Source organism: Budorcas taxicolor, chromosome 10 (assembly GCF_023091745.1).
Source record: "Budorcas taxicolor isolate Tak-1 chromosome 10, Takin1.1, whole genome shotgun sequence".
Taxonomy (NCBI): domain Eukaryota; kingdom Metazoa; phylum Chordata; class Mammalia; order Artiodactyla; family Bovidae; genus Budorcas; species Budorcas taxicolor.
The window spans coordinates 68844591-69132948 of record NC_068919.1 but is presented as its reverse complement, the minus strand read 5'-3'; the positions used below and the strand labels follow the sequence as shown (position 1 = coordinate 69132948).

Genomic DNA, 288358 nt, shown 5'->3' with positions numbered 1-288358 from the left:
TCACACTGTGAGCTGAGCAGCTTTCAATTACTTGAGTCACGTGTACCTGAATGAGGTAACGGTTGAGTTTAAAGCAGTTAAGTGGAAAAAATTATAATTATTTTTCTTTTACAGTTGAAGGACATATATTAATTATTTTTATTTGAAAAACCAAATCAAGTGATTGAAAACAAAATAATCAGCTCAGACTCATATCTGTGAAATAGCCACTGGATGCTTTGAAGGCAAAAAGCAGCTTAGACATCATATTATTTAAATATTTTCTAAAAACAGCAATAAATATGTCCCCAAACTGCAAATCTAACATAAATGCACTGTGTCAGCTAGACAAAGCTGCAAATCTAACATAAATTCATTTTTCTAAATAACCAACAAAAAATATATCTCAAATTTGCAAATCTAATGTAAATACACTTTATCAACTTGAGACTAATGAACACAAAATAGAAGATGATTTAACGATACAATTCAGTCGCTTAGTCGTTTCCGACTCTTTGCAACCCCATGAACTACAGCACACCAGGCCTCCCTGTCCATAACCAACTCCCAGAGTCCACCCAAACCCATGTCCATCGAGTCAATGATGCCATCCAACCATCTCATCGTCTGTCGTCCCCTTCTCCTCCTGCCCTCAATCTTTCCCAGCATCAGGGTCTTTTCAAATGAATCAGCTCTTCGCGTCAGGTGGCCAAAGTACTGGAGTTTCAGCTTTAGCATCAGTCCTTCCAATGAAAACCCAGGACTGATCTCCTTTAGGATGGACTGGTTTAATCTCCTTGCAGTTCAAGGGACTCTCAAGAGTCTTCTCCAACACCACAGTTCAAAAGCATAAATTCTTCAGCGCTCAGCTTTATTTATAGTCCAACTCTCACATCCATACATGACTACTGGAAAAACCATAGCCTTGACTAGACGGACCTTTGTTGGCAGAGCAACGTCTCTGCTTTTAAATATGCTGTCTAGGTTGGTCTTAACTTTCCTTCCAAGGAGTAAGCGTCTTTTAATTTCATGGCTCCAGTGACTGCAGTGACTTTGGAGCCCCCAAAAATAAAGTCAGCCACTGTTTCCACATCTATTTGCCATGAAGTGATGGGACCAGATGCCATGACCTTAGTTTTCTGAATGCTGAGATTTAAACCAAGTTTTTCACTCTCCTCTTTTGCTTTCATCAAGAGGCTCTTTAGTTCCTCTTCACTTTCTGTCATAAGAGTGGTGTCATCTGCATATCTGAGGTTATTGATATTTCTCCTGGCAATCTTGATTCCAGCTTGTGCTTCTTCCAGCCCAGTGTTTCTCATGATGTACTCTGCATATAAGTTAAATAAGCAGGGTGACAATATATAGCCTTGACGTACTCCTTTTCCTATTTGGAACCAGTCTGTTGTTCCATGTTCAGTTTTAACTTGTAAGCCTGAGCCAATACCAATGTGTATAAGAAGTCCCTCAGACACTGATTTGGCAGGAAAAAAAAAAAAATCAGAACTTCTCTGACCCAACCAAATATCTGTCCCCACAAATGAAGAAGGGCTAGAGGCCCTTCCAGGTCATCTCATTGCCTGAAGACAGAGCAAATATTCCAGAGAGATAAGAATCACCTATTTGTCAGAACTGCTAGCGGTGAGGTCTCAGTCTTCCCTTGAAAGTCATCAAGATGCCTCTAGTCTCCATTGCCTTTACCCCTCATTTTTCATCCAGCCTGAATCCCCTTTGCTGTGATTGGAGTCTATACCCTCTTGGTTTATCCTTAGTAAAGGCAAGGAATATCAGTCACAACCTTCTTCCACTAATAATTCATCATATCCTTATAACTGCATTATGCCTAATAGCAGACTTTTTCTTGATGAATTATCCCTGGTTCTTTAGCACCTCCTCTCAGGGCTAAATTTCTTTTAGCTCTTTAATCATTCCTATGGCCCTTCTTTGAACAGTCTTCATGTCCCCCCTCAGGATGTAAAGTCCAGGACTGGACACCATATTCCAGCTGTGCACTGACAGTGCTGATGAGAATAAGGTTATGCCTAACAGACCAAGCAGAGACACAGAGAGGAACAAAGACCAGAGATGGAAAGTCCCAACAGCCTTCCAATCTTTGCTTTGAGTCTGTTTCCAAGGTGCCAAGCACCCCTGCAAATAATCACTTCTGTTTTATTGTTTAGGTTGGCTCCCTTGTTTTCTGATACTTACAAACTTTTCTCACAAATACAGTATCTGTATTTAACAGCTGCTCCCATATATAGCTGCTTTAGGACTGACACGGCTCAGGTACAGAGCACAGCAAGAAAGACGGTCTTAACAACAAAATGCCAGAGTTGGCCATTTGACCCTGTCTGGAGACTGTGTCCTAGAAACTTGCTCTTCTATCTTTGATCCACCACCACTTAAGGCTCATGGCTCCTATAGATTTGGTACTCCTAGTTTGCTTTGCCTCTGAGAAGGCAATGGCAACCCACTCCAGTACTCTCGCCTGGAGAATCCCATGGACAGAGGAGCCTGATAGGCTGCAGTCCATGGGGTCGCTAAGAGTCAGACACGACTGAGCGACTTCACTTTCACTTTTCACTTTTACGCATTGGAGAAGGAAATGGCAACCCACTCCAATGTTCTTGCCTGGAGAATCCCAGGGACGGAGGAGCCTGTTGGGCTGCCGTCTATGGAGTCGCACAGAGTCAGACATGACTAAAGCAACGCAGCAGCAGCAGCAGTTAGCTTTGCCTAGAAGACTGATTCACTACTACCATAGATAAAACACTCAACTTTCCCAACTGCGCAGCCCTAGCCCTCTTTCCAGCCCTCACTAGGGCCACAATCATCTATTTCAATGCCATCATTTTACAGATGTGGAAACAGAGGCTGAGACAGACATAAAGTGACAACATCTAAATATATTGAAACATCCTTTCAGTTGATTCCTGCCAATCTATGACTTGCCCCTGAGTCATTGAACTCCTTAGTAATGCTTAAATGATGAGAGAATTAGCTATGCCAACTTTCAGCAATGTGACATCCAGCAAAGTGCTTTATGTTTCTCTGGCTGTTTCCCCGTCTGTTTCTCAGGGTATTTTGTTTCTCTGAATGCCAGCTCCCATGGACACATAGCCCGATGCCAATGGCCTTGACTACCAAATCACAAGGTTCCTTTTGTCTTTGACCTCAGTTTCCCTAAAAACAAAACAAAAAAAAAAAGGCTACTTATTTTAACTCTGTAACTAGTAAGAGTAAGAGCAGCTTCCAGGCAAAAAGATCAGCCCTTAGCAATATGAGGCATCTTTCTATCTTTCCATTTCTCCTATCAAAAAGAATAAAAATGATCCTTTTTAACATGCAGAATCCTATTTAATATGTAATTCATTTCAAACCCCTGCTCTCCTAGATGAAAAACACTTCTTTAGCATTATGAAATATTTATATTTCCACATAGAAATTATATTTGCGATTATTTCTCTTCCTTCCTTTCTTCTTTCTTTCCTTCCCTCCTGCATTTCTCTTTCTTTTTCATCCTCAGGGTCACATCTCTGCATTCATCTCATCTGAATCTTCTGTTTTTATCTCAACCCACTTCCCCAGTTTCCTATTTGATATCTAGCCTGAGTCTCTGCTATTCTGGCTACCTTTACCTTTTCCAAATTCCAGTTTTAGGGTCCTCTAAGAACTTAGTCAGGTTTTATTTTCACTTAATTTCCCATCAATCATTAACATTGTTCCTCAGCATTTACCTTGTATTTTGTATTTTAACAACTGGTCATATCAGAGGAGAGCTAACCTGACTTTCTTAGGTGACTTTGTTGTGCATATTTTGTGTCCTATTTCTAGTCTTCTCTCTGTAGCCTACTCACATTTGCTGGGCCATTATATCTAATCCATTATCCAGAAAATGGAAATATAATACTAAGTGGCTTACTATAGCCCCCTTTCCTTTCATAATGTCATAAAAATTTATAACACTTAAAAGCCAACGATCCCTGAGGTCATCTATTCTCAAGAAAGAACAAATTTATTCTTGTGGAACAGAATCTATGTCAGATGTAGCTCTCACATTATAAGAAATATAACCTTAATGAACAACATCAGAGCAGCCTGCAAGCGCCCAGCATCCATTCAGCGTCCTGATGGTGCAAAGCCCATTAGACGGAGGCAGGTGGGCTCTTACCATTCAGAGGTAAGGGCCTGTATTTCAGCAATTCACTTCAGCCTCCATATCAGATGTGGCTTCACAGAGAGATAATGACCCCCTTCAAACAATAAGAAATAACTGAGAAAAGTCATTATGTCACCATTAAAAAATGTACTCGATTATCCAGTCCTAGCAGTTAGCTAATCTGAGTTTTATTTCAAAAGGCTCCTGAGTGGGAAAGCTTAAGCGCCACGCATACCTAGCTCATGAAGTCATTGCTCTCTGTGGCCATCAGATAGTGGTAGCGGAATGCAAGCAACTGTGGAATGAGGGGTGAGGTAACGGGAATGAGGTAGCAGCTAAAGAAGTTCTAAAACTACAGCAGTTACACAGAGCTTTTTCTCCAACACCAACTGGAGAAAGGACAAGGTCCTCATCCGGCAGATGAGGGTTTTCTGCAAACACCAGCTGGCTTAAGAGCCATCTGCCTTCAAAGAGGCTCTCACCTGGGCTCCAGGCTGCTTCCTGGGGGAGCCCCAGGCTCTGAGCGATACCGATCCCCACTGACAGCCACCTCTCCAGACAGCCTCCTCTGGGAGGCACCAGTTGTCCAGGTATCAGATTCAGTCTTTCAGCCTCGGGCAAGGGTATGACTAACCTTTGCTGATGACCTTCTTTCAAGCCTTCTGCTCCCACTCAATTCTAACTTCCTGATGAAACGCACAGCACACAGGCTTTTCGAATCACTGGAAACTGGTCTTTCCACATTTTCCCAATAAAATAGTAGGCAGCTATAAAATAATGATCAGTTATATCTACTGACCAAAGTTCACACTAGACGATTAAGTTGAAAATGCAAATTATAAAACATTAATTTGCTAGTGTTTTTTAAAATAAATGGTCATGTAAACATATTTTTAAAGAGTTAAAATGTCTCTTAGGGCTTAATAACAAAATATGAACTATTCAAAGAAAGACAAATATTAAAAGATATCATTTATGGGATCTAAAACATAATTCAAATGAATTTACCTACAAAACATGTATAGATCCACAGACATAGGAAACAAACTTGACTACCAAAGGGAAAAGGGGTAGGGAGGGACAAATTCGGAATTTGGGATTAGCAGACACAAACTACTGTATATAAAATAGATAAACAACAAGCACCAACTGTATAGCCCAGAGAACTATATTCAATATCTTATAATAATCTATAATGGAAAGGAATCTGAATATATATATAAAACTGAATATATATGTATATATGTATAACTGAATCACTTTGTTGTATACCAAAAACAAACAATATTGTAAATCAACTATATTTCAATTTTAAAAAAAATGAACTGTGGCCAACACTGGAGAGTGGAATTACAGATTACTTTTTTCTTTTTGCTCACCCCTGTTTTCTCATTGTTTGGTGAATGTGTATTATCTGTGTGCTTTAAAAAAATAATAATAAGAGAAAGAAACTCTCGGTAAATATGTGGAAGGGTTTTTTGTTCCCCTTTTTTTGTACTGGAGACTTAGGAGACAACAGTTGTTGAACTGGTGTGGGAAGTGGGGCAGTGGAGGGAGGAGGGAGAACTATGGTGCCCTAACTCTGGAAGAAATTTCCATTGGCCACAAGGATTCCTTGAGTGCTCTGTGCCCCGTAAAAGAACAGAAGAGCCTTATAAAGAAAATTGAGGCCTTGGAGAACCACTGATTAAATACAGAAGAACCACAGGAGGCTTGAAGGGGGAAGTCCAAGTAACAGGACTTTAAAGATTTGTTTAAAGGAAGTAAAAATACCCATTAAATAAAATATATTTATTTTGAAACTGTATTACTATGACCTTTTTTTCATGATCAAAAGTAGATAGATTTTATTCATCACCAACATGATTTTATTTGTGTATTTTTACCACCTCTACCTAATATAAAACATCTGCTGCCCTTGGACTAGCTTCCAATTCTCCCTACCACCCTCTGTGTATCCAGTCCCACCCCTCAGCTATGACGCCGTTCTCAACTATATCCTTTCAGTTGGTCTCTCTGTGCTTCATATCATCCGTACAATTTGTTTGGTTTCAATAATATAAAAACTTCATGTGATTATTTAAAATTTAATGTGTGCATTGTTTCACCTCCTAAGAAGATTTAAGTTCACTATGAGAGATCCTGCTAGTGGTCCTCCAAATACATTCTTTCCCTCTTCCAGAGTAACAGAGCTCCTGATTTTACCTAAGGCACATAGCCCCCGAAAACAAAGCCCACATTTCGTAGCCTCCTCACCCTAGAAGTGGCAGTGTGACTAAGTTCTGGCCAATATGACATAAGTTAAAGGGCTGTACGCAATTTAAAGAGAGGGAGCATGCTCTTCTTTTCTCTTTTTTCTTAGAAATGTTGATGCAATGGCCGGAGCTAAAACAGTGAGTTGGGACCCTAAAGTAAAGTTAACATGCCAAGGAATACAGAGTTATAAGACACAAGTAACTGGGCCCTGATAGTATGAACCTTCCTTAAACAGCCTGGACTGCTTTTCTCTAGATTTATTTTACGTAAGAAAGAAACTTTTCCAGTTTGCATGCGTGCTAAGTCCCTTCAGTCATGTCCGACTCTTTGCAACCCTATGGCCTATAGCCCACCAGGGTCCTCTGTCCACGGGATTCTCCAGGCAAGAGTACTGGAGCAGGTTGCCATGCCCTCCTCCAGGGGATCTTCCTGACCTAGGGATTGAACCCAAGTCTCTTATGTCTCCTGCACTGGCAGATGGGTTCTTTACCACTAGCTTCTCCTGGGAACCCCTTATCCAGTTTAAGCCACTGTTATTTTGGGGTTTCTGTCATTCACTGATGACCCAAATTCTAACTGGTAAAATTTTCATTCATTCTACAAACATTTTCTGAGCACCTACCAAGTGTCCAGCACTGAACATCCTGGCTCTGGAAATGCCAAAGCAGACAGGGTCCTTCTCTGTCCTCCATTTGTGAAGCTTACATTACAGCTCAGTATTTACACAGTTAGGCATCTAGTAGGTGCTGAAATATCTGATCAACCAAGAGCCCTCTCCTGTTTTTCTTGTGGTTTAAAATAGATTTTGTCTTCATGTCTGAGGATCTTTTGTACAAATAATGCTCAAAACAAAACACAGTTCTTTTTTAAATGAAATAAAATTACTTGATGAACCTATTCTGCTACTGTACCTACTCCCCACGTCCCAAAATAAGCAAACACATTAGCAAAGCCTATTGTTGCCTTTTAAATTAGAATAAACAAAGATGATGCCCCGATGACAGCCCAAAACAATGCACTGTAGTGTTACCCATACCCATATATGTCTCCATGATGGGGAGGTGCATAAGACTGCTGTAAAAATTAGATGACATATTGTCTCGGAAATGGTTATTAAATATTAGCTATATTCAGCTGATAACAAATATTAGCAGCTTTAAAAACAGTCATAATTTTAAATTCAGTAATTCCATTTCTGGGATTCTATCCTAAGAAAATAATCCTAAGTATGAGGGGAAATTTTACGAAAAAATGCTCATCCCAGAGTCATTTATAATAGGCACAAACTAAAGATCCAGTGACATTCCCCTTCCACCTTCATTCCCATCCAATGGTGAGCTGAGGCCGAGCACTCTGGCCCAGGCGAGAGTTATAAACCCGGGACTAGATGGGAAGATGCAGACGGGGTTGGGAAGTGGCAGAGAAGAACGCAGAACTTGAGTCCAACTTCCTGGCAAGGCAGACTTAATGAGAAAGAAGAGTTCAAAATGTCAAGTCCATCAGGGTAGAGCAGAGTGAAAGAGCGGAAATGAGGCTTGACCCAAGATCAGGCTCCTTGAGGGAACATTCTAGAATGTGGATATTGGAGCCATGCCCTGAGATCCGGAGGGAAAGGGGAGGAAGAACCCTCCACAGAGCATCTCGGGCACAGTTGGTGGGTGGGCCAGGAGACACTGGGTTCTGAATAGGAACAAAATATATTTCCATCATGAGTGGAAGGGCTAAATAAATTACTAAACACGGGAAGAAAATACTATGTAACCATTACCAAATGTTGATTAGAAAGGCTGTAGTAATCAGAGAAAAGTGCTCGACTATTGCTAAGTACATATGTTTATGTACTTAGTACATAAAATGTATTTGTTTTTGTTTAGTCACTAAGTCATGTCTGACTTTTGCAACCCCACAGACTGCATGCCCCTTCTGTCTGTCCATGGGATTTCCCAGACAAGAATACTAGAGTGAGTTGCCATTTTCTTCTCCAGGAGTTCTTCCCCTCCCAGGGATTGAACCAGTGGCTTCTGTGTTGGCAGATGGGTTCTTTACCACTGAGCCACCAGGGAAGCCCACATGTAGTGTATACTTATATATCTGCTGCTGCTGGTGCTGCTAAGTCGCTGCAGTCGTGTCCGACTCTGTGCGACCCCAGAGACGACAGCCCACCAGGCTCCCCTGTCCCTGGGATTCTCAAGGCAAGAACACTGGAGTGGGTTGCCATTTCCTTCTCCAATGCATGAAAGTGAAAAGTGAAAGTGAAGTCGCTCAGTCATATCTGACTTTTCGCGACCCCATGGACTGCAGCCTACCAGGCTCCTCCGTCCATGGGATTTTCCAGGCAAGAGTACTGGAGTGGGGTGCCATTGCCTTCTCCACTTATATATCTATTTGTATATAAAAATAAATTTATATTTAAGTACACACTGCTGCTGCTAAGTCGCTTCAGTCGTGTCCGACTCTGTGAGACCCCACAGATGGCAACCCACCAGGCTCCTCCGTTCATGGGATTTTCCAGGCAAGAGTACTGGAGTGGGGTGCCATTGCCTTCATGAACATGCAAGTACTTACATAAACATATGCGTGGTATGCACTTTCATATAAGTATAAATATGTGTATATACATACCTATGTATACATGTATATGGTAGCAGCTATGGTATATGCACAGGAAAAATATTTGGAGGAAACATCAAAACACTAATAATTGAGTAGGAAGATAAAGTAATGATAATTTTCCTTTTTTCTCTATTTTCTCAATTTCATTTAATTTGTAGATTTTCAACTTTTATATTTAAAAACTTGGATGTAAGGACAAAAAGAAAATTAGGCACATTTATCTAAATGTTACAGTGCTGCTCTTCCAGAAATTTGTTTCTGAAGAGTAAAATATGTGTGTCTTAGGCAACAAGCCATATTTTCAGCCTCCTAAATCCTTTCCTCTAAATATCAACTGATGAGATTCCAGAGAAAGAATGTTCCTCTCTTGGACTACTTTTGGCTCTTTGGGAATAACTGTAACTCTTTCCTGACATGTGATATCATTTAGGGGACAAAACTCAAAACAAAACAAAAAAAAAAAAAAAAAAACTTATTTATGGGATACATTCTAATGAACAGCAATTACCTGGGTCCTTTCCAAAGGTTCTAACTTGCTCCCATGGTAAACCCTAATCAGGCATCATATAAAGTAATACAAAAGAAAGTGAAATGCTACAAATATTAAGTACTGTTATATTTCTCACATCATATATTTTCTCAATTTTATTAAGAACTTCTTGACAGAATGGGAGTCATTTTAGTCTCTCAATTCACCAGAGCACAGGTTGATCTTTGGTTTTGGTAACTCTAGAGCTGTGATCAGAATCAATTAATCTATAGCCAAACTGACCACATGATTATCAATACCAACTATCAGGCCTGCCACAGACCTCTCATGAATTCTCTGAATCCAACCAATTGAGGCAAATATTTAGAATAACATCCCTAGAAATCAAAGATTGATTTTTGAATTAAAATTTTTTTTAAGTTCCCTTAAACAATTGGGGAAATATGAATGTGAACTGGATATTAGACAAAATAAAAGTGCACTTATTGCACATGGGAAGGTAGAGATCCTTGTTTTTAAAAATCAAGTGGCAAAATAGTATGAAAGGTATAATCTCATTCTGAAGAATCAGACACAACTTAGTAACTGAACAACAGAGGGACAAAAATACATAGAAGCATAATTAGAAGGGGATTTGAACAGATATGCGATGAAGAGTAGGCAGGAATCATCTCTGGATAATAAAAATTGTGTTTTTATAGCCTTATATTTTTGCTTATTTGTATTTTTTAGACTTTCTATAATACACATACACTGTGTTTGTAATAATAAAAGAATATTTTCAATGGGAAAAAAGCCCTCTTCAGTTTTAAAAACAGACCTCTGCATTTCCTGGTCCTGGCTACTCAGAACAAAATGTCAGAACCTATAGAAAGCCAGAAATGTGGGAAGCATTCTCTTAAGAACATATATTCAAAAAGAAAATCTCATGGGAAAAAGTTGCTTTTGCAAGATTCCCTGCCCAAGTAGCCAGTGTAAAGCCTTAACACATTTTGCACAGTTTTTTGATAAATAAATAGATTTTAGGGTTGTTTACTAAAACCAAGTTCACACTCTGACCATTTTGATGTTACCCATCAAATCACACCCTCCCAACAAAATTCTCCTGGCTGCACCTCTACATCCTAGTATCTGTGTATAACATTCCCTTAAAATATAACAGCTAGATGAACTAGTGATATTTAAGACTTTTTTTAATGTTTTGGTAACCTTGAAATATTCATCCATTATAGTTAACAAGGAAAGGTTAACAAGGGAAGGTTCATTGACCACTTCAGCTGTAATGATTCCAAAGCAGCTGTTATTTACCTGGGCAACGGTCCTCAACTTAAAATAATTATCTGAATCAGCTCTGGGCTTCATGCTGCTATTCCTTATGTTTAACAGATAGGTTGTAACAGCTCCAAAAAACCACTGCGGGCCAACAAGTAAATAACCATTTTCAAAAGTGTAATTATATACTGTATTTATATTACAGTCAGAGATATGATGATCAGGTAAATAAATAAAAGTGACAGGTCTGAAACTAAACAAAATGACTCAAGGAAACAAAAGGCACTTTTATGCTACCTTTGAAGCAATATACACATGTGTAGAGAAAGTTTTTTTTCACTCAGCCCCAAAGGAAAGAATCAAAGAAATAAACAATTATATAGCTCCCCTCTATCCTACAAATTAAAGGTCTGCACCTAGAAAAAAGTAAAATAAAACTGACCATACCAATCGTAAATACACCTTCTTCCAGGTAAAGTATTTCCTTGCTTTTAATGACTTTTACTATGTCATGAGATTAAAAAACCAGAACACAGAAAGCCTTGTGTGTTTTTCAGAGTCGGGTGGGGAATTTGGGGGAAGCATATGATTGGCTTTCCTTCAGGATTCTGCTGCATCTTTGAAATCTATCCATATTAAAAATAAATAGGTCAGTGGATTCTGGTTCTACCGTGTTAGCTAGTCCTCCAACTAATTACAACTAAAAACTCTGACAAAAACACAGGGAGGAAAAACTACCTGAGGACTGTGAAAGTAAAACAAAAGCAGCTGGATGGGGGGATGGGTATGCCTTCCATTTTTTCCTTTTCTCATGCAGCTTCACCCTAAGAATTGGTCCCAGTTTCAAAGCAATGTGTGGAATAGGCAGCTAAAATTCCAATAAAAAACATGTCTTTCTAGCCAGAGGAACTAGGAAATGATCACCCTCTGAGGTGGAGTGAGTAGGAGATATCTCAGAGGAGAAAAAAGCTAGAGAAAGGGGGTCCCCCACTTCTGTGTATGAAACCCTTGGCTCAATCTAACATTTGAGTCAAGTATGCAAGGTACAGACTCAAACCAACATCAGCAAAGGCTCTGAGAATTTAAATGAGATAGGAACCACCTACCTAAGTGTCAGACTAACCCTTGAACTGTGCAGGTACCGGACAGACCCAAAGCAGCACAGCAAAGGTTTATATAATTGAACTGAGAGTTAAACCACTGTCCACAAAGGTGAGAAGAATTTAGGGTCAGAGCCTAACCAGATTAACTGCCTGGTAGAGCAAAAACATCAACATTCCCCTGAGGATTATAAACAGACTCCAAACCTATGCAATATTACTCTGACATGTTCAGGATACAATCTGAAATTACTTGACAACCAAAGAAACGGGAAAATATGACCGGTTATCAAGGAGAAAACAATCAACAGATGCCAACCTCAAGATTAGTTAAATGTTGAAACTATCAGAGACTTTCAAGTTACTATTGTAACAATGTTCCATGAGGAAAACACATTTGAAATGAATGGATAGAGATTCTCAATGAAGAAACAGAAAGTACAAAAAAGAAAAAAAAGCAAACAAACAAAAAATCCAACTGGAAACTTTAAAAGTGAAAAATACAATATTCAATTTTTTTTAGAATTCACTAGATGGGCCAAATAGCAGAAAATAGATAGGTAACAAGGGAAAATGAAAATAGATCAACAGAAATCATCTAAACTGAAGGACAGAAAGTACTGGAAAAATGAACAAGCTTTCCAGATCTTTCAGTTAAGTTCAGTTCAGTCGCCCAGTCATGTCCAACTCTTTGTGAACCCATGAATTACAGCATGCCAGGCCTCCCTGTCCGTCACCAACTCCTGGAGTTCACTCAAACTCACATCCATCGAGTCGGTGATACCATCCAGCCATCTCATCCTCTGTCATCCCCTTCTCCTCCTGCCCCCAATCTCTCCCAGCATCAGAGTCTTTTCCAATGAGTCAACTCTTTGCATGAGGTGGCCAAAGTACTGGAGTTTCAGCTTTAGCATCATTCTTCCAAAGAACACCCAGGACTGATCTCCTTTAGAATCAACTGGTTGGATCTCCTTGCAGTCCAAGGGACTCTCAAGAGTCTTCTCCAACACTCCAGATCTTTAGGACAATATCAAAAAGTCTAGAATTGGAATTCTACAAAGCAATTACTAAACCTAATAAATGAATTTAGCAGGGTTTAAGGTCAATAATGTTATTGTTGTTATTGTGCTCAGTCATGTCTGACTCTTTGCAACCCCACGGACTGCAGCCTGCCAGGCTCCTCTGTCCATGGAATTTTCCAGGCAAGAATACTGAAGTGGGTTGCCATTTCCTTCTCCAGGGGATCTTCCCAACCCAGGGATTGAACCAGCATCTCTTGTATCTCCTGCGTTGGCAGGCACTTTTTCCACTGTGCCAGCTGGGAAGCCCTTACGGTCAATATAGAATATCAATTGTATTCTTATATCTATATATCACCAGCAATTAGAAAATAAATTTTCACACTTCTATTTACAGTATCACCAAAAATCATAGAATGCATAGAATTAATCTAACAACAGATGACTAAAACCTTTACACTAAAAACTATAAAACATTGCTTCAGAAAATTAAAAAGACCTAAATAAATGGATAAATATTGCAAACTTATGGATGAAAAGGCTATTTTTAAGATGGTAATACATCTATGATGAACTACACTCCATGTGATACCAATAAAAATTTTGGCAGGGTTTTATTTTGTAGAAATTGATAAGCTGATCATAAAATTTAAATAAGAATGAAAAGGATCAAGAATAATCAAAGGATTTTAAAAGAATGAAAATGAGAAAGCAAAGTTGAAAGGACTTGCCCTACCTGATTTCAGTAATTTCTGTAAAGCAGTTGATACTGGTGAAAAAACAGACATATAGGTAAATGAAACAGAATAGAATCCAGACATCTACATATATATATTTCAATTTTTTTAACAAAGGTGCCAAGTCAGAAGGGAAAGTCATTTCAATGAATAGCACTAGACTGAATGAATATCTGTTTGGAAAATTGAACATCTGTCCTTACCTTCCATCATATCCCCAAAATTAACTCAGAATATGTCATTTGACCTACATGTAAACCTAAAACCATAATATTTCTAGAAGAAAGCATAGGAGATCTTCACAACCTTGGATTAGGAAAACATTTCTTAGATGGGATGCCAAAATCACAAACCATAAAAGAAAAAATAAAAAGCTGGACTTGATTAAAATTAAAGATGTCTGTTCCTCATAAGACACCATTAAAGTGAAAAGGCAAGCCATGGACTAGGAGAAAATACTCACAATACTCATCAGAGGACTTTTATATTAAACTTTTAAAAAAGAAAAACTCTCACAATGTATTAATGAGAAGCCCAACAACCCATAGACAAACTACGTGAACAGATACTCATCAAAGAAGATAGGTAGACAGCCAATAAACACATTAAAAGGTGTTCAACATTCTTAGTCATCAAGGAAGTTCAAATTAAGGCCACAATAGGATACCACTACACATCTGAGTGAACTCCGGGAGCTGGTGATGGACAGGGAGGCCTGGCGTGCTGCGATTCATGGGGTCGCAAAGAGTCGGGCACGACTGAGCAGCTGAACTGAACTGAACTGAACACATCCATTAAGTTGGCTAAAACTAAAAAGACTGAGCCCGCCAAATGATAGTAAGGATATGAAGCAACTGAAACTCTCATTATGTCACTTGTAAGAATGTAAAATAGTACAACTCATTTGGAATATATTTTTGCAATTTCTAAAACATTCTCCTACCATAAGACCAATGCATTTCATTTACCCAAAGGAAACAAAGACATCTGTCCACACAAATACCTGTACATGAACGTTCTTCACAGATTTATTTATAATATCCCCAAACTGGAAATAACCCAAATGTCCATCAACAAGTAAACGGGATAAACAAATCATTATTTATCTGTATAGAAGAATACAACTCAGCAATAAAGCAGAAAAGAACTATTGAGACATGAAGCAATATACATAAACCTAAAAAGCATTATGAAGAATGAAAAATTCAGCCAAAAGAGGGTACATACTGTTTAACTTCATTTATACAGAATTCTAGACAACGCAAAGTATTCTATAGTGACAGAAAGCAGATCAGTGCTTTTTTTTTTTTCCCTGGGGAAAGGGGTGGAGGGTGAGAGAGAAAGAGAGACAGGACACAAAGATCTCAAGGAAACTTTTGAGAATGATGGAAGTGTTCATTGTTTTGATTGTGGTGATTACATAATTATAAAAGTATGTCAAAATTGATCGAATTGTAAAGTTCAAATATGTGCATTTTATCATACTTCAGTTGCACCTTGATAATAGTGTACCAAAATGAGAGAAGGAAATGAGAATGCAACTTATTGGCAAAGGCAATGAATGCGTACCTCTATGGATTTTATTTCCAGCCCTTTGATGAGCTAGATAACATAATCATTTCACTGTAAAACACTTAGAAATGATGGGTAAACTATTAACAAACATCCTCATACGTGTGTGTTGACTTCACTATAAATGCACCCAAGTTCGGTCTACCTTTGGAGAGTAGAGGGAGAAGTTTCTGGTCCCTGAAGCAAGGCACATGAGGACAAGGACTTGTAGCATTTGGGACTGAGCCCTCTTCATATTTCTACAGGCACACAAAGGATACACCCTCAGTGAAGGGTTGGTCCAAGAAAAAATTTCACTTCCTGGCCCAGGACGAAAATAAGGAAGCTCTTCTGCCATAGGAAATGTCTCCTCTGAGAACATGTAACCAGCGTACTTCCATGTGGGTTTAGGATTTGAACTTGTACTACCTCTGTGGGCAGGTAACCCCAACACAGAGAAATGAACTTAAAAGTGGTCCAGCATGGATATGTCCCTAAGGCACCTAGGAGAAAAAAAGACAAAAGCTCCTTGGTATGGCAAAATCCTTAATCAAGCCTCACAAGATTTCTCCCAATTATAGCCCACAGTAAAAAACAATAAAGTGACCTCACAGTAAAAAATAATAAAATACAGTCAATAAAATGCCAGGCTGGATGAAGCACAAGCTGGAATCAAGATTGCCAGGAGAAATATCAATAACCTCAGACATGCACATGACACCACCCTTATGGCAGAAACAAAGAGGAACTAAAGAGCCTCTTGATGAAAGTGAAAGAGGAGTGTGAAAAGGGTGGCTTAAAACACAACATTCAAAAAACGAAGAGCATGGCATCCAGTCCCTTCACTTCATGGCAAATAAATGGGGAAAACAATGGAAACAGTAACAGACTTTATTTTCTTGGGCTCCAAAATCACTGAGGAAGGTGACTGCAGCCATGAAATTAAAAGATGCTTGCTCCTTGGAAGAAAAGTTATGACAAACCTGGACAGCATATTAAAAAGCAGAGATATCACTTTGCCAACAAAGGTCTGTATGGTGAAAGCTATGGTTCTTCTAATAGTCACATCCATAGTCAGGTATGAATGTGAGAGTTGGACCGTAAAGAAGGCTGAATGACAAAGAATTGATGTTTTCAAACTGTGGTGCTGGAGAAGACTCTTGAGAGTCCTTTGGACAGCAAAGAGATCAAACCAGTCAATTCTAAAGGAAATCAATCCTGAATATTCATTGGAAGGACTGATGCTGAAGCTGAAGCTCCAATACTTTGGCCACCTGATGCGAAGAGCCAACTCACTGGAAAGGATCTTGATGATGGGAAAGATTGAGGACATGAGAAGGGGGTGACAGAGGATGAGATGGTTGGATGGCATCATCGACTCAATGGACATGAATCTGAGTGAACTCTGGGAGATAGTGAAGGTCGGGGAAGCCTGGCGTGCTGCAGTCCAGGGGGCTGCAAAGAGTCGGACACTGAACAACAACAACACAGGAGAAAACTAAAAAGGCAGTAGGTCTGCAAGTGTACAGCACTTGGGTAACACTTTTATTGCTAAATATTAGAAAATTTCTAAGTAGGGCAAATAAGTAGCCCCATAAAATCTGGTGCCTTTTTCTTCAGTGAGGAAATACTTGGAACCCCATTATAAGCAGAGAATTACATTCACGAAATGAAAGAAGTAAGTTACAGAATGATAAATATAGACTGGGACTTGGTTTTGAAGAAAAAATATAGCGATAATATATTTGTTTGTACACATAACACAGTATGGAAATATACACACCAACATTATTAAAGGGTAGGATTTGAGGAAGATTAAGAGTGCACACATCTGTATATAAACTGACAGTTTTTCTTTCTGACAAAAGGAATTTGTAATTTATTTAAATAAAGAAAAAATATTTTAAAGAGTTATTTTGTTTGAATTAACAAAAGCAGGTATATTTGTCATTGAAAATAATGGACAGAATCCAATTTTCTAAAATCCAATTTTCCAGTTTTCTAGTAGTATAACTGTTAGCTACAGGCAAGTCAAGCAACAGACAGAGGCAGACAAACCCAAGGTTCTTTGAAAATCCTGTTTTCCTCACTTCTCTTTCTTTGGTCTTCTGTCACCTAAAATGTAATTATTCAGAAGCTGGTTTTTAGAAAGAGTCCCCCTTCTGTGCTTATTGAGAACAACCTGTACATGATTCAAGAACTGACTGCAGGTCACAGTTGCCTTACACAATAAACTTTATAGCTTGCCCCCAAAGAGATTGGATCACACACAGCATTAGAAAAGATGGTCAGATCATCTCCTTGTTTGTCCTTGGCTTAGATTTAATCAGGCAACCAAAGAAATTCTAGTCAAAGAATGACTACATGTAAAAACATACAAATATGAAAAGACTAGCAACTCTACATTTTCAAAAATTGGCTGAGGTGTTTTGTTAAGAAAAGAAGTCTTGTTGGGAAAAAAAAAAAAAAAGCCTTATCTTTATAAGCCTCAGAGAAATAATTTGCTATAGTTCCAAAGTTAAAAGCCTTCTTAGAGATAAGAGAGAAATACAGAAAAAGAGATCATTTCCAAGACAGAATAAAAAAATGGATAGTTACCAGATTTTTGTTACATTGAAATTTAGCATCTGAAAAATCATTTTAAAAGAGTACAATTTCATAATAAATATATGAATGAGACTGAGCTGACTCCACAGTCTCCTTTTAATGACATTTATCCTCTCACTGGCCAAATTTGGGACATGTTGAGCATCAAAAAGAACAATACACATAAGTGATTATAAAGTATTAAAAGAGTAAAAATCCACAAATTCACCATGATCATTTAAAGAGACAAAGGGAAAAAATAAGGAAAGCTCCTTTTTGTATGTCACCCAATAAAAGTAGAAGGAAAGATATTTAGAAAACCACCATGTTGCATCCCCAAGGCAATAACTGATTCAGGCAAGGATCAGCAAAGTAAACTCAAGCCATTAAGTCAAAAGTTATGAAGAATAAGATATCCACACTGTGCCAAAGAATCACTCACAAATACTAACCATCTGCAAAGAGGAAAAACAAAACCTTTACAGTGGAGAAGGCTCTGCTCACTAACTTGACCGAGAGATCACTCTTAAATTCAGTAATAGTAGGTAACCTGATATTCTGTTTCTTGATGTGAAGCAATAAAAGTATGCAAGGTCACTAGTGAAATTTTCTTTCCAAGAATGTTTAACCTGAATCTAATCAAGCCCTCACAGTTTACAGGAAATAGAGGGACTAGAAGATGTTTTTTAAAAAAACCAACATAAAGAAACAACCAAATCCAGAATGGAGTTCTTCTACAAGACAACTGTGCTGACTTTAACAACCAAATGTCATTGTAAAAAAATATGGAGAGGCTATTCTAAGATTAAGACCCTGACGCTGGGAAAGACTGAAGGCAGAAGGAGAAGGGACAACAGAGGACGAGATGGTTGGATGGCACCACCGACTCAATCGACATGAGTTTGAGGAAACTCCAGGAAATGGTGAAGGACCGGGAAGCCTGGTGTTCTGCAGTCCATGGAATTGCAAAGAGTCAGACATGACTGAGCAACTGAACAACAACAAATTCTAAGACTAGGGATCTATAACCAAATGCAGAGTATAACTGACTGAATCCTGGTTGGAGGGAGCAGTGAAGCTGCTATTTAAAAATCTTGAAACAAATTGGAAAGTTATTAAATAGAGATTAAACATTTGATATTAAGAATTATTGTCAGTTTTCATTAGGTGTGATCATGGTGTTGTGGTTATATAGGAGAATCGCCTTGTTCTTAGGAAATACCTGGTTTTTGTAAATGAAACATCATGATGCCTGAAATTTACTCTAAAATAATGTAGTAGTGTAGTAGGGAGAGGGAAGATTACCAAAATCTGTCTTCAACCCACAAAACCAGCAATATGGTTTAATCTAATATATTTATATAGAGTGTTAAAGCATGCATGGCAAAATGTTAACAATTGTTGAATCTAGGTGGTGGCTACACAGGTGTTTATTGTACTTTCCTTTCAACTTTTCCATGTTGAAAATTTTTCATACTTAGAAGTTGGGGGCGAGAGGAGGTTTTCACAGAAATATTTTCCTTAGAAGAACTCTATTAAACGTACCTTCAATTTTAAAGCACCTTAACCATTCTCAACAAGTGAATTGCTTGTCCTCATTTGTTTATGTACCATCCATTCAAATACTCTTAAAATCTGCCTTAATTATTGTAAATAATATTTCAAATGCTAGAATAGGCCTAATATAAATCCCACAATAATCAGCACAAGATTTATAGGTGTAAACATCTGGTTTTATACCCAAATAACAAACTTAACAGCAGGAAAACAAATTGTTTATTACAGCATGTAATGTGTTATATTAAATTTACACAAAGATATATAAAAACACATACTGTTTATATCATACAGTCATTTAACATCAACAGGAATATCAAAACAAATACTACTCATGCACAAAACATGCATATATTGGTATAAAAAAGCAATTTTACACAATACTGTTTATCAAAAAAATTTTTTTTTAAAAAAGCCCTTCCGAGACAGGGTCAGTGGTCCAATCTGGACTGGATTGCACTAATATGTTTGGGCTAATGTTTAGATGGCACAGTGCTCTGTGAGCAGTTCTGAGCTTGGAGTCGCACCCAAGAGTTATTTCATTAGGAGTGAATTTCTCTGCACCCAATGAAGAAACGTTATAACAAAGGCAAGTCTCCAAGGGAGGAATGGTTGGATCTGCTGTAAATTAGAGAGGAGGGAAAAAGGCATCAATGTTGGGTAAATGGCCCTAGAAGGGGTTACTGTAACCAGGGCCTAGGCACCAAGGGTGGCAAAGGTTTTAGCGAATCCTTTTAAGGTATTACCAGCCTCCCTACCCAGATCACTTTTCTGGATGTAGGGTGTGGTCTTCAAGTTCTGAGTCCAGTAAACCAAACAGTTCTGAGAAGAAAACAGAATGGGGCTACATCTGAGAAAAGCAGAATATATAAAAAATGACAGAAAACCACGACTGCCCCTTGTATCTGCTTCACACAACTGTATGTGATATCCCCAACAGGAAAACCCTCATGGCGACGCTGCCCTAAAGAACCAAGGAAGCAAATGCATGTCCTCAAATGCCATCCACCTGACCTCCAGATCAAAAGGTCTCATCCACTTAACACCTGAACATCAAAACCTGTGCCTTCACAGATGCTCAGACCATTTCAAAGAAAAATCATCTGATACCACAAAATTCACTCACTGTCACCACCATTAGAAACTCAATATTCACTTCTAACCAGCAAAAAAAACATTCTTTACCTTCCATTAAAGGCACTAGTGTCCATACATGACGAAGAGGAGACAAAAATTCACCTCGGTTTTCTCTTAACCAAAGGAAAGCACTCCGGGAAATTATTACACACGAAAAAGGAAGACACCACCGACTGGTGGGGAGCTAGAAAGCCCCACTGTCTACACGGAGGATGTGCCTCAGACGGTCGTCATCAGTTTCAAAGAGCCCGACCGAAAGCGGAGGATCTTCTTCTTGAGGTTGTGTGAGGCCTTAATCTTGACGAAGGTTTTGGTGGGGTTGTGGCGAAGGTCGGGGGCCGGGACCGGCTGCAGGGGGAGCGTCTGCACGAACTGGGACCAAATCAAGCCCCCGCTCTCCTCCGAGTCGCTGGTGCTCGTGCTGTCGCCCACGAAGTCGCCCTCGCTCACGCTGGACTCGCTGTCGCCGAAGCAGTTGGTGGTGTAGTTGCTGCGCTCGTCCTCGCTGGTGTCCAGCACGGTGGAGTGGAACAGGGACTCGCACTCGGCCGAGTACTCGGAGTCGCTGGCCGCGTACGCGTAGGGGCTGGCGTAAGGCCCGGCCGCGAACAGCCCCGCGGGCTCCCGCCGGCCCCGCCGCGCGCGCCGCAGCGCCTCCTCGTACGACACCTCGGCGGCCGACCTCCACCGCCGCGAGTCGGTGCGCTTGTGCTTGGGCTTGGCCACCACCGCCTCGCGGCCGTGGCCGTGGCCGTGCGCCCGGCTCCCTGCGCGGTGGCCCGCCCCCGGCGGCCGGCTGGGGAGCCCCGCGTCCGGCTGGCCGCCCCCGCCCCGCCGCGCCTTGGCCGGGGCCCGCCGCAGTTTCTTATTTGTATCCGTGTCGTCGGGGAACCGACACTTCTTGCTGGCCGCCCGGGCCTTCTCCCTCACGGCGGGCAGAGCACTTTCCGGCCCGTGGACAGCCGGCGCCCGGTGCTTCACAGCGGAGCCCCTCGGGGTGGCTGCGGGGCGCGCACCTCGGGGCGGCCTGACCCCCGGAGGCGGCGCCAGGACGGCCGGCGCCTTGCCCAGGGGCCCTTCCTCCAGGCTCTGAGAAGAGGAGCCCTCGCTTCTGAAATCCAGGGCCGGCCGCTCTTCCGCCGGGAGAGTGGGGGGCAGCAGGGCTGAGGCGGCGGGAGGGGGCGCCAGAGTGCCTGCCTGCGGGCTGTTTTTCTGTGGCACCTTTTTCAGTGGCTGGACCACTTTGTTCTCTTGCAGCGGTGCGAGGACCCTCCCAGGGCTCTCTTTCGGAGAGGCAGCTGGGATCTGCCCGCTTTCCTTAGAGGACTCCCCTGTCCCAGCGGGGGGACACCTCGCATGTTCCTGGGAGACAGGCTTGGCGGTTTTGGGCGGATGCTTACCTTGAAGTTCGGTAGCAGTGCCTGGAGAACAGCCTTCAGGCGCGGGCAACCTCTTGCTTTCCAGAGGTTCTGGCTTTGATTCTTTTGACCACTGTTTTGGTGGGGAGAAGGCCCCATTGTCCAAAGAAGGGATGCCTCCGGAGGGCAAAGGCACCTGTTTCGAATTCTTAAGGTTCCCACTGTTGCCCTGTGAGACACCCCCAGTCACTCTGACACAAACGCTCCCATTCCTCAGAAGCCCCTTCGTGGGGTCAGCGTTCACACTGGTCCTCGGTTTGTTGGTCCTTACTGGGTGGGTTTTTTTCTGGACTAGGCTCAGAATGTAACCATCCATCTTCTTGCTGGATGAAGGATGGGGAGCAGACCACAAACTGCTTGGAGATGGTAACTTAGTGTCTGTCTTGACGGTGTCCAGCTCAGATCCCGCACAAACGTCGTTGGCATGGTTACCAAGCCGCTCCTCTTCCCTCAGGGAGTTGCCAGTCAGGCAAAGGAGGAACATTGGGCTCTGCACAGCCACGGCATGAAGTGGACTCGGGTAGCGATACACATCATTCCCATTTTTAGACACCAGATCGCACTGGTACTTGGGATTCACATCTGCAATGACAGCAAGGAAATTAGATTGTGGTGTGGAGAGGGAACAGTCAACTGCCCTTGAGGCCTGGTCTTCACAATGGCCTTCTTTATATTCTAGCTATCCTATGAGATCTGAAAAACATTTCAAGGTACACTCTGAAGAAATGAACTGGTCAGCACCAGCTTGATCAGGCCAGTTTCTATGAAGACAAATTCAGCGGTAGTGAGAGAATAACAAAGAATCAACAAATACAAGACAAGCTACTCTACTATTTCACATACAGTTCATATTACTAGATGAGGAAAAAAATAATCAACAAAGGAATTTTTAACAAGATATAACTCTGAATGAAAAATATTCAGGCATTAAAAATGCTTTCAAACTATTGAATAATATATAGGAAACACTTTAAAGTGGAGTGAAAATCATCATTTTATAATTTTACTAAGACTGGATATAGTCAAAGAAAAAAGTCTGAAATGAAGCATGCGAAGATGCTAATAGTAGCATCTCAAAGTGGTGGGAAAAGTAATGGTACTTTCTTCTTTTTCTATTTTCTAACTTTTCAATAAAAGTATGCTGGAGAAGGAAATGGCAACCCACTCCAGTACTCTTGCCTGGAAAATTCCATGGTCTGAGGAGCCTGGTAGGCTACACTCCATGGGGTCACAAGGAGTCAGACACGACTGAGCAACTTCACTTTCACATATGTACTGCCTTTATAACTGTAAAAATAAACGTTTTTTGAGCCATTCTTTCTCTGGGCCACTTTCCCTTCTGTGTTCTATTCCTGGTTTCCCTTTAAGTACTTGAGATAAACTATACTTTCATGGGCTTTCTCCTCATTTTGAATATTTTTTTAGACCTAATTCTTAATGACATGTGTTTGAATATAACTGTCAATTAAAAGGTCAGGGAAACTAATCTAATTTCAATCAAGACTAAATTTAAATAATAATCACCTTATGTTTTTAATAGTGATACTAAAAAATAAAGCACATTCCTTTATGAAGGAATTTTTGATGAGGCTTTAAAAGATTGAGGAGTAGTACTAATGAATAAAGTTTCCACATCTCAAAAACATAGATGCCAAAATACAATTAAATCAAGCTTCCTTGCTTAAATAGATTATTCTGATCTCTTATCCTGGTATATATTATGAATATCAAATCCTCTGAGTGAATTTTAGTTACAGAAGATCAAAGTTTTTGTCCCTATTTAATTTGCTTTCCATTATAATTATATTTATTCACTCATATACTGAAAACCTACTATGTGCTAAATTCTATGTTAATTGTTTAAAGGAAAGCCCTGTGAATTTCAATGATTATTAGTCTCGGTGGCAGGGTCAGTCTAGACCCAGAAATGATACTCATTTGTAAACAAAAGTTTATTATAAAATAAATGTGTCATGTCCCCAATTCCACTTCCATTCCCAATAAACAGTTTGTTGTAAGAAGGGGAAATCTCTCTAGCTAATATCTATGCTCATTCTTCCTCACTACCCCAAGGCCTATCCTTATCTTACTGAAAGCCACATTTACCTACATGACACCTCTCATCCCTATTCCCTCTTTTCTAGAGTTAAGGAACAAGACAGACATCCCAGCCCCCAAAGGCCAACCCAACTGTCTCAATTATGAGAAGATGTGACATTTGGGATAGAGGAGTCTGTCCTTAAGGGAAACCTATACCAAAGGACCTTTAATGGGTTTATAAAATTTCCCTCTGAAACCAAATCTGCAGAATGAAAGGCAGCAATTACCAATGAACTTGAGACCCAGACACTCTAAATAACACAGATCTGTGCTTCCCCAAATGATTGCTGCTAACAATGCACACTACAGAGACACCAGCTGATTAGCAGCCTCAGTTGTTTGGTGTTATGTTTGCACTCCCTAGACCTCAGAAATTCAGCCTATACCTAAGTGGACAATACATAAAACCAAGGGTATAGTGACTTGTGCCAGAACCTATCGCCTCCTCTAATCTCTGTATTTTCTCTGCTCTTCTGAAGAATCACACTAAATCAGAACTAAGGAAGATGTCCCAAATTTCAGCAACAACTCTGCCATTCAGCAAACCAGGAGCCTCTGACAAAAGGCATGTAAAACCGAATTCCTCCTGTTTGATGAGAAGGGTGAACACAACACTTTCTGAATTCCCTTAGTGTGGTGGAAAAACAAGGATCTGGCAGTTAGTCCTAAGCTTGAACCCTGCCTCTGCCACTTACTCACTATATATAGTCTTAAGCAACTTACCAAACTTAACCTCACCGGGCCTCCATTATCTGATACATAAGTTTCTGACAACACATGCACCTTGCAGAACTGTGTGGAGGATTCAAAGCAGAGAAATGTATGCAGAGCATACAGCAGTGTGTGAGACACATAGTGGAAATGGAGAAACTCTTCCAGAACCAACAATGGCATGATTCTCTCTAGACATCACTGCAATAATAGCCCCAAATGGGGGAAATGGTCGAGGGGATCTAAACCCATCCACCTGCTAAAAGAAGAGAGAGCTGCCATCATGCAAGGCATTCTGGAGAACACGGAGGGGCCACTGCCACTAGAAGAGACAGGCAGCTCTTAAGCAGGCTGACAGATATATTTAACTTGATGTAAGCTTTGGTGCTGGTGGTTTAGTCACTAACCACTAGTCATGTCCGATTCCTATGACCCCATGGACTGTAGCCTGCCAGGCTTCTCTGTCCATGGGATCTCCCAGGCAAGAATACTGGAGTGGGTTGCCATATCCTTCTCCAGGGGATCTTCCTGACCCAGGAATCAAACCTGGGTCTCCTGCATTGCAGGCGGTCTCCTGCACTGCAGGAGGATTCTTCACCGACTGAGTTACCAGGGAAGCCTTAACTTTAAATGATGAAGAAGAAAGCAGATCTAGAGTAATCTTGAAAACGCAAACAAGTTAACAGCAAAGATTCAGAAACAGAGCTCAAGATCTATAATACTGGGACAGGATTTCTAAAGATAAACTATCTTGCTACCATCAGGATATAAAGCCAGGTAACACCCAAAAAGGACGGGCAATAGTGGTGATCTTGATCTAGATGCAGCTATGGCACTAAAGGCAAAAAGCGGATGAAGTTCTCGGCTTTGTTTGTTATCAGTAGAAGGGGCTGAAGCCAGACAACTTTTAAGGACCCTTGACCCCTTCCAATTAAAAATGTCTATCAGTTCTGTAGATGAAGAAGTTGTGGTACTTATACACAATGGAAAATTACTCAGCCATAAAAAGGAACTCATTTGAGTCAGTTCTAGGAAGGTAGATGAACCTGCTGCTGCTAAGTCACTTCAGTCGTGTCCAACTCTGTGTGACCCCACAGACGGCAGCCCACCAGGCTCCCCCGTCCCTGGGATTCTCCAGGCAAGAACACTGGAGTGGGTTGCCATTTCCTTCTCCAATGCATGAAAGTGAAAAGTGAAAGGGAAGTCGCTCAGTCGTGTCGAACTCTTAGTGACCCCATGGACTGCAACCCACCAGCCTCCTCCATCCATGGGATTTTCCAGGCAAGAGTACTGGAGTAGGGTGCCATTGCCTTCTCCGAGATGAACCTAGAGCCTGTTATATAGTAAAGTAAGTCAGAAAGAGAAAAACAAATATCATACACTAATGCATATATATGGAATCTAGAAAAATGGTACCAATGAACCTACTTGCAGGACAGGAATAGAGAAGCGGATATAGAGAACAGACTTTGGATACAGCGGGAAGGAAAGGATGGAACCAATTGAGAGAGTAGCATTGAAACATATATATTACCATATGTAAAACAGATAGCTAACGGGAAATTTCTATATAACACAGGGAGCTCAATGCAGTGCTCTGTGGCAACTTAGGGTGGTGTGCAGTGGGAGTAGGTTCAAGAGAGAGGGGACATATGTATGTTTATGCAGGATTGAAACTGTTGTATGACAGAAGCCAAGACAATGCTGTAAAGCAATTATCCTCCAATTGAAAATCAATTTTTTAAATGTCAGTTCTAAAAAGTCTTACCTGCAGATTTGGGGCAACCATCTGAGATAGTCAAGGTTGCCTCCAAGGGGCTGCAGAAGCAGGTGCTGGAATGACAACTGGATAAACACTCACTGAAGACCGAGTTTGAGGAATTGGACAGGGATCCTGAAGCCCCATCACTCAGTTCATAAAACCCTACAAATCAAAACATCATTTAAGATTAAGATCATGTCAAGCAAAAACACACATTTGTGCTTAAAAGGACAAGGAGTAATCATGTACAAAAAAGAGAAAAGAGAGAATATGGAGGGAGGGATAGCAATTTTGGTTCATGAGATACAGTGTCTTGACTTTAGGGTTTCGTTTCCAGCAATCCTCAGAAAAAAGCAAAGAGCCCATAACAACAAGTACGTTTCAAAGTTGAGAGTACTCTCACTCTCAAACTGACCTTCCTCCTTGACACCACCTTTAAAGATGGGCAAGGAAAGAGACTTCAGATCTGTCAGAGTGTCAACTTTTTCACAAACATTTCAGAAAAAATAACCTGAAGAGAAAAACAAATCTATGTAAGGAGCCAAATGGTTTAAAAGGAAAAAAGAAAACTTTTGAAGTGGTCTCAGGAAGTTGAAGTGTGACTAATTTTCTAGCCCTGTTCTGACTTTCTCAAGTTTCAAAGGAGGATCACGCTTCCAGAAATTTGCATAGAAGCTTTTATTTTTAAACTCAGGGGACTTCAGTCAGATGAGTCTCATTATTAAAAATTTTGTTGTCTGATGAACTCATCTATGAAACAGAAATAGACTCACAGACATAAAAGAACAGACTTGTGGTTGCTGGGGAATGGTGGGCAGGGATAGATTGGGAGTCTGGCATTGGCCAATACAAATCATTACATAGAAAATGGATGGCAATTTTCTCCCAATTAAAAATCAATTTAAAAAAAAATGGTTGAACAACAAGATCCTACTGTACAGTACAGGAAACTATATCCTGTGATAAACCATAACAGATAAGAATATATATACAAATAACTGAATCACTTGTTGTACAGCAGAAATTAACACAACACTGTAAATCAACTATATTTCAATAAATGTATTGCCTGATTTTGTTTCCCTGTCATGCAACTGAATAACAGACTTTTCTTGTTTTGTTTTGCTGTAGACTCTCTGAACCGGAAACAAACTCCATTGTCCTTTGCAGGTCTGAGAATGCAAAGCACAGGTGGCTGAGATAGAACTCATGGCAGCAGAATTTCTCCTCGTGCCCCCACACTCACCTGAGCTGGGGCGGCTGTCTGTCTCCAGGCGCTCTTCAGATGTCTTTTCCACATCCAGCCTCAAGTCACTTATCTGCTTGTCGAGTTCCTGCAACTGGTTCAACAAACCTGCGTCTCTTCTCCTCAAACAATTCTGATGAGGAAGAAAGAGAGAAAGGAAAAAAAAAAAAGTTGGCACTAAGTATTCAAATTACCATCTAAAGAGTTCCCTAAATTTTCCAAAACCAAAACTTTACTGGATGACCTGAAGTAAAGAAAAACTTCAAGAATATGTCCTGTTTAATTCCACTTTCTCACATTTTGCAGTGATATAAAGTTTCTTCATAAAAACAAGACTTGCTTTTTGTTTCAGCTAATATATATACAAACTTACTTTTTATAGGTAGGGATATGAAAAACCCACTGAGATTAAAAAAAAAAAAACCTCTGTGTACAGCCAATTTATTACAAAACAGTACTTCACAGTAGACTCTTTAATTTGAAGTCAGAGTGTAACAGATTTCCTAAAATACACTATAATCTTTCTTAGGTGAGATTTTCTGGCCAAATGTCCTGCAGAGTTTTGATTTCTATTAGTCACTTTGTGGGGTTTAATCAGTCTTAGGGCCTTTGAAAGTGAGAAACTAATACTAATAGCCAGTGCCAAGTATAATGTGAGCTGGCAGAATCCAAAACCCTCAAGGGAAGGTCCATCAAGATTTGAACTCAACTCGGGTTTCCAAAGGTGACAGACTGTAGTGCTAAGTCACACCGCCACCTAGTGCTTCCTATTGCTGGGAAGGAAAAAAAAAAAGAAGAAGAAAACTCAAAGGCATCTGGTTCAAATCACAAATGCCAAGTCTACAAATGAAAATAGTACCACAAACACTGACTGGACGGGAATTCTGACATGCTGTCTTGCTCCTCTCCAGGGAACAACAGGAATGTGCCACTCACAATTGTGAGATTCATGAAGACAAGAAGGTGCTATTGTATAAGACAATGCACAGAATGTCAATGACCAGGCACAACCAGCAACAATTGACTCAAATCAGTCTGCTACCAAAAACCACAGCAAAATGCCAAACCTGAGATATTGCACAAACCACTACTTCCACACAGCCTTACAGAACAGATGCACATGAGTATCTGTTCCTCCTGTCTGTCCTTGAACTTAAAAAGCTTGGACACGTAACATGCTTGTTGTTAGAAAGAGTTTCTTCAGGAAAAAATGAACCCAACAAGTAAAATCACTTTGATGCTCAAAAAGAGAGACAAATTATCTGAAAAAAAGATAATACAAGAAAACCCTTGACAACCACAAGGCATCACTCTGTTAGCAGGAGAGACATTATCTAGTATGTGTCTAGTTTCAGATAGTATCACATGGTCAGATAAGGATTTTTTTTTTTTCTGTTTTCAAAACTAAATTTTTGAGGTCATGGAAACAAAGCTGCCGCCATTTCTCTGAGGTTGGGTCAAAGCGTTTCATCAATACATTAAGCGTCAAAGTTCTTTTTCTTCCCCGTTAATGAAGACGGTAGAGAATGTCTGAGATGCTGACACAAATCCAATAAGATAAATGCTCCCTGAGAGGAGGTTTTCCCTTCCGCCCACCTCCACCTCAAGTCACAACGAGCAGTACGTATGAGAGGAGGGGGCACTTTCTCCAGCCAAATTTCCATCATGTGCATCTGTTTTAGCCGCCTTATACAAAGGGCTTCTATCTGAAATTAAGCAGCAGAGCAGGCAAAAGCTGGCAGGCTGGAGGGGGGGGGCCCAGGGAGGGGCAGGCAGGGCTCCCCGCGGCCGCTTCCGTGTAATAGTAAAATTAGGCACTGGACAGTCAATCGCGCCCCAAAAGTCCCCTCCTCGGCTTTTGTCCCCTCTCGGCGGGAGGACCTGAAGCCAAGAAGCCCTCCAAAGAAATGCTATTTTAAAGGAGGGTTTGCAAACCTTCGGGGAGAGGGCAGGCATTCGTCTAACTAGAGCGATTGGAGGTTCCGACCACAAGACTCCAAGAATCCCGAAGGCAGGGCTAGAAGAGAGAGCGGCCACCCTCGCCCGGGCAGTCCGCGCGGGGTCTCCGGCCTCTCACCTGACACAAAGCGGGCACACGCCGGGATCGCGTGGGCGTCGGCAACCCACGCGCCCCCGGGGACCCGCAGGAACCCAGATCAGAGAAGGGCCGGGCGGGGGTCCCGGGAAGCCAGAGGGTTGCTCCTAGCTAGAGGCACCCACCACGGACCACTTGCCCGACCCCCGGCCCGTCTGCAGGGACAACCGTGCCCCTACCTCCGGGCACGACCTACCAATTGCTTCCGCAGCAGCAAGATGTTCTCCTCCAAGAACTTCTCCTCCAGGCGGTTGCGCTGCGCCGCCTCCCCCGGCAGCTCCCCGGCGCGGGCTGCAGCGGCCCCCGCGCCCCCCGTGCCGCGCAGGGCGCCCCGGACCAGCAGCTCCTGGCGCTGGCGCAGGTACTCCAGCTCCGCCAGCCCGGCCAGCGTGGCCTCCTGCCGCTCGCGGGTGCGCTGCCGCTCCGTGTCCGCCTCGCCCTTCTCCCGCCAGCGCCCCTCAGGCTCCGCCGTGCGCTGCTCTCCCCGGGCCGGCGCCGGCGGCTCCTGCTCCTTAGCCGTCCCGGTCGGACTCGGCTTCATGGCCCCCAACCCGGCCGCTCGCACCCGTCCCCGCAGCCGGGCCGCCCGGGCGGAGGAGCGGGCGCTAGGGCTGCGGCCTCGGGCTCATGCCTCCCGGCGGCAGGGCGCGGCGGCGGGGGCGGGGACCCGGAGCGCTCAGGACCCGCGCGCGGCCCCGGGCTGCAGCCGTCCGGACCCCGGGCGGCGCCGTCCGCTGTCGCCGCGCGTCCCTAGCCGCGGCCCCGCAGCTGATAACGCCCTGCCCGGCGCTACGTCACGCGCGGCGGCCAGGCGAACCCCCTCCCCGCGCCGGCCCCTCGGCTGCGAGGCCCGCTCCCCCTCGGCTTCCCCCTCTAGTGTCAGGGGCGCCGCTCGCGCTCGGCGCCGGCCTCCTGCTCGCCTGGCCCTCCCCGCTCCTCCCTCTCTCCTCCCCCGCTCTTCCCCGCGGGCCTCCTCGCCCCCTTTTCGGGTTTACGGCACCCAGTTTTTGCCTCGCTTCTTATTGGTTCTTTACAATCGCACAAAGCCAGGGGCGAGCACCCCGAGCCCCAGCATCCTGTTTCAGCCGGCTTCGCTGGCAGGGTCCGCCAAGGGACGCAGCAGTTGGGCTCCCCAGAGAACTTTCTGAAACTCGACCGAGTTGCAGCCCACCATGTTAACCCTTTCCCCACACGTCCACTGTTCGCATCCACTCAGGCTGGTTTAGGTTTCTTCCACCTTACCAAGTAAGGTACTGCGAGTGTATTCAAAGACTTTTTCTTGGAGTTGTCTTTTGTGACTCCAAGTTGTAAAGGCAAGCTCTACAAGGCACAGTGCAGCGTTGTCCGAAAACTGTTGAACTCTTGGTTTTGTTGCTGTTTGTTTTAATCTTTTCATGGAAGGCGTTTAAAATTAGGCAGGAGGATGTCGCTGTACAGCCAGCGGTTGCATCAATTCTACAAGCTCCGGGCTTAGGGGCTGCGCGTGCGCGTGCGCGCTTTGGTTTTTTTTGTTAAGAGTTTTTTATTGTTGTTACTTAGTCTGCAAGCACAGGAGCTTTGAAACCGGATTGCCTGAATTTGAATCCCCTTTCCTGCCAAGACTAGCTGCGCAGGCAAGTAACTTCACCTCTGTGCCTCCGTAAATGGAACTACTAACAAGGTGCCTGTTGTAAGAATTATAATAATATACAGTATATAACATATATATATATGGTCTGTTTACAATGGCGCAGGCACAGAGAGAGTAAAGGTTATGTGAGTCAAGTTGTATCTTTCTTTTCTTCCTCCAGAAGGACTTAACAAACTTTTCCCCTGCGGTTGCATTTGTAATATTGTCATCTATGCTTGGGACACTGGTCTCAGGGCATTTCAGTGAGATGGGGTCTGGAAATGCCTCTCGCCAGCTTGTCCATGGAAAAGTACCATATCTGTTTTAAAAGCAGTACATCCAAGAGCCTCAGAAATTGAATTCAGCCAGTTGCAGTTTGCTGAAGTTCAGGCACAATGTTGTATGCATTCTCTATCATTATTTAAGACTTAGACCTTTCTTAAGCTTCTTACCCCTGTTAAGAATTCTTCCTTTCTCCCCTCCGTGTAGGCCAACCTTCTTCCCTCCAAGATCAGTTCACTTCTCTCCTCTGTATTCCAGTCAACTGCATGAATTTGATTCTTACCAAATGCTCTTTGCATGGTTATTTATCTGGGTATGCACACACATAACTATGTACATAGGTGTTTATGTGTATCTATTAATGGCACCCCACTCCAGTACTCTTGCCTGGAAAATCCCATGGATGGAGGAGCCTGGTAGGCTGCAGTCCATGGGGTCACTGGGAGTCGGACACGACTGAGCGACTTCACTTTCACTTTTCACTTTCATGCATTGGAGAAGGAAATGGCAACCCACTCCAGTGTTCTTGCCTGGAGAATCCCAGGGACAGGGGAGCCTGGTGGGCTGCTGTCCATGGGGTCACACAGAGTCAGACACGACTAAAGCGACTTAGCAGCAGCAGCATTCTCTCCAATTACATTATTAGGATTCCTTGAAGGCAGTGATTATTTTTCTCTTAGTGTAACTATTGGAAAAGACTCATTAGAAGAGACCCTGATGCTGGGAAAGACAGAAGGCAGGAGGAGAAGGGGATGACAGAGGATGCGGTGGTTGGATGGCATTACCGACTCAATGGACATAAGTTTGAGCAAACTCCAGGAGATGGTGAAGGACAGGGAAGCCTGGCCTGCTGCAGTCCATGGGGTCGCAGAGTCAGACACGACTGAGTGACCTAACAATAAGTATTACTATACTCAGGACAATGCCTTTGCAACCATTCAAGAAACTGCAGGTTGGTTGTAAATTGTTTTTTCATTAACAGTTTCTAACTAACTTAATCTCTGCAAAAAAATAGTCAGTTTCACATTTACCAAAAAGCAAAAACAAGAGTTCTCTAGCCACTCTCCATTGACCTCCCCATTGCTGCCCTCACAGACACAAATGGAACTATAACTGCAACCATGATTCATAATTAACCAGACTGTATCTTAAATCTAAAAATGTGAAAATGGAATTATGCTTGGGTGCTCCCCAGCATAAAAAATTAATTCTCTTCAGCTCATCTAAGCTTTGTGCCTACTGTGTGCCAAACACAGTACTTGATAATAAAGGAACTAAATTTTCCTTCCTAATTTTAGTAAAGCGCTAAAGAATAATAACTGGTCCTCTTTGCCAAATGCCACACCCCTTTGTCCTCTGTCATTGTCTCATGCTATTCATTTGTAGGCAAGTTTCTTGCTTTCTAGTTCTGAATTAGATTCCTTCTGGCTGGGTGGAGTCTATTATGGGGGCCTGTGTTATGTCACACACTGACAACTATATTTATATAGTTGGGGGGGGGGTGGGGAAGCTGAAACATGTTTTTACACACTACTAATAAATCTTGTTAAAGTAGACAGACAAGTCACTGTGTCTCCAAACCTCTATACCTCCCCAGCCCCCTCCTCACCAAATGCAACTTCGAGCTGGCTCATTAGCCCAAAGCAAACCATTTGCCATTAACAGCTTGTACATCTCCATGAAAAAGTGTTCCCAGCAAGTTTAAATATTAAAACTAATGTATTCAAATGGCTCCACCAATAAAATGGTCACAAATAGGAAAAGAGGTTATGCTTTCCAAAGTATCCATTACACATTAATAAATAATGCTGTTCATTCATGCGCCAATTAAAACAAACTCAGGCTGTCAAGTGAAGTTAGAAGCAAGGAGCTCAATGCTGTAATTGTTTTTCCAGGAAAACTAATGTTGTCAGATTAAGTGTGCCTGGTTGGGTTGCCCCTATTCTCTTTTTAACCCAACAGCCTATTTCTCCTCTCCAATTTAGTCTTTCTTTCTTAGGCTTTCTTTCCTCTTTGAGTCTTTGTTTTGGTTGCAGGTATTTGGGAAGCAGTTGAAGGTAATCACCCACTGTTTGCTGCTCCTTCCTGTCGGCGACAGGATCTCACTTTGCCCTACTGTTTTGATTTTTCTTTCCTTTTCTTTTTAAAGCAAGTGCTGGTGCTTCTTCCTCCACCAATGCTACTTTGTTATCTCCTTTCTAGTATTGCTCAGCTCTCTTTAGTTCTTTTGCTTTCCCTGGAGGCCTCTGTCTTCTCAGAAAGGCTGCTAATCGACACTCAGAATGTGTGACACTCAGAATGTGTGACATTAAAGACGGGTGGATCTGCCACCCAGAGGATCTAGAGAGTAAGATAAAGTTGCCAGAACGAAGAGGAATCTTGACTGAATATATCACAGTCAGGTGGCTTACACTTAAAGACATTTCCTAGGCAGAGCCAGGAAAGGTCCCTCAGATGACACAGTCTGATTCTTTGCCCTTGGGCAGAACAACTCCCAACAGCACCCCCACAAAGTCTGAGCATCATTGTACAAATGCCTTATCCAGCAGTGAACATTTTTTTGCAGCCCAGCAAAGTAAGGAGCATCAATTGCACATTTTGCTATAGAGCAATGCAACAAAATGACGCCTTCCAGCTTTTATGGCCAAACAAACACAAATGATGTAATTGGGAAAAGCTGTCTCCGAATAGGAGGGAAAAAAATAAAGGGCAGTCTTTTGAGTTGGGGTGATGACCACCATTCGAGGGACAGGGATCAAAGCTCCAGCCAGACATCAAAGCCCATTTGCATCTAATGCCAGAAGAGCCACAGTGAATTAAACTTCATATATAAACTAATTATAGCTTGACCCCCACAATTAGGCTTCAGCGAGCACATAGACGAAAGAAAGCAGACATTGAAACAAAAGATCAAGAGAAAAGAAAGTTGGTAGCAAAACTGGGCAACGTCATGGCCCTGACCACTTTACAGATCTTTTGAGGGCAGAGGGGAACCAGGGAATGGCAGCAGAAACAGCAGCCTTGGACAATGCAGGTCTTGTCTGAAAGGCTATGAGACAGCTTCTACTCTCACTGACTCGTGCACAACCAGAGGCATCCTTATTCCTGGAAGAAAAGGTTACCGTTTAGCTCTTTTTCAGCATTGTTAAAGTTCCCCTTCACCAGATTTCACTTGAAGGAGTGAGCACAAGGTGATTCCATGAAGTTTGGGGGGGAATTCCCAACACATCTGTCTGGCAGTGCCTGGCATTCCCTACAGTCAATCACAGATGTCTACACCAACTTTGAACTTCAGTCCCTTAGCTCTGCCATGTCAGCTAGTCATCCTTATAGATGAAATGTGTGGCGCAGTAATTGTGCAAATTCCCTAGAACTACCTGCTCTGGTTCTAACACCATGAAATAAGACTACTTCATCCCCAGGCAAAATTTAAACGTGTTTCACTTACAAGTAGCCTCTTTAAACAATTATATTCAGTAAATTTTACCCTTACTCTGATTTGTTGGGACCAGTCACCAATTTTTTGAAAGTCTCAATTGTATGAACTGGTAAACCATTGCACACCTGATGTGACAATCCATAGACTATTTTCAGTCATATTTTTTGTAGATAAACATTAGTGCTTTCTTAAAATCATGAAGTCCAAATTTATTACCCAAGTCTCTTGATTAAGAAAAAAAATTCAAAGCAGGCACTCTTATAAAAATAAATATATACCATCATTATTAAACTCCAGTACTTTGGCCACCTCAGGCGAAGAGTTGACTCATTGGAAAAGACTCTGATGCTGGGAGGGGTTGGGGGCAGGAGGAGAAGGGGATGACAGAGGATGAGATGGCTGGATGGCATCATGGACTCGATGGACGTGAGTTTGAGTGGACTCCGGGAGTTGGTGATGGACAGGGAGGCCTGGCGTGCTGCAATTCATGGGGTCACAAAGAGTTGGACACAACTAAGCAACTGAACTGAACCATCATTATTACATTACATCTCTTTGAGTGATTACTTATGTATTCAACAGCTATTTGAGCAGCTAAGACATGTCTGGCACTGAGCATACAATGGTAAACAAATCAGATATAGTCCCTACCTTCTTGGAGCTTAAGGTCTAGGAGGAAAATTGGCACTAATTAAACAATTGCACATATTTGTGATATATATATGTATATATATACCACATATATGTATATATTTATCTCCAAATTGTTAAACAACTGCCAATTAGAGGGATGTGTAAATAATTTCCTACTTTAAGAACAGAGGGAGAGGCATCAATATAAATTATCCTTGAATGCTAATATTTCTTTTAATCCTATCTAATTGTGTCATCTTAATGAGAAAATATAATTATTTATATTCTATTAAAAAATGGCACCCAGACTTCATTTTTCTTTTTTAAATAATATTTTCAAAACAGATATATTCTATGATTCTATCCAGAGAGTAATACTCACATGAAATCAAACACACACACAAAAAATTGATCTTCATAAAAAATATTTTTTACAGAGAAGTGAATTTTATATTTAACTTTCTATTATCTTTTTCAAAAATATTTGCTTAGAGCTGCATTTGAAATATCTATGGGGAGATACCTGCCCTATAGCAAAATAACTCAAAATTTTCATCTACCATCAGGAAAAGATAATAACTAACGCATGTAATTAAACTTTAAGATAACTAATTTCCTTACAGATCTATTTATTACCTTTTTCTCAGAATAATCTGAGGGAGGAGAAAGCATCACTCCACTGCATGGGGTGTGCATGCTAAGTTGCGTTCAACTCTCTGCAACCCCATGGACTATAGCCCACCGGGCTCCTCCGTCCATGGGATTCTCCAGGCAAAAATATTGAAGTGCCATGCCTTCTTCCAGAGGATCTTCCTAACCCAGGGAATTAAACCTGCATCTCCTGCATTGACAGGCAGGTTCTTTACCAGTGAGCCACCAGGAAAGCTCTACTTTGAGCGATTTCCAGTTTGGTTTCCCAACCATTTCTACACCAGCAAAGGAAATCCCAGCTGATGCTCTGCGGGGACTGCTCTGGGTTATTAGGTGAACAAGACTTTCGCTTTAGGATTTAGACTGTAGGCCCAGTTGTTTCATTTCCTTTGCTCCTGTGAACTAGGTCCCTCTGAGACTAGGGAGAAACTGAACCAGAACTCACAACAAGAACCCCCTCTGAGTTCTGGGCCTGTGTTCGCCTCCAAGGCCCACAAAGCCACTTTAATTAAGATCCCTCGGTGGCCTGGGGACCTCTGTAGAAAAACCCAGAATGCCACTATTGCCCCCTGAGCGGCTGAAAGCTCTGTCGCCTCCGCCGCCGCTGCCGGAGGCTTAGGTGGCCTCGCCCCACGGGGAGCCGTTTCCTCTAATCCCGCTGCACCTCCGTGGAGAGCCCACCGTGTGAAGAGTAGCACATCCACTTCAAACAGAAATCGGGCCTTGTCTGTTTGAGCTGAGGGGAGGGCTGGGGGTGGTGAGGAGCTGCAGATTCAAAGTGAAGTCAGCTGGGATGACAGGCAGTGGCTCCAGCCCCCAGAGACTGAAGCGGCGACAGGAGGCCCAGGAGCTTCCATCTCTCTCTGCACCCTGGGGGGCTCTCCCTCCGGGGGCCGGGACTCTTTGAAGTCAGGGAGGATGGTTTTGACAACAGATGGGATAATTCACTTCTGTTCAGTTTGGTCCATGCAGACCAAATAAATCCAAACAGAGTGGGGGAAGTTTTGCTTCATGACAAGGAAATGCTGCCATTTTGTTACACTCAATGCTTCCCCCTCCCAGGCCACATAGAGGAATTTGGTTGACCCTCTGTAGCCTTTAATAGATGGTGTTTGCACAGAAGAAAGCATCCGATTCTACCATAACACCTAACTGTTGTGTTGAGAGGATGTTCACCGAAGGACAGGACAGGCCAGGTTTGAACTCCAGCTGCACCACACTCCATGGTGTGGTAATACTCAGCGAATACTTGGTGCTGCCAACTTGGATCTCTCAGCCTCCTTTTTCTCATCTGTAAAATGGGCCTTATATCTAACCTTAAAGAGAAGTTGTGAAATGTCTGGAAATAAATGTTGGTTGCCCCACAGTCCCAAATGCTATGCTTCCATGCTCATACCCACACAGTGAAGGACGTTCCGCTCAGAGACAAATTATCATTAACCATTGCTTTGCCAGTTTTCTCCATCTTTCTTTGAAATGTTTCCTAAAGCATACATGTCATATTGTTTTTAGAACACTTTATCTGGTGTTGAACTAAGTCGGAGAGAGACTTTTGAAGTGTAGCACTATGATTTCACCCACCGGCACTTGGGGCTGCCAAGATCAAACACAGGGATCCTGTCCGTAGAAACCATATGGACCAGGAGAGCAAGAAGGTATGCTGGAAAGAGCATACATAAGCCTTGACCAGCATCCGACTCCTTAAAAAGTCCTTTAACCTCTCTGAGCCTCAGTGGCCTCATTTGTAAAATGCGATCACAGTTAGTTCACAGACAGTATGTGAAGGATTGGCTCATAGTAAATACTGAAGAACTGTTGACTTCTTTCTTAGCCTTCATCATTTGTCAGAGGTATTATTTAGGTAATGAAGTTTATTTGGCCCCTTCCTTTTTTAGCGTGGCCTCTGATTATGAAAAATTTAAAGACACAAAAGTAGAGAGAAGTAATGAAATCTCATGAAACCGTCACCCAGGTTAACAATTATAAAAAGATTATGAACAGGGCACATTTAGAAATTAATGTTTTGATAATTCAGGGGTCAACAGATATAAAATAGAGTTACAGATTAGAGCTATATTCCCATCTTTAGGGTAATGCCAGGCATATAATAAGCACTCAATACATATTAGATATTATTATCACTGTTATCACTTTTTTCTAAATGTACCCCCAAACTTTTTACAGACCTTATATAATACACCTTGCATCCAAAAAGCACAAAGAATTCCCCACAATCCTTACACTACACCTTGACATGGGGAGATGACGTTGCTCTGAAGAAAAAGCAGAAGAGTGATTCTCTCAGCCTCTCAACCCCAGTTACTGGTCCCGTGGTTCTCGTTCTTGTGCACCAATGACTTTTTCCCTCGTGCTCTGTCTCACCTGCTGAGCTTGGCAGTGAGCTTCTCGAGAGCTGGATTCATGCCTGATGCAGCTTTACCTCCCCAGGGAAAGTGGCCAGACTGGGTGAGTGCTTAATGCTCATAGAATCTGGAAGGAAGTACTATTAGGAAAAGAACTAGTTAAGCCAAATTAGCTTGAAAACTAGTTAAAGCATCCCCAATGTCTAGACTGAGTTTCCTTTATTTGGGTTAGAGAGCTCTTTTTCATGAACAACTAAATCTGCTATGTTGCATAGATTAAACTTAATGGACCCTTTTGGACATTATACATAGAAACACTGAAACCAAGAATGCAAATTCAAAAATTCAGAAGTAAATTCTTGGCTTAATTAATGTTGCCTCTTAATTCAATTTGACTTTAAACTCCTCAAGGGCAGGGACAAATCCTTCTTCCTTTCTAACTCCCATAGAACAAAGTCAGATACAAAGCAGATACTCACCAAATGTTTGTTTAATTCGATTGCTTTTCAAGGTAGACTGAGATGGAATTCCCCATCTGTGACAGACTGTCTTTGGAAAATTCTATAAATAGTTATTTAGAAACAAAATTGGGTACTTTTTCAGTCAGCTTCACTTTCAGAAACATCTTTTGTAAGTTTGCATCTTTTAGGCAAATATTGAGGAAACAGGAAAAAGAGAAACTATTCAATTTCTGAAAAGATAAGAATAAAGTCTGATAAAGACAAAAGGCATTTGGGGTCAGTAGAGTTAAAACAAACTCGGACTGCCCAGCCTGTTTGAAGTTGACAAGAAGCAGAGAATGACCCATTGGTCCATGATGGAGCACAAAGCAACTTAATCAGCATTTCATCAATGAGATGACACCATGGGGTAGCCCAGCTGGGACAAGTGGCACTGTGTAAAAAGCCATGGGTATTCTTACCCAAAGAGCATTTCTACCTGAGCACATCTTTAGGTGTTTGTATGTGTGTGTAAAAGGATAAAGAATGCCAGGGGCTATCACTAGTGTGGGGTCCATGCTTTCTCATTGCTTCCTTGTAACGGAATTCCTATGAAGATTGCTAAAAATAAAAAAAGTTTCACTTTACTTTGTTATTTATTCAAGTTTACTCTTTCCTGTTAGTCTGCAGCACCTCACAGAGTCCTAAGCACCCATGAGGAGTTTAATAAATGTTGAATTGGATAGGTGCAAGGGGTAGAAATCGCTAATGCAATATTAAACAAATGCATTTCCACTGAAGACATTCTTTGGTGAGGGCTCTTCTAACTGAAAATAGTTCCTTTCCTATGATATAGCTTATATGTGGAATCTAAAAAAATGACACAAATGAATTTATTTAAAAAGCAGAAATAGACTCTCAGACATAGAAAATGAACTATGGTTACCAAAGGGAGCAGGGGAGGGATAAATTAGGAGTTTGGAATTAAAATCTATACACTACTATACATAAAATAGTTAACCAACAAGGACCTACTATATAGCACAGGAAACTCTACTCAGTGTTTTGTAACCTAATTTGGAAGAGAACATTATTATGTATGTGTGTGTATATATATATACAAATATATATACATATATACATATAACTGAGTCATTTGCTATGCGCCTAAAACTAACACAGCATTGTAAGTAAACTATATTTCAATAAAAATGTTTTAAAAAATGATTCCTTTCCAAGGATGGCTGTATGTGAGCCCAGTTCTCTGAGTGCAGAAGGTTTTACATTAAAAACTATTCCGGTACCCAGCCCTTCTGTCCTCCTCAACCTGCAGCTGAAAAGATGCAAACTGAGGCTGGGCTCCTCCCAGGATTCTTCCAAGGCAGTCAGGATCTTACCCTGGCAGCTGCTGTGGCTGCAGCTGCTTCTGTCAGCACAAAGGGAGGGAAACCTGGGTATGCTCGATGGGTGTCCCTTCAAGCGTCAGGCCGCCCCCCTGCACCTGGGGAATTTCACTGGCTCAGGAAAAGCAACACACACAAAAAAGGCCCAGAGTTTACAAGTACACCTTTTCCCTTCCCATTTTAGTTCATTTCCACATCAAAGAATCAAGTTTCTCTATTTTCAACAGAACTGAGGCCATTTTAGAATTACAATGCATACCTCTCTCTTAATCTGTACCAATGGTGTCTTCAGACACTGTCCAAAAACCATGTCACCCTCTCTTTTCTCTCTCCTTCCTTTTTAAATATCCCCTCTCCTCTGCGGACCGTAAATAAGCATCTTGGCAATGGAAGGCAGTAGAAATTAAAGTGGCTCTTTGGAACACCATATCCTATTGAAGAAACACAGAAAACTGAGAGCTGTTTAGCATGTGACCCAAGCGGGGACTTTGTTAATAATCCAAGAAGGGAAGAATGCAGGTAATGTTCCTACGCATCACTAGGTAATTGCTTAAATTCTCAGTCTTTACGAAAAGTTTGTCATCCCATCTAATTTGTCTTCTAAGAAAGAGAGAAATTAGTTCTGTACCTTTCCTCCCTCATCACAAACAACAAAACCCCGAAGCTAAATAATGATGCTTCAAACCCCTGTATATCCCCTCTGCACCCTGTGCCCCGACTGGGAGCCTATCAGAAGAATGTGAATAACGACGCTACATCTTCTATTGACCCAACTGTTTATAAACAAAGGTCTTCCTTCTAGGAAAGGCAACGACATTTAAATTGCTGAAAATTATCAGCCTCGACTCACCTAAATTTCATCGCAGTGCTACTCATTCAGGAAATGGGAATCATAAGAAGTTTCCCTTTTTAAAAATTGCCTCCAGATGTGGCATACAAAGAATCTTTATTAAAACATCACACAGTAGCCAATACCCTACAATTTTTTCTTCTGTTCCTTCAGTCAGAAGACAAATAACAAACCATAGATCACAGAAAAAGAGCTCTAGGTGTTGTCTGGGAACATTTTAAAAATTGCAAAGGCCCTCACCTGACCCAGAAGCCTCCAGCCACTTTACCCTGCCTAATCTTTACCCTGCCTAATCATACACTTAACACATTATTACACTATATACTTATTTATGATGTTCATTATTTATTGCTTGTCTCTCTTGCTAGAACGTATGCTCCATAAAAGCAAGATTCTTTTGTTTTGTTCTCTGATACAACCCAAAGGCTTAGAACTGTGTCTGGCACACTGTGGTGGCTCAAATAACTATTTGCAGAGTGAATGAATGCATGAGTCCATCTGTCAATTTTAAAAAAATTTGTAGGTTTTACTGGAATATAATTGATTTATAGTGTTGTTTGGCAGTTCTTATTAGGTCAAAATCTCTAGGCCTCAATTCAAAAGTGGCACTAATTTCCTATTCCACACAATTATCAGAAGGATAATCCCAATCTTAATTCCAGATATACTTTGTTTCACCCCCTTTACTCTGCTTTCCTTCTGAGAATATCTATTTTTGTTAATGACAACACCATCTACTAGTCCTAACACTAAAATTCTTACTCTGTTACACTTCTCTCTTCTTCATTCCTCAGATCACAAAGTCATCCAATTCCTGAAGATGCTTCCTTTCAAATCTCTCTCCAATTTGTCCCTTCCTCTCTTCTCTCATTGCCCCTGTCTACACAATTATCACCTCAAATAGGTTCCTAATTGACCCCTTAGCCTCCAGTCTCTCCCCCCTACAGGTTCTTTTGCACATCATAAGCATCATTTTGATCACATTAGTCCTCTTCCAAAGCCAGCTGTGATCTGGCCAACCTAGCAAATCTGGCCTTTCTGAGTGGTCAAATGGTCAGGAGTTAAGTCTTGAAGAAACAGAAATTGTTGCATAAGCAAATGAGCTAGGACCTGTAGGGGGAGGGGCGAAGATCACAACTGTCAGGCTACTGAACTTGAACTACATCCTGGAGACTGACTGGAGACAGAATTTGTGGTCTATTGCAAGATATTTCTGACTATCAATTCAGACCAATTGTCTGTGATAGCTCTGGCAGTGTTGAAGGTGCTGGATATACAAAAGAGAATTGTTTTTGTGATTCTAGGGCAGGTTGAGAGAAAGTACCAAAGGCCAGATACACTTTGTTATAACAAAGCCTCTGTCTTTGCATTTACTTGGTCCCAGATCCGGATGCTAGGAAAGATTGAGGGCAAGAGGAGAAGGGGACAACAGAGGATGAGATGGTTGGATGGCATCCCTGACTCAATGGACATGTTTGGGCCAACTGCAGGCGATAGTGAAGGACAGGGAAGGTTGGTGTGCTGCAGTCCATGGGGTCTCAAAGAGTCAGACACAACTTAGTGACTGAACAACAGACAATCTCAGGTTTAAAATAAGCACAGTTAGCCAGGCTAGTCATCACTATGCCTACTCTCTTACTCAAAGCTGCTACTGCTGAAGATGTGGACCATAGGTTAGTTAGGAAAAAGAAAAGAAATGTTTCTTATAAGAGTCTACAAACTTTTTCTGTGAACAGCCAGATAGGAAATATTTTAACCTGTGGACCTTATGCTATGACAACAACTCAACTGTAACACAAAAGCAGCCACAGACAACACTAAGACAACTGGGCATGGGTGTGTTCCCAAAACACTTTATCTACAAAATCACATAGTAGGCAGATTTAGTCAGTTAGTCACTGATCTCTACTCTAAGATATTGGGATATTTCAAATCTAATGCTTTGTTTTAATTAGAGAAAGTATCATGGAGGAATGTAAAGACAATGGGTTTTGGAGTTCAGAAAACTAGAATGGAACTTCAACTTTACAACAAAACTTGAGGCCTTAGGAAAATAAACAGCAGTTTCCTAATACATAAAATGAGAAGCCACATAGCATGGTAGCCCATGGAGTCAGTCTACCTGGGTTCAAATCCCCGCTCTTCCAATTTCTACTTTTGTGATCTCTGGCAAATTTCTTAATCTCTCTGAGCTTCAGTCTCTTCAGCTGTTTTCATGGGGATGAAAAGTCAAACCCTCCTCATTTTGAGGATTAAGGGAGATCATGCATATTAAGTGCCTGGAACAGAGTAAGCACTTAATAGCTGTTAGCTATCATTATCGTTATTATTACTGTTATATTACTGTGACTTTCCTAAAGAGTGGCTATTGAGACATTACACATAAAAGCATTTGTTTTCTTCTTTCAGAGATTAAAAACAGAAAGGAGTTTTCCGGTTCTTACACTTTGAACATTTTTCACGCAACTACAGGAAAATGAAGTCACCTTGTAAACCAGCCCCTGCCTTTTCAGATGATTGCCTGTAAGTGGATTTCAAATTCTGAAGATTATCATGCATAATGTATTATGCTTATGTAAGGATTAAAATTTTTCCATTGATTTTTCTCTTGCCTCCATCAAGGGCTTTGTTGGACGGGCCTTCGTCTCAAGAGGAGGATGCTTTCGCTTTTTCCAAATTGTGAGCACAAAGAATTTCTTTCAGGCTTTTAGTGTCTTTAAATCAACTAATGTGGCTTTTGTCTCCAATTACAACCAAGTTTAAATTCTCCAGTACACACTAGACTCCCATTCCCATGTTAGACATGATCGTGTCCCAATCCATTCAACACCATTAGGGGAAACAGTACTGGATCTTGGGTGGCTCCCCCCAGAGCACCCTGTCCCCCTGACAATCGGTGCCAGAGCCTTAGGGAATCTTTTATTCCAAGGTTCTGTGACCAGAGTTTAATTATAATGTATGAGTAATATTTCAAAGCACAAAAATTAGTAGATATTATATTTCACATTGTATGGCACTCATCAAGAATAATACTGCTCTGCAGTCCTTAGCAAAGATGGTCTTACTTGAGTGAGAATCTGTAGAACCACTTTTATTTTCTATTGTCTTTATTAAAATGAATTTCAGGGGCACTACCTTGGTGGTCCAGTGGTTAACACTCTGTGCTCCCAATCCAGGGGGGCCTAGTTCGATCCCTGGCCAGGGAACTAGGTCCTGAATGCTTCATCTAAGACCTGGCATAACCAAATAAATTAAAAAAAAAAAAAGATTCTTAGAAATTAATGACTCTTCACATAAAGATCCCTTAAGACAGGGGTGTGGACTGTTCCCTTCTGTTCATGTCACCACTAGTAAACATAGTGTCCTCCTCCACTCCTGCTTAGAGTGGCTGCAATTCAGGTTGTCTCAGACAATCCAAGTCACTGCATAGTCTGCTCTTTGTTAGAAGTAATCAGCCACAGGGGCAGAGGCGGTAAACAGTAATTAATATGCAAATTTGCAAGTAACTTGCCTCTTGGTGCTGAGGCTTCTTTGTTTGTTTGCACAGTCGTGGACAAACTGGGGTTTGTCTTTGCCGTAATTAGCAGGATAAATATAAAATTATGACACTAATCGTTAGCTGGCTTTTTAAAAATGGTAGTATACGCCTGCTGTGCCTGAGATGCTGCAGCTCAGTAGGGGGTTCCTTCAAAACTGAATTTAAAAATGCCGAAATACCCATTTTAATTAAAAGGTAAACATTGAAATGAGTTTGTCACTTCAAAAATCATAGTTACTGGGCAACAAATCATCAATGCATATATTAACAATTAGTATTTGTACATCAGTCGAACTAATCTCAACACACACACAAAAATCACTCTTTTATAATAAAAATGAAGAGTAACATTTATTAAGTGCTCTGCACCAGGCACTATGCTAAGCACTTTTCTTGTATTATTTCAATAAATCCTTGCAGCGGGCAGACTGGGTGGTACTATTAATATCTACATACGTGGAAGCCAATACTTTAAGACAGGTTTTCCTGAGTCTGCTCTCCAAATTGTGGTGTCCTCAAGATTATATTTGCAGCTCTCATTTCTTTTTTTTGTTTTTTTCTGGTTCTCTCTACTCTGAGAATTTTTACCATTTGGCTGCTTTCAACTGATTCTTCATCGCATACTGATGATGGCCTAAACCTGGTCTCTAGCGCTAACCTGTCCCTCCATTCTAGTCCTCATCAGTCTTTTGTCTGCTTCCAAGTAAAACCCACATTCCTTAGCTTTACTGATATGGAAGGCGTCCCACAATCTGGCCAGCTAATTTCCATCTTTTATTTCCCATTTTATTCTTGCATTGTTTAACTCGACTCCCATTATTTAGTGCTAATTGGCAAAATTATTATACTTGTTCCTGGGGGTGAGGTGGGACAGGAAAGAGTGAAATTTTTAAAAAGCACCAGTTCTCAAGGAGGTTCTGGTGAGAGTTCAAAGGAAGCAATGATCAACTTCTAAACTAATATGTGATTGCCCTGATTGTGGAAAACTAGATATAGGAAACAGCGTTTCTCTCTTTTGGTACCACAGCTCAGAGCCTTAGATACCGCGTGTGGCATGATGCCACAAAACCCTTGGCAATGGTTTTCTTCCAATGTAACACATATATCCCTGAGGTTCTTCCTTTCCAAGTCTCAGCTGTAGGTTTCCTCTCTCAAAAAGCCCTGCTTCTCCCAAGCAAATGAGGCATCCTTCTGCCTCATTCCCACTACAGCCTTCTTTTGACAATTATAATATGATATCACACCACAGTGTAATCTCATGTTTGCCTGGCTATCTACCCACTGAACTGTGGACACCTTGAGGTTAGAAACAGGATCTTTTCCCTTTTATATCTCCCACTTCTAGAACAGTGCTGGCACCTAATCGGCACGGGTTGCTCTTTGCAAGCAGCCAGACAGTGTCAGACCTGCTAACAAAGTCAGAAAGTGCCTTCAGAGAGGAAATTAACAATTCAAAGCAGAGCCCAGTGAGAAGGAACCTGGAGGAATCACTGGGGAAAAGCTACCTCCAGGCTGGCCTGAGCAAATGATCTCCAAACCTCCAGCTTATTACTGAGGGCTGGGAATGGGAGAGGCTGCAAAAGAAAGGTTTGGCAAAATGACTTTATAAACTGCTCCATTCCAGGACTTTCTGAAACAAAATACCCCAGGTACTGCCCTTTGAATCTGGCAACTTCAGGCAGGTTCTTTGGGAAGAGAAGTAGTAATATTTATTCTACTCTTTTAAGAGATGGTGAAATAATGGTGCCACTGGAAGGCAACTTCCTCGATACTGTCATAGTAGCCCTTAGAGGTCTATAAAACTTGACCCCGGTGGATGCTCAAAGGGATCCACAGCCGGAGAACTGTGAGGCCTCTTTTTGGCATTGTCTGTGGCTCCAGACAGACATCATAAAGGGCCACAGACAGTCAAGGCAGGAGGCAAAAGAAGGCCTTATGAGAAGGCACACATCCCTGGGTTTTCAATGTGCCTTCAACCTCCCACTGTTCCCCTAAGATGACCCTCTCTCATCAGTCACAGAAGAGCACCACAGCATCAGCTATTCTCAAAGGATGAGAGAGTATCCCCAAAACACACCCTGCGGAGGTACAGATTGGAAAATCCTGAGTTATTCTGACGACACTAATAGGACAATACCTCTAACCTCCCAGAACTGATGTAGACAAGTCAATCGTCCCAATTTCCATACTTCCACTTTAGCTCTTTCTAAAGCCTTTGTGCAGGATGCTGGGTCTAATGGGTTAGGGACCCAGGAGGAGCAGAGGCTCTCTAAAAGCAGGCAGTTATTGATCAGCTCCGGCTCTCCAGTAAGAGCAAACTCCAGGAAAAGGCATTTTTTGGCACTCCACAAGAAAGCTCATTTTTTTGTTTTGGTTTGTTCTTGTTTTTGGCTGTGCTGCACAGTACATGGGATCTTAGTTCCATGACCAGGAATTGAACCGGCGCCCTCTACACTGGAAGCACAAAGTCTTAACCCCTGCACTGCCAGGGATGTCCCAAAGTTCATTTTTAAAAGGAGGGAGGCTTCTATTGTTTACAAAGGAAAATAAATAAATAAAAGAAGATTGGCTCTAACCTCAGTTGTGAGTCAGGCAGTCAAGTTTAGTGGCTTAGAGCAGGGATTCAGAACCAAATAACCAGGGCTGGATCCTGGGTTGGTTATTTACTTGCTGCACAATCTTGAGCAAGTAAATAAAGATTCCCAGCTAGCTCAAATGGTTAAGAATCTGCCTGCAATGCAGGAGACCTGGGTTCAATTCCTGGGTCAGGAAGATCCCCTGGAGAAGGGCATGCCCACCCACTCTAATGTTCTTGCTTGGAGAATTCCATGGACAGAGAAGCCTGGGGGGGCTTCAGTCCATTAGGTCACAAAGAGTCAGAGATGACTGAGCGACTAAAACACGACCTTGAGCAAGTTCCTTAATTTTTTTCCCCGATTCCTTGGTCTCTTTACTTTTAACACATGATTAACGATCATACTGACCTTGAAGAGTCATTGTGAGGATTCAATGAGTTAATGTAGGTGCAGTGTTGAGACAGAGCTGGGACACAGTAAGTGCTATGTATGCCCTTGTACTATTACTAGAACGTGGCCTCCGCGAGGATGAGAATTTTTGCTCTTTTGTTCACTTCTGCATCCCAAGCACCTAAACCAGTCCCTGGCACATAGAAAGTACTCTGTGAATAATCGCTGAATGGATCGAATGAATATATCTGGCTGCCGTTATTCCTTGTAGCTTTGAACGCCATGAAGTAATATCACGTTTCACTGTCCCCTGGCCTTACTCAGGTCCTCTGGTGTCCTGCAGCCTGTAAAGGTGGTGTGCAGCCTGGGAGAAGCAGCACTACAATGAAAAGTATGAGGCAAGTTCTGAGACCAGCTCTGTCCCTCCTATATCTGTGGTCTACGTGCCTCTGAACTATAAATGTGAGAGTTGGAACCAGAAGATCCGCATATATGTCTCAGACAGGAGACTGACCATGAAAGACAACTGACCACAGATTAGGAACAAAACTGGGTGGCTTAGCTGCTAAAACTGGGTAGGCTTACAGGGTCCTGCTCCCAGGAAATGAATGTTCAACCGTAAAAATGTTCCAAAGGGCCATCAAATATTATTCTAAAAATCTGTAATTCTTCTCTCGAATTATAGTATGCTGCTTCTCCATCACAAATGCTTGTATGTCTTATTATGATTTTCACTCTAAATGGGTGGAAAAAAAGGGTCAGTCAGTCAGTTCAGTCGCTCAGACATGTCCGACTCTTTGAGACCCCATGAACCGCAGCACACCAAGCCTCCCTGTCCATCACCAACTCCTGGAGTTTACCCAAATTCATGTCCATTGAGGCGACGATGTTATCCAACCATCTCATCCTCTGTCGTCCCCTTCTCCTCCTGCCCTCAATCTTTCCCAGCATCAGGGTCTTTTCAAATGAGTCAGCTCTTCGCATCAAGTGGCCAAAGTATTGGAGTTTCAGCTTCAACATCAGTCCTTCCAATGAACACCCAGGACTGATTTCTTTTAGGATGGACTGGTTTAATCTCCTTGCAGTCCAAGGGACTCTCAAGAGTCTTCTCCAACACCACAGTTCAAAAGCACCAATTCTTCAGCACTCAGCTTTCTTTATAGTCCAACCCTCGTATCCATACATGACTACTGGAAAAATCATAGCCTTGACTAGATGGACCTTTGTTGACAAAGTAATGTCTCTGATTTTTAATATGCTGTCTAGGTTGATCATAACTTTCCTTCCAAGGAGTAAGTGTCTTTTAATTTCATGGCTGCAGTTACCATCTGCAGTGATTTTGGAGCCCAAAAAAATAAAGTCTGACACTGTTTCCCCATCTATTTGCCATGAAGTGATGGGACCAGATGACATGATCTTAGTTTTCTGAATGTTGAGCTTTACGCCAAGTTTTTCACTCTCCTCTTTCACTTTCATCAAGAGGTTCTTTAGTTCTTCTTCACTTTCTGCCATAGGGTGGTGTCATCTGCATATCTGAGGTTATTGATCTTTCTCCCGGCAATCTTGATTCTAGCTTGTACTTGATCCAGCCCATCGTTTCTCATGATGTACTCTGCATATAAGTTAAATAAGCAGGGTGACAATATATAGCCTTGACATACTCCTTTTTCTATTACTGACCTGAAAATTGCTATGCTCCTCTGAAGACCTTGAAAACCTGTGGACTCTGTGTGGCCACAGAAGGGATGCTCATCACTGCCGCCCCTCACCTGGGAAAGAAACAGGTCTATGGAACAGCACACTCAACATTCATTATTGTCAGCTCAGTGAAACTACACGTATCAACACTCAGATTAGATTGTTTACATAATGATAATTACTACAAGTTCAAAAGCATCAATTCTTCAGTGCTCAGCTTTCTTTATAGTCCAACTCTCATATCCATACATGAGCACTGGAAAAATCATAGCCTGGACTAGATAGACCTTTGTTGACAAAGTAATGTCTCTGATTTTTAATATGTGTCTAGGTTGATCATAACTTTCCTTCCAAGGAGTAAGCATCTTTTAATTTCATGGCTGCAATCACCATCTGCAGTGATTTTGGAGCCCCCCAAAATAAAGTCAGCCACTGTTTCCACTGTTTCCCCATCTATTTGCCATGAAGTGATGGCATTGAAAGGTGCCTTTGCGGTTGACACATATGACCAGTGAAGAGCTCACACCACACACGGAGCACAGGGTAAGCCTCTCACCTGGCATCACAAAGACACTGAGGCAAGACCCAAGCTATCACTGGTGGTGTGGCAAGCACTAGTGAACACGGAGCTAATGGGACTCCTTGCTGGACAATCTCATGTCACTTAGGCCCAGTAAAGCATTCAGTCTCCACTCTTCCCTTGTCACAAGCTAAACTTGACCTGTGGGATTAAGGTAATGACTTACTCTAAGAAAGCCTCAAATCATTTTTTAAATTTACACAGCTCTGCTCTGAGAGACAGGGAATTTTCCTTGAGTCTAGAGCTGTTGGTCTTTCCTCTAAGATATGATGCTTATGCCTCGCAGGACTTCAGCAGGCACCCCCTCAGCTCTTCATAAAACAAAGCTCCTGACACAATGTTGGCTCTCCAGATCCAAGGAAGTATTAGCAGTTCAAGTGGTTTATTCCCTGAACCCAGTGAGACCTTGTTTAGCGGTTAAGCCTGGTCTAAACAGTCCTGAGCTTCCCTGTTGGCTCAGTGGTAAAGAATTCATTTGCAATACAGAAGGTGCAGGAGATGCAGGTTTGATTCCTGGCAGGAAGACTCCCTGGAGGAGGGCACGGCAACCCATTCCAGTATTCTTGCCAGGAAAATCCTATGGACAGAAGAGACTGGCGGGGGCTACAGTCCATGAGGTCACAAAGAGTCAGTCATGGCTAAGCACACACACAATCAGTTCTGACCTAGATTTCTTCCACATTTGAAATTATCAGTCCTTTTCTTAAAAACAGATTTCAGTTATGAGCTCTGGTTTAAGAGGAAGTTATTTTATTTGCTACCTGTTGGCTTTCCGGCCTCTTTTTGAACCTCTTTCCATCTGCTCTGAATTCTGTTTGGCACCCTTTGAATATTCATTCTTTCATTCTGTGAACCATCACGGGGCACCTATTGAGAGTCATACATTATGTATGCATTATACACGACACTGAAAAATACAGCCACTGATGTCTTTCTGGTGGCCACTGTCTCAGCAGCTGCTCCTTCATCATCAGTCCTCCTTGACATTAGTAGTCCAACATTTACTTTACCTCCTCATTATTTGTATTACGTTAATAATACACACTCACCACAAAACAAATAAGAAATACAGAAAAGAGGAAAGGAAAAAAGAACTGAAATTTGAAATCATTTGATTATTACTTTTTCCTTTCCAGGTAAGCAGATATCATATCATAATACCAAATACAACATAAAAGGGGGGCAAATGTATTTTTGTTTCTTCAGGTAACTTTTTGTTTGAAAGTAATTCTAAACTCACAGAAAGGGGCAAAAATAGTACCCTTCACCTGTTTTTCTCCAGTCATCATCCTACATACTGCTAAGTCACTTCAGTCGTGTCCGACTCTGTGCGACCCCATAGACGGCAGCCCACCAGGCTCCCCCGTCCCTGGGATTCTCCAGGCAAGAACACTGGAGTGGGTTGCCATTTCCTTCTCCAATGCATGGAAGTGAAAAGTGAAAGTGAAGTCGCTCAGTCGTGTCCGACTCTTGGCGACCCCATGGACTGCAGCCCACCAGGCTCCTCCATCCATGGGATTTTCCAGGCGAGAGAACTGGAGTGGGGTGCCATTGCCTTCTCCACATCCTACATAACTATAGTGCAATAAAACAAAAATAAACAATTTACCAAAGTGTTCAAAACATTGGCAACTACAGTGTGATATCAAAACTAGGAAATTGCACTCGTGTGTGTGTGTTCTATGCAAACTTATCACCTGTGTAGATTCATATAATCACTACCACAATACACAAGATACACAACTGCTTCATCACCATAAGGAGCTTCCTCATGCTACTTCTTTATAGTTGCACTCACCCCTGTCTCTAACCCTTGGTTAATATCAATATGTTTAACATACCTATAATTTTGTCTTTTTGAGAATATGATAGACATAGAATCATGCAGTATGTGACCTATTTAGATTCGCTTTTTAAATTCAGCATAATGTCCTTGAGGTCCATCCAAGTTGTTGCATGGAGCAATACTTCATTCTTCTCTTTTGTGAGTACTATTCCACGGTAAGGTTGTACCACAGCTTGTTCAATCATTGAAGGACATTGAGATTGTTTCTGACTTTTATTTTTTACAAAGAAAACTTCTATATAAACATCCATGTATATGTCTTGATTTGACCATAAGTTTTTATTTCTCTGGGATAAGTGACAATTGCTGGATTGTATGGTAAATGCATTCTTAGTTTGATAAGAAACTACCAAACTGTTTTCCAGAATGGCTGTGTCAGAAATCTAGTTTCTCCACATTCTCAGTAGCATTTGGTATTGTCACTATTTTTATTTTATCTGTTCTAAGTAAAGGTATTTTTGTAATTTACAATGTTGTGCCAATCACTGCTGTACAGAGTAAAAGCATTTTTAATAGCAATAGTGTCTCATAAAACATGGAGATAAACACAGTGAAACTTAACTTCCTAACTACTTTATTAAAAAAGCACTAATTTAGGGAGAGGGGTGGGAAGGGGGTTCAGGATGGGGAACACATGTGCACCCATGGCAGATTCATGTTGATGTATGGCAAAACCAATACAATATTGTAAAGTAATTAGCCTCCAATTAAAATAAATAAATTTAAAAAAACACTAATTTAATTTCTAAAATACAAGATTTACTTGATGTGTATATCAGATTCTACCTCTTTAAATATTGGAGTGGGTAGCCTTTCCCTTCTCCAGGGGATCTTCCCAACCCAGGGACTGAACTCAGGTCTCCCACACACAGGCAGATTCTTTACTACCTGAGCCACAAGGGAAGCCCAAGAATATTGGAGTGGGTAGCCTATCCCTTCTCCAGCAGATCTTCCCAACACAGGAATCGAATCAGGGTCTCCTACATTGCAGGTGGATTCTTTACCAACTGAGCTATCAGGAAAGCCCATATAAATATTACTTTAGCTTTTTAATCTAAAATGGTAACAGAAGAGCTCAGCCTGGCGTGGAAAATTAAATCATAAAGTTTCACATTATAAGAACATGAAGAGTGTACAAGGTTTAAGGATAGATCCTATAATATGGATGAGCAGAGCTTGTGTTCTTCATCTGAAGGATGTCTCTATGTTTCATTTTGCTTGGGACTGTCATGGTTTATGCCTGTTGTCCAGTATCTATGTGCTTTAGTTTTTTTTCAGAATTTTTCATTTTTAAGCAAAGTCTAATTAGCAATTGCTGCATTAAAATAAGCTGAAGTAGATTTAAGAGACTTGCGGCAGAGCCAGAGAGTTCCTGGGGTTGGTGAAAACTTAAGACACAGAGGCATACTACTGTAACATACGTGAGAGAGTCTAGAAATAAGTTCTTATAAGGTAGTTTGGCTACTTATTGTAAATCTATAACTATTTATTTTATTGATAACATGTTTATACTGTAATATTCATTGACAGCAATGAATTCAGTAGGACTGAAGGGGTATATTTAGTGGGAAAATTAAGTACTAAGCATCCAAGAAAGTTGATGAGGAACATGTTTCTTAGATGAAGCATTTATTGACATTTATCATTCTCCAATGGGGGTCATAGTGATATCACTGACCACATAAGAGCCAGAAGACTAAATATACTGAGGAAGCATCAGTATCAATGCTTACTAGTTATTTTAAGAAGAATGCACTGGGAAAAAAAGTTAGCCACTAAAACTTCAGAAGGTACATTTACACTCACTCACTATTTGAAATATGTGTTTATATCATGTTTAAATCAAATGACGGTTCTTCTAAATACATTTTAATATGTTTTCAATTTCAAGTTTTCTTCTGTACATAGAAAAAGTAAAACCACCAGTTTTATGTTAGTGTCATCATTTACTTCAAATAGAAAATATTTTAATTGCATCATTGGTTCAATGTTTTTCATCCAATTCATGTAATCAAAGTAAATGTTTTAGATGTTGATTCATCCATTCCTGATATTGTTGTGAATGATACTGAAAATACTGTTTAAAAGTTTGACATTTAAAATAAAAAATTTTGGTGATAATAATTTGGGTTTTGATGGAGTAGAACATCATGGTAAAGTGTTCTTCAGTGATGAAACAGAAATGTGTAAGAATTAGTGTAGTGCTCATATAATTTATGCTGTGCTATGCTTAGTTTCTCAGTCATGTCCGACTCTTTGCGACGCTATGGACTGTAGCCCACCAGGCTCCTCTGTCCATGGGGATTCTTCAGGCAAGAATACTGGAGAGAGTTGCCATGTCCTCCTCCAGGAGATCTTCCCAACTCAGGGCTGAACCTGCATCTCCTGCACTGGCAGGGAGTTTCTTTACCATCTGAGCCACCAGGGAAGCCCCATATAATTTACAGTTATATCCAAATAAAAGAAGATTCAATTCACAAAATAGACAAATAAAATTACCTAAACATAGCTTTGGGCTTCCATGGTGGCTTGGCGGTAAAGAATTCGCCTGCCAGTGGAGGAAACACGGGTTCAATCCCTGTGTCAGGAAGATTCCCTGGAGAAGGAAATGGCAACCCACTCCAGTGTTCCTGTCTGGAAAATCCCATGGACAGAAGAGCCTGGTGGGTTATACAGTCCACAGGGTTGCGAAAGAGTCAGACATGACTTAATGACTAAATAACAGCACATAGCAGTACTGAACTACAAACCTGATCTTGAAGACTCTAATTTATACCAGCATGGCCCTGCATGCTTTCTCGCCTTCCTGTCTACATTTTTGTAAACAAGTTTTTTACATTTGGTCTCCAATTCATTGAAAATTAGTTGGAAATATTGAAGTATTTATTGAATGGAATGCCAAATAGTTCAGATTCTGAAGTTTAATGAAATTGCAATTACTAAAAACAAAGCTGACAAATAAAAAGATATTGAAGTGTATCCCTATACAGCCAAGTGAGAAAGTCAACAACCCAGAAAGGAGAGTTCAAATAATGCCCAGGTATGATCTGAAATTCTGTAATTGTACTTGGAAATATCTCATCTTGTAGGAGGTATACTTTGATAAAAATTCCTGTTTTCAACAGGATAAATTTATAGTTACAGAATGGAAAGAAATTTGAGAAGGTCTACAGTTTAGTGGCATTTAAATTTGGCAATCTATTTGTAAATCAAGAAAACTTTAATGAGTTTTTACTTATAAAATTCTTTGTTGGAATAAACTAAATAGTGACAAAAACATAGTCTTAGTGAAAATATATGGACTGAAATATTAAATTTGAAAATTTGAATTAAAAATTTAAATTGCAAATTTTTATTTTACTTAGCAGAATTTGCTTGCTCTGAGCTTAACAAGTACCTCAGCATTTATAGAGTATTTTCTCAAGGAAAAGCTAATTAAAGGTGTTAACAATTTTAAAATTTATTAACCTTACAATATAATCTTTAAGATGATTTTAAGCATTTGTCTGTGAATATTTAATTTAATATGATGATTTTGAAAAAACATTCATCAGAAAAATACAATCAACATGGTTATTAGACAGAATACTATGAAACTAATGAAAGCACATTAACATACACTAATTACTTAGATTGTATCATTTTTTAAAGTTCAGAAATAAATATAAGTAACAAATATTTTTCTGAATATACATTGATATATTATTTTTATTCTATAGAAATAATCTCTTTTTTGAAAATCTTTTCTGAACAGACTTTATAGGTTTACCATAATAAAACTAATTGGTTGGTTAATGAATGTACATTTGGCTGACAAATTATATAATCAGTCTATTCATAAGGCAGCATTTCATACTGAAATTTAGCCCAAAAAGGGGACTGTAGCACATTCACACATCCCCAGCTTAAATACACAGATGGTTCGATGGCTCATGTGGCTTTGAATTTGGTTATCCTAAGACTGAGTAATGGGCTGACTACAGTACGTGGTCCACAACAACAATGGACAGAATGTCTCCAAGGACGTCTGCCACACACTGGAGGATTCTTCCTCCCTTATGATGAAAGAGGGAAATTCAATAACTAGAGTGGCTCTGACAGTCCCAAGAGGATAGCTCTGTTTTTCACTGTACGTAGACCGTAAGGGTAATAATGATGGTCTCCAGTTCTATAAAGAGGTGAAGAAAGGGATCTTAACAGTCCTTAAATCCCACATTACCCAGGAAAGAAAGAGGGACATAGTCTAACCTTCTTCCATAGTAGCCCTCTGGCTGACCTTGCTTTACGTGATAATCTGACTACAACAGTCCAAACTGTTTGGTTCTAGTGGAGCCACTGAAAGATTTATACCAGGCTGCACCCCATAGAGATAGTCTTGGCACATTCTGGGACTAATTTGTAACTTCTCATAAACCCTTCCAGATTTAGAGAGCAGCAAGCATAGTGGAAGGAATGCAAGCGTTGAAGCCAGATATCATTTCACCCACTTTGTTCTCTTGAGCATCAGAGCTCCTTAACTGTAAAATGAGAATGATAATAATAGTAACATGCACAAAAGAGAATAATTTGGTATTTAAAATACAACTATTCCTACTTCCATTCCTAGGGAAGGAGACCGTTTCTCTTAGGAATAGGTCAAATTTTGCCCAGTAGCATGCCCTGATGAGCACCCTGGGTATGGGCCATGGTTTAGAAAAGATATCAGGGGAAAAAAGAGGAAATTATAAACTAAGTTTTAGTAGATATGGACAGAAATTTGAAGTAACTTTATTCTGAGATTCTCTCACTATGAGCTGCTGTGATCTCTAAACGCAATGCTCTTCTATTATTACCCTAGGCACTCGATGAAATGTGTAGTTCACCTGACTGCTTTGTAGGGGTGGTACTTGCGGAAATTCTAGGACAGTGCTACCTTCATGGACACATGACGTGTACAGTCACACCCCCAAGCTTAGAACGGCCACATGCTTGGTTTAAGGTTCTGTCACCATCTTGAAATTCTTAAATCTTTTTGACCTTGCACTGGGTCCTACAGTATCCAGTCCTGTTGGACCTATGTTATCTTTTGGGGTCCATGGGGCTGTGGGACAGACAAGGAGAAAGCTCCAAAGGCCAGATATCAATGAGAGTGAGAATTCAGTAGGAACATGAAATCAGAGCTGGCAGTAACCATTAGAATTTATCCCAATCTTGGTGAGAAAATTGGATTTCCACAGATAGTTAGGACATGCAAATCAATTTTATGTAAATTTCAAAGGTAGGGGAAGCCCGACATTATCTGTATTACATTAACAGTATTAGATAAGCAATATTGCATGTAAGATGGCTAGAACATGATTATTCTCAATAACTGATTGGTATTATTGTTATTTTAGGGTCATAGTTGAAAAGCAATGAGAAAGTGTGAAAAGTGTATACATGCATACATGTGCACACAGACATGTGAGTACTCCTCTAATTCTCTCTTCCCAATAGCACATCTCCAAATTGACAAATTTTAGAATCGTGAGTTCTACAAAATCTACTGACACACACATCACTTGGACTTTGAATGACACTCTTTAGTCTACTTGACTAAGGATTGATTTTATCCCGAAACACCTTTGCTTTTCCATTTGAGGTTGAAGACAAGTCCTGCTAATAAACTCAGCTTTCTTTGCTCCCTGATATCCGCCCTCCGGCCGCCCCGCCCCCAACCCCGCCTTTCTCTCTCTTTAGTCGCTAAGTCAAGTCGTGTCTGACTCTTGTGACCCCATAGACTATAGCCTGCCCAGCGCCTCGGTCCATGGGATTCTCCAGGCAAGAATCCTGTAGTGGGTTGCCATTTCCTTCTTCAGATAGCCCCTAGAAAGGAACAACTAAACATCCAAAATGACCACACCCACCTTCACCTCCACTGGATCTAAAGTCATGTTAATGTCAAAGTTGCCCAATGAGGGAAAACCCTTAAACTCTCCAAATAGGGATCTTTGACTTTGGGACAGGATTCAATGATGTAAAGAGGTGACATAAGACATTTTCTTTAGTATTAACCTACATTAAAGTGCCCTGAATGCATGAAAGAGTGGCTACTGTGTGCTCATGAGCCTCATTTCTGTTCTTATCCAGAAAGTGAATGTGGTAGGAAGAATTTAAAATGGCCCCCCACTGAACCACACCCTTGAGTGTCAGTGGGACTTGTAACGTGCTTCTAACGGGTGTAATGTGGCAAAGGCAATGGGGCAGCACTCCTACAGTTATTGTTATATGGCAAAAATGAAGCGATTTTTTTCAGATGTAATCAGTGGACTTCAAACTAATCAAAAAGAGATTATCCTAGGTGGGCCTGACCAAACCAGGTGAGCTCCTTAAAAGAGAGCCTAGAGTTTAGAGATGCTGGCTTTGCAGACGCAAGTGGTCATGAATTCTATAGCTGCAGGAAAATGAACTTCCAATAACTATATGTATCTGGAAGAGGACCCCAAGCTTCAGATGAGACCTTAACCTCAGAGGGGTTAAGGTCCTGAAACCTTAATTTCAGCTTTGTGAAACTGAGCAGAGAAGTCAGCTAGGCAGTGCCTGTAAGATCCTAAATATATGCTGTTCTAAGGCACTTAGTTGCTGGTAATTTGCCATACAGTGATAGATAACTTAATAGAGAGGGGTAGAAAATTAGGGGTGAGGACCAAATGGGGAACCCAACCTACCAAGGAAGTCACAAACTACATGATAATTAAAGCTAACTGCAACTGCTCAGCTGCTAGGAGCCCCAGCATGGGAGTGCCTACTTGACAGGGAAGCATGAGCAAGAAAAGCAGTAATAAACTGCTTTTTAGATTTGAAATAAAAGCCACCACTCACTTGATTATCATCTGAATCCCATCCATAATCATGGTTTGCTATTTGAGTCAAGCTTCTTTTTGCAGAGCTAAAAAACAAATAAACAAACCAGAAACATAATCTCAAGGTTATTGATTATCCTCCAAAGTGCTTGTGTGAACTAGTCAGTGATTCTGACTCTTTGGCTGTGTCTTTGAAAGATAACAGTATTTAGACCCTACTATGCTCTCACTAACTCTCCAGTCAGTTAGAAAATCTTAAGATATTTTTTCAAAGAATGGTAAAAGAAAGCAATGTGTGAGTTCTGGAATTATTGAAAGATATTATCTGATGATTGACTTTCTATCACTCTGATACTCAATTTAGAAATGGAATGAAAGAAAACAGGAAGAGAATTGCGCTCCACTGATGTGCGGAAGCATTGAAAAACCTTTAGTCCTGTTTAGCAATGGAGCTTCTAGGTTAAAGGAAATATGTGAATATATATGAAAGAATTTATTTGAAGCAAGTTGCTTTCTTTATGCATTCATTCTTAAAAAGCTGTGAATCAATTTTGTCATCAATTGAATCTCACTTTAAATGCATGAGGGAGCTCAGTATTTGAAGGAATTCTACAGTAAGTCTAAGTAAAGCAAATTTAGCTTTTAGTAGTATATATAATTAGGCAAGCTAAGACTTCTGTTGTATTGATAAGTACTTTTGTATACCAACACTTTTTATAGTGAAGAACTGATTTTTAAAAACTACATTCAATTAGTTTTTGTGAAGTGCAGTGCCCATAGAAACTACAGACTAAAGAATGTGGTTCTCCATCTGGTTCTACAAAATGAAGTCACTAGCCGCAGCAGTCCTGTCACTGATCTTTACTTAACACATCTTGAAAGAGTTAGGGTGGAAATCAGGATGAGGCACTCTGTCTTTGGGAAAAACTGGCAGAACAGGCCTTCAAATAAATATTATCAGGAAAAATTTTATGCACCCAATTTCTTGTATCTTCTTATCCCTTGTTTGCTTTTGTTTTGTCACTCAGTCATGCCAGACTCTTTGTGACTCCATGAACTATAATAGCCCGCCAGGTTCCTCTGTCCATGGGATTTCCCAGGAAAGGATACTGGAGTGGGTTGCCATTTCCTTGTCTCATCTTCTTATGCCTAGAAGAGCACTAAACTAATTAACAGAGACATTTGCTTCTTGTGACTAGCAGCAGACTTCTACTGAGATGTGTGCTTGATTATACTTACCCCCTTCACCAAAATCATATATTTGCTGACCTCACCTCCTACCTATTTGAAGCAGTTCCTCAGAATTATCTGCAAGGTTGTCTCCTGGGCTATATTCCTCAGTAACTCCAAATAAGATTGAACTCACAGCTTTCATATTGGATGGTTGTTTTTTCTTCAGTGAACGAAACTTTGGCTGATGGGGGGTAGTCTTAGATGTGCCTTGTTAAAAGATAGAATGAACAGATTAAACTGGAACATTGACAAAAAGAAGGCTGAAGTAGTGTCATCAGGAAGGCTTTAGACCCCCGGATGCTTTTAGATGAGGTAAGGATAGACCTCTAAGCGAGTTATTAAGGGAAGAAAACTCTAGGTCTTCGGAGACAAGCGTCTTACATTTTCAGTGTGACTCTGTGGATTCAAGTCCTAAAACCTCAGCCTACTAGCTGTGCCGCCAGTGAAGGCATTTAGTCACTCCCTGCCATCTCTTATCTATACAATGGAAATAGTAAAATCCCAATTTCAGAAGACGACTGTGAGGATTAAATGCAGTGACACAATAAAGAACCTGGTGCTTAGTCAGCTTTTAGTCACTGTTAACTGTTTCTATTTGGCACAACAGAGTTGCAGAGGCTCTGGTTATTTAAAAGACAAACTAAACCTCAAAAAAAAAAAAAAAAAAAAAAAGGAAAAAAGATAGTGCTGAAGGAATTAACACACCATAGGAAAAAAATGCTAGTTTCTCCAGCAAGAGAATGCCTCAGGCATTTACAGTTCAATGACTAGGTACTATTTCTAATCATCATCTCATTTAGAATTATAATGAAGAATGTTGGGAATAATTAACCCCATTCTGTAGTCCCAGGAGCCTGTCATTGCAGGTAGGAAGGATTAGGTACCAGCTCTGTTAGTCCTGGCATGTGAGCGCATTTATTTCCTCCAGTGATACCATGTCATCCTGCCTCTCTTTTCAGGCAGGTTCAAAAAGTCCCCCACCCCCTCTACAGTGGCAAGGAGCATTCGTCTCATGCTTGATAACACTTTCACAGTCAGAGAATAGCAGCAGCTCCTGAAACATCCAGCCCTTTTAAAAGCTTAGGAATGACAACAGCCACGAGTGAGCGTCTCTTTAGAGCCAGACGTGGTAAATCCTCTCTCTTCGGAGCTGCCAGCCTGGAAGCCCACTCCCTCCTTTGTTAGAAATTCTAGTCACAAAAACCTACAATAAAATGCTGCAGGCACATCAATAAAGGATATAATGAAATCAGATGAGTCTTGTTCCTTACATTTACATGCAAAGTATATCAAAGGAGCATCCAGTTTGTTCCTGAGACCAATACAATGGATTCTTTTGTGTAGGAGGAGGGAAGATATATGAAGCTGAATGAGGAAGCAATTCCAATTAAAAGGGCTGTGTTTAAGGCTCCGAAGACAATGCAGCCTTTGCTAGACACTTAGCTATTAGAAGTATCTGGCTGCTGAGGTGGTTTTATGGTGATTGGATGAGAGCTGGGTGGAGAGGAACACAGCAGCACCGCCACAGGGCCCCAAGTTCCAGGTCACACTGCTTCCCTTCCAGCTCATTCCTGTGTGACCTCAGGGCCACAGGACCTGCCCTAAAGGGCTGCTATGAGGATTAAACAAAATAAAGCATATAAACCCTCTCTGGCTGTGCCAGGCACATGCTAAGCTTTCTATGATGTTTGCTATTATTGTTATGAGTTCCTCTGACTCAGCCCCACACAAAAGCTGGCAAAGGCTGGAATCACCCAGATGACAAGTGACTGGGACCCTGGAAGGGCCTGCCCTTGAGGCCACGTGCTATGTGATGAAGGGCAAGTTGTCTCCTGGTACAAAGGCCTCTTAAAATCAGCAAGTATTGGACAGCTCAGACATGCACCACTGGAATTAGCTTGCCTGTTTCCCACACACTTTTCATGTTTTATAGCTTTATAATCAGACACTTGGGAGATGCCAACTTGGAGACAGATTATTCCCTCTGGCAGGCTGTCTGCAATTTTTCTCCAGAATCTCCATTTGTCTTAAATGGGAGCCACCTTCTTGAAAGTGAGTACTCAGGCTGCCTCGTGCAGCTCAGATCTGAGAGTGAAATAGAGCCATCTATTCGTCTATGTGGGAGGACACATCTATGGGAATCGGGATTTCTCTTTCGGCTCTTTACCCCTTGCTGGATCACCAAAGTGCCTCTGGAATTTCCTTTAGCGCAGAGATCCCAGATATTCTTGGTTCTGGAACTTTCAGTGCTATTCTTCACTGACCTTATTAAAAGGGTAGTAATTTTCAGTTGGGAAACGACAGTAGCACAGTCCCCACTGCAGTTGTTGCAGTAAGAAAGAGGAAAATGTTTTCTTTTTTCTCTTGCCCTTTTCTGAACGTTTTTTTTTTAACTGTTCCTGATCTGTAAAGACTAACAAAGATTAACCCGATATGATAGTCACATCCTGTGTTGGGTGCTCACCTTTCCAGCACTCTTTGCAGACCACTTGGTGCTTCCCAGGTGGTGCTAGCGGTAAAGAACCCAGCGGCCAATGCAGGAGACATTCCGTGGGTTGGGAAGATCCCTTGGAGGAGGAAATGACAGGCTATTCCAGTATTCTTGCCTGGGGAATCCCATGGACAGAGGAGCCTGGCAGGCTATACAGTCCATTGGGTCGCAAAGAATCAGACATGACTGAAGCAACTTAGCACGCACACACACCTCGTGGTGCTTCTCCTTTCCCTTTATGTAACAGAAAGGAGGCCACAGTACAGTTCAAGAAAGACAATGGACCTAACTGGCAAGCTACCTGATGCAAGTCTATGACTGTTTCTAAAACGTTAGAGGAAGAAGAGTACAAGATCCTTACACGTTTGCTCCTCATCACCAGCCCGACTGTGAGCCCGTATCTGTATACCTCGATTTCTTATGGAAGCCGGCGGGGGGGGGGTGGGGTAGTGGGGTGGGCACAGTCTCCCCTCCGTTGGCTGATGATTAAAAGCCACCTTTCTATTTCCTCCAAACTCTGTCTCCGTATTTTTTATTTGCCTTTGGTGGACAGAGAAAGCCAAGATTTTTGGCGACATCACAGTGAGTCACTTTACAAAGCATAGATGCAGTTGTCACTCTACAAAGCACAGGATATGCACCTGGATACTCATTTCAGATATGGGCTTTGATATTGTCGAGACGTAAATGGGCCTAAATCACAGTGCCTCTCAGTTGGGAAAGCCCTGAGGAATATAACACATGAAGCCATCACTCTTCTAGTGACATTTTAAAACCAGTCGTGAAGAAAGAGAGAGACAATGGAAAGACAGGGCTGCAAAGGGGGCTTTCTTTCCATTTGTAATATTCCATTTCTGTAAGAAAAAGGATCTAGAGCAATTATGGCAAAATGTAAGTATTTGTTAAATCTATGTGTTGAGCACAAGTATTTATGTCACTTGGCTGTGTATATATTTTCAAGTATTTTTAATAATTGTGTATATTTTGAAGAAAGAGCAGTAGAGTTTTTGGCACCTAAAAAGAGAGGGGTCTCAACTCAGAACAGCCAAGGAAAAACAAACAGAGTAAGTGAGGAGTTGCTCAAAGCTTCCATCAAGGTGGGTTTCCGAATGATGCTGGAGGGCGCAGCTCATGTGAAGAAAGCGGCCAATCTGTTTTCAGTTGTTGTTCAGCTGCTCAGTTGTGTCCGACTCTTTGCGACCCACGCACAGCCAGGCTTCCCTATATTTCACTGTCTCCTGGAGCTTGCTCAGCCTCATGTCGACTGAGTCGGTGATGCCATCCAACCATTACATCCTCTGTCGTCCCCTTCTCCTCCTGCCTTTAAGTTAAAGGAGTAAAAAAGACTTGGCAGGTGGCTTGGGTCAGGGGAACCGCTCTTTAACTCACCAGCAGGGGCTCAATTCAAAGTGCTCTCCTTTTTTCTCTGACTTCAGTGAGGTATGAAACACAAATTTAAATGATTTAACAAGTAGGTAACAACAACAACAACAAAAATTGTTTGGATCCTAGTCAGTTTAGACAAAATGGTGCTGAAATGGGCAGTAGTTTTAAAAACCCTCATTTTGAAAATGTAGGCTGGCAAAACCAAGAAAAGTTGCCACCAGAATACAAATTCAAAATTGAATTGTTTTGTTTCTTCATGAAGGGGAAAAAAAATCAAAACAAAGAGGAAAAACCCAAGTAGGATGAATGAATTCAGTGTTCAACTAATCATGAAACTGCCTCCCAAAATGGGCTCACTTAGCAAACATGGAGACTAAACACTCTCCATGGTCAAGCGGAATATCAAAGAATAAATGTGCTCCCTGCACAGAAGTAGGCTGTTGTGAGGAAAATGAAATCTGAAAAGCCATAAAGTGTTGATTGTGGGGAATACAAGTCATAGAAGACCTTCATGTCATTTACCTGTGATAAAAATTTCAGGTTAAGTGGCAAGATAAAGAATAACACCGTGAGTCATCTTTATTCATGAAAAAGTCCTTAGACAAGGATTTCTCTGACACTGTAAAAAAAGACTGTCTCCAATCAGACCTTTCCTTCTGCCTAAAACTGACCATATAATAAGAAACAGTTACACGAAACTGTCCAATGTGGACCTGCACACGTCAGTTTCTAGAGTCTTTTCCATAGTCATGGCCCTAATATAAACTGTAAACTGATGCAAAAGGAAACTGTTTCTGTTTCAACCCACAAGTATATTTTAACTTTTGTTGTTGTTCAGTCACTCAATCGTGTCCGACTCTTTGCGACTCCATGGACTGCAGCACGCCAGGCTTCCCTGTCTTTCACTATCTCCCAAAGTTTGCTAAAACTCATGTCCATTGAGTCAGTGATGCCATCCAACCATTTCATCCTCTGTCTGCTCCTTCTCCTCCTGCCTTCAATCTTTCCCAGCATCAGGGCCTTTTTCAGTGAGTTGGCTCTTTGTATCAGGTGGCCAAAGTGTTGGAACTTAAGCTTCAGCATCAGTCCTTCCAATGAATTCAGTGTTGATTTCCTTTAGGATTGACTGGTTTGATTTCCTTGCTGTCCAAGGGACTCTCAAGAGTCTACTCCAGCACCACAGTTCGAAAGTATCAGTTCTTTGGTGGTCAGCCTTCTTTGTGGTCCAACTCTCACATTCATACACGATTACTGGAAAAACCATAGCTTTGACTATACAGACCTTTGTCAGCAAAGAGATGTCTCTGTTTTTTCAATACACTGTCTAGGTTTGTCATAGGTTTTATGTAATTTCCAACATATTGTGACTGAGAAGACAAATTGCTGGAGGCCAAAAGGATGAGATGGTTGAATGGCCTCACCAACTCAATGGATATGAATGCAAGCAAACTCCGGGAGACAGTGAAGGACAGGGAAGCCTAGGGTGCTGTAGTCCACGTGTGCATGCTAGGCCGCTTCAGTCGTGTCCAACTCTTCTGTGACTCCATGGACCAGAGCCTTCCAGGTTCCTCTGACCATGGGATTCTCCAAGCAAGAATACTGGAGTGGTTTGCCATGCCCTCCTCCAGGGGATCTTCCCACCTCAGGAATCAAACCCGTATCTCTTATCTCTCTTATTATTATCTCTTATCTTAACCCTGCATTGGCAGCTGGATTCTTTACCACTACAATCACCTGGGAAGCCTGTGCTACAGTCCATGGGGGTCGCAAAGAGTCGGACAAGACTTAGTGACTGAACAAAAACAAACCTCATATATGTGTTTTCAGACCATAGAGATTAAACAAGACTTATCCTTCCAAAACTACCAAAAGGACCCAGAGAGACACATGGCTATTTTTTTAATATAATTTAAAAGATTATATTAAAACAAACACAGAGATTCTGTTTGTTAGGGTGTTTTGGGTTGCAGAAATCAATTTAAGTTAGTGAATGCACACCAAGGGAACATTTTATAAGGATACAGGGAGACCCAAGGTTGAGAACACATGAGACCTCGGAAGCAGCCATCACTCATCACTGTGTCTCTCTGAGAAACGGCTTTGTCTTCTTGGAAGAAGAGCTTTCTTCGCTACTCAGTCCCCATGATGAACAGGAAAAGGACATCTATAGCTTGCAAGCCCACAAGTTTTAAAGTACCTGTCATTCCACAACTGCTGGCCTCTGCTCACACTCCCTTATCCTCACACACCCACTTCATCTTGGATTCCCTCACTTAACTCCAAATATGTGGTTAAGGGATGTTCACTGGTCTAGCTTGAACTACGAGTCTGTGGCTAGCACGTCAGATCGCACAGCTGCTGAGAGTAATCCCAGTAGGTCTCCAGAGAAGAGGATGTGTCAAATGACCTATGAATTTCACTACGCATATGCTGCAGAGCAGAATGCCTTCATGCAAAATATTAATTGAATGCCTCCTCTGTGCTTGACGCTTTCTGGGGTTCCGGGGGAACAACAGTGAACAAAAAAAGAGACAAAGTTTCTCCACTCAGGAAGCTTAGATTCCACTGAGGAAGGAAACGATAAAGAAATACTCAATAAAATACCTAACGTATCTGTTGGTTGTAAGTACAGTGAACAGCAGTAATGGCGAGCTCGGACATATTTAACAACCAGCTCTCTGGAAGGCACTTGATGATTTCTGTGGTATTTATACCACACTACAGTGACAGTCTGTGGGGTCGCAAAGAGTCAGACATGACTGAAGCGACTTAGCAGACACGCACGGTGACTTTCAAGCTCTCAGTGTGATATCCCTGATCATGGACTTGGGAGGAGATGAGCTGTAACGCACTATTGCAAGTAGCCCCACCATAGACAGACACAAGGGATATAACCTCAAAGCACAGATGAGAGTAAAACACAGTAAAAGAACTAGGATGTTATGAGTTTTTAGGATCTATTACTTTTGTTTTTAACATAATTAATTTCATTGTAATTTGAATTATTTAATTTTTAGTGATGGCTTTGTTTAATAACTAGCTCACAGAATTCCAGAAAATTTTATCATCTGTTCTCACAGGCCAGTATGAGCCAGATCCAGGACACCACTGGAGGTAAGGAAAACAAAACAGAGTGAGGAGGGGTGGTGTTCCAGATAACTGGAACCGCTGTGTAACAAACCACCTCAAGACTTAGTGGCTTGGAATGAGAACTGTTCTACTACATCTCATAATTTTGCAGACCAGACAGGGCCAGATGGGGGAGTCCTTCTAGTCAGTGGTGTCAACTGGCAGATGGACTCGTCTTGAAGGTCCAGAGTGTCTGGGGCCTCACTGGGGGTGACCAGAAGCCTGGGCTAAGCTGGAGCTCTTGAGTGGAGTGCCTCCACTTTACTTGAGCATGGCAGCCTCAGGTAATCAAATCCAGGACTCCCAGAGAAACTGTTCTAAGAGGCAGGAAGTGGAAACTGTCAGTCTCCTAAGGCCTGGGCCTGGAAACTGTCCCAGCACCACATCTGCCATATTCTGTTGCTCAAAGAAACCACAGGACCTGCCTACATGTAAGTGACAGAGACCCTGTCTCTCCACAGGAAGGGGATCAAAGAACGTGCGGCCATCCCTAGTCCACCACAGAGAGGGAATAGTAGTGTCACGGAGCTCTGATATTTTAAAGATGGTGGTTGGGGAAGACTTTTCTACTGAGGTGATTTTTTTTTTTTCTCTTAAGAACCAAGCCATATGAACAAACAACATGTGCATATGAGCTATTGAGTCCAGGTTTTGGCAGTAATTCTGACTAAGTCCTTAGACCCCGCTCTGCCATAAGTGGGGACTATCTGACAGTGAGCACTTAAGAGGCACTTCTTACTACCCAGGTGAAAGACACCAAAGTTCAAAGAACCTAGGCACCTACTCCCAGACGCCAAGCAAAGCCTTGAATACTGGTCAGTAGGAGAATGTAACCTGAGCCCAGTTCTTCGACACAGATCTTCTATTTAAAAGTTCAGTGCTTCTTCTTTGGGCTTCCACTATGGCGCAAATGGTTAAGAATCTGCCTACAGTACAGGAGACCCAGGTTCGATCCCTGGGTCAGGAAGATCCCCTGGAGTGAGGGAATGGCAATCCATTCTGGTATTCTTGCCTGGAGAATTCCATGGACAGAGGAGCCTGGTGGGCTACAGTCCACAGGGCACAAAACTTTTTCTAATCAGTGTTAGCACATGATTTAGCATTTGACACTTTCCTTTTATAAAATGCACATATTTTATAAGAATGTAAACTCCTTAGGAGAGACTTACTTTTACACTTCTCCAGGGCTGCTGTATACAGTAGTGCAGTTGGTACACTACGCAAGATATTACCAGGTTTAGAGTATGCACTTGGCCTGCTAGGCTCATGCTGTGGGGCAGGACCACACTGTCTCAGAGGAATGGGTATCTTTTTCTGTTCCTACGAAATAGCAGCAAGTGGTAGCCCTGTACTTCTCTTACAAAAGTGTACTTTGTGTAACATAGTGCTGGGCATGCCTCTGAAGGATCCTGGGGTTGGGGAGGGGGGTAGAGTGAATGATTAATAGCATTCAGATTCCACCAGAAGTGTGTCTTATGGACATGCTATGATTGTCTACTGCTGTATAATGAACCACCCCAAACCTAGTGAACAATATAGATCTTCAACTGGAAACTTCCTTTGGTTCTGACTCTGTGTGACCATATGGACTGCAGCCAGCCAGGCTGTCCATGGGATTCTTCAGGCAAGAATACTCGAATGGGTTGCCATTTCCTCTTCCAGGGGATCTACCTGACCCAGGGATCAAACCTGCCTCTTTTGTCTCCTGCATTGGCAGGTGGGTCCTTTACCATTAGTGCCACCTGGGAAGACCCTCATCAATATAATAGCCATTTTATTTGCTCACAGATGTTTAGGGTCAGGAATTTGGATGGGGCAGAGTAGGGGTATATTGTCTCTGTTTCATGATGTCTGGGGCCTCAGCTGTGAAACTCATTTGGGAGCTGGAATCATCTGCAGGTTTCCTTCCTTATATGTCTGGGATCAAGCTGAAAGGACTCAAAGGCCAGCCTCCACTGGGACTGTCAATAGGAGCACGCGCATGTGGCCTTCTCCTGTGACTGGGGTTTCCCACAGCTTGGTGGCTGGCTCTGAGATAGAGCACCAAAGGAGGGATGTCCACAAAGCAAGCCTTCTGAGAAAGCCCAGGGGTAGCTGCATGGCCTTCCAAGCCCAACCTCGGAAGTCACCATCTCCAAGACACATTACTGGCTGCAAGCATGTCACTGTGGCCAGCTTACACTCGAGGGCAGGGAAGTGAGACTGTGCCTCTTGATGAGGACTAGCATGTGGGATGAGAGATGTTGTTGTGGCCATCTTTGGAAAATGCAGCCTGCCACAGGGCACATCTCTTCAACAACCCAGTACCACCTGGGTTGGGAAGATCCCTTGGAGGAGGGCACGCAACCCACTCCAGCATTCTTGCCTCGGAAATCCCATGGACAGAGGAGCCTGGCAGGCTACAGTCCATGAGGTCACAAAGAGTCAGACAGGACTGAGTGACTAAGCACACACATACCACCAAAGAAATGGAGCTGCGATTGAGGGATGCAGCCTCCTAACCGCGCCCCTCCCCCAGCAACGACGATGCTGGTGCTGAAGGGCCCTCTGGGGCCAGGTACACAGGGACCGCATCCTGAGGCCAGCACCTGAGTCCCCAAAAGCCTCTCTCTTTGCAGTCAGAATGTGAGCTGAGCACAGGCCATGCTGGCAGCTTCAAATGCCCCAGCTTCTTTTCGCCCTTGGGCTTGGTGGTTATGCCAGGAGCCTGACAGGTTGAGGGTTTGCCTCTTTTTTTAATATGTGGGCCGCCAGCTAACTGTCAGAGTTATCAGGGCTCAGGCCAAAGCCAGATGTTCTTAACAGATGTGCAAAGCAGACAGTTCCCTTATTACATCTTTTAAAGTTGTCTGATGTTATATGATGGCTTTTTTAGTCTAATTTAGGGTTGAACACCCCTGGCAAGGCAATTGTAGCCATTTCCTCTATTTTAGTTCACACAAAGAAACCCAGCCTTGATTTCAAACCTTTTTTCTTTTTAACTAATTGGGTGGCCTTCTGCAGCTGGGCTATGGAAACCAAGGGAAATTTCAAACTGAAGATTATATATTATGTATATGTATATAGAGAGAGACAGTTGTGAAATGCATTCCTTCCAACCCACCCCTTGCCACTATTTCTCTCCATTAATAAGGATGCTCTAATCTGGCATAAGTAAGAATGTAAGAAATCACCAGACATAACTGCAAACGCATCATAGTGCTCTCTTTCGGCCTCTACCCTATCAGTTCTACCTGGATTTCATATCTGGAGGCTTTGAGGAAAAGTTCAGTAAAGCTACAGCTTAGTTACAGAGCATCACCAAATAATAAACACCAAGTCCACCCTTCCCCCGCCCCTTACCTCTGATCTGGCTTTGCTCCAGTTGTGATGTCTGCAGAATGAGCTGTCACCAGATCAGACTTCTTCAGGTCAGAAGTGGGAGGGAGCTGTACACCCACAAATGAAATGCCCCTGTGAACACAGGATTTGTTTCCTCTATCGAGTGCTATTTATGTGCTTATAAACACACAGCTTTTATTATTCAACTTATAAAACTCCACTGTTTAAAGTCTGCATTTAACTACATTGCACACTAACATCTGTGACAATGAGAAAGTGCACTAACATATCCCATTTCCCACCCTCCCATCACCACTACCTGCCCCCCACCTCCCCACCCCACCCCCACACCACGCCAATATGACAATGTACCCTCAAGGTTATAAAGTGCTAAGACTGAAACCAGGCATGCATAGGAGAAGAAATACTTATGAGAGGATACGAGAGTGACAATCAAATGTTTGTTAGGAGTGAGAATGAACTCTTTGTGGAGTTTGGTGAACCTTGGCCTGTGCTGAGCCCCTGCCTGGGAAAGGTCTAGGTGAGTGAGCTGACAGAACCCATGCGTGACTCACAGTGGGCTCCGACTAGGCCTGTAGTGCCCTAGGACTCAGTAAGAAATAAAACATGGAAGTAAATATTTTGTGACTAACACAAAGGCTGCATTCCATGGTAACAAGGTGACCCCAGAGCATCAAACATCCCTCCTGCCACCCACACCTCCCCACCCCACCAGCCAGAAAAGATGCAAAAGGCAAGCCAAGGCTCAGGGCTCTTCTGATCTGGGAAGTTCCTCCAGGGCTGGTAGATTCACTGAACTTCACGTCCACTTCAATCCATTAGAAACAGAGGCAGAGAGCTGCCAAAGCTGTAACTTTAATGTATGTGTAATGGCTGATTTTGTGGATCAGACTGGCTGGGTCACAGTACTCAGTCAAGCACCAGTCTAGAGGCTTCTGTCAAGTCATTTGTTAGATGTGATTAACATTTAACTCAGTAGACTTTAAGTAAAGTAGAATACTCTCTATCAGTGTGTGTGTGTGGAATCTCATCCAATTAGTTGAAGGTCTTGAGAGAAAGGTTGAGGCTCCCCACCCCAAGAAAGGATTCTGCCAGCAGACTGCCTTTGAACTTGAGCTGCAACATCAGGTCTTCCCTGGGCCTCCATGCAGATTTCAGATTGGTCATTTTCCAAACTCATATGAGCCAGTTCCTTAAGATGAATCCTACTCGTTCTGCTTCTCTGGAGAATCCTGACTCTATGTTATGTCTATACACTTTGCACTGCCTACTGCTTGATTAATTTATGTAGCAGGGACTGCAAGCTGCCTAATACCCATTTTTCTCTTCTTTCTTGGTGTCAGAATCCTAATTTTATTTAGGATGGTAATGTTCTAGCTAAAAGAGCATGTTTCCCAGTTTTCCTTACAGCCAGTGATGGCCCCATGATTTACCTCTGTCCAATGACAGGTAAGCATTGTTGATTAGGATTTACAGTAAAACTTCTTAAAAAAGAAGAAAGGCTATTGGCATGTACCCTCTCTCCGTTTTGGGGTTTTCTGTCTGGAACTCTGATGGTGGACTGAACTCACTGGCCATCTTGAATCACAAAACTACCCACTAGAAATGGCACAGCAGAAAAATACCAGCTCTGGACTGCCTACTCCCTTTTACTTGAAGAAAAACTAAACCACTATCCTTTAAAAACCACTATAATTCCGGTTTGTGAACAACAGTGTACTGTAATTCCAAACTGATCAGATAATACACAGAAGCTACAATAATTCAAAGCAAACCTCAACAGTCCTCAAACCCAGACCATCATTTATGGTCCAGCTTGTCTTATAAAATGGATAGTATTATTATTCCCACTTTACAGAAGATGAAACTAAGGTACAAAGAAGCGAAGTAACTTGCCAAGATCACATAATCAGCAAGTGCCTGTGCTTTGAACTTAGATCTAGTCAATTCTGGAATTTGAACTCTTTTTTTTCTTAATAAAATATGGAATGCTTCATGAATTTGCGTGTCATCCTTGCACAGGGGCCATGCTAATCCTCTCTATATTTTGGAATCTGCACTCTTAACCACAGTGCCTCCCAATGGTTAAGCTAAGAATAATGGGTGGAAGTCATGGGACACAGATTCCGGTTCAATATAAGGAAGACTCTTCTAAAAGGGAGCTATTCAATAACACCATAACTAGGAACATGTAATTAAAGACTGAATAACCACTATTAGGGTTTTCCAGGTGGCACTAGTGGTGAAGAATCCACATGCCAATGCAGGAGATGCAAGAGGCACAGGTTCGATCCCTGAGTCAGGAAGATGCCCTGGAGCAGGAAGTGGCAACCTACTCCAGTATCATCCAGTATTAGTCTATTTCAGTTCACCCAAGTCTACATGTGTGTTTTGACAGAATTAAGCACTCCATACTAGGAATTTTAAAAAGAAAGGAAAGGGTAGATTTAATATTAATGCTGGCACTATTCTAGTTCTTGACTTCCCCGCAGCTCAAACGGTAAAGAATCTGCCTGCAATGCAGTAAACCAGGGTTCGACCCCTGGGTCGGGAAGGGAACAGCAATCCACTCCAGTATTCTTGCCTGCAGAATTCCAAGGACACAGAAGCCTGGGGGAGGCCACAGTCCATGGGGTCGCAAAGAGTAGGACATGACTGAGCGACTAACACACACACACATTCTAGTTCTGGTTTGGGTAGTGGGGCGGAGGGACTCCATTTTATTTCTGTGTTTCATCACTTATGTATATGTTCCAATGTCTTTTAATATATATTAAACATGACATGCTTGGTGGGCTATAGTCCCTGGGGTTGCAATGATTTGGACACAACTTAGCAACTAAACCAAACATGACATTCTAAGTGGCTTAGTGGTAAAGAATCTGCCTGCCAGTGCAAGAAATGCAGGAGACCCAGATTCAAACCCTGGGGCAGGAAGATCCCCTGGAGGAGAAAATGGCAGCTGGTTCCAGTCCATGGGGTCCAAAAGAGACACAACTGAGCATGCGTGCACGCAAACATGACGTAATGGTTTTTATTAGAGAGAAGGTAAGCGGCCAACTTGGTTTGGGTGCTGTATGCAAGGGGAGTGGTAGCCAGTACCCACTCACCATGCCCTCGCCTCTGGGCTGAGACTGGAGCCTCTGTGGCCTCAGCACTCCTTCTTGGAGGGAGTATCTCAGTGAGGGCTCTTAGACCATGACTGAGTCGACCACCTGCCTCTCACCCATTCCTGGGCAGTTTGGAGCATTAGAGCTGAGTCTCAGGGCACCACCTAAAGAGTATGAACACGATGGTAACAGAGGCATCCTGGGTCTGTGCCCAGAGTTCATGTCTTTTTAGTGTCTCCATCTTCTCTCCACTCCTGTTTCGGCCCTCTCTTCTGACTTCTTACTCCTTCCTCTTCTCTGAGACTTCACCTTTAAAGCAGGACGCTTTCTCTCATTGAAATTTTTTCTTTTTAAAATTCATTCAGAGTTGTGAGGGGCCTTGAACTGATGTTCAATTGCTGTCTCTTATTCTGGGAACATGGGAAAAATTAATAAAGCAAGACACTCTTCTGACAAGATGGATTTGACCAAAACAATGTTTTTTTTTCTTAAAACATTCTAAGACATAATATACTTTCTACTTGAACACCAAAAATGTTAGAATGACTTCTCTTTTAATTTTCCAAGGTGAGAAAAACTCAACAATACTAAATGGCAAACATCCCTATAGACAGGCTTATACTTACAGACACTTTTGGCTTCTAGTCCTTTGGTTAGATAACACAGAAAGAATGATAAAGATCCTATAAAAAAAAAAAACAGATTGCTGAGTTGGGAAGGAAGTTGCACACATGGTCTTTTCTCACTGATATCCCAAGAAGGTTTCTCTGTCAAATTAGTGAGAGCTCTTCGTTGGAAACCATAGCAACTGGCCTTAGAAAAAAGAACTTAATGAAAAGTTAGCAGGTGACTCACAGGACTAGAAGGCTGGAGAATCAGTCTGGGAAAACGGCCAGAACTCCAGCTGGCCAGCAGGACCCAAAGTCAAAGCCACGTCATCAACGGGACAGATTCTGAGGACACCCTGCTGTCCCTGCAGCCTCTGTCACCAGCCTCTGGACTCAATGCCACCAGCGTGACCTTAAATGGTTCTGTATGTTCACATCACCAGCTCAGGACTGAAAGACTAGAGAAGGTGCATCTGATTGCTAAGTAACAAAATGTCTGCATCCTAGTCTCAAGGGGGCTGGCAGAGAGAATTTGTTCTTTTGTTTTATTACCACTGAGTTATAAGTATTCTTTGTATATATTGAGCATAAGTACTTTGTCTGAATATGTGTTACAGTATCTAAGATGGCTCTTCACCACGTCATGTCTGCTAATGCTGGAATATCCAAGATGGTTCCTTCATTCATAAGTTTGGAACCCAAGCTGGGAAGGCTGGAACACCTGGGACTGGCAGGCATCTCTCTCTTCATCCCCTCTCCATCGTGGATAGCTTAGGCTTCCTGACAGCACAGTAGTTTCAGAGTATTTAGTCCTTTTTTTAAATGGTGGTTGGATTCACTTAGAGCAAAGGTGTAAACTATATAAGGCTTCTTATGACCTAGCCTTGGAGGTCAAAGAACACTACCTCCACTGCATTCCATAGGTCAAAATTCACATTGAAAAGAATTAGACATCTCTTTCTCAATAGAAGATATCACAAAGAATTTGTGGCCAACCTCTGAGACATGGTATAGAGATCTCAACATTAGTGTCAACTATCAACTTATTCTTGATTGCTCAAACTCACTGAAATCATTAAATAACACTTATTAGCAAAAATGATAGTTTTCAAAGTATTTGCGTATATTTTGTCTTTTGACACCCTCACAAGAACCTGATGAGTTAAGCAGGTAGACATTAATATCCTCACTTACTGACACTGTTGAAGCCCAGTGATATTGGTGCCTTGTTCACCAGAAAAGAATCACAACTAGAATCCAGACCTTTGGCCTCTAGTGCAGTGTCTTCTATATGCCTTGCCATTTCTGCTTAGGTATACAAATCCTCCTAATTCAATAAGCCTTTTCTTTCATAGGAAATCTAAGTTTGTGGTAGTCTTCAGTTACTAATGAATTATTTATTCAGGAATTATCAGACAGGAAGAGCTGTCTATTTATTTATTTATTTATTTATTTTTTAGAGCTGTCTATTTAAATAATTAGGTACTATTCAGTGAAATCCTATTAGAACCAAAAGTTCTGTGGTTGTAAGGAATGAGAATGAATGAGTTGATTTAAAATTGCACCTCTATTTAGTGACAGTACTATGCATATGATTAAAAAATAAAGAAGCCAAAATTTTATTTACTGACAGAGAAATTCTAAGAGTCCACTGTAATTGAGAAAAGCAAATTGCAGAGCCTTATGTAAATACATACACAAGAATGCATACAAACATATATATTTTTCAGAAATGCGTTTGTTAGTACACGTACAAAAAATCCTCTAAAGGTGATGCTAATAGTGTTATATTTTAAGCATTCTAGACTGCTTGAATTTGAGTATATATCATTCTTTAATAATTTATTAATAAAAGATTTTTAATCCCTTCAGTCCTTTCAGAAATACATAATTATCTGATTTAAGCATCTTCACAACTTTTATAGTCCTAAGGAAGGTACAGAAATAAACAAATGAACAAACGAAACTACTGCAGTGGGTTGCCATTTTCTTCTCCAGGGGATCTTCCCAACCCTGAGATCGAACCTGAGTCTCTTGTGTCTCCTGCACTGCAGGCGAATTCATTACCACTGGGCCACCTGGGAACAAAACTACGGATGGTATCATATTAAGAAAAGAAATTCTATATTTGTTGATTCACCTCCCAATAGAAATTACTGAGATAGTATCTTTTTAGTACTCAGCTTAGGGCAATGTGTTCTTAAACAAAACAATACAAAAGTATCCTTTGGGCTCAACATAATTGTCTTCCAGAAACTCACTGGTTTGGAACTCAAAAGAGATAGGCATTTCTTTGCAAACCAAGAAGTGACCGTTGTTCACAGATCTCAAAAGACAATAAAAGAAATAGCGAACCAACTTGGACCTGTATATTAAACTTTACCTAAAAAGCATTCCAGTTTACATCAAATTATTTAGAAATTCCAAACCAAACTGTGGCCCTGCTATGTCATAAATCAGGCAAAGGAGGACCTGGGAGATTGGCAAAGCTAGCTGGGCTAAAATAAAGTGAAACTCCTTTCCTATATATCTTCAATTTGGGAATAAAATAGAGTTCAAAGAGCCAAAGGTCAGGATCTGGACAGGAATACCGTCTGGGACGGGTGCTCAAGATAGGAGCATTGTGGATCAAGCCAGGAGGGAGGTTATCCAAATTGGTTAGGACTGAGAACTAGAGCCTGTGGGGAGACATCAAACACAAACCTAGTTAGTGATAATGACCTGCCATTTGTTCAGTGACAGCCATGCTGTCACTTTTCATACATTATCTCACAGCCCGCAGTCTCCTCCCAAACAGGGTCTTAGCTTCTTCAGATGATGACACAGACTTAGAAGGGTTACAGGGCATGCCCAAGCCATGAGTGACAAAACCAAAATTCAAGCCCAGACCTTTCTCAAAGCCTATATTCTTTCCAACAGACCAAACTGGTGGTCTAAAGGATCCAGGAGAATTTTGTGAGAATAGAAAAGCCAGGAACCATGAGACTTAGGGGTGGGCTGACGTGCCAGTTCCATCAGGTCCACTTGTTCTTGACTTCTCCTGGAAACACAGGCTATTTTGATGTATTCCTTTCACATAGTATCTGGGTACACCTGCCTAGTGGGTGTCGCATCTTCACAGAGTCATGGGGCAGATAAAGGGAGACGAATATGATGGTGTTCCAGAAGTAGCCAGGCTCCTCTGCCAAGTGTCAAGTTGGATGTAAAAGATAGAGAGAAAAGGAAGAGAGAGGGTGCCAGAGTCGATGACTGAATAATGAAGCATGAGCCCCAGGCTCTGTCTAGATGCCCCTGAGACTCCCTTTTCTAAGATGAAGACCATGCACAAAGACGTGATGAAAAATTGTGGAGCCTGACTGAGAAGGAAAACCAAATGAGAAATGCATTTTGAGAAGGATATCATTAGCACATCAAGTGCCAAAGGAAGGATAAACTAGAGGAGGACTGAGATAAAGCCTGAACTTGGACATGAGAAGGGCACAGATGACCTTTGAGAGGGGAGATCTGGGGTCTTTGAGAGGACATGTCAAAACACAGTGACCTAAAGTAGGGATGGAAATGTTGAAATAAACCTGACTTTGTCAAGAAGCGTGATCATCAGAAATAGATGGTGAACAAGTCAAAGGCAGGGGATCAGTCTTGGATTAGAGAAATTGTGAGAGGAGATATAGATGAGGGAGGAAGAGTCATGATTCAGAGATGTAAGACAGAGGAATTAACTGGTGGAGTGTGGGGGATGAATGGGGAGGGTAAGGATTCTACACAGTGACAGAATCTTTCCTTAAAGCAGATGGAGGAGAGAAATAAGACTGATGATCAAGCAGACATGTGAAGGGATTTTTTTAGGTATTTTTCATTGGTGGTAAATATATTCGTTTTTTTTGTTTTTTGTTTTTTTTTACTATTACTATACCAGAAGGATGGACTTGATTCAAGAAAAGGGCACAGAATAGCAGAAAGGAGTTCAAGTTCCTAGCTTTGTTCCTTATTATCTCTGTGACTTGGACAAATTTTCTGAGCTTTGCTTTGTTCACCTTTAAATTAGGATGATTATCTACGTCCTGACTCCCAAGTTGATTCCCAAGTTAAATATCTAGAAATTCAGATTTGTTAAGTCATTGGTAGTTTGGAACTGGCCATGGTGTGAGCATTTACACAGAAAGTAAAATCTCAAGCTGAAAGGGAGAGGGTCTTTTAAAACACTTTATTCATGGTGGACCCAAGCAGGCAGGACTCGAGGCACAGGGACTCCCAGCCTCACCAGAGCCGCCCTTGTCGCAAGCGTGGCCCAGAGGCAGAGACACTAAACATAAAAGGTCATCCTGCTGGTGGTTGAATGAAGTCTTGGACTTCCCTGGCGGTCCAGTGGTTGAGAATCCTCCTGCCAATGCAGGCGACGTGGTTTAGATCCCTGGTCTGGGAAGATCCCACATGCCGCAGGTCAGCTAAGCCCATGCACCACAGCTACTGAGCCTGCTCGCCAGAGCCTGGGAGCCAAAACTACGGAAGCCGGAGAGCCTGCGCTCTGCAGCAAGAGAAGCCGCCGTGATGGGAAGCCCGGACACCGCAACCACAGAGGAGCCCTGCTCGCCGCAACGAGAGAAAGCCCGCGCACAGCCGCGCGGACCCAGTACAGCTGGAAATGAATAAGTTAAAAAAAAACAGAACTCTTCTCTCCTAGACCCTCACTATCCTATTGACTGTTAAATCAGCTCCCACAAAAATTACAGTGAAAAAATCCCCTTGACCTCTCCCTATATACCTCAGGTTCCAACTGCAGTAAGAATTTATTCATATCACTCTTGAGAGTGAACCAGTTAACATTTGCAGAGCAGGAAAAAGATGAAAGATACATTAATATGAGCACCGGGCATGCACTGGGGGCTGCTCATCCTCTGGGCACTTAGCAATCACAAATCATTTCAACGGCTGTTTGCAAAGTATTATCGGTCCGTTCCCAGTGCAAACAACCTCCACTTTACAAGGGAATTCTAATCCCAAACTATCTTGTCATTTTAAAAACATTACTTTTCAAGACCTGACATTATGCTGAGTTGCTCTTTTAAAAGATTAAGGAGAATCCTCGTAGTTTAAAATAACTAAAGGCAAGAGCCACTTTTAATACGTACTGTGCAAGAATTTTTTTTCTTTTTTTTGAATTTTTTCTTTTTAGAAAAAAATTTTAATTATAGAAGTAACACACTAATACAGACTCATTATAGGAAAAATCCAAACAACACATTTAAAGTAAAAGTCTTCCTGGCCCTCTTCCCACTGAATTTCCCTCCTTGGAGGTGACCAGGATATTAATTTGGTATATCCTTCCTTCCCTTTTACTCTTCATTTATAATTAATGTTTTGAATTATAAATGGCTCTCAGTACAACTATTAGAGTGTATGGTTTAGTCAGAGATTCCTTGTCTCCTCCTCTTTTTATAAAGGCTCTAGAGGGACTTCCCTGGTGGTCCACTGGTTAAGAATCTGCCTGCCAATGCGGGAGACAAGGGTTCAAACCTTGGTCCGGGAAGATTCCACGTGCCACGGGGCAACTAAGCCAGCATACGAAGACTACTGAGCCTGCACTCTAGAGCTCATGCTCTGCAACAAGAGAAGCCACTACTGTGAAAAGCCTACACGTTGCAACTAGAGAAAAACCCGAGCAACAGTGAAGATACAAAAATAAATAAATAAAATTATCAGGTCTCTAGTCCCATCACTAGGGCCCCACTCGCATGACCTAATCTAACCTTAATCACCTCCCCCAAACCTGACAGTTTCCTAATATATCCCCATGGGGATAAAGTTCAGTGTATGAATTTGGGGAGGACACAAACATGCACTCCATAACAGGGGAGGTTCCATATTTCCCCAGAGGACATGAGATATACAGAGAACCCTTCAGAAAGTTTATCGTCCTCTTTCCACCATGTGAGGATACGAGAATTCTGCAACTAGGAGAGTGTGCTCACCTGACAAGTTGGCACCCTGATCCTGGAACTAGAGGAACTAGAAGAACCAGAACTAGAAGAAATAAATTCCTGCTGTTTATTAATGGAAAAAAAAAGTTTATCATCAGGAAATGTTAACAATTTCAAAATTAGCTACACACATGTCAGGGGAACCAAGAACTTGTTACTTTCCCCTTAAGAAACAAGAGATGTCTACAGAATGGGAGAGGAATGTGATCCAGCAGCTTCCCTCTATAAACATTCTTAGCACCCAGCGTCCCTGAGCTGTTCCAGCGCCCCAGAACCCTCTTGTGACAAGCCTGAAGAGAGCTGGCATTTCCAAACCTTGCATTTCAAGCTCCAGAGCGTACACAATGATGCATTCAGCTAAGTAGACGCTGTCGGCGCTGCTCCCTGCCTGCCCTCTCCCCCTCTGAAGTTTCCATTACCCAAGGGCTTTGATCTGGTAAACAAATCTGAGTCCAATCACATGGCAAAGGTGCCCTTTCTCTCTCCTCTCTGTGCTTGGGAGAACTGAACAATTAACAAATAGAGTGTGTTCTGGGACAGTTCATGATTTTGTACCTGATTTGGGGAGACTGCAAAGCAGCCCTTGCAAACAGTCTCTTTTGCCAGCTTCCTCCCTCCCCTTCCCGCTTCCTAAGCCCTGGGATTCCCCCTAGGGATTTTATAGAAACCAGCCCATCTGGAATATTCTGCTGACAGAAAGTCAGTAATTGATGCCAGCCGGAGAAAGCACAACTTCTGCAACTGCTTTAATTCCAGAAAAAGTCTTGCCTGCCTTGCAGCATTCACTTGAGCCAGGCGTTGCTTCATCGGGCCAGGTATCCTCAAGCACCTGAGAAAGTTTCCAGAACCCAGTGCTCAGTGGATGTCAGGCTGAATTAATTGCACTGAAGGCATTTGATCTCTCTGAATCTCATTTGAAGATGGGAATAACCATACATACTTCACAGTGTAAGGACTTCTTTAACCATATTGTTTAGCTTCTCAAAAAAATCTATTCGGTCCCTATGTCCCTAAAGGATAAATGGGATGCAGTTTCTTGCAGTTAAGTGTCCAAGAGGCGTGGAGCTTACTGGATGAGTGCTATTGAGTGGGATACTTCATCTTTGAGTTTCAGTTTCTTCATTTGTAAATACAGAAAAATAATATCTACTTTAGAGGTTAATGTGGAGCAATGAGAAGACATGTAAAGGTCATGATACAAGTATTGCCCACAGTAACTGTTCTAGAAATGTTAACTATTAGCCTTATGTGCATAATTTGTACACTGTGGGCACATGACTGGAAATCAGTAAATGGTAAGTGGATAAGTCTATGAGTGAACACAGCTGTATCAGTTAGGGATGTGTTTGGCTGCATGTGATAAAAACGCTGCTAGAGTGACTAAACCAAGAAGCTGGTTATTTCTCTCATGTAATACAAAACCAGATGTAGGCAACCCAGGGCTGAGAGAACCGTTTAAGGAAGTCATCAGGGACCCAGGCCCTTTCTGAGCACATGGCCTCATTCTCAGATTTGCGGTTTCATCCAGGAAGAGGTGGGGAAGGGCTTCAGTTGCCTCATCTATAAAATGAGAATAAGCTCACTCTCTTTCTACTGAATTAAAAAAAAAGGAAATCACAGACAATGCTAGCAGATGACGACATTTTTGAAAAAAAAAAGAAACAGTGAAACAAAAACTGGTTGGAGTGAGGACATAGACTTTCGTTGTTAGCTCTATGGAAGTCTATACTTTTGTACATATTTGTACATGTATATATTCATGTATTACTTATCTAATAAAATTAATGATTGTAACTATGCAATAGTGGAAACATAAAATTGTGTACGCACAGGGTAAAGTTTGGAGAGGATTCTAGAAATACGAAAATGGTAGCTGAGTCAGACTGGTGAAATTATAGAAAACTTCCTTATTTGTGCTATTATTGCTATTTTAGAAATGCAATAAGTATGATGTACACAAGTTGTTCACACAAGGCATAGGTAGATTTCTGTAATAACCCAAGTTGGGCATTTTTAAAAGGTAACTGTGATTTTGCTGACTGTGAGATCAGACCAGTACAGCCTCAGCTGGGACTGAAGTTTAACAGAGATTATCTGGGATGCTTGAAATCAAATTGTTTCACTTGAACTTGGTAAAAAAAAAAGCTGTTTCTCCAGTTTCATTTTTCTCTTTAATCTCCAGCATTAACAGCCAAAACACAGGACAAGAATTAGAATGGTCACTACTTTCTCCCTCACTGAGATCCTGTCCACACTGTGGCAGAGAGTGTTCTGTGCTTAGACCGCAGAGCTATGCTGCTCATTACTGCCCAGCAAGGAAGGTGGCCTAGGGAGAACGGAGTCTGCCAGACGAGGGACTTAGCACTGCCCTGCAACTCTGCCATACCATTTCCAAATGGAAAGCCATTACCTGGATCATTAACCTTGACTCCTATATAAACCTAGTCACCCAAAGCAGCTCAAAATAAAGCAGTTATTATGGAAGACTCCAAGTAGGGTACAAAAATGCTGGTCAGGAGGTCCCTGCTAGAACATTCAAAACTAGCCCTCACTCACTGACTTGGTGCCAAGAACTGGGCTATCCACTTACATTTGGGATTTCAGCTCATCCTCTTTGTGACATTGCGAGGTAGACACACACACACCCCACTGTACAGAAAGTCTAAATGACTTACTTACTCAAGACCACATAGCCCATCAAAGGAAAGAGCTAGAACTCTAGCCCAACAATTTTGAGGACTATGAAACCCATACTTTAAACTTGCTCAACGTTTTTCACATGCATTTGTATTTGAACAGAGTTCTTTGAAACAAAGTACCCATGCAAATTTGAGGAGCATGTTTTTAATGTTGGCGGTGGTGCGGGTGGTGGGGGGGTGGGCAGGTACTCAAAAAGTTCTCTGAATATACTTAATGAAATACTCATGAAAAAGGAGCTGGGCTTAAGTCAACCCAAGTGTGTACAACAAGGCCTTTAGGCAGTTGGGTGTGTTTTCCCCCCCAGCAATATATCACCCAAACCACAGTAGCCTTAATGTATGACTTTAATATATTACCAGGGAAAAATGTTCCAGTGATTTACTGGGGTACACATCATTGGTATTATGAGGCAGCATTAATCAAAGCTATGGAGTTGGCTTCTGAAAACCATTAGGTAAATCCCAAGCTCTACACTTAATGTATTCACCTTGGGCCACGTTCTGGAAGGAATGAAAAGATTTCACTGCTTTTGCTTTAAATCTGCCTTTCCATTAGTAAAATTAATGTGTTTCTTGAAATTTTTAAGGTACATTTTAAGATGAACAATCGTTAAAAGTTCTCTTCACCAAGAGTCTCTCTAAAGGAAGAAAGGCCAATCCCCTAGTCATGTGTTCTAAGGAGGGAGACCTGCCCTGATTTCTAGTTTAGTTGCCAACCACAACAACCAAAATATAAAACCCAGAGTCATTCACTTTTTAAAAATAGTTTAACACTACTTGTTGGAGGGATAGTTTATAAATACGAAGATCCTAAAAAGCAAACTCTGATGCAGGAAGTTGTAGAATGGGGGCCCATGGACACTAGATGAACAGCAGGGTCAAGAGTACAAGCTCTGTTTCTTCTCTGTGAATACTTTCTCCTCATGGACTATCCCCTGCTGAAAACACGCACATGTGCACGCGCGCACACGCGCACACACACATCACAGTCCATTTACTCCTCGAAATGGAGAGTAGCCTGGCAGGGCTGTCAGTGCTGTCAAGAAGAAGAAGGGGTTCCCAGGATAAAGAATAAACCCTGGCGCTTTTCTACATTTTATTTTCTCACTGTACCAAGCAGCCTCAATATAGTGCAGGGCGGCTTACATTTCTCTGTAATTTGAAGTATGTTCTTACTTGAAAAACTGACCAACCAAAATAAAAGGGATATTCATTAGAGCTCCGTTGCTGCTTCTGGATTTGCTCCAAAGGGCCAGTGTCTCCTGAGTCTGTCTAAGTTGCCTCAGGCCTGTGTGTGCAGGAGCCACTCACCTGCACCCCACCCCTCAACTTCGGGTCACCCCCACGCCCTGAGAGAGGCATGCCAAGGTAGGGAGTGTGTGTGGCCTAGCAGAGAGAATTGTTGATGAGACAGTAGTCAATGTCCTTTTCAGGGAAACATCTCTGATGGTGAAAGAAAAAGAAAAGAGGCCAAATGATTGTAGGCCTGGGCAGCATTTTAAATTTGAGAGACAAGGAGTTCTTGCTCTCATGAAGCTAAGGAGACCACTAGACATGAATCAAATAAAAACACAAATAAAATGTTAATTATCAGACACTCTGCAGCCTTTGTACGAATCACTGTTTCCTTCAAAAGACTCCCTGGACAGCACTGGGAAATAACACTTTTCAAGAGTTTAGCAGTTTCCTTAGTCTCCTTCTTCCTCCTGCAGGAACAACCTTATCTTTATTTAGAATTTATTTCACCAGTTTACATTCTTTAAAAGCAGATGTTCCACCTGACCTCACAGAGTTGCACTCGCCAGCAGAGTGTCACTATTCTGAGCCGATTACCTTGTCGTGTTCTAAAGAGCCCTACTTCAGAAACAGGTTACTAACTAGATATTTTAGAACTTAACACATCATTAAAGAAGGAAAACTACAAGTGAGCTCATCAAGTGTTGGTGGATGTTTGAAGTGAGACTTTATTAAAAGTGGCTGTGTGCCTGCTGTCGATAGCTCTACACATGTCTCTTCTATAACATAAAAATTGTCCTATTAATTATTATTTCCAGATTCTTACTCAATGGGAGGGTGATCACTATGAAACATGCCTGCATCCTAGACCAAGTAACGTTTAACATATGGTCTGTGAACCTTGAAGGGGCTATGTGTTCCCCTTCATTTTCATGGACACTAAATTCTCTAATGACCTTTTCAGCTGCTCAAGAAATCATTTATTTGATTCTTTATTCACCTAAATGCACTTCAGGAGCAGAAAATATCTATGTCAGGGTGAGGCAGAGGGATGTGAAACATCTTCTTTCATAAAGTAATTTCCTAATTCTGCCTGGCATGTTGATTGAGCAGAACTGATTCATGAGCTGGTCTACAGGACAGAACTCTACTTCAAGTCCACTGTCTGAAGCTCATTGTTCCTTGATCCCCAGATGACACCTCAAGTGAACCCACAGCTTATCCATTCACTCTTAGATGATAAGCAATAGTATGATAACATGATTGATTATTGTATTACTATTAATTCTTAGATTATAAGTAAAATCACAATAAAAGCAGGAGCTATCCATTCATCCCTGTTAACAAAAAGTTTCCTGATGACTGAGGGAAAAAAAAAAATCACAAAAATCCCAGATGAATATTTTTTAAAGAATGGGGCTTCCCTGGAGGTCAAGTGGGTAAGACTCCGCACTTAGAAAGCACTGGACTTGGGTTCGATCCCTGGTTGGGAAGCTAGATCCCATGCACCACAACTAAGAGTTCACATGCTGTAACCAAGTCCCATGTGTTGCAACTAACACCCAGGGCAGCCAAATAAATAAATAAATAATTTAAAATTCACAAAAATCAAAATGCCCAGTGTTATTGTGAGAATTCTGAATCGCATCTAATGTCAAACCTCCTCCCCTCTCATAGACCAGGGCCCTGCAGCAGAAAGACTTGCAGTGGGGAAGATTCCTCTTCCAAAAACAGATTTTTTTTTGTCTATCTTTCCCAGTTTTGCTCTCCCCAACTCAGTAGGCTGAAACATTGTAGAATTGGGGAGAGTGAGTGGACATCGGCACAAAAGATCTTACTTGACTGACACCAGTATCAGTTGGGGGTGGATCTCCTCTGGCTGTAGTTATTTTAAGCTGATGCTTCCTAAACTGGGTGGATAGTTCAAGTTGACCACCTTTCTTGTGGTGCATTTCTGAATTCCTCAGAGATCCCAGTGGGAACATTAGACTATAATGCTCTTCATGTGTATATTGCATTTCCCTATGGCTGATTCTTTTTACTTTTCCCCTTAGCCCCAGGGAATTTCATGATTCAACCCTGGCTGGGGTTACATCACCCCTCTAGGGGTTACATCTCCCCTCTAGGTAATCCTTCTAGGAAGATATAAAACGTCTCCAGCATGGCTCTCTCCCACATTGTCCACTTCTGGTCCAAGAAAAAAACCACTCACACATCCCTGCACTTTCCCATCCCCCTTAGTGATAAGTGCAGCTAGTTCTTAGTACATCATAGTTGCTCTCTTTCTCTATCCCCTGCTGTATCAGGGTAATAGCCACAGAGTCTCACCACTATGTTCCTGAGATAGTAGTCCAGGGAGTTCCTAAAAACAAGGTCTTTAAGTGGCCTGCCTGAAGCTTCTTGAACTGGGCGCCATCAAACTCACCATCACTCCCAAACCAAACTTCTCTACCAAGAAGTTCTAACATCCAGCATCAGCCTTTTTCTTATCTTTGAAGTGGGTATTAGGGTCAAGTTTTCACCACCCCCTTTGCAATTCCACCATAAGGGTCTAGTACATCACAACAATTGGGGCTTCCCAAGTGGTGCTAGTGGTAAAGAATCCATCTGCCAATACAGGGGAAGCAAGAGATGTGTGTTTAATCCCTGGGTGGGAGGATTCTCTGGAGTAGGAAATGGCAGCCCACTCCAGTATTCTTGCCTGGAAAATTCCAAGGACAGAAGAGCCTGGCAGGTTATAGGCCATGGGGTCACAAAGAATTGGACATGACTGAGCATACACACACAGAGACCTCACAACAATGAAGGCATACTTACCACTCATTATTTAGCCTTGGATTGGGAAAAAGAGTTCACTTCATCTGCTTGTTACAGAGGATTCATTTATTCTACACAGGAAGCAGTTTGGCTCTCCTAGATGCTATCAGTGCAGCTACCAAACCAAACCTGAGTCTCAGAATGCCTTGCTCCACCGCCTGCTCTCTGTTGGTTGAAGACTGGGAATCATTTAGACCAAAGCATACCAGCTAAAATGCATAATAACCCTCTCAGACTTCAGATAATACTACAGAGTTACAGTAATCAAAACAGCATGGTACTGGTACAAAAACAGACATGGAACAGAATACAGAGCCTATCAAAAAACCCACACATCTAAGGTCAATTAATATTTGACAAAGGCAGCATGAATATACAATGGAGAAAGACAATCTCTTCAGCAAGTGGTATTGGGAAAGCTAAACAGCTGCCTATAAATCAGTGAAGTCAGAATATAGACTTTCACCATACACAAAAATAAACTCAAAATGGATTAAAGACTTAAATGTAAGACATGACACTATGAAATTCTGAGAAGAGAAAAGGTGAAATATTCTCTGATGTAAATCGTACCTATGTTTCCTTAGGTCAATCTACCAAGGCAATAGAAATGAAAGCAAAAATAAACAGATGGGACCTAATCAAACTTAAAAGCTTTTGCACAGCAAAAGAAACCATAAACAAAATGAGCAGACAACCCACAGAATGGGAGAAAGTATTTACAAATGATGTGACTGACAAGGGCTTCATTTCCAAAATATACAAACAGCTCATACAACTCAACAACAAGAACAACAACAACAAAAAACCCAATCAAAAAATGAGCAGAAGGCCTAAACAGACATTTTTCCAAAGAAGACATCAGTTCAGTTCAGTTCACTCAGTCATGTCCGACTCTTTGCAACCCCATGAATCGCAGCACGCCAGGCCTCCCTGTCCATCACCAACTCCCGGAGTTCACTCAGACTCACATTCATCGAGTCAGTGATGCCATCCAGCCATCTCATCCTGGGTCGTCCCCTTCTCCTCCTGCCCCCAATCCCTCCCAGCATTAAAGTCTTTTCCAATGAGTCGACTCTTTGCATGAGGTGGCCAAAGTACTGGAGTTTCAGCTTTAGCATCATTCCTTCCAAAGAAATCCCAGGGCTGATCTCCTTCACAATGGACTGGTTGGATCTCCTTGCAGTCGAAGGGACTCTCAAGAGTCTTCTCCAACACCACAGTTCAAAAGAAGACATACACATGGCCAATAGGCACATGAAAAGATGTTCAACATCACTAATTATTAGAGAAATGCAAATCAAAACTACAATGAGGTACCACTTCATACCAGTCAAAATGGTCATCATTATAAAGTCTACAAACAATAAATGCTGGGGAGAGTGTGCAGAAAAGGGAAACTTCTGCACTGTTAGTGGGAATGTAAATTGATGCAGTCACTAAGGAAAACAGTATCGAAGTTCCTCAGAAAACTACAAAAAGGGTTACCATATGATCCAGCAATCTTATTCCTGAGCATATATCCAGACGAAACTATAATTCCAAAAGATACATGCACCGCTACCTTCATAGCAGCACTATTTACTATAGCCAAGACATGGAGACAACCTAAATGTCCATCGACAGATGACTGGATAAAGAGGATGTGAGATATATATATATATATATATATATATATATGAATACTACTCAACCAGAAAAATAATGCCATTTGCAGCAACATGGATAGACCAAGAGAGTATCGTACTGAGGTAAGTCAGAAAGAGAAGATAAATACCATATGATATCACATGTATGTGGAGTCTAAAATCTGACACAAATGAACTTATCTATGAAGAAGAAACAGACTCACAGACACAGAGAACAGACTTGCAGTTGCCAAAGGGGAGGGGGTAGGAGAGGGATAGGTTGGGAGTTTGGGATTAGTAGATGCAAATTATTATATACAGAATGGATAAACAACAAGGTGCTACCGTATAACACAGAGAACTATAGTCAGCATCCTGTAATAAACCAAAATGAAAAGTAACACGAAAAAGAATATATAATTGAATTATTTTGCTGTATACCAGAAACTAATACATTATAAATCAAATATACTTCAATAAAATCATAGCACAACCCATATTCTTTGTTGCTGGCCTTTCTGAAGCAGACTCTTAAAGATACCCCTGGATTGCCTTGAGAGGCTTACAAACCAAACATTCACACCACAGTGCTTTCCCCTAAAGAAAAACACGTAAAAAGGATCCCCTTGCTGCTCCTCTCTTAGACTTTCTCCAGTCAGTTTAATGACTTTTATTTTGGTAGAACTGCTCTGTATCACTTAAATATGCCGCCAATATTCTGAGCCAATCTTGGTCACTGAGTACCAATCATTAGAATTTAACTTTTATGGAAAGCAGACCTCTGTGGCCAGGTGAGCTTTAATTGCACCTCTTTTGTTAGTTCAGAGCTTCATGTTATGCCAAGAAAGCATTAGCCTCATACCTTGTTTATACTAGAGAAGAATGAATGGGGGAAAATTGTTCCTTTCTCCCTATTTCTAAATCACCATTTCTTAATAGGTTAAAGCTAACTTCTTATAAAACCTTAACAATGAAACATCATGTCTGAAAGAACGTCTCAGGTTCTTGGCACTGAGCATTGCCAGCCCTTCACGGTTAGATTTTCCTCTTAGCTAGCTGCCCTTTTCCTTTCAGCAGGAGTGCTTTCTGGTTTTTATGACCAAGTGGGATGAGAGAAGCAAAACAGCAAGAGGTATTCATGTAGTCATGTTACATTAAATTTCGCTAACATACAGTTCCATTAGAGTTTCCTTTCTTACTTACAGAATACCATTGTGTATACATTAGGATTTCAGTCCTCCAAAGTAGGCCTGTTTGCAAGAAATAGGAGATTAAAGAACTGATGTCTCTATAGAAAGAGAAATAACACGTCAATTGTGTTTATTTGTTGGGCTACATGATTTATGCTTTCTCATGTGAAGATGGAGTAGAGAAAAGAGGACACGTGACATTGTTTAGATAATCCCCAAAGAAAGTTGGAGTTCCTCCTTCAGGAAAAGGGTTGCCTTTCATTTAAAATATAAATGGTACTGACAGCTTATGGGTAAGAGAAAGATTTCTTATGTTCTAAGAAATGAATTCAAGACGCACTTAATTTAGTCTACATAGAAGGAGAATATTTAGCATTCTAAGGGAGAAAAGGGAAAGGAGGAAAAAGATTAAGGAAGAATCCCATAAAAACAAGGAATTTAGCTGCCCCTTCATGAAGCTTTATGTCCATATAGATGTGAAAAGGATCAATGCAATCTGAGTTTAAAATATACATTTAAAATTCTTTGTCAAAACATTTTAATTCTTCTCCATTCTCTTCCTTCTAATTAATTCTCTAGTCCACGTAGATGATTAAATCTAATAAAACAATAATGTTGGGCAAAAACTTTGAAAAAAATCTAACATGAAAAAGAAAATGTTATATAAAATAGATAAACAATAAGGACTGACTGTAATAACTTAAAATTGAAAAGAATCTGAAAAAGGATATATATATATATATATATATATATATATATATATATATATATAGCTCAATCACTTTGGTGTACACCTGAAACATTGTAACTCAACTATACTTCAATTTAAAAAAGAAGAAAATATATAGGATTTTCCTGGCAGCCCAGTGGTTAAGATTCCATGCTCTCAATGCAAGGGGCATGGGTTTGATCCCTGCTCTGGGAAGATCCCACATGCTACATGACCAAAAAGTGAAAGAAAAAAAAAAGTTGATACAGTTGCTAAATACTCTTTTACCCAGCTGTTCTTCTACTGCAAAAATAGGTGGCAAAAATGACAATTCAAGTTCTGCTTGTATAATTTCACAAGGACCCAAATTGGTATATATGATTATCATTAATAAATATCAAAAAAACTTTTATATATTAAACTATATATGACCTTATGCTAGGTGTTATATTCATTTTTCTTTAAAATCACCATCACTGTTTCACAGGAAGTTACATTCCAAAAGAGAAAATCCAGATGTGAATGCATACCAAGAAAAAAAGAGAAGCAGCTAAAAATAAAAGCAGTTTATTGACTGTCCTTCAGAAGAGAAAAATCACAACACACACACACACTTTCTCATCACTGATTAGTGCTACTGCAATAAACTTGCAGTAAAAGTGAAGATATAACAATGTATCTCCTAGAAATCTATTACGGACAACTTATACCACATTTAGCACTCAGAGGATGGGAACCACATCCTTTCATCAAGTAAGCCCTTCTGCAGATAGTTTCCCTGTCTAAACTAAATCTTCCAATGCAGTTACAGAATGAGGCTCTCAGTTCATTGTGAATTGTCCCTCTTTTTATTGGGAAGCTTGAAGTCCCTGAAATTTGATATAAGTTCATCTTACAACCAAGAGCTTTGTTCACAACAATTAATGGCAAAAGGGTCTTAGGTTGATGCCAAGAGCCAGATTATTACCTCTCAAAAAAATTATCCTCCCAAAGGAGAAAGATTCTTATGAAAAGGGGAGGATTTCAAAACTGCTTTAGAACTGTACCTCTGGGTGTTATTTCTCAAGCATCATAAAGCATTTGTATTCAGCTGTTTTTTGATCCAAGTAAAACACTTCTGAAGATAAGTGAGGTTTGTTTCCTGAGTTAAAGGATATCTTTAAGTGACAGGCACAGGACAATAAAAGGCCTTTTTTCAGGAGAATATAAACTGGAACAAGGACAAACAAATTTCAAGACTGTTGAGAGACTGAGAAACCTAACAGGACGCCTCACATTTAACACATTCTCAACGGACTTCAGACTTCCTGGCTGTTTCTGAACTATTTCCCATGAAGCAAGGCATCATATATCACTGTCAAAACACACGCTAGCTGATACTTTCCACAGCACTCGGACAAGCCCTCAGCAACTTAGTACAGTGGAAACAGGGGCTGTGGAAGAGAACGCAGTTTTAACTTGTGGGAATGATCTCACCATTGCCAGTTGCGCGTGTGCATTCATCCCCTGTTCCATTCAAGAAATATCTGAGGCCTGCCTCTTCACTGGGCCCAACTAACCATCAGAACCCACTGGGCCCTTCCACCAGCTGTTGACTTGCTGGTGGGTATGGAGTGGGACTTATGTGTCTTGGTTTGTAAGCAGTCCAGAGCCAGATCTGGAATCACTCCAGTGTTTTCACGATATCATTGATGAGAGGAGACTTGCAGAGGGAAACCATCTTTCTTCTCCAGATTCTTGAGCCACCCCTTCACAGCAATAGCCTATTTTGTTTCTTTCTTCTTACTGAGGTCATTCTAGGTGAGGGCCAATGGTGGAAAGATTGATAGTAGAGAGGGGAGAGAGAAGGAAGGGAAGATTTTAAGAAATGGTCTGTCTACCTCTCACTCACCATTTTACTGCTGCTCCTATTCCAGCTTCTAGTAACGGAAAGGTATTTATAACAGACTAACCCTCCTGACAGTAACAATTGCAAACTCTGGACAAAATATAAAAGCCAGTCATTTGAAGGCACTGGGGAGGAACCCAAAGCAGGCAGGGACAAGAAATATTACTACCTTGAAAAAAGGAAAACACACTTGTTGAGATCCACATTTATCTGACGTATATTCCAATGCCTATGGGCATGAAGGATGCACTCAAGTAAAGGGGCAGTTTTGCTGGTCTTGGGCAGTCAGGATCAACGTTCAGGGGTCTCAGAAAGGGGGACTTATTGTCCATGGGAAGTCCACAAAGAAGAGAGCCAGAGATGGGGAGGAGGGCAATATTTTCTTACAAACTCTCAAGTCCTTAGCTGACTCCTGCACTACACATGTGCTAGGTGAAAATCCAAGGAACCAGTGGAAAGCAACAGCTGGAAGTCTGAAAGAGCTGAGTCGAGATGTCAACAGTTGCCTGATACTGGAAAGACAGAGTCCCTCCAACTGAGAGGAGCCCGGTAAACAATTTGAACATTCCATTGAAATCCTGGAAGGGCCATAACTTAGGAATAAGAAACATAGCCAAAGGCTAAGAAGGCTAAGAACTATGCTTATTGATGCTGACCCTACCAAGATTCAAATCTATTCTTATAAACTCCTGCCTCAATTACCTAAGACTATTCAAACCTAAAGGATCTCATATTCAATGCCATTTTTTTTTAAGAACATGGGCTAATTCTACTTGCATCAGTCCTTGCAATGTTCACATTGCTAATTAATAAAACTAATGGAAAAGGTTACTGATTTAAGACCTCAGAAAAAACAATAAAAAGAATTATGATTCTTAGATTCTCAATCAATTCAGTTCAGTCGCTCAGTCATGTCCGACTCTTTGTGACCCCACGACTTGCAGCACGCCAGGCCTCCCTGTTCATCACTAACTCCCAGAGTTTACCCAGACTCATGTCCATTGAGTCGGTGATGCCATCCAGCCATCTCATCCTCTGTCATCCCCTTCTCCTCCTGCTCCCAATCCCTCCCAGCATCAGGGTCTTTTCCAACAAGTCAACTCTTTGCATGAGGTAGCTAAAGTATTAGAGTTTCAGCTTTAGCATCAGTCCTTCCAGTGAACACCCAGAACAAATCTCCTCTAGGATGGACTGGTTGGATCTCCTTGCAGTCCAAGGGACTCTCAAGAATCTTCTCCAACACCACAGTTCAAAAGCATCAATTCTTTGGTGTTCAGCTTTCTTCACAGTCCAACTCTCACATTCATAACGTGACCACTGGAAAAACCATAGCCTTGACTAGACGGACCTTTGTTGACAAAGTAATGTCTCTGCTTTTTAATATGCTATCTAGGTTGGTCATAAGTTTCCCTCCAAGGAGTAAGCATCTTTTAATTAATGCTGCAATCACCATCTGCAGTGATTTTGGAGCCCCCCAAAATAAAGTCTGACACTGTTTCCACTGTTTCCCCATCTATTTCCTGTGAAGTGATGGGACCAGATGCCATGATCTTAGTTTTCTGAATGTTGAGCTTTAAGTCAACTTTTTCACTCTCCTCTTTCACTTTCATCAAGAGGCTTTTTTAGTTCCTCTTCACTTTCTGCCATAAGGGTGGTGTCATCTGCATATCTGAGGTTGTGGATATTTTCCCGGCAGTCTTGAATCTAGCTTGTGCTTCTTCCAGCTCAGCATTTCTCATGATGTACTCTGCATATAAGTTAAATAAGAAAGCCTTCTTCAGCGATCAACGCAAATAAATAGAAGAAAACAATAGAATGGCAAAGACTAGAGGTCTCTTCAAGAAAATTAGATACCAAGGGAACATTTCATGCAAAGATGGGCTCGGTAAAGGACAGAAATGGTATGGACCTAACAGAAGCAGATGTTAAGAAGACGTGGCAAGAATACACAGAAGAACTGTACAAAAAAGATCTTCACGACCCAGATAACCATGATGGTATGATCACTCACCTAGAGCCAGACATCCTGGAATGTGAAGTCAAGTGGGCCTTAGAAAGCATCACTATGAACAAAGCTAGTGGAGGTCATGGAATTCCAGTTGAGCTCTTTCAAATCCTGAAAGATGATGCTGTGAAAGTGCTGCACTCAATATGCCAGCAAATTTGGAAAACTCAGCAGTGGCTACAGGACTGGAAAAGGTCAGTTTTCATTCCAATCCCAAAGAAAAGCAATGCCAAAGAATGTTCAAACTACCACACAATTGCACTCATCTCACATGCTAGTAAAGTAATGCTCAAAATACTCCAAGCCAGGCTTCAGCAACACATGAACTGTGAACTTCCAGAAGTTGAAGCTGGTTTTAGAAAAAGCAGAGGAACCGTAGACCAAGTTGCCAACATCCGCTGGATCATCAAAAATGCAAGAGAGTTCCAGAAAAATATCTATGTCTGCTTTATTGACTATGCCAAAGGCTCTGACTGTGTGGATCACAATAAACTGTGGAAAATTCTGAAAGAGATGGGAATACCAGACCACCTGACCTGCCTCTTGAGAAACCTATATGCAGGTCAGGAAGCAACAGTTAGAACTGGACATGGAACAACAGACTAGTTCCAAATAGGATAAGGAATACGTCAAGGCTGTATATTGTCACCCTGCTTATTTAACTTATATGCAGAGTATATCATGGGAAGTGCTGGGCTGGAAGAAGCACAAGCTGGAATCAAGACTGCTGGGAGAAATATCAATAACCTCAGATATGCAGATGACACGACTCTTATGGCAGAAAGTGAAGAAGTAAAAAGCCTCTTGATGAGAGTGAAGGAGAGTGAAAAAACTGGCTTAAAGCTCAACATCCAGGAAACTAAGATCATGGGATCTGGACCCATCAATTCATGAGAAATAGATGGGGAAACAGTGGAAACAGTGTCAGACTTTATGTTTTTGGGTTCCGAAATCACTGCAGATGTTGATTGCACCCATGAAATTAAAAGATGCTTACTCCTTGGAAGGAAAGTTATGACCAACCTAGATAGCATATTTTAAAGCAGAGACATTACTTTGTCAACAAAGGTCCGTCTAGTCAAGGCTATGGTTTTTCCAGTAGTCATGTATGGATGTGAAAGTTGGACTGTGAAGAAAGCTGAGCACCAAAGAACTGATGCTTTTGAACTGTGTTGTTGGAGAAGACTCTTGAGAGTCCCTTGGACTGCAAGAAGATCCAACCAGTCCATTGTAAAGGAGATCAGTCCTGGGTATTCACTGGAAGGACTGATGTTGAAGCTGAAGCTCCAATACTTTGGCCACCTCATGTGAAGAGTTGACTCATTTAAAAGACCCTAATGCTGGGAAGGATTGGGAGCAGGAGAAGGGGACGACAGAGGATGAGAATGCTGATAGGATCACCAACTCGATGGACATGGGTTTGGGTAGACTCTGGGTGTTGGTGATGGACAGGGAGGCCTGACGTGCTGTGCTTCATGTGGTCGCAGAGAGTCGGACACGACTGAGCGACTGAACTGAAGATGTTAATGATTCACTAAAAAAGCTATTCAATATTGAAAAATACCTGTCAGTTAAGATAGACACTCATAAGACAATACATGCTCCCAGAAACCAATGAATGCCCTTTCTAACTCACATTCTAAACAAGAAGCTTTTATTGCCACAACCATGAGTTCCACCAAATTGACAAGCCCCCTCCAACCAAATTTGGAAGGAAAACTGGCTCAATTTTAGACTCACTATAATTGATTCATAACAATCAACCCGAACTTCAGAAAAACAATACTGTCAATAACAGGGATACTCTCTCCATGAAGATGGGTTCTGAGAATCTCCTGACAGCTGCTCAGAAGTACCACAATCCATCCAGTGGATGCTAATTAAATTTCCTGTAATTTTTGCATCAGGAACAAATCAATTTGCACAGTAGATTCATAATGGAAACTTATTCAAAATTTGACTAGGAGGTGGTAAAATTGTGTCTTACCTCTGCTAACATAACCCAGGTAAACATGAGAGGGGTGAGCCAAAATACAGAAACTCCTTCTCAAGGCCCTTTGCATGTGTGTGTGTTAGTCACTCAGTCGTGTCTGACTCTTTGCGACCCATGGACTGTAGCCTGCCAGACTCCTCTGTCCATGGAATTCTCCAGGCAAGAATGCTATTTCTTACTCCAGAGGATCTTCCCGACCCAGGGATCAAACCTGGGTCTCCTGCATTGCAGGCAGATTCTTTACTGAGTCACCAGGAAATACAACTACCCAGGTTTCTAGGCTATAAATACATACTATCAGTAGCCTGTAAGTTTTCAGGATGGAAAAAACCCATTCCTTGATGAGAAGCTGCAGATGTTACAGTTGCTAGACTTTGTATTCTGAGCACAGGGAATTCCTACTTTCCTACCCAGTCATCTTGGAACTCTGTTACTGAACATTGCCAAATCCACATGCCCAATGCACAGTAAGGCCACACAATACTAAAACATTAGAGTCTGGAAGAGAGAAAGGTTTATTAGAGGGCCATGCAAGCAGATGGGAGGCTCATTCCCTATGGACCCCAAAGTTACTGAAAGCTTTCATCAAACCCCTTTTAAAACCAAAAGGTAAGGGAGGGACGTGGTGAGTTGTTGCAAATGTCCTGGTGTCAGATCCTTTGTTCTTGAAGTTGGATCATGGTCAGATAACGATGTTCCTGTAAATCTCTACCGAAGGAATGTTATTCTCTGTCATGACAAGAAAGGACAAGGTCCCAAGGTACAACTTTCACCCTCCAAGGAACCAGTCCTGGCTAAGAGGAGGCGTTGGCAGCTCCTTCAGGGCCAGGTCTCCAGATTCTGTCCATCTGTCATCTCTGAGGGAGCCAGGCGCCCAGGACCCAATTGGCACTCAGGCTCCTCAGGCTGCCCATGTGGTGGAGATGGGTCCCTAAGCTGCATCCCGAACGGCCACTGCTATTATTAGGTCGCAGAGACCAGGATGGCGGAGAGGCTCACTAGTGCCTCAAGGCCTGGGCCAAGGCTAGTGGGTGGCCTCTAAAGCCCTGCAAGACACAGCCCCTAGTCTGCTCTCTGGGGCTCCCAGCTCACCCACTGTCCCAGTGCGGGGTGAACTGGAGGGCCTTCAGGAGAAGGCTGGGATCCACTCTTACCTCACTCTCCACCTCCCGACTACCACTCCACCATTGTCTGACCATCTAACTCTTGCTGCTTGATAGTTGGTTGCTTCTGGGCGGTCCCACTCTGTGCTGTCCAATGGCTGAGCAGCACCACTAACGGTTGCTCATTGACAACTGGTTGCCAGCGGATGGGGCCCAGAGGCACCAACCAATGGTTGAGCAGGACCCACTGCCTGGTAACAGAACTCTGCAGGATTCCTCTCCTTACATAAAAACTGTACTCTCTATGCAGGAAAGGTAGAAAGAATAAATGAGACACTGAAACTAAACTGTCTTAATCAGGGGTTAGCAAACCAAAGCCCATGGGACAAATCTGGCCTACAGACTGTTTTCAGATGGCCCACAAGCTGAAAAAAATGTTTCCTACATATTTTAAACATCTGCTTTAAACAAAAAAAAAAAGGAGAAAGAAGAGAATATGAAGTATATGACAGAGATCATATTTGGCCTATATAAAGTTTTACTATCTGGCCCTTTACTGAAAAAACTTGCTGACTCTACTTTTAAATAAGTAGCAGTTCTTAATCTGCCTTAGCATAATGTATCATCACTACTGTTAATGGCCGCATGATCCCTTCCTCAGAGCTCATCCAGATTTTTTGCATAGGACATCATTACAGGATGTCCCATGTGATTGGTAATAATGCCTCTAATCACTATTTTGTTGCACGCAGATCTAGCTGAAAACTGTGAGAAGTCAATCTAGTATACTGTCTTATCCTCAACATGCACAAGCCACCTTTCTAAAAGAGACATCGTCCCCACCTTTTATGCCTCCTAGCTCAGTGACCAGGTTCACTGGAAAAGATACCAGTGTGTATTACATTGCAAAAATGGCCACAAATTCTTCCGATCCCATTTGCCTGCTCCTCAGCATATGCCTGTAGTGCTCTCCATGAGGAGATGGGAGTCTACTCCTCTATTCTTCGAGTCTGGCCTTGGACATGACTTGCTCTGGCCAACAAAAGCATTGTTAACAACATGACACAAGCAGAGGCTTGAAATCTGCTTGCACATTGGAGCTTACCCTCTCTTGCTGCTCTTAGGAACTTTCAACCAATCTCATGTGAATGAGCTAGATGTTCTCTTCCCTGGTAGCTCAGCTGGTAAATAATACACCTGCAATCCAGGAGACCCCGGTTTGATTCCTGGGTCAGTAAGATCCGCGAGATGATGGGCCCAGTGACCTCCACTGTCCTGCAACTGCCAGACCTGTGAATGAGACCATCAGCTATCAGTGGACTATAAACGCATGTGTCGTAAGGCCAGACAACACCATGAGGAAAAGAACATAGCAAAGCTATCCCAGCCGATCCCAGCCAAACAGCTCATCCACAGAATCATGAATAAATAAATGGTTGTTTTAAGCCATCTGGTTTTGGAAGCATCTTGATTTGTAGAAAATGTTAAGTGATATAGATGCAAAAGTGTTTGAAATTATTAAAAGGAGCCATTTCAGGTCCTCTTGACAGCAGCTACAACAGTCCATCCAGGGTGCAATATGTCACGATGAAAATAAACTTCAAACCCAGACCAATGCACATTCACTCCCATGACTGACTGCAAGTTGATGCTAACCAAAGAAGCCTCCAGAAGCAGATGGCCTCGAGGCACAAACAGGTTACTGGAGACCTTCTGATCAAGCAGACAACTTGAGAAGTATAAACTCCACTCAAAACAATGAAACAAAACTAGAATTTTGTTATAGCCAATCAAACCGACTGCCCGCCTCGTAAGATTGTTAACGTGTCACTACGGACTACTGCTTTCCTTCTCTGTTTCCTATGACTCTACTTTTCTTTATTTCCCCTTCGCTTATCTGAAGCAAAATATTACTCACCTTGTTTTTTCCTTATTGCTATTCTTATAATTGAACTATAGTTGATTTACAGCGTTAATTTCTGCTATACAGCAAAGTGATTCAATTTTACATGTATATATACATTCTTTTTCATATTTTTTTCCATTGTGGTTTATCATAGGATATTGAATACAATTCCCCGTCCTCACTGTGTTTTTAAGAATGAGTCAGACCATGGCCTCTTCTACCAACCTAATGTTTGCTGGACCTGTTACCATTTACAACTCCAGGGGTCACTAGAACCATGGGAATACCTCTGCTTAACACTAGCAAGCAGCCTGTCAAGAACAGGATCCGAACATCTCTATACTTCAGAACATACACACAATTATCTCCCAACCCAGACATTCAGGCTGGTTATTATAATTATACAGAATTATAAACAGCCAATGTTTTATCCAGAGAGAAAAATCACCCCCAATCACCTTTTAAAATACTCCTGTCTATGGTACTTTCGTAACCATGCAAGTATTAAAAAATACAATCAAGGGAAATAAAAATACTTACAAGGCTTACCAAGAAATCCCATTAAACTATCCCAATGGTAGAAATACCTCCTCACTTGATACTTATTTCTAAGGTAACACCTTGTAGAAAATAGAAAAGAAAAATATATCTTTGTTCAGGAAAAGCAGGTTATAACGAGTTGATTGATATAGTTATCATTGTATGTCATGATGATTCACTGAAAAAGACATACACTTTCAACTCTTTACATATAAATCATATCAATCATGCAGCACCAGGCCTGTTCTTTATCTGTGACCTCTATGCATACCAAGAGCTATTTCTGGGATTTCTTACCCGCTCCTTTCAAGATTTTAAATCCTGTTCAGTCTCACCATCTGGGTCTCTTCAGAGGTCTCATAGAAGTGACCTCCCAGAAGTTGGAGGAGTCTATTGATTTGTTTGAGGGTTTTTACCTAGGTTAGGGCTCTCTGAATTTAAGATGGATCAGTAATATATCCCTTACTAGGGCTGAAATTATTCAATAAGACCATTCACACTAAAAAAAAACACACAAAAAACAGAAAAAGAACTTTGTTTGCTTTCTTAGTAATTAATGAACCATCAACATAGCTTTATAATATTTATTGGTCTCACCAGGGGACATCTGCACTCTAGCTAATATTTCCTATTGTTTCTAGGTAAACACTTCAGTACAAGAAGAAATAATATCTTTAGAAAGTACAGACAAGGGCTGATTACTCTCAAAGGCTTGACAGTCTTGAGACCTGGAATCTATTTTCCTGACATGGGCTAGGTCAAGTAAAAAAACTGACTTCCTGAAATTTTCTGAACTGTAATGATGAGCTTTCTCATTATAAAATTCCTTTTTCTCCAGTGCATTCTTAAGAGAGTTTTAAAAACTACTGAACAACTGATGGTAGGTGAGCAAATGGTGATTCTACACAGGTAGAGACAGAATTCTTTGATTAACCTTTATTTTCCAGGAGAGGCAGATGACCAAACGGAGAGAATGATGAGTCCTGAGATGGTTGCCTAGCCTGGGCCATAAGTAACTACACCACACTGTATGTCCAACAGCCTCATAGTTAATTTATGTTAAATATATACATAGATGATGTACAGTAGAAAAGAATTTTTTAGTGAGTTTCTTCTTAGCAACACCATAGAAATACCAAGGATTTTATTCATTACTGATCAAGTTACTCATCTATATGGGAATGATACCCTCAGGCCATTTTTAAAAGCTGTTTCAAAAAATGTTTCAACTACAGAATTACTCTTGGATTAAGGGGAGTAACCCACCACCAACTAAGAAGTACCATTTTATTTTTCAGAAAAATTTTGTTTTTAATAGAAAAACTATAAAACTGATTTAAATATATGTTTAATATTTTAAAATAAAAATTAAGAGACCAGAAATATGCAAGTGATCAGAAATATACTGATCTAATCATCTTTTGAAACTAAAAACATTTATACAAGATTCTGTTAAAATATACAAAAAGCAAACTGATTTTAGGATTTAAACCAAAGAAACATTTTAAATACCTGTTACCCTGGCATGTAAGCCCAACAACAGTCTTGATCTTGATAAAGTCTACTTATTAACAACATGTCTTATAAGTGGTTCATTCCAGAAGTTGGAAACTATAAAATCAAATATAAGATAAAAAATTTAAAGTCCATAACATCAAAGTAATTTACTTTTACATACATAATTTTATTCTAAAAAACTGAAGGTGGTTGGCAGAAGAATATATATAGAAGCAAACTTGGCCAGAGATAATCCTATAAACAAACAAAACACTGATGAAAAGATACCAAACTTTTTAAAGGAAAGCTCAAGGGAATTCCCTGGCAGTCCAGTGATTAGGACTCCACACTTCCACTACAAGGGGCACAATTTCCATTCTTGGTAGGGGAGCTAAGATCCTGCAAGCCACGTGATACAAAAACACACAAAGACACACCAAAAAGAAAAGGTAAAGCTCAAGTACATATGGAGTGGAATAAATCAAAGATTATACTTCTATTCTAAAACTAGAAAAGGCTAGATTTCTATGGTTAGGATGAAAAAACTACCAACACTTTTAAATAAAAAATGCTTTTGCTAAAAAGCAGTTCTAAGAGAGGAGTTTATACTGACATATGCTTACCTTAGGAAACAAAAAATCTCAAACAACCTAACCTTACACCAAAGGAACTAGAGAAAAAACAACAAACAAAACACAAAATGAATAGAAAGAAATCATAAAGATGAGAGCAGAAATAAATGATATATAGACTAGAAAACCAATAGAGAAGATCAATGAAGCAAAATGTTGGTTCTTTGAAAAGATAAAATTGATAAATCTTTGGACAGACCCATCAAGAAAAAGGAAGGAAGGAGTCCAAATCAATGAAATTAGAAACAAAAAAGAAATTATAACGAACATCACAGAAATACAAAAGGACCATAAGAAATTATTATAGGCAACTGTACCCCAATAAAATGGGCAACCTAGAAGAATCGGACAAATTCTTAGAAATGTACAATCTCCTAAAGTTGAACCAGGAAGAAATAGAAAATATGAACAGACCAATTACCAGTACTGAAATTGACTCAGTAATTTAAAAACTCCCAACAAACAGAAGTCCAGGACCAAAAGCCTGCTCCATTTTTTCCTGTCACAACTGTATTTTAGAATCCACAGTAAATACACTCATCCTTGATTCCAATCACTCAGCCTTTCTATTGCCTAGCCACTCCATTTCCCTTCTTGGAGATCAAGTTAGCTGTTTCTTGTCCAGCCTTCCAGAGATATTTAATGCATATATAAGCATTATGTAGGTGTGTGTGTATGTACATCCATATATTTGGGTTGATCCCCATCTCATTTTAAACAATGGTAGCCTAATTCACATACTATTTTTCAAGTGGCTTTTCACACTTTAACAATATATCTCAGATATGTGGTATATATAATATATACAATGCAATATTACTCTGCATAAAAAAGAATGAAACATTGCCATTTGCAGCCACGTGGACAGACCTAGGGAATATTATGCGTAATGAAATATGTCAGACAGAGAAAGGCATGCATGTGGAATTTTAAAAATAATAAAAATAAACATATATACAAAACAGAAACAAACTCTCAGCATAGAAAACAAACTTGTGATAACCAAAGGGGAAAGGGAAAGGAGGAGGGACAAATAACAGGTATTATTACATAGTATATAAAATAAATAAGCAACAAGGATTCACTGTATGGCAGTGGGAATTATATCCAATATACTGTAATAACCTATAATGGAATATAATCTGCACAAATACTGGATGACTATGATGTACACCTGAAAATAACAGAATATTATGAGTCAACTATACCTTCATTTTTCTATTCAACTATCATATTCATTTTTAAAAAAAACTGAAAAAAATCCAACAGATCTCAAAGATAATTCCATATCAACACACAAACATTTTAAAATTCTTTTTTGTGACACCTAGTATTCTGTGGTACTAACACTTCTTCAATTAATTCCTTATTGAGAGGCATTAGATTGGTACCAATTATTTGCTCTTATAAAAAATTTGGGATGAATAACACTGAGCAACCTAATTTTACAAGTAAGTACAGATAATTACATCTGTAGAGTAAATTTTTAGATATCAAAAGTTCTGCCCTTTCCACTACTCCATAGCTGCCTTAGGATTCTAAGAAATAACACAAGACTCACAATGATATCCATTTAAATTATTTTATTTAAAAATGTGACCCAAATACCCAAATTACGCTTTCCACTTCAATACAAAATTTAAAACTGTTTTTCAGAATATGTTGAAGGACCAAAACAGCCTGAGAGATGGCTTTATGCCCAAGGAAAATGACCTCAAAGCCAGCAGCACAAGTATTGTACTGGCTCTCACTTTGCATTCAGAAGGTATCTGCTCCTGAGGATTCCGTGTCTGCCTGGACAGTGCCAATGCTCAGAGACTGAGAGCAGTCTTCCAGGTTCACTGAGGGTAGTGTCACAGACATCTTGGCAGGTGATGTCTGAGAAGTGAAGAGTGGAACCGCTTTACCACCTGTAAAACGAGAAACTCATTCAGCTAAAGAAGTGTACCTGAGTACTCATATGCCTTGAAACTTTCCCAAATAATACTGGGGATCAAAATGAGAATTGCATTTGAGATAAATTCTTTTCTCAAGGTGCTCAGATCTTGTCAGAGAAATAAAATCACCCTTCTTTCCATACTCACTCCCAGACAATTAGAGACAATATTTTACAAGTATATGTTATGATCCGAATGTTTATGTCGCCCCAAAATTTCTATGTTGAAACTAGTGTGGTGGTATTAAAAAGTGCAACCTTTGGGAGGTGCTTAGCTCAAGAGAGTGAAGCCCTCATACAAGATTACTGCCTTTATGAAAGAGGCCCCAGAGAGCTTGCCACCCCCTTCCACCAAGTGAGGACACAGAACAAGGAAGAGGTGCCTCGATCTTGGGATGACCAGCCTCCAGAACTGTGAGAAATAAATTTCTGTTGTCTAAAAGCCACTCAGTCTACAGTATTTTGTTGCAGTAGCCTGAATGGACTAAGACAGGATACAAGTGCCCAAAGTCATGTTACAGATGATAAACAGTAGGTAAGACCAAGTAGGGAAGACAGTTTGAAATGAAGAAATCATTAATATGTTTAAAAAGAAAAAAAAAAAGGGTTGACTACATATGTATATCTATCTGTTGATAGCCTAATTCATTCCTCTAAGTTTAAAAAGCACACTGCCTAAGAATATAAAGAATGTCAACTTGGTACTGTTTTCAGTTCAGTTCAGTTCAGTTCAGTCACTCAGTCGTGTCCGACTATTTCTGACCCCATGAATCGCAACACGCCAGGCCTCCCTGTCCATCACCATCTCCCGGAGTTCACTCAGACTCAGGTCCATCGAGTCCGTGATGCCATCCAGCCATCTCATCCTCGGTCGTCCCCTTCTCCTCCTGCCCCCAATCCCTCCCAGGATCAGAGACCACAAAAACCTTCATTTCAAATTTCATGGATTTACCATCAGTTCAGTTCAGTTCAGTCGCTCAGTCGTGTCTGACTATTTGCGACCCCATGAATTGCAGCACGCCAGGCCTCCCTGTCCATCACCAATTCCTGGAGTTAACTCGAACTCACGTCCATTGAGTCGGTGATGCCATCCAGCCATCTCATCCTCGGTCGTCCCCTTCTCCTCCTGCCCCCAATCCCTCCCAGCATCAGAATCTTTTCCAATGAGTCAACTCTTTGCATGAGGTGGCCAAAGTACTGGAGTTTCAGCTTTAGCATCATTCCTTCCAAAGAACACCCAGGACTGATCTCCTTTAGAATGGACTGGTTGGATCTCCATATATACATAATAATAAGCATCTTAAAGGCAAATCATCTTAAATAATCTTACAGATATTTCTGAGTCAACAGTCATTGTAATTTAATAGTCTTTAAAATAGTTTCCACAGTAATAAAGTGAAATTTTCCATCAGACTTTTATAGGGACCACAGTAAAAGAAGTCAGTTTTGAAGATTTCAATGATGACTCAATTACAGCTGTCCAAGATGATCAAAATATTTGTAAAAGACAGATTCCTTTCATATTATATCTAACAATGATTATTTTAATATTATCATTCCTGTTTGTTAATTACATCAATTTCTTTATTTTTTTCATAAAAGAGGAAAGGGAAATAAGATTTGGTATCATTATATCAATATCACAAACTAATGCACCAGCATAATCCTCTAAGAAGAAAGCAATTCTTATGTCATTTTAAATAGAATAAGTATTTTAAATAGAAAAAGAATTCTTGAAATCCGGCTCTGTCAGGATATGATAAAAATTAAAATTAAGAAACAATAAGAACTTAAAATCTTCATAGTACATAAGCATTTAAATATTCTGACATTTTACAAAGTCATGATGTAGAATACTCAAGTAACCAAGAGTAGTATCCAAGACCAGAGTATACCTTGTCAATAAAGCAAAAACCAACACAGGGTACAACTAAGGCTTGAGAACAAAATTAATGGTCAACCTGTAAATTTAAACGCTATCTTTCCTCAATTAAGAAAAACTTTCATTCCTTCCATTACTCACATATCTGTCAAAAACTACAGTTACCAGACATTCTTCTTTTCTCTGTTATCCAATTTCACAAAACTGCTTTACATGTGCCTTTATTTTCTACTCTAAGCATTAGATTACTGATTAGATTGTTCAATGATGTAACAACAGCTGTAACTGTTTTTTTTGGGGGGGGGGGACCTTGAAGAAGTTCTCAAGACTCAATGTACATATTAAATTCAATTATTATAAAGTTATGTTAATTCTTGTAATTACTATCTTATATTTGTAAAGAAATTAAAATTTTGCAAAAATCTTTTCCACGTCATCTTATCTCATCCTGATAGTAATTCTGGAAGAAAGACAAGGAAAAGGTAACTGAGGCAGGGAGATATCAGAGTGGGCCTTTCCAAATGGATATGCTCACTAAGTAAATATCTATTAAAGTATATTGTATGTGTGGAGCTAAGAGGGTGTTAATTAAGAAGATACACAGGTGAGAAAGAAACAGTCCTCATCTTCAAGAAGCTTAAAATCTAGTAGTGGAAGTAAACATATAGAGGAATACTTGGTTTAAGTGAAGTGAAAGCAATAGTTGAGCTAGGACTTAAAAGATGTGGAAGGCAAAGAAGGAAATAATAAAATAAATGATAACAGAAATAGAGAAGGATAAAGAAAAGTGAATAAAGAGAAAACGGAGGAACACAAAAGGGAAATGTTAGATAAGGAGATCCAAAAGTGAAGAGTCACACAAGGTAAGAGATGGTTTTCAAGAAAGAGTCTAGTATAATTCATCTAATTCATACTTATCGCTTTCTGCCTGATACCAAATACATTAATTACCCACTTAAAATCATTATTTTTAAGGTGGTCGAGAGGAATTCCATTTTAGAAGTGGTATGTAATGGTAGGGGCACCTAAAGAGAGGAGCAGTGTCTCTCCTCCTTTGGACTCTCCTTTTTCTAACCAGGTTGCCTCTGTCTCCTCCCTCCCCCTTCTCTTTTCTACCCAACTCTGTGAATCTCTGTGTGTTCCAGATGGTGGAGGATACTTCAGTTCAGTTCAGTTCAGTCGCTCAGTTGTGTCCAACTCTTTGCGACCCCATGAATTGCAGCACGCCAGGCCTCCCTGTCCATCACCAACTCCCTGAGTTCACTCAGATTCACGTCCATCGAGTCAATGATGCCATCCAGCCATCTCATCCTCTGTCGTCCCCTTTTCCTCCTGCCCCCAATCCCTCCCAGCATCAGAGTCTTTTCCAATGAGTCAACTCTTTGCATGAGGTGGCCAAAGTACTGAAGTGTCAGCTTTAGCATCATTCCTTCCAAAGAAATCCCAGGGTTGATCTCCTTCAGAATGGACTGGTTGGAGAACACTTAGGGAACTGATTACTGGCTGGATCTGTCTCTCTCCTTTTGATTCCCCCCTTTATCCTCCTGGCCACCTCTGTCTCCTTCCTCCCTCTTCTCTTCTCTGTATAACTCTGTGAACATCTCTAAGCAGTCCAGACTGTGGAGCGCACATAAGGAAGTGATTAATGGCGAGCTTGTTCTCTCCTCTTTTGATTCCACCTCATCTCATTCGGGTCACCTCTAACTCCCTCCTCCCTCTTCTCTTCTCCATGTAACTCTGTGAACCTCTCTGGGTGTCCCTCACTGTGGAGAAACTTTTCATCTTTAACCTAGATGTTTTATCAATGATGCTGTATAGACGGAGAAGTCTTGAGACTACTGTAAAAATAAGACTGAAAACCAGAAGCAGGAGGCTTAAGTCCCAATCCTGAGAACATCAGAGTACTCCTGACTCCAGGGAACATTAATCGATAGAAGCTCATCAAACGCCTCCATACCTACATTGAAACCAAGCACCACCCAAGGGCCAACAAGTTCCACAGCAAGACATACCACACAAATTCTCCAGCAACACAGGAACACAGCCCTGAGCTTCAATATACAGGCAGCTCAAAGTTACTCCAAAACCACTGACATCTCGTAACTCATTACTGGACACTTCACTGCACTCCAGAGAGAAGAAATCCAGCTCCACCCACCAGAACACCGACACAAGCTTCCCTAACCAAGAAACCCTAACAAGCCACCGATACAACCCCACCCACAGCGAGGAAACTCCATAATAAAGAGAACTCCACAAACTACCAGAATACAGAAAGGCCACCCCAAATGCAGCAATATAAACAAGATGAAGAGACAGAGGAATACCCAGCAGGTAAAGGAATAGGATAAATGCCCACCAAACCAAACAAAAGAGGAAGAGATAGGGAATCTACCTGATAAAGAATTCCAAATAATGATAGTGAAAATGATCCAAAATCTTGAAATAAAAAGGCAATCACAGATAAATAGCCTGGAGACAAGGATTGAGAAGACGCAAGAAAGGTTTAACAAGGACCTAGAAGAAATAAAAGAGTCAATATATAATGAATAATGCAATAAATGAGATCAAAAACACTCTGGAGGCAACAAATAGTAGAATAATGAAGGCAGAAGATAGGATTAGTGAAGTAGAAGATAGAATGGTAGAAATAAATGAATCAGAGAGGAAAAAAGAAAAACGAATTAAAAGAAATGAGGACAATCTCAGAGACCTCCAGGACAATATGAAACACTCCAACATTTGAATAATAGGCATCCCAGAAGAAGAAGACAAAAAGAAAGACCATGAGAAAATACTTGAGGAGATAATAGTTGAAAACTTCCCTAAAATGGTGAAGGAAATAATCACCCAAGTCCAAGAAACCCAGAGAGTCCCAAACAGGGTAAACCCAAGGCAAAACACCCCAAAACACATATTAATCAAATTAACAAAGATCAAACACAAAGAACAAATATTAAAAGCAGCAAGGGAAAAACAACAAATAACACACAAGGGTATTCCCATAAGGATAACAGCTGATATTTCAATAGAAACTCTTCAGACAAGGAGGGAATGGCAACACATACTTAAAGTGATGAAAGAAAATAACCTACAGCCCAGATTACTGTACCCAGAAACGATCTCATTCAAATATGAAGAAGAAATCAAAAGCTTTACAGACAAGCAAAAGCTGAGAGAATTCAGAAGCACCAAACCAGCTATCCAACAAATGCTAAAGGATATTCTCTAGACAGGAAACACAAAAAGGGTGTATAAACTCGAACCCAAAACAATAAAGTAAATGCCAATGGGATCATCAGTTCAGTTCAGTTCAGTTGCTCAGTTGTGTCCAACTCCTTGCGACCCCATGAATCCCAGCACGCCAGGTCTCCCTGTCCATCACCAACTCCCAGAGTTCACTAAGATTCACGTCCATCGAGTCAATGATGCCATCCAGCCATCTCATCCCCGGTCGTCCCCTTCTCTTCCTGCCCCCAATCCCTCCCAGCATCAGAGTCTTTTCTAATGAGTCAACTCTTCGCATGAGGTGGCCAAAGTACTGGAGCTTCAGCTTTAGCATCATTCCTCCCAAAGAAATCCCAGGGCTGATCTCCTTCACAATGGACTGGTTGGATCTCCTTGCAGTCCAAGGGACTCTCAAGAGTATTCTCCAACCCCACAGTTCAAAAGCATCAATTCTTCGGCACTCAGCCTTCTTCACAGTCCAACTCTCACATCCATACATGACCACTGGAAAAACCATAGCCTTGACTAGATGGACCTTAGTCAGCAAAGGAATGTCTCTGCTTTTGAATATGCTATCTAGGTTGGTCATAACTTTTCTTCCAAGGAGTAAGCGTCTTTTAATTTCATGGCTGCAGTCACCGTCTGCAGTGATGTTGGAGCCCAAAAAAATAAAGTCTGCCACTGTTTCCACTGTTTCCCCATCTATTTCCCATGAAGTGATGGGACCGGATGCCATGATCTTTGTTTTCTGAATGTTGAGCTTTAAGCCAACTTTTCCACTCTCCTTTTTCACTTTCATCAAGAGGCGTTTTAGTTCCTCTTCACTTTCTGCCATAAGGGTGGTGTCATCTGCATAGCTGAGGTTATTGATATTTCTCCCGGCAATCTTGATTCCAGCTTGTGTTTCTTCCAGTCCACTTATCAATAATTACCTTAAACGTAAATGGGTTGAATGCCCCAACCAAAAGGCAAAGACTGGCTGAATGGATACAAAAATAAGACCCCTATATATGTTGTCTACAAGAGACCCACCTCAAAAACAAGGGACACATACAGACTGAAAGTGAAGGGCTGGAAAAAGATACTCCATGCAAACAGAGACCAAAAGAAAGCAGGAGTAGCAATACTCATATCAGATAAAATGCACCTTAAAACAAAGGCTGTGAAAAGAGACAAAGAAGGACACTACATAATGATCAAAGGATCAATCCAAGAAGAAGATATAACAATTATAAATATATTTATGCACCCAGCATAGGAGCACCACAATACATAAGACAAATGCTAACAAGTATGAAAGGAGAAATCAACAATAACACAATAATAGTGGGAGACTTTAACACTCCACTCACACCTATGGATAGATCAACTAAACAGAAAATTAACAAAGAAATACAAACTTTAAATGATATGATAGACCAGTTAGACTTAATTGATATCTATAGGACATTTCACCCCCAAACAATGAATTTCACCTTTTTCTCAAGCGCACACGGAACCTTCTCCAGGATAGATCACATCCTTGGCCATAAATCTAGCCTTGGTAAATTCAAAAAAATTGAAATCATTCTAAGCATCTTTTCTGACCATAATGCAATAAGATTAGATCTCAATTACAGGAGAAAAACTATTAAAAATTCCAACATATGGAGGCTGAACAACATGCTTCTGAATAACCAACAAATCACAGAAGAAATCAAAAAAGAAATCAAAATAGGCATAGAAACGAATGAAAATGAAAACATAACAACCCAAAACTTGTGGGACACTGCAAAAGCAGTGCTAAGGGGAAAGTTCATAGCAATACAGGCATACCTCAAGAAACAAGAAAAAAGTCAAATAAATAACCTAACTCTACACCTAAAGCAACTAGAAAAGGAAGAAATGGAGAACCCCACAGTTAGTAGAAGAAAAGAAATCTTAAAAATTAGGGCAGAAATAAATGCAAAAGAGAAAAAAGAGACCATAGAAAAAATCAACAAAGCCAAAAGCTGGTTCTTTAAAAGGATAAATAAAATTGACAAACCATTAGCCAGACTCATCAAGAAACAAAGGGAGAAAAATCAAATCAATAAAATTAGAAATGAAAATGAAGAGATCACAACAGACAACAGAGAAATACAAAGGATCATAAAAGACTACTATCAGCAATTATATGCCAATAAAATGGACAATGTGGAAAAAATGGACAAATTCTTAGAAAAATACAACTTTCCAAAACTGAACCAGAAAGAAACAGAATATCTTAACAGACCCAACACAAGCACAGAAATTGAAACTGTAATCAGAAATCTTCCAGCAAACAAATGCCCAGGTCCAGAAGGCTTCACAGCTGAATTCTACCAAAAATTTAGAGAAGAGCTAACACCCATCCTACTCAAACTCTTCCAGAAAATTGCAGAGGAAGGTAAATTTCCAAACTCATTCTATGAGGCCACCATCACCCTAATACCAAAACCTGACAAAGATGCCACAAGAAAAGAAAACTACAGGCCAGTATCACTGATGAACATAGATGCAAAAATCTGTAACAAAATTCTAGCAATCAGAATCCAACAACACATTAAAAAGATCATACACCAAGAGGGCTTTATCCCAGGGATGCAAGGATTCTTCAATATTCACAAATCATTCAATGTAATACACCGCATTAACAAATTGAAAAATAAAAGCCATATGATTATCTCAATAGATGCAGAGAAAGCCTTTGACAAAATTCAACATCCATTTATGATAAAAACTCTCCAGAAAGCAGGAATAGAAGGAACATACCTCAACATAATAAAAGCTATATATGACAAACCCACAGAAAACATTATCCTCAATGGTGAAAAATTGAAAGCATTTCCCCTAAAGTCAGGAACAAGACAAGGGTGCCCACTTTCACCACTACTATTCAACATAGTTCTGGAAGTTTTGGCCACAGCAATCAGAGCAGAAAAAGCAATAAAAGGAATCCAAATTGGAAAAAAAGAAGTAAAACTCTCACTGTTTGCAGATGACATGATCCTCTACATAGAAAACCCTAAAGACTCCACCAGAAAATTACTAGAGCTAATCAATGAATATAGTAAAGTTGCAGGATATAAAATCAACACACAGAAATCCCTTGCATTCCTATACACTAATAATGAGAAAACAGAAAAAGAAATTAAGGAAACAATTCCATTCACCATTGCAATGAAAAGAATAAAATACTTAGGAATGTATCTACCTAAAGAAACTAAAGACCTATATATAGAAAACTATAAAACAATGATTAAAGAAATCAAAGAGGACACTAATAGATTGAGAAATATACCATGTTCATGGATCAGAAGAATCAATATAGTGAACATGAGTATACTACCCAAAGCAATCTATAGATTCAATGCAATCCCTATATCAAGCTACCAGCAGTATTTTTCACAGAGCTAGAACAAATAATTTCACAATTTGTATGGAAACACAAAAAACCTCAAATAGCCAAAGCAATCTTGAGAAAGAAGAATGGAACTGGAGGAATCAACTTGCCTGACTTCAGGCTCTACTACAAAGCCACAGTCATCAAGACAGTATGGTACTAGCACAAGGACAGAAATATAGATCCATGGAACAAAATAGAAAGCCCAGAGATAAATCCACACACCTATGGACACCTTATCTTCAATAAAGGAGGCAAGAATATACAATGGATCAAAGACAATCTCTTTAACAAGTGGTGCTGGGAAAACCGGTCAACCACTTGTAAAAGAATGAAACTAGATCACTTTCTAACACCATACACAAAGATTAACTCAAAATGTATTAAAGATCTAAACGTAAGACCAGAAACTATTAAACTCCTAGAGGAGAACATAGGCAAAACACTCTCCGAGATAAATCACAGCAGGATCCTCTATGACCCACCTCCCAGAATATCGGAAATAAAAGCAAAAATAAACAAATGGGACCTAATTAAAATTAAAAGCTTCTGCACAACAAAGGAAACTATAAGCAAGGTGAAAAGACAGCCTTCACAATGGGAGAAAATAATAGCAAATGAAGCAACTGACAAACAACTAATCTCAAAAATATACACGCAACTCCTGCAGCTCAATTCCAGAAAATAAACAACCCAAACAAAAAATGGGCCAAAGAACTAAATAGACATTTCTCCAAAGAAGACATACAGATGGCTAGCAAACACATGAAAAGATGCTCAATATCACTCATTATCAGAGAAATGCAAATCAAAACCACAATGAGGTACCATTTCACGCCAGTCAGAATGGCTGCTATCCAAAAGTCTACAAGCAATACATGCTGGAGAGGGTGTGGAGAAAAGGGAACCCTCTTACACTGTTGGTGGGAATGCAAACTAGTACAGCCACTATGGAGAAGAGTGTGGAGATTCCTTAAAAAACTGGAAATAGAACTGCCTTATGACCTAGCAATCCCACTGCTGGGCATACACACCGAGGAAACCAGAATTGAAAGAGACACGTGTACCCCAGTGTTCATCGCAGCACTGTTTATAATAGCCAGGACATGGAAGCAACCTAGATGTCCATCAGCAGACGAATGGATAAGAAAGCTGTGGTACATATACACAATGGAGTATTGCTCAGCCATTAAAAAGAATACATTTGAATCAGTTCTAATGAGGTGGATGAAAGTGGAGTCAATTATACAGAGTGAAGTAAGCCAGAAAGAAAAACACCAATACAGTATACTAACGCATATATATGGAATTTAGAAAGATGGTAATGATAACCCTGTATGCGAGACAGCAAAAGAGACACAGATGTATAGAAAAGTCTTTTGGACCCTCTGGGAGAGGGCGAGGGTGGGATGATTTGGGAGAATGGCATTGAAACATATATACTATCATATAAGAAACAAATCACCAGTCTAGGTTTGATGCAGCATATAGGATGCTTGGGGCTGGTGCACTGGGATGACCCAGAGGGATGGCATGGGGAGGGAAGTGGGAGGGGGGTTCAGGATTGGGAACACATGTACACCCGTGGCAGATTCATGTTGATGTATGGCAAAACCAATGCAATACTGTAAAGTAATTAGCCTCCAATTAAAATAAATAAATTTAAATTAAAAAAAGAGAGAGAGAGGAGCAGTGATAAAGTTTCAAGCACAAATCCCTTTATGATGGGCCAAGGCTGGGACCCAAATGAAATCTACTGTTCAGTCATCTGGGAATGGTCCCATCCAGACTGTCAGTAAGGCTTTCATGTGGAAAGGAGTAAAAGGGGAAGGGGAGGAATAAGAACATGGATTCTGTGACATGGCAGAGCTGGGCACATCCACTCATTCACTCAACAACTATCAACTGAGCACCTACTATGTTCCAGAACAGGCACTGCTCTAGACTCTGGAGATTTTGAAAAAAGAAAAGCTCTAATCTCACTGATATCATTTTTCAGATAGGTGTAAAGAGCAAATGACAAACAAGGAAACAAACATATACTATGTCAGGTTGTGATGAGTGCTATAGTGGTAAAGAACCCACTAGCCAATGCAGGAGACATAAGAGACCCATGTTCAATCCCTGGGTGGGAAAGATCCCCTGGAGGAGGAAATGGAAACCCACTCCAGTATTCTTGCCTGGGAAATCCTATGTACAGAAGAGCCGGAGGGCTACAGGCCATTGAATTGCAGAGTTGGACATGACTGAAGTGACTTAGTACTAAAGGAAGAATGAGTGTTGAGGGACTTTGAGAAAGTTACATAATTTTCAAAACCCTTGTTTCCTCACCTACATAATATAGGTTAGAGTACCTACCTCCAAGGGTTTAGTGAGGATTAAATGGGATAATGTATATAAAGTGTTTTGAATACACTGGCACACAAAAAGCACTTAACACAGATTAGCACTTGCTTTTAAGAAACTGGAAAGAAACTATCTTAAGAGGCAATGACTCTTAGGGTTGGCTGCAAAAGGTAGGTCAACTTATGAGAGAGGGCGCTGAAATACACTAAGGAAAAAACCCCACAGTTCTAGAGGGCCTCCAAATAATTATGCTAATTTTAACTCTAGTAATTGTGTTTTTAATCAATGAATTACATAAATAAAATGTATCATCTAAAGGGTTTTTTAATGTACATTTTGGGAAGATTTTTTGAAGTGCTCATTTATACAAGCAAAATCAGAGTTTTAGAACTTTAAAAGAGAACTTTTTAGGGTGGAAACATTTTTTAAAAAGCATCACTGTTAACAGGCAAAAAGTATAACATTCATATCCAGTTATGGTCCTCACAGAGTTTAATTTTTTTAAGAAAAGACATAATATCTTAATAAATCATCATTAAAGCAAACATAAAATTTCTACCTCTATTAATGTAGTTTGATGGTTTCAAAGGTTGACTTTTAAAATTTCCACAGTCATATCATTACTCTATGATGTAATTGTTTCAACAGCTGTTTTCAGATTTGTTTTAAAAAAAGGAAAACTATTCCCTGATTCCGTGGGTAGGCAGTACGTCATTTAACCTGGCATGCGTTTAAGCTGGAGGTGTCATTGAGCGAGACCATGTATTTGAAGCATCCTAAGGCAGGCTTTAATATACTTTCTAGACATTTGAAATTCAATTTTTTGCTTTAAAAGTATTTAAAATTCATAAAGAAACTCTGTTTTCTGTTACCTTCTTATAAGACTAATGAACAGAAAATCTAAAACTAATTTATTCTAATAAAGCAATAATGCAAAATTTTTCATGTCCATTTAAGAATGTGCCTATATATTGTACATGTATTATTTTTTACAAAAATACATATATATATATAAAACTTTCCAAAAGTGTTTTAGGTTTAGATAATCCATTTCATCAGTAGGTTTTAGATTCTGACTGTAATCTTCAAACAGTTGGTAACCCATTATTATACCTCTGTTATTTGCAAACTGAGAGGAATCCAAACAAAGCATTCTCTCCTAAAACAACATGAGACAAGTAGAGAAAAGAAGAAAAAAATTCCTCAGTAACTTCACAGAAGAATGCAGCACTGGACACTCCTTACTTGGATTCAGTAACTGCATGTGGCATAAGCCACATAAATAAAGTTATGGGATTCTTCTATGAGTAGATGAATAGATAGTACAGTGACTTTAAATTGTTTGGATTTGGGTATTTCTTTGTGCATATAAGGATGGGTTTCTTATAAATTCATTTAAAAATAAAATGAAAAAGGGAACAAAAACTGTAATAATTTTTAACCTAAGTACATGAAGGATCTTAACCTAAAGTCCAAGGATGGGTGATCATGGATCTATGAAATCATAGATCACTGAAATCATATGCAAATTACTTTCATAGGAAATACTTTCATATTCATATGTATTCATATAAATACAGCCTAGAAGGGAGTTAGGTAGTCATAGCTATCAGTGTCTCTCAGGGGTCTGCGGACCCTAAACACTTGAGAACATGTGCAGATGAAGCACATTCTCTGGGTTGTTTTTCCAGCCACAGTGGTGAAATACATGGGTTCCTCTCCTGTACACTGTTGATGCCTTAGTCTCAGGATGGCAACTCCACTGCAGCACTTAGGAAATTGCATTGCAATTATTTACATGTCTATAACTTCTTTTGGACAATATATTCCTTAAAAGCATGGACTGTGATTCATATTATTATTGTGTTTGTAGGTCTATTGCTCCTATTAAACGTGCCCTATGAGCAAACCAACTTTGTCCATGTTTACCTCTGTATTCTGCAAAGTTGCAGCATAATGCTCGTACATGCTGGGCCTTAAAATGATTGCTGAACCAAGCTGATTTGTTTCTGCCTAGACAGTCTGTGGTTCCTCATGGCTAACAGCTTGCTTAGATTCATGTTGACCAGATCTTGTCTTTAAGATTAGCCCTGAGTTCCAGCAACACAGTTGATTCCCAGCTGTCTATGAAAATGTTACAGTATTTCAGCTGTGCTTTATTGAGTTCTTGAAGCATTTTTTCTGTCCACTCTGGGCTCATCTACTCTTGCTTAAATTCCTTGCTTAAGCAGCTGCTAAACTATCCTGCTGTATTCAATTCTCCTCACATACTTAACCCAGCCCTGCAGATTTTGCAATCATAGCTTCCGTGCTTGAGAATAAATACTACAAACTTTGATGAAGATGATGTCTGGTCATTTGATGTTAAGTACATGGTATGAAAAATTAGATTTGCCTCTGCTTCACAGAATTAGTCACTATTAAACATTTCTTTCCTTACTTTCAAGTTTAAAAGTGATTTAAAATGTTTTATAGTCTCATCCCAAAATGTGTTTTAGACATATAAATCCTATTACATTTTTTAAGTTTACTATTGCTTCTGTTTTTTAAATGAGTTGACAAATGCTTATTTTTAAATTTATAATTTAAGATAAAAATACAGCAGTTCCTATAGAAAGAATAAATGTATCGGCACCTGTAAAAACAACTCCAAATCTTTTTTTCTCCAAAAGCAATAGCTAACGTGAAAGATTTGTTTCTTCTTATGCCAGGTTCCAGCTGCTTCACTTTGTTTAAAACTGACTTCAAAGTTTAAACAGTGTCCTGTCCCAACAAATAACCTCCCCCAGATGGAATTATCTGGAGTACTAGCCTCAGTGCTCTGAATACCACACCTGCAGCCTTTTAATTTAACATTTTATAAACTTTCATAGAGGAAATGGTAGATTTTTTCGGTCCCCTAACTTTTGGAGAGTTTAATGTATGAAGGGAATTTTATACTTGGGATGAATTTGGAGATATTTAGAAGAATAAAAAATTGGAATTATTGTTTCTACTGTGTTGATTATTATGAGAGAAAGAAGGAAATGAAAAAAAAATTGAAACATTTAAAGTAAAAAATCTTACCTGTAAATAAAGATGTGAGGTACAGACTGGGCTCAATTTGTGTCTGATCCGTATCACCTGGCAAAGCTACAGTTAAAAAATTTTTTTTCATAAGAAAATCAGTGAAGCATAGAAATAATCATGGTTTCTTCCACAAACAAACAAACAAACCCACAAACTAAATGCACTTCCACAGTTAGTTTCATAAAGCCAGGCAAACAGAAGCCTGACCTTGTGGCCTTAACATAAAAAAAGAAATTAAACAGCTGAATTTTAATGACTGTCAATAGGATAATACTTTACCTAATAGATTATTATCTTTATGCATCAAAAATTAGGGAAAAGGATCATGAGAGAATTTGCAGTATTATTTGTATTAAATAAGAGAAGCTCATGGGCCATTTAGCTCTTCCAAAGCTAAAAGTTTTCACAGATTCCCTTACTTAAGGATTTAATCATTATAAATGAAGTTTATCCACCTCACTAGAACTGACTCATATTTGTTCCTTTTTACAGCTGAGTAATATTCCATTGTATATATGTACCATAACTTCCTTATCCATTCATCTATCAACAGACATCTATGCTGCTTCCATGTCCTGGCTATTTTAAATAGTGTTGTAGTGAATACTGGGTACATGTGTCTTTTACAATTATGGTTTTTCTAAGGTATATGCCCAGGAGTGGGATTGCTGGGTTATATGGCAGTTTTATTCTTAGTTTTTAAAAGAATCTCCATACTGTTCTCCATAGCGGCTATATTAATTTACATCCCCACCAACAGTGCAAGATGGGTCCCCGGTGAGGTGGATGAACCTAGAGCCTGTTATATAGAGTAAGGTAAGTCAGAAAAAGAAAAGCAAATACTGTATATTAAAGCATATATATGGCATCTAGAAAAATGGTACTGATGAACCTATTTGCAGGACAGGAATAGGAACATAGACACACAGAACAGAGATGTGGACAGTGCGGTGAGAGAGTGGGACAGATTTAGAGAGTAGCACCGAAACATATACATAACCATATGTAAAAGAGACAGATAGCAGGAAGTTGCTGTTTAACACAGGGAGCTCAACCCGGTACTCTGGGATGCGGTGAGGAGGGAGAGGGAGTAGTGCTTACTATGATGTTACTATTAGATACTATCTACGTTCACTTTCCCTCTGCCTTTAAGTTTCTGAGCGAGGGGACAAAACTTACTGCTAGGCGCTTTTCAGATTCTGTAATTCAGAGTCTTATAGAATCTGGTATACAAACACAGAAACAAAGGTATCAATACTATGTCAGAGATCCCTTCCACTGAAGAACCACTTGTTTGTATCAAGTAAATTAAGAGGCAGTTTTCTCTGAAGTGGTTCCCTGAAAGCCCAGAATTCAAACTTACCTATTGTGTTATAGTAAGAAATAAGCAACATCATCCCCTTTCAGACTAAACAAAACAGGGTGGAAGCTAAGAAAAAGAATCTACTTTTTTTCTGTTCCTACTACACTGGTATGTAAGATAAAAAAATTTTGGCAAGTAAATAATAACCAGACACTCTTATTAGAGAGACAGCTTGTGACTAAGAGCACAGATTCAGAGACTAAGCTACCTGAATACGAATCATAGTGCCGACTTGCGTGAGGTCTGGGAGAAATACCCACCGTGAAGTATCACCACTTTGTGCTTCCATCTCCTCTTCTAGCTCACAGGTTTCTTATTATCGTGAATAAGAACGATATACGTAAATTAAATAACCTAGAGCAGTGCCCACAGAGGCACTCAGCAAGTGGTTGTTTTATTATTATTTAGCCTATGATTATTTTCTAACTTTTCCCGATTGACAAAAGAATTGCTCTCATTAAAGCAATCTTTCCAAAACATATTTTGACAGGGAGATTTTTTGCTTAAGAAAAAGAAAAAAATACTGATCACATATTAGAGCAGTAGAGCTGTAAGGGATCTCAGAGATTATCTTATGTTTACTAAAAGTAAATCACAATTCAGAAAGGTTCACTGACAAAGAAATCAACGTGACAAGTTAGCTGTGGAACTACAACTCGTAAGAAAAGGTTCTTTCCCTACCACCCAATATTTTCATATTCTTCTACTAGGATGTATCTTGGTAGATATTGAGCTATTGAGGCCTCTAAGAATAATCAGAAATTATCTGTTCTACTTTTTTTTAAAAAAAGTTATGAAGGAAGGAAATTTTTAGTATGTTCAAGAGCATAGCTGTTGATTTCGGAATTTGACTTGGTTTGACTCCCAGCTCTATCATTTATTAAGTGTGTAACCTTGGGCAAAATACGTAACTTCTTTGAGCCTCAGGTTCGTCAAGACTACTATTAACATTACCTACCTAACTGAATTGATTAAAGATCTTAGCAGAGTACATGACATAAAGGAAGCACACATAAATGTAGCTGTTACCTATTTTCACTGTCGTTATCATAACCATAAACAAAACTCTCCTTTACCCAAACTAGGAGAGAATACTTCTCCAGTGATTTCTAATGGAAAAAATGACCACTCTGTCAATACCAGAGTTGACTATTGTCATTTTTTCCTATACCAAGTAGCTGCCTCATAATTCTCAGCTGCTGGCGACAGGGTTTACTGGGAGTTTGTATACTGTGCTCTGTAGGTGACAATGAAGGTAGCAAACACAACCCACACCATGGCAAACAGGACTTGAAAGCTGTTTATCAAGTTTGTTAGTTCTTACACTTCCTCACCCTGCTGTTCAAAACTGAAGAAACATAATATTCATTGGTATTCAAGTCAAAGAAAGAAGAGAAAATTTCTAAATATTTTATCTATAAATTGCTATTAACATTTCTATGGAAATTCCTAGTGGGTAGTGTTGACTATAATTTGAATCATAAATTACCTATGAATGTAATTTATCCTTTTAGCTTCACCACAAAAGGCAAATGTGTTAACTTTATTTAAATGTTTAAAACTACCACGGAATAAAAACAAATGATCTTAGATCTAAAAATAGAATCGAAGGCTAGAAAAGTAGGGATACTCCTGAAAATGCTTTAAATGAGGGCACATGGAGGGCACGGGGATTGTACCGCCTGTACACTATACTTCTTCCAAACATTCACTGTATTTCAGCACTTTAAATGGTCTTTCAAAATCTTGTAGCTATATGGTGTCAACATGAAAGCAAGTCATCATATTTCAAAAAGCGGTACTTTTAAAAGGATAGGAACCTAGGCTTTATGTTTTATTCCTGTATTGCAAAAATTTTATTTTTGGTTGAAAATTTATCTTCCACTCTGTAATACTATTTTTAGTAAGAACCACTAGTATAGCAATACTTCAAGCTGTAGATCGTTATATTATTGTTTTAAACAAATTCTTTATGTATTTAAGAAAACCATGCAGTACTGTAGGACTGTTAACTGCAAAACAAGGATATAAAGATGAAGGCCTCCAAAACAGGAATTTTTTTAACCCACAAAACAAGAGTTTTTAAATGAGTGACACCCAGAATTTGAAACCAAATCTAACAAGCAGAAATCTAAAATTAGTAACAATCGGAATAGCTGGAACTTTTATACTAGCGTGCTCACTGAAGGAAAAAAAGGGGGATATTAGGAATATTATTAAATATAGCAGTTAATACTTTTCAAACAAATATGTTACTCATTGGCTGTATCTCTAATAGGTATACAACTCTTGCCAATAATAGCATTTTCAGAAATAGTATCTTGGCAGCATAAAAGCTTATATTCAACTGACAGGAAGCTGATTGGTAATTCAGAAAATAGATGACCCACGTATTCTGAATGCAGACTATGATTTATTTGAATAACGTACACTTAGTTATTAAGGCTCATTAAAAACCATTTAAGTGCTTACTGAGCAGTATAATGACAAAGAGAGTTCCTGCCTTTTAGTGGCAGGAATGTCTAGAGGGACATTCCAGCATTAAAATCTGGTTGCAAACAGAGAGACTCGATGTTTTAGTAGACAACTTTATCTACAAGACACTTCCTGCTGGTTGAACAGCCTGTGACACAGCTACTAAAACAAATTCCTCTCAGATAATTCTTTATAAAAGCATGCCATAATGGTTTGAAAACTAAAGGAATCTTAAAAATTACAATAGGTTTGCCCCATGAAAGACGCCATACATTCAGTGTGATTTCATTTTTTTAAAGTACAAAGTCAAGAGAACTAATCTATGCTGCTAGAAGTCAGAACAAAAAAAACTCAGAACAGTGGTTATCTTTTTGAGGGTGGAAGCTGTGTCTGAAAGTGAATATGAAGGGGCTCTGGAGATGCTGGCAATATTGTTTCTTGAATACCTAAGTGTGCTCAGTTTCTGACAGTTCTTTCAGCTGTACAGCTATGTGTACTTTTCTGTATGTATATTATACTTCCATAAAAGGTTGAAGTCGAAAAAAATTCAACAGGTTAGTTTCATCAATTAAAAGGTTCAGTTCAGTTCAGTCGCTTAGTCGTATCTGACTCTGCGACCCATGAACCCCAGCACGCTAGGCCTCCCTGTCCATCACCAACTCCCAGAGTTTACCCAAACTCATGTCCATTGAGTCAGTGATGCCATCTAACCATCTCATCCACTGTCGTCCCCTTCTCCTCCTGCCCTCAATCTTTCCCAGCATCAGGGTCTTTTCAAATGAGTCAGCTCTCCGCATCAGGTGGCCAAAATATTGGAGTTTCAGCTTCAACATCAGTCTTTCCAATGAAAACCCAGGACTGATTTCCTTTAGGATGGATTGGTTGGATCTCCTTGCAGTCCAAGGGACTCTCAAGAGTCTTCTCCAACACCACAGTTCAAAAGCATCAATTCTTCAGCGCTCAGCTTTCTTTATAGTCCAACTCTCACATCCATACATGACCAATGGAAAAGCCGTAGCCTTGACTATGTTGACAAAGTTATGTCTCTGCTTTTTAATATGCCATCTAGGTTGGTCATAACTTTCCTCCCAAGGAGCAAACGTCTTTTAATTTCATGGCTGCAATCACCATCTGCAGTGATTTTGGAGCCCAGAAAAATAAAGTCAGCCACTGTTTCCACTGTTTTCCCATCTATTTGCCATGAAGTGATGGGACCAGATGCCATGATCTTAGTTTTCTGAATGTTGAGCTTTAAGCCAACTTTTTCACTCTCCTCTTTTACTTTCATCAAGAGGCTCTTTAGTTCCTCTTCACTTTCTGCCATAAGGTTAGTTTCATCTTCTTGTTTTAGACTGTTTTCCAGTGAATGAAAATGCCACGTAACTGACTGCGCCGTAAGGTTAGTTTCATGTTCTTGTTTTAGACTGTTTTCCAATGAATGAAAATGCCATATAACTGACTGTGCCAGGCAGCCCTTCACATCAAGTTAGCATCAGCAGCATTGCTGACTACAAAGACAAATTCTTATTTCTTTTCTTAAAATCTTGAAACAACTGTGAGGTGAAATTACTCAGAAAGTGAAAAAAAGCCACAGTCGCTTAGTAGTATCTGACTCTGCAACCCCACGGACTGTAGCCCACCAAGCTCCTGTGTCCATGGAATTCTCCAGGCAAGAATCCTGGAGTGGCTGCCATTACCTTCAGAAGCAGAAGGCAAGGAGGGAAGTTCTGGTTGTTGCCGCTGCTGTTCTCGATTGACTCTCAAGTCTAGCCTGACTTACTACTTAGGATACCTGATGCTGCAACAATGAGCCATTCAATTCAACTGAAGGCTCAAACTAATCTCATTTTAACTAATCTTGAAAGCGTTTCTAAAATATCAATACATTTTATAAAAGCCACTTATTTCCTTATTTTGACTACAAAAAAGGTTTGCTCTTTCAGCTTACGTCTATAAAGCAATGACATCATAATAACATTTAAACACAACTATAACTCTTAATCAATAGTAACTCCTATAACTTTAATCACGCAAGGCCACAGATTGTTTAGGTCACTATTATCACATCCTTATAAACAACATTTGACAGCAAAGCTGAAAGCAAAGTACGTCCCTAATATTTACTTAACAGTTTGAATCTGAGTGTTTTATAATTTACACACAGAAAATTCATTTTCTGAGTTGGAAATTCTTTCTAATGAAAACTTCTAACTATGGCCTGTGACTATCACTAAAAATACAGTGTATTATTTGTATAGTCTTTACAGTGGTTTTGCCATATCTAGTCATGCCTAACTAAATTTGGAAACAAAAATTAAATGTGACACAGTGACCAGTTCACTTCCCCAAGGCCAGACCTGGTAACTTGAAAAAAAGTGTGAAAGAATGAAAAATGAGCTTTCAAATACAGGAAGCCACTAGAAAATAAGAACAACACCATTTCATATCCTAAAATTAGAGCTCCAAAGATTTTCTGTTGACTAGTAAGTTTCAGGGTTAGGGGGAAGGGAGGCAAGGGGGATTTCTGCTCACTGTACACACGACACCAGTGGGAATAAGGGCCAGTCCAAGTTCTATGTTACCATTACGCTGGGTAATAGTTCCAAGCTGTGAGGCGCAGCTGTATGGGCCCTGCCAGCAAGGCCATGGCAGCAGCGCTTTGATAGCGTGGGGCCCTGAAGTGTCAGGATATAGAGAAGACAGCAGTTGTTGGCTGTGAAAACAGTCTGATACAAACCAGATGGGAACTTACTAGATGGGCAACACAAAGGAAAACAATTGGTTCATTCAACAAAGTCAGGCCCCTGCCCCAGAGAATTCACAGAAGACAATAACAGTCACCCAGAGTTGATGCAAACAAGAAACAGTCATGTGGTTACAGTTTAAAGAATTGTTTTTCCTCAGACTAAACAAAGTTTTGCTTTCTAATTCTTATATTCATTAATTGCAGTTTGGTGTACAAGCCTTTCTGCCAAAGACAAATATTTCATTTATACAATAAATACTTTAGTGACACTGAGAGAAATATATGAGGACATGGAAACTAATTTTGTGCTGCTTCCTGTAAAGTGCTATGAACATAGGTTAAGCTATTTCAAGAAATCGGTAAATTTAGAAAATGATTGATGATGCTGACACAGCAATTAGAAAATATCCAACATAATATTTCCATGACTTCCTAAGTCTGATTTGTTTTAATGTAGGAAGAAAAACATGAAGGCAATAATCATAGGCTTCTGGAACTACATTTCTACCTAAATGATTTTTTCTGACTTTATTAGATGGGACAGTATTATTGTAATTATATTCACAGCAAAAAAGTGCCAGAGTTCTCTACAGACTTAAACTGCGTGAGTATTATCACAGTAACAAGTACCTGTTCATTTTTCTTTTTCTGGTTCCTGTCCATCTTAAGTTGACAATATAATAAAGATTAACAATTTGATTTTAAGATAACTTTCGGCAATAACATTTCACTTTAAGATTCTATGGGCATATATTCCACAACAGTCATCTGTTCTGCTATTCTGAAAGATAGTAAATAGCATTCTAGCTTAAAATAATTCATAGGTAATTGCTTATTTTCCATTAGAAATTCCAGCACAACTTGGGCCTCTGCATTTGCTACTAATTTAATAACACATCCAAGAAAGCCTTGTATGTGTAATCACTATTCTTAGGTGATAACAAGTAGCCCATCAAAGAAACTGAAATTAACAGTACCTTTCACGCAATTATTTGAACGTTTTATACTATAAAATATATATAAAATTGTATAAAACAGTAAATCTATTTTATATCTTTATAATAAAAAATGGTTTCTTAGAAGACATGAATCTGTGGAATTGTGAAAATTACTGATACTTGAGACACAACCCAGGTTTCCCAATTTGCATTTGATGCACTATCCTGATTATTTTTTTTTTTTGGTTCCCACCCCTAAAAACTGAGGCCAAACATTTAATGACATCTTTCCTGTTGCATTAGATCTTTCATCCTTTGCAAGGCATTTCTGAAGGAAACCAGAGAAACAGAAGTGGAGTAACAGCCTGATGTGTAGACTAAATGCAGTCATCAGCATTTCCAGCCACGGGCATCCCCCTGCCCCGGCCCCTCCACTCTGCTGTTCATGCACACACATTCACACACATTGTTTTACAGTCTAAATTACTGGCAACGGTACTGAATGATGGTTTTGACTAAGTTTAATCATCAAATCCAAAAATCAGGTTGTGCTTATAAGCCGAATTCCCATGTAATAAGAAGGAAAGGAAAACATGAAAAAAATGGTCTTATACAAAAGGAATTAAGAATAAATGTATCAATTCTGCTAAAAGTTATTCTAAACGCATGGAATCAACTCTAATAAAATGATTAACAAAGGTAGTTTGTCTGGGATTTATTAGTAAATGTATTTCTTAGATCTTGGATTAACCCATGAAGAAAAAGGAGTTGATGTCATTTTTATTATTAGGTATACTGAGATAAATTTCTTCAGACATTGCCCATTTTTACTTTTATGGGTATATATATATCCACACATACATATATGTATGAAAAAAACAAGCAATTGCATTAACTACTTTTATCTGATAAACAGATCTTGAAATGATTTCCAAGAACAAGGGCCAGATCAGGCAGAACTTTTTAGAATATGATGTGGAGTCTGGACTCTAGGCTTGTGCAAAAAGAAGTCTATGGAGGGGTCTGAGCAAGGAGTCAAGTGATTTGATTAATATTTTAAACAGTGACTCTTGCTCTGGGTGGATAAAACAGGGGAGTAAAATGAATATAGGAAGACCAACTGAGTAACTTCTCAGGATAATATTAAAGTTGAGGAATATTATGATTTAAAAAATCAACAACAGAAAGTAGAAAACTCAGCTTGACACCAAGCTGTTGAAAAAAATTTTGGTTAGCTTTATTAGAACACTAAAAACTTTAGTATTAAACCAGTTTTTAACTTTTGTGAACAATAAGGCAATCAAGAGTAGTGAGGTTATTTAACCTCTCTGAAACCTCAGTTTTCTCATCTTTATAACACTACTAATAAAAACATTTTATATATTCACTAGTTTATTGTGAGAATGAAAACTTCAACACATGAGAGTCTTTTTGTCAGCTATAAAGCACCTCTCCTTTCTCTATCTTTAAATTTTGAAGATGTCCAAGATTTTAGTTTCATCACTGTAGGTTTGGGGGAAGAAACAAATCTATCATATTTGGCAGTGACTGTGTTCTATCCCAGTGCAACTCTAGGAAGGATAGATTGACTAGAGTGTGATCAAACTAGTAAAGAGCTTGGAAACAATATAAGAAATAGTAAAAGGAACCTGGGCCTTCCCAAGTAGCACTAGTAATGAAAAATCACCTGCTTTAATGCAGGAGATGCAAGAGATGTGGGTTCGATCCCTGAATGGGAAGATACCCTGGAGCAGGGAATGGCAACCCACTCCTGTATTCTTGCCTGGAAAGTTCCAATGACAAAGGAGCCTGGCAGGCTACAGTCCATGGGGCACAAAGAGTCACAGACGACTGAGAGACTGAACACAAGAGGAACACAGCATGTAGATTTGGGATTATAACTGCTTTCAAATATTTGAAAGATTGTTCCATTGAAAGACCTGCTTCTAACACCCAATAGGACAGAACTAGAACCAATAAGTGAGAAGTTATAAGAGGCAAATGTTAACTCAGTAAGAATAATTAGTGCTTTCCATCAATAAAATGTACAACAAATGAGGGTGCTTCCTGATACTGTGAGATAACCATTTACTGGGTCTAATGTCTCATTTGCTGGCTCCCTTTCCTTTCTCTATCTTCAAATCTTGAAGATGTCCAAGATTTTAATCCAGGGATGCTCCCATTCCCTTTCGGTACTTAATCCTTAGGTGATATCATCCATACCCACAACTTTAAATAGCATCCATACTGTCAACTCTCAGCCTTTTATCTCCAGTCCCAACCTCTTCACTGAATTCTAATAACAAACTGCCTATCACTTGAAGTTTTTTTTTTTTTTACTTTATTTTACTTTACAATACTGTATTGGTTTTGCCATACATTGACATGAATCCACCACGGGTGTATACATTAGGCTTCTCAAAATCTGTGTCCTACACAGAATGGCTGATTTTCACCTCAATCTTCCTAACTTTAATAAGTAGCACTACCATTCAACCAGTAATTTTCAGACCAGAAATTTAGGAGTAACTAATCTTTGACTCTGCTTTCAACTACACTCTACATCTAATTTGCCTTAGTAAGTAATTTTTGAAATCAACTTATTCTTCAGTTCTATTAGGTATATGCCATCAATACATAGCCTTAACCTGACCACCATGACACCTCCACCAGGGTCCAAGCCACCATCACCTCTCATGTGGAATATTGGGACAGTCACACACTTCCAATTAGTCTGTTTCCACCACTGTCTCCCTAAGGTCTGTTCTGCATCAGAAGCTGGCGGAAACTTTTAACAATGTAAATTCAAGTCTGTCATTTCGTAGCTCAAACGCTCCACAGGATTCTCATCATTTGCTGTTGTTGTTCAGTTGCCAAGTTGTGTCTTCATGCAACCCCATGGACTGCACTATGCCAAGCCTCCCAGTCCCTCACCATCTCCTGGAGTTTGCCCAAATTTGTGTCAATTGAATCAGTGATGCCATCCAACCATCTCATCCTCTGTCACCATCTTCTTCTGCCTTCAATCTTTGCCAGCATCAGGGTCTTTTTCAATGAGCCAGCTCTTTGCATCATGTGGCCAAAGCGCTGGATCTTCAGCTTCAGCATCAGTCCTTCCAATGAGGATTCAGGGTTGATTTCCTTTATGATTGATTGGTTTGATCTCCTCACTGTCCAAGGGACTCTCAAGAGTCCTCTCTAGCACCACAGTTCAAAAGCATCAATTCTTCGGCACTCTGCCTTCTCTATGGTCCTCCAGTTTATCTTTATTCTCATCATACTCAGACTGAAATCCAAATTCCTTCTCAGAGTCTGCAGAGCTCGACATGGTCTGCAGCCTACATCTCCTGTCTCAGTTCCTATCTCAGCTCCCTTGCACACTCCCCTCCAACCACAACGGCCTTCTTGTTGTTCCTTGGGCAAGTTCATTCCCTCCTTAACACCTTCATTTTTCCTTCATATTCCTACATGGAATACTCTTCCCCAAACGTTTGCAACATTTCCCCTTCCCTTCACTCTGTGTGGAAATGCCATTCCTTCAAAAAGGGCTCCCCTAACCAAATGATCTAAAGAAGCAAAACCACTTACCCTGCTTTCTTCACTATCTATCACTCTGCTTTATGTTCTTCTTAATTGAAACTAATAGAAATACAAATTGACAGACATTATTTTTAAAATAAAGAATACCTTTCAAAAATGTTTTGCTTTTTATTTGGAAAGAATTTCAATCTTGGGGCAAAGTTACAAGAATAATATAAAGAATACCTGTATCTCACTTGCCCAGATCCATAGTGGTTAACTTTACCCTGTGTTTAGGTGACCATATGCAGGTTAGGTCTCAGCAATCCCAACTGGAGGTACACAGTATTCATCTGCCCCTCTGTAGTTGCACTAATTTTGATCATCCCATCACAGTACTATCCTATGTTTCCCTTTCTCTGATGAGACACTTTAAGACCATGCAAATATCCTGCCCCTCATTAAACTTTCCTGTACATTTAGCATTCATTGATGACCTCTGCCCCATCTAATCTTTACTAGGATGCTTGCAACATGCTGGCTTTCCAACAGTACTAGTCACTTCGCACTTGCCTGTTGACTCCAAGGACTTCTAAAAACCCTTTATGTTTTTCACAGCACTTAACATCATCTGAAATTGCTGTAAATTAACTTACTTTTTTTTTTTACTATGTATACAAGGGTGTAAGCTCTGTGAAAGCAAGGATTTCACCTGATACGTTTACCATACTCTCTCCAAGGTTTGGAACAATACCTGGCCCATAGCAACTACTTAAGAATGAATAGAAAAAGAAAGAAAACTGTTAACAAGGCCCCTGAACTAGACGGGAGAATAGGACTACCTCATACATTTGATCCAATAAACACTTAATGGAAAACTACCATTTATGGTGCTGTGCTAGAGAGCAGGTGGTGCAGAGATGAATGAAACAAGGCCATTGTCTCTAAGAAATTTACTTTCCAGAGAAAGAGAGAGGCCATAAGGAAATAATACTACAAGGTATGATGCAAGGGCTAAAAGTGAAATATATACCAAATAGCATAGGCCCTTCAGGGACACAGAGTAGACCAAAAATGTTTGCTTCTAGGACGGAAAGGTGGTGAAAGAGGGCAGAGGAGGGAACAGTTTCAAGTGAAGACACTAAGAAAGGCATGTGAAGGGAAACGTAGGAGACACTGGTAAGCATTGTAGGATGAGGGTTGAGAAGAAATAGAATTATGAAGCATTTGTGGCTACAACTGACCTGAAGAATCATTGAGCCCATCTTCATTTTGTACATAAGAATGAATGATCCTTCTTATTCCACATTCATTCCCTTGCCCCCCTGCTCCTTCCCCTCCTACCCTTTCCTTTCCCCTCTACTTTCTCAAAGTGAGACCTCTTCCCTTCTTCCTATTCCTTCCCTTTCTTTCTCTGCACTTACCCTTTTCATCTCTCAGGATTATGTCTTTCTCCCTCTCCCTTTGTCAAGAGTAGAAATGAGATGGGAATCAAAGTTGCAGGTGGAAGAGTTACCTTCAAGGAGGTAAAAAGCACTATTCTTTCTTGAACCCAAAAGGGAAAAAATGAAAAGATTAATGTAGAGTTGTAAGAAGTCAGAGCTAGAGTAGCTATAAATGAAAGAGTAGAATTTTGGAAATACATTTGAAAGAGTAGAAGTTGGAAAAGCAAAAGCATATATTAAAAAAGAACTGAGGGGATAACATTTGGATTAAGGGTTTGGGGAGAAGGGCTAGAATAGATGTTATTTTGGAGCCAAAATCCATATGAAATTAATAAATGTTATTACTGGGGAATAGCCAAACTTCCATTCAAGCCCCACAGCACAGTTTGCTGCTCCTGCTGCTAAGTCACTTCAGTCGTGTCGGACTCTGTGCGACCCCATAGACAGCAGCCCATAAGGCGCCACCGTCCCTGGGATTCTCCAGGCAAGAACACTGGAGCGGGTTGCCATTTCCTTCTCCAATGCATGAAAGTGAAAAGTGAAAGTGAAGTTGCTCAGTCGTGACCCCATGGACTGCAGCATACCAGGCTCCTCTGCCCATGGGATTTTCCAGGCAAGAGTACTGGAGTGGGGTGCCACTGCCTTCTCCGGCACAGTTTGCTAACAGGTTATAATTTTACAAACTGCATCAACACCATTAGAATTTCATGACCAGGAACAAAAATCAGATAACGGGGATTAACACAGATCAAAGAGACACAGAGGTCTTGGATGGTTGTAAGACAGTATTTACGTGAGTTAACCATATAGATCAGGCAAAATATAGGGCCTGAGGAATAGCCAGTCAAGAGAAACCGGACTGAGTAAATGGAGGCTGCGGTACAGGTGGGAGAAAGAATACATGACTGAAGTGGCTTCACTAACTGATACACTAACTGCCTCACAACATCTGCCTCCTGTCCCATTACCCAATCCAGCCAGGTTAGTTAGGGGAAGAAAGACAAAAGTATTAAGCTCTGTAATGAATAAGACAACTATCCCTATACTCCAAGGATTATTATTATTATTCCCCAGCAATTTCTCCCACAAACTGAAGTTTCTAGGGAGAGGAGAAAATCCAGGGAAGATGAAAGGAAATAAAAAGCCATCTCAGAAAACTTAGTTCCAGCTGATTAGTACTCAATTGCTTCTGAACGACATCATAGAAGTCCAAAAGTCATCCCTTCTATTCCTTAATGGAGTTGACTTTATGTCGGAAAGGGAAATGAGAGAGGCAGTAGGTTGAACTCTCCCTAGACCAGCAATGAGAACTCTATTTAAAGATAATTCCCTTAAAATTTCTTCATCATAAACACTGCTCAAAATCAGTAAGACTTGCCTAGAAAACTTCATAGCCCTAAGCACCTAAATTTTAATCTGTCACTCCCATCTCCAAGCAGTATCTATGATCTCATTTGTGTTTCTAAATCACTACAGGTTTGTTTGGGTAGAATACATCTTTGAACTCTGCCATAGGCCTCCATTACATGTTTACGTATGAATTACATGGTTAAAAATATGGCCTTTAATTCACCAATGTTGTTTTTTATAGCTAAGAACAATCTTGGGAGAGTTTTCCGACTTAAATTTTTTTTTTTTCATGATTCGGTAGTAAAGCTAGTAGTATTAAGCATACCTGGATGATGTTAGATTTTTCTTTAGAATAGGCATAGTGGAAAGGCTGAGCCCAAAGGCAAAAACTGAGGGCATGTTACATAGATAAAACCTTATTCTATATAACATCAATAATAATAGTGTTAATAGTGGTAAAAAGGAAAAGTACTATGGATAAGAAACATTAAAGTATTAATAAAACAAAATATGTAACTACAATAAAAAGGAGGAAAATGTCTCTCAAGAATATATGAGGAAGGTTGCCAGGATGGACGATGAAATTATAGTGCCTTTTGCCATTTGAGTTACAGGGGTTTTTGCCATGAAATTTAACCATTTTAATACTTTTATGTGTGTCCAACCTGGCCCCTAAATTTAACCCTTACTTTTAAACAGGATGCCACAGCTCATAAATGATTACTAAGCTCTTGCATTATCAGTTTCTCTTAGATTTAAAATGAGAGAATTGCTGACAATGCAATTCACTACAATACTCATTTGTCAATAGATAAGATTATCAATTGGAAATTACCCTGGTTAATAAGCTTCACTATGTCCAATATGCAGATCAATAAAAAAATTTTGTAAAACAATCCTAGGTTTAGTAAATAGAAATTATCTTAAATACAATCACTGAAGAACAAAAAAAATTGTTGTAAGTCAATTTATCTCCTTAACACTATATAGAACTTGTACCATCTCTAGCATTTTCTCACCAACGTCCTTAAAGCTCAGGACCAATGCAGATTCAATAGCTATCTGTTAAAGAAGAGCTGATTACAGCATGAGTATTCAAAAAGAAGAGGCGTTCTGGAGACAGTCATGCCAATGATAACTAATATTTTCATAGCTCTTCATATGTGTAAGTCTTATTCTATGTGCACTACATGTCTTCAACCAAGCTATCAACCTTTTGGAATAGATACTATATTACAGATGAGAAAAGCACAGAAAGGTTAAGTATCTTGCCCAAAGTCACCAGCTAGTGAGTAGCCAGCAGAGTTAGAATTGAACTCAGGAAGTCTGAGTCCAGAGTATGAGCTCTATGCTGCAGTGCTTCTAATTCTACAGTAGAACAGATATCAGCATGAACATCTGGAGTCATTAGGCAGTATTTCACAAAGGGCGGTCCTCTTTCCTCATCAGCACGACCAGGGGTGCTAGTTTAGCATTCAGATTGCCAGGCTTAGACTCAGGTCTCAGGGTTAAGCTGGGAATCTACATTTTAAATTAGAAATGCAGGAGATTAAGTCAAAATTTGAAAGACACTGTATTAAAGACTAAAACTATCGAGTGATGGTACATCCTGTAAGTATAAAAACATTATTTCCCTGTTCTAATTAATTCTGAATTGAAATAATCCAGTTTCTCTTTTATTTAGGGTACAGCTGCCTTAGTAGAGGGCTTCCCTTGTGGCTCAATTGGTAAAGAATCCGCCTGCAATGCTGGAGACCTGGATTCGATCCCTGGGTTGGGAAGATCCCCTGGAGAAAGGTAAGGCTACCCACTCCAGTATTCTGGCCTGGAGAATCCCATGGACTGTATAGTCCATGGGGTCGCAAAGAGTCGGGCACAACTGAACAACTTTCGCTATCACTGGCTCAGTAGAATATTAGACTATTTCCATCCATTGATTGAAATAGTCTGATTTGTATTTTATTTATATAAAACTAAAATCATAAAAAATTTGAATGATTATTCTGTTGATTGGAAGAAAATCATCTGTAATACACTAACTTGTCAATGTAGTTAGTGTTACTTGGAATAGGGCAGTGTAGTATAGTAAAAATACTACTACATCTGGAATAAGAAAATCAGATGCTATTACTAATCAGAATTATAACCTTTGATTCTCAGTAGCAGAAGGATCATTCCCAGTTCAACAAAACCAAAGGTTATTCATCTGACTGCATGCAATTTTCCTACTCCTAGTTCAGTATTTCACTGATATTAAAATACAAGGATATTATCAAATCTATATTATCTCTGTGGTTATTTTGGAAGGTTAAATTTTATTTAATGGCTGCTAAATAAAAAAGCTACTAAGTTTAATGAATAATTTAAATTATGTTTTATATCAATTTGATTTCTATAAACAACAGCATAAAAACTTTAAAGTCAGGTTTTAGGAAATCTGGCTAAGAACAATGAAAGAGTTGCACAGATTTCTGGAATACTGGGAAGTCTTCAAAACAACCCTAGTATATGTTTTTGATGAGACAGGTTTACTATCAAAGACTTGAGAAAAATCTATGTGCTTTATACACAATGTATCATTAATTCTATAACAATAAGACAAGTAAATTATTTCTATAATTAAAATACTCCAACATAGAAAGTGAAAATACTTTAGCAACAACAAGTGAAAATGTTATGGAAATCCCTGAATAATTTTCAGTGTCTTTTCCAATAGATTTTTTCTATCAATCTTCTTAGCCTTAGTTATGCACATGTGTCTCTCAGATTACACACACACACATACATATAATAACATATATACACACATATATTTCTATTTTTAAAATAAAAGATGTAAATTCTGTCTGGTAGGAACAGTGGAAATACTCATCTATGCTAAAAATCCATTAACGTGCCAGAAGAGTGTCTTCTCTCATATGGCTTATGTCCCCACCTCCATCCAAACATTCTCACATAAAATGCAAGAAATGTATATACATAAAGACAATCAGCAAGTTGACCTAACACACTTGCTGCCATGTTTACTTTTTCAGTACTGTAAGAAAAAAGTGACAATTTGACAGTATGATTACAAAAAGATGTTTGTCTTTTTATATTTAATAGCATTCCAACAAATTATTTCTGAAATGGAGTGTTTTAAAGAAATTACTTTTCTCAAACAACTCCTTTTTCTTCTTCTTATCCTTTGAGAGAAGATGCTTTGTCTTATTTCTTTCTCTTAACTCCAAAGCACATTCACAGTCTTTTACACAAAAAGGATGCTAAAAATAATGACCTAAGAATGAATATACAATGGAACATTATTGAACTATAAAGAGGAATGAAGTAATGACATTCTCTACAACATGAATGAACCTTGAAAACATGTTAAAGAGGACAGACACAAAACCCACCTACTGTATGATTCCATTTATATAAAATGTGAATAGGTAAACCCATAGAGATAGAAAGTAAACTAGCAGTTGCCAGGAACTGTGGAGAGGGGAGGGTAGAGAATGAATACTATTGGGTATGGGATTTCTTTCAGTGCAAAGAACATTTTCTGGAATTTTTATAACTTTTAAAATATATTAAAAATGACTGAACTGTACCTTATGAAAGGTAAAATTTTATAATTATCTCAATTTTAAAAATAAAGAATGAGTGAAGGAATACTCACACTATTTCTATTTCATTTAGAGTTCAAAAATACTGCCCACTGACTAACATGTAACCCAATTTAACTTTCTCTACTTTGGGCATATTCTTGGTTGTCTGTTCCCCTTGCTTAACTAATACATCCTCAAAGAATGAAAAATTTTAGTACATAAAAGAAATCACAAAATCTTTTATTTTTTTTATTTTTTTCTCTGCTTTTCTTTTTTTTAAAAATTTTTATTTTTACTTTATTTTACTTTACAATACTGTATTGGTTTTGCCATACATTGACATGAATCCACCACAGGTATACATGAGTTCCCAAACATGAACCCCCCTCCCACCTCCCACCCCATATCATCTCTCTGGATCATTCCCGTGCACTAGCCCCAAGCATCCTGTATCCTGCATCGAACATAGACTGGCAATTCGTTTCTTACATGCTAGTATACATGTTTCAATGCCATTCTCCCAAATCATCCCACCCTCGCCCTCAGAGTCCAAAAGTCTGCTCTACACATCTGTGTCTCTTTTGCTGTCTCGCATACAGGGTCGTCATTACCATCTTTCTAAATTCCATATATATGTGTTAGTATACTGTATTGGTGTTTTTCTTTCTGGCTTACTTCACTCTGTATAATGGGCTCCAGTTTCATCCATCTCATTAGAACTGATTCAAATGTATTCTTTTTAATGGCTGAGTAATACTCCATTGTGTATATGTACCACAGCTTTCTTTTTCTTTTTTTTAGTTTTTTATTTTTTTAATTTTAAAATCTTTAATTCTTACATGTGTTCCCAAACATGAACCCCCCTCCCACCTCCCTCCCCATAACATCTCTGTGGGTCATCCCCACGCACCAGCCCCAAGCATGCTGTATCCTGCGTCAGACATAGACTGGCGATTCAATTCTTACATGATAGTATACATGATAGAATGCCATTCTCCCAAATCATCCCACCCTCTCCCTCTCCCTCTGAGTCCAAAAGTCCGTTATACACAGCTGTGTCTTTTTTCCTGTCTTGCATACAGGGTCGTCATTGCCATCTTTCTAAATTCCATATATATGTGTTAGTATACTGTATTGGTGTTTTTCTTTCTGGCTTACTTCACTCTGTATAATCGGCTCCAGTTTCATCCATCTCATCAGAACTGATTCAAATGAATTCTTTTTAACGGCTGAGTAATACTCCATTGTGTATATGTACCACAGCTTTCTTATCCATTCCTCTGCTGATGGACATCTAGGTTGTTTCCATGTCCTGGCTATTATAAACAGTGCTGATGAACACTGGGGTACACGTGTCTCTTTCTATTCTGGTTTCCTCGGTGTGTATGCCCAGCAGCGGGATTGAAATGACTTAGGGTTATTGTACGATGGCTCTTTGTACCATGTCTACATTCAAAAGTATCAACTGAAAAATGATTATAAGGAACTATTCTCATTTTCTTCTTCTTCTTCTTTCTTTTCTTTCCTTCTCTTCTTCCTTCTATCTTTTTACTAAGTAAGAGAATTAAATGTTGTTTGGGGTCAAAAGCAAAATGGACTGAATCATCAAATTCAATTCAATCAACCCACTGATCACTGACTGTATTTAAGCACAGTGCTATGCTGGGAAACAAGGTCTATTAAATAAACTGAAAAGCCTATCTTAACAAATAAACTACAAAACTATCCTATATATCACTTTCTCTGAAACTTTAATCAGTCTGGAGAATACAGAGTTGGTAAAGGCAGCTCTTGCCATAAACTATGAAATCGTACAATAAATATTTATTAAGTGTTCACTCAATAAGATGGTACAAAACAAGGAAAAGAACATCAATTTTGCCCTCAAGTAGATATGGGCTTGAGTTCTAGACCTTCATTTTCTAAACTGTGTGCTTTGGGCAAGTTAGTTAACCTTCATGAACCTTATCATTTCTCATATAAATGGGAATAATTACCAACTGTGTGGCGTGGCATTATGGGAATAAATGAGACAACATAAAGTGCCTAATAAAGCTTCAGTAAATGGAAACTATTGCTAAGATTATGTTCAGGGCTTCCCTAGTGCCTCAGTGGTGAAGACACCTCCTGCCAATGCAGGAGACATGGATTTGATCCCTGATCCAGGAAAATCGCACATGCCACCAGGCAACTAAGCACATGCACCACATTCTCGCGCCTGTGCTCTAGAGCCCGGAGGTTGCAGCAGGAAGCCTGCACGCCCTAGAGCCTGTGCTCCACAACAAGAGAAGCCACCACAGTGAGAAGCCCACCCACCGCATCTAGAGAGTAGCCCCCGGCTCGCCGCAGCTACAGAAAAACCTGGCCAGCAACGAAGACCCAGCACAGTCAACGATAATTACAGATAATTAAAAAAAAAAGATTACGTTCAGGGCACCAAAGATCTGGAGGGTGGAGTTAAGGATGAACAAGACATTTTGGATGGCATCACTGACCCACTGGACATGAGTTAGAGCAAGCTCCGGGAGATGGTGAAGGACAGGAAAGCCGGGCGTGCTGCAGCCCATGGGGTCTCAAAGAGTCGGACATGGCTGAGCAACTGCATTGAACCGAACTGAAGCCATTTTCAACTGCAGGTTCAAAAAGGACTTGGGAAAATGCAGCTGAATGCTGAATAATAAAAAATGTCAGTTCAATTTGGCAGTACTCTGTAGAGGAATTTTCTGTCTGTGGTCCTGAGGGATACTGGTTTATAATCTTTTCCAGTAAAGTCTGCCCGGTTTTGGTATCAGGGTTATGCTGGAATGAGTTCTCCCATTTTTCTGGCAGTGGGAGCTACCCTTCCAAGACTGTATCAGTGAATGAGAATCTCTCCAGTCTCCTGTCTTAGCTCCCATTCTTTTTCCAGAGGTCTGTGGAGAAGAGATTCCAAGTAGGAGGAACTACTTTTATATCAGTAGCTACCAATGGCTCTATGCTTGGCCTTTACTAAGTCATTAAAGAAAAGCTCAGTCAAACACATCTTGATCTGCTTGTATGGTGCCTGTGACTATATTGCGGCGCAGTCTCTGGTGACACCGTTCTTGTGTCCCAGCTCTCTGGAGAAGTCTGCCTTTCTGTGGACTTTAAGCTACCTGCTCTACACTAAGCTATCTGATTGGTTCAAGAAATGCTACGATTTTATAGTTTATCTGACTTTTTATTATAGTTAGAAGTGACATTCTCCACCTTCCTCCTCCTAGGGGGAAACAGAAACCCCACATTCAGCAATATTTTAAAGCGAATTTCTATTTTATTAATCAGTAATAGCATGGGTTTGTAAAATACACATTTACTCAGATTATGCTTGTTAAACATTTGGTTACATGGATTTGGGGCAGACTCATTAGTCTGTGCCCCTTCTTCTGGGAACCCTATCAGAGATCTATACATATGTTTTTTAAATTACTGTCATACCTTATGAGAAAAAAATAAATTACACAAACTTTTAACTGTGATTTTAAAATTACTAAACCAACTGTAATTCTGAGATCTATTGTAACTTAACTATATTTCAAATACAAAGGCAAAAATTTTCATTTGCACTTGTGGCTAGAAATAGCTTCCAAATGTATATAAGCTTTGAATTTCCTAATTCTCACATATCTGAAGTTACAATCACTATAGTGAGGTATAAAAGGTGCTAAGATATAAAGGAATTAAATTCAAGACATTTGTTGGTGTTGCTCAGTCGCCAAGTCATGTCTGATTCTTTGCGACCCCATGGGCTATAGCATGCCAAGCTTCCCTGTCCTTCACTATCTCCTGGAGTTTGCTCAGACTCATATCCATTGAGCCAACTCTTTGTGACCCCATGGTCTGTAGTTTGCCAGGCTCCTCTGCCCATGGAATTCTCCAGGCAAGAATACTGGAGTGGGTTGCCATTCCCTTCTCCAAGGGATCTTCCCGACCCAGGGATGGAATCCAAGTCTCCTGCATTGCAGGCAGATTCTTTACCACGAGGGAAGCCCAATTCAATACATAATGTAAAAAAAAAAAATCTGTGATTTCCCACAAGAAGTAACCAGATTTTGATAAATTATTGCAATTATATTAATTAGTTTTAGCACTTTGATACATATTTTCTGAGCAACATATTATCATCTATAAATAAGAAAACTGAAGAATGCTGTAATTTTAAACATCTTTGACAACTATTTAACCACAAAACATATACTCTAATTTTTTCCCATTGACTCTAGTAAAGCATGTCTGACTTTCTAATTTATTATTTACTATGAAGTTCTTAAAATTTTAAGAGAAAAACTAAAGAAAAATATTTTTTAAAGTGAACTATTTTAATACATCACAATATAATTTAATTGTTCCTGGGTTCATAACAAATACATGAATTTAAATACAAATACTTCATTTGTACTGAAGAAAGCTAAGTTGCACAGTGAAAGGGGGGAAAAATGAGTTCTTAAATTAAATTATTAAAAAGTTGCCTTCACTATAAAACTGTTAGATAATTAATCAGGGCTTAGAATCAGATAAGTGATATCATGTGATCAAAGATACATTCAGTGAATTCAAAGCCAAGAGTTTTACTCTTAGATTCCAAAGATATCATCTTTCGGAACTCAATTCAATTTTTCTCTTTTGTGTAAAAATCTCAAAGTAATAATCCAGGGGAGAGGAGAAAGCTTGTCTTTACAGATTTCCCAAAAGCTTAGTGCTAGAATCTATGTTCTACCATTATCTTCAGTAAATTTTTAATGGATGATCACTGAAAAACTACCACTATTGCTGGCAAATGGCTTGGTTTCTTCACACACACACACACACACACACACACACACACACACACAAAACTACCACTATTGCTGGCAAATGGCTTGGTTTCTTCACACACACACACACACACACACACAGAACTACTATACATTTCAAAGTGAAATACATGATACTTCTTCCTGAAACAGCCATAATTTTGGGTTCAAGTATTTGTAGAAGCATTTATCTTCCAGAAAAGATGTGGTTTTGATTCCCTTGTGATAAGGTGAATTTCCTTCATTATCTTCAAGGCCCTTTGCGTATGAAAGATAGGATTGAATTCCTTCAAGGTCAGTCAAAGTCCTGAAAGCCCTAGAGGATTATTTTGGCACTCTGACTTTCCTAGTCTCTGAAACATTTGGCAACGTATCAGAGTTTTATCAGAGGAAAAAACCCCACAAAATTTATGGGGAAAAAAAGTTGTACCTGACTATTGCCAAAGGAATTATATTCATTCAAAAACTATTTAGTAGGGAGATATATATCAATTACAGAGTGAAACACTCGGCTCCTATTTGAAATGTTCTATCTATAGCCCACTGGGTATTTATTTGTCTTGGTTAAAGCTGACATAGGCCTGCTCCCCTAACTTCTGTATTATACTGTAACTGTCCTTAGTCACTCAGTCGCATCTGACTCTTTGTGGCCCACGGACTGTAGCCCACCAGGCTGCTCTGTCCATGGGGGTTCTCCAGGCAAGAATACTGGAGTGGGTTGCCATGCCCTCCTTAAGGGGGATCTTTCCAACACAGGGATGGAACCCAGCTCTCCTGCACTGCAGGTGGATTCCTTACCATCTGACGCCCATGAATACTGGAGTAGGTAGCCTACCTCTTCTCCAGGGAATCTTCCCAACCCAGGAATCAAACTGGGTCTCCTGCATTGCAGGCAGATTCTTTGTATTAGATGTAAAATTAAATGAAAATAATTTTTACACATATTAAATCCAATTATTCTAAATTCTTTCTAAATAAAACTGCATCACTAGCTAACATATTGGCTTCTTCTATTTTATTATTTTTATTGACATTAAATGTTAATCGGACATTATTTAATGACACTATTTTAAGTCAACAAAAATTTAAATATTGCCATCTTGTGGCCATTCATATACATGAAACTGAAAACAATGTCACTTTCCTAAAGAAATTTACCTTTAAAATATTCCCAAATATATTTTCCTTATCAGCTGAGAAAAATGATCATTTTATTACATACAACCTTCTCCAAGGAGATAAAATGCATCTATACATTTAAGAAATTATATATTTTTTTAGAAAACTAAATTAAATATACAGTCATTGGCCATGAGTGGTAACAGAATTCAGTAGGACATCAGGCAGTTCTGATACTATCTGAGACATATTCCTTTGCTCGTATCTACATAGTCATGATTTAATACAATAAGGAAAGTTTTACAAGCAATTTTCCATAGGGTTCTAAAATATAATATCAACATAATAAGTAACATTATTGTACCATTGTTAAGTTTAAAAAAGTGGTCAGGAGGGCAAAGTTCTGAAAAGCTGGAGCAAGAAAGGAAGAGAAAACAAACAGAAAAGTAAAAACATAAATAACATAATCTTAAGCTCTTTCTCATTTAGGTCTTCCTCAAAATGCCAAATGGCTAGTTACCTTTGCAATTAGACTGGCATTCAATACATGAGCTAAAAAAAAACCCACAAATACAAAAGCAAAAAAAAAATTCTACTGCTCAAAATACTCCTAACACTTTTGCAGATAGAATTTTTAAACAAAAAAATCTTAATTTCTACTGTCAAATTTCAGAATTTAAGTTATATAAAATTTAAATGACTAAGAAGCAAGAAGGTAAACAAGGCAACCTTGTAGAAACATAAAGACAACATCAAAATGCTGTGATACTGAGTATAGAATCATTCAGCCACATCATTTTGTTAATCAAACAATACAGAAAAGTTCATTCATATGACAGCATTTAACATGAGAGTCCTTTGTTTCATAAGTTGTACCTGTTAATCAAGTCACCACAAAATATAAACAGCCTTTACAAAGCTCCTGAATATCCATAACTGCTGCCTTTATCATAATTTAAAACAGACAACTATATTACAGACTTGTACATAGATAAAAAGATACTGACATTCAATTGTACAAGAACCAAAAAATAAGATTAAAAGAAAAATACTACCTAAGAGTTTTTAAAATCTATTAGAAATAGCATTTACTGATAAAAAAAAACTAACATATATATACTCAAATACAGGATGAGAGTCTTAATCCCAATGGACTAAATGTGAAAAAATAAGATAATAGAGATAAGACATATAAAAGTAAAGAATTCTCATTATGTATTTGTTCAGTATCACAAGTATCAAACTACTATTACAAGAAAACTAGTCTTACCTTGCTGCTGTGAAAGTGAAATATCAGATTTATTTCTTACACGTATTAAACGACTTTGAATTGGCTTGTGTTCAACTTGCTTAGCATCTTGGTCTTGCTTTTGTTGGTACTAAAGAATTAAAGATATGAAGTTATAATATCATTTTTTAAGTTACTTTTAAAAGATCTGAGCAATTATGTGTTTATTATATAAAATTTGAATATTATGCATGCTTTCTAAGTACCAGATGGGTAATGGAGTACATATTACAAAAGAAAAGAGATTACAAATAAATCTTTCAAAAGATTTGGATAATATACAGATTTCATATATGCAAATAGCTTCTATTTCTTACTAGAGAATTCAGAGCTACTTATAAATCAACTATTCTAGATATATACATGATGGATTTAGACAGGATAAAAACTTAATTTGGCTGTAAGTACTTCCATATAACTATTTTTGCATAAAATGAAAATCTGCATAATGTACTGCAATTTTCAAAAAGCTTTTATATATAATAACATCATTTAATTCTCACAAGTGTTGAGGAGGTATTATTATCCTTTGTCACTCAAGAAATGTATATTCTACCATAAGCCTCATCATCTCTTTTCCTTACTACAATCTAATCAAATTTAAAATTTTCAGTAGTAAAATTCCTTCACAATCACACTTTACAAATTGTGACGAATTTAGCCATTCTTTCTTTCCTGTTTTATGAGTCTAGTTATGAATGAGTCTCTAAGAACAGCTACCAGATACAATTTGACAGAAACTTAAGATGTCTCTGAACTCTTATCAAAATACAAGCAGAGAAGAATCTGAAACCTATCCACATGGACCCAAATGTAACCACTTCAGTTCCGGCAGGTACCTATTTATCTACAGGTAAGAATGAGCAGTTTCAAGCTGCAATAGTCACAACTAGCCTTACCGCTGGTCTTTTAAGTTTAGAGCCTTTGTTATGTAGGTTTCTGCCCTGAAGGAAATATTATTTTGATGTGTATTTCTAAGACGAGTACTATGACTATCTTGGGCCACTTCAACTAGAACCTTCCTATGAACCTTCCTATTGACTGCCTCCCTTAACCACAGAGTACTGTGGGGCTTCCCTGGTGACTCAGTGGTAAACAACCTGCCTACCAATGCAGGAGACTCAGGAGATGCAGGTTTGATTCCTGGATCAGGAAGATGCCCTGGAGAAAGAAAGGGCAACCCATTCCGGTATTCTTGCCTGGAGAATCCCATGGACAGAGGAGCCTGGCAGGCTGTAGTCTGGGGGATCACAAAGAGGTGAGCATGCACGCATGCAGATTATGGAGCTAAACTGCTTGTATTCAAATCTGGGTAAGGCATTACCTAGCTTTGACTCAGGGTTAAGTTACTTAATGCCCAAATATCTTGATTTCCTCATTCATAAAATGGGGATGATAATAATAATTACCTCAGTAGGTTGTTGTAAGGATTAAATGAGTTAAATAGAACAGCATCCAGTTGAGTATAAGCACTAGAAATAAGTTTATGCTATTATTATCACCAGTCTATTTTTCCTTTAATAAAGGAAATCTAAGAAATGAATTTTTTTGAAGCCATTCTAATGGTAACACTTTGCAGTTTTATTTTAAAACAGGCCAATAAATAAAGGAAAGCAATCTTTCATTTTTAAAATATCTTTATTGAGGTACAATTGATAGACAATAAACAGCATATATTTCAAGTGTATCATTTGCTAAATTTTGACGTATGTATATACTCAAGAAGTGATCATCACAATCAAGATAATATGATGAATAAATCCATCAGTCTCGAAAGTTTATTCATAACCTTCTGTATTCCTTCCTATAACTACAGATAAGCTTGCATCATCTAGAATTTTATACAAGTGGAATCATAAAGTACGCACTCTTATTTGGGTGTGGGTTCTGGCTTTTTTCCCCCGCAACATAACTCTTGTGAAATCATCTGTGTTACTGTAGGTATCAGTAGTCCATGGCTTCTTCTTGCTAAATAGTATTCCATCTTATAAATATGCCAAAACGTGTATATTTAGCAACTTATGGACATTTGTGTGTGTAAAGTTTTTGCTGTTGTTTAGTCACTAAGTCGTGTCCGACTCTTTTGTGACAACATGGATGGCAGCTGTCAGGCTCCTCTGTCTGTGAATTTCCTAGGCAAGAACACTGGAGTGGGCTGCCATTTCCTTCTTGGAGGGATCTTTCTGACCCAGGGACGGAAAATCGCTATCAACATTCATGTGTGAGTCTTTGTGGAGACGTGTTTTAGTTTCTCTTGGGTAAATAAATACTTAGAAGTGAAATGTCTGGGTCATATGGTAGGTGTATGTTTTACTTTTTTAAGAAATTGCTAAACTGTTTTCCAAAGCAGTTGAATCATATTACATTCCCACAGCAGTGGGAGTTTAAGTGCTTTACACTTGCCAAAATTTGGCTTGTTAGCCTTTCTAATTTTAGATGTTCTAATGGGTGTGTAGTAGCATTTCATTGTGGTTTTAATTGGCATTTTCCTAATGATTACTTGATGTTGAAAATCTTTTTATGTGCTCACTTCTTTGGGTAAGGTATCTATCCAAAGATTTCATCCATTTTTAAATTGGATTGTTTTCTCAATATTGAATTCTGAGTTCCCTATATATCCTAGATATAAGCTTTTTATCAGATAAGTGATTTGCAAATATCTTCTCCCAATCTGTAGCTTGTCTTCTCATTCGGAGAATGGCATTGAAACATGTACACTATCATGTAAGAATCGAATCGCCAGTCTATGTCCGATGCAGGATACAGCATGCTTGGGGCTGGTGCATGGTGATGACCCAGAGAGATGTTATGGGGAGGGAGGTGGGAGGGGGGTTCATGTTTGGGAACGCATGTACACCTGTGGTGGATTCATGTCAATGTATGGCAAAACCAATACAGTATTGTAAAGTAAAATAAAGTAAAAATAAAAATTAAAAAAAAAAGAAAAAAAGAAAAAAAACCAGTGTGTCTTAAAGCAAAGTTCTTAATTTTTGATAAGACCAGTTTATTAATTTTTTTCTTTCATGGACAGAGTTTTTGGTGCCATTTTTGCCTAGCCCAAGGCCACAAACAACTTTTATTTTATTACAGAAGTGACTAACAGATATTTATTCATTATTAGTTTTTTCCTGATCTTTATTTGGTCATAGGTCATTAATATTAAACCCAACATAACAGTGTATTCCATAAACAATCTTTATCTTATAGATTTTTGGCTTTCATCTGCAACACCCTGCAATGCTATATAATACCATACCATGACTATTTATTGAATAAATTAATCCACAATGAGAAACACTGTAATAGCATTGTAATTAAATGCTATCGCATTTAATTTAACATGAGCATTCTTTTTTTTTACATCTTGGAGAGTATCCTATTTTTTCAGTACACAAGAATTCACGAATTTTAATATAATAAATATTTACTGAATACCTACTATGCACAAACTACTAAGCTAGTTATTGCATGGGAATATAGAACATAGCTATCTACCTAGGTAACAGGCATTTTTATATACATTATTTCTAATTTTTAATTTAAAGACAAGGAAATTAAAGCTTAGAAATAAGCTATGTATGTATTCAAGGTCCCAGCTAGAAGTTGGATAAGCTAAGATTTATAGCCAAGTTTGAGTCAGTTAAAAAAAAAAAAAAGAAAAAAGGAGGCATGATTCGAGGCTGTCTGATTCCAGAGACTGTGCTCTTGATAGTGTACCATGCTAAGGCAATACTGGTACCATTCTGATTTAAGTAAAGTACAAGTACTTAATTGGGTACCTGAGGAAAGTCTTCAGTGGCTTCTGATAATTTAACATCACTTTCTTGTGCTGTCAGAAGTGTCGTGGGAAGAGTAACGGGAGGATCTGGCTGCAACTCCAATTCTCCCAAACTCATTGGACCATGACTAGCACATAAATCTTCATAAACAGCATCTGCTATCAAATAAGTAAACAAAAAGTTAAAACAAACTATTTCTTAAAGGAAGAAAAATTGGCTAAAATTACCAATATTTCTCACCTGCTGAATTAGAAATAGAAATACGTCAACAGAAAATGCCTGTCTCCAAGCCTTCATTGCAATTAAAACCAAAGCTCAGAGCAAATTCAAAAAGTACCTATGTTCAAACATATCTATGGATTATTCTAGGGTTCCAGTCAGCAAGTTGTTTATGCAGCCCCCACACAACACCCACTCTTACATACCAACTCCCAACCCTCCAGAATACCTTTTTGGTCAATAAAAGTCAATAGAATACTTTCTATCTAAAATGTAATCTTAAAGCAAAGGACAATTTCCTGACTAGAAAATGTTGACATTGCTTAGCTCTGCTCTGTAGATATTTTTCTTCAAACAATCAAGCTCCTCTTTTCCTCATCCAAATGACATCTCAATCAAATCAATAAAAAGAAGACAATATGAACAGAAACAAGTATTTATCTAATAACATCACTGTACATTTATATTGCACTTTAAACTCCAAGCACTTTCACATACATGATCTCATTTAATTTGAATCTCACAATCATTCTGTAAGGTAAGGAGATCAGATAATTTTATAATTGTCTTTCACTGACAAAGCTAAGGCTCAGGAAGGTTAACCAATTGTTCAAAAATCAGAATTCTAGTTAAGAGGTGTATAGGAACTAAAATCCTCATCTTTTAACTCCTACTCACTGTTCCTTATTTCACATTCTTGCTAAATTATTTCTCAGAAAATTCTGTTTTTCCTAATTAATGGTCATCTTTCAAATATAGCACAGTATGGTCTATCTCATTTTAATCAACAGAAATAGACCTGAAGCTCTACACATAAACTAAATTGTTTCAAATGAAATGATACTTTAAGACCCCACAGATATTATGTTCCACTTACAGGTAGTCTGTTGAAAATTTCTTAGGTATAGTAAATAATCACTCTCTATTTTTTTACATTAATCTGTATTTTTAGATAAGTGAAAGTTGCTCAGTTGTGTCTGACTCTTTGCAACCCCATGGACTGTATACAGTTCATGGAATTCGCCAAAATACTGGAGTGGGTACCTTTCCCTTTGTTGGGATCTTCCCAACCCAGGGAGTGAACCCAGGTCTCCCACATTGCAGGCAGATTCTTTACCAGCTGAGCCACAGTAAGTTTTACATAAAGTTATAAGAAAAACATAACCTGACAGGGGAAGAACTTAAGTAGGTAATTCACAGAAGAGCAAATTCAAATAATCATCAAATATAAACTCACCAGGAGTCAGTCATATGTTTATACTTTAATTGACAAAAATAAAAAAGATAATAAAAATAATATCTGGCAGGGATACAGGGGAAAGGTTGTAATATATTACTGATAAAGATAAATTAGTTTAAACCTTTAAGGCAGCAACTTGGCATATCTATTTTAAAATTTAAAATATATTTTCCCTTGGACCTGTTATTTCTGGGAAACAACTCCCTAAATATAAAATGCAGCAATGTGTTAGGCTATGTTGTTGCTGTTGTTAGTTGCTCAGTTGCGTCCGACTCTTTGTGACCCCATGGACTGCAGCCTGCCAGGCTGCTCTGTCCATGGGATTCCCCAGGCAAGAATACTGGAGTGGGTTGACATTTCCTTCTCCAATGTGAGGCTATACATGAGTGAATATTTACTCTAGCATTGTTTATAGTGGGGGGAAATGGTAATAAAGTAAACATCCATCAATAGAGCAATGACTAAAAAAATTACTGGAAATCCACACTGAAAGGCTTTATGCTCATTATGCAGTCCATAAAAAGAATGAATTTAAGTAATACTAGTTGACCTGGAGTAATTTCCATAGGGTTTCCTGGGTGAAAACAAAATGCACGATATAATCTCAACTTGAAAAATGACAACAAATATACACACACTGTTATGTACCTATCATATATAATTATATGCAGAAGGGAAAAAACCTAAAAGGTTACATATCAGAATCTTAACATGTGTTACCTGAGATAAGGCATAAAGTGGGACAGGAAAAAATGTGAGGAGGAGGGGTAGATGAAGAACATTAAAAAAAAAAGAATCTATACTTTAAAGTAATATATAATATAATCACATTTTATTTTTATATAAAATGATATGTGGCTGACACATGGGTGTAATGAAAAAAATTAATTACAAAGACAAGATAGACTGTGATAAAAGAAAAAAAATGTATGTAGAAACCCAGAAAGTGTATAAACAAACATCTCCCAAAAGCATTAAAAGTGCATAATAACTCTCCGCTCGTAAAACACTCTATCACTTAACCTTTATTTACTGACTATGCTACCTTCCCTGCTAGATGACTGAGCTACGACAGCAGACAAGATAAAGTCCCCACTCTCAAGTGAGATTACAAATCAGTGTGCTAAGAGCAACATCAGGCAGCTGACATTAGAGGACTACACAGAATATCTGACGGTATCGAACTCAGCGATAAGGGGTCAGGCAAGGATTCCATGAGAGCAATGTCAACAATGTTGCATTAGCTACGTCACTTCTAAAAATTACACTCATTGAGTGTAATTATGTTAGTTCTCCCTTTTTAAGAGGGATGCTCAAAGGATTATTCCATTCAAGTTAAATTTAATTAATTATAACTTGAAATCCCTCATTTTATTTTTCTAGAATACTATTGCTTTGAAAAAGCAGTCTGCTTGAATAGCCAGTGCCAGCAGCAGCTTTGGTTCTTGCATGTCTAGTAAGTTATTCCATTTGTATGAAACCCAAAGGCACCTCAAATTCCACTCATTCTTATTTCCTCCTAATTCTATCTCTCCTCCATACCTCCTCTCTCCCTCAGTGAATGGAGATACCAACTATCTAATCATTCTAGCCAGAAACCTGGAGATTTCTTAGACCTTCTCTTCTTTTGCATTTCTCATATCCAAACTAAGTCTTGTCTACTCTCCTTCTCAAATGTCTACCAAATCTCCCTTTTTATACCTTCCTGCTTCTCAATAATGACTCACCAAGTTTACTATAACTGTCTCAGCTACAGGCTCCTTGCCTTCAGCCTTAATTCTCTCCAATCTATCCATCACACTGCACCTCACATATTCTTGCCAAATAAAAGGCAAATTTGATCATTTCACTCATTTATATACAATCCTTAATGGATCTGTGGATATTATACAGCATTCAGAATTGATAGAAATTCACAAATGACCTTTCCATGGGAATAAATATAAAGCAAGATTGGAATTATTTTCCATTTTGCACACAAATAAATCTCTACTATCTTACAGTAAATCTAAAAACCACTGGATGTTATCATCTATATCTACCTGGTTTCTGCTAACTGGTCCAACTTCATTACATCCTAAGCTTTAAATCAGTAACAAAGTACTTACATTTCCCTGCTTAAGTTTCTTTGTCCTTTCAACTTCTCCCCTTCTCTTATTATGTATTCTGCCATGAAGGTTTCTCCTACACTTACTACACAGCAAATGCCTATTCATCACTGAGAACTCATTTCAAGTAAGCTCCTCACATATAGTGTCTTTCTTGATTGCCCTCCCCAGATTCAATTGACCTGTACCCCCAACCCTATTTGGACTGCTTTACCACAATAACCTATTGCATGTTTTTGGTTTCTCATATACTATCTCTACTAGAGAAAAAATTCACTAAGAATAAGGCGTTATCAGGTTTTATGTTCCTACCACTTAGAATACACTTAGAGCAGAGCAAGCAATCAAAAAATATTTTCTGAATAAGTAAATGAACAAACTGGAACATGTTTATCACATTTCATAGTCTGCCTAATTCCTCTAATATTCAGTTTTGCATCGGCTCTTCCGGGAAACCTCCTCTGAGCCCTCATGTGTGGGTTTTTCCTCCTCTGCACTCCCAGAGCAGCCTGTGTTGTTGCATTAATCAACAATATTATAATTGTTGTCTCACATTATCCTACATGAGTTTGTAAACTTCCTGGAGAGCAGACAGCTATTACCTCTGCTTCTCAAAACCCTTATTTAGTACATGCAGGTATTCAGTGCATTTTCTGAGTAAATGAACAGTTATAATTGGTAGTAAATCTCAGACTCCTCAGAGTTTGTTCAAAATACTAGTTCACATTTTAGGGTTCTTAAAACAATTCTTCAAACCTTATTTAGCATCTTTTTGTTATTCAACCCAACCTGAGAGCCTCAGAATTAGAAACAGTGGTATAGGACTATGAGTTGCAAATAGGATACTTTCTGAAAATGAGCAGAAGTGGGGACAGGTGAGGTAAGAACAGATGAGCCTCTGTAAACAAAGCTATTAGAAATCAACATGAAAGGCATGAGATTAGACAGTAGCAGAAATAATGATACATGGGACTCATTCTTCTACAATAACCATAATGCAACATTCAGAAAACAAAGATCATGGCATCCGGTCCCATCACTTCATGGGAAATAGATGGGGAAACAGTGGAAACAGTGGCAGACTTTATTCTTGGGGGGCTCCAAAATCACTGCAGATGGTGACTGCAGCCATGAAATTAAAAGACGCTTACTCCTTGGAAGAAAAGTTATGACCAACCTAGATAGCATATTCAAAAGCAGAGACATTGCTTTGCCGACTAAGGTCGGTCTAGTCAAGGCTATGGTTTTTCCTGTGGTCATGTATGGATGTGAGAGTTGGACTGTGAAGAAGGCTGAGCGCCGAAGAATTGATGCTTTTGAACTGTGGTGTTGGAGAAGACTTTTGAGAGTCCCTTGAACTGCAAGGAGATCCAACCAGTCCATTCTGAAGGAGATCAACCCTGGGATTTCTTTGGAAGGACTGATGCTGAAGCTGAAACTCCCGTACTTTGGCCACCTCATGCGAAGAGTTGACTCATTGGAAAAGACTCTGATGCTGGGAGGGATTGAGGGCAGGAGGAGAAGGGGACGACCGAGGATGAGATGGCTGGATGGCATCACTGACTCGATGTTCGTGAGTCTGAGTGAACTCCGGGAGATGGTGATGGACAGGGAGGCCTGGCGTGCTGCGATTCATGGAGTCGCAAAGAGTTGGACACGACTGAGCGACTGAACTGAACTGAACAAAATACTTAAAACAAGAGGGACAAACTAGTCCTCTATAGGTACCTTTTTTTAAGGCAACTGTGTTTAATTTCTGGTTCTATTAAATGTATTTGAGAAGTTATTTTTACCTTCTCCAAAACAGTATCATGTGTCAAGCACAGTGCTAACTACTTTATATACAAGAGCTGAATCATTTGAAAAGACCCTGATGCTGGCAAAGATTGAGGGCAGGAGGAGAAGGGGACGATGGAGGATGAGATGGTCGGATGGCATCACTGACTCAATGGACATGGGTTTGGGAAGACTCCAGGAGTTGGTGATGGACAGAGAAGCCTGGCATGTTGCGGTTCATGAGGTCACAAAGAGTCGGACATGACTGACCGACTGAACTGACTGACTGACCTCTAATAACCTTATGAGGCAGATACTATTTGTGATAAGCAGCTTCCACTATGGCCCCCTAACAATTTTCTCCTGGTATTCAGACCTTTCTGTAATTTCCTGCTATATTATTCCAGGATTGGTCTTTGCTATTAACTGAACGTGGCAGAAGTGATGACATGTCACTTCTGACTTTAGGTTATAAAAGACACCATGGGCTTCCATCTTGGGTGCCCACTGTGTCTCAGATCATCCACTCTGGGAAAAGCGAACTGCTATGTCATGAGCAGCATCACAGTAAGGCTCACGTGGTGAGGAATTGAGGCATCTTGCCAACAGTCATGTGAATGAGCTTGGAAAGCAGATCCTCCAGCCCCAGCTGAAGTCCTCAGATGATGGCAGCTCCAGCCAACAGATTAACTACACCCCATGAGAGATCCTGGGAACCACGCAGCTACGCCACTCCTAGACTCCTGGCTTTCAAAACTGTGAGAGATAATAAATACTTCCTGTCTTCATCTGCTAAACTTTGGGGTAATTTATTACATGGAAATAGATAACTAGTACATTAATATTATCTCTACTTGATAGATGAAGAAACTTGGGCTCAGAAGATTAAGTTACTTGACCAAAAATACAGATCTGGAATTCGAAATGATTTCCGAAACTTCAAAAGCTCAAGCTCTTAGCCACTCTGTTATACTGACTCATCTACATACTTAATCTAATGCCACATTCAGTTCAGTTCAGTCACTCAGTCGTGTCCAACTGTTTGTGACCCCATGAACCACAGCACACCAGGCTTCCCTGTCTATCACCAACTCCCGGAGTCCACCAAAACCCATGTTCATTAAGTTGGTGATGCCGTATAATCACCTCATCCTCTGCTGTCCCCTTCTCCTTCTGCCCTCAATCTTTCCCAGCATAAGGGTCTTTTCAAATGAGTCAGCTATTTACATCAGGTGGCCAAAATATTGGAGTTTCAGCTTCAACATCAGTCCTTCCAATAAACACTCAGGACTGATGATCTTTAGGATGGACTGGTTGGATCGCCTTGCAGTCCAAGGGACTCTCAAGAGTCTTCTCCAAAAGCATCAACTCTGTGGCGCTCAGCTTTCTTTATAGTCCAATTCTCACATCCATACATGACCACTGGAAAAACCATAGCCTTGACTAGATGGACCTTTATTGACAGAGTAATGTCTCTGCTTTTTAATATGCTGTCTAGGTTGATCATAACTTTCCTTCCAAGGAATAAGCATCTTTTAATTTCATGGCTGCAATCATCATCTGCAATGATTTTGGAGGCCCCAAAAATAAAGTCAGCCGCTGTTTCCACTGTTTCCCCATCTAATTTGCCATGACATTATTATTGTTTTCAATTCAATTAAATAAATAGCTACAGAGTACCTACAATTAAAAATGTACTGGTCTGTAGGTAACCAGCTAGATGATACCATAAGGAGGGGCTGAATAGGATACATCCTAATGGATTTTATTCTGTAACAATTCAGTAAGTACCTCTTTGTTCACAAGCACCAAGCAGCTCTCAAGTGATCTGTGAGAGCCATCTAGTGTTGATTCTATTTAATCACAATCTGCACAGTTAGCTGGATACAGATATAGAAGTCGTGTTTTATACTACTTTGAACCCTAATTTAAAATACTGAAACATGTATAATATCATATAAGAAACGAATCGCCAGTCCAGGTTCGATACAGGATGCTTGGGGCTGGTGCACTGGGATGACCTGGAGGGATGGTACAGGGAGGGAGGTGGGAGGGGGGTTCAGGATGGGGAACACGCGTATGCCCGTGGCGGATTCATGTTGATGTGTGGCAGAACCAATACAATATTGTAAAGTAATTAGCCTCGATTAAAATAAATAAATTTAAATAAATAAATAAAATTAACACTCTTACTATGTGCATAAAATAAATAATTCAAATATTAATTTATTCCCATGGAAAATTCAGTCTTGAGCGCCTCTCATTTCTGAACGATAAGGTGGAAAGCTTAATATAAAACTGACAGTCTAAATACTCTACACCAATGTATTTCTTTCTGATTTCTGGCAAATCTGCATGACTTCAGAAGTTCTTTTCATTTAAGAGGCTGCAATAACATGAGATTATCAATAACTGAGAATACAGTTGATCCTCATTACTCTGAAGATTTCATTTCTACAAATCCACCTGATAAAATTTACTTGCAACCCTGAAATCAACACTCACAGCACATGCAACTTGTGGACATGCATGCATGTATACAGCAATGAAAACCTGAATCACCCTACACACAACTCAGCAGATGAGGCTGAACACAGGCTGCTCTGCTTTCTTATCAGATCTTATACTGTGAACAAGTATTCTTTTTTGCTGTCTATTTAGTGACAGGTTTTCCACATTCTTATATGTTTTGTTGGTGATTTTGCTCTTTAAAATGGCCCCAAAACATAGTGCAGAAGTGCTCTTTAGTGTTCCAAAGTGCAAAAAGCTTTGATGGGCCTTACAGAAAAAATATATGTGATAGGTAAGTTTCATTCAGGAATGAGTTATAGTGCTGTTGCTCATGAGAATCAGTGCTAATGAATCAACAGTGTATATTAAATAAGTGCCTTTAAATAGAAATATACATAAAGCAAGGTCATGTATTGTCAAAAATGTTGTATATATATTAATAATAAATATAAATATAATATACAGGCTCATAGGAACCTAACCCAGTATTTCCTCTAGGAAGAGTGACTCAGTATTTCCTAATTCAGTGTTTGTGGTTTCTCTATTATAGGACCTAATGAGAATCAACTACATATACCAGAAACGATATTCTGTATTCTACTCTCATTCTCAAACTGTTATAGCAAAAAGTTTAGTTAACAAAGTTTCAAAATAACACTGAGTGTACTGAGTTCTGAGTCAGAAATTCCTACAGCATAAAAAGTGAACTTCTACAGTATTACCTAATTAAACATTGTCCTACACAAGATGTTATGTGAGTTTTCATGTGCTAGTTATCTTTTTCCCAATATACATTAAACTAAATAATATCACTACTAAAAATGTTAAGTAGACATACACATATTACCAAAACTATCTCATGCCCCACCCAGAGATTCATGTACCAACACTGTTACATGAATCACATTTGGGGAAACATTGCTATATATAGAAAAAGTCATTATCAAACTTTTCAATTGTGAATACCCTTTTAAATAAAGAAGGTTTGCAAGCTTCTACCTGAAAACAGTTATGCTTTTCTTAATTCAGAGTAGGAACAGTACTGTAAATTATAATACAAAATGGAATATAGCATTCAACATGAAAACAGTACAAAGAGAGTGTGATGGGATTCAAAGTAAATATTCTAACAGACACTACATCAGGAAGGAGTATTCTGGCGAATACCTGCAACCGTGTCACATTGCTGAGATGATGGCTTCAGAGCACATTTTGCATCTGAGGACTCGGCCCTAGCCACAGGCCGCTGCGCGTGCGCGGAAAGTCCCATGAAGACGCTCTCTGCTGCTGCTGCTGTCAGCCTCTGTCCTTCACTAAGCTCACCCACACTGTTTTCCAAGTCCTGTAAAAAGTACAAACCATTGTTATAAACATCACATTAAAATCAAGTCAAAACAAAAAATATCTGTCAAATGGATCAGGATGCAGACCACCTGATTGAAAAGTATTTTAGAAAGTGCTTTTCAAGCCACATACACATTACATGAAAGTTAGTTTAATAAGATACCTAAGTGTAGGCTTTGCTTTTCTTATGAAGTATTTCTTCTGAAGTTAAATACCCATTATCTGTTTATTCAACCTCCAAATTAGACAGCAATAAAACACACCAGGAATTTTTTATTATTTAAAACACTAAATGCTGGCACACAACCTAAACTGCTTATACAGTTTAAAATTAGAAAATAGAAAATTAACCTCTTGTTCTTTCTGAACGAAAATCAGCTAAAGTTGTTAGAATGAAGTTTATAATAAAACACTTGCTGAAAATGTACAAAAAGTACAAATATGCTTCTTTACCAAATATATAAAGTAAAAACTTTAAAAATGATGTGTTAAAATTCTTTCTGTGTTAAAAACTAGATGACCTAATCACAAGCACATGTTGTGACTTGGAGATATTCTAATTAATGAGTTTACTAATCAAGAACTGAATAAAAATTCCACTATATGAACCCTCTCATATTTTTTATTTAAAAGGAGTTTAATTTCAACCACGGGCTTTTTTAAAAAAAAAATATATGAAGAAATCACTGCTGAAACATCTTTGATGACTGTTGACTACAAAATAAAATCTAACTGCTTAGCTCATCATTCACAATTTTCTACAATTTACCCTAATTATCCTCTACAGATTTATAGCTCCCCTTATTCTGTAATCTGACTTTTCTTAAAGAATATCAATGGCTCAACATTCTTTAAACAGGAAAAGACTGTTTTTTAATTAATATGAAACCCTTGGAGATTCTTGGGCAGAGTATAGGATGATGGCAGACACGTTTTTCTTAGAAATACTTCACAGGACCTATATTACTCTACCGCTACCATATAAATGCTGTGCAATATACAGTACCTTCTCTTTGATGAACATTTTCAAGGGTACTTGTAACTGCTAAATTACCTAACACCTTAATACTCTGTGGAAGATTTAGCTTCCCTATTCACACAACGCTGTAATACCACATAAGCATTTATCATTTTTATGTCATACTCAAATCTCAGAGTCACGTCAACTCTGTTAGTTTATCTATAATCTACAGTAGTACACCTAGCCCATCCACATACATGCACAAAATGCAGTCCTGTCCTCAGACTGCTCTCACTGACCAGATGCTCCCTCTGGGCAAAGAGTAGCAACAAAGAATGGCTACTATTTTCTTACCAAAGCAGTATTTTAACTCACAAATATATCATTATTACTAGTTCTTATTACAAACAAATGTTTAAAACATAGGAGAACACATTTAATGTCAATCACTGTTAATCAGATTGGCAAAAATTTAAGATTAAAAATACATAATGAGGTGTCAGAATCTCATAAAGTTGAAAAGCAGTGCTTTAGATTCTGTTTAAATTATAAATGCCTGTGCCTTCTGAGTAAGTTCCACCCCTTGTTATCTTCTATCAGCTCAGTTCAGTTCAGTCACCCAGTCGTGTCCGACTCTTTGTGACCCCATGGACTGCAGCATGCCAGGCCTCCCTGTCCATCACCAATTCCTGGAGCTTACTCAAACTCATGTCCATAGAGTCAGTGATGCCATCCAACCATCTCATCTGTCGTCCCTTTCTCCTCCTGCCTTCAATCTTTCCCAGCATCAGGGTCTTTTCAAATGAGTTGGTTCTTCATATCAGGTGGCCAAAGTATTAGAACTTTAGCTTCAGCATCAGTCCTTCCAATGAATATTCAGGACTGATTTCCTTTAGGATTGACTGATTTAATCTCCTTGCAGTCCAAGGGACGCTCAAGAGTCTTCTCCAACACCACAGCATCAGTTCTTCGGTGCTCAGCTTTCTATATAGTCCAAAATTCACATCCATACATGACCACTGGAAAAACCTAGCTTTGACTAGACAGACCTTTGTTGGTAATGTAATGTCTCTGCTTTTTAATATGCTGTCTAGGTTGGTCATAGCTTTTCTTCTGAGGAGCAAGTGTCTTTTAATTTCATGGCTGCAGTCACCATCTGCAGTGATTTTGGAGCTCTCCAAAATTAAGTCTCTCACTGCTTCCATTGTTTCCCCATCTATTTGCCATGAAGTGATGGGATTGATTGCCATGATCTGAGTTTTCTGAATGTGGAGTTTTAAGCCACCTTTTTCACTCTCCTCTTTCACTTTCATCAAGAGGCTCTTTAGTTCCTCTTCGCTTTCTGGCATAAGGGTGGTGTCACCTGCATATCTGAGGTTATTGATATTTCTCCTGACAATCTTGATTCCAGTTTGTGCTTTATCCAGCTCGGCATTTCACCTGATGTACTCTGCATATAAGTTAAATAAGTAGGGTGACAATATATAGCCTTGATGTACTCCTTTCCCAATTTGGAACCAGCTATTGGTCCATGTCCAGTTCTAACTGTTGCTTCTTGACCTGCATACAGATTTCTCAGGATGCAGGTAAGGTGGTCTGGTAGCGAGGCAATTTCTCATGGTACAATAAAAGGATTTTATTCTTTTCATAGTTTGGAGAGAGAAAAACTGCAATCAGCCTAAAAATTCTTCAGCAGGAGAATAAACTAGGGCATACTACATGGTAGATAAAAAGGATATGGTATGTCTTTTAGGATTTAGTTAAATTTTAAGAATCAGATGGCAGAATAACACATATACATACCTCAAAATTATCCACACATGAGCATACACACACACATGGGCAAATGTTTAGATGCTTAGAAAAAATCTGGAAAGGATAATCTTCCAACTTCTGGGCTTCTGGTCTAGCCAAGATGACGCACTAACAAAGGCTGCCAGCTCCCTGTCCCCAAAAGTGTTGGAGTAACTACAGAAGTGAGAAGCAGCCATGGATTCTCAGAATTAAGTAAAAACTGTGAAAAAACACTGGGAAAGACCAACTGCTAGCTTGACCTGGTGTGTGTGGGGAAAAAGGGCTGCAACCCGTGGAGGAAGGTGGCTACAGGGGGCGCAGTGAGAAGAATGACTGATATAAAGAGCTGCTGTCATTTCCTCTTTGCCTCATTAACTGGAAATCATCACTGCTTACACCTTAACCATAAAGATCTTGGCAACAATCTGGGCTGCAGATACTAGTGCCCCAGAGTAATGATGTCAGGGAGCATGAAGGCCCAGCTGGGGTGAAAAGTGACAGGTGACATCTGACCAGGAACCCATGGGCATTCACTCCTCACTCTGTCCCCCTTTGAGCCTGAGGACAGGAATACAAAACCTCTCAAAGAAACTTCTTCCTAAGGGTTTTAAAGACACAACAACCCTCAGAAGAACTGAATGGCAGAGTATCAGCAAACAGCCATCAGGTCACCATCAGGAGTGGCTCTGTGCTGCCTGAGAAGCCCTTTCCTGGGGTTCATCGCCTTGTCTCTTCTTCTGTTCACTTAAACAGACCGTGGCCTGATTTTAGTCCTTAGCCAACACTAACTCTCAGACAGAAGATCTTATCCTACTGCCCCCACCCTGGCCTTGGAACATGAGTTCATATAACAAAAGAAACAAATTATTCACAGAGTAAATGTTTAAAAAAAAAGTGAAAAACATTAACCATATACACATACACACACACAAAAGGAATAAAGAAAAATACTAACAATGTGAAGCGAAAGATCATTAAAAAAAAGACACCAGTGAGAATATCCAATATAAATAATATAGAAGTCAGATAAACAGTAGGTAAAGAACAAATTAGTGGTTGGCAGATCAGATTGAAGAACTCTCCAAGAAGAGAGTAAAAAAGAATGAAGAGATAGAAAATCTAAGACACAAACAGAAGCAGAAGTATTAATATCTGGAAATAAGTTTTAGCCAGAGAGGGAAAAAGATGAGAGGAAGAAAAAAACTGAAAAAGTAGTAGAGATAAATTTCCCAGCATTAAAAAAATGGAAAAGTCTGAGAACAGAATGAATAAATGGACCGATATTGGTGGTGGTGATGGTGGTTAGCTGTCCCGTTGTGTCCAACTGTTTTGTGACCCCACAGACTGTAGCCTGCCATCTCCTCTGTCCATGGGATTTCCCAGGCAAGGATACTGGAGTGGGTTGCCATTTCCTTTCTCTCAAGCATTTTCCCAACCCAGGGATCCAACCTGCAGTGTAGGTGGATTCTTTACCACTGAGCCACTGGAGAAGCCCAAACAATATTACTGATTTCCCAAAAGAAGGAAACAGGGATTAAGTTAGTGGAATTTTTAAATTATGCTGACATTTCTGCTATTTTCTACTATTTTTTGTTCCATTTTTTGTTCCATTTGTGTGTCTCATTTTCTCTCTCCTTTCTCTCTCAGACTTCTGGTCTCTGTACTAAGCGGCTTGGTTTCTAGAGTTATGAAAGCACTTTCTCAAACTTAGTAGCAGCAATTACAAATAATATCTTTCCAGTGAAATCAATTTTTAATCAATACCTAAATAAGTTGCAGAAAAAATAGTTGTTTTTCAACAAGAAGGAATAAGTTAAACTAACATTTTTTTTTTCTATTACTAAGTTCCATATCTTTTTTCCTCTATCTTTCCTAAGCATTTAAATCTTTAAGAATAAAAATTATTAAAAAATAAAGCTAGCCATCTCCTTGGATGATACAGAGTTCGGATCTCCAGTTCATCTAAAGATAGTTTCGCACCTGTTCAAGCAAAGACAACCAAACACAACAGAAAGAATACTAAACAGAATCAAGAATCCAAGTCCCACCTCTATCATTAACCAGCCTGAGTGACCACACTGTACCTTTCCACCTGGCATTTCCTTAAGCATCTTAATGTTTCAAATCAAATTAAGTATCTTCCCCACAAAACCCGGCACTCTTCTCTCTGCATTTCAAAGTCCACAACTACACAAGCACAACTTCTCTTAATCAGTGACCAATTACTGCCAATTCCATACTCAAGTTTAAATCTCTCTCCTTTCCATTTCTGCTTAACTGCCTTTGTTAATGTTCTCAGTCTGGACTACTCCAATGGTGTTCTGACAGACCTCCATCTTTCCCTCACTTGTCCAGGGCTCCTGACGCCTTCTTAAATATCTTAACTTGTGACTCCCTTGCTCACAGTATCTTAATGGACTCCAATGGCCTTACCCTGGCCTACAAGGCTCTTAAAGATTATCTGATTCAATCTACTTCTCTAGCTATTTGATCAGTTACTGCATGGTAGAGTAATTGTTTAAGCTCTTTTTTCCCTACAGGACTGTAAGCTGCTTAAAAGTAGGGATCCTGCCTCAACATCTTTGCATCTTTTCCGACGCTGTGTCTGGCATATTGTAGATACTCAGTAAATAGTTGCAGAAAGAAAACAAACGACACTGATCCCCACAAATCATTTAAAAGGGTTTTAGCTTGTTTCATCTGTAGAATATGAAGTTTAGAACTGATGGCCTAAATTCCTTTCAGTTGTAAAAATCATAACTGTATGGTTTCAGGTTAAAGTTACTACAAGGCTGATCCCTGAATAAGCTGAAGTATTAGCATGCTTTAACTAAAAGTATGAATATTTTTGTTACGTTTTTCTTATATTTAGATCTAACAGAAAAAATAATTAAAGTTAAAAAGTACCTCTGAATGATATATGGCTTGCTGTGAAATTAATGATTCCGGGTTTTGTTTAGCAAGAAGAGAAAGAACTGCATCGGCATGAACTTTTTTATGGGGCATCCTAATCACTTGTCCTTCGCTGGGAGGATCATCTTCCTAAATAAAATACAAAGATAATACAATCAAAAAACAAGAATTAATCCCCCAAACAATTACATTTTTCATATTAATAATTCATAATCCATAAAACTTAAGTCATTATGACTATGATCATATTGGCACTTTACACAAAGAAGATGGACTCTTTACTATCATTTGGATCTCATTTCTATTCAGCTACACTAAAAATCCTTTGTGTTTGCCTCAAATATAATCATCAGTATAAAATAATTTGGTTACATTTGAATTGGAGATTTACTGTAAAAGATGAAAATTAGGCCTTCTGTCCCATGAGACTGAGTGACAATGATTCATCGACATTTTATTCAGGATCGCCAAGTGTTTCTCACACACTTTCCTGCTTCCTGTGGATGCAGCACACAGAGCTGGGCCCCAGTGTGGCAACGGGGGTGAAGCACCATGGTGCAACCTGGACCACAGGCAGAAATGAAAACCTACAGAAATATGTTGAGGCACCTACAGACCTTTGATGGTCCCTGTGCCTTTGTGCCGGAGAAGGCAATGGCACCCCACTCCAATACTCTTGTCTGCAAAATCCCATGGACGGAGGAGCCTGGTGGGCTGCAGTCCAAGGGGTCGCTAAGAGTCAGGCACGACTGAGCGACTTCATTTTCACTTTTCATTTTCATACTTTGGAGAAGGAAATGGCAACCCACTCCAGTATTCTTGGCCTGGAGAATCCCCGGGGCGAGGAGCCTGATGGGCTGCCATCTCTGGGGTCGCACAGAGTCGGACACGACTGAAGCGACTTAGCAGCAGCAACAGTGCCTTTGTGCTGACCTCCAGTGCTTTTGAGGGAGTACGAAGACCCAGCTTAGACTTCTCAGCACCTCAATATAGACCAGTTCGCCAAATGAAGGACAGCGTACGCCACAGAACCAGAAAACTGGATTCCTTGTAAATACCAGTATTAACATGACTTTAGACTCCATTAATTGTAATTCTATCTAAGTATCTTATGTTTAATGTAATAAAGTTTATTAACTCTGGAGCACAAGTCTTTATCCCCCAGGTGTACATAGGTAATGCCTACTGATTCATAACTTCAAAGTTAGTCTCAGTTTTTCAAGATTGTATTTCTGCATGTGATTCTATCATAAATTTGTAGCATATCTGATTTTAGGCTTAGTAAAAATATTGAAATTAATTAGTTTTAAATGCAGAAAAAGAAAGATGTTATAATTTAGTCCTGGTTCAGGTCAGCATTTACTTTGAACAAACCTAAACATGCTTTGGCACCAAGATACAGTTCTAAGAAGGGATAAAAATGCCATAATGACATATGAAGTAGGCCAAATATTAGTTTAATGCTTCTCTGAAAATAAAGACTTCTCCTTTAGTCTTCCCCCAGTATTATTTTATAAAAGTGACTTCCACTTTCTTCAGAATAGACTCAACCAATTACTCATAATAATTACTGTTAGAAAAGCAACTGCCCTATTAAAATCTTATCAAAATGCTCCTTCATTATTTCATACTCCCACATATAGTAGAGAAAATTGTTTTAACACATTTTGAACATATGAATCTCCAGATTAGGCATCTTTCATTACTGTGTCTTTAATAGTGTAAAGATGCTATATGGCATCTTTCATTTTTTGTTTGTTGGACTTGACAAACACCAGCCCCTTGCAACTCAAGCTTTAGAATTCATATAGCCCCAATTAGAACTCAAAATTTACAGTTCTTAGCTTGACAGAACTTAACATCAGGTTTCCCCGGTGGCTCAGATGGGAGAGAGTCTGCCTACAATGTAAAGAGACCAAGATTCGATCCCTGGGTTGGAAAGATCCCCTGGAGAAGAAAAAGGCAACCCACTCCAGTATTCTTGCCTGGAAAATCCCATGGATGGAGGAGCCTGGCTGGCTACAGTCCACTGGGTCGCAAAGATTTGGACATGACTAAAGAGACTTAGTACACATAGCTTAAGCTGATAGCTTAAAATGAAAGGCAAAAGTATTATGTACCCACATAAAAATCTGTCACTATATAGCTATGTGACACAAATAAGTGATTTAACCTCCTTCAACTCAAAGTAAAATAAGTACTAACATATTTTTAACAAAGGATGCATATCATCCTTTAAGATGCCTTTTTAAAATATAGAGGTTTAGGCTTCTAACCTCCCACACACATACATGCATACCACATAATCCTCATGACCTACTGAATTCACTTATCAGAGGGTGGGGCCAAAGACACACATTTTTAAAAGTTCCACTGGTGAATTTAATATACAGTTCTACTTTACATCATGTGAATGGGTTGCTTTAAAGAAATTTCTAGCATTATGATTGTGATGGGATAGAAGAACATGATGTTTCAAAAGTATACCAATCTCCTTCTGTTTCATCATGATCATATACAATGATACAAATGAAAAGATTAATGTAACTAGCCTCTACTTCCAGTCAAGATGGAGTAATAAAGACCAGAAACATTGCTTGAAACAACTAAAACATGGATAAAGTATGTGAAAAAATGCATTTCAAAACATGGAGCATCACTCAACAAAAAACAATGATCCCTGAGAAATGAGAAACAAATCAGAAGAAGCCTATGACTGCTCCAGCTTGCAGCTTATAGGTTTCCAGACTGTGGCACAGGAGACTGAGCTGAAAAGATGGAGCTGAAACTCCAGGAAGGCCAAGACAGCTAGAGTTCCTAAGACAGGCTGCTGCTGCTGCTGCTGTTGCTGCTGCTGCTAAGTCACTTCAGTCGTGTCCGACTCTGTGCAACGCCATAGTCGGTAGCCCTCCAGGGTCCCCCGTACCTGGGATTCTCCAGGCAAGAACACTGGACTGGGCTGCCATTTCCTTCTCCAATGCATGAAAGTGAAAAGTGAAAGTGAAGTCGCTCACCTGTGTCGGACCCTTACGACCCCATGGACTGCAGCCTACCAGGCTCCTCCGTACCTGGGATTTTCCAGGCAAGAGTACTGGAGTGGGTTGCCATTGCCTTCTCTGAAGACAGGCTGCTAGAAAAGTGAAAGCTGCAGAGAGAGAACTCTGGAGAACTGCAATTGATTCCCTTTGAGTATTAAGCTGATTACTAATCAGCAGATGCATTTGAGGCAATTACATGAGGCTGCAGGAACAAGCACCTGAGAAGGGATTGGCTCTAACAGTGCCTGATGTTAAATAACATCATATATAACAAAGGACAATGGTTGTTCCCACTGGCCACGCTGGAAAACCTCAATACTGAGGCACTGAGTGGAGTACATAGAAGAGTCTTCTCTCCACAGTGGGGGATAAATAGCCCTAGATTGAGTACCACTGTGGTATTGCCTAAAAAACCATAAAAGCAAGACTCAAAAGGATAAAGCTGTCTGTTAAGTACTTAGCCATTCCCTGAGCAATGCTCAGAAATATTTATAGTAATATAAAAGTGAAAGAAAAGTGTCGTGTCTGACTCGTCACAATCCCATAGACCGTACCCCACCAGGCTTCTCTGTCCAAGGGATTCTCTAGGCAAGAACACTGGAGTGGGCTGCCATTTCCTTCTCCAGGGGATCTTCCCAACCCAGGGATCAAACCAGGCTCTCCTACATTGCAGGAGGATTCTTTATCATCTGAGGTATTAGAGAAGCTCAGCAATATAAAACATATTATTCAGTTAATTATGAATGTAAATAAAAAACGTATTACTCAGTTAAATATAAATATAAGCATATTACTCAATATAAAACATAACTCAGTGTATTTTATATTACCCAGTAATATAAAACATATTTCAGTTCAGTTCAGTCATTCAGTCATGTCTGACTCTTTGTGACCCCATGATTGCAGCACGCCAGGCCTTCCTGTCCATCACCAACTCCTGGAGTTCACTCAAACTCATGTCCACCAAGTCGGTGATGCCATCCAGCCATTGCATCCTCTCTCGTCCCCTTCTCCTCCTGCCCCCAATCCCTCCCAGCATCAGAGTCTTTTCCAATGACTCAACTCTTCGCATGAGGTGGCCAAAGTATCAGAGCTTCAGCTTCAGCATCAGTCCTTCCAGAGAACACTCAAGACTGATCTCCTTTAGGATGGACTGGTTGGATCTCCTTGCAGTCCAAGGGACTTCTCCAACACCATAGTTCAAAAGCATCAATTCTTCGGCGCTCAGCTTTCTTCACAGTCCAGCTCTCACATCCATACACGACCACTGGAAAAACCATAGCCTTGACTAGACGGCCTTTGATGGCAAAGTCATGTCTCTGTTTTTTTAATATGGCTATCTAGGTTGGTCATAACCCTCCTTCCAAGGAGCAAGTGTTTTTTAATTTCATGGCTGCAATCACCATTTGCAGTGATTTTGGAGCCCCCCCCAAAAAAGTCTGACACTGTTTCCACTGTTTCCCCATCTTTTTCCCATGAAGTGACGGGTCCAGATGCCATGATCTTTGTTTTCTGAATGTTGAGCTTTAAGCCAACTTTTTCACTCTCCTTTTTCACTTTCATCAAGAGGCTTTTTGGCTCCTCTTCACTTTCTGCCATAAGGGTAGTGTCATCTGCATATCTGAGGTTAGTGATATTTCTCCTGGCAATCTTGATTCCAGCTTGTGCTTCTTCCAGTCCAGCGTTTCTCATGATGTACTCTGCATATAAGTTAAATAAGCAGGGTGACAATATACAGCCTTGACATACTCCTTTTCCTATTTGGAACCAGTCTGTTGTTCCATGTCCAGTTCTAACTGTTGCTTCCTGACCTACATATAGGTTTCTCAAGAGGCAGATCAGGTGTTTTTTAGCAATATAAAACATAGAAGGAAAAGGTCTACACAAGATTTTGGCAGATAACTTTAAAAAAGCTCTTCTTAAAGATTAACACTTCAGTATTCTTGCCTTGAGAACTCCACGAACAGTATGAAAAGGCAAAAAGGTATGACACTGAAAGATGAACTCCTCAGGCTGGTAGGTGCCCAACATGCTACCAGAAAAAAGCGGAGATATAACTCCAGAAAGAATGAAGAGACAGAGACAAAGCAAAAACAACACCCAGTTGTGGATGTGATAGGTGATGGAAATAAAGTCCGATGCTATAAAGAACAATACTGCTTAGGAACCTGGAATGTTAGGTCCCTGAATCTAGGCAAATTGGAAGTGGTCAAACAGGAGATGGCAAGAGTGAACATCGGCATTTTAGGAATTAGTGAACTAAAATGGACTGGAATGGGTGACCTTAGCTCAGATGTCCATTATATCTACTACTGCAGGCAGGAATCCCTTAGAAGAAATGGAGTATCCATCATATTCAACAAGAGTCCAAAATGCAGTACTTGGGTACAATCTCAAAACTGACAGAATGATCTCTGTTCATTTCTAAGGTAAACCATTCAACAGCACAGTAATCCAAGTCTATGCCCTGACCAGTAATGCTGAAAAAGCTGAAACTGAACAGTCTATGAAGACCTATGAGAACTTCCAGAACTAACACCCCAAAAAGATGTCCTCTTCATTATAGGGGACTGGAATGAAAAAGTAGGAAGTCAAGAGCTACCTGGAGTAACAAGCAAATTTGGCCTTGGAGTACAAAACAAAGCAGGTCAAAGGCTAACAGACTTTTGCCAAGAGAACACACTGGTCTTGGCAAACACCCTCTTCCAACAACACAAGAGAAGACTTTACACATCGACATCACCAGATGGTCAATACTGAAATCAGACTGATTATATTCTTTGCAGCCAAAGATGGAGAAGCTCTATACAGTAAGCAAAAAAAGACTGGGAGCTGACTGTGGCTCAGACCATGAACTCCTTATCGCCAAATTCAGACTGAAACTGAAGAAAATAGGGAAAACCACTAGACCATTCATGTATGACCTAAATCAAATCCCTTACAATTATACAGTGGGAGTGACTAATAGGGATTAGATCTGATAGACAGAATGCCTAAAGAACTATGGATGGAAGTTTGTGACATTGTACAGGAGGCAGGGATCAAGACCATCCCCAAGGAAAAGAAACGAAAAAAGGCACAATGGTTGTCTGAGGAGGCCTTACAAATAGCTGTAAAAAGAAAAGAAGCAAAAGGCAAAGGAGAAAAGAAAGATATACCCATTTGAATGCAGAGTTCCAAAATATAGCAAGGAGAGATAAGAAAGCCTTCCTCAGTGATCAATGCAAAGAAATAGAGGGAAAACAATACAATGGGAAAGACTAGAGATCTCTTCAAGAAAATTAGAGATACCAAGGGAATATTTCATGCAAAGATGGGCACAATAAAGGACAGAAATGGTATGGACCTAACAGAAGTAGAAGATATTAAGAAGAGGTGGCAAGACTATATAGAAGAACTATACAAAAAAGATGTTCATGACACAGATAACCACAATGGTGTGATCACTCACCTAGAGCCAGACATCCTGGAATGCAATGTCAAGTGGGCCTTAGGAAGCATCACTACGAACAAAGCTTGGAGGTCATAGAATTCCAGTTACTGCTATGTTGCTGCTGCTAAGTCACCTCAGTCGTGTCCGACTCTGTGTGACCCCATAGACAGCAGCCCACCAGGCTCCCCCATCCCTGGGATTCTCCAGGCAAGAACACTGGAGTGGGTTGCAATTTCCTTCTCCAATGCATGAAAGTGAAAAGTGAAAGGGAAGTCGCTTAGTCGTGTCCGATTCTTCGTGACCCCATGGACTGCAGCCCACCAGGCTCCTCCGCCCATGGGATTCTCCAGGCAAGAGTACTGGAGTGGGGTGCCATTGATACAAATACTAAAAGATGATGCTGTTAAAGTGCTGCGCTCAATATGCCAGCAAATTTGGGAAACTCAGCAGTGGCCATAGAACTGGAAAAGGTCAGTTTTCATTTCAATCCAAAGAAAGGCAATGCCAAAGAATGCTCAAACTACCATACAATTATACTCATCTCACATGCTAGCAGAGTAATGCTCAAAATTTTCCAAGCAAGGCTTTAACAGTACATGAACCATGAACTTCCAGATGTTCAAGCTACATTTAGAAAAAGCAGAGGAACCAGGGATCAAATTACCAACATCTGCTGGATCATCGAAAAAGTGAGAGAGTTCCAGATAAACATCTACTTCTGTTTTATTGACTACACCAAAGCCTTTGACTATATGGATCACAACAAACTGTGGAAAATTCTTCAAGAGATGGGAATAAGAGATCACCTGACTTGCTCTTGAGAAATCTGTATGCAGGTCAAGAAGCAACAGTTAGAACTGGACATGGACCAACAAACTGGTTCAATGTTGGGAAAGAAGTACATCAAGGCTATATATTGTCACCCTGCTTATTTAACTTATATGCAGAGTATATAACTTATATGCAGAGCATATTAACTTATATGCAGAGTATATAAGGTGAAATGCTGGGATGGATAAGACACAAGCTGGAATCAAGACTGCCGGGAGAAATATCAATAGCCTCAGATATGCAGATGATACCACCCTTATTCCAGAAAGTGAAGAAGAACTAAAGAGTCTCATGATGAAAGTGAAAGAGCAGAATGAAAAAGTTGGCTTAAAACTCAACATTCAGAAAACTCAGATCATGGCATTTAGTCCCATCACTTCATGGCTAATAGATGGGGAAACAATGGAAGCAGTGAGAGACTTTATTTTGGGGGGCTCCAAATCACTGCAGATGGTGACTGCAGCCATGAATTAAAAGACGCTTGCTTCTCGGAATAAAAGCTACGACCAACCTAGACAGCATATTAAAAACCAGAGACATTACGTTACCAACAAATGTTCATCTAGTCAAAGCTATGGTTTTTCCAGTGGTCATGTATGGGTGTGAGAGTTGAACTATAAAGAAAACTGAGCACTGAAGAATTGATGCTGTGATGTTGGAGAAGACTCTTTGAGAGTTCCTTGGACTGCAGGGAGATTAAACCAGTCCATCCTAAAGGAAATCAGTCCTGAATATTCATTGAAAGGACTGATGCTGAAGCTGAAGCTCTAATACTTTGGCCACCTGATGCCAAGAACTGACTCATTAGAAAAGACCCTGATGCTGGCAAAGATCAAAGTGGGGAGAAAGGGACGACAAAGGTTGAGATCGTTGGATGGCATCACCGATGCAATGAACATAAGTTTGAGTAGGGAGTTGGTGATGAACAGGGGGTGCAGTCCATGGGGTCGCAAAGAGTCAGACACGACTAAGCGACTAAAGTGAAAGATTAACATATAACTACCACATTATCCATCCATTCCTCCCCTAAATATTTGTCAAAGGGAAATGTAAGCATCTATGTCCATACAAAGACTTGCACACAAGTGTTCACGCAGCTTTATTTGTAATAGTCTCAAACTGGAATAAACCCAAATGTCCATCAACAGGTGAACAGACAAACAGTGGTACATCCGTACAATAGAGCACTACACAGCAATAAAAAGGAATGAACTATGATACAAGCTATAACCCAGATATATCTCAAAATAATTATGCTGAGTTAAAGCAATCACACACACACAAAGAATACATGCCATGTGATTCCTTTTATATCAATCTAGAAAATGCAAACTAATCTATAGTTACAGAAAGTGAATCAGTGGTTGGTGGGAGAGGTATACTGGATGAGAAGAATGATGAAAGATGAGAAGGAGGGATAATGAAAGGGCCTGAGGAAACTTTTGGGAGTGATGGATGATGAGTATGTTTATTTCGTTAACGGTGATAATTGATTACAGACGTATACCTACGTCAAAAATTATCAAGTAAGTTTTAAAAGCAACAATATTAGCAATGCTTAGCAAAGATTATGGATAAATGTGGGCTTCACCAGTGGCTCAGAAAGTAAAGAATCTGCCAGCAATGCAGCAGACCCAGGTTCATTCTCTGGGTCAGCAAAGATCCCGTAGAGAACGGACTGGCTGCCCACTCCAGAATTCTTGCCTGAAGAATGCCATGGACAGAGGAGCCCAGCATGTAGTCCATGGGGCTGAAAAGGGTCAGACACACCAAGTAACTAACAACACACGCACACACACACATGGATAAATGTAGATGAAAGTTGAGCACAACAACCCTTCCTCACTTAGACTGTTTGAAAACATAAAAAGTAAAGATTTCTATTTCTTAATAGTTTTCAAAAGAAAATCCCTATTATAATTTCTGTGAGGTACTTATATAATATATAACTTGATATCTATGTAAAAATACATTTTTAAATGCCTTTTTGTCTATAAAGCTAAACAATAACTAGGAAGAGTTAGTACCCGTGGTTCGTATTTTAGTAATTCTTTTAAAACTAACTAAATCCAGTTATTTTTTTAGCGTAAAGAATTATAATCATGGTTAGGGAAAAATAACAAATATATTATAAGAGACTTGGTTTCAACACTGAAGGTACTGCCTGCAACATTATAAAGGCATTTACAATATCTCCAAGTGACAATGTACACTAAGATTTTCATTATCTAATTACATTAATTGCATGTTTCAACTACTGGAGCCACAAGGATTAACAATAATTTTCTATTCATTACAATTTTCTATTATTATAATTACAATAATGAAATATAGAGATATGATAATAAGATGTATAAGAAACTTTAAATTCCTTCATTGATATTTTATTAAATTTTACGACTATAATTCAAATATTTGAGGGAAAACCCTGATCAGCTGCAGTAAGTTCATCAGGATATCTTTTATGTCAGAATTCAAAGTGATGTGAATCATTTCTTACCATTTCGAGGGCATCTTGCAAAGTACTGGATAAGCTATCATTTAGGTTTGCCAGATACAGTCCTTCATCTCCTAAAACTAGAAATTAAAATGCAAAAATTTAGAAACAGAAGAAACAATTTTAGTAAATAATCTCACCATAAAGTTGTACAACATTACCCTTAAACTCACACAATAAAAATACTGACAAACTTCATAAATCATAATTCACAAGCTAAAACTTGCCTGCCAATGCAAGAGACATAAGAGACATAGGTTTGATCCCTGGGTCGGGAAGATCGCCAGAAGAGGACATGGAAATCCACTCCAGTATTATTGCCTGGAGAATCCCATGGACAGAGGAGCATGGAGGGCTAACAGTCATTAGGGTCACTAAGAGTCGGATGCAACTGAAGAGATTTAGCATGCATGCATGTTCAATCTCACCAGTTCCTTAAAAAGTATATTTTATAACAAAGATGAGTGAGATGTTTGCTTCACTTACCAGCTTGTCAGAAATTAAAAAGAGCTATAAATATCAACTGGAACTATGAAACTGAGAAAGACATAATACCCCTATATACTATTGATACAATTAAAAACTGATTAAAAACTGATTTAAATTTCTGGAGTGCACGTTGGCAATGTATTGTTATTTTAACCATGAAATTAAAAGACGCTTACTCCTTGGAACAAAAGTTAACTGAACTGAAGACCTAACTGATAGCTTCCTTAAAATATGTGCCTACAAGTGAAATTGCTGAGTCAGATTTCAGTTCAGTTCAGTTCAGTCGCTCAGTCGTGTCTGACTCTTTGCGATCCCATGAATCGCAGCACTCCAGGCTTCCCTGTCCATCACCAACTCCCAGAGTTCACTCAGACTCATGTCCATCGAGTCAGTGATGCCATCCAGCCATCTCATACTCGGTCGTCCCCTTCTTCTCCCGCCCCCAATCCCTCCCAGCATCAGAGTCTTTTCCAATGGGTTAACTCTTCACATGAGGTGGCTTAAGTACTGGAGTTTCAGCTTCAGCATCATTCCCTCCAAAGAAATCCCAGGGCTGATCTCCTTCAGACTGGACTGGTTGGATCTCCTTGCAGTCCAAGGGACTCTCAAGAGTCTTCTCCAACACCACAGTTCAAAAGCATCAATTCTTGGGTGCTCAACTTTCTTCACAGGCCAACTCTCACATCCATACATGACTACCGGAAAAACCATAGCCTTGACTAGACAGACTTTTGTTGGCAAAGTAATGTCTCTGCTTTAAAATATGCTATCTAGGTGGGTCATAACTTTTCTTCCAAGGAGTAAGCATCTTTTAATTTCATGGCTGCAGTCACCATCTGCAGTGATATTGTGGCCCCAAAAAATAAAGTCTGACACTGTTTCCATTGTTTCCCATCTATTTCCCATGAAATGATGGGACCAGATGCCATGATCTTAGTTTTCTGAACGTAGAGCTTTATGCCAACTTTTTCACTCCCCACTTTCACTTTCATCAAGAGGCTTTTTAGTTCCTCTTCATTTTCTGCCATAAGAGTCGTGTCATCTGGATATCTGAGGTTAGTGACATTTCTCCCGGCAATCTTGATTCCAGCTTGTGCTTCTTCCAGCCCAGTGTTTCTCATAATGTACTCTGCATATAAGTTAAATAAGCAGGGTGACAGTATACACCCTTGATGTACTCTTTTTCCTATTTGGAACCAGGCTGTTGTTCCATGTCCAGTTCTAACTGTTGCTTCCTGACCTGCATATAGGTTTCTCAAGAGGCAGGTCAGGTGGTCTGGTATTCCCACCTCTTTCAGAATTTTCCACAGTTGATTGTCATCCACACAGCAAAGGCTTTGGCATAGTCAATAAAGCAGAAATGGATGTTTTTCTGGAACTCTCTTGTTTTTTCCATGATCCAGTGGATGTTGGCAATTTGATCTCTGGTTCCTCTGCCTTTTCTAAAACCAGTTTGAACATCTGGAAGTTCACGGTTCACGTATTGCTGAAGCCTGACTTGGAGAATTTTGAGCATTACTTTACTAGCATGTGAGATGAGTGCAATTGTGCGGTAGTTTGAGCATTCTTTGGCATTGCTTTTCTTTGGGATTGGAATGAAAATTGACCTTTTCTAGTCCTGTGGCCACTGCTGAGTTTTCCAAATTTGCTGGCATATTGAGTGCAGCAATTTTCACAGCATCATCTTTCAGGATTTGAAACAGCCCAACTGGAATGCCATCACCTCCACTAGCTTTGTTCATAGTGATGCCTTCTAAGGCCCACCTGACTTCACATTCCAGGATGTCTGGCTCTAGGTGAGTGATTATCTTTGTCTTAAAGATCTTTTTTGTACAGTTCTGTGTATTCTTGCCGCCTCTTCTTAATATCTTCTACTTCTGTTAGATCCATACCATTTCTGTCCTTTATCGAGCCCATCTTTGCATGAAATGTTCCCTTCGTATCTCTAATTTTCTTGAAGAGATCTCTAGTCTTTCCCATTCTGTTGTTTTCCTCTATTTCTTTGCATTGATCACTGAGGAAGACTTTCTTATCTTTTCTTGCTATTCTTTGGAACTCTGCATTCAGATGCTTATATCTTTCCTTTTCTCCTTTGCCTTTCACTTCTCTTGTTTTCACAGCTATTAGTAAGGCCTCCTCAGACAGCCATTTTGTTTTATTGCATTTCTTTTCCATGGGGATGGTATTGATCCCTGTCTCCTATACAATGTCATGAACCTCAGTCCATGAACAGTATGAAAAGCCAAACTGACAGGATACTGAAAGAGGAACTCCCCAGGTCATAGGTGCCCAATATGCTACTGGAGATCAGTGGAGAAATAACTCCAGAAAGAATAAAGGGATGGAGCCAAAGAAAAACAATACCCAGCTGTAGATGTGACTGGTGATAGAAGCAAGGTCTGATGCTGTAAAGAGCAATATTGCATAGGAACCTGGAATGTCAGGTCCATGAATCAAGGCAAATTGGAAGTGGTCAAACAAGAGATGGCAAGAGTGAACGTCGACATTCTAGGAATCAGCGAACTAAAATGGACTGGAACGGGTGAATTTAACTCACATGACCATTCTATCTACTACTGTGGGCAGGAATCCTTTAGAAGAAATGGAGTAGCCATCATGGTCAACAAAAGAGTCCGAAATGCAGTACTTGGATGCAATCTCAAAAACGACAGAATGATCTCTGTTCGTTTCCAAGGCAAACCATTCAATATCACAGTAATCCAAGCCTATGCCCCGACCAGTAATGTTGAAGAAGCTGAAGTTGAACGGTTCTATGAAGACTTACAAGACCTTTTAGAGCTAACACCCAAAAAAGATGTCCTTTTCATTATAGGGGACTGGAATGCAAAAGTAGGAAGTCAAGAAACACCTGGAGTAACAGGCAAATTTGGCCTTGGAATACGGAATGAAGCAGGGCAAAGACTAATAGAGTTTTGCCAAGAAAATGCACTCGTCATTGCAAACACCCTTTTCCAACAACACAAGAGAAGACTCTACACATGGACATCACCAGATGGTCAATACCAAAATCAGATTGATTATATTCTTTGCAGCCAAAGATGGAGAAGCTCTATACAGTCAACAAAAACAAGACCAGGAGCTGACTATGGCTCAGATCATGGACTCTTTATTGCCAAATTCAGACTTAATTGAAGAAAGTAGGGAAAACCACTAGACCATTCAGGTATGACCTAAATCAAATCCCTTATGATTATACAGTGGAAGAGAGAAATAGATTTAAGGGACTAGATCTGATAGATAGAGTGCCTGATGAACTATGGACTGAGGTTCGTGACACTGTATGGTTATATATTAGATATATGATATATGTTCAAGGATAGTCAGCAGAGAGCTATGTATGGTATGAAAACACTGAAAACAATCTCAATGCCCATTAGGGCACCACTAGATCAATTTAACGGAGAAGGCAATGGTACCCCACTCCAGTACTCTTGCCTGGCAAATCCCATGGACAGAGGAGCCTGGTAGGCTGCAGTCCATCGGGTCGCTAAGAGTTGGCACGACTGAGCGACTTCACTTTCACTTTTCACTTTCATGCACTGGAGAAGGAAATGGCAACCCACTCCAGTATTCTTGCCTAGGGACAGAGGAGCCTAGTGGGCTGCCGTCTATGCGGTCACACAGGGTCGGGGCACGACTGAAGCAACTAAGCATCAGCAGCAGCAGCAGATCAATCTAAACAATCTAAATGGCCAATCACTGAGAAAAAGAGGTAGGACTACACGTATTAATACATGAACATGTCCACAACGTATTTAAGCTTAAAAAAAATTCAGGTTTCATAACAGTATGTATAATATCACCCTATTTTTAAAGGTAACATATAGATGCATTTAGGTACCTATACATGCATATTTAAAAAAAGACTGGAAAGTATACCCAAAACTTTTAAGAGTGATACTTCTGGAAGGTGGGATTTATGAGGGAGATTTTAGAGTCTGAGGTTAAGGTTTAGAAAATTAACTTGCAGAGTCCACATTCTTTCTACTATACTATGTTAAATATTACAAACTAAGTAAAAACATTTCACACAGAAAAGTATTACTTAGGAAGGATCATAATTTAACCAGTGAAATCAATTGATACAAGTTAACTTACTCTTAGGAGCCACTTTGAGACCACAGTTAAATAAGATCTCTCCTTCAGAGATGGGTCTATCTAAGGTTTCTGTTTCAGTGGCAGTAACACTCAAGGTACTCTCAACAGTGGAGGAATCTGAACTTGGCATCTGTATGGGGGAAGGAGCCTTGATGCCAGCAGGAAGTGACATAAGGGCAACTGGCTTTGGAGGAGCAAGCTGAGCAGGGAAGTCCTCGCTCTCAGGTTCTTCATCCTTGGCCACAGACATTACGCTAAGAAGAAAGAGACATGGTTTGAATTTAGGTCAGTGAAGGCCTATATTCATTTTTATATAAGAAAATAGATATAGGGATTTCCTGGGCAATCTAGTAGTTAAGACACCATGCTTCCACTGCAAGGGGAAAGGGTTTGATCCCTGGTCAGAGAACTAAGATCCCTCAGGCCACACAGTATAACCAAATAATATGAAAAAAAAAAAAAGATTAAAAAATACTGTCTCCTTTAAACATATGTCTATATTAACATAATCTGTACTACTATAATTAACCAAAAAGATCTATTTTTCCAAAATCACCTTCATGTTTTAATCTCTTGATTAGAACTTTCAAGACCATCTTGAAAGTTCTACCATCCCTAAAATAAAGCTTACATGGGGCTACATGGTAATATAAAACATCATAGTATACACCATCCAGTCTCAGGGTTAGGGTTAGGGTTAGGGGTTAGGTGTTAGGGTTAGGGTTAGGAGATTCACACTGGGGAAAAGTCATATTCTATTTTATTAACAATATTACAGATATCTTTATTTTAATCTATTTCCCCCCAAAATTAATCTGATTCTCCCTCTCCCAAAAAATTTTGTTTTAAAAAAGAGAACTGAAGGAATAAATAAATTTGGTAAAAACTTAAAATTTATGAAACTTCTTCTTACTATAGATTAGCTCATGAATTATAAACTTTTATTTATCATTTCTGATGTTTTCAATAGGTCATCTAAGTCAACTTAAGGTAAAATGTATAGTTGCTAAAGGTGAATATATTATCATTTACATAGCTCTTGGGTGAAGCTCTTCTTGAAAAGAGTTGGGATTCTCTTCTTCCAGTGGCAGGTCTCTATCACTCCATGGCTTGGGAAGCTCTGGGCTTGACATCTTCAACTTATCAATTGAAGTCTCTGACAAAGTTGGGGTAAGAGCAGCTGTGGGGGGAGGTGTAGTCACTGGGGTGACTGCTGGGGTATTAACAAGTGTGATGGCAGGCATATCATTTCCTAAAGGTTGTTTTAAAAAGAAAGAAAGAGTCAATATGAAGTCTACAGGAAGGCAAGATATGTTGTTTCAGATAGCCTTTAACATTTTGGCATACAAATAATGGCAACAATGATTAATAATAATAATTAAGGCCCTTAATGGGAAAATTTCCAAATTAGTTTAGTAAAATACAAAAAAATAACCTTGAAAAGACTTCAGTTTCAACATTACCATGAACTTAAAACAATCTAAATGTTTACCAGATCATCTACTTTAAAAAGTGGCAACCAAATCCTTAGTTTCCCTTCCAGCAAAAGGGATTTCCTAAAACTTAATCAGCAACAGCTATGTGTATACTAATCTACAAAGACTCTAATACAACAAACCATAATAGTTGCAAAAATTAAAACTGATTTATAGAAATAAAGTTTCTACCTTCTTCAGCCAATATTTCTTTCATGGGAAAAGCTACATCGTGATCTGAAACACTGGGAGAAGAATCTGGAGTTTTTACCAACACGTGCTCCTTAGGAGGTGATGAAGGCGAACGAGGAGGAGTTGGCTGTGGGGTAGCCAAAGGGGTACACACTCTTGCCTAAAATAAAACAAGATAAGTAGTGCTTATAATTCCCAAATAAGGGCAATTTGAAAAATAAAATGATCTCATTCAGAGTTACATAGAATTTAAATGGATAGGGGGTGAAAAATGGAGTCCTCTATATTCTAGCTATTTGTTTCAGGACTAGCCTGAGGAAGCCTCAGACAACTGAAACAGCTCTACCTCAGAATTTGGCTCCCAAGAAATCTAAGGCTCCCTTATCTAATACAGAGAGGAAAACAGCTGAAGATCAACCCACATACAAGCTAGGTAAACCAAATAACAGAAAGAAAGCATTTTAACTAATTAATACAATATCAAAAATCAACCTTTTAGTAGAAAAGAACAGAGCTTACAAAAAGCAATGGAAGGATAAGAAGAAATAGGGGGAAATGAAATGAAGACAATGTAGAGATGAAAAGTATTAGAGAAGGAAAAAGCAAAAACTTTAAAATCAATTTGTTAAATAGGTAATTCAAATAATTCAAAATCCAAAAAGATAGTGAAAATTAAGTCTCCTTTCTTATTGATGTCCTATCTAACTAGTTCCCATCCACAGAATTACCAGATACAACCTTGTCATTTTTTTATATCTAGAATTTTTAAAATTTTTATACAATTCTTATATGTCACACTAAATTTACAGTTATTACAAAATATTAGCTATAGTCCCACTTTAAAAAATTTAATTAAAATGTAGGTGATTTACAAGTTGTGTTAGTTTCAGGTATACAGAAAAGTGTTTCAGATTTTTTTGCATTATAAAAAACCTTTTTCAGATTCTTTTCCATTATAGGTTATTGCAAGATACTGAATATAGCTCTTCATGCTATACAATAGGTCCTTGTTTATCTATTTTATATATACTAGCTTATATCTGCTAATCTGAAACTCCTAATTTGCCCTTCTCTACCTTTCCTCTTTGGTAACCATAAGTTTGTTTTCTATATTTGCAACTCCTCTGTTTATAAGTTCATTTGCAACTTTTTAGATTCCACATATAAATGACATCACAGGATATTTGTCTTTCTCTTTCTGACTTCACTCAGTATGATAATCTCTAGGTCCATCCGTGTTGCTGGAAATGGCAACTTTGTTCTTTTTCATGCCTGAATGCCTAAATAGTATTCCATTCTACCTATAAATCACATGTTTATCCATTCATCTGTTGACAGACACTTAGGTTATTCCCATAGCTTGGCAAGTATAAATAATACTGCTGTGAATACTGGGGTGCATGTATCTTTTCAAATTAGTGTTTTTGGTTTTTCTGAATATATACCCAAAAGTGAAGCTGCTGGGTCATATGGTAGTTCTATTTTTAGCTTTTTGAGACTTGAGTCATTCATGTTCTTGTTGTTTAGTCGCTCACTCATATCCGACTCTGACCCCATGAACTGGGCTCCTCCAGGCTCCTCTGTCCATGGTATTTTCTGGGCAAAATTATTGGAGTGGCTTGCCATTTTCCTCTCCAGGGGATCTTTCCAACCCAGGGATCGAACCTGTGTCTCCACGTCTCCTCTACAGCAGGCAGATGTTTTACCGTTGAGCCACCAAGGAAGCCCAAGTCATTTCATATATATACCTATGGAATATCTTTCCTTTTCTCCTTTGCTTTTTGCTTATTTCACAGTTATTTGTAAGGCCTCCCCAGACAGCCATTTTGCTTTTTTGCATTTCTCTTCCGTGGGGATGGACTTGATCCCTGTCTCCTGTACAACGTCACAAACCTCAGTCCATAGTTCATCAGGACTCTGTCTATCAGATCTAGGCCCTTAAATCTATTTCTCACTTCCACTGTATAATCATAAGGGATTTGATTTAGGTCATACCTGAATGGTCTAGCGGTTTTCCCTACTTTCTTCAATTTAAGTCTGAATTTGGCAATAAGGTCATGATCTGAGCCACAGTCAGCTCCCAGTCTTGTTTTTGCTGACTGTATAGAGCTTCTCCATCTTTGGCTGCAAAGAATATAATCAGTCTGATTTCGGTGTTGACCATCTGGTGACGTCCATGTGCAGAGTCTTCTCTTGTGTTGTTGGAAAAGGGTGTTTGCTATGACCAGTGCGGTCTCATGGCAAAACACTATTAGCCTTTGCTCTGCTTCATTCCGTATTCCAAGGCCAAATTTGCCTGTTACTCCAGGTGTTTCTTGACCTCCTAATTTTGCATTCCAGTCCCCTATAATGAAAAGGACATCTTTTTTGGGTGTTAGCGCTAAAAGGTCTTGTAAGTCTTCATAGAACCGTTCAACTTCAGCTTCTTCAACATTACTGGTCGGGGCATAGGCTTGGATTACTGTGATATTGAATGGTTTGCCTTGGAAACGAACAGAGATCATTCTGTCGTTTTTGAGATTGCATCCAAGTACTGCATTTCGGACTCTTTTGTTGACCATGATGGCTACTCCATTTCTTCTAAAGGATTCCTGCCCACAGTAGTAGATAGAATGGTCATGCGAGTTAAATTCACCCGTTCCAGTCCATTTTAGTTCGCTGATTCCTAGAATGTCGACGTTCACTCTTGCCATCTCTTGTTTGACCACTTCCAATTTGCCTTGATTCATGGACCTGACATTCCAGGTTCCTATGCAATATTGCTCTTTACAGCATCGGACCTTGATTCTATCGTCAGTCACATCCACAACTGGGTATTATTTTTAGGATAGCAAGGAGAGATAAGAAAGCCTTCCTCAGAGATAAATGTAAAGAAATAAAGGAAAACAACAGAATGGGAAAGTCTAGAAATTTCTTCAAGAAAATTAGAGATACCAAGGGAACATTTCATGCAAACATGGGCTCAATAAAGGACAGAAATGGTATGGACCTAACAGAAGTAGAAGATATTAAGAAGAGGTGGCAAGAATACACAGAAGAACTGTACAAAAAAGATCTTTAAGACAAAGATAATCACTCACCTAGAGCCAGACATCCTGGTATGTGAAGTCAGGTGGGCCTTAGAAGGCATCACTATGAACAAAGCTAGTGGAGGGGATGGAATTCCAGTTGAGCTATTTCACGTCCTGAAAGATGATGCTGTGAAAGTGCTGCACTCAATATGCCAGCAAATTTGGAAAACTCAGCAGTGGCCACAGGACTGGGAAAGGTCAGTTTTCATTCCAATCACAAAGAAAGGCAATGCCAAAGAATGCTCAAACTACCACACAATTGCACTCATCTCACATGCTAGTAAAGTAATGCTCAAAATTCTCCAAGTCAGGCTTCAGCAATACGTGAACCATGAACTTCCAGATGTTCAAGCTGGTTTTAGAAAAGGTACAGGAACCAAAGATCAAATTGCCAACATCTGATGGATCATTGAAAAAGCAAGAGAGTTCCAGAGAAACATCTACTTATGTTTTATTGACTATACCAAAGCCTTTGACTGTGTGGATCACAATCAACTGTGGAAAATTCTGAAAGAGGTGGGAATACCAGACCACCTGGTCTGCCTCTTGAGAAAGCTATATGCAGGTCAGGAAGCAACAGTTAGAACTGGACATGGAACAACAGACTGGTTCCAAATAGGAAAAGGAGTGTGTCGAAGCTGTATATTGTCACCCTGCTTATTTAACTTATATGCAGAGTACATTATGAGAAACGCTGGGCTGGAAGAAGCACTAGCTGGAATCAAGATTGCCAGGAGAAATATCACTAACCTCAGACATGCAGATGACACCACCGTTATGGCAGAAAGTGAAGAGGAACTAAAAAGCCTCTCGATGAAAGTGAAAGAGGAGAGTGAAAAAGTTGGCTTAAAGCTCAACATTCAGAAAACGAAGATCATGGCATCTGGTCCCATCATTTCATGGGAAATAGATGGGGAAAGACTGGAAACAGTTTCAGACTTTATTTTGGGCGGCCACAAAATCACCGCAGATGGTGATTGCAGCCATGGAATTTAAAAAAGCTTACTCCTTGGAAGGAAAGTTATGACCAACCTAGATAGCATATTGAAAAGCAGAGACATTACTTTGCCAACAAAAGTCTGTCTACTCAAGGCTATGGTTTTTCCAGTGGTCATGTATGGATATGAGAGTTGGACTGTGAAGAAAGTTGAGCGCCCAAGAATTGATGCTTTTGAACTGTGGTGTTGGAGAAGACTCTTGAGAGTCCTTGGACTTCAAGTAGATCCAACCAGTACATCCTAAAGGAGATCAGTCCTGGGTGTTCATTGGAAGGGCTGATGCTGAGGCTGAAACTCCAATCTTTGGCCACTTCATGTGAAGAGTTGACTCATTGGAAAAGACCCTGATGGTGGGAGGGATTAGGGGCAGGAGGAGAAGGGGATGACAGAGGATGAGATGGCTGGATGGCATCACAGACTCAATGCACAAGAGTTTGGGTGAACTCTGGGAGTTGGTGATGGGGACAGGGAGGCCTGGCGTGCTGTGATTCATGGGGTCGCAAAGAGTTGGACACAACTGAGCTACTGAACTGAACTGAACTATATCATGAGATTAAAAAACCAGAATACAGAAAGCCTTGTGTGTTTTTTAGAGTCGGGTGGGGAATTTTGGGGGATCATATGAGTCGGACACGACTGAGTGACTGAACTGACTGACTGACTGACATACGGAATAAATTCTCACAGGTGGGACTGCTTGATTAATGGGCTAACAGAATTCTTAATTTGAATACATATTGCCAAATTTCCTTTTAAAGAGTGTCATTTTACACTAACAGAAGGTATGAGAATTTATGCTTCCCAAAGTTTTGCTGAACAATGGCATTAATCAGACTTCGAGTTTTTCCAATCTGATTTGTAAAAATGAAATTTCAATGATTTATGATATTTTTTTTTTAACTATCAGTGAGACTAACCACCTTCAGCTTTGTATGTCCTTTTGCTTTGTGAACTGTCTACACGTCTTTTCCCTATTTTCTATTTGACTTTTCCCTTTCTAAAACATACTTTTTTAGTGTGGTGATTGGTCTTCATTGTGTATTTTGAGTTGCAAATTGATATATAATTTAAAAATCATGAATCATATTAAAAATTCTATCACATTGTGAATTCCCTGGCTGTCCAGTGGTTAGAACTTGGTGCTTTCACTGCTGGGGCCCGTATTTGATTTCTGATTGAGGAACTAAGATCCCATAAGCCTTGTGATGCAGAAAAAAGAAAAAAAATTCCATAGCATTGCTTAACATTTTGCATATTCTTAGCTTTGTTTTTTAAGTGAAAGAAATACACTATATGTTTTATTCTTCTTAACTGCATAAGCCAATAGCATAAGAGTGCAGTTTTCAAATATAATGCTACTCAGTCATTATCATGAGAAATTTAAAGATATTCTATTAGTCTTGGTAATGGGTAATAATGATCAACAATTAGTTATTGAGTATTTACCAAGTTCCAGACACTAGGTTAGTTCTTTCATACATCATTTCATTGAATCTTCCACAAAATCTTGTATTACGGCTCAACAAGTTACAGTATCATAAAGATGTCAATTCTTCCCCAAATTAAACCAACCAAAACTGAATTAATTCTCACAAAAATCCCAGCAAAATATTTTACAGTACTTGAAAACTAATTTAAAATATTTATCAAAGATTAAAAGGCAAAAGAAGTCATGACAATTCTTAAGATAAGGAACAATACGCTAATGGGAGAAGAGAACTTGGCCTCTTTAACATTCAGAAAGCAGATTTTGGTAAAGCTGTCATTATTTAAACTCTAAAATTTTATCTCTAGTATAAAGTAGATCTCAAAACTAGAGTAACAGAACTGAGGGTTCAAATTCAGATCTTCCTAGCTCCAAAGTTCACGCTCTTAACAACTACATATATTTCCGACTTTTTTCTATGTTTTTTCACTAAATTACCCTCATAAAAATATATCCAATATATGGACAGAAGATAAAATTAATTAGTATAGGCAGAATCATAACCCTGGAAACATCTGTACTACATACATTACTGATGAGTTAATAAATAAAGCATAGAACAAAACTATGTATCAAATTTCTGGCATAAACACTGCCTCTTGAGAAATCTGTATGCAGGACAGGAAGCAGTAGTTAGAACTGGACATGGAACAACAGACTGGTTCCAAATAGGAAAAGGAGTATGTCAAGGCTGTATATTGTCACCCTGCTTATTTAACTTATATGCAGAGTACATCATGAGAAATGCTGGACTGGAAGAAACACAAGCTGGAATCAAGATCACCAGGAGAAATATCACTAACCTCAGATATGCAGATGACACCACCCTTATGGCAGAAAGTGAAGAGGAACTAAAAAGCCTTTTGATGAAAGTGAAAGTGGAGAGTGAAAAAGTTGGCATAAAGCTCAACATTCAGAAAACTAAGATCATGGCATCTGGTCCCATCACTTCATGGGAAATAGATGGGGAAATAGTGGAAACAGTGTCAGACTTTATTTTGGGGGGCCACAAAATCACTGCAGATGGTGATTGCAGCCATGAAATTAAAAGATGCTTACTCCTTGGAAGAAAAGTTATGACCAACCTAGATAGTATATTCAAAAGCAGAGACATTACTTTGCCGACCAAGGTCTGTCTACTCAAGGCTATGGTTTTTCCAGTGGTCATGTATGGATGTGAGAGTTGGACTGTGAAGAAGGCTGAGCGCCGAAGAATTGATGCTTTTGAACTGTGGTGTTGGAGAAGACTCTTGAGAGTCCCTTGGACTGCAAGGAGATCCAACTAGTCCATTATGAAGGAGATCAGCCATGGGTTTTCATTGGAAGGAATGATGCTAAAGCTGAAACTCCAGTACTTTGGCCACCTCATGCGAAGAGTTGACTCACTGGAAAAGACTCTGATGCTGGGAGGGATTGGGGGCAGGAGGAGAAGGGGACGACCAAGGATGAGATGGCTGGATGGCATCACTGACTCGATGGACGTGAGTCTGAGTGAACTCTGGGAGTGGGTGATGGACAGGGAGGCCTGGTGTACTGCAACTCATGGGGTCGCAAAGAGTCGGACATGACTGAGCGACTGAACTAAACTGAACTGAATAACACTATACCAATTACCTGACATGAATTTCCATAAAATTCAAATATGTAACTTTATGTTTATACTTTAAATAAATCAGTTTAAATGTTTCACCAATATAAAACGATGTCTTTATTATCTACAGGATAAGAATTGACTATGAAGTTTTAAAGAGTTGGTAATACAGAGTACATTCTGGTTTTGCATAATTTCTTTTTTTTTTTTTTGGTTTAAAAATTTTTTTTATACAATTCTATAGGTTACTGTCCATTTGTAGTTACTACAAAATACTGGTTATATTCCCTGTGTTATACAATACATCCTTTTATTAATTTTTTTAAATTTTAGTTAAAGGATTATTTTACAATATTATGATGGTTTCTGCCATACATTAATATGAATTGGCCATAGGTATACATATGTCCCCTCCCTCTTGAACCTCCCTCTCCTCTCCTTCCCTGTCCCACCCCTGTAGGCTGTCACAAAGGACCGACAGCTTTGAGTGCCTTGGTCATACAGCAAATTCCCACTGGCTATTTTACATATGGTAATGCACAATGCATCCTTGAGCCTATCTTAAACCCAATAGTTTGCACCTCCCACTCTCCTACCTGGATACTTCCTCTCCTCCCTGCCCACTGGGAGTGGTTTTGTATAATTCCATCTTACTATAATAGATTAGAAACTCTATTTAACATAGAAAGTTTGATTAAACAATAACAGAAATGCTTAAAATATATTTTCTTTTAAAGATTAAAAATATCAGTTTATGTAAGAACCAAAAGCAATGCATGTGATTGTTAGCTATATCTTGAATTTAAAAAGAAAAAAGCTATAAGGATTCTTTTGGAACAACTGGAGAAATTCAAATATGGACTCTATATTATATAGTATTAACACATTGATGTTAAACTGGGGGGACATAATAATGGTATTTTGGATATGTAATAAAGAATCTTATTCTTAGGACATACTGCTGATGCTTTTAGAAGTAAAGTATCATGGTATCTACAACTGTCAAATGACTTTTAAAGAATATATAGGGACATCCTTGGTGGTCCAGTGGTTAATTCACTTTCCAAGGGGACGAATGTTCAATACTTGGCCAAGGACCTAAGATCCCACATGCTGTGGGGCAGCTAAGCCTGTGCACCACAACTTGAGAGCCACCACATCACAACTGCTGAGTCCACGGGCTCTAGAGCCCGTGCTCCACAACAAGAGAAGTGCACGTGTTGCAATGAAGACCCAATGCAGCCAGAAAAAACAGAATATATAATACACAACATACAAAGACAAAGAAAAGGTGTCAAAATGTTACCAACTGGTAAATGTAGATAAAGCATACACAGGTGTTCACCGTATTATACTTTCTAAGATTTTAGAGTTTTTAAAATAAAATACAAGGGTAATTTTTATTGTAATCATAACTACAATAAACCAATCTCCACCACAAACTAAGATCTTATGACCCAAGTTAAAATCTGTCCATTTCACTGTTTTTTAATAAAGGTATTAAAAATTGTCCAGGATTTCAAGCCATGAAAAAGTCATACCTACCGGCAAGTGTGTTTCACTTGTTGAAGCATCTCCAGAAACACCTGTAACAACAGGATCTGGTTTCTTTGCTTCTCTGTCACCTAGCATGACAGCAATGGTCTCAGCAAGAACTTCATTCACAAAATGCCTGATCATGTCTGAATTCACAGGAACCCCCGCATCGACAAAAAGCTGGAGGGCACCACTGCTTGTTCCTTCCACTAGAAAATGAAAGAACTTTAGAATAAGTGTGAAAGAAACATGCTTGCATTCTAAGCCTTAATTCTTATAATTTTAGAAATGTGAACATATGTGTATGAGATGGTGTAACAAGGAATTAAATGAAAATACAAAATCTGCTTACTATGCAAGACAATAAGATGGAAACTCACACAATGAACATCGTCTCTAAAGAAACTAAACAGGGGAAGAAAACATTCAAATGAAAACTTACTTATATGGCCTCTTCCCTACCACTACAAAATTTAGTGATTAAAAAGGATTTGAAGCCACTTTAAAGGTTTTCATCTGAAAAAAAATCTACACTTCCAAGAGAAAGGGATCAGGAAACTCTGTGATGGATCCTGACAAAACACAAGGACTACAGGGAGATATTTAGAGAAATGCCAGCTTCTTCATAAAAATGAAGAAAAACCTTACTTCCTTCTAGTTTCAGGTACATCCATTACTAACACTACAGATAATCCTCCTCAAACTTTTAACATAGTTTAGGGGCTTGATGTCAGCAGCTCTTATAGGTATATTAATTTTCCAAATGGGTTGTAATTTTCACTTGTATGACTTGTATGACTATAGGACGTCAGTAAAACGTCCTAAAGAGACTTTATCAGGCTTAAAGTGATTATATCGCTAAAGCTGTGTGGAAAACATGTAAACAGTGATCCATACAACTTGATGGAAATATGACCTCTCAAAGAGTACTCCTTAATTAGTACAACTATGGCAGCATTACTCAGAATTCCCTAAAAGGTAGGTACAGATATCTTGGGATCACTTGTTGAGAGGTAAGTAATAACAATTTACTCTGGAGCTACCACAGCAAAGACTACCATAATCCCAAACCTAAATTCAAAAATATATGTCAATATGTCTCCTTTCCTGTAATTCCCTGTTTCGACATGATAAAAAATCAGAATATCTCTGTTATAAAACCTAAAAGCCCTACTCAAGCATAGGAAAACAAAAGTGAACATACATGCTTTTAAAGAAAACAGAACAGAATCTAAATACCCTCTATATTAGATCATCTTTTGTAGGAAACAAGGTATAAGGAAGGTTGAGAAGTGCTTGCAAATGAGACTCTCAACCAGGGCTGGACATTCTTGCAAACGAGATGTTCTGCCCAGTGTAGGGAATAAGGTATAAAGAAGGTTGAGACGTGCTTGTAAACGAGACTCTCAACCACGGCTGAACATTCTTGCAAACAAGATGTTCAGCTAAGAATCCTCTGTTTGTTCCCGTGGGAAAAGAACATTTCTTGCACACAAGGATGTTTCTCTGATTCCTCAAAAGGAACAGACCCAGGGACAAAAGGGATTCTAAGTTGATAAGGAAGTTCCCCAAAACAAAGTCTTAGCTGCAGTAAATAAGTTAAGGTAAAGGTTATCTCGCCCTGGCCTGCGCACTGTATAGTCGCTGAATTATGGTGTTTGGCAACTTGCCCTGTAGATTGTTGTGCAAAAGGATATAAAATAAAGCAGCTGTAAGAAGCAATGAGTTAAAATACAAAGATTCAAACCACTCTGCAGTGTTGGTGTTTCATTCCGTCGCCAGCAATCTTTCCTTAAGGCGACAAAGCCTGTATTAGTTCACTGAAACCACCACCTGAGCCATGTGATGGACTGCGAAGAGGACCGTTACTAGACTTGCTTTGTGCTCTGGAGAATCCAAACACTCCAAAATATGCCATCAAGACATTCTGACCTAGCAATGAGGAAAAAGTATCTGGCAGTTTGGATAATATTACTGGATGAATCTTTGGAGATACTTGTTTGCTTTCCTGGACTGGTCTCCTTGTCTTGGGATTGCTGAATACCATCTCCACAACTAGAATCTTGACCAAAAGCTATGGGAGTCCAACTGCCTGTTTCTCCAAGGCATATTTCATGGTGCTTTGCCTTCTCTTTAGCTTCTAGTTCTTTTTAATTTCAGTTTCATTTTGACTGACATTTTCCATCTGTTGCTTTTTCAACAGATTTTGAAATATTCTTGGAGCAATTATTTGGATAAATTGGTTTTGGTTTTCTTTCGGATTTGTATTTCTAGATGTCTTCTTTCAAAGCAGTCTCTTCTAACATGACAAAATGACTTTACCATTAGGTGTCAGTCAAGAGTTAGGCTCTAAGGGAACTGATTACTGGCTAGATCTATCTCTTTCCTTTTGACTGCCCCTCTTCTCCTCTTGGTCACCTCTATCTCCTTCCTCCCTCTTCTCTTCTCTGTGTTACTCTGTGAACCTCTCTGACTGTTCCAGACTGTGGAGAGCACATAGGGAATTGATTACTAGCTAGATTCCTCTCTCCTCTTTTGATCCCCCCTCTTCTCTTTCTGGTCACCTCTATGCCCCTCCTCCCTCTTCTCTTCTCCATGTAACTCTGTGAACCTCTCTGCGTGTCCCTCACTGTGGAGAATCTTTCCACCACTAACCTAGATGGTTTATCATCAGTGTTGTATGGTTGGAGAAGCCTTGAGGCTACTGTAAGAATAAGACTGAAAGCCAGAGGCAAGAGGCTTAAATCCAAAACTTGAGAACACCAGAAAACTCCTGACTCCAGGGAAAATTAATTGACAAGAGCTCATCCAAAAGCCTCCATACCTACACTGAAACCAACCTCCACCGAAGAGCCAACAAGTTTCAGAGCAAGACATACCAAGCTAATTCTCCAACAACACAGGAACATAACCCTGAGCATTAAAATATAGGTGGCCAAAAGTCACACCAAACCCACAGACACCTCAAAACTCACTACTGGACACTTCCTTGCACTCCAGAGGGAAGAGATCCAGCTCCACCCACCAGAACACCAATGCAAGCTTCCCTAACCAGGAAACCTTGACAAGCCACTTGTCCAACGAAACCCACAGGGAGGGACCTCCACAATAAAGAGGAACCACAAACCTACAGCATACAGAAAGGCCAATCTAATCAAGATGAAAGGCAGAGAAATATTCAGTAGGTAAAGGAACATGATAAATGTCCACCAAACCAAACCAAAAAGGAGGAGATAGGGAGTCTACCTGAAAAAGAATTCAGAATAATGATAGTAAAAATGATCCAAAATCTTTAAAACAAAATACAGAAAAATAGTCTGGAGACAAGCATTGAAAAGACGTAAGAAAAGTTTAACAAGGACCTAGAAGAAATAAAAAAGAGTCACTCAATAATGAATAATGCAATAACTGAGAACAAAAATACTCTGGAGGGAACCAACAGTAGAATAACTGAGGCAAAAGGTAGGATAAGTGAGGCCGAAGATAGAATGGTAGAAATAAATGAATCAGAGAGGAAAAAAGAAAAACGAATTAAAAGAAATGAGGACAACCTCAGACACCTCTGGGACAATATTAAACACCCCAACATTCAAATCATAGGAGTCCCAGAAGAAGACAAAAAGAAAGGCCATGAGAAAATACTTGAGGAGATAACAGTTGAAAACTTCCCTAAAATGGTGAAGGAAATAGCCACCCAAGTCCAAGAAACCCAGAGAGTGCCAAACAGCATAAACCCAAGGCGAAACACCCCAAAACACATATTAATCAAATTAACAAAGATCAAACACAAAGAACAAATATTAAAAGCAGCAAGGGAAAAACAACAAATAACACACAAGGGGATTCCCATAAGGATTACAGCTGATCTTTCAATAGAAACTCTTCAGGCCAGGAGGGAATGGCAAGACATACTTAAAGTGATGAAAGAAAATAACCTACAGCCCAGATTACTATACCCAGCAAGGATCTCAAATATGAAGGAGAAATCAAAAGCTTTACAGACAAGCAAAGGCTCAGAGAATTCAGCACCACCAAACCAGCTCTTCAACAAATGCTAAAGGATCTTCTCTATACAGGAAACACAGAAAAGGTGTATAAACTCAAATCCCCCCAGAAAAGTAAATGGCAACAGGATTGTGCTGCTGCTGCTGCTGCTAAGTCGCTTTAGTCATGTTCGACTCTGTGTGACCTCATAGACGGCAGCCCGCCAGGCTCCCCCGTCCCTGGGATTCTCCAGGCAAGAACACTGGAGTGGGTTGCCATCGCCTTCTCAGAACGGGATCATACTTATCAATAATTACCTTAAATGTAAATGGGTTGACTGCCCCAACCAAAAGACAAAGACTGGCTACATGGATGCAAATACAAGACTCCTATATATACTGTCTACAAGAGACCCACCTCAAAACAAAGGACACATACAGACTGAAAGTGAAGGGCTGGAAAAAGATATTTCACACAAATGGAGACCAAAAGAAAGCAGGAGTAGCAATACTCATATCAGATAAAATAGACTTTGAGATAAGGGCCGTGAAAAGAGACAAAGAAGGACACTACATAACGATCAAAGGATCAATCCAAGATGATATAACAATTATAAATATATATGCACTCAACATAGGAGCACCACAATACGTAAGGCAAATGCTAACAAGTATGAAAGGAGAAATTAACAGTAACACAATAATAGTGGAGACTTTAATACCCCACTCACACCTATGGATAGATCAACTAAACACAAAATTAGCAAGGAAACACAAACTTTAAATGATACAATGGACCAGTTAGACCTAATTGATATCCATAGGACATTTCACCCCCAAACAATGAATTTCACCTTTTTCTCAAGTGCCCATGGAACCTTCTCCAGGACAGATCATATCCTGGGCCATAAATCTAGCCTTGGTAAATTTAAAAAAACTGAAATCATTTCAAGTATCTTTTCTGATCACAATGTGAAAAGATTAGATGTCAACTACAGGAAAAAAAACTATTAAAAATACAAACATATGGAGGCTAAACATGCTTCTGAATAACCACCAAATCACAGAAGAAATTTTAAAAAATCAAAATATGCACAGAAACAAATGAAAATGAAAACACAACAACCCAAAATCTATGAGATTCAGTAAAAGCAGTGCTAAGGGAAAGGTTCATAGCAATATAAGCTTACCTCAAGAAACAAGAGAAAAATCAAATAAATAACCTAACTATACCTAAAGCAACTAGAAAAAAAAAGAAACGGAGAACCCCAGGGTTAGTAGAAGGAAAGAAATCATAAAAATTAGAGCAGAAATAAATGAAAAAGAAACAAAGGAGACCATAGCAAAAATCAACAAAGCTAAAAGCTGGTTCTTTGAGCAGATAAATAAAATAGACAAAGCATTAGCCAGCCTCATCAAAAAAAAAAAAAAGGGAAGAAGAATCAAATCAACAAAATTAGAAATGAAAATGGAGAAATCAAAACAAACACAGAAATAGAAAGGATCATAAGAGACTACTATCAGCAACTATATGCCAATAAAATGTGACAACTGGAAGAAATGGACAAATTCTTAGAAAACTATAACTTTCCAAAACTGAACCAGGAAGAAATAGAATATCGTAACAGACCCATCATAACCATGAAAATCTAAACTGTAATCAGAAATCTTCCAGCAAACGAAAGCCTAGGACCAGACGGCTACACAGCTGAAATCTACCAAAAATTTAGAGAAGAGCTAACACCTATCCTACTCAAACTCTTCCAGAAAATTGCAGAGGAAGGTAAACTTCCAAACTCATTCTATGAGGCCACCATCACCCTAATACCAAAACCAGACAAAGATGCCACAAAAAAAGAGAACTACAGGCCAATATCACTGGTGAACATAGATGCAAAAATCCTTAACAAAATTCTAGCAAACAGAACAACAACATATTTAAAAGATCATACATCATGACCAAGAGGGCTTTATCCCAGGGATGCAAGGATTCTTCAATATTTGCAAATCAATCAATGTGATACACCACATTAACAAATTGAAAGATAAAAACCATATGATTATCTCAATAGATGCAGAGAAAGCCTTTGACAAAATTCAACATCCACTTATGATAAAAACCCTCTAGAAAGCAGACAGAGAAGGAACATACCTCAACATAATAAAAGTCATATATAATAAACCCCCAGCAAATATTGTCCTCAATGATGAAAAATTGAAAGCATTTCCCCTAAAGTCAGGAACAAGACAAGGGTGCCCACTCTCACCACTACTATTCAACATAGTTTTGGAAGTTTTAGCCACAGTAATCAGAGCAAGAAAAGAAATAAAAGGAATTCATATTGGAAAAGAAGGAGTAAAACTTTCATTGTTTGCAGATGACATGATCCTCTACACAGAAAACCCTAAAGACTCCACCAGAAAATTACTAGAGCTAATCAATGAATATAGTAAAGTTGCAGGATATAAAGTTAACACACAAATTTCCCTTACATTCCTATACACTAACAATGAGAAAACAGAGAAATTAAGGAAACAATTCCATTCACCATTGCAACGAAAAGAATAAAATACTTAGGAATAAATCTACCTAAAGAAACAAAAGACCTATATATAGAAAACTATAAAACACTGATGAAAGAAATCAAAGATGACACTAATAGATGGAGAAATATACCAGGTTCATGGATCAGAAGAATCAATATAGTGAAAATGAGTATATTAACCAAAGCAATTTATAGATTCAATGCAATCCCTATCAAGCTACCAATGGTATTTTTCACAGAACTAGAACAAATAATTTCACAATTTGTATGGAAATTGAATAGCCAAAGCAATCTTGAGAAAGAAGAATGGAACTGGAGGAATCAACTTGCCTGACTTCAGACTATACTACAAAGCTACAGTCATCAAGACAGTATGGTACTGGCACAAAGACAGAAATATAGATCCATGGAACAAAATAGAAAGCCCAGAGATAAATCCATGCACCTATGGACACCTTATCTTTGACAAAGGAGGCAAGAATATACAATGGAGAAAATACAATCTCTTTAACAAGTGGAGCTATGGAAACTGGTCAACCACCTGTAAAAGAATAAAACTAGAACATTTTCTAACACCATACAGAAAAATAAACAAAATGGATTAAAGATCTAAATGTAAGACCAGAAACTACAAAATTCCTAGAGGAAAACATAGGCAAATATAAAATTCCTAGAGGAAAACAGAGGCAAAACACTCTCTGACATAAATCACAGCAGGATCCTCTATGAACCACCTCCCAGAGTAATGGAAATAAAAGCAAAAATAAACAAATCAGACCTAATTAAACTTAAAAGCTTTTGCACAACGAAGGAAATTATAAGCTAGGTGAAAAGACAGACTTCAGAATGGGAGAAAATAACAGCAAATGAAGCAATTGACAAAGAATTAATCTCAAAAATATACAAGAAACTCCTGCAGCTCAATTCCAGAAAAATGAACAACCCAATCAAAAAAGGGGCCAAAAAACTAAACAGACATTTCTCCAAAGAAGACATACAGATGGCTAACGAACACATGAAAAGATGCTCAACATCACTCATTATCAGAGAACTGCAAATCAAAACCACAATGAGGTACCATTTCATGCCAATCAAAATGGCTGCCATCAAAAAGTCTACAAACAATAAATGCTGGAGAGGGTGTGGAGAAAAGGAAACCTTCTCACACTGTTGGTGGGAATGCAAACTAGTACAGCCACTACGGAGAACAGTGTAGGGATTCGTTAAAAAACTGGAAATAGAACTGCCATACGACCCAGCAATCCCAATACAGGGCATACACACCGAGGAAATCAGAATTGAAACAGACACATGTACCCTGATGTTCATCGCAGCACTGTTTACAATAGGCAGGACATGGAAGCAACCTAGATGTCCATCAGCAGACAAATGGAGAAGAAAGCTGTGGTACATTTATACAAAGGAATATTACTCAGCTATTAAAAAGAATGCATTTGAATCAGTTTTAGTGAGGTGGATAAAACTGGAGCCTATATAAAGAGTGAAGTAAGTCAGAAAGAAAACCACCAACAGTAGATTAATGCATATGTATGGAGTTTAGAAAGATGGTAACAATGACCCTATATGCGAGACAGCAAAAGAGACAGATGTAAAGAACAGACTTTTAGACTCTGGGAGAAATAGAGGGTGGGATGATTTCAGAGAATAGCATTGAAACATGTATATTATCATATGTGAAACAGATTGCAAGTCCAGGTTTGACGCATGAGACAGGGTGCTTAGGGCTGGAACACTGGGATGACCCTGAGGAATGGGATGGAGAGGGAGGTGGGAGGGGGGTTCCGGATGGGAAACACACATATACCCATGGCTGATTCATGTCAATGTACAGCAAAAACCACTATAATACTATAAAGTAACTAGCCTCCAATTAAAATAAATATATTAATTTTTTTTAAAGTTAGGCTCTAAACGAGAAAAACCCTTATTTATAAGTAATTTAAAAACTAGTGAGTGAGACAGGTATACAAACCAATCATAATACAATTTGATAGTTACTATAACAAAGATACACATACACAAGTGCTACAGGAAATAATAGAGAGATTTAGGGGGAAGGGGACAGAGGCTGGTAGAATAATCTGAATGCTACAGTATGGAATAAGAACGTAAGGGAGAAATAACTTCCTCTACAGAGAACTGAGAAGTCATACTGAAAAGAAGAGGACTTTTATCTTTTGTCAACTAAGGACTACGTGATTTCTAGAATATATAAATTTGCAATGACTGAAGGTTCTGTCTTTTAATAATAGAAAAAGCTAAAAGATTCCACTTTACTTACCAATGTCAGAAGTCACTGGCTCACTGGCCTCACTGACTGAGACACTGACATTAGCTGTGGCTTGCTGTTGGACTGGAAGGAGCCCAGAGATCATTCTTGACATTATTTCTTGTTCTACCCTGAGGGGAAAAAGTTAAGGATTCCTAAATTTAGTTGAAACATATAAATGGTTAGAAATATCACCCTTAAAAATAACTGGTACCCATAGACACAAAAATTTACATGTGAAAGTAGTCTGAAAGCTGAACCTGGAAAAGAAGAAAAAACTCAAAAATATCTCCTAGCAAAACACATGAAATCTCTGTGTTAAAGGTAGTTCATCAAATTAAAATCTTTCTGATCAGTCTAATGAAAAGTTTAGAAGACCTCATAAATTCAAAATAAGGTTAGGTCAATGGCTACCTGGCATATCATGCACCTAAAATGTTGGGGTCCCTACTCTGCAAGCACATATAAAACCCCAACAAGATCAAAGCTAGAAAAGATCAGCTACACTCTCTTCAAAGAAGTAAATATATATACTGCAACACAGGTAGTTTTCCTCTAAAAAAATTTATTTTCAAGGTCATTATTAGGAAGGGAAAGTAGGAGAGGAAAAGGAAAGGAAACACAATGGGAGACTGTTTCTGTACATTAGAGATGCTAACAGGCTTCTTAATTATTATTATTGTTATACAAGTAACAGATGTTCATTGTAGAAAAATCAGAGAAAACATAAAAGCTAAAAAAAAAAGCTCACTCACAATCTCAGATTCAGGAATAAACAATGTTAATTAACAATCCGGTATTATTTTTCAATATTTTTCCCATGCACATTCATTTTTGAGTGAGCTCTTCTAAACTATGGTTGCATCCCTGGTATCCTCCTTCATTTATGCACCAGTATGTTATTAATATCTTTCTATATCATTAAATATCCTTTTAAACCCAATCTTGCTAACCGTATTAACAGTCAATTGTATAGTTTATTCCATAACTTCTTTAAGGCTTCTCATAGGTACAAATAAGTATAAAAATAGAGTTCATTAGTTTATATACATAATATATACATAATAAAACAGTGCCTTGTTTGCAGTAAGCACTACAATACAAATGATAAGTATTCTATGGCCTACTGGTAGAACTAATTATTTCCTTAGGATAAATTTCTGGAAATGAACCACTGGATTAAAGAATGTGAACATTTTTAATGCTTTTGTCACTCAACAATAGTCTCTTTTGCCATAATAGACAGCCTAAGTACAAATATTCAAGAACAGAAATAATACCTCCAATAGTTAGTCAAACCCTTGTCATCACATTAGATAGTGTCCAGTGACTAGTACAGCAAAGAAAAAATTTAATAAACAAAAAAAGACAAGGAAGATATGCAACCAAAACTTAACACATTCTATTTATACTTGCTACTACAATTATGTTCACCCCAACAACACTATAAACTCACCACTGAATTAAGCTATTTTCCAATGTTTCTTTTCTCTGAATTACTTTATCCAGAGTATCAGTAGTGGGCTGAAAAGTAGAAGCAACTGGCGGAAATGGAGGGCCATTATATTTTGTAGAAACAGCTTTAACACTTCTATTAAACTCCAGAATTGGTTCAGAGTATTCTGAAATTTCATCACATTTTTCTTCTTCCTGGTAATAATTAAAAGAAGAACTATTTTATTCAAGTAACTGTTCAACACTTTCTGAATGACAAGTATAGGTAGGGAACTTAAGTAGGTGAATTAACCAACACTTCTAAATTAATAAAGATCATTTTCTAATTTGGTGGTATCACATTATTTATAACACACACATTTGTCATATAAATCACATTGAAGAAACTCTAATTATACAATTATTTTGTCTTTTAAAACCCAATATTCATTTTAAATAGTCAAAAGCAAACTAGAGAGCTTGGTTATTCCTGCATAAAACATTACTAACATTTCCCCCTATATATTTATTAATTTATTATCATTGTAAAATTGATACTTCCAAATATTGCTGTTACTCTTATGGAACATATAGTGGAGGACAAAGGAACCTGGTGTGCTATGAGACCCATGGGGTCTCAAAGAGTTGGACACGACTTAGCAACTGAACAGCAAAAATGCAGTTAGGTTATTTTACACATTAATTGTGCCAGCACATCAGGATCCAGTGTTATTTCCAGAATTTTTAAACTTTCTCTTATGAAAAATATACATGTTTATACACATTTAAAGCTAAAAAAATAGCACTATATATAAACGACAAGAATCCCACCTACCTGTTCCCCCACTTTAAAATTACCAACTTATGACCAACTCTATGTCATCTATACTTCCCCCATCCACTTTCTCCTTCACAGATCATTTTGAAGTAAATCACAGATATCATATCATTTTATCTGTAAATAATCCAGTATGTATCTCAAAAAAAGTTAAGGATCTTTAAAAAGTGTAACTCAATAATATTCTCCTATTGAAAAATGAAGTTCACAGCTATTAAAGTGGCAGAGCAAGGGTAGACACACTCCTCTTTGAAGTCCAAATTCTTTGCTATTTCTATAATATTTCTGTCACTTGTACATTGAACAGCTGTCTAATGTCACTTCTACACATTAGGAACATAAAGAAATAATATTCTTGCCTTCAAGACATTCATGTGGAGCTCACAAGAGAAAACATACCAGTGAGCAAGTAACATTAATATATTACATATCTCTTAATATTTAAAATAAGGTTTTATTTTACGATCAACAAAGCTAGTCTTAGTTCTGAAAGTCTAAGAAACACGAACAAACGTCTTCTTGAAAGTCTACTGACACGTCATTGTTCAAGTAGTTGCTATGTTCTATGATCTTTTCTCCCATCCTTTATATAGGTTGGTGCAAAAAGTAATTGTGGTTTCAGGGCCTGAATTTTACATCATTCTAATTAGGCTCAAACACATCTTTACTAATCAAAATAGAAACCCTTACAATCAATACATTTTTGCCAGTAAGTTGGTTTATTTCTCTAGCATATTCAAAAACCTCTTGGAAAGCATTTTCTGCCTCCGGCTGGTTGTAGAAGCATTTTCCCTGCAAAAAGTTGTCTAGATGCTTGAAGAAGTAGTCATTGGTTGAGGAGAGGTCAGGTGAATACAGCAGATGAGGCAAAACTTCATAGACCAATCCATTCAATTTTTGAAGCATTGGTTGTGTGATGTGTGGTCAGGTGTTGTTGTGGAGAAGAACTGGACCCTTTCTGTTGACTAATGCTGGTTGCAGGCATTGCAGTCTTTGGTGTATTCTCATCAATTTGCTGAGGATACTTCTCAGACGTACTGGTTTTGCCAGGATTCAGAGAGCTATAATGGATCAGACCAGCAGCAGATCACCCAACAGTGACCATGACACTGTTTTTGGTGCAAGTTTGGCTTTGCAAAGTGCTTTGGAACTTCTTCTCAGCCTAACCACTGAGATGGTTGTTGCTGGTGGTATAAAATCCAATTTTCATCATACATCACAATCTGATCAATAAACAATTCACTGTTGTGTAGAAAAAGAGAAGGTAACACTTCAAAAAGATGAATTTTTTTCCTTTGTAGGCAGCTCACGAAACAACCACTTCTCAAGCTTTTTCACCTTTCCAATTTGCTTCAAATGCCAAACGACCATAGAATGGTCAACACTGAGTTCTTGGGCAACTTCTCATGTAGTTGTAAGAGGGTCAGCTTTGATGGTTGCTCTCAATTAGTTGTCAATTTCCATTGGCTGCCCACTACACTCCTCCTCTTCAAGGCTCTCATCTCTTTCACAAAACTTCTTGAACCACCACTGCCCTTTATATTCATTAGCAGTTCCACTGCACTTTACATTCATTACCATTCATTCAATTCAGTTCAGTCACTCAATCATGTCCGACTCTTTGCAACGCCATGAAATGCAGCACGCCAGGCCTCCCTGTTCATCACCAACTCCCAGAGTTCATTAGCAGGGGCCAAATGCATTGCTGATGTTGTGAGTTGTTTCCTCTGCTTCTTAACCAATTTTGAACTTGAATAAGAAAATCACTTGAATTTGCTTTTTGTCTAACATCATTTCAATAGTCTAAAATACATATAAAGAGCAAGTAATAATTCATTAGCAAAAAACATAAAGCAAGAAATGTGCATTAAAATGATGTATAACATAACCACATTTAAGAATATATTTCAATATCAAGTGGCAAAGTTTAACAATGCAATACCACAATCAGTTTTGTACCAATCTAATATTTTACTTCCTCCTAATTTTTCTCTCTTTCTATTTAATCATTTCTATCATTTCTAGAACTCTTCTTGCTATATGGGCTCTTCTCTTGGATTTCAGACCCCTCCCAACTTTTTTCCTCAATATGAACTAAGCAGTAACTTTGTCAATGATGCAGAAATTAAAACAGACAAATGTAATAGAAGAAGGAACAGACTGGAGAGAAGGAAACCAAAGGGAATAAAAAAGAAAAAGGAAGTAGGAAGCAAGAGAGATGAGATGCAGGTGGGAAACAGCTAACAATCAAGTTCCATGGAGGCAGCTAGGTGATAAAGCTTTCCTGATGGCTCAGCGGATAAAGAATCTGCCTGCAACGCAGGAGACACAAGAGATGCAGGTTCAGTCCCTGGGTCAGAAAGATTCCCTGGAAGAGGAAATGGCAACCCACTCCAGTATTCCTGCCGGGAAAATTCCATGGACAGAGGAGCCTGGTGGGCTTCAGTTCATGGGAGTCTCAAAGAGTCGGACACAACTGAGCAACAAAGCATAAATACTGTACTATAGAAAAACAACCTTATAATTTTTAAATATATTCAACTGCAAAGTAAAAGGAAGCTTCTCAAAGCACTATAACATAATACTGATGGTCAAAAGATACTCAACCATCAGAAAAAAGGCAAGAATGTCATCACCTCTCACCACTCCTTTTCAACACTACACGAAGAAGTCCCTGCTAATGTAATCTGACAAGAAAAGAAAATTAAAGGTATACAGACTGGGAAGAAATAAAACTACCTTTATTTGCAGATGACATGATTATATATGTAGAAAATCTAAAAAGAAACAACAAAGACTCCTGTTTTTAAATAGCAATTATGGTAAGGTTATAGGAATCAAGGTTAACATACACAAGTCTATCACTTTCCTATATATCAACAATGAACAAGTAGAATTTGACATTAAAAACGCAATACCATTTACATTAGCATGCTCCCTTAAAATGAAATACTTAGGTATAAAATCTACAAAACATGTATAAGATCTATGAGGAAAACTATATAATTCAAATGAATGAAATAAAAAACTAAACAAGTGGAGAAATAATCCATGTTCATGGAGAGGAAGACTAAATAACATTAAGATGTCAGTTCTTCCCAAATTGATCTACAGAGTCAATGTAATTCCAAGAAAAATCTCAACAAGTTATTTTGGAGATATCAACAAACTTACTCTAAGAGTTATATGGAGAAGCAAAAGACCCTGAATAGCTATATGATATTGAAGGTGAAGAATAAAGTTGGAGGACTGACAACACCCAACTTCAAGACTTACTATAAAGCAACAATAATCAAGGCAGTTGTTTTATCTGGCAAAAGAGCAGACAAATCAATGGAACAGAATAAAGGACCCAGAAATAGATCCACATAAATATAGTCAACTATTCTATGGCAAAGGAGTAAAGGCAATACAATGGAGCAAAGATAGTCATTTCAACAAATGGCGCTACAACAACTGGACAGTCACAGGCAAAAAAATAAATGTAGACACAGAGCTTACACTCTTCACAAAAATTAACTCAGAATGGATTATAGACCTAAAATTAAAACGCAAAACTATAAAACTAGAGATAACACAGGAGAAAACCTAGATGACTGTATATATGGCAATGACTTTTTAGTTCAGTTCAGTTCCGTTGCTCAATCGTGTCCGACTCTTTGCGACCCCATGAACCACAGCACGCCAGGCCTCCCTGTCCATCACCAACTCCCAGAGTTTACCCAAACTCATGTTGGTGATGCCATCTAACTATCTCATCCTCTGTCGTCCCCTTCTCCTCCTGCCTTTAATCTTTCCCAGCATCAGGGTCTTTTCAAATGAGTCAGCTCTTTGCATTAGGTGACTTTTTAGATATAAGACCAAAGGGACAACCCATGAAAAAACTAACTGATAAGCTGGACTTCATTCAAATTAAAATTTTTTGCTTTGTTGAAAAGAATGTCAAGAGAATCAGAAAATAAGCTACAGACTAGGAGAAAATATTTGCAAAAGACACATCTGATAAAGACTGTTAACCAAAATATACCAAAAAACTCTTAAAACTCAATAATAAGAGAACCACCCAAACTTTAAATTGGGCCAAAGACCTTCGGACAGCTCATTGAAGATGTACAGATGGCAAACAAGCATTTGAAAAGATGCTCCACATCATATGCCATCAGGGAAACGCAAATTAAAACACAATAATATATCATCACACACCTGTTAGAAGAGACAAAATCTGGAATACTGACAATACCATATGCTGGTAAGGATATGAAAAAGCAGGAACTATCATTCATTGTTGATGAGAATGTAAAATGGTGCAGCAAGGATGACAAGACAGTTTAGTGATTTCTCACCAATGGAAAGATACTTTTACCATATAAGCCAGCAATTGTGCTCCTTGATAACTACCCAAAGGAGTTAAAAACTTACATCACAGATACTTATGGCAGCTTTATTCATAATTGCCAAAACTTGTAAACAATCAAAATGTCCTTTAGCAGGTGAATGGATAAACTGTGATCCATTTAGACAATGGAATATTACTCAGGACTAAAAAGAAATGAGTTTTCAAGCCATGAAAAGATATGGAGGAAACTTAAGTAAATATTACTGAGAGAAAGAAGCCAATCTGAGAAAGCTACATACTATATGATTCCAAACGTATGACATTCTGGAAAAGACAAAAGTACATAGACAGTAAGAATATCAATGATTGCTAGGGACAGGGGTGGGTAAGGGAAAGGCTAAGTAGAACACAGAGGACCTGGGGACAGAGAAAATACTCTGTGTAACAGTATAATGATGAATACATTTTTCCAAATCCACAGACCGTACAACATAAGGTCACCTACATACTTTGAATATGATGTGTCAGTGTAGATACATCAACTTTAACAAATTTAAATTGTTAGGATATATTGATAATGGGGGAGGCTTTGCATGTGTGGATGTAGGGAACATACAGATAATTTCTGTACATCTCTCTCAATTTTGCTGTGAACCAAAACTGCTCTTAAAAAAAAAAAAGTCTCAGGGGAATCCCTTGGAGTTCATATGTTGCATGGTACAGCAAAAAAAAAAAAAAAAAAGTTAAAAAAAAATAAGATAATCAAGTCACATGAAAAAATACTAGAAAAATACATTCATAGGACTGCTAAGCTTTGTTACCTGTACAATATCAATTACTTCATCAAAGTTCATTCCTGGAAACTTCATCTCTTCTTCATCTGCCTTCGTAAATTCTGGAGCCTAAGAAAGCATTTTCAGAAAGTTTTTGTTGCAAATTATACCTAATTTACTGTAACACGACCCACAGCATAAGCTTATAATTACATGCCTCTATTTTTTATGTTGATATCTTGCTCAGAAACGATGTAATTAGTAAATGAAATCCAAGCCAGTCTTTAAGTCATTAAGTTATCATTTCAACAGCTATAAAAAATTAGGTATCAGTTTTTCTATCAAGGACTCCATCAACAAACCAACTTAAGTCAACTGATCAAGTTAATTATTGTGATTTTTCTCCTAAAGAAAAATATTTATATGGATATATAGGTTTACACATACACAAACTCACAAAAAGACAGATAAAGAATCAAATAATTTATAAAAAAAATAAAGAAAACAATTATTTTACAAATTTAGTCTCCAGGCCTCACAATACATAACCTAGTTATCAAAAACCACAATAGATAATTCCTTAGAGCACAATGACTAACAGTCTAAAAAATTATTATTTGAAATTATATATGTTCTAATAAACTTCTAGTTAAAAAAAATGCTGATGAAAAATTAAATTAGGCACAAATGGCATTCGGGGTCATTCAATTTTCACTATTTTTGATTGTGAAAAATTGATGTTCTTCCTCTCCTTAAAATTATATGCTCAATGACTAAATTTGCTTAGAATAGATGAAACCCAAGGAAAAGTTACAGTGCTAGTCCTAATTCTGTCATTCAATCACAAGCAGCAAATAAATATTACTAGAAAGAAATGCATATTTTTGCATCATGTCAATAGTTTGATGAAAAAGCAACATCCCAAAACATGAATTCCAATTGTCGTTATAAAATTCACATTCAGGAAAACTATAATTCCCATCTAAATCAAGATTCTTCTCCAAAGAGACAGAAATTAATTCCTCACATATGAGTCTTACAGCTTAAGTTGCCAAAAAGTTACACTAAGGATGATCACTCTCAAAATGTTGATAAATGTAAAGGTCTTAGTCAAACTCTTTTTTTCAAGTTCATAAGCAATTTCAAATTTGTTTTGAATCTTTTCCTTAAAACCTAAATAATTAAAATATATTATAATGGGAGACTTTGCACAGAATATCAGTTAAAGTCTATAATCAGACTGTTCAAAGATATAGGATACATTTCTAAGTAATACCTGTATCCAGGTTCTCAAAGGAGGAGAAGATGCTTCTTTGGGACTAGAAGGAGACAGACCGACCTCGGCACTACCATTAGAGATGCTGTCAATGTCTACATTGGGTAATACCTAAAACAGAATACAACATCCAGCTTTCAGTTCATCACTTTGACTCAAATATCTGTGAATCTATGTATCAATAACATATTTAACTTTTTATTGCAAAGTCAATGGATAACAAATTTAAATTATGAAAGCATATTTTACAAAAACTGGAAAATAAAAGGGAAACACAAAGAATCCTACTTAAGACAACTTCATTTTTACTATCCCCCTTATCTTTTTATTATCCACTGCTGCTGCTGCTGCTAAGTCGCTTCAGTCGTATCTGACTCTGTGTGACCCTACAGACAGCAGCCCACCAGGCTCCCCTGTCCCTGGGTATCCATAGCTAAAATCTAAAACTGTTTCATTCCAGATTTTCCATTGTAATCAGGTCATAAATGCCTTACTATACTACCATACAGACTTCATAATTATATTTTAAATGATGGTACATATGCCTTTATTATTTTATCATTTCCTGTTGGTAAACATTCAGGATATTCCTTATATACTCACTATTTGATAGATAGAAATATATCACTCCAAAAAATTTCATATATATGTAAGGGTTTTTTCCCCTGACTTTGAATTATTTCATTATGATATACAGTCAAACATAAGAGTAACTTCTTGAGCCAAAAAGCATAATTATTTAAGATTTTTGGTAATTACTACTGAAATGCAATCCAAAAGAGATCTCTTTCCATCATTAAAACCATAATCAGTCACCCAAGTTTCACTGAAATTATGTAATAGAAATATTTCAGCAAGAACAGTTTTTAAATGGAGATATATATTATATTGTTTTCTTAATTTGCACTACCATGGTAACTAGCAAGATTTAAATTATTCAATTTGATATCTTATAAACTCTGTTTCCTCTAGAGTCTTACATTTTTTGAATATGAATTTCCTCTTATGTTTTCTTACTAATTTATGGAGGTTTTTATATTTAAAAATAAACCTATCATATTCCTTTCATATGTGCTCACTGTATGTCACTTCCCTTTTTATTTAGAAGTTTTTTACATATATAAGTTTTAAATTTTATAGAATCAAGTCTGTTTTCTATCATATCTAAGTTTCCTCCTCTCATATCCAGACTTAGCTTCAGTTTTGGTAAGGACTGCATGCAGTTATCTTCTAATTCTTGTTTTTATATTTTGTAGCTATACTTTAGCCTATTGCCTATTTGGAACTCTTTTGCTACATACAGTAAAAATTTAGAGTCTGAAACTGATCCATTTCTACACTGCTAAGAGAATCCTATTTCCCATTGACTAATGAAGTATCTATTACATACTACATTCTTTTTAAAAACTAAGAATATTTCTTAAATGGGACCAGTATCAAAACACTAAACTCTTTGTTCTTTCAAATATCAAAATGATCCTAAAGTTCAAGTTAAAAAAAAAAAGTAATGGCTTTTATTTTTTAAATACAATTTCACTTAAATCATACATTAACTTAGGAAGAATTGACAACCTGAATATTTTAAATTCACATACAAGTTCTCTCCCCATTCATCCAAGTCCTCATATATGTTTGTGTAAAGGTTAAAGTTTAGTTATAATAAACACTGTAAGCCTTTTAAAAAATTAATTATAACAAACTGTTCAATTATTCCCTTTGGAATATCATCAAGTCACCAGGATATGAGTCACTGGCTTAGAAAAGGTAGCTTAAACCATGCAGAACAAGGATAGTGATACCACATAAATATCATAGTTTTAAAGAATGAAAGATCCATCAGGAAAGCAAAGTCCTCATGAAGCAATACAACAGATTTTAAGCACTGAAGTTATGCCAAAGGTTTTATTTCTTAAACTTTTCTGGTCATACACACTGCATACCTGTACAGAAAGCTGAGGAGGATCCCTTTTTTCTGACTTCATTTCTACAACTGCTATGTTAGGTTTCTTTACTCCAGGTTCTATTTTTCGAGATGATGGTGGAATTGAAGTTGTCACTGTTACAGGGTGTGGCTTATTTACAATTACCCCAGCAGGTGGCATGGAATCACTATTACTTTGGGTTTGTCCTAAAAAATTCAGGGGAGAAAAGGCGTCAACCATTTCCGAAATAAAGAGAAAATTCTAATATATAACCTAGATCTTTAGGGTTAAATTCCCACATGAAAGGAAAGCACTACCTTTCCTTTCCCTCTGCATTCATCTTTCCCTCTGTCATCACTATCGTCATGACCCTCCCCATGTCAGCCTTTCCCCAGTGACCAACATTTACTAGGCACTCATATGTACTAAACACTTCACATCCACCATCTAAATTAAATAAGCCTATGAAGTATTAATATTACCCACACTTTACAGCTGAGGAAACAGAGGTTTAGAAACATAATTTGCTGAAGGTCATAATAGTGTGTAAGAGGCGAGGGCAAGACTGAAATATACTGCATTATGTTGCATTATTTTTATTCTCAAATTTTCATAGAGCAAAAATGGACAGAAATAAGACTAACAACAAAATGTTAGTGTCTGACTACTAATAAATATCATGTAGGCCTACTATTTGGTAACTATCATGGCCAATCAAAATTTTTGTTACCTTTCACTTCAAAATTTCCATGTTTCCTATATTTCAAAGTAAAGAGGGAGCAGTGCTCTCACTAAAAGCACAGACTCTAAAAATCACAAGGCCTGGGTCTGAATCTAACTAATCTATCTACTCCACTCTAACTATGCGGCCTTTGAGAAATCAGTAAACTCTTCTGTGCCCCAGTTCCTTCATTTATAAAACTGGTACATTACCATGTGTTTTATAGGGTAGATTAAATAAGCTAATTTATATAAAGTACTTAGATCTATACCTGGTACACAGTAAGGACTTTATGAGTATTGCTTATTATTTTAGTAGAAGACATGGTTGAACAGACTGCTACCAAGTTGATATGTCATTAACCCATAATATCAATAATAAAAAATTCTCTCATGGTGGAAAATATTCATATTATATATATACAAATATTCACAATAATTCATCAAAATTAAGAACTGCAATGACATTAAAAGGAAAAATAGCTAACTAGATTTGAAGAGCTGCTGCTGGTGCTGCTAAGTCGCTTCAGTCGTGTCCGACTCTGTGCGACCCCATAGACGGCAGCCCACCAGGCTCCCCCGTCCCTGGGATTCTCCAGGCAAGAACACTGGAGCAGGTTGCCATTTCCTTCTGCAATGCATGAAAGTGAAAAGTGAAAGTGAAGTCGCTCAGTCATGTCTGACTCTTAGCAACCCCATGGACTGCAGCCCACCAGGCTCCTCCATCCATGGGATTTTCCAGGCAAGAGTACTGGAGTGGGTTGCCATTGCCTTCTCCATGTGAAGAGCTAGGGTGATACCAAAAATTATTTGTTCAACTTTTACAATGATGGGTCTGAGAGAACTCAAATAAGTTAATAACAAACTCTTAGCTTAGAACACACAGCTATAAAATTTTTACTTATCATAGCTTAGTCCAAAAGTACATAAAAGGTAATTCAAAGTATTTCTCCTAAGGTACAATGATATTAAACCAATCAAAATCCTTAAATTCTTTAATTATTATGAATGTTTATGACATGTCTAGCTTCCCTGGTAGCTCGGCTGGTAAAGAATTGCCTGCAATGCAGGAGACCCCGGTTCCATTTCTGGGTCAGGAAGATCTGCTGGAGAAGGGATAGGCTACCCACTCCAGTAATCTTGGGCTTCCCTGGTGGCTGAGCTGATAAAAAATCCGCCTGCAACGCGGGAGACCTGGGTTTGATCCCTGGGTTGGGAAGAGTCCCCCGGAGAATGGAGCGGCTACCCACTCCAATAGTATTCTGGCCTGGAGAATTCCATGGACTGTATAGACCATGGAGTTGCAAAGAGTTGGACACAACTGAGCAACTTTCACTACTTTCATGACATGTTTAAACATGATTTTAATTTCATCTACAGCAATATACTATAAAATAATGTAAGAATGTTTCCTGTGAGTGAAAATACAGCATCATTTCAGACACTGCTACTAGACAAAGTAAAACATATCCTGAAGCCCTATTCCCAAATATAAGCAACACATAAAGGAAAAGTACATGACTACTGTGTCAATACCATTTTGTAAGTCATGTTATTGCCAAATAGAATTTTTTAATTTATGCCATATATTTTGTTGGGTCTTACCTAAAAGAACTGCCATAGGAATCAGATGACCTTCCAGTGTACCTGAAAAAGTAGGCATTTCCCGGCTTGGGCTGAACAAATACTGCTGATCACCAGGAGACAGTGTAGTAATAGAATGTTGCAACTTAGAATCCACCTTTGTAGGTTTCGTGGCAGAAAAATCTGTTTGTGTTCTTATAGACTTTACTTTCGTGCCTATAATAATCATCAATGGCAGATATTTTAAAATATTGTTTGAACATCTACAAATATAGCAACTCTTCTCCACATAAAGATCTCACTCTATGTAACAAGGTTATAGGACCCCAAAATACAAGTAACATATAAATCAAGGAGTGACAAACTTTTTCTTAAGTGGCCAGATAGGATATATTTTAGCCTCATGGCCCAAGTGGTCTCAGTGACAACATCTCGGTTCTACTGTAGCATGAAAGCACTCATAGACAAATACATAAATGAATGTGTTCCTATGTTCCAACAGAGCTTTATGTATAAAAACAGGCATGTAGCCTGCAGGTTGTGGTTTTTCAATCTCTGAATAGATGCAACAACTTGTGCAAATAATATGATAGAAAAGATACAATGACTACGGGAATTCCCTATTAAGACTCTGTGCTTCCAATCCAGGGAACCTGGGTTCAATCTCTGGTCAGGGAACGAAGATCCCACATGCTGCATAGTGCAACCAAAAAATAAAGACAAAAGTTAAAAAAAAAGAAAAAACGAAATGATATAATGACTACGAAAAAATGTTGATTAAGATTTGAAAGAATATTCAGCATGTATTACTTTACTCACATTTTTTCCAACAGGTGTAAAAAAGTTTAAGATCATTTTTGGAATTGAAAATTTTTTTCATCCTCTCATTATTCTGAATAACCAGACTTTATCCTTAGAAATAATGTAAAGATAATCAAATTCTATACTTATTAAAACCTTGCAAAAGTCAAGTAAAAGTGTAAAGGAAAAGAAACTAAAATCTCTTCTAAATTAAATTAATACCTGACATTACTACATTTTTAGTTTTAAAATATGAGTAGTTTTAAAAAGAAACACAAGCTGGAATCAAGATTGCTGGGAGAAATATCAATAACCTCAGATATGCAGATGACACCACCCTTATGGCAGAAAGTTGAAGAGGAGCTAAAAAGCCTCCTGATGAAAGTGAAAGAGGAGAGTGAAAGAGTTGGCTTAAAGCTCAACATTCAGAAAACGAAGATCATGGCATCCGGTCCCATCACTTCATGGGAAATAGATGGGGAAACAGTGGAAACAGTGTCAGACTTTTTTTTTTTTGGCTCCAAAATCACTGCGGATGGTGATTGCAGCCATGAAATTAAAAGATGCTTACTCCTTGGAAGAAAAGTTATGACCAACCTAGATAGCATATTCAAAAGCAGAGATGTTACTTAGCCTACTAAGGTCCATCTAGTCAAGGCTATGGTTTTTCCTGCGGTCATGTATGGATGTGAGAGATGGACTGTGAAGAAGGCTGAGCATTGAAGAATTGATGCTTTTGAACTGTGGTGTTGAAGAAGACTCCTGAGAGTCTCTTGGACTGCAAGGAGATCCAACCAGTCCATTCTGAAGGAGATCAACCCTGGGATTTCTTTCGAAGGAATGATGCTAAAGCTGAAACTCCAGTACTTTGGCCACCTCATGCGAAGAGTTGACTCATTGGAAAAGACTCTGATGCTGGGAGGGATTGGGGGCAGGAGGAGAAGGGGACGACCCAGGATGAGATGGCTGGATGGCATCACGGACTCAATGGACGTGAGTCTGAGTGAACTCCGGGAGTTGGTGATGGACAGGGAGGCCTGGCGTGCTGTGATTCATGGGGTCACAAAGAGTCGGACATGACTGAGCGACTGAACTGAACTGAGTTTTATAAATCTGGACTCATAAATATCCTTTTATGATACAAAAAAAAAATTTTAGTACTACATCTATAATTTTCTTATCACCTTCTCAAGTACTGATTCATTCAACTGAATGAATGTTTTGCTTACAAGTTTATTTAAAATATATTCTGTCAGCATTTAAAATGTGTTTGCCATCATTCCAGACAAAGGGAATACAAGTACTGAATAAACCAACTGTACTCATGTAGCTTATAACTTCTTAAGGAAAAAAACTGATAAACAGAAATACATCAGATGGTGAAGGGCAATATGCAGAGAAAGGGAATAGTGAGGGTTAGGTGATGATACTTTGGATGAGATGGTCAACATAGACCTCTCTGAGTAGCTAACAGCTAAGAACAGAGACTGAAAGAACTCAGAGTGAGCCATGCAAGGGTCTATGGGAAAAGCTCTCCAGGCAGGGGAAATAACAGGTACCAGGGCCCAAAGAGGAGGTTGTATCCATAGGTTCTCAATCACTTTATCATTAAGGGTTAATTCATAGAGTGATTTTTGGATTTGAAAGTATTTTAAAACCTTGGGTCATTTTTTGCAAAAGTTTCCAAATCCCAAATATAAGTTAACAGCAAGCTCTAATAAATCAAGGAAACATTAGGGTAAACATCATCCACAAAGCCTACTGAAACAAAATCTATAAGATTTCTAGATAAACTGACACCCTATATGATCAATTAACTTTTGTAAAGGAAAGGAAAAATAAAGTAACCACCCACTCACAAGACAGGATCAGAAAGGAAAATGAACTGGGATCCACAAGTTACAGCATATTATCAAAGTAGCTTACAGACTGCTAAAGCACAAGCTGAGAAATTTCAAACTGTAACCAAAGTCAACAGACTCAATACTTAACTAAAAGTTATATTTAAATATGCTAGTAAAATGGTATGTGTGAATCAAAACATATAGTGATAAATAAAGATATTTCTACTTGTATATAAACATGATAAAGAATTTTTCACTTCTGCTACTTAAGGCTCTTTGAGAACAAACCAAACTTTAAAAGTGCCCATAAGCACTTTTATGATAATGTACAGCATATGGCTCATCTTTCTGTCCATAAAGAACATGATAGGCTAAGATCTGCAAGAACAGTCTATGTTCTCTAATATTATAATTTAAATTGCTTAAGAGTCATCATCTCATAAATTTTATCATGTTTATCTGAAGATACCATCTAATACTACTTTTCCCTCCAATATTTCAAGTCTGGTCTGTTTTTTCCTACTCTCCTGGAAGGAAATATTTCCATCCCTAAGCATGATATAATTTGAATGTATTAATAAATAACTAGCAAAAATTAAACTTTATATATTAAACTGATACCACAAAAAATGAGGTTTCATACCTTTAACTCGTTCTATTACTTTTGGTCTCTGTGGTCTGGACTTAGGAGATGGAGAATTAAATCTGAGATATGGTCCTTTTTTAAGAGTGCTGCGGTGACCCTGATAAACTGGTTTTCCATAGATTTGTAACATATAATCCTTGTCTTGCACCACTGTGGTTGCTTTCAAAAATCCCTAAGTACACAAAGGTATTCAACTCATCAGCAAAATAGTCATCAAACACTTATCTCATTTTTCTAAAACCTCCTTTTGCCAGCTTAAGTACTATATTAAGAATGATCAGATCAGGAAAATCCTCTATATTAAATAGCTCTTAAATTCTGGAGACAATTTCCAAACTGCAGTTTTAAAGTTTTCAAAAGCATGAAAATTAAAGACAAAAATCATTTACCCAAGAAACATGAAGATTCTTACACTACTAAGCATATTTTCAGTACCAAAAAGAAAGCTTAAACATATTTTACACCTGAAAGTAGTAACTTTCAAGTACAGTAAAATGACACAAACCAAGTCTTTAAATAATTTTCTACATTTCTGATCCCACCTTCAATCATAATCTAAATGCCACAGAAAAGTAGCCTTTATTGAACATCTGCTGAGCACCAAGCACTGAATTAATTACATGCTTTATTAACCTGCCCAACAATCCATGTTTGGCATTAACAAAGTTACTACTCAGGGCAGCCAAAAAATTCCCTCCAGAGCATCAAGTACCTTGCCATGCAGTCATTGGGCACTAAACAGACATTTATTAAACTGATAAATAACCAAACAAAAACACACACATATACAATTCTGAATACCATGAACTAAAAAAACCTAATTTTTGGATGACGATTTCTAAATAAATCCAGTATAACTGAAATACTATACGTATGTCAACGCAAAAGGAAAGAATGGTGTACTCCGTGCAATAATTTCTACATTACAGATATCAAAACCTCTAAATATCAGTAGTTAAAGACGGTTCTCATTTGTATAGCCACTCATATTTTTAAAACATTTTCACAGTCATTTCATTATTCATATCTTTAATAATTATGCAACATTTACATCATAAAACCAGATTAGGATCTTACTTCTCTTCTCTCTCTCTGTAAGCTTGAAGCAGGCATGCTCCTTATAGGTGGATTCCGAAGACGATCCTCTTTTTGTTTTTGAGAATGTTTTCTTGGAATTACAGAGTTGTTTACAGTTTTATCTTGTGTGTTGGTTTTAATATATTTATTCATGTTGTAAGCTCTCTTGTTCCTTTCATTCTTCTGATCAAATCTCTTTTGTTCATAATCTTTTCTCGTCAGTTCATCCTTAATACAAGCAAAACTAAAATTACTTAAAATCTATCCAAGTAGTAACACTTCACATCCAAAGTTGTTGTTTAGCTGCTAAGTTGTGTCTGACTCTTTAGCGACCCCATGGACTGTAGCCCGCCAGGCTCCTCTGTCATGGTGTTTCCCAGGCAAGAATACTAGAGCAGGTTGGCATTTCCTTCTCCGGGGACCTTCCTGACCCAGGGATCAAACCCCTGACTCCATGTCCCCAGCACTAGCAGGCGGATTCTTTACCACGGAGGCACCATGGAAGCCCATTTTTTCCTACTGTTATAGAAATATGATTTAGCAGTTTCAAAAGCTTTATAAATAAATGATATTGGTTCACATATGAATAAAAATTCTTTTTAGATTAAACAAAAAATTTAAAAGACTAGTATTTTATGGAGCAGAGGAATGAGAAACAGTAGATGATCTTCAGGGATAAGAGGGCAATTTTTCATCATAGAGGTTTTTATACTTTTTGATGTTTAAACCATATGAAGATAGTAACTTCAAATATTAAATTAAAAAATAAGTTTTCAAAAAGTAAAAATTTTGTAAGAAAGTTCTGAGATATTTATAAATTAGAAGTTACTTGAAGGTTTAAAGAAGCATATTTTGCATGACATCTACTGTTACAGTTACATATACTGCTAGTCATCTGAAGAACCAGACGTGAACTCCAAGTCTTTTGACCCATAGGTCAATTTTTCCTCTGGTGCATCACATAGCAGCTAATATAAACTCTTTATGTATTGGAGATACATATTCTTAAAACAGTGTATTTTAGAGAGCTCCCTGGTGGTCCAGTGGTTAGGACTCTGTGCTTTCACTGTCAAGGGCCCAGATTCAAACCCTGGTCAAGAAAGTAAGATCCCCAAAGCTGCATGGTGTAGCCATTAAAAAAAAAAGAGAGAGAGAGAGACAACAAACAAAACAACACACACACACACACACACACACACACACACACAACCTCCCCACCCTCCCAAAAGAAGTGTTATCTTAGTGTTTAATGCTATGGAAACCAAACTAACACTTCACCCTGCTATAACTGTGAGTAAGCATATACACATATCTTACAGTCAGGAAAAAAACACTTTGCACCTCCAGGTAAAAATGAGTTAACTTGTCTAGTTTTGCTTAAAAATACATAAAATATTGAGAAATTTCCTTTAAATTACTGACCACCTAATAAAAAGAACTCTCCTGAATTTTTGCAATACTAATGTCTGTAGATACACCATAAGACGTGTGGAAGTGAGAAAGTGGCAATTTTTCCATCTGGAACTGACTTCTCTAAACACAGTAACCTTAGAGATTTTTGTGGAGTATTCTCCTTTTAAGTAACTTTGATGCTTTTACTTTGGTAAGCCAATGCCCTAAATCTGCTGTCTTCCTAAGTATACCTTTTTATGTCTACTTTCTTTTCCAAATGCTTTTGCTAAATTTTCTTTGAAATCACTCATATTTTAGTAGTTGTCTACAATTTTCCAGTTAACAGCCATAATATAATTTATGAGACAAAGCACATGTTGAATAAAATGGACCTTATTACTAATAAGTACAATGGGTGATAAGAGTGAAATTAAGACTTACAAGTGGACTTATAAAGAGTATTTTGAGAATAGCTATGATACTTATAAATTGGAGTCAATTCTTATCTCTTAAGAATTCACTTAATTCTTTTCAATACCTACTTGAATTTCTGCAGAAATCGTTTTAATCCAGTCATCTACAGTCTTTTTGATCCGAATCTTCTCTGATATCTCCCTACAAAAGAGAAAAAATAATTTTCTTAGATTAACATTAAAGGTTCTAAGAACAGATCTCCTATCTAACTTTGAATCTACTGTGTAGCCCAATAGCCTTCATTTGAAAAGGAAAAGCCAATGTTATTAGTTTCATCCAATGTTTCAAGGATGCCTGCAAAGCATATGTAGATTCCAGTGAATACATACCAAAAAGAGAAAAAAAAAATTAAAGGGAAAATTAACACCTGTGAAAAATAATAGCAGCAGGCATATAACTAAATTCCAACTTTATAATAAGCCCACACTATCAAAGGCAATGAAGAATCTTTTCTAAACATCAAAACACATTAAAGCAAAAGGAAGTGCTTAGAAAAAAAATGAAGAGAGCCTGTAAACTGGCAGTTTCATAAAAAACCCTGGGATGCCAACATCCTGTCCTACCTGTTGTTGGATAGAGCATTGATAAATGAATACATGGCAGCTCCATCCTTTGCACGAATTATAGCTTCCAGATTTTCTTCAAGTACTTTTTTATTATTTTGTACTCCTCTTAAAATCTTCTCAGCATCTTTCAATACAGATCTTGTATTTGTTATTTGAAGCTTAATGGAATTCTGTGGAAGATCCGCAAGCCCTGACATCTGAGATTCTTTCAACTTAGAAGATAAAAAGGCAAGAATATCAATATGTAAAACTTATATTCATATTTTAATCCACATAAGAGCTGTTAGTATAGTTTGGGGCATATACTATACCAGTCTAAGGAATGAATTTGTCAAATTGAAGAGCTATAAAAGAATACTCAGCAACTAAAGTTTCTTTCCATTTAGATGTGTACTGTGAATGTTCAGTAAAATGGGGCTGGGAAGCCCATAGTAGTTCAGTGGCCTATAAAGGCTCTATCTGGGTGAAGAAAGCTAAACAAATTAACAGCAAGTTGGCTCTGGGTAGGCAGGGCAGACAATGTGAACTGGATAAATAAGGGCCATTCACATTCCCCTTCCACCTTCCTTCCTCTCCAACTTGAGAGTGTGTGGCTCACTCTTAGCCAAGGAGTAGGAAGTAGAAATCACCTGCAGAGGGCTTTTGGAAAAGTTCTGCAAGGGAAACAAGCTGGGCTGACTCGTCTTTCAGTGCTCTGTCTTCATCCTCCTCCTGCTTTGTCTTGGCAACTTTATTTCTTCATAATTTTTACCTTTGCTCATCATTAATTTTTTTCAAGACTTTGTTCGCACTTTACCTGGAGTGTGCTATTTGTTTCTTTCCTCTTTTGATCAAGTTCATGAAGAATATCGTCAGACTTCTGCACAGTCACTTTAGCTGTTCCTAGTTCTTCATAGGAAGGAAATCTTTTAGTGGCTATAGCATCAATGCTGAAAAAGATTTCAAAGTAAAGTTTTCTAAACTGCCACAAATTCAGTAAACATTTGATGATATAAATCTTTGATACATTCTTAGTTATATGAATTCTAAATGGGTCCTATTAAAATTGCACAAAGAATCAGTCAATTATGTGGTTAAACATACAAAACACAAAAATTGCAAGAAATAAAATTACTCTGACCAGATTGGTTTAAGAATAGTAGGAAAAGAGCAGAAAATGGTTTTGCTTGGAAGAAACGAATGCGCAGAAGCACTTCTAGAATGGTAGAGTAATAATCTCTAAAATCTACTCCTGAATAAAAGCAAACAAAACACTAGCAAAAATGGTCAAATCAGCTTTTTCAGAATGGTGGAAATTAAACAAAAGCTTGTAGGAACATTTACTTAACAAGAATGGCTGACAAGAACAGCAAGCTCTCTGGTATTTTAAATTGCTCTATTCCCAGAGGCCTTTCTCCAACTCTGAGTAGCTTTGAAAATCAACAGCCTCATCATCACTGTAGCTGTGAAAACTGACAGCCTCACAGCCACTAAAAGGGTGGAAAAAGTCATATTCACAAGGTTTCTCCTTAAATCTGACTCAGTGAGAAATCCTATCCCAGGGTCATTTTTTGAAAACAGTAGCAACTGCTTAACATCTTAGCTGCCTGAGGGAGTCATGCCAGTTGAAGCAAACAAGAGGGTGGACAATAAGCCAAAAAACTGAGGAAGGAGATGTCCACGATGGAGTTGTTTGTTTTTTTAATTTTTGGCCACACCCCGTGGCATGTGGAACCTTAGTTCCCTGACCAGAGGTCCAAGCCATACCTCTGCACTGGAAGATGGGAGTCTTAACCACTGAATTGCCCGGCAAGACCCCACGGTGGAGTCTGAAAAGCTCTGAAACACTAGTGGGGCTCTAGAAGGTCACATGCATGTACAGGGCTCTATGCATGCAAAAGAATGACCTAAGAAGGGCATAATCTTTCACATCTGGCTGACCATGAACTCTTTACGAGTAGGAAGTTAGGATTAAAATAGGCTTACAAACTGCTGGAGCACTGAAGGTGTTCCCCAGTGTATACACACACACATACACACACACACACACACACACAGCCCCTTGGCAAAGATAGCAAGATTCATTCATTCAAAATAGTTAAGGAAATCTTCCAATCATTAGCTGACTTAGCTAATCAAATGGAGACTTGCTACACATAATAACGAATAAAAATTATAGAATTAGTCCAGGAAAATCATTAAACAGCAACAAGAATAATAACCAGCAATAACAACAAACGCTGGTGGGAGGGTGGGAGTTGATGGAAGCATCTAATTTCCAGAACTGGCCCATTAAACTATTTTACATGTCTAATTTTCAACAAAAAGTTGTGAGATACAAAGAAATAGGAAATATAGCTCAGACACAGGAAAAAGAATATCAGTAGAAACTATCCTTGAGGAACTCCAAATATTGGACTTAACTAGAGAAAGACCAAAAATTAGCTACTATAAGTAGAGAAAAGTATCAGTCCCTGGGTTGGGAAGATCTCCTGGAGGACAGCATGGCAACCCACTCTAGTCCTCTTGCCTGCGAAATCCCATGGATAGAGGAGCCTGGCAGGCTACAGTCCATGAGTTTGCAAAGAGTCAGACACAACTGAGTGACTAACACTTTCACTTTTCAAAAGAATGAAAGGACTGATGCTGAAGTTGAAGCTCCAATACTTTGGCCACCTGATGCAAAGAGCCAACTTACTGGAAAAGACCCTGATGCTGGGAAAGACTGAAGGCAAAAGAAGGAGGGTGGCAGAGGATGAGATGGTTAGATACACTGACTCAATGGACATAAATCTGAGCCAACTCCTGGAGATAGTGAAGGACAGAGGAGTCTGGTGTGCAGAAGTCCATGGGGTTGCAATAACTTAGAGACTGAACAACAACAAAAATAATAATGAAGTCTTGGGAATTCCCTGGTGGTCCAGTGGTTAGGACTCCATGCTGAGGGCCTGGGTTCAATCTCTGGTCAGGGAACTAAGATCCTACAAGCCACAGAGCAAGACCAAAATAAATAAACAAATAAGAATGAAGTCTCATCAAACAAAGAATACCAAAAAAGAGAAAAGCTACTGGACTTCTGTGGTAGAACAGTGGATAAGAATCTGCCTACCACTGTGGGGGACGTGAGTTCCATTTCTGGTCTGGGAAAATTCCATATGCCATGAAGCAACTAAAGCTCATGCACTACAACCACTGAGCCCGTGCGCCATACAGCCCGCATGCCACAACCACTGAGCCCACATACAGAGACCATCCTCTGCAATGAGAGAAGACACAACAAGAAGGCTGTGCACTGTAACAAAGAGTAGGCCCCACTTACCACAACTAGAGAAAGCCCACAAGCAGCAACAAAGACCCAGCAAAGCCAAAAATAAATAAATAAATAATTTTTTCTTTTTTTAAAGAGAAATTCTGGAGTTGAAAAATACAGCAATTGAAATGCAAAATTCACCTGACAGGCTAAACTGCATATTCAAATTGGTAAGAGAAAGAATCAGCAGATAATCCAGTTTGAGGAATGGGCTTCCAAGGTAGTGCTAGTGGTAAAGAATCTGCCTGCCAATGCCGGAGACGCAAGTGACTTGGGTTTGATCTCTGTGACAGAAAGATCCCTTGGAGTAGGAAATAGCAACCCGCTCTATTATTCTTGCCTGGAAAATTCCATGGACAGAGGAGCCCGGTGGGCTATAGTCTATGGGGCCACAAAGAGTTGGGTGTGACTGAGTGACTGAACACAGTTTGAAGAACAGAGCAAAAAAAGAACAAAAAAACCTAAAATCCTTAAGACCTGTCAGATACCATCAAGCATAACAACAAACAACATAGCCCAAGGAGAAAAAAAAGATCATGTGTACTATTTAACTGTGTACAAAAATAACAGCCAAAAAACTCCCTGACTTAATGAATGTTAATTCAGTCATCCAAGAAGATCAACAAAATTTTAGGAGGATGAACTCAAAGAGATCCACATTTAGACACATCAAACTGTCAAAAGCCTAAGACAAAGAGAGAATCCTTAAAGATAAAAGTGATTCATTATATACAAAGTATCCTTAGTAATACTGCTCTTTACAGCATCGGACCTTGCTTCTATCACCAGTCCCATCCACAACTGGGTGTTGTTTTTGCTTTGGCTCCACCGCTCCATTCTTTCTGAAGTTACTTCACCACTGATATCCAGTAGCATATTGGGCACCTACCGACCTGGGGAGTTCATCTTTCAGTGTCCTATCTTTTTGCCTTTTCATACTATTCATGAGGTTCTCAAGGGAACAATACTGAAGTGGTTTGCCATTTCCTTCTCCAGTGGACCACATTCTGTCAGACCTCTCCACCGTGACCCGTCCGTCTTGGGTGGCCCCACATGGCATGGCTTAGTTTCACTGAGTTAGACAAGGCTGTGGTCCATGTGATCAGATTGGCTAGTTGTCTGTGATTATGGTTTCTGTCTGTCTGCCCTCTGATGCCCTCTCTCAGTGCCTACCGTCTTACTTGGATCATCGAAAAAGCACGAGAGTTCCAGAAAACCTTCTATTTCTGCTTTATTGACTATGCCAAAGCCTTTGACTGTGTGGATCACAATAAACTGTGGAAAATTCTGAAAGAGATGGGAATACCAGACCACCTGACCTGCCTCTTGAGAAATCTGTTGGCAGGTCAGGAAGCAACAGTTAGAACTGGACATGGAACAACAGACTGGTTCCAAATAGGAAAAGGAGTACGTCAAGGCTGTATATTGTCACCCTGCTTATTTAACTCATATGCAGAGTACATCATGAGAAACGCTGGGCTGGAGGAAGCACAGCTGAAGTCAAGATTGCCAGGAGAAATATCACTAACCTCAGATATGCAGATGACACCACCCTTCTGGCAGAAAGTGAAGAAAAACTAAAGAGCCTCTTGATGAAAGTGAAAGAGGAGAGTGAAAAAGTTGACTTAAAGCTCAACATTCAGAAAACTAAGATCATGGCATTTGGTCCCATCAATTCATGGCAAATAGATGGGGAAACAGTGGAAACAGTGGATGACTTTATTTTTGGGGGCTCCAAAATCACTGCAGATGGTGACTGCAGCCATAAAATTAAAAGACGCTTAATCCTTGGAAGGAAAGTTATGACCAACCTAGACAGCATTTTAAAAAACAGAGACATTTCTTTGCCAACAAAGGTCCGTCTAGTGAAGGCTATGGTTTTTCCAGTGGTCATGTATGGATGTGAGAGTTGGACTATAAAGAAAACTTAAGCACAGAAGAATTGATGCTTTCGAACTGCGGTGTTGGAGAAGACTCTTGAGAGTCCCTTGGACTGCAAGGAGATCCAACCAGTCCACCCTAAAGGAGATCAGTCCTGGGTGTTTGTTGGAAGGGCTGATCCTGAAGCTGAAACTCTAATATTTTGGCCACCTGATGTGAAGATCTGACTCACTGGAAAAGACCCTGATGCTGGGAAAGATTGAGGGCAGGAGAAGGGGATGACAAGAGGATAGATGGTTGGATGGCATCACCGACTCGATGGACCTGGGATTGGGTAGATTCTGGGAGTTGGTGATGGACAGGGAGGCCTGGCGTGCTGCGGTTCATGGGGTTGCAAACAGTCAGACACAACTGAGCAACTGAACTGAACTAAACTGATCCTTAGTAAGATTAACAATATATTTCTCATCAGAAATCATGAAATCTAGAAGGCAGTAAAATGATATATTCAAAGCACTAAAAGGACAAGAGTATCAACCAAAAAGTCTACATCCAATAAAACTATGCTTCAAAGATAAAAATTATGACATTTCCAGATAAATAAAACAGAGAGCATTCATCACTAGCAGACCTACCCTATAGTAAATACTAAAAAGAGTCCCTTAGGGTGAAATAAAAGGACATTATGCACTAACTCAAATCCACATGAAGAAATAAAGAGTATGGGTGAAAGTTAACTGTATCAGGTCAGTCCAGTTCAGTCGCTCAGTCGTGTCCGACTCTTTGCGACCCCATGAATCGCAGCACACCAGGCCTCCCTGTCCATCACCAACTCCCGGAGTTCACTCAAACTATGTCCATTGAGTCAGTGATGCCATCCAGCCATCTCATCCTTGGTCGTCCCCTTCTCCTCCTGCCCCCAATCCTTCCCAGCATCAGAGTCTTTTCCAATGAGTCAACCCTTCGTCTGAGGTGGCCAAAGTACTGGAGTTTCAGCTTTAGCATCATTCCTTCCATAGGTAAATATAAAAAACAGTATTAAATTATTTGTTTATAACTCTCTCCTTCTATCTGTTATAAAAGACAACTGTGTAAAACAGTAATTATCAAGCTGTAGGGACAAGCTTATAATGTATAAAGATATAATTTGTATGATAATAATAGCAGAAAGAAAAGAGGAGGGAGTCAATCTATATTGCAGTAAAGTTTCTGAATCCTATAGAAATTAAACTGGTATTAATCCTAACTAGATTGTTTTAAATTAAGATGTTAATTGTAGTTCCTAGGGCAACTACTGAGAAAATAACTCGAAAAAAAAAATAGTTAAGAAAGCAATAAGGGAATTAAAATGTTATACTAGAAAATATCTATTTAATGTTAAAAAGACACTATGGAGGAAGAGTAGAATAAAAAAAGGACCTAAGATATATAAAAACATATAACAACATGACAGACATAAATCTTACTTTATTAGTAATTACACTAATGGTAACAGACTAAAATTGTACAATGTCTCACGAAATTATACAAAACGTAGCTTATTTAGTTTTTGTTACTGTACTTTTCATGACATTCAAGAAAAAAATTATACTGGCTGACTATACCTTGACTTTTACTATTTACTTGACTTTTTAAAAACTTTTTATAATGTAAAGTTTCAAACACAAAAGTAGAAATAGTAGCATAATGACCTCCATATACCCTTATCTACCTACATCAATAACTAACTCACGGCTATCTATCTTCATTTCATTTATACTTCCAACCTGGTTTTCCCCACCCTGCACTGGATTATTATTGAAGCAAATCCCAGATATCATTTAATCAGAAATGAACAGTAAATAATCTACATTTTGAGAAAATTAGATGTATTCATTGGTGGCTTAGATGGTAAAGAATCCGCCTGTGGTGCTGCGGCAGACCTGGGTTTGAACCCTGGGTTGGAAAGATTCCCTAGAGAAGGCAAAGGCTACCCACTCCAGCATTCTGGCCTAGAGAATCTCCATGGACAGAAGAAACTGGCAGGCTACAGTCCATGGGGTCACAAAGAGTCAGACATGACTGAGCAACTAAACACACACACATTGTATAATTATAGAAAAGAGGAAAGATATATTAGCAGAAGAAAATGGTAACTAAATCTAAGACAATTTTTAAAAGCAATCTCATAAATCCATTAAAATTCCTGAAGAAATTTTAGAACTATAAAAAAAAAAAAACTCTGTTCAACCTAGTTTGCATTCCAATCTCATTTTTACCTGTTTCTCCTCTCAGGATTCCATCCCATTTTTGACCTAGCTAGTGAGGTTTTGTCTGAAGATTCACTTATTCTCGTCAAAGAATCACGGTTATTCAGAATTTGTTCCAAGAATCCTACACTTCCTAAGATACAAGAAATACAGTATCATTTTTCAAGTACTAATTCATTTCTCTTTTATGTAACAGCTCACACGTTTGTACTAAATTAGTTTCACATGGTAATGATCTACTCATTTCACTCTACAAGGCAGACTACATATACATCAAAAACTAAACATTTATAACTCATGGAAACTATACTTGTAAAAGTTTAGGCCTGAATTAATTTCCATTACAGAAGAAAAAGAGTATGAATGAGAAGTAACATCATGGCAAAGCCCTGTATACAGAAATATTTTTATAGACAGTAAAAGGGAGATTTAACAGTTTCTTCATAACTAGTATTGGCTGAATCTTCCTTTTAGCCTCATCTTTAATGAGACTACTTATCAATTTTTTTGGTGGTTAAGGTTGCTTTGCTTAATAAAGATTATATTTCTTAAATTACTTAAGAGTCTTTAAATATGTCCAGGACAAGATTGAATGCATTTAAATAATTCCAAAAGTGAAAGCTTATACTTAACATCTCTGCTTACTTTTACTATAAATACTATAAGGATCTAAAACAAATTATTATTTCTTGTCAATTATAAAGGTTATTAGCATTTTTCTAACTGAACATGATAATGTTAAATTTCTTAGTTTTATTATACAAACTCACATTTAAAAATAATATAAGTAAACATGATAATCAGCTTACTTTCAACAATGCATTATTTTTATTTATTAATAACAATTTTCATTAAAGGTTTACATAATAACTTGCAGAAGATAGAATAATTACAAAGGTTTATCTCCAACTGCTTCTACAAAGAATCAAAAGCAGCTTCATTTGCCCAGTATCACTTAAAGAAAAATATTAAAAACAGAGGTCCCACTTCAGTTCATTTGCTGTTTTTTTAAGTTGCTCAGTTGTGTCTGACTCTCTGAGACCCCATGGACTGTCGCCCACCAGTCTCCTCTGTTCATAGGATTTCCCAGGCAAGAATACTGGAGTGGGTTAGGGTTACTATTTCCTTGTCTAGTGGATCTTCCTGACCCTGGAATTAAACTCATGTCTCCTGCTTGGCAGGCAGATTCTTTACCACTGAGCCACCTGGGAAGTCCATGTGAGGGAATTATAAATCCTAAGTGTGGAAATCTATTCCTAACTTGAGATAGGTCTAACAAAAGTTGTTGCTTTGGTTGTTTAATTGCTTAGTCGTGTTCAACTCTTTTGCAACCCCATGGACTATAGCCTACCAGGCTCCTCTGTCCACAGGATTTCCCAGACAAGAATACTGAAGTGGGTTGCCATTTCCTTCTCCACGGGCTCTTCCTGACCCAGATAGCAAACCCATGTCTCCTGCATTGGCAGGCAAATTCTTTACTGCTGACCTCCTGGTAAAGAATCTGCCTGCCAACAGAGCAAGATGCAGGTTCGATCCCTGGGTCGGGAAGATCCCGGAGTAGGAAACGGCAACCCTACTCAAGTATTCTGCCTGGAAAATTCCATAGACAGCGGAGCCTGGTGGGCTATGGTCCATGGGGTCACAAAGTGTTGAACATGACTGAGCACAGCACAGTGACAGAGTCACCAGCAAAGCCCCTAATAAAAGCAGTGTGTGCTAATTATAATTGCTTTATTACCTGTATGACATGAAAGCTCCATATTTTCTTTTTCTTCTATAGGATTTTCCCTCTTTGATATTTTATCATCCTTTGAAACAGGAACAGGAGCAAATCTGCGAGGTGCTGGTGTCTCCAAAGGAGATTTCTGTTTATCAAAACTTGTATCTTCAACCTCTCTTGAACATGCTTCAACAGAAAATTAAGAAAATAATAAATTTAACTTACTTAAAAAAAATTTTAATTGTAATATTACTCTTCCCCATGTTTTAAAAATAAAACCAAAATTATATAGGATATTCAAGTTATTAACATATAGAAATAACTTCATCCTCACTAGAAATCAAAGACTATAAACTAGAAATATTTTACACTTAAACCTAATAAGAAAAAATATGACAATATTCAGTGCTACTTAAGTTGTGATGAAAATGGCAAAGCCAGACACTGCTCGTGGCAATGAAAACTGAGAAGGTCATCTGGTACTAAGTACATGTGCTTAGTCGTCCAGTCATGTCTGACTCTTTGTGACTCCACAGACTGTAGCCTGCCAGGCTCCTCTGTCCACAGGGATTCTCCAGGCAAGAATACTGGAGTGAGTTGCCATGCCCTCCTAAAGCAGATCTTCCCAACCCAGGGACTGATCCCAGGTCTTCCACACTGCAGGCAGATTCTTTACTAGCTGAGCCATCAGGGAAGCCCAGTACTAAGTACAGCAAATCTCAAAATTTTTATTCACTTTGATCTAGAGATCCCACTTTAGTGAGCACAAAACACATTGTTGCTATTGTTCAGCTGACCCAGGGATCCAACAGGTGTCTCTTGCACTGGCAGGCGATTCTTTACCACTGAGCCATCCTTTACCACTGAGCCACCAGGAAAGCCCACAAAACTGACAACTATAAACAGTGAGCATGGAAACCTGAGTTCTTGCTACAGCTCTGACACTCCCACTCTCAAGCCAGGTGACCTAGAGTAGGCAATCATAAACTTTCTGTGCTTCATTTTCCTCCCTTTACAACTTAAAAAATGACTCACATTACTTCACAAAAGTTTAAGACCCACACATTTGTGGGAGACATAAAGCAACTTGCAAGTATAAGGAGTCTTTAATATGTCTGTAATATAACAATGTCCTAATAAATCAAATGTCAGGAATAATGTACTACATGGATCTTATATATCACTAAAAGGATAGGCTCTTGATTTTCATCAGTTCATTATTCAAATATCAGTAACTTGGAGATACATTTATTGATAAGAGTTTAAATTCCAAAGGTTTAACACAAATAAGTTGTGTATTCCTTTGTTATTATAAAGAGATTTTTAAAATTTCATTAAAATAGACTTGTATTACTCCTTGAAAATATTTAGAAAGTTTCTAATTGTACTCAGGTGGTTTCTCCCCTGACAGAATGAAGAAAAACAGTAAATATGCAGTTTGTCAGAGTATTGGTGAACTGCTGTGCATATGTGTGTATGCTGGTGCTCAGTCGTGTATGACTCTTTATACCCCCAGGACGGTAGCCCTCCAGACTCCTCTGTCCATGGAAATCTCCAGGTAAGAATATTGGAATGGGTTGCCATTTCCTTCTCCAGAGGATCTTCCCAACCCAGGGATCGAACCCAGGTCTGCTAGATAAGTAAAACTTATCTAAATTTATGTAGAAATGCTTCTGACAGTTTATGAAAGTTATTAATTAAAACCATTAAATAGGACATGATCCATAACTTGGCTGAACAAGTTTCAAAATAATCTAGAAATTACTGGGCTGAAAAAACATCCCTAATTTTATAAAATAAAGAGTCTCTTATAACCCAGTAAATAAATTTTCTGCTTACAAACTGCAAAGAACATTCATAGCCGGCATCTCTTATTCATAGAGAACTATGTATTTTTACCTTGTTTGGAAGAAAAGACATTATGTGAAGACAGATTACTGCTACCAAAATTCAAATGGTCTGGTTTTACAGAATACTTCTCCACTGCTCTAGGAGGAGGTACAATAACAGGCTGAAAACTACTAGTCTTGAGTGCAGCACTGATGAAATGAGTCTAGAAAACATAAAATAACTTTGTTTATTTCAAATATCACCTGAAAGAGTTAGATGACAAAAATACCTTGAAATTTATTAGAGGACTTGAAAACAATCTATTAGATTTAATAAATAATAACAATATAAACATTACATGCAACTACTCACTGCAGGAGCAATGCTACTGGAAAGATACAGTAACACAAAGACTTGGGTTACGTCTGGCTCTACAGTGTGGCCCTGATCATTTGTTCTAAACCTCAGTTTCTTCCTTTTCACCTCAGAGATGGTTCATCAGACACTCCTGATGGCTCAGGAAATACTGAGACACTACTGTCTCCTCGAGACACTCTCTCTAGGACTAAAGAACCAGGAGAAAGGGACCCTAGCCTTTGACCCCTACTTAAACCAGACAATTTAAAACCAAAACATCTCATCTTTTAAATACCGATGATAAGATTTTACTTCAAGGTTTAAAAACCATTGGTAGAAAGCACTAAAATAAAACCGTAGCTTTGCATAGTAGCAGCAGTAAAATATTCATTTCCATATAAATGGAAAACACAGTGACAACACAGTTTTTAACACTATTTATTAAAATATCTGAAATGTACACATATCATAACTAATAAAACTGATTTTAAAAGAGTCTTATGCTAGGCAAAAAAAAAAAAACAAAACAAAAAGAATTCTTAAAAGAATTTTACAGAATTCTTAAAAGTGTGCTGAGATCCCTCTACATAAAACAGATGGATGGGTTCAAAGAATTTCATTTCATTAAGCATTAACTGAACTATGAAAATACTTTACATGTCATAAGTTCAATTTTCTCTGTAGTTATAAATTCCACAAACAAGATGTCTGAATCAGCAAAAGATTTCATTCTTCAAAAATGATAAAGTTAATAAATTATGTGCCTATTTATGGAAAGATAAATGAATGGCAGAAAGGCACTTAGAACTATGTTAAAAAAAGAAATCAATGTGCCTTTCAACGTGTAATCTCATTCTATCCTAAAGAACAAAAATAAAATTGTTTTCTAGGTAAAGAAATCAAGGCTCAGAGAAGCAAAGATTCCTATAGACTGGGGCCCAGCACTGATAGACCCACTCCCGGCCTCTCCAGATGGCCTGCTACATGCTCAATTGTAACAATGTACGGAGTACTGGCTAAAACTTTTTTTTATATGCCATGATCATTCAAATTAAAATAATATCAACCATATCTAGATTTCAAGACAAACCCTATTAGGAAGTCTTAAAAATTATAGGATATTAGAGTTCACTCTATGATCTTATACTGAGCTACAATAAGCTTATTTTTGTATACTCTTCTTAATGCTCTATTTTACTAGTATCTTTAAAAGTTTTTAAGGAGTACTAGAAGTGTGTGCTCAGTTCTGTCCAACTCTTTGGGACCCCATGGACTGAAGCCCACCAGGTTCCTCTCTCCATGGGGTTTTCCAGGCAAGAATACTTGAGTGGGTTGCCATTTCCTACTTCAGGGTATCTTTCAAACCCAGGGATCAAACCCTCGTCTCTTACATCTCCTGCACTGACATCACCTGGGAAATTCAAGTTGCACAGTATGGCACCCCACTCCAGTACTCTTGCCTGGAAAATCCCATGGACGGAGGAGACTGGTAGGCTGCAGTCCATGGGGTTGCTAAGAGTTGGACAAGATTGAAGCGACTTAGCAGTAGCAGCAAGGGGTGGAGGTGGGGGGTGGGGGGGAGGGAGGTAAATTAAAAACAATGCATTTACAATGCTGGTCATTCACTCTTTCTAAAAAATCTTTTTTAAAAAATCTGAGTACCTGAGTGCTGGGTACTATCCAAGGACTTGGAAATTTCAAAATAAATACACTATACTATTACCTGTCTGTGAAGATAACTGTTTATAATAGCCCTGTGAATCATTCAAAAGGCATAAGAATGTTCATTCTTTTTAACTAGGTAAATGTAGAAGCAAATATGTATACTAGGTGATTCTCATCCAAGGGTGTGTATCAGAATCATTAGAGAGCTTTCAAGGATTTCCAGGCCTATATTAGACCTGCTATTTCAGAATTTCTGACCGGTACAAGCATGTGTATTTTTATAAAGCTCTCCATGTGATTCTGAAGCTCTTTGCCAGGCTAAGAACCATTGATATAAACAGAAAACTGCAATGCAATATAAGCCCTTTAAAATGCCATGAAAAGAAATATCACAAAAGAAGGAAAAAAACAGTTTTAAGGAGAGGTCTCACAAAGCTAGACACCTGAACTAGAACATGCAGAGTTCTTCTTTTCCACATAGAAGAAAAGAACGATGAACAAACAAATCATTATTTAAGAACTAAAACTGTTACAATCTCAGGAGATGAACTACTGGAATAATCAGTGAATATCAGCTTAGAGATCCAAGTCATGAAAGGTCACGGGATGTGTGGTCGCTTATTACAGATACCTGAATATCGATTTGCTGCTGTTGCAGCTTTTCGAGATGCCGAATGTGTTGCTCCATAAACACATTCATTTGTTTTTCATGATCATGACAGTGTAGTGTCTCCTGTTTATTCTGCATGGTCGTCTGCTGCTCTGTAACACGTTGTAACTGTTTATCAGTCTCTTGTAACTTATTGAGTAATTCTGTAACAGAATTAACCTTTGCTTCCAACTCACTCTGCACCTAAAACAAAAATATCCAGACATCAAAAACATGCTCAATTACTAGAAAGGTTATATAAAGTGAACTGGTATAGAGAAATTATCAAACCAGAACTTTTACCCTCTACACTTCTGATGTTTCTAAAGCCTTTATGTTTAGAATCACAGAAATAAGGCAGAATAGCTATCCTTAACTAGATCTTTTTTCTCTTAAAAACTACCAAATTTGCCACAGAGAATTTTTATTTCGTCAGAAAACTAAGATCACAGCATCCAGTCCCATCACTTCATGGCAAATAGATGGGGAAACAGCGGAGACAGTGACAGATTTAATTTTGGGGGACTCCAAAATCACTGTAGATGGTGACTGCAGCCATGAAATTAAAAGATGCTTGCTCCTTGGAAGAAAAGTTATGACCAACCTAGACAGCATATTAAAAAGCAGAGACATTACTTGGCCAACAAAGGTCCATCTAGTCAAAGCTATGGTTTTTCCAATAGTTATGTATGAATGTGAGAGCTGGACTATAAAGAAAGCTGGAAAAAAAAAAAAAGAAAGAAAGAAAGCTGAGCGCTGAAGAATTGATGCTTTTGAACTGTGGTGTTGGACAAGACTCTTGAGAATCCCTTGGACTGCAAGGAGATCCAACCAGTTCATCCTAAAAGAAATCAGTCCTGAATATTCATTGGAAGAACTGATGCTAAAGCTGAAACTCCAATACTTTGGCCACCTGATGCAAAGAACTGACTCATTGGAAAAGACCCTGACACTGGGAAGGATTGAAGGCGGGAGGAAAAGGGGAAGACAGAGGATGAGATGGTTGGATGGCATCACCGACTCCATGGACATGAGTCTGAGTAAACTCTGGGAGTTGGTGATGGACAGGGAAGCCTGGCATGCTGCAGTACATGTGGTTGCAGAGTCGGACACAACTGAGCGACTGAACTGAGTTTGGTCAGCAATCTTGGCTCTCCCACCTATTAGCTCTAAGACCTGATGCTGACTCTGACCTGTTTTTCAATCTTCTCAGTTACAAATGGAGGGCTTTGCATATATGATCTGTAGGGTCAATTCTAGCTCTAAAATAAGGATGTCCAGTCATCCCAGCTACCCAAGACTGAGTGGCTCCCAAGATGAGATACTCCACTGCTAAAACAAAGGAATCCAGGATTTTCTAGCAGTAATACAGGGATGAGAGTTAAGTCTGATAATGTCTGAGAAATAATACATAACCACAGAGAACAACGAGAATGTCCCTAGTCAATGGCTGGACACAACAATTACAAAATCAGTGTCTGGTACATTTTACAAAGAAGTTATGACTATCTAGGAAGAAACAGGTATACTTTTATCAGTGGAGCTGCTGTTGCAATGGCGGCGGCAGTTGCTGCAGCCACAGTTGTAGCTGAATCAATTCCACTGGGTGAAATTCTATTCTCCTGGGTAACAGGGTCCTTTTCTGTGCCTGCATCTTCTAAAAGCTGTACCTTCACCTCCTTAAAAACAGGCATGCTTTGAGCTCTGGAAATAAAAAAGGAAAAAAAGTCTATTCAGTAAGCTATACTGAACCATTAGAAGAAATACCTATAAGTGGCAATCTGCTGCAGGTGAATTTTCTTGATTTTTTAAAAAAAGATAAATTCCTATTTTTTGCTATCAGCATATCATTCATTTGGTTAATGAAATCTATTAAGGCTCAGGTCACCACACACTAAGAAAATTAAAAGATAATTTCCAGAAGGCACTGATATTTCAGAAAATATGACTTACACATATGAAAAAGACATGGGCACAATTACAATGATTTAGAGTCAAGAAGCACAAATCTGGGACTTCCCTGGTGGCCCAGGGGTTAAGAATCTACTCGCCAACGAAGGGGACACAGGTTCGATCCCTGGCCTGGAAGGATCCCACCTGTCATGGAGTAACTAAGGCCATGCGCCACAACTGCTGACGCTCGCATGCATAGAGCCCGTGCTCCTCCATAAGAGAAGCCAGCACAATGAGAAGTCCTAGCACCGCAACAGAGTAGCATCCACTCACCACAAACAGAGCCACCCACATGCAGCAACAAAGACCCAGTGCAACCAAAAATAAATAAAAATAAACTTTAAAAAGTTTTTGAAAAGAAGTACAGATTTAAAACATACAGCAAAGGCTGTAAGTATTCAGGTATCAAGTTTTACTCCCAAAGGAAGACAACCCAAGAGGGACTATTAAAACTGCTGAAAAGAATTTCTAAACTTCTAACTCATTTAGATTTAATAAATGTCACCTAATTTATTAAAACGGGCATAAAATAACATTACTAAGCAGTCTGGATTAAAGATGAGTCCAGAAAATAACATATTCACAATAAGGCATTTAACTAAACACTTATTAAAAAAAAAAAAAAAAAAAAAAGACTGGTCAATTTTGTGTTGTCTTTGGCCTAAAAGAAATGAAAGAAACACTGACAAAATTGAAGAGTGCCTAAGGTAAGTCTAAGTAAAATCAGCAGGAATATGCTTCATCTCCAGCTGCTGGATTTCCACCTTCTGATTTTTAAAGAAGGCACAGAGCTCTTAAACCTACTCCTCTTCGATGTTGCCTCATTTCTATTAAGAGCATCATTTGTCTCGCATTCTCAAAATTTTGAAGTTATCTTAAGTTCTCTACCCTTCAATTAACTTCTCATACCCAACTGAGTCATCGGGTTTTCTCAATTATTTCATCACAATTGCAGGAATCATGTCATGGAATTATAGAGGCAGGGGAACCCAAAGCCCAGCTTTCCTAATTTTCTTCATTTTACAGATGAAGAAAGAAACTGAGGTCCACAGAGATAATGGGATTTACCTGATCACGTCATAGAACTAGTAAGTACCCAAGTTAAGGCCAGTGCCCACAGATCTTCCCATGACATCAGGCTTTTTCTCTCGAAACAGCACTTCTCCCTTCATAATTCTGCTCTAGTACAAAACCATCATCTCTTGCCAACTACTTCATTCTTCTGGTTTCTATTTGCTTAAAAACTTTTCACACAGATTTCACCATTCAAAAGCCTAAAATCATTCCTTACAGACAACTGAATAGGCTAGTTTCCTATTCGGCATTCTGCTTACTCCATCCTCTGGTCCTGCCCTAGGTTCCAACATATACTGTACTTTCTGTGTCCTCTCCCCAGTTACACTGCTCTCACAGGTGACTCCAGGCTTTTTTTTGACTCTCTTCTCTCAATCTTCTTCACCCAACTTGCTCTAACCTTCTTCCCAAGATTCAACAATTGAATTGAAAAGTCTGACCTTTTCAATAAGCCTGTTCTTGGGGACTTCTCTGGTGGTCCAGTGGTTGGGACTCCGAGTTCCCAATGCAGGGAACGTGGGTTCAACCCTGGGAACTAAGATCCTGAATGCCAAATGGCACAGCCAAAAAAATAAATACGCCTGTTCTTAAAACACTTCCTCTTGATTTCTCCATTCATTAATTTCTTTTCATTTACTTTCGATGAGCTTCCCTGATAGGTCAGACGGTAAAGAATCTGCCCACAGTGCAGGAGATCCAGGTTTGATCCCTGGAAAAGGGGATAGCTACCTACTCCAGTATTCTTGTCTGGAGAATTCCATGGACAGAGAAGCCGGGTGAGATATAGTCCATATGGTCACACAGTCAGAAATGACTGAGAGATGAACACAACACTTACTTCCAAGACCATACAATTGAGGCTTGACAGTCAGCCATCCTACGGTTTAAATGGCTTCTCTTGTGGCTCAACTGGTAAAGAATCTGCCTGCAGTGTGGGAGACCTGGGTTCAATGCCTGGGTTGGGAAGATCCCCTGAAGAAGGGAAAGGCTACCCACTCCAGTATTCTGGCTTGGAGAATTCCATTGACTGAGTAGTCCATGGGGTCGCAGAGTCATACACAACTGAGCGACTTTCACTTTCACAGAATAGACATTTAACAAAACTAACATGTTAACAAAATTAACAACGTACTGAATGTTTCCACTCACAGCTCTAATCATACATTCCTCCATCTATGTACCTATTCTCTCCCCAACTAAGCTCTACGCAACCTGGAGTAGGGGGCTTTTATACCACATAAGCAGTAAGAAAGAGCACAGAGTTGGTGCTAAATATACATTTAGCTGACTGAGTGGTGTACTAAGAAAATATAATTCAGATAATCCCTATCCTTTAGATTTTCTGTTTGAATGTGATTTATCCTTTAAGATCTCTCATTCTGTATTAATACATTAAACTGACCAACAAGAAAAATAACATTATAAGGCCAAACATCAACTTCTTTAAAGTTTTAAATTTTTATTTTTTCCTATTATCAAATTAATAAATGCTCAATGCAGTAAATGAACACACTCAATATTCCAGCAAATTTGGAAAACTCAGCAGTGGCCACAGGACTGGAAAAGGTCAGTTTTCATTCCAATCCCAAAGAAAGTGAAGTCACTCAGTCGTGTCTGACTCTTTGTGACCCCGTGGACTGTAGCCTACCAAGCTCCTCTGTCCATGGGATTCTCCAGGCAAGAATACTGGAGTGGGTTGCCATTTCCTTCTCCAGCGGATCTTCCCAACGCAGGGATCGAACCTGGGTTTCCCGCATTGCAGGCAGACGCTTTAACCTCTGAGCCACCAGGAAAGCCCCAATCCCAAAGAAAGGCAATGCCAAAGAATGCTCAAACTACCACACAATTGCACTCATCTCACATGCTAGTAAAGTAATGCTCAAAATTCTCCAAGTCAGGCTTCAGCAATATGTGAACCATGAACTTCCAGATGTTCAAGCTTGTTTTAGAATAGGCAGAGGAACCAGAGATCACATTGCCAACATCCGCTGGATCATGGAAAAAGCAAGAGAGTTCCAGAAAAACATCTATTTCTGTTTTATTGACTATGCCAAAGCCTTTGACTGTGTGGATCACAATACACTGTGGAAAATTCTGAAAGAGATGGGAATACCAGACTACCTGACCTGCCTCTTGAGAAACCTATATGCAGGTCAGGAGGCAACAGTTAGAACTGGACATGGAACAACAGACTGGTTCCAAATAGGAAAAGGAGTACGTCAAGGCTGTATATTGTCACCCTGCTTATATAACTTATATGCAGAGTACATCATGAGAAACGCTGGGCTGGAAGAGGCACAAGCTGGAATCAAGATTGCCAGGAGAAATATCACTAACCTCAGATATGCAGATGACACCATCCTTATAGCAGAAAGTGAAGAGGAACTAAAAAGCCTCTTGATGAAAGTGAAAGAGGAGAGTGAACAAGTTGACTTAAAGCTCAACATTCAGAAAATTAAGATCATGGCATCCAGTCCCATCACTTCATGGCGAATAGATGGGGAAACAGTGGAAACAGTGGATGACTTTATTTTTCTGGGCTCCAAAATCACTGCAGTTGGTGACTGCAGCCATGAAATTAAAAGACACTTACTCCTTGGAAGGAGGGTTATGAGCAACCTAGATAGCATATTCAAAAGCAGAGACATTACTTTGCCAACAAAGGTCCGTCTAGTCAAGGCTATGGTTTTTCCAGTGGTCATGTATGGATGTGAGAGTTGGACTGTGAAGAAGGCTGAGCGCCGAAGAATTGATGCTTTTGAACTGTGGTGTTGGAGAAGACTCTTGAGAGTCCCTAGGACTGCAAGAAGATCCAACCAGTCCATTGTAAAGGAGATCAGTCCTGGGTGTTTATTGGAAGGACTCATGCTAAAGCTGAAACTCCAATACTTTGGCCACCTCATGCGAAGAGTTGACTCATTGGAAAAGACTCTGATGCTGGGAGGGGTTGGGGGCAGGAGGAGAAGGGGAAAACAGAGGATGAGATGGCTGGATGGCATCACCAACTCGATGGACATGAGTCTGGGTGAACTCCAGGAGTTGGTGATGGACAGGGAGGCCTGGCGAGCTGCAACTCATGGGGTCGCAAAGAGTCAGACATGACTGAGCGACTGAACTGAAGTGTAAAGAACTAGAAAAAATGCACATAATTCACCCACTCAGAAGAAACTATTCCTTTCCTTTTTGTCTTTTTCTAGAACTCTTTTTATTCCTTAATCCTCTGAATCTGGCATCTATCTCCACTACACTGAAACCACTCTTACGAAGGCCATTAATACCTCCTCTTGCTCAATTCAATGGACACTTCTCAGTCCTTATCTTTATGTCTGAGCAGCTATCACACTTAGAACCTCACTTCCTCGGTTTTGTTAAGACCACACTCTTCACTTCTGGATAAACTTTCTGAGTGGCACTTAGAAATCACCTTGCCTTCTCTGTGCATCTCTTAAAGATTCGGTTTTCTTACAGATCTATCCTAAGCCACCTCTTTTCACTCTCACACTCCCACCAGGCCAATTCAACCACTTTCAGAGCTCAGACTACTATCTATATACAGGCAACTTATATACATGGATTTCTAGCTTAGAATCCTTTTGCCAGTTTGACCTCTTTATGGCTTGGTGGGTAAAGAATCCACCTGCAATGCAGAAGAGACCGGAGATGTGGGTCTGATCCCTGGGTTGGGAAGGTCCCCTGGAGGAGGGTATGGCAACCCACTCCAGTATCCTTGCCTGGAGAATCCCATGAACAGAGGAGCCTGGCGGGCTATAGTCCATGGGGTCACAGAGTGTCAGACATGACTGAGCACAGAGGTTCAGTTTGCTATCAGACATTTTTTACCTGGATGTCTCATAGGTACCTCAAACCCTTGCCAATGTCTAGAGTGAAATTTATTCACCAACACCTCCCCTTTTCAATGAATACTATTACTGACTATGCATTTATACAAGCCAAAAATCTGGGATCCATCCTTAGCTCCTTCCTCATGGTCACATCTAAGCATCAATTCCTGTCAATTCTATCTCCAAATTATCTTCCAAACCTGTGCACTCATTTTCAGGCCAGCACGATTCCCACCTTCACATCCCACCTCTTACCAATGGGTTTAGAATCAATCTAACCCATCTCTTTCAAAGATCTTCAAAAAGTTCACAGTCAATTGGCTTCCTAGATTTCAGTCCAGCCCTCTTCTAATCCATTTTTTCCTGAGTGAGCCTTGTAAGAAATATATATCAAACTTTAAAACTTTTAAATGATTTGCCGTTTCTCTTTACGTCCAAAGTTCTTTGGTGTCGTTCATAACTCTGCTTACCTTCCTGACACAGGAAATGTCATTCTACCCTTGTTCTAGATACTCCAGACAGACTCGTCATTCCTCAAAGGCTCATTCTAGTCAATTATCTTTTTTTACAGCTTTACTGCATATTTTAACATCAAATAGGGCAGATTCTCCATCATTCCATTTTTGTTTCTCCAAAATTAGCTATTCTCCACGGTGTGTATTCTACATGTATGTATTCTTAACAGTATGTGCATACATTCTCAACTGTGTACCCTTTCAAGTAAATTTTAGAATCACTTTGCCAAATTCAATCTGCCATTCTCAAAAGAAAAAAAGAAAATCAAGTGATACTGACTACAGTAAAGTTTCTCTAGAGACACAATAAAACTATCTTTTAACCCAATATGAGAGTCATTTTTACTGTTCTGACTCATACCACTCTCTACGCTGCAATAACCTTCTCAAACGCCCTTCGTAGTTTTTCTTTTTCAATTCTGTTTGTTCATCCTGAAATGGGGAGAGACCTACTGTGAACAAGTAGGAGGGGTAGTAGTCACAGCTATTTCTCACTGTCCACTTGTTTATGAACAACTTCTCCCTCTCAGATCTGAGAGTTCTAACTTGAAGGCAAGTTGATAAAGCCCCTATTGTGGTTGCAAGTAGTCACGGCTACCTGGGGTCAGTAGGATGGAAATGGTAATCACTCTTTCTCCAATGAAGTAGATGTAATCTGAAATTTTTAGTTTATGTACAGAATTTGGGAGACTGCCCCTCCATCATATCCTTACTTATGCCTTTTCTTATATATTTACAAACTCCAGGATACAATTTACCATCCAAATTCTCCTCCTAATCACCTATTACATACTGGGAACTGGAGGCTGATCAAATGTCAAAAGGAAAAACACCATTAAGCCAAACAACCAGCTGTGAAACTCTGGCTGGCTCAGATGACACTCCTTGTGGTTTGCTGTGCTATGCTTAGTCGCTCAGTCATGTCCAACTCTCTGCGACCCCATGGACTGAAGTCTGCCAGGCTCTTCTGTCCATGGGGATTCTCCAGGCAAGAATACTGGAATGGGCTGCCATGCCCTCTTCCAGGGCCTTGTGGTTTAGAGGTAGTATTTACTTTGTTAGTGTTTCCCAGAGTATAATATGTATATTATGCATAACTATAGGTAAAAAAAGAATAAACTTTACTTTAGTAGTTGTAGAGCTCTAGTCCAGGAGTAGAATATATTTAGCGCAGGAACATAAATCTCATTCCACCCCCACTAGTGATTTTTAAAAATATCCCTGTTGATACACTCTTTCATGTTTAGCACAGTGCTGTTGTCAGGGTTGACTCTGTATTTCATCGGCAGTAAAGATAAAGCTGGAAGGAAGTATTTAGATAGAGTAATAGCCAGTTTTCCTTCACTCCACTCAGATGCTAAGCTTGTCCCTTTCTCAAATCTTAAGCAGAGATTAAGAAAAAGTCTAAATGTCCTTTTTCAGTAAGCAGTATTATGTATGTGGTCATATATGTGACCGCTGCTATGAAGAGTATACTGAAGTGACTTAAGACAGTACTCTTTAGACAGACTACCTGGGTTTGAATTCCAACCCAGTGAATACTTGCTCAATGACTTCAGGAAAATCAATCCCTCTGTGCCTCAGTTTCCTCATCTATAAGATGGGGATTCTGTAAAATTGAGATGGTAATGTAATCTATATTATTGGATTTTGAAAAAATTAAATGAGTTAATGCATACAAAGTGCTTTCAACAACAACCACAGCAACAATAATAACTGTTAACAGCCACTGAGTATTTTATACATGCCCAGCATCATGAAAAATGCTTTATACATATTATCACACTTCTATATTTCACATATTGGAAAAAAACAACTTTTTTCCCTAGGTGCAAAGCATAAACAAAGCTGATTGTAAAGAAACACAAGAAATGCATCGCCTATTTTCTCTAAATGAAACTTACTTTTGTTTTAAAACTGCTCTTAGAGCATCTTTCTGTCCCATAGTGTACTGAGAAATAAAGATGTCATTTGCTGCAAAAAAAAAGCACAAAAATATACTTTAGATTCCTAGAAATGTATCATATTTTGATAAGCTACTAAAAGAAAAAAATTTTAATTAAAAAAAATGTTTGGGAATTCAGCAATATGATTTCTCAATTTAAAAAGACAAGAAACAAATTATGTGACTTGAGTCATAACTCAAGACTGTAAGAATAAAATTGTGTAGAAACACTTGGGGCCAAATTAGAGACATTTGTTCAAACTCTAATGAGAACACTGCTTAGCTGAAAACAAAACCAACTACTTTTAAAATGTCATTAAATACATTTTTTCAAAGCATATTTTTAATCTATTATCTTAGCAAAGACTATGCAGCATTTATAATCAGGTATCAAATACCAAACTATACAATAGGTTGGCAATAATACAATTACCTTTACCATCACAAATTATTTTCTGGACTTCAGAGATTTCATTAATAGCTTAACTTGGAAGGAAAAATGAATTAAAAATGAAAACAAGAAAAAACTGTAAGGTTGTTTAATAAATACCTAAAAAAAAAAAATCAATGAATATCTAAAACTCTAAAATTCTATCCTTACCAAAGAAATTCTTAAAAGTGTGCTAAGTCGTTTCAGTTGTGTCTGACTCTTTGTGACCCTATGGACTGTAGCCCACCAGGCTCCTCTGTCCATGGGATTCTCCAGGCAGGAATACTGGAGTGGGTTGCCATGCCCTTTTTCAGGGGATCTTCCTGACCCAGGGATCAAACCCACATATCTTATGTCTCCTGTACTAGCAGACAGGTTCTTTACCACCCGCACCACCTTGGAAGCCCAAATTCTTACATATTACAACATAAATGAACCATGAAGACATGCTAAGTGAAATAGATCATTCACCAAAGGACAAAACTCTATATATGATTCCACACATATGGAGATAGAATGGAATATATAGCGACAGGAAGCAGAATGGTGGGAAGGGGAACAGAGTTAGTATATAATGAGAACAGAGTTTTGGTTGGGGAAGATGAAAAGTTCTGGAGATGGGATGGTGGTGATAGCTGCACAACATGAATATACCTAATGCCACTTAAAAATGGTAAAAATGGTAAACTTTACATTATGGGTATTTTACCAAAAAATTAATAAATCTATCCTTTTACCTTTTTGTCTGTTGTTCTCTTCCATTTTATTCAAAGGCAACACTTGCACTGCAGCATCTTTAGAAAAATCCTTTAGGATATGAAAGGAAGAAATGAAAGGCATAAATCCACTTTATGATTCATTATTTATTAAGTACCATTTACTAGCTTATGTGACTATTGTGTCCTGGGAGGACACAACTATTTGTTTATACACTTAATTCCAGCACTACCATGCTTAGGTACCCTGAAGCTACTCAAAGATGTGTTGAATGAGTAATGAGCTATCAGACAAGTGAATGAATTGGAAAATGAACAAGCAAGTGTGGTCCTGAAATTCAGATTTAAATCCCAATTTGCTACTTTCAGGAGAGCAACCCATATAACATTTCAATGGAAACAGTTAAATGTAAAAATATGATTCACTGTGAGACAAATGTAGTTTATAAGGATGTCCATTGCACGGCACTACACCAGAAATTAATTTTCACAGTATTCTTTGTCACTGAGCTATAATGTAGTCTCGGAAGACTTCTCTACAGACGTGACAACTACTGCCAAACAGATTTCTGCTCACATGTGTACCCCAGGACTTCACTTCTAAGATTCTATTCACTGCTAAGACACCATGACATTTTAAGTGCTTGGTTCATTTAACATTGCTTCACCTTCCTTAGGCACACGTTTTTCCCCCTGCCAAATCATTAAATAGAAAACAAAAAATAGTAAAAGAAAATTGATACAAGCTATCTGCTGATAATAGGTGTTAAATTCCTAAAAATAGCCAATGAGACTAACAAGACATGGAATGCATCTGGGAAATCAAAGAATTCCCACAAAACAGTATGAAAAAGCACAGCACATAAATATGTATTCACAAGAGAATAAATACAGGTGGCAATATAAATGAAAAAAAGTTCCCCTTCACTAATAATAAAAGAAATACAAAATCAAACAATGCGATGCCCTTTCCACCTATCAAAACAGCAAACTTTATGTTTGTTTGTTTAATATTAATGCTTCATATAAATGAAGATGGAGGGAAATCCACTAATTCTACTCATGACCTTGCTAGAGAATACATATTGATACAGTTTTTCTAGAGGCAATCTAGAAATAATATAAAAAATGTGCATATTCTTTTAGGTAATAATTTTATACCTAGAAATTAATATAAGAAAGTGAGCTCAGATAAAAACCAGAATGTTCATCACCTGGTTGTACATATTATAAAAATTTCGGTGGAAAAAACCTCAATGTCACAAAATAAGAATATGAACATAGAAACTATGGTACATACATACACTGAAATTCTGTGAATTTATTAAAAGCTCCTAAGAAAAAAAATCAATGACATGCAACAATAACTTTAATATTCTTAGTTATAAAATAATCCCATTTCATAAAATATACATATACATAGAAAAAACTCAAAATGTTAACAGTACTTGCTTTTATATAATTGTGGAATTTCTTTTTTCCTTCTTCTTTTTGATTTTCTATAGTGATTTTAAGGTTTTGTTTTCTTTCTGCACATGTATAAGGATTTGCTCCTTATAGTAGGAAAAGGTAACTCTTATCTTCCAGTGGTAGAAAGAAACAAGTATGAAGAGGAGCAAATCTAAATATGAGCATATTGGACACAAACTTCTTTCACTTTTCGCTTTAAAATAGCATGGTCAAGTCAATAGAGAATATAATCTTAGCCCTTATCTATGAAATAAAAACATAATGCAAAAAGGCTGCAGTTTGTGATCATGGTAAAATGATAAAGAACTAGGTTTGCTCTGCAGGTATATTTTATATTAGACAAATCTACACAAAACAAACTGTTAGCCTATATTAAATCGAATGGAATCCTGCCTGATGATCTTCCAAAGATCACCCTTTTATGTTCAATTATACAATAATAACATATCCATACATTTGAGAAATTATTTAAATAACAGAATTAAAATACCATTAATCTTTAAATAAAGCCTCCTCAAAAAAGAAATAAAACACATCAACCCAAAGGCTAGGCATTTATTCAGAGATCAAGTACAGCACATAATTATACCTTTTTATGATGAATTGTTGACAAAATTCATAAGTAAATAGCTGCAATACCTGTTTTAGTTTACTTGTTGTTAAATTCACAATATATAGTCAATATTATGATAAGTGATCAAAGTCTAATTGTGTGACCAAACATATTTATAAACAAATATTTTCAGCATTATAAATAAAAAATGACATTAAGATGAGAATTTCATGTTATTAGCTTTTAAATACCTCTCAAAAAAAAAAAAAGCACACAAAAGGCTTCAGAATAGTTAGAATAAATTCACACTTCACTTTTTAAAAATTCTATTGTTACAGCTCCTTTACCTTTACCTAGCAGTTTGTAAAAATATGTCTTTGGTAAGCGAACTTAAATTAAAAACAAGGCCTATTGCTAATCTAAATTTTAAAAAGCCTTACTTGACAATACTTAAAATTTTAACATAAGCGTAATTAAGAATTATTTTGCTTACACTTTCTGACACAGTAGGATTTTCTACTGGAGGCTGCTGATAATTTCTGGCAGAAGTTAAGTCTGATGAACCTAACAAAATAAAAGAATCAATTTTAGTGAGTTTTAAATTAGAACGTTTCCTTTAGAAACTGTATAAGCATAATTCAAGAACTATAAATTCCATATTAATCCAAGACCTAAACTGGAAGCCAATCTTCATGCAAAAAGCTTAAAATGTACATATATATATACCGATGAAGGTTTTCACATCTGATATTTTGGAAAGTAAGGGCTCAAAACTGACAATCCAATAAGACAAGTATACAAAGTTATACAACGAGTTACACTATTGAATTAGGACAAACTATCTGTGCAATCACTTGCCAGGAAGAAAACATGCAATGATATAAAAGCCTAATTAAACAGCAGGCCTAGGTTATGTTGAAACTGCCAAAAGCAGCACTATAAAAACTACTTTATTTATTCTTTCTCGCACTTATATTCATTAATCTGATTACCAGTGAAGTGGGTTATCTTTACTTCCAGGGAGCTTAGACAAGTTAAGTGAATTGGATTACGGATGCCATCAAAAGGCAGAAATTGTTCTTTTCTACAATTCCAAACTGTACAGCATTATCCAAACAGAAGGTAAAAAGCCAGCCCCTACTGGTGAAAAACACATCACACTAATTAAATGTGTCCATCACAGATATGAACAAGAATAGTGTGCCAAAAAAACACGCAAAGAAAAAAAAAACGAAACGTTTTATTCATTCCATCTATTGAATATGATTCGATGTAGACTGTTCCTGCCTGGCCATTTTCCCAGGAAAAGGGGTCACTCTTCTAACGACTGTACAAGCGAGAAATATCTTGTATTTAGGAATTTAAACATTAAAAATCCTCTAGGTTTTGAAACACACACACACACAACGAAATGAAAATAAAGACTAAAGATTTACAAAATCGAAAACTGGTTGAAACTATTTGGAATCACATACCACATAACGTTCCATTCAAGCTCTTCCCAGTTCTAACAGGAAGACGTTTATTTGCAGACAACGCTGGAGGAACACGGGACAATTCATCTTTCAGCAAAGCCAAATTATCTCCCTGATTTGGAGAAACTATCTCACGAAGTCTCCTCGCTGGTACTTTAACCTTTTTTTTCTTTTCCAGGCAAAACTCTGAGCCTTTCATATTACTGGTAACAAACCTAGTCCCACAGTTCTGAACAGAATTTTCTTCTGGGTCCATAAAACTTCAGAACAAAATTTTCACCTCTATGAGGATTTAGTGGGGCCGGGGGTAGGGGAGAAAAAATGAGGGAGGAGTATGATAAAGAAAACGTGAATTTCACGTGATTTTGAAACATGCAAGCATCAACTTTTACATAAAACAATGCCTAAACAGACTATCCGCAAAGCTAGAAATTTCAATTTGGTATTTGACCGAGGATTGATTTACCCATCAATCCCATATTTACCCATTAATTCCATTCAGTCTATTAATGCACCACGCCAATAAATCTCAAAGTGAGGAGGACAAGAGAACGGCCACATAAGTAATAATAACAATAACACAGAGCACTCCCCTAGAGTACTCCCGGAGAGAAGGCAGTACAAAGGAAACCAGATGCGGATGCGAGTTAAAATTTGAGAGGGAGTCAAGCAGGCAAAACGAAATGCTACTTTTTTTCCCCAAAATCACCTACATAAGAAGCTTAATAGCTTCCTTTAACCAACGAGTCTTACACACCCCTTCAGAAGCAATCATCAGACACCTAAATTCACCCTTCCGTGTCTCCCGAAAGCCCGGTATCTGCGGAATCACAGGTCTAATCTGACAAGTTCAGTTGCCCGCTGGTCAACACCTACTTCCCTTTAAACCCGCCCTTCAAACACAACACGCATGCGCGCCATGAAATCGTCCAAATCCTCCAACCAAAAAGCTAAACACTGTCGGGTGCTTCTCCATCACTCTCCGGGTGGAAACAAACTGCCGGCGTGAAACACTTAAAACGGGTGTGAAATTTTTGTTTTATTAAAGGCAGTAGTACATTGCCCCACAAGACTTAAAACACTGAATAACACCCGAGTCTCATCCAGGACCTGAAGAACTCCCGACCTAGCTGGTTATACACCATTCTTGTTATTAGGGACTGTTTACAGTAATGCTCCCGGAGACCGTTAGGGACGCGGGATTAAGTAAATTAGTTCTACAAAAAGCTTCGACAGATTCGAGTTGATATTGGCGAGAAAGTCAGAATTATAGAATTTTGTCTAAGAAGAGAGTAAAAAAATAATTGTCATGGTACTTAACAATTCATTTATGATACCTACTCTTTCCTCTAGCGTTTCTGACATTATAACGAATCGGCGGCGAAGGGTATAAGAACCATTTGACATCGCCTTTCCCACGTGTTCTCTTTCATCCAGCGACTGAGGCGCCCGCCCTGACCCAGACCCTCCGCCCCCTACCCCTCGCAAGTCGACTGGCAACGTAGCCCCCCAGCCTTTTATGGTGTCGGATGCGAGAGTCTATCCTTAAGTATGGTCTCTTTTCTCTGTCCACTGAATCCCGGGTTTCCTGGCGGGTGGCGGCCGGCAACGCTCGGGGAAAGGTGGCAGGGTCTCTGAAGGAGGCCGCCTCTTGTACTTGGGGTTGTTGGGGGCTGCGGAACCGGGCAGCGCGTACCGAGAGCGGGTTTGGGACTTCCCTCGGAACCGTGTCACTGGACGAGAGTCGGAATTCGAGGCTCTAAGCCATCTTCAGATCTGGGGGATCGGAGTCTTGTTTTGGGATAGTGAGTTAGACTGAAAGGCACCCACGCCTTGACCTTGAGCTGACAAGCAGGAGACCCTCCTTTAACTGAAAAATTCTCTCTAGAGAGAATACCAGGGCCAACACACCTTATCTGATCTGCTAATTTTCGAGGATGGATTGCTTAAACGTTTCCCTTTACGCCTTACTAAAAGATGTTAAAATGTAATCTGATGTAAAAGTTAAATGAAAAATTTTATTTTTACAACTCAACTGTCTATTTTGATAGAAGAAATCCTATAATTAAAAGACAGTAAGAGCTCAGCTTTAGAGAACCTTTTAAATCTTGATGAGTTTCTGTTAACTTCAGTTGTATTTCCTTTATTAGGCTTTTAGGTAGTACCTGTTCACAATTTGTTTTATAATTTATGTGAATTAAAACATATAATGACAGTGTCAGAGTTGTAAGAGACTTTGGAGATAATTTATCACCCTTATTTTCTAAATGAAACTTAACTGTGAAAGAAAAAGTGACCTTTGCCCTCTACTCTCTAAGGTTAATCAGGCACAATTTCCTAAACCTGCTGCAAATAATGTAAAGGGACATGTTGTAAAGTCCTATTTTATATCAATATAGCAAGTTAGTGCAGATTGGTTTAGATAGCTGAGCTATCAAATAAAGGACAGCCCTGGACCAAAAAAATGGCTCACAAGACTGGTTTCTTTCATTTCTTTTTGTTGTTAACATTTTACTTATTTGGTTTCTCTTTCAGACATTTTTTTTTCTGAACCACTTAAAAGTTGCAGACATCATGACTTTTAACCCTATTTTCTTCAGTATGTATCTCCTTAAGAACATACTTTTACACAGCCGCAATATGATTATCACACCTAAGAAAATAACATTCAGATTTCTCTGATTATCCCCAGAAGCCTTTATTTTTAACTCAAAAGTGCTTTTTTTTTTTGATTCATGATCCAAAATTCACAACTCTTTAGTCTTGTATTCTAGAACAACTCTTTCTACTCCTTTTCCTTTATAACTTTAATTTTTAGAAAAGACCAGTCATACATTGTCCTACACTGTGGATGTTCCTAATTATTCTCTCATGATCAGAGTCACATCAAACATTTCTGGCAAGAATACCACATAGGTGGTAGCACACTGGTTAAGGTGGTGACTGACAGATCTCCCAGTGTTAAAGGGAAGTTTTCTTTTTGTGTAACCTGTGAAATGCTTTGATACTACAATGGGTATATCCTGTTCGCCAATAACCTGTCACCCTGTAGTTTTATTATCCATTCATGAATCCTGCTTAAATCACAAGATTTCCGATTACCAGTACCAGTCATGCTGAACCCAAGATTAATTATAGTGACAGTAGCTAAGGATATCAGAAGAATCACTTATTGTAAACTAAGTTTGAACAAAATTAGAAATTTGACTGCAGACATGGTACAAATCTGCATATAATTCTGAAGACTAGAGGATATCTCCCCATCACACCCTAGTTTTCTTTAATACTCAGAAATTTCAGAGAATTGTTGGTCCTTGTGTGTTCACCTGAACATACATATTACCTGGAAAAATAGGATATTAAGTATTTTTTAATACATAATAACACATATGCTAAAGAACTATAACCTCAGACTGAGAAAACTAATTTCGCTTATTGAAAAGGAAGAGGCTTTTCAAAAATTATGATTTAGCCAGAAGAAATTCAGGTTTAATCAAACACTTGGAGCTTAAAGGGGCCTCAGCAGTCATACTGTAATCCTTTCATTTTTCAGGTGAAGAAATCAGGCCTTACTGGAGACATTCAAGCAAAGATTGGACAACTCCTTTTCCAGAACAGAAAGGAAACTCATGCATCAAGAAAGGTTTGAGCTTGATGACTAACATCTCTTTTTACTCTTAAGTTCTCTGGTTTTGTATATTTTGATACAAAAATTTCTTAGCATTGTTGTAATCATTCTTAAGACCCCTTCCCTCCCTCTCCAGGTTTAAAGCATATAACAAGAGGTATCACCTTGGTTGGATATTTGCCTCTACAATAACAAACATTTGCTTGTAGTAAAAGGTAATTAGGACCAAATAAAAGGGCAGCTATATTGCTTCTACCTCTTCTCACTATCAGGTGGTTTGTGTCGCTGTTGGACTTGATCAGTCAGCATAGCTAATGATTAAATAACTGCAAAATAGAATGCTAGAAGACTTAGGTCAGGTAAATTTGAAAATCATTTATTCACTCAATCATCTCAAATATTTTCTAGGAATAAGTTCCTTCACTTAGGTATACCATAATCTTGATACTGGAAAATATATCACTGAATGATTCTAGAGAAAAAGAGATCATAATGTTAACACAGTGGTCTTTGAGTACTAGAAACATTTTTTTTTTAATTTTCCAAATTCTCAAGAAACAGATTTTACTACTGTTGAAGTAAGATGAACCATTTCATTTTGAGGAGGAGATATACTATTAAGGACTGTATATTAGAAGACAGTACCAAGAACAAATAATATTTAGGGGTGTTCCTTAAATGTATCTCTTCAAAGACTTCCCAGTAACAATCATTTGTCACTATGAATTATATATGAAAGGGGAAGTGATGAGGAGTCAGCACAGTGTTACCAGCTTTTGAAACTGACACAACATTTAAAGATTTCATACTTTCTGCCTCTCTGACCTCTGCCTGAGAAAGTCACATATGTGAATTTTAAACTTAAGAAATACTAGGATAGTAATAAAAACTGATTTGGGCATTATAATTTGCAAACTTGTAAATTTAAGTTCTCACAAAACAAAGGTTTCATTTAACACCTATCCACAAAAGTCATCTTACCAGTTTTCAGGCTGCTTTTGGAGTAGTAAGACAAAAGAACTCTAGTTCTGATCATTTGCTAACATTTACCACACTGCATACTGTATCTTATTCTTGGGCAGGGAGTAGAAAGCTTGGCAACCTCAAACTTGGAGATTATTGTAGATTCACGTACAGTTGTAAGAAAAAAAAATACCTTGTGCCATTTATCCAGCCTTCCACAATGGTAACATCTTACAAAACTATAGTACAATATCACAGCCAGGATACTGATATTGATACAGTAAAGATGCAGAACATTTCCATTTCAGAAGTCTCACATGTTGCCTTTTTATAGTAACATCTACTTTCCTCCTCCTCCAGCCCCTCCTCAACCCCTGGCAACCACTAATAATTTCCCTATAATTTTGTCATTTCAAGAATGTTATATAAATGGAGTCATACAATATATGACCTTCTGGGATTGGCCTTTTTCACTTAGCGTAATTCTCTGAGTTTCATCCAGGCTATTGGTGTATCAGTACCTCATTCCTTTTTATTGCTGAATAGTATTCTATGGTATTGATGTATCAGTTTGTTTAATCATCTACCTGTTGAAGAATATCTGGATTGCTTCCAATTTTTGACTGTTATGAATAAAGTTTCCATAAACACTCATGTGCAGGTTTTTGTGTGAATATAAGTTTTCATTTCTTTCTGAAAAATGCCCAGAAGTACAATTGCTGGGTCATAAGATAGTTGTACATTAATTAATTCAACCATTGTGATAGATGTATAATGCTATATATCATTGTGGTTTTGTTTCTCTAATGGCTAACAATGTTGAACATCTTCGTATGCCTGTTCATCATCTGTATAATCTTTTTGGTGAAATGTCTTTTGCATATTTTCCAATTCGATTATTTGTGTTTTTACTAGAGTCTGCAGGCTTCTTTATGTTGTCTGGTTATTTATTAGTTATCAGTCAGATATGTAGTTTGCTTTTCTTGTGAAGGCTAAGAATTCTTTGCCCTAAAGCCCAAAGATTTTCTCCTATCTTTATAAGTTTTCATAGTTTTATGTTCTATATTTAAGTCCCAAGTCTATTTTGAGATAATTTTTGTAGAAAGTAAAAGACTTACTTTGAGGTTAAATTTTTAGCCTATAGATGTACAGTTATTCCAGCACTATTTGTTGAGTCTTCCAGGCCGTGAACACAATGTGTCTCTCCATTTAAGTCTTTGATTTCTTTCATCAGCATTTTATAGTTTTCAGCATACAAGTCTTGTAGGTGCTTTGTCAGATTTACCCTTAAATCTTTTTTGAGTGATTATAAATGGTATTCTGTTTTTCAGTGTCCATTTGTTCACTGAAAGTATATAGAAATACAATTTTTGCATGTTTATCTTGAATCCTGTGATCTTGCTAAACTATTTTGTTTTAGGAGTTTCTTTGTAGATTCTTTGGGGATTTTGGGATTTTCTGTGTTCACAGTCATGCCATCTGCAAAGAGGGACAGTTTTATTTTCTTCCTTTACAGTCTGTATGTCTTATTCCTTTTGTCGAGTTACTGCACTGGGTTGACCTTCAAGCAGTATGTTGAGAAAGAGTATTAAGGGCAGACATCTGGCTTTGCTCACTATCTTAGGGCAAACTATTCAGTTTTTCACCATTAACTGTGTAGTATAGGGTGTAGGATTTTTTGTAGCTGTACATTACCAAGTTGAAGAAGTTCCCCTCTTTTCCTAATTTTCAGAGTTTTTATCATGAATGGGGACTGACTTTATCAAAAGTTTTTTTCTGCATCAATTTATAAGATCATATGACTTTTATTTTTCCATCAATTAAAATGGTGAATCACATTTACATATTGGTGGGTTATATCTGCTATTGTTTTGTTAAGGATTTTTATTTCGGTTTCTTATGTCTATTTTATGAAGATATTTTTCTATAGTTTTCTTGTATGTACTATCTTGTCTAGTTTTAATATTAGGATAATACTAAATTCATGAATAAGTTGTTAGATTTATGTATATAAAGTTGTTCATAGTTCTGTTCTTTTGAATCTGCCGGGTTTATATTAACCATATCCTGTTTTATTCCTGATAATGATAATTTGTGACTTCTTTGTTAGTCTTGCTGGAGGTTTGTCTATTACAGTCTTTTCAAAGGACCATCTTTGTTTCATTGATTTTTGTTTGTTGCTTTGTTTTCATTTTCACTGATTTCGGTTCTTTATTATTTTTGTCCTTCTACATACTTTAAGTGGGTTTATTTTGCTCTTTTTTAGATTCTTGAGGTTAAAAGAAAATAAAAACATAGACTGTTGATTTGAGACAGTTCCCTTTTAAAAATTTACTTATTTGGCTGTGTTGGGTCTTAGCTGCAGTGGCAGACTCAGTAGTTGTAGCGCACTGGCTTAGTTGCCTTGCCGCTTATGGGATCCTAGTTCCCCTACCAGGGATCAAAACCCACATCCCCTGCACTGGGAGGCAAAGTCTTAACCACTGGACCACCAGGGAAGTCGCGTGAGACATTTCCTCTTTAATATATGCATTTAGTACTATAAGATTTTCCTCTTGGCACTGATTTAGCTATGTCACACAAATTTTAGTATGCTGTATTTTAGTTTAATTAAATTCTTGAGAGTTCCTCTTTGATTCATAGATTATTCAGAAGTGTATTGTTTATTTTCCAATGTTTGGAAATTTTCCAGTTATCTGGTAGTGGTTTCTAGTTTGATTCCATTGTGGTCTAAGAACAGACTATGTATGATTTCAGTTCTTTTAAATTTATTGAGGTTACTTTATGGCTCAGGATATGGTTTATTTTGGTATGTGTTCCATTGGCACTTGATTTAAAAAATGTGTATTCTGTGGTATTACATTAGGGCTTCCCTGGTGGCTCAGACGGTCAAGCGTCTGTCTACAATGCAGGAGACCCGGGTTCGATCCCTGGGTCAGGAAGATCCCCTGGAGAAGGAAATGGTAATCCACTCCAGTACTATTGCCTGGATACATGAAATGTTCTGTAAATGTAGATCGTATCCTATTGGTTAATGGTGTTAAGTTTTTTAGAGCCTTGTGGATTTTGTTGAGTTATATTATCAATTGATGGGAGAGGTTGGTTTAAATCTGCAACTATACTTGCCTTTTTCTCCTTTCAGTTCTTTCCATCTTTTACAGCTGTGCTGCTGATGGCGCACATATCTAGGAGAACTGTGTCTTCTTGATAGATTGACCTTTAATGTCTTTTCTGTCTCTGGTAAATTCCTTTGCTCTGAAGTCTACTTAATCTAGTATTAATATATCCAGTTTCCTTTGGGTAAATGTTTGCATGATAAATCTTTTTCCATCCTTTTGTTTTCACTCTGTATCAGGAGTCAGTTTCTTGTAGACAACATATATTTTGTCATTTCTCTAATCCACTCAACCAGTCTGTCTCTTGATTATTTACACCAGTTATATTTAATCTAATTGCTTATTAAGGCTGAAATGTGCTTTTTTGTTTTGTTTGTTCTAGTTTTTCTTGCCTTACTGTGGATTATTTGAATATGTTTTGGAATTTATTTTTATTAATCTAATGTTTTTGAGTATTATCTCCTTATGTTCTCTTCTAATGGTTGTTCTAGGTATTAAATGAGATATACAAAGCTTATCATAGTCTAATGGTGTCAGCATATTACTAGTTTCAGTGAAGTGTGGAAGCCTTACTTCCCTTTACTTACCCATTTATTTTGTTGTTCTTCAGTTGCTAAGTTGTGTCTGATCTTTTGTGCTCCTGGAGTTTCCTCAAATTCATGTCCATTGAGTTGGTGATGCTGTCTAACCATCTCATCCTCTACCTCCCCCTTCTCCTTTTGCCTTCAATCTTTCCTAGCTTCAGGGTCCAAATAAGTCAGCTCTTCACATCAGGTGGCTTAAGTATTGGAGCTTTAGCTCTGGCTTCCAGTGAATATTCAGGGTCGATTTCCCTTAGGATTGACTAGCTCGATCTCCTTGCAGTCCAAGGGATTCTCAAGAGTCTTCTCCATCACTGCGGATCAAAAACATCAGTTCTTCAGTGCTCAGTTTTCTTTATAGTCCAGCCCTCACACCTGTACATGACTACTGGAAAAATCAAAGCTTTGACTATACAGACCTTTGTTGGAAAAGTAGTTTTTCTGCTTTTTAATACACTGTCTAGGTTTGTCATAGCTTTCCTTACAAGGAGCAAGTGTCTTTTAATTTGGAACCACATCAGACAGTAATTTTTGCTTCAATTGTCAAATATAATTTAGGAAACTCAAGAAGGGAAATGTACTGTACTTAGTCATTCTTTCTTCCTGTGTTGTTCCTCCCTGATGTTCCAAGTCTCCTTTTATAATTTCGTTTCTACTTAGAACTTTAATTATTTTCAGGCAGGTCTACTGGCAATGAATTCTTAGTTCACCTTTGTTTGAGAATGTCTTGATTTCACCTTCATTCCTAAAGGGTACTTTTGCCAGATTCAGGTTTCTGGGTTGACTGGTGAGAAATCTGCTGTCATCCTAATAGTGTATCCCTTATAGATAAGATGTCTCTTTTTCTCTTGCAGATTTTAAAATTTTTTGTCTTTAGTTTTTAAATGTTTGACCGTGATGTATCTTGATGCGGATATCTTTGTATTTACGCTTTTTGGAATACAATTTAGTTCTTGAATCTATAAACTTCTTTTGCCAAATCTGGGAGGTTTTCAGCCATTATTTCTTCTAGTACTTTAACAGCCCTGCTCCTCTTTCTCTTCTTCCAGGACTCTAATAAAACAAATGTTAAATCTTTTGGTACAGTCATACAGATCCCTGGTACTCTGTTCATTTTTTTTCATTCTATGCAATATTTTTTGGTTATTCAGATTGGATAATTCTGTTTTCTGTCTTCTTTCAGATTCTTTCCTCTATTCCCCCATTCTCATTCTGCTGTTGATTCTGTCTATTGAGCTTATTTGGGGTTTTTTCCCTTTCATATTTTTCACTTTTTGTTGAGCTTTATATTTTCTTCACTTGTTTTAAACATTCTTAATTGTTCATTGAAGCAGTTTTTTTATAATAGCTGTTTTTAAATCTTTGTCAGATAATTCTGGTATCTCTCATCTCAGTGTTGGACTTTTTTTTTTTTTTTGAGATCTTAGTTCTTAGTATGAGGTTTTTCTCTTTTCAACCTGGAGATTTTGCATCTTGTATTTTGAGACTAGATTTGTTTAAACTTTTTCTTACAGCTGGCTGCCCTGACACTGCTTCGTTGGGGAGAGGAGGGCATCTCATTACTGCCAGGTGACGGTAGAAGTGCAGGTTTCTCACTCTGTCACTTGAGGGGCGTGTGTGTTTCCGGGATCTGGGCCATGTTCCTCGTTTCTGCTAGTGAGAGTGGGAGCTGTGGCTCTCTACTGGGCCGTCATCGGTCTCTCCCTGGCTGAGAGGGGCTGGAGTGCCTCACTACTGCTCCCCACATAGCCTCCACTGACACCACAGGAGGGTATGGCCTCATTACCATGGGGCAGCAGGCAGGTCCTGATCGCAGCTAGGGCTCCTTTGAAACCACCCCAGAGGGAAGGGAGAAAGGTGTTTCATCACTGACAACTGAGATGGAAGGCTCCCCGTGCTGTTTCCACTGACACTTAGGGGGAGCAGTCCTTATTAATGCCCAGTAAGAATTAAAGCCCCTGTTCCCTAATAACCCTTCTCTGATGCTACTCTGGTGTGGGAGTTGGAGTGTCTTGTTACAGAGCCTGGTGAGGGGAGAAGTCTACCTGGCATACGCTGATTTGGGTAGAGATGAAGACCACAGTTTTTTCTGTGCTGGCCTGGAGTACAGCAGTTATTGTTTACAAGTTTTCTGTTTTATAGGCTTCCCCATTCCTAGCCCTTTGGTGGAGAAGATAAGCATGTAATGTCCAGGGGTTTTAGTTGTACTTAGTGAGACAAATAGCAAAAAGCACATCTACCTCATCCTCCCAGAAGCACAAATCCTAAACCTCCTTGTATGATATATTAACAGAATCCTCTGTTTCTTTGACTGGTTAGTGATATTTTATAGCAGTCATAAAGTGCACCTTACCTCAGAAGCATAGCTGATTTCATATGTACTTGGTACATAAATGTTTACTGAGTGATTATCTACCCACATCTATCTAGCAAAATTGTAACCATTAAGATCTCAAACTGTAAAAACAGTTTGAAGTTGATACTAGAAAATGATGTAATCATTAGGTTTGGGTTTCTATTGTGTCCCATAGTTGGAGGGTATGGAATCAGTGTTTCATGACTTAAGTGAGCAAAGAGTAACTATAATGGAAGTATCTTACCTGGAACATAACAATGATGATAGTCACAGCAATACCTAAAAAGCTGTGACCTTTAGTTAATTCCTGGTATTTTTCAGGTAATTTATGTAGTTAAAATGTATATCTCATTTACAAAGCTGTGAAATAAAATAGGAATAAAGAGCATTCTTGATAACTTTCTAGGTGTTTATGGAACACTGGGTTGCCTGAATGTTGGGTTAATCGAAAACCGCTACTGCATTGTTTGTAGCAGACACCAAAGAGTTTTTGTAGAAAAGATAGTTTATGTTACTGCTAAACCAACGATTCTCTAAAATACAGTACAGTTAGACTTTTGGAATATGACTAGGATAGTAAGTAAAAGAGAACTGGTGCTTCCCCTGGCATGTGGAAAAGATAACTTTTTAAAAATGGCAGTAATACTCATGAACATACAGGATAGGGACAAAAGAGGAGGGAAGATTAAATGCAAAAGAGGGAAAGTTTTATACATGGTTGGGAATGCTGGAATGGAATTACCATTGATTGCATCTGTTATTCAAAATGAGAATTTTTTTTCACTGTATTAGCTAAGAATGGTATACATATCCAGTTTTATCTTTTTTGTATTGGTTACCAAGAAACTCAAAGCTAAATATAATACATATAAATTCTGTTAGTTTGCAGTATACATAGTTAGCATTTGTTTTTTCTTCCTTTACATGTTGTTTCTGTTTTAAACAGCTTTGTTTTATACAAATCTTTTATATATTTCATCTGTTTGATACAAATCTTTTATATATTTCATCTGTTTTAGAACTAGCCAGGATAGAATAAGTAATGTGACACGTTCCTGTGTTAGAATTAACTGAGCCTGTGTCCTCCATTTAGGATATGTGAAAATCCCAGTAATTCAGAAAGGCTCTTTGACTTCCTTATCTTCACTTCTATGTTGCCCCCAAGTTAGATCACAGTGTCATATACTCAGAAGTTTCTGGTAGGTCTTAAGTAGATGGTATTTGTAAAAAGGATCTTTAATAGCACAGGCCTAAGCTGTGTTAGCAACCAGTGGAACAGTTAACTTAAGTACTCATAGATAGACACCAGAGATTTCTTTCCTATAAAATTCTACTATGAATGGGGCTTTAACCCAGGGCTTTGCAAAGTAACAGCAAACTGTCTTAAAATTGGAGATTTAGATATATAGGGATTTTGGGTCTTATAGCTAGCTAACATTAAAAAATTAAATTCTAAACTATGAGTTCTTATTAATGACCTGGGAAATTGGGAGGCATGGCATATAATTACATAATCAGTTAGAAATCTATAAAATTTGAACAGTAATTTCAAGTAGACGTGTTTCAATTCTATTTCATAATCTATTCTTGTTTTTATTACCTTCAATTAGCCTAAAAACATTTGTATACAGACTGACAAAACTTTTTACTTTTAAATCAGGTGACTAATAACGTACCAAAAGAATATGGCTGCACAAATACCAGAATCTGATCAGATAAAACAGGTAAGGTAATATAATTAAGGAAAAGGGATTTTGCAAAACATAAAGGCATTAGTGGATACAACCATGTCAGTCAGTGATCTCACAAAATACTTAAATTTCATTTCCACAGATGGATGTTAAATGATATGAAGCAAATTTTTCAGATAGTTTGAAAGATAATCCAGGAAAGGATAAATATTCAACTAAAAAATCTGACTATATTTTGTAGATCATATTATACCCATTGAAGGTAGTAAAAGAACCTTTCAAGTATTACAGGATATTTTGCCTAGATACATCAGTATTTAAAACATTTGTTTTAAAAACCTGTTATTAAAGAACCTTCTAATTTGTTTGTAGTTTAAGGAATTTCTTGGAACCTACAATAAACTTACAGAAACCTGCTTTTTGGACTGTGTCAAAGACTTCACAACGAGAGAAGTAAAACCTGAAGAGGTATGAAAACTGTTGCCCACTAAAAATTCTCTAAGGTCATCATAATATAAATGGGATGCCCTCAACATTTTGCTTGTTCCAAGTTATTATATGAATTTAGGCTATCTTTTTTATTATTATTATTGAAGGATAATTGCTTTATAGAATTTTGTTGTTTTCTGTCAACCATCAACATGAGTCAGCCATAAGTATACATATATCCCCTCCCTTTTGAACCTCCCTCCCATCTCCTGCCCCATCCCACCCCTCTAGATTGATACAGAGCCCCTGTTTGAGTTTCCTGAGCCATACAGTAAATTCCCGTTGGCTGTCTATTTTACATATGGTAATGTAAGTTTCCATGTTACTCTCTCCATACATCTCACCCTCTCCTCCCCTCTCCCCATGTCTATAAGTCTATTCGCTATGTCTGTTTCTCCACTGCTGTCCTTTAAATAAATTCTTCAGTACCATTTTTCTAGATTCCATATATATGCGTTAGAATATGGTATTAATCTTTCTCTTTCTGACTCACTTCACTCTGTATAATAGGTTCTTGGTTCATTCACCTCATCAGAACTGACTTAAACGTGTTCCTTTTTATGGTTGAGTAATATTCCATTGTGTATATGTACGACAATTTCTTTATCCATTCATCTATTGATGGTCATCTAGGTTGCCTGCATGTTCTAGCTATTGTAAATAGTGTTTCAATGAACAATGGGATACATGTGTCTTTTTCAGTTTTGGTTTCCTCACTGTATATGCCTAGGAGTGGAATTGCTGGGTCATATGCTGGTTTTATTCCTGGATTTTAAGGAATCTCCATACGGTCTTCCATAGTGGCTGTATCAATTTACATTCCCACCAACAGTGCAAAAGCGTTCCCTTTTCTCTGCACCCTCTCCAGCATTTATTGTTTGTAGACTGTTTGATGTTGGCCATTCTGACTGGTGTGATGTGATATCTTTTTGCAGTTTTGATTTGCATTTCTCTAATAATGAGCAATGTTGAGCATCTCTTCATGTGTGAGTGAATTTAGGCTATCTTTTATATGTTCCATTGCTCAAAGGAACTTAAACAGCCAAGGACTCTGTGGCATTGAGTTGAATGATATCAAATTTAATATCACAGCCACACTGAACTATGGCAGACTTTTTAAAGAGAAGATGCCAGGGACTTGCTGAATATTGTTCCACAGCAAAGATTCTTTTTTTTTTTTTATTGGAGGCTAATTACTTTACCCTATTGTAGTAGTTTTGGCCATACACTGACACGAATCAGCCATGGATGTACATGTATTCCCCAAAGATTCTTAATAATTAGCTTTTAGTCAAGATGCCCAGGCTAGAGAAACTTGACACAGCTCTCCTGTCTGACTCTGAGAACTCAGGTTAATTTTTGAAAAAGCAGAGCTTGAATCTGGTGGCTCATATTGCGTAGATGGACTCTGAAATCTTAACCAGTTCCAAATCTTAACTTTTAATAATCTCTTCAAAACATTCATGTATTTGCTAAAAGTGACATAAACTTCCTCCAGTGGAAGATGCTGATAAATTTTCATGCCAAGAACTTAACATATTAATAGAACCAACAATCCACTAAGCATTTGTTAAATAAATGACAAAGTTTGAGAGATGCTAAGTAAAATAGTCTTATTAAAAAGTAAAAAGTTGAAAATTAAGAATGGGGAATTCCCTGGGAGTCCAGTGGTTAGGGCTCTGCTTTCACTGCTGACAGCCTGGGTTCAATCCCAGTCAGGGAACGAAGATCCCACAAGCCGCACCACATGGCCAAAATTATAATAATAATAGCAACATTGACAATGGACTTTCTCATTAAAAAAGAACAAACCTGCTACTGGACCTTCATTTTGACAATCAGAATAACAGATGGGAATGTGGAATTTCACTTAATACTGAAACGTACCTACAGAAAATCTAGTCCAGAAGGCAGGGACTTACCATTGTTTTTAGTACCTACAAACTGGTAAGCATTCAGTATGTACTAATTTTTATAAATATATGAAGGTATTAACAGTTGAAAGCTATGATCACTTGTGACTTATTGATACCATTTAATTCTCAAACATATTCAAAGAAAATTACCCACTGGTTATGCTTTTAGAATATGTACAATATTTTTAATTAATATTTTTGTGTTGCCTCTTGGGTCTTTTTATTTCTAGACTACCTGTTCAGAACATTGCTTACAGAAGTATTTAAAAATGACTCAACGAATATCTATGAGATTTCAGGAATATCATATTCAGCAGAATGAAGCCCTGGCTGCCAAAGCAGGGCTCCTTGGCCAGCCACGATAGAGAAGTCCTAACAGAGGGACTTTTGATGAAAGATTGCCAACAGCTATTGCACTGGAAATGAGGATTCACCTGATAGAATCCTCTGAAAGCAGTAGCCACCATGTTAAACCACCTGTCATGACTGGCAAATGGAAACAACTGGAGAAACAAAATTGTTATATACAGGAGTAATCAAAATAGAAGGTCTTATTGTTCAGTGAAAATAATAAGATGCAACACTTGTTGAGGCCTTAAGATTCAGCAGATTGGTCAGTTGATTCGAAAAATAAACCATTATTTCTTCAATTGTGACTGTTAATTTTAAAGCAAAATATCATGTATGAGATAGAAAAAATTTTATTACTATAAGTAAAATAAATGGAAATATCACTGAGCAGTTGTTTATACTATATAATTCCATAGCATTCTGACTGGACTGTGGATACGTTGAAGTGTTTTTCAATCACGATCATCCTCCAAGTATTCCTGTTCATTCATGTCTGCCTCAAATTGCTGGTAAATACATAAAATAGTTACTTGCTAATCATTTTAATGCATGATCCTTTTCTTTTCTCCCTTCTTGTGCTACGGTGGGCACTACACATTCTTATCCTAGCTACATTTTCATATATCTTCAGGAAACATTCCATCTGACACTAGCTTGGTAATATTTAAGAGCTGATTATTGTGCTTTAGTGGACACTGTTGCTTTGCATTTTGTTTAACAGCTGAGAATCCACCATGAACGATTCCAAGTTAGACCAACAGTATACAGTATATTCTCAGCTACTGCATGTGATCAATTGTAATAAAAAGTAAACCAAAGTTAAAGTAGCGCCCTAGAGCTAAACAATTTCATGCATTTGCAGGAAATTCTAATCGATGTATAAGTACATGCAGCAGTTTGTTATCAAATGAAATTCATTCATAAGCCAATTTTTTAATAGGTATCAGTCCACTTACGAATATAAACTAGTAATTAAGAGAATACTAACTAGCCTATATGTTTAAATTTACCAAAGTGATTTGTCATATTGGAAAGTAGAAGTAGTATTCTGCTTCAACAATTTACAGTTTTCTATATTTGTTCTATAGGCCATTAGGTCATTTATCTAACAATACCACTTATAGGCCTCTGTTGACACTGCAGTCAGTCAATAGCAGTGATGTCTTTGAAAGTACAAAGATAAACAATGTTAACTTTAAAGTTGAAATGTTAAAACATGTATAATACTCAACAAAATATATAATCTATCATAGTCAAAGGAATATGAAAGAAGAAACTTGTTTCATCTTAAGAAAAGCAAACAAAAATTCAGAGATGTTACTCATTTAAAACTTGGGGTCATTCACACACATACTTCGCTATTTTTATCTAATCAAGCCCAACATGGTTATTTACAGTGTTCAGTTAACAAAGATAAATATGTGCTTACCTGGCAAATAAGGGGAATTTTGTGCAATAGCATCTCAAATACCTTGGGAGGAAGTGTGTGTTTGAAAACTTTCAGAAGTTCCTGTGGTTGCCCACACACCAAAAGGGCATTGCTGAGATGTTCAACCCCCATTCGATCCTCTCCTGAATAGATTGATAAGTTTAGAGCAGGATTTTAAAGTTCCTCAAACATATGTTCTACAAATTATCAAGAAAGCACCAAGCATTAAAACTACAAAAGCGTATCAAACTAAAGACTATGCTAAGTCACTTCAGTCGTGTCCGACTCTGTGCAGCCCCACAGATGGCAGCCCACCAGGCTCCCCCGTTCCTGGGATTCTCCAGGAAAGAACACTGGAGTGGGTTGCCATTTCCTCCTTCAATGCATAACAGTGAAAAGTGAAAGTGAAGTCGCTCAGTCACGTCCAACCCTCTTCGACCCCATGGACTGCAGTCTTCCAGGCCACTCCGTCCATGGGATTTTCTAGGCAAGAGTACTGGAGTGGGGTGCCATTGCCTTCTCTGAAAGACTATGAACAAGTCTCAAAAAGAATAACTAGTATAAATGGAAATGTTGAGCTGCCTGTTAGATTCACTGTGATCAGGCTACAGTGTGAGTAACTTTCTGACCCAAATTACCACTTAAAAGTGCACTCTTGAATTGGAAATGTTCATGTTCTGCAATTCGGGTATGCAAGAGGGAATACTGAGTTTATTTTAAAAAGGTTGGTGTCTGTCATTAATGATGAGTTATCTTTACCTATGTGGTTGATGAAATATTACGGATGAGACATCTTGATATCCTAGCTAAATGAGACTTTTACAAAATAGACTGTATTATTAAAGAGCTGAAGCACAATTTAGTGTAACCATGAATTATGTGTCTAGGGGAAGACAGATGAGTTTTAGGATGACTGGCTATAAAATAAGAATGAAAATTTGTGATGAGTGGAAATAAATGATAGGACTTTAAGTTAAAACATGTAATGACTTAATCTCATTATCTCCTTTTAGGAAAATCAGGCAAAGATCAATTTAAGGTTTCAAAGCTAATTAATGCCAGAATTAGTAATAGCACCCAATTTTCTGAACCTTGAGACTACAGTGTGCTGCCTCTCCTTCACATATTTTCTAATAACAGAAGTTGAAATTTTGACATATTTAATACAACTGAGTAGGAAACAAACACTTTGTATCAAACCCTTTAAAATGAAAGAAAAAGGGATAATAGTGACTGCTCTCAAGTTGATGGAGCTAACATAACCCCAAAACTAATCAGTTTGGTTAATTACGTCAACCAATGATTAAATCCAATCAAATTAGCTAGTCAGAAATTTCTATGAAAAGTTTTGGCTCTGTGGTCCCTCTGGTTACCTAGACATAAAAACAACTGAGACGGCTACAGAACTACCTGACAGCAAAGTAGTGAAGCCTGGGTTGGCAGTGGTGGCAGAAGTGACTGGAGAAAACATTACAGAAAATTGGCTGAAAAACTATTGCATTGGAACAGTGTTTCTCAACCAGCATGTGGTAATAACCTAGGGGAGTTTAAAGAATAATAACTTGTATATTACATCTGGAGAAAACCATAATTTGAAAAGATACATGCACCCCATTGTTCACTACAGCATTATTTACCAAGACATGGAGGCAACCTAAATGTCCATCAATAGGTGAATGTTAAATAAGATGTGGTACATATAAACAATGGAATAATACTCAGCCATGAAAAGAACAAAATAATGTCATTTGCAGTGACACGGATGGACCCACAGATTGTCATACTAAGTGAAGTAAGTCAGAAAGATAAATACACTCTCATATCACTAACGTGGAATGTAAAAAAATGACACAAAGGAACTTATTTACAAAACAAATAGACTCAAACAGAAAACAAAGTTATGGTAACCAATGGGGAGAGACAAATTAGAAATCTGAGATTAATTTATACACACTGCTAAATACAAAATAGGTAACCAACAAGGGAACTATAGGGAACTATACTCAAGATCGTATTAAGAGAAAAAAATCTGAAGAAGAATATATGTATAACTGAACCACTGTGCTGTACACTTGAAAGTAACACAACATTGTAAACCAATGACACTTCAATAAAAAAATTCTGATACCTGGGTCCTACCCCAGAGATTCTTATTTAATTGGTTTTGGGTTTGGTGGGGATTTAAAGAATAAGCAACCAATGAGAATTTTAGAAATAAAATAGAAGTATATAACCCTAAAAGTGCTAATTATTTTAGGGGCTCACAGAAATAATGTTATCATCCTGGAGAGAAAAATCTAAAAACTCAAGTTTGCAATTTTTATCATCTCAATATTTGTAATATTCACCTCTATATCTATGATAGCTCTTAAAGATTAAATGAAAATAAAATATAATAAAATTATTTTTCTTTTGATTTATAATTCATCATTTTCCTATCCATATTTATAGTGTCCTAACTCAAAAAATGTTAAAGGTGAAAGGTTCTTTGTATTTTAATTGCCTCTATATCAAAGGAGTATCTAGGGCTTCATCCAGACTTGTGTGGCCCCTAGTTTATGTAATCTGGGGCCCCTTTTAAGAAAAAGAATATGAAATTAAGAATACAAGATTGGCAGGAACCTTCCCAGAACCTTCAAAGAGGCCCTTGGAAATGAAAGTCCTTAAAGCTTATGTTTCATCATCTTGTGTAGAATAACTCCTATTTACGTCATTTAAGTCAGCTCTAACTATTCATTTTGTCACTAACATTTAACAGACTTTTTAGTCCATTTATAATAATACCTTAAAGAAAATAGTTGTACTGAATAAAAGTACTGAAATTTCAAATTATAATGATTAATATGCAATGCCTTTGAATGGCTTTTTCATTTCTTAAAACATTTAAGCCATTGGATTAAAAAATATTCTTGGATATTGCTGAGTTTTCCAGGATTTTGACTTACTTTTTGCTTTTATAAATCCTGAAGGATGTTACCCCTCTAAATGCAGAGTGAAAAAAAGTCTCCAAAAATGACAAAAAAGAAGCAGAAATAGCTGTAGGCACTGTGATATACATGGGAATTTGCAATATGTGAAAAAAAGACAAATAGGTATGGTGCTCATTCATCCAACAATATCATTTATGCTTTACATAAGAAGCTTCAAAACAATTTTTCTTTCTAGCATTAAACACCACAATAAAGATACTACTATATACAATGTTTATAAAATATTTATATTATCTACCATCATTTTACCTGACAACATTGTGAAGTTTCTCAAATCTATCTTGGTGTATGTGAGGATAAGTCATAATTCAAAATACAATTCTTGGTCATTAAGTGCAAGGTACCCCCACAGGTATCATGACACTGAATGATCACTCATAATAATTTTATCATCAAAGTAAGTATTTTATTAAGAATATGCTTAGGAAAAATTTTATAAAGAAGTTAATTTTTTTTTTTTTACATTTTCATTCATACAACATTTAGTCATTTGGAAAACTCATTTACTTAGAATTTTATCTGACAGTAAATAAGGTGTTCTTGTATTTGGCTGTGCTTCTCTCTCTGCCCACTTCCAAGACCGCAACATAAACTTGAATACAGAATCTTAACAGAACAGAGCTGGACAGCAATGAAGTGAAAATGCTGGGACAGTTTCTCTTTTAACTGAAGCAAGCTGGTTAACACATCTAGCTAGTTAAGTTTTTTGACATAAAAATACCAATCTATAAATATTTCTCAAACATCAGTTATCATAAATAACTGCTTACAAAAGTATGTTTACATTCTTACCTCTGGATAAGCAAAGTTCTCCCATTCGTACCTCTTGCAGAAAAAATTCTTGTAATTTTTCATTTTTTGCTGGATCCCACAACTAAAAGAGTCACAGAATATTTAACAATAAGTAACAACTGTAAGGTATATGGTTACTAGGCAAAACTGAGGGCTTCTCTCGTGGCTCAGCAGTGAAGAATCCAGCTGCCAATGCCTGCCTGATGCAGAAGACTTGGGTTCGACCCCTGGGTTCAGAAGATCGCCTGGAGAAGGAAATGGCAACCCACTCCAGTATTCTTGCCTGGGAAATCCCATGAACAGAGGAGCCTAGGAGGCTAACTTTTATTTTAAAAGCAAATCAATGGCATTCTATCATGTATACTATCATGTAAGAATTGAATCGCTAGTCTATGTCTGACGCAGGATACAGCATGCTTGGGGCTGGTGCATGGGGATGACCCACAGAGATGTTATGGGGAGGGAGGTGGGAGGGGGGTTCATGTTTGGGAACACATGTAAGAATTAAAGATTTTAAAATTAAAAAAAATAAATAAATAAAAATAAAAAAATAAAAAAAAAAAATAAAAGCACATCTTGAATCTAGTCTCTAAATGCAGAGTATGACAAATGCAGTTGCTCCTTATATTTAAAACAATTTCTTAAAATGGAGTTATAATTTCAGGCAACTAAAAAGGAAAGCAGAAAAACATGGCAGATGGTGGTTGTGACTTGTCACCAGGCACATTTGATGGCCTTCCTAGATGGCACCTTGTGAAACCAGCACACCCACTGTCTGCCAGGCTGCAGCCCGGCCAGCTTTATTCTTCAGTTACCTTAATCCTTTGACACCCTGACCACCATTTTACATCAGCTTTCGTACTTTTCCATATATTTTCATGAGTTGTATTGTCATTTAGATCTAACAACTCTGAGAAATAAAGTCAGTCGACTAGGGTAATTTCTTAATTTAGCTCTGGTTATAATTGTAAAAAAAAAGTTGAACCTCACCCTCCTAAAAGAAAAAAAAAGAAAAACATGGCATATTCAAGTTTGGTTAAGATGCTTGTAACAACTTCACATTTTACCCAGATTGCTAAGTACACATAGGAGAAATCCACTGTAACCAACTGTAACAAAGGTAGCTTTCTTAGTATGTTGCAAACCTATTTTCTTGCTTAGAGTATTAACACTGCTTGTTGATTTAGCAAAGGGCATCATGGGGGTTGACAGGGCAGTTGGTGATATTCAGAAGGATGCTATGGTTTGCTACAGCCTGTTTCAAGAAAGTGACCAGGTTCACAGGATAGGATCATCACTGGTACTAAGCTAAGAGCTGTCTTTAAAGCTAACGTGGGCAAACCATGCTCAAAGTACCCACTCCACAGTCACTTCACCTTCAGTCTTTTATATCTGGAGGGTTTTTGTGTTTGTTTTCCCTAAGAATTATCTTTTTTAAATAGGATGAACCAGCAGATTGTAAGCTTTTCTCAGCAGACATGCTGACGATCACAAGTTTCATTCAAGAGATGTTTAGTGAACCGGACACTGTAGGGAGAGCTGGCGAGGGAAGTAGATCTAGACTCCCGTGCCCATCCCCACGGAGCCCAGAGTCTAACCAAGAGAAAAAAGCATGCCTGAGATCAGTAACACATCAACAACAAAGTCCAGTGTCTTCTGAGGCTCAAAATATTAACACATTCCATTTGGTTGGGAGACCAGGGAAAGTTCCTCAGAAAAGATGGCATTTGAAATGTGGAGAAGCTCAGTGAAAGTCTGATGAAGAAAGAATACACGTGGACTTCCCTGGTGGTCCAGTGATTAAGAATCCGCCTGTCAATGCAAGGGACACAGGTTCAATCCCTGGTCCAAGAAGATTCCACATCCTGCGGGGCAACTAGGCCCGTGCACCACAACTACCGAAGCCTGCATGCCTGGAGCCTATGCTCTGCAGTGAGAGAAGCCACCACAACACGAAAGCCCTCACACTGCAACGAAGAGTAGCTCTCTGCTCCCGGCAACCAGAGAAAGCCCACATGCAGTAACAAAGAACCAGTGCAGCCAAACAAATTAAATAACTTTTTTAAAGAAGAAATCCTGAGTGGTCTAATTTAAAAAAAAAAAGTACAACTGACACAAAATTGCAGGGAAAATATCAAGTGATCTTACGTAGCTGGATTATAATACGGTGAATGAAGCAACAATGATAAATACCAGTTGCTGAAGCCCAGCTATGGACTGAAAGCTTTCCATATATTATGTCTAATTCCTAGGAAAAGAAGGCTATCTATATAGAAGGCACCCATGATGCCAGGTCCACGGTGAGAAGCTAAGTGGATTCATATTTCATCTGCAGAGTAGGGAGCTGCGTTACAGAGCTGCAGATTAGAAGGAATTTATTCTGACAGCATAAGAGGTAGTAAGACAAGTTAGGAAATTATTATAATATTCTGGGTAAAAGGTAATAAAAGCCTGAAGTAGTGAAGGAGCAATGGAAACAGAAAGGGAAAAGAGTATGAGATGGTTGTGCGTGGTTTAGTGGCTGAGTCGTGTCCAACTCTTTTGACCCCATGGACTGTAGCCCGACAGGCTCCTCTGTCCATGGGATTTCCCAGACAAGAATACTGGAGTGGGTTGCCATCTCCTTCTCCAGGGGATCTTCCCAACCAAGGGATGGAACTCCCATCTCCTGCACAGCAGGCAGAGTCTTTACTGCTAAGCCACCGGGGAAGCCCAGAGTATGAGACACAAAACAGAAAAATAAGAATTGGGGATTGACTGTGGAAGATGAGGTTGATATTTGAGCGGGGTCACAACAGAGAGCAATATCAGCATCACAGGGAAACAGGAGAAGGAACACTGGCAAGGGATGAGATGATGAATTTACTTCTGAACACACAAAGCAGAGGTGCCAACAGAACATCGAAGACTACAGAGTCTGGCAGGCAGGCAAAATCTGGGGCCCCGGGTCTAGAGATCTGAGTTCACTTAGTGAGAAGAGAAGGAGCTTCCAGGGGCACGAGGGATTATGCAGAATCTGAGATCAGTGTTTCACAAAGGATGGGCTTAAGGAGCTATTAAAACTGCAGTTTTCTTGGGCTCCACCTAGACCTACCAAATCAATTTCTCTGAGTAGAGCTCAGGAATCTGGATTTTTAATGAGCTCCTCAGATGACTCTTGAATTTTGAAGTCTGAGAATTACTGCCGGCATAACCACTGGGCTCCCTCTGACCTCCTAAATCACAATGGCTGGTGCTTGGGTCAAATAATCTGTTTTAACAAATGCCCCAGGTAAATCTAATGCAGATGAATCACAGACCATGCTGTGGGAAACAAAAAGGGCTGGGCTGAAGAAGAACAGAGATCCTGTAAGTAGGAAGAGATATCTCTCTGTGCCTTAGTTTATTAATCTATAAAACTAGAAGAACAGAGTTGTTATGAGAATTATATAAAAGAACATTTGAAAAATCCTGCTTCTACCTCTTCCTCATTTGACATAAACAGATCTTTATCATTTCCCTCCTGGACTGCCACTGATTTCCCTGTCTTTGACTTCCCTCCTCCACCCCATACTTCAAAAAGAAATAATTGCATCCACTTCCTGAAGTAAAGTCACCATCACTGGTTATCCACCACAACGGAAAAATTTCAAAACTTTTAAATTTGGCATCAAAGACTTCCACAATAAGACACCAAACTACCACTCAGCTATCTCTTTGGCCACACACTTTAAATATTGCAATTTCAAGGTCTGTGCCTCTGCACAAGCTGTTTCTCTCTGCCTACAATAATCATGGCATCCGGTCCCATCACTTCATGGCAAATAGATGGGAAACAATGGCAGACTTTATTTTGGGGGGCTCCAAAATCACTGCAGATGTTGACTGCAGCCATGAAATTAAAAGATGCTTATTACTTAGAAGAAAAGTTATGACCAACCTAGACAGCATATTAAAAAACAGAGACATTACTTGGCCAACAAAGGTCCATCTAGTTAGTCAAGGCTATGGTTTTTCCAGTAGTCATGTATGGACATGAGAGTTGGACTATAAAGAAAGCTGATGCTGAAGAACTGATGCCTTTGAACTGTGGTGTTGGAGAAGACTCTTGAGAGTCCCTTAGACTGCAAGGAGATCTAACCAGTCAATCCTAAAGGAGATTAGTCCTGAGTGTTCATTGGAAGGACTGATGTTGAAGCTGAAACTCCAATACTTTGGCCATCTGATGCAAAGAGCTGACTCATTTGCAAAGACCCTGATGCTGAGGAAAATTGAAGGCGGGAGGAAAAGGGGACAACAGAGGATGAGATGGTTGGATGACATCACTGAATTGATGGACATGAGTTTAAGTAAACTCCGGGAGTTGGTGATGGACAGGAAGGCCTGGTGTGCTGCAGTCCATGGGGTTGCAAAGAGTCGGACACAACTGAGCGACTGAACAATAAACAACAATATTCAACAAATATTTGTTGGGTGCCTACAATATACTGGACACTGTTCTAAGCACTGGGGAGACAATGGAGAGTAAAAACACAGACAAGGTCTGCCCTGGTGGAGTTGATTCTAGTAAACAGAAAGCATTAATCAAATAATCACACCAACAAACACTAACTTCAACTATTTATAAGGACAGAGAAAGGAGAGGGCCATGGAATTGACCCAGGCTCTGCCCAGGGAAACCATCTCCTCTCTCATGCCCAGCCTTGAATACTCCCTCTTCTACTTTCTTTGTCAACTGTACCTTTTTTCTCTATGAGACTCCATTTTGAATCCCCAGAAATCTGTGTCTCCTGTTCTCCACTACCCTTTCATCAGCGAGCATGAACTACCTATTCTTTCTGGAAAGTTTATCTCACATCTCTCATCACCAATTTGCCACTGACACCACTACAGTTCAGGACTGATTACTTCTTACCTGAACTGCTGCAATAACTTTCCTTTTCTTCAATCCATCTAGCACACTCCTGCCTGATCTAACGTAAAAAGGTTTTTTTTTTTCTCCCCTTATTTTAAAAACAATTCCTGCTCAGAAATCTTCAGTAATTTCCCCCATTGAATCTGAATTTTTTAACTTCAGGTCTTCAAAGCCTTCCCAGATGCAGGGCCCTTAATTAGCTCTCCAACCTCACCTCCCACCATCCCCAACTGTGACTCCTTTCTTTGTCAAACATTTACTGAATAGAGGGATCTGCCACCCCCAAAGTCTTCCGTGAAGAACTGCATGTTCCAAAAACAGCCACAGCAATATTCCCAGTTCTGCTTGCACTTCCAAAACTTGGCCTCCTCTAACAAGAGCTGGAGTCCATTTCCTCTCCCTTCAAAACTGAGTGGGTTTCAATGAGGCAGAACTGGCAGCACCTGGCAGGCTCCATGTTTTCTCTCAAATATATGTATAAAGAAATATATACATACAACCGACCCTTGAACAACATGGGTTTTAACTGCCAGGTCCACTTATATGTGGTTTTTTTTTTTTCAATAAACAGTGCTACTGTGCTACAGAATCCGCTGTTGGTTGAATCCTCAGATTTGGAACCACCATACAGAGGGCCAACTATAAAGTTGTATTCAGATTTTTGACAGAGAGAAGGGTTGCTGCCCCAACTGCTTGCTGTTCAAGGGTCAATTGTGTGTATCCACACACACACACACACACAAATATATTACAAACTTGCTTACCCAGTACGACCCTTCCACCATACTGTGAGGAAGACCATGCCACAAGGAGAGGACCTGTGTAGCTGTTCTGTGCAACAGTCCCAGCTAAGTGGCCAGCCACCATAGCTGCCCGATATGTGAGGGAGTAAGCCTTCAGATGACTCAGCAGGTAGCCCTGGGGCTGCTAAGTCTGCTAAGTCGCTTCAGTTGTGTCTGACTCTGTGCGACCCCATCCCTGGGATTCTCCAGGCAAGAACACTGGAGTGGGTTGCCATTTCCTTCTCCAATGCATGAAGGTGAAAAGAGAAAGTGAAGTCGCTCAGTCTGTCCGACTCTTTGCGACCCCACGGACTGTAGCCTACCAGGTTCCTCCATCCATGGGATTTTCCAGGCAAGAGTACTGGAGTGGGTTGCCATTTCCTTCTCCAGGGGATCTTCCTGACCCAGGGATCGAACCCAGGCCTCTCTCATTGTAGCCAGACACTTTACCGTCTGAGCCACTGGGGAAGTCCGTGGAACAAAAATGTGATATCCCCACCCCGCCCAACTCATACTGAAGATTCAGGAGTAAAATAAGATAAAGTTTTAAGCTCTAAGGTGAAAGTAGCAATAAGTAAGAACACCTCCATGATAACCTTGCCCTGAAAGTGATCCTATGCTTGCCTGGAAAATCCCATGGATGGAGGAACCTGGTAGGCTACAGTCCGTGGGGTCGCAAAGAGTCGGACACGACTGAGCGACTTCACTTTCACTTTTCACTTTCATGCACTGGAGAAGGAAATGGCAACCCACTCCAGTGTTCTTGCCTGGAGAATCCCAGGGATGGGGTAGCCTGGTGGGCTGCCGTCTGTGGGGTCACACAGAGTCGGACACGACTGAAGCGACTTAGCAGCCTCCTCTGTGCTCCTGATGTTGTTGTTTAGTCGCTAAGTCACGTCGGACTCTTGCAACAGTAGCCTGGCAGGCTCCTCTGTCCGTGGAGTTCTCCAGGCAAGAATACTGGTGTGGGTTGCTATTTCCTTCTCCAGAGGATCTTCCCCACCCAGGGACTGAACCGGGGTCTCCTGCAATAGCAGGTGGATTCTTTACTACTGAGTCACCAGGGAATGGGAGAAGGAAATGGCAACCCACTTCAGTATTCCTGCCTGGAGAATCCCGTGGACAGAGGAGCCTGGAGGGCTGTTGTCCATGGGGTCGCAGAGTCAGATATGACTGAAGCAACTTAGCATGCACGCATGCATTGGAGAAGGAAATGGCAACCACTCCAATATTCTTGCCTGGAGAATCCCAAGGATGGGAGAGCCTGGTGGGCTGCTGTCTATGGGGTCGCACAGAGTTGGACATGACTGAAGTGACTTGGCAGCAGCAGCAGCAGTAGCACTAGGGAATCCCCTGTGCTCCTGTTACATGGGGCATGTTCTTTCGCCATTGCTAACCTCTGCCACACTTAGAACAATGCCTCACATGGGCAGCGACTCAAATGCGAGGCACTCAAATGAGCATCAACCGAATGAAAATTTCACAGAACAGCCCAAGAACGCTCTGTTTGAGAAATGAAGTGAGTTGGTTAAGTTGGACCAATCACCAAGATAATTGTGATTATCCTTCAAAGGGAAGGGAAAGTCGCTCAGTCGTGTCCGATTCTTCGCGACCCCATGGACTGTAGCCTACCAGGCTTCTCAGTCCATGGGATTTCCCAGGCAAGAGTACTGGAGTGGGTTGCTATTTCCTGCTCCAGGGGATCTTCCCGACCCAAGGATCGAACCCGGGTCTCCCGCATTGTAGGCAGACGCTTTACCCACTGAACCACCAGGGAAGCCCAAAACGACTTCGAAACGACTAATCAAATTCCATTTTGGAGAAAAAGAGGATACATCCTGTTTCTGAGCTAGAAGAAAGGCCTCGTAGAACAGGAGTGGGCGGTTCAGCACCGTACCGGGCCGGGCAGACCTGGGTCTCTCTAAGTGTCTGGTGTGGCTCAGGACGGAGCGACTGCGCACGCACGTGGCTCAGGAAGGGCAAAGGCGCCTCTTTCTTCTTTTATATAAACTAAACGAAGTGCCTTTTCCTACCACGTTATTACTGCCTTTTCACGACCCCAGACTGTTCTTGCTTCCTTCCTTCCTCCCGCTGTCGGACAATAAAAGCTAAATATTGCCTGAGCGGAAGCGGGGTGCGGGCAGGCATCGAGGCAATGGGAAATGGCTGCTCAGGAAACCGCCAGGGACCCTGAGGCCGAGCCGCTACCTGCACCGGCGGGAAGTTACTCCCTGTAACGCCACCTCAGCGTCGCTAAAGCACTTCACCTGGGCGCCCCGTCCCTCAGCCTTTCGCTGCTGGGCTCTTCTTTCTGCAAACACAACGTGGCACGTGCTGGTCGTGAGCCCTGCAGATGCCTGCGTGCGCCCCGCGGGCTCCTGTCGCCCCGGGGGCCCGCTCAGCCCCACCGCCGCCCGCCCAGCCCGGCCCGTCGCGCCTCCGCCGCCGTCTCACTCACTCTCCCGCAGGCGGCGCTTGAACGCGGGGTCGCCACGCCGACTCCGGTCGAAGTAGATGCAGTAGCCAAGGAAGGCGATGGCGCCACAGGCCGCCAGGAGGCCGAGGACCGTGCGGACGCAGGGCATCCGGCCGCGGGCGTCCCACGAACCGAGCGTTGGGCGCGGGCCAGCGAGCGCGGGGAGCCGGCCAGCCGGCAGGGAGCGTCGGCGCGGCGCCCATGCCGGCCTCGGGGCTTCCTGTGCGCTGGGCCGCGGGCGTGCGAAGCAGCGCGTCGACGAAGGACATCGCGGGTCTGAGAGGACGCTTGTGGGATTCTCACAGCACGGAGTGGTGGAGCTCTGTTCCAATCCAGGTCGGTCGCACTCCAAATTCTGAACCCTTTACCCAGACGCGCCCCTCTATCTCAGCTCAGACGCCCATCCAAGGCAAACCACAGTATGCGGGAATCTGGTTATCTGAGGGAAGTGACGCTCCTTTGGTCTCTGTTCCCTAAATTGCAAATTTGAGCCATAACTCTGCTCATGTCTTAGTTCAGAGTACTGCCCACCGAACACCTGGACACTCGTCCGTACTCCCCTACCGCGTCTGCTTTGTCACCGAAGGAACCCAGCAGTCTAAAGTACCCAACCACCTTAGCTCAACAGCAGGAGCAAAGAAGCGTGTTGAGGCAATAATAATAGTAACAGCAACAACAAGAATAAGTTTAGCCTAGAAAAAGCTTGTGAAAGTTGCTCAGTCATGTCCAACTCTTTGTGACCCCATGGACTGTCGCCCGTCAGGCTTCTCTGTCCATGGGATTCTCCAGGCAAGAATACTGGAGTGGGTAGCCATTCCTTTCTCCAGGGGATCTTCCCCACCCGGGGATCAAACCTGGGTCTCCTGACATTGCATGCAGATTCCTTATGGTGTGAAACGTTAGTAATTTGGTAGTCTGGGCCAGACCTGACAGCAGAAGTTTCCAGAGCAGAATCAACTCAGAGAGACCCATGACACTTAACTAGCCTAGATGCTTTTCTAATACTTGCCTTATTCAGAAGACATAGCAAAAAGGAGGTTTAAGACTTCATTCCAAATACACGTCTTGATTTTTATGCTAAACCAGAGAGAAGGCATAATCTAGGTAAAAACCTAGCTTTATCTTTTTTTGTTTGGTTGGTTATTCAACTGCTACTCACGGTTTACTGATGTTGCTAGGGTATCCACAGCAAGGTGGTCATCTCTGCTGTGACTTCCACTGGAGCTAAGAAGCAGCCCATGCCCTCACTATTTACAAGTTAGCAGGTGTTAGTCACATGTAGGTAGTTTTCTTGCACACTGCATGTTTCTTCCTGTAACTCAGTCTTCTATTTAGAAGCTTGGGCTGTTGTCAAAACCTGACTTTAAACACAAACAGAAAGTAGCATCAGCGTTCAGTGTTACTGGTGATCTGCTAGTGATTTTTAGTTTAGAATCTTAGTGATGGATTGAATCCAGCTCCAAACAATCTTTTTTAGGTGACTGCTCTTGTCTTTTAATAAAATCATTCTCCCCTATCCCCCTTTTCATCCTTCACTGAGCTCATAGCTAATCCTTGTGGTACTGGAGAGGGCTGGCAGCACAGAAGCTGTTGGAGACTAGCTGGGTGTTCGTGCTAAGTCACTTCAGTCGTGTCTGTCTCTTTGTGACCCCATGGACTGTAGTGCACCAGGCTCCTCTATCCATGGGATTCTGTAGTCAAGAATACTGGAGTGGGTTGCCATGCCCTCCTCCAGAGGATCTTTTGGATCTGGGGATCAAACGCACGTCCCTTATGTCTCTTGCATTGACAGGCAGGTTCTTTACCCCTACCACCACCTGGGAAGCCCAGCTGGGTGTTGAGGGATGAGGTAAATAGTGACATGTAAAGGGAGGAGAACTATTAAGGCAAATAGAAATAAACAGCTCACTGAAGTTGAATTGCCACAGAAACCATGCAGTAGAGTAAATTTTTCAAGCAAGTCTATGGTAAGGGTAGATTTTTCTTCTCAAACATAGACATCACTCTTGCTGATTTGGTGATAAGAATTCCAGTATAGCTTTTTCCAAATTGAGATAGTGTTAATAATTGTCCCCAAAGTATGGTTCTATAATGGATGATCGATCTTTTTTTTAACAGCTTTATTGAGGTTATAATTGATATACAATAAATGCTACATATTTGAAGTGTACAATTTGATGAATTTTGACATATGCATGCATCCACTCAACCATCACCAAAAGCAAAATAATAATCATATCCAAAAGTTTCTTTGGTTCCCTTTTTTAAATCTGTTCTTCCACTCATCCTTCCCTGCTTCCCCCATCATCCTCTGCTTTGTCACTATAGTTTGTACTTTCTAGATTATTATATACAGCTGACCCTTGAACAGCGTGAGGGTTAGAGGTGCCATTTCTCTGCTCAGTCGAACATTGTATAACTTAGAGTTGGCCCTCAGTATCCATAGTTCCACATCCTCAGATTCAACCAATCTCAGATCATGTAGTACTGTAGCATTTATTATTTAGAAAAATACATGTAAGTGAACATAGGCAGTTCAAATCCATGTTTTTCCAGTAATAATGCTATATAAAATCATACAATATGTTCCCCTTGTATATTGTCTGGTTTCTTTCAGTTAGCATGATTTTGAGATCACCCATGTTGTTTTATCAATGCTTCATTTTTATTGGTAAATAGTATTTGATTTGTGGATATACTAAAGTTTGTTTAACCATTCAACTGTTGATGGATATTTGGATTTTTTTTCCAGTCTGGGGCTATTACAAATAAAATTGTCAGAGCTACCTACTAGTCTAGTGGTTAAGAATCAGTGCGTTCACTGCTGTGGCCAGGGCTCAGACGCTGATTGGGGAACTAAGATCCTGATGCGGTGTGGCCAAAGTTAAAAAAAAAAAAAAGACTAGCACTTCAGTCAGTTCAGTTCAGTTACTCACTTGTGTCTGACTCTTTGTGACCACATGGACTGCAGCATGCCAGGCTTCCCTGTCCATCACAAACTCCCGGAGCTTGCTCAAACTCTTGTTCATCGAGTTGGTGATGAACATCCAACCATCTCCTCCTCTGTCGTCCGCTTCTCCTCCTGCCTTCAATCTTTCCCAGCATCAGGGTCTTTTCAAATGAGTCAGTTCTACACATCAGGTGGCCAAAGGATTGGAGTTTCAGCTTCAGCATCAGTCCTTCCAGTGAATATTCAGGACTGATTTCCTTTAGGATGGCCTGGTTAGACCTTCTTGCAGTCCAAGGGACTCTCAAGAGTCTTCTCCAACACCACAGTTAAAAAGCAACGATTCTTCGGCACTCAGCTCTCTTTATAGTCCAAGTCTCACATCCATACGTGACTGCTGGAAAAACCATAACTATGACTATATGGACCTTTGTTGGCAAAGTAATGTCCCTGCTTTTTAATATGCTATTTAGTTTTGTCATAGCTTTTCTTCAAAGGAGCATCTTTATATGGCTGTAGTCACCATCTGCAGTGATTTTGGAGCCCAGGAAAATAAAGTCTGCCACTGTTTCCACATTTTCCCCATCTATTTGCCATGAAATGATAGGACTGGATGGTAGGATCTTAGTTTTATGAATGGTGAGTTTTAAAGCAGCTTTTTCACTTTGCTCTTTTACCTTCATCAAGAGGCTCTTTAGTTTCTCTTTGCTTTCTGCCATTAGAGTGGTATTATCTGCATATCTGAGGTTGTTGGTATTTCTGCTGGCAATCTTGATTCCAGCTTGTGCTTCATCCAGCCCAGCATTTTGCATGATGTACTCTGCATATAAGTTAAATGAGCAGGGTGACAATATACAGCCTTGACGTACTCCTTTTCCAATTTGGAACCAGTCTGTTGTTCCATCCAGTTCTAACTGTTGCTTCTTGACCTGCATACAGATTTCTCAGGAGGCAGGTAAGATGGTCTGGTATTCCCATCTCTTGAAGAATTTTCCACAGTTTGTTGAGATCCACACAGTCAAAGGCTTTGGCATAATCAATAAAGCAGAAGGAAAAAAGGAAAGATATAAGTATCTGAATGCAGAGTTCCAAAGAATAGCAAGAAGAGATAAGAAAGCCTTCTTCAGCGATCAATGCAAAGAAATAGAGGAAAACAACAGAATGGGAAAGACTAGAGATCTCTTCAAGAAAACCAGAGATACCAAGGGAACATTTCATGCAAAGATGGGCTCGATAAAGGACAGAAATGGTATGGACCTAACAGAAGCAGAAGATATTAAGAAGAGGTGGCAAGAATACACAGAAGAACTGTACAAAAAAGATCTTCACGACCCAGATAATGATGATGATGTGATCACTAATCTAGAGCCAGACATCTTGGAATGTGAAGTCAAGTGGGCCTTAGAAAGCATCACTACGAACAAAGCTAGTGGAGGTGATGGAATTCCAGTTGAGCTGTTTCAAATCCTGAGATGATGCTGTGAAAGTGCTGCACTCAATATGCCAGCAAATTTGGAAAACTCAGCAGTGGCCACGGGACTGGAAAAGGTCAGTTTTCATTCCAATTCCAAAGAAAAGCAATGCCAGAGAATGTTCAAACTACCACACAATTGCACTCATCTCACATGCTAGTAAAGTAATGCTCAAAATTCTCCAAGCCAGGCTTCAGCAATACATGAACTGTGAACTCCCTGATGTTCAAGCTGGTTTTAGAATAGGCAGAGGAACCAGAGATCAAATTGCCAACATCTGCTGGATCATGGAAAAAGCAAGAGAGTTCCAGAAAAACATCTATTTCTGTTTTATTGACTATGCCAAAGCCTTTGACTGTGTGGATCACAATAAACTGTGGAAAATTCTGAGACATGGGAATACCAGACCACCTAACCTGCCTCTTGAGAAACCTGTATGCAGGTCAGGAAGCAACAGTTAGAACTGGACATGGAACAACAGACTGGTTCCAAATAGGAAAAGGAGTACTTCAAGGCTGTATATTGTCACTCTGCTTATTTAACTTCTATGCAGAGTACATCATGAGAAACGCTGGACTGGAAGAAACACAAGCTGGAATCAAGATTGCTGGGAGAAATATCAATAACCTCAGATATGCAGATGACACCACCCTTATGGCAGAAAGTGCAGAGGAGCTAAAAAGCCTCTTGATGAAAGTGAAAGAGGAGAGTATAAAAGTTGGCTTAAACCTCAACATTCAGAAAACGAAGATCATGGCATCTGGTCCCATCACTTCATGGGAAATAGATGGGGAAACAGTGTCAGACTTTATTTTGGGGGGCTCCAAAATCACTGCAGATGGTGATTGCGGCCATGAAATTAAAAGACGCTTACTCCTTGGAAGAAAAGTTATGACCAACCTAGACAGCATATTCAAAAGCAGAGACATTACTTTGCCAACTAAGGTCCGTCTAGTCAAGGCTATGGTTTTTCCTGTGGTCATGTATGGATGTGAGAGCTGGACTGTGAAGAAGTCTGAGCGCCGAAGAATTGATGCGTTTGAACTGTGGTGTGGAGAAGACTCTTGAGAGTCCCTTGGACTGCAAGGAGATCCAACCAGTCCATTCTGAAGGAGATAAACCCTGGGATTTCTTTGGAAGGAATGATGCTAAAGCTGAAGCTCCAGTACTTTGGCCACCTCATGCGAAGAGCTGACTCATTGGAAAAGACTCTGATGCTGGGAGGGATTGGGGGCAGGAGGAGAAGGGGACGACCGAGGATGAGATGGCTGGACGGCATCATTGACTCGATGGACGTGAGTCTGAGTGAACTCCGGGAGATGGTGATGGACAGGGAGGCCTGGTGTGCTGCGATTCATGGGGTCACAGAGAGTCGGAGACGACTGGCAACTGAACTGAACTGAACTGAGATGTTTTTCTGGTATTCTCTTGCTTTTTCGGTGATCCAGTGGATGTTGGCAATTTCATCTCTGGTTCCTCTGCCTTTTCTAAATTCAGCTTGAACATTTGGACGCTCACAGTTCATGTACTCTTGAAAATTGCTTGGAGAATTTTGAGCATTACTTTGTAGCATGTGAGATGAATGCAACTGTGTGGTAGTCTGAACATTCTTTGTCATTGCCTTTCTTTGGGGTTGGAATGAAAACTGACCTTTTCCCATCCTGTGGCTGCTGCTGAGTTTTCCAGATTTGCTGGCATATTGAGTGCAGCACTTTAACAGCATCATCTTGTAGGATCTGAAACAGCTCAACTGGAATTCCATCACCTCTACTAGCTTTGTTCATAGCGATGCTTCCTAAGACCCACTTGACTTTGTATTCCAAGATGTTTGGCTCTGGTTGAGTGATCACACCATCGTGGTTATCTGGATCATGAAGATCTTTTTGTGTATAGTTTTGTGTGTTCTTGCCACCTCTTCTTAATATCTTCTGCTTCTGTTAGGTCCATACCATTTCTGTCCTTTATTGTGCCCATCTTTGCATGAAATGTTCCCTTGATAGCTCTAATTTTTTTGAAGAGATCTCTAGTCTTTCCTGTTCTATTGTTTTCCTCTGTTTATTTGCATTGATGCCTGGAAGGCTTTCTTATCTCTCCTTGCTATTCTTTGGAACTCTACATTCAAATAGGTATGTCTTTTCTTTTCTCCTTTGCCTTTTGCTTTTCTCAGCTATTTGTAACACCTCCTCAGACACCCAGTTTGCCTTTTTGTATTTCTTTTTGTTGGGGATGGTCTTGATCACTGCCTCCTATACAGTGTCACAAAATTCCATCCATAGTTCTTCAGGCACACTGTCTATCAGATCTAATCCCTTTAATCTGTTTGTCATTTCCACTGTATAATCATAAGGGATTTGATTTAGGTCATAGCTGAATGGTCTAGAGGTTTTCCCTACTTTCTTCAATTTAAGTCTGAATTTGGCAATAAGGAGTTCATGATCTGAGCCACAGTCAGCTCCTGGTCTTCTTTTTGCTGACTATATAGAGCTTCTCCTTCTTTGGCTGCAAAAGAATATAATCAATCTGATTTCGGCGTGACCATCTGGTGATGTCCATGTAGAGTCATCTCTTGTGTTATTGGAAGAGAGCATTTGCTATGACCAGCGCATTCTCTTGACAAAACTCTGTTAGCCTTTGCCCCGCTTCATTTTGTACTCCAAGGCCAAATTGGCCTGTTACTCCATGTTTCTCTTTACTTGCCACTTTTGCATCCCAGTCCCCTATGATGAAAAGGATATCTTTTTTGGGTGGTAGTTCTAGGTCTTGTAGGTCTTCATTGAACCATTCAACTTCATCTTCTTCATTACTGGTTGGGGCATAGACTTGGATTACTGTGATATTGAATGGCTTGCCTTGGAAACGAACAGAAATCATTCTGTCGCTTTTGAGATTGCACCCAAGTACTGCATTTCAGACCCTTGTTGACTATGGGGGCTACTCCATTTCTTCTAAGGGATTCTTATTCACAGTAGTAGATACAATGGTCATCTGAATTAAATTCACCCATTCCTGTCCATTTTAGTTCCCTGATTCCTAAAATGTTGATGTTCACTCTTGCCATCTCCTGTTTGACCACTTCTAATTTACTTTGATTCATGGACCTAACATTCCAGGTTCCTATGCAATACTGTTCTTTACAGCTTTGGACGTTACTTCCATCACCATTTAAAAAAAGAGAAGAGAGTGAGAGACTAGAACTTAAAAAAATAAAATTTAAAGGACTAAAAAAAATGCTGCTTAAGTATTTGTATATAAGTACTTTATATGACACATCTTTCCTGGTCTCTTAAGTAAATACTTAAAACTACTGCACAATTGCACTCATCTCACAAGCTAGTAAAGTAATGCTCAAAATTCTCCAAGCCAGGCTTCAGCAGTATGTGAACCGTGAACTTCCAGATATTCAAGCTGGTTTTAGAAAAGGCAGAGGAACCAGAGATCAAATTGCCAACATCTGCTGGATCATGGAAAAAGCAAGAGAGTTCCAGAAAAACATCTATTTCTGCTTTATTGACTATGCCAAAGCCTTTGACTGTGTGGATCACAATAAACTGTGGAAAATTCTGAAAGAGATGGGAATACCAGACCACCTAACCTGCCTCTTGAGAAACCTATATGCAGGTCAGGAAGCAACAGTTAGAACTGGACATGAACAATAGACTGGTTCCAAATACGAAAAGGAGAACATCAAGGCTGTATATTGTCACCTGCTTATTTAATTTATATGCAGAGTACATCATGAGAAACACCGGGCTGGAAGAAGCACAAGCCGGAATCAAGATTGCCGGGAGTAATATCAATAACCTCAGATATGCAGATGACACCACCCTTATGGCAGAAAGTGAAGAGGAACTAAAAAGCCTCTTGATGAAAATGAAAGAGGAGAGTGAACAAGTTGACTTACAGCTCAACATTCAGAAAACGAAGATCATGGCATCTGGTCCCATCACTTCATGGGAAATAGATGGGGAAACAGTGGAAACAGTGTCAGACTTTATTTTTTTGGGCTCCAAAATCACTGCGGATGGTGACTGCAGCCATGAAATTAAAAGACGCTTGCTCCTTGGAAGGAAAGTTGTGACCAACCGAGACAGAATATTAAAAAGCAGAGACATGACTTTGCCAACAAAGGTCTGTCTAGTGTAGGCTATGGTTTTTTCCAGCGTTCATGGATGGATGTGAGAGTTGGACTGTGAAGAAAGGTGAGCGCCGAAGAATTGATGCTTTTGAACTGTGGTGCTGGAGAAGACTCTTGCCAGTCCCTTAAGAGTGCAAGGAGATCCAACCAGTCCATCCTAAAGGAGACCAGTGCTGGGGGTTCATTGGAAGGACTGATGCTGAGGCTGAAACTCCAATACTTTGGCCGCCTCATGCGAAGAGTTGACTCATTGGAAAAGACCCTGATGCTGGGAGGGACTGGGGGCAGGAGGAGAATGGGACAACAGAGGATGAACTGGCTGGATGGCATCACCGACTCAGCGCACATGAATTTGGGTGAACTCCGGGAGTTGATGATGACAGGGAGGCCTTGCGTACTGCGATTCATGCAGTCGCAAAGAGTCGGACACGACTGAGTGATTGAACTAAAGTGAACTGAAAGGTGAAATGGATGTTTAATTTTTTAAGAAACTGCCAAACATTTGTCCAAAACGGCTATCCCAGTATATGAGAGTTCCAGTTCCTTCATTTTGTGGGCAACACTTGGTATGGTCACCGTTTTTTAATCTTCTAAAAGGCAGGTAGTGGATTCTCACTGTGATTTTATCTTGTATTTCCCTAATCCCCTATTATATTGATCACTTTTTAAAAGATTATATTTTTTAGAGAAGTTTGAGATTCACAAGAAGATTGTGATTCTATTCAAGACGTACAGAGGGTTCTGATACATCCCCTGAACCCACACAAGCACAAAGTCCTCCCTCCCACATTAGAATAGCACCTTTTAATCAATAAACCTACATGCACATCAAAGTCTGTAGTTTACATTACAGTTCACTCTTGGTATTGTACAAATGTATAACATGTATCCATCCTTATAGTGTCATGCAGAATAGTTTCATTGCCCTGAAATCCTCTGCATTCCACCTATTTATCCCTCTCCTCAGCCCCTGGCAACCACTATTTTTTTCTTTTACTGTCGCCATAGTTTTGCCTTTTAAAGGAAGTTATATACTTTGAGCTGTACAGTACATAGCCTTTTCAGATTGGCTTCTTATACTGAGTAGTTTGCATTTAAAGTTACGCCATGTCTTTTCATGGTTTGATAGCTCATTTCTTTTAGTGCTGAATGATACTGAACGATCTGGGTGTACCACAGTTCATTCATTCACCAACTAAAGGACATCTTGGTTGCTTCCAAGTTTTGGCAATTATGAATAAAGCTGCTATTACCTTCTAGGCCAGTTTTTGTGTGGACGTTTTTTCAATCCATTTCAGTATATACTAAGGAGTAGGATTGCTGTATCATATGTAGAAGTATGTTTAATTTTGTTAAGAAACAAAATTGTCTCCAGAGTGGCTGTACCATTTTGCGTTCCCACCAGCAATGAATTAAGAGTTTCTGTTGTGATCGCCAGTCCAGGTTCAATGCATGAGACAGGGTGCTCAGGGCTGGTGCACTAGGGTGACCCAGAAGGATGGGATGGGGAGATGGGAGGGGGATTCAGGATGGGGAACACATGTAAATCCATGGCTGATTCATGTCAATGTATGGCAAAACCCACTACAATATTGTAAAGTAATTGGCCTCCAATTTAAATAAATAAATAAATAGAGTTCCTGTTGTTCCAGATTCTTGTCAACATGGCACAACACACGGTATTGTTGGTGTTTTCAATTTTTGCATTCTAATTACATGTGTAGTGATTTATTATTTGCATTTCCAGGATGATGTCATGTGGAGCATCTTTTCATGTGCATATTTGCCATCTGTATATTTTCTTCAGTGAGTGTGTTTGTTAAGGACTTTGGCACATTTTTAAGTCTGTTTTCTTATTGTTCAGTTTTAAGAAATCTTTGTATATTTTGGATATGTCTGCTATGATCTGAATATTTGTGTCCACCCAAAATTCTTGTGTTAAAATTCTGATCCCTAATGATGGTATTAGGAGGTGGGGCTTTTGGGAGATGATTAGGTCATGAGAATGGGTGCTCTCATGATTGGACTTAGAGCCCTTATAATAGGCCCACAGAGCAACCGATCCCTTTCTATGCCAGGAGGCTTTCACTGAACCTTGCGGGCAGCTTGATCTTAGAATCCCCAGCCTCTGGAACCATAGGAAATAAGTGTTAGTTTATAAGTTACCCAGTTTATTTTTGTTATAGCAGTCCAAACAGACTAAGAGATAGTCTTTTATCAGGTATCTCTTTTGCATAATATTGCCTCGTCTATAGCTTGTCTTCTCATTCTCTTGATGAACACCATTTATATGTGCTTCTTTGATGTTCATATGTGTTCTTTGGAGAAGTGTGTTTTCAAATATTTACTCTTTTTAACTTGCATTATTTGCCTTTTTGACTGTTGAGTTTTTAGAGTTCTTTATATAGTCTGGATACAAGTCCTTTATCTGATAAATGCTTTGCAAATGTTTTCTCCCAGTTTGTTTCCTGTCTTTTTATTCTTTTAACAAAAGAATTATTCTTTCAGTCTTTTTAAGGAGCCAAGGAGTTTAAGTTTAATGAAGTCCAATTCATCAACATATTCCTTTATGGACTGTGCTTTTGGTGTTGTATTTAAGAAATTTTTACCTAACCCAGATAGGTACAAGGTCACAAGATTTTCTCCTGGTTTCTTTTTAAAAGTGTTAGTTTTAGGTTTGTAATCCATTCTGAGTTTTTGTATATGTTCATTCTTTTTGCATATGGATATCCTATCGTTCAGCACCATTTCTTTAACAAAACTGTACTTAGTCTTATCTCAGCAATTTTGTAGTTTTAAGTCTTTCCCATCCTTTATCAGATTTATTGTAACATTTCATGTTTTTATGCTATTGTAAATGATATTTTTACAATTTCAATTTCTGATTCAGTTCAGTCGCTGTCATGTCTGACAATTTGCGACCCCATGAACCACAGCAAACGAGGCCTCCCTGTCCATCACCAACTGCCAGAGTCTACCCAAACCCATGTCCATTGAGTTGGTGATGCCATCCAACCATCTCATCCTGTCTCCCCTTTTCCTCCTGCCCTCAATCTTTCCCAGCATCAGGGTCTTTTCCAATGAGTCAGCTCTTCGCACCAGGTGGCCAAAGTATTGGAGTTTCAGCTTCAACATCAGTCCTTCCAATGAACACCCAGAACTGATCTCCTTTAGGATGGACTGGTTGGATCTCCTTGCACTCCAAGGGACTCTCAAGAGTCTTTTCCAACACCACAGTTCAAAAGCATCAATTCTGTGGCACTCAGCTTTCTTCACAGTCCAACTCTCATATCCATACATGACCACTGGAAAAACCATAGCCTTGACTAGACGGACCTTTGTTGACAAAGTAATGTCTCTGCTTATGCTCTGCTTATGCTATCTAGGTTGGTCATAACTTTCCTTCCAAGAAGTGTCTTTCAATTTCATGGCTGCAATCAACATCTGCAGTGATTCTGGAGCCCCAAAAAATAAAGTCAGCCACTGTTTCCCCATGTGTTTGCCATGAAGTGATGGGACCAGATGCCATGATCTAATTTTCTGAATGTTGAGCTTTAAGCCAACTTTTTCACTCTCCTCTTTCACATTCATCAAGAGGCTCTTTAGTTCTTCACTTTCTGTCACAAGGGTGGTGTCATCTGCATATCTGAGGTTATTGATATTTCTCCCAGCAATCTTGATTCCACCTTGTGCTTCCTCCAGCCCAGCGTTTCTCATGATGTACTCTGCCTATAAGTTAAACAAGCAAGGTGACAATATACAGCCTTGACGTACTCCTTTTCCTTTTTGGAACTAGTCTGTTGTGATTATTTATTGCTAATACATATTAATGCAGCTTCCTTGGTGGCTTAGTGGTAAAGAATCTGCCTGCCAATGCAGGAGACCCAGGTTCGATCCCTGGATCAGGAAGATCCCCTATAGAAGGAAATGGCAACCCACTCTAGTATTCTTGCCCCGGGGAAATACCATAGACAGAGGAGCCTGGAGGGCTACAGTCCGTTTGGTCACGAGAGAGTCTGTCATGAATTAGCAGCTAAACAACAGTAACAATGTAGAAATACAATTGATTTTCATCTATTAATCTTGCATCCTGCATCCTGCTCTCACCAGTTTGAATGCCTATGACTTCTTTTTCTTTCATCATTAAGTATGTTAACTGTAGACTTTTGATAGATGTCCTTTATCAGGTTGAGGAAGTTGCCCTCTATTCTGTCTGTTAAGGAATGGATATTGGGTTTTGTCAAATGCCTTTTCTGCATCTGATGGTTTCTAATTCGTTACTAAGCTGAATTATATTAATTTTTGACTATCAAACCAACCATACATTCCTGAGATAAACCCTATTTGACTCACGTTGTATTTTCCTTTTAGTATGTTTTTGGATTGTATTTGCTAAAATTTTGTTTAGGATTTCTGCACATATATTCAGAAGGATATTGGTCTTTAGTTTTCCTTTCTTTCATTGTCTAGTTTTCCTTTCTTTCATTGTCTAGTTTTCATGATAGAGAGCTGGGCTCATAGAGTCAATCGGCAGCATTCTTTCATCCTCAGTTTTTTCAAGAGTTTGGTGAATTCATATTATGTCTTCCTTAGTTTTAATATTATGTATTCCTTAAATATTTGGTACAATTCACAGTAAAGCTGGATCTTGAGTTTTACTTTGTGGGAAGGTTTTTAACATTAATTCTATTTGATAATAGTGTTAATCTGGTTATATATTTATTAAGTGAGTTTAGGTAATTTATGTCTTTCAACTTTTCCATTTCATCTGAACTGTTGAATTTATTAGCATAGAGATATTCATAGTATTCCTCTATTGTCCCTATAATAGCTATAGACAGTCTGCAGCAATGCCACTTTCTCATTCCTGATATTAGTGACTTGTGTCTTCTCTATTTCCTTTCTAATCAGCCTGGCTAGAGGCTTATCAATTTTAAAGATAGTTCTTCATTTTTGAAGTCCATTACTGGCAAATTGAGTCTACTGTGCTAAAACCATACTCCACCAAAGAAAACGTGGTACACAGGAAGCAGTCTATTGATGTTTGTTAAATGAACCAGTGAATGAAAAAAAAAAAAACACTGATTTCTGCACGTTAAGCCCTTTTAATATTATTACTCTTTTAGACATTACCCATTTCCTTACCTCTTACTTATGTCATTTAGTACTAATAATATGTAACTCAGCAAAACTGCCAGAGGCCAGGTTAAATGCTTGACAGTGTGTTCCAAGATGAGGCTACAGAGAGGTGAGGCAGGTGACTGGCACTGTAGAGGGAAGAAACCTTGAGACAATGGAGAAAACAGATGGAAGCTGAAGACACAGTGAATAAGAAAGTATAATAAAACTATAAGGCAGGATTCTTTGACTATTAAACTAGCAGCTTATAGAGGATGAGAGTATAAACTCTAATAATAAGAAATGAAGATCACATAAAATCTTAATTCAGGAGTGACTACTCAAAGTTGTTAACAGTAAAATTTTCAATTTAATAGCATCAGTATTTCAAAAAGGTATTTGAGAAATGTTCAGATATTAGAGGAAAAGGTTACATAAATTAGCTTAGGTAAATAGTGAAAAATAGGATTTCTGTTTATACTCAACGTTGAGAAATGAATATACTAGGCCTATTTTACCTGCGTTAACAGGAAGATCTTAAGATTTCTGCTCAGATGAAGGATCCTCAAAAGTGTCATAACATATTTTGATGCGAAAAAGCACAAATCTCTCCTTACTTTCACCAGGCTAAAAAAAAAATCACCAACTTGATTAACCTGAACTCTGAACTAGTCAACCACAGACCTTGGGTTTGGGTTTGCATGTTCCTATGCTTTAGAAGATTGTTTTACGTTCAGCCTGCACACATTTAAAGGATACACTTTCATTAATGTTCACATATGTATACACCCATGAAATCATTTTAACAAGGAAGATAAGTACAACCATAACCACCAGATGTCCCCTTAGCCCCTTTATAATCTCTTCCTCCCAGCTTACCCACTCCACAGCCCCTACAAAGTTTCCAAGAACCCAGTGATTGGCTTTTTTGTTACTATAGATTAACATATGTATTTTCTGGAATCAATCATAAAATATGTATTCTTTGTTGACTGGCTTCTTTCACTCAGCTTAATTGAGTCAACTGTTGCCTGTCTCATCTATTTCATTTATTGCTGAGCTGTTTTCCATTGTATGGATATGCAGTAATTTATTAATCCATTCACCAGCTGATAAGATATTTGGGTTATTTCAAGTTTTTGTTACTTTGTATGGACATGCTTTCATTTCTCTTGGGTAAGTTTCTAAGAATGGAATGGCTGGGTCATATGTTTAAATTTTTAATAAACTGTTGAAATTTTTCCAAAGTAGTTGTAACATTTTGTATTCTCAAATAGGGAGTAAGAGTTCGAGTTCTTCTGCATCCGCCCCAACACTTGGTATGGTTAAGGAGAACTTATGGGGTGTGAAATTCTCCTTAATAGGATTTATAAGCTGAGGATGGGCAAATCACTTTACCTTTCTAAATATCACAACTATCAGAACTGCTAAAAACAAAAACACCTGACAATATGCAGTACTGGCAAGGTTTTAGTGCAACTGAAATTTGTGTGTTGCTGGTGAAAATGCAAAATGGTACAGTCATACAAAACTTACTCTTAGGTGCTTACTCAAGAGAAATGAAAACTTATACTCAAACAAAAACCTGTATGTGGATATTTATAGTGGCTTTACTCATAATTATACAATGTCTTGTCATAGAGAAGTTTTTAATTTTAATGCAGTTAGATTTAGCTTTTTATTTGAGTGCAGGTTTGGGTAAGTATCAAAGAGAATTTCTAAGAGCAGTTAACTATTGATGGTAAAGGTGTCCTATCAAAGGAATACTACAGTTAAGTCTGTGTTCATAACTGCCTTCAACTAGCTCTATTTTAGGGCTAATTGTGGAGATAATGACTGCATCACCAAAACTGTTCAACTGAATTTCAGATAAATAAACATAATTTTTACGTGTGCTGTGTGTAGTCACTAAGTCTCTTTGCAACCCCACGGACTGCAGCTCGCCAGGCTCCTCTGTCCATAGGGATTCTCCAGGCAAGAATACTGGAGTGGGTTGCCATGCCCTTCTCCAGAGGATCTTCCAACCCAGGGATCGAACCCAGATCTCCCACATTGCAGGCGAATTCTTTACTGACTGAGCCACTAGGGAAGCCCATGAGATGTACTAAAAAATGATTTGAATCAGATTGTCTTATTTAATGTAACTTAGCCTTGAGAAGAAATCCAGTTACTTATTATGTAGAGTACTCATTTATTGTATCTACATGGAAGCTTCTTAAATTTTTCAAAAGTAGAACTTTTCAAGGTGAATTTTGTGTGGTACAAATTACAGAATGACGATGACTTCATAATTATGTTAATTACAAATTCCAAAATTAGAAACACTGCTCTTCTTATTCTGTTTAAAATCTTTCAGTATTCCCTAACGATGAATGCTATGACATACTGTAGTTTTCCTGTAATGGGATAAAAATCTGTAACTATATGAGAGTAATGGAACAGGAAAGATGAAACAAGAAGAGGAAAAAGAACTCATTAGCTTAAGGATATTTTTTGGAAGATTAGACTGCTGAACAAGTTTTACACTTCTCAAATATTATTTTTAAATGACTTTATGAAAAGAAAACCAAAGACAACTTTTAAATGTCTGACTTTGTGCATAAGCATCATTAGTAAAAATACAATGGCAATTCAAATCTTAATTTAAGTAAACATAGTTTTGACCATCTTACTACATATTAGGTGCTGGACCAGGCACTTTGTGGGCTACCCCTGTGACTGAGGAGTCCTTAGGGAGCTACACATCTAGTAAGGTAGAAAGACACATGCGTAAACAAATGTAATATACAAGATAAGCTGTCAAGAAAATATTAAAGATTGAATATGTTATACGAGCATAAAGGAGAGTGACATTCTGGGGGTGGTTAAGAAGTCAGCAAAGGCTTCCTGGAAAAGTGGCTCTTAAAATAGTTCTGAATATGTAGGGATGAGAGTGGTGGGGGGACCAGAAGAAGCAAGAGGCAGAGATGGGCAAGTATATAAGACTTGGGCAGTGCCTAAATACCTCTGCTTGACCTGGCTCCTGCCTCTACTGCTTCAGCTCTGTTCTCTTAGCACCAGCTTCTCCTCAATGTGCCTGAGCATTTTACTTTCCATATTTCTCCTTGTATTTGTCTAACCAATTCATAATCCTCACTGGGGCTCAGTTTTCTTTCTCTGCAAAGCCTCCCCAGACCACGTTTGCCTGCACACTAGTGGGACTCTGTATCATTTTTCTGATAGCACGCCATTAACTTCATATGATAATCAGGCCAACAGATAAGAATTACATACTGTAACTGTTTAACACAGAGCTCATTAGATTATGCAGTCCACAAATACAGGGGCCTTTTTCTGTCATGTTCACAGTTTTGTCTCCTGGGCCTTAGCACAATGCCTGGGACATCAAAGATACCCAATAAATTGTTGATGAATGAATTCAAATAATTGTTTTTATGTGTGGTTGAATTCAGAACTTCAAAATGCTTATACAATGCTGATAGCTATGTTATACTACAGGGCTTATAAGAAAGGTATATAAAGAAATTAATAGCACAATGCATAAAGATTTCCAATTTAAAGTAATTCTGTAGAGGACAGAGCATGTAATGTGCTAAGTACAAATATCTTAGTGAAGAACAGGAAAACCAGAAATTCTACAGTAAAAGCACACCTGGAATATTAAAACAGAAATCTCCATAATCTTCAAAAAAGTTGATTTTATAGATAGCACCTTTCACTTTACATATTAAAGAATACCTTTATTTTTTTTTAGTCATATAGAAGGGCTATCTACTCAAAGGTTAGCTAATTTCAAAATATGGTGAATGTATGAATTTAATACTTCATCAATACTCTTTCAAAATTCAATTACTTTCATAGTCCTTTCTGGCCACTGGCCCCAATAAAAGGATTTTAACAGTGTTCATGTACCCATTCAGTGAATATATAATTTTGCTCTCTGTAGCAAGGTCTCAATACTTCATTACCAGATTTATATTGATTAGAAAGGACAATATTCAAGCTGATAAATCATTAAAATATCTAATGTATGAATATAAGGTTGCCTCTTGGTTCCAACTGTATCAGAGTGACAGTTTTAAGATTTTTATAATTAAGTACTACAGATATTTAATTGTAGAGACTGAAGAATATATAGAATATATTGAATATGCTTTGTTTTGTGAAGTCTGATTTTCCAACTG

The 288358-nt window shown here is 39.0% G+C and overlaps 4 protein-coding genes and 1 pseudogene across 4 annotated transcripts; 1 reads left to right on the top strand and 4 right to left on the bottom strand.

Moving 5' to 3' along the window:
- Positions 1–19630: 19630 nt before the first annotated feature.
- On the bottom strand, positions 19631–30326 carry DACT1 (dishevelled binding antagonist of beta catenin 1). Its single transcript, XM_052646848.1, has 4 exons — positions 29982–30326; positions 27691–27823; positions 26451–26606; positions 19631–22453 (listed from the first exon to the last, which is right to left on the bottom strand). Exons 1-4 carry the CDS (start codon positions 30324–30326, stop codon positions 20673–20675), a joined length of 2415 nt encoding a protein of 804 aa, XP_052502808.1. The 3' UTR covers positions 19631–20672.
- Positions 30327–72462: 42136 nt separating this feature from the next.
- On the bottom strand, positions 72463–72560 carry LOC128054874 (uncharacterized; annotated as a pseudogene).
- A 31222-nt stretch (positions 72561–103782) lies between these two features.
- KIAA0586 (KIAA0586 ortholog) lies at positions 103783–242304 on the bottom strand. The gene is made up of 31 exons (XM_052646477.1): positions 242049–242304; positions 241067–241137; positions 238572–238641; positions 237364–237433; positions 229605–229779; positions 228058–228279; positions 225474–225627; positions 223593–223760; positions 221864–221987; positions 215232–215364; positions 214433–214647; positions 213938–214010; positions 212004–212231; positions 210924–211098; positions 207657–207851; positions 205350–205537; positions 203410–203520; positions 202182–202262; positions 196209–196402; positions 194765–194883; positions 185943–186142; positions 177252–177411; positions 176617–176836; positions 175585–175838; positions 170980–171056; positions 161172–161306; positions 155333–155507; positions 146312–146469; positions 142515–142623; positions 117886–117951; positions 103783–103934 (listed from the first exon to the last, which is right to left on the bottom strand). Exons 1-31 carry the CDS (start codon positions 242302–242304, stop codon positions 103783–103785), a joined length of 4728 nt encoding a protein of 1575 aa, XP_052502437.1.
- A 1165-nt stretch (positions 242305–243469) lies between these two features.
- Positions 243470–257630, top strand: TIMM9 (translocase of inner mitochondrial membrane 9). The gene is made up of 5 exons (XM_052646910.1): positions 243470–243597; positions 245602–245691; positions 254353–254416; positions 254756–254851; positions 257019–257630. The coding sequence occupies exons 3-5, from the start codon at positions 254378–254380 to the stop codon at positions 257151–257153; spliced, it is 270 nt and encodes an 89-aa protein (XP_052502870.1). The 5' UTR covers positions 243470–243597; positions 245602–245691; positions 254353–254377; the 3' UTR covers positions 257154–257630.
- Positions 257592–270611, bottom strand: TOMM20L (translocase of outer mitochondrial membrane 20 like). Its single transcript, XM_052646909.1, has 5 exons — positions 270485–270611; positions 270294–270337; positions 262351–262432; positions 258569–258711; positions 257592–257645 (listed from the first exon to the last, which is right to left on the bottom strand). The coding sequence occupies exons 1-5, from the start codon at positions 270609–270611 to the stop codon at positions 257592–257594; spliced, it is 450 nt and encodes a 149-aa protein (XP_052502869.1).
- Positions 270612–288358: the final 17747 nt, after the last annotated feature.

What these genes read in the sequence shown, in the direction of transcription:
- DACT1 (XM_052646848.1), bottom strand. Translation starts at nt 30,326, where the DNA reads ATGAAGCCGAGTCCGACCGGGACGGCTAAGGAGCAGGAGCCGCCGGCG. An exon ending in AGACAGCCGCCCCAGCTCAG is followed by an intron (nt 26,607 to 27,690) that starts GTGAGTGTGGGG and finishes TTTGATTTGTAG; the next exon opens with GGTTTTATGAACTGAGTGAT. An exon ending in TGGTTGCCCCAAATCTGCAG is followed by an intron (nt 22,454 to 26,450) that starts GTAAGACTTTTT and finishes CTGTCATTGCAG; the next exon opens with ATGTGAATCCCAAGTACCAG.
- KIAA0586 (XM_052646477.1), bottom strand. Translation starts at nt 242,304, where the DNA reads ATGGACCCAGAAGAAAATTCTGTTCAGAACTGTGGGACTAGGTTTGTT. An exon ending in CTTGAATGGAACGTTATGTG is followed by an intron (nt 241,138 to 242,048) that starts GTATGTGATTCC and finishes TTATTTTGTTAG; the next exon opens with GTTCATCAGACTTAACTTCT. An exon ending in AAGCCATATATCATTCAGAG is followed by an intron (nt 155,508 to 161,171) that starts GTACTTTTTAAC and finishes TACTTTTTACAG; the next exon opens with GACTTGGAAAACAGTGTGGG.
- TIMM9 (XM_052646910.1), top strand. Translation starts at nt 254,378, where the DNA reads ATGGCTGCACAAATACCAGAATCTGATCAGATAAAACAG. An exon ending in AATCTGATCAGATAAAACAG is followed by an intron (nt 254,417 to 254,755) that starts GTAAGGTAATAT and finishes ATTTGTTTGTAG; the next exon opens with TTTAAGGAATTTCTTGGAAC. An exon ending in GAGAAGTAAAACCTGAAGAG is followed by an intron (nt 254,852 to 257,018) that starts GTATGAAAACTG and finishes TTTTATTTCTAG; the next exon opens with ACTACCTGTTCAGAACATTG.
- TOMM20L (XM_052646909.1), bottom strand. Translation starts at nt 270,611, where the DNA reads ATGCCCTGCGTCCGCACGGTCCTCGGCCTCCTGGCGGCCTGTGGCGCC. An exon ending in CAAGCGCCGCCTGCGGGAGA is followed by an intron (nt 270,338 to 270,484) that starts GTGAGTGAGACG and finishes TTGTGTTTGCAG; the next exon opens with AAAGAAGAGCCCAGCAGCGA. An exon ending in AAATTCCCCTTATTTGCCAG is followed by an intron (nt 257,646 to 258,568) that starts GTAAGCACATAT and finishes TGTATTTACCAG; the next exon opens with CAATTTGAGGCAGACATGAA.